General features: G+C 46.2%; 6 protein-coding genes, 1 non-coding gene and 1 pseudogene across 16 annotated transcripts; 3 read left to right on the top strand and 5 right to left on the bottom strand.

The window, feature by feature from the left end:
* The first annotated feature begins 15,784 nt into the window (after positions 1-15,784).
* LOC126541220 (sulfotransferase ssu-1-like) lies at positions 15,785-20,791 on the top strand. Its single transcript, XM_050187901.2, has 3 exons — positions 15,785-15,802; positions 19,361-19,636; positions 20,180-20,791. Exons 1-3 carry the CDS (start codon positions 15,785-15,787, stop codon positions 20,789-20,791), a joined length of 906 nt encoding a protein of 301 aa, XP_050043858.1.
* Positions 20,792-52,093: 31,302 nt separating this feature from the next.
* On the bottom strand, positions 52,094-76,931 carry LOC126541256 (actin-binding Rho-activating protein-like). 3 transcript variants are annotated; one of them, XM_055076587.2, is made up of 4 exons: positions 76,574-76,931; positions 58,644-58,876; positions 56,654-56,813; positions 52,094-52,525 (listed from the first exon to the last, which is right to left on the bottom strand). In XM_055076587.2, exons 2-4 carry the CDS (start codon positions 58,835-58,837, stop codon positions 52,301-52,303), a joined length of 579 nt encoding a protein of 192 aa, XP_054932562.1. In that variant the 5' UTR covers positions 58,838-58,876; positions 76,574-76,931; the 3' UTR covers positions 52,094-52,300. The 3 variants fall into 3 exon arrangements, with proteins under 3 accessions (XP_054932562.1, XP_054932563.1, XP_050043914.1); XM_055076588.2 differs by lacking the exon at positions 76,574-76,931 and adding an exon at positions 68,519-68,588; XM_050187957.3 differs by lacking the exon at positions 76,574-76,931 and adding an exon at positions 66,489-66,715.
* Positions 76,932-78,442: 1,511 nt separating this feature from the next.
* Positions 78,443-147,724, bottom strand: Prp40 (pre-mRNA processing factor 40). Of its 7 annotated transcripts, none has more exons than XM_072286499.1 (24): positions 147,625-147,724; positions 147,150-147,221; positions 144,401-144,569; positions 136,525-136,673; positions 130,390-130,503; positions 128,598-128,718; positions 126,926-126,956; positions 123,728-123,958; positions 117,339-117,432; positions 114,871-115,008; positions 105,918-106,118; positions 104,283-104,433; positions 99,919-100,052; positions 98,607-98,721; positions 97,905-98,113; positions 95,399-95,455; positions 95,228-95,308; positions 86,483-86,582; positions 85,908-85,987; positions 85,129-85,219; positions 84,494-84,546; positions 81,096-81,272; positions 80,565-80,597; positions 78,443-78,617 (listed from the first exon to the last, which is right to left on the bottom strand). In XM_072286499.1, the coding sequence occupies exons 1-23, from the start codon at positions 147,625-147,627 to the stop codon at positions 80,583-80,585; spliced, it is 2,586 nt and encodes an 861-aa protein (XP_072142600.1). In that variant the 5' UTR covers positions 147,628-147,724; the 3' UTR covers positions 78,443-78,617; positions 80,565-80,582. The 7 variants fall into 7 exon arrangements, with proteins under 7 accessions (XP_072142600.1, XP_072142599.1, XP_050043879.1 ...); XM_072286498.1 differs by having other exon boundaries at positions 78,443-78,614; XM_050187922.2 differs by lacking the exon at positions 80,565-80,597.
* Positions 147,725-157,714: 9,990 nt separating this feature from the next.
* LOC126541414 (U5 spliceosomal RNA) lies at positions 157,715-157,838 on the top strand. Its single transcript, XR_007601651.1, has one exon. It is a non-coding gene; the product is annotated as a U5 spliceosomal RNA (small nuclear RNA).
* A 3,384-nt stretch (positions 157,839-161,222) lies between these two features.
* Positions 161,223-178,856, bottom strand: LOC126541238 (uncharacterized). Its single transcript, XM_050187931.3, has 9 exons — positions 178,180-178,856; positions 177,853-178,111; positions 175,541-175,761; positions 173,776-173,904; positions 170,185-170,295; positions 168,551-168,730; positions 167,065-167,358; positions 165,616-165,725; positions 161,223-161,377 (listed from the first exon to the last, which is right to left on the bottom strand). Exons 1-9 carry the CDS (start codon positions 178,357-178,359, stop codon positions 161,362-161,364), a joined length of 1,500 nt encoding a protein of 499 aa, XP_050043888.1. The 5' UTR covers positions 178,360-178,856; the 3' UTR covers positions 161,223-161,361.
* Positions 178,857-179,224: 368 nt separating this feature from the next.
* On the top strand, positions 179,225-195,503 carry dock (SH2/SH3 adaptor protein dock). Of its 2 annotated transcripts, XM_055076595.2 has the most exons (5): positions 179,226-179,554; positions 179,642-180,114; positions 181,893-182,117; positions 183,219-183,416; positions 190,650-195,503. In XM_055076595.2, exons 1-5 carry the CDS (start codon positions 179,536-179,538, stop codon positions 190,848-190,850), a joined length of 1,116 nt encoding a protein of 371 aa, XP_054932570.1. In that variant the 5' UTR covers positions 179,226-179,535; the 3' UTR covers positions 190,851-195,503. The 2 variants fall into 2 exon arrangements, with proteins under 2 accessions (XP_054932569.1, XP_054932570.1); XM_055076594.2 differs by having other exon boundaries at positions 179,225-180,114.
* A 6,349-nt stretch (positions 195,504-201,852) lies between these two features.
* LOC140215836 (uncharacterized) lies at positions 201,853-205,689 on the bottom strand (annotated as a pseudogene).
* Positions 205,690-208,512: 2,823 nt separating this feature from the next.
* LOC126541263 (tetraspanin-6-like) lies at positions 208,513-228,384 on the bottom strand. The gene is made up of 7 exons (XM_050187968.3): positions 228,080-228,384; positions 226,079-226,267; positions 223,444-223,617; positions 221,519-221,653; positions 218,227-218,310; positions 214,726-214,806; positions 208,513-212,219 (listed from the first exon to the last, which is right to left on the bottom strand). The coding sequence occupies exons 1-6, from the start codon at positions 228,155-228,157 to the stop codon at positions 214,738-214,740; spliced, it is 729 nt and encodes a 242-aa protein (XP_050043925.1). The 5' UTR covers positions 228,158-228,384; the 3' UTR covers positions 208,513-212,219; positions 214,726-214,737.
* Between the last annotated feature and the right edge of the window lie 1,270 nt (positions 228,385-229,654).

Genomic DNA, 229,654 nt, shown 5'->3' with positions numbered 1-229,654 from the left:
CTTGTGTTAATGCTGAGTGTGTTGACGTCATACCACGCTACATTAATGAAGGTACTGTACAACGATATGTATACGACATGCCTACGTTATGTAGATGACGGTGTGATGTGATGCGTGTTCGAGCGTAATATACCCGGGACCGGCTTCCAGCGCACACACTTAAACCGAAACGTTCTTGGTCACGCGGTGCAGGTAAAACTGCAAGCAAGGGTGCATGCACTGGGAAGTACAAAACCTAACGCTTCACGTCTAAGGCGTCTTCATCGCCTGCAAAATCATGATCAGTTGCACCCCTCAGTCGAGACGTTGGTATGTGTCCTTTGCTGTGTGAGACGCACCCCGCTATACTTCTACTTGGTGAGACACCGCGACGCCAAGCCGGGATAAAGCGGCAAGGAAGCTAGATCCTACCTACAGATTCCAGAGCAATCGCTGGTGCTGACCCGCCTCGATTTGTCAGTGGCTTCGGCACTGCGCCGCTAAGCACGAGGACGCGGGATCGAATCCCGGCCGCGACGGCCGCTTTTCGATGGGGGCGAAATGCAGAAAGGCCCGTGTACCTTGCATTCGGTACCCAGGTGGTCGAAGTTAATTCGGAATCCCCCTGCTACGGCGTGTCTCATAATCAGATCGTGGATTTAGGTATAGTAAAACCGTAGAATTTGATTTAGCCATCGCTGGTGATCGCGTGTAGCTTCGAGAATGCGCCACTCTCCTTGCGTCGCGTGCGCGAGAATCGGTGACAGGAGGAGGAAGAGGAGGAGGAGGAGCAATAAAATTCATTTGTAAAAATGAGCCGGCAGTGGAAATACTCCGACCTGGGCGGCGTCCTTAGTCCAGGATGCCATGGGCCTGAGCCGATAGCTTGGCCCTGCTCACCAGACGATGCTGGTCTTCAGGACTCGGGCTTGATCAGCCGGGCAGCATTTAAGGAATTTTGAACACTGTAGACGCTTCTCTCGCCGAGCGACACCCGCAGATAACAATAGTAGTTAGGCAACGTAAAGAAACAGTAAGGTGGTGGTTGTGACGATCTCTTCCCACACAGCCTAGCGTAACCAATGTTCACGATCTCATCTTGCAGCGGCGTATAGAGTGGCACCCCCAGCATGCTGCACCACCGAATAATCGAGGGAGGAGGAAGGTGCTCTTGCTTTCGCATCGTGCAATAACGGCCCGAATGAAGCACCACGGGCGCGAACCACACTTGGCGACGGGGTAAACAGTCTTAATTTGGGGCACGCGCCGAAAACACGAAGTTGGGCGTGGTCAGGAAGAGGCAGTGTATAGGAGCTCGTATGATAGGAGTCGGAGCCCTGCCGTGCAATCAACGGTGGATCTTGGAGCAGCGTCTGTGTTGGGCGTTTCTCTGTGTGCGTGCTCCCGCGCTGCTTTTCTGTTCTGTTACGCGTGTCCAACGTGGCGCAACAGCAGTTTTAATGCATGCATCGCATAGCGCGTCGCTCGATGCAGGTATTTACATTCAGACGTGCGTTCCTCGACGACGCGAGTGGCCCCCTTTGAAATTCACGCTGAGCCAGCTTCCCGCACGTCACGTGTCGTCTTCTTCCTAATGAAGATTCATTGCGCGAACCAAACAACAAAACAGTAATAATAAAACTAAGCGTACGCAGCGTACGCAGGCGGGTTGGGATTTTAATATCCGCGCCCGCCTTGATGCACTTGCGAGCGTCGGTCCCAACTGGGATGGCCATTAAAAGAAAATAAGCAGTCCGTAACGGCCGTTAGGCGGTAATCACGGCTATTTCTGCCTGTCCGGCTCGAAAGCCCGCGAGCGGCCGAAGACGCAAGCAAAAAAAAAAGAAAAGAAAAAGGAGTGGGGGGGGGGGGGGTGAAAAACGAGCACTTAATTTTGCTGGTCCTCCTGCTCGGGCTCGGCACGAGTGAGAGCTCTCGCACAACCTGCTCCACTCGAAAATGGTAGAGATGATTTTCTTATCCCGTCGCTGGTTTCTTTTCGATTTCTCTTTTCTTTAAGGGTATATAGGGGGCGTAGACAACTGTGTCTGTTCTATTCCTTTTTCTTTTCTTCTTTTCTTTTTTTTTTTGCGTGATGCAAAGTTGTGCGTGGCAAGAGCAACATAGAAGGTTTCGACGTCGTCCGCGAAGCTTCGTCCTCCCCTCTCAGAGTTCCAACTTTTCCAGACCCGTGGCCAGACTACCAACACCCTGGACCGCTCGTGCCTTCTCTCGTTTACAGCATTCTCGTCAAAAGCGCACGCCTACAAAATTCTCTTGCATTTCTTTTCTCCTTCGTGTTACAAAATGCAAGTCAGGTCACCCTGATGAAGGCTGAGAAGTTTGCGCATCTGAGTCTGGCACGACTCGAGACTCTTTTCTGTGGACGAGGAAAGGAGTGAGTGAGTGAGTGAGTGAGTGAGTGAGTGAGTGAGTGAGTGAGTGAGTGAGTGAGTGAGTGAGTGAGTGAGTGAGTGAGTGAGTGAGTGAGTGAGTGAGTGAGTGAGTGAGTGAGTGAGTGAGTGAGTGAGTGAGTGAGTGAGTGAGTGAGTGAGTGAGTGAGTGAGTGAGTGAGTGAGTGAGTGAGTGAGTGAGTGAGTGAGTGAGTGAGTGAGTGAGTTGGCAGGCTAGAGGTGCCTTATCACGTGATGACGGCCTGGTTCTTCCCACAAGCCTCAAGTGATGAGCATGTTGTTAGGTCATAAACGCAATTGATAAGAGAACGCCACAACGGTAACACTAAAGTGTGCGCCGTCGAGTAAATTTAGGGGGAAACGCGACGCTTCAGTTCTCGTAATCTCTGATCCGAAAGAAAAAAAAAAGAACACCTTCGATACTGTCGTACCGGATCCCTCGCTTTCGCGTGTCGCTCTGAAGGGCATCCTATTCCGGTGCATAGTTATAGAGCACGTCGACAGCAGGTGTCCAACATGTCCGCTTGTAGAATTTAGTATTGGAACTAAGAAGACGATTGGTGGCATGCCTTGTACAATCGAATAGAATCAAGTGAACACCGAGTTCGCACAACGCATATAAAAAAATTTAGCTCTACCAGCCCGCAGTTCTTCTCGTATACGCAGCGTGTGAAATATGACGCAAGTGCGGTAAGCCTTCACTGCCTTCTTGTTCGGCCAATGTTTGACCAACAAGGTTGATGCGAGAGCGTAATACATCAAACGGTGAGCCGTCTAAACCTCCATCGATGCCCACGTGCGAGAGAATCCTTCTAGATGGCGCGGTATACAGTTCTGCACAAATTTTTCTGGATATATTTAACAAGTGCGAAGGGGCTTGACAAAACTGATCGTGTTTCGATGTTCGTTGCAGCTGTAGCAAAATTTCATTGCAGTAGATAACGAACACTACCTTGCTGTTCTTCAATACATTGATCTTTGTAAAAGCAGCCCGTGTTGCTGCGGACTCGGTCACCGCGCTTGAAATATTCCTATTCAAATGGACCACCCTAATAAAATCATGGAATGGAATGAATTACGAATCCTGAAAATCGCAAGGTGCGAATTCCACGTGGCAGATGCGCAATTTAACTTTTTTAAAAGGCGCGCCATCGAATTAGCAACCACGTGCTTAGCAGTGCAACGTCACCACGGTGGGTCGGTCAGGTTTAAGTGTGGATCTGAATAAAACGACATAAAATCCTAACACGGGGTTTAATGTCCCGGAGCTGCATGGAGTGGGATGCGATCAATCGAGGAACGCCGTAATGAAGCGTAGAGCGCTGATGCACTTTTTGAACAGAAATGAGCTCTTCGACACACACTGATTGTGCAGTGAAGGCTATTATACGTATGCGCCCTAGCGCATCCCTTGTTCTAAATTTCCATTCTCTCTTTCCTCTTTCTTTTTCTTCCCGCTTCCCCATCCCCCCGTGTAGGGTGTGCTACCTGGTTGACCACTCTGCTTTTAATTTTCTCTCTCTTTCTCTCTCCACCGAAATTTTGGCCACCTGGAGTACTTTCACGATCCACCACCTAATTTTTAGGAACACGAGCGTTCTTATCATTTTCTTTTTTTCTCTTTCCAAGTGAAAGGCAGTCGCAGAAGCTGAGACTCGAGCTCGCGTGATCGAGCACGCGTGATCTTTGGCACAGGAGCACGCACGATGCCATAGCTATTGATCCACCGCGGTGTGGCGATAAAACGACAAACGACCGCAGCACGGAAAGCGGCCGATTGTCCAGTTTTTGGAGAGCGTTGGCAAGTTCTTGTCTTTCCGGGCATATCGGGGACAGTGGCACCACAGGTGGTCGATATTGTGAGTAAATGAGTGTGTGACCTCTACTCAATACCCCTGTTCTCCACCCGTTTCCTCATCCCACCTCAGAAGAAACATTGAATAACAATTGCTAATGTCGCCGCCCCCATCTCCGCGGCGGTGACCCACTGTAAGATGGCGCGATGGCGCGTCATCGGAGCTCCGGCTCGATAGCGGTGGGTCGCGGTGTGTGCTGCCCAATCCGAAACGCAGGACCGCCTCTGTTGGGCACTGTATATTATGTGTGCGGTTGCCTGTTGTGGAGATAAGGCAGCTGCTGCGCTCAAAGATCGCATTACCAAGAAGCGTAATCGTCGACCAATTTTTGTACACTCGTTTTTGAAAAAGTTGTAAAAAAAATTTTTTTTTACAACCAGGCACACCTGTTGTTACTGATTCCACGTGTGACAAGGGTAGTTCAAGGGCGCGTTACAGGTCCCCGACCCCATAGAGGTATGTACCGTTGTGCTTGGACCCTTTCTGCACTATCACCAGGATCGGCCCACATGATGATTTTTTTCTTGTCAACTGTCTCGGACACACATTTTTCCAGATCCTAGCCATAGACTGCTTCACTGCAAAAATCATTTAAAATTTATCCGGTGCTTGGGCAGTATCGAACGCGTTTCATATATATTTAGATAAACTTGCTTGAATGTTCTTTCCCACAAGCGCCACGCGCGCACTTCGCTGCGGTGCCGCTACATGACGCAGCGTGTTCGATGGGAAGCGCGAGTATACATGTGGCGTTATACACAATGCGTTCCTGCGACGGCAATACGATGCTTGGCTACGTTGCTTCAAGGCCAATTGCATTAACGTCGACATTCGTCGTGAGATGCGTTCTGCCGGAATTTTTTTTTTTTTCGACCATGTCGCTGAACTTGGACAAGGAAGTCGCCGCGCAGTACAAGACACAGCAGCTGATCCACCGCTCCTAGAGTTACAATGCAAGATCATAGCTCCGTAGAGTTGTGGGTTGAACGAGCACCGGCAGCCTGCATGTGCATGCTTGTACGTATGTACAACGTATACGTACGCATGTGCGTATAGAATGGCCGCTACTCCGCGGCGAGTATAGACAGTCGTCGCAGAGCAACGCTGCTCTGTCCGTCACAGACTTCGGTGTGCAAGCATTCGATCTCGTAGACAAGCCGGTCATTGGCGCGTGGTGGTTTCAGGGATAACAGGGTAGCACGCGCGTCTGTAAAGACGACCCAGCAGCTCACTGGCTGCTCTAAGACGCAAGTGAATGCTTCGCGCACTGCAGCCAGCTCCGCGGCGGTGGAAGAGGTCCTGTGACTGTGCACCGCAGAAATAGCGCGATACCTGTTAGTGGAATCCGCGCAGTTATGGCGGATGAATCAGTCATCACAGAACCGTTGGTGTAGAGGTGACGATGTTGTTTGTATCAGCATGAGATGTGTTGTAGTGTAAAATACTTCAGTACTGGAACGGGGGCTTTCTTGTTTGAATTTTATTATTGATACGGTTGTAGTGGTAAACCAGGCAGATAACTTCCAAGGAGGAAGTGAAGGCGGAAAAGGACTCTGGTAGTAAGGTGTTACAAGGTCGGCGACTTCACAAATACACGTCCTAGCAAGAAAGTGTTCAGCGACTCTGGCAACATATCGAATGTTAGCGCGATTTAACTACTCCGTTTTGTAAAATTGGTAGCGAAGGGCATCTGCTTTCCGTTAGCCTGTCTCTTGTTGATGGGTACCTCGGGAGACTGAGACATATCCTTAATCTTCTCGCCTGCACTCCTTCCAGGATCCTTATGTTTATTCGGGAGGTGCCGTGCCGGGCGGGAAGGTTATATCGAAGGAGCCCTTCGCAAACGGATGCATGAGATATAAGGTGGGCCTCACCAGAGAGCTGTCAGCATTGCTGGAAAGCGTGCCTGAGGCCAAAAGGTGCGCCATTGTCCTTTACCTGTCGGCAGTCGCCAGCACAAGAAGCAGAGAACGTTGAAAGGCACTGGAGTGCAACATAAGAAAGGAGGACACACTACGGAGACGGGACCGGCAAAGTGTTGACTTTCAACCGTTAATTTATTAGAGCCACCCTCCCGATTCGTTCAGTTCGACGTTTGCACCGTCCACTCGCGAGCGCATTATGCGTTCGAGCAGGACGTTATAAAAGACACTTATTTGTTTTGCCTTTCACCTTTCGTGTGCCTTGTTCATTGGCATTTTGTATGCGCACCGCATGGCCCGCATCTCAGGGTTTTCAAGTTTTTGGCCACTTCTTTCTTTTTCTTTTCTCTAATAACTTCAAGTTTCCCCTGTTCTTGTCAACGAAAGTACGTGTATACTTTACCATGGAAGTTCGTATATGGTCGCCGACACCGTCATGGTAATCTAGGGAACTTTTTCTCTTTTCTTTTTGTAACAGAAAGTTAGTTTTTTGCATTGATAAACCAAGCGCCTGCAGTATACCCTGGTGACGCCATGGCATAGAAGTTTTCTCTATTAGAACAGTAACGAGAAAAGAAAACTGCGTTCTCGTTCTCTTTCTTTCTGCAGCTTTAAATGGGTTTCGCCTTCGCGGTGCAAACTAAGGCTTCGCGCGACTTAGCGAGTGTCGCAGAATAAAAATAAATAAATAACTAAATGAAGAAAACTAGGGAGGACGCTGTCAGCCAGCCTCGAGTTCCTCGTATGGTCGTTTCTCGCATACATAACCAGTCTCCCGGGAATTAGCCCGCTTATCGCAAGCACTGAGGGGGGCGCTTGTTCGCTCCAATGGACAAGCCTTGTTCCCTTGTCGGCGCGAGGTCCCCCCCCCCCCCCTTTACCTCCTCCCCCTCCCCTTTCGCTCTTACTACCTCACTCGTTCGCATTCCGCCTTTCCTTGAATCCAGAATTCATCGGCTTGCTTCTCGGCGGTTTCTGCTGTTTTCGCTCCGACTTCTGTCTTTGCTTCGCTCGGCTGCTGTTGCGCGAAGCGCTCCACTCGAACGCGGCTGTTGATCATCGGCGCAGCAGCGTCGCTAGCACGCGGGCTGTTTGCTCCCAAAAGTTAAACACGCGGCGCCGGAATTTTGCCCGCGACCCCCCCTTCGGTCCACGTCCCTCGCTGCCGAGGCAACTGGCACGTTTCGAGCAAACACCGACCACGCCGATCTTAACTCTCTCTCTCTCTCTCTCTTTCTCTCTCTTATATTTCACTTTGTCGTTTCTCCGCCTCTTCTTCTTTTAAGTCTTGCAGAACGCTTCCGGTACGACGTCGAGAGGAAAAAAAGGAGCCCGAACCCTATTCGCACGAAAACGTCACGCCGTTCACTGCGGCGCCCGCCGATGCGCAAGCGATGACGAACCGTAGGTCCACGGTCCCGATGCGACGGTTCCAGGAAACCAGGATTGCGGAGCAATCACTCCCGTGAAGTTGGGGCTGCTCCAGCTTCGAAACGGGCACTGCGCACTTTTACGGCCGAAGTACATAGCTGTGCATCGGTATCATGGCTCATTACGCACACGATGTGCGTCGGCGTTCTCGATCGTTTGTGACCGTGTCGGTGTGAACCCTTACGTCGAAGACTTAAGGATCGGTCCGTTGCGTTGCTTGCGGAAGTGGCCCTTCTACGGATGCTATGCTTTGTTGAATATCTGGGGCCTGCGCGGACTGCAGGCGTTGGCTTACTTTTTGGCCAAACTTGGTAATCGATCACTGACCCGAGAGGTCCTACTGGGACCTCATCCAGGCTCTAAATCCAGTCGCACTCAGATTTTAGTCCGGGAGTTATAAAGAAAAAGAAAGAAAAAGTAACATCAGAATAATTCCATTAATTGCGTTCCTGCAAGCGCAACGCGCATATCCACGTGTTTTGGAAACTGCTCCTGCGGCCATCCGTCGAACTTCATCGCAATGCACAAACGTAACTCAATGAGCGGCATTTCAAAAATAAAAAAAAAAAAAAAATCAGGAGTCCGTTAGAGTTTCAGCAAATTTCAGTTAGCAACATCTAGAGGGTGCGCAATAACATGCGCATTTACAGCACTTATTCGAAACGTTCCTGCTGCATTACAGCAGTGTCTCATTTCTGACCAAGCATCGGCTAATTTGGGCGCTGCCTTTACGGCTATTTGTCGAACTTCACTGTAGTACACCACCGTAAGTCAACAGGCATTAACTTAATATATATATATATATATAAGTCAACGGGCATTAATTTAATATATATATATATATATATATATATATATATATATATATATATATATATATATATCGAAGGGTCACGAAGGGTCACAACATCGAAGGGTCACGAGTTCAAATCGCCTGTTATGTTCCTTTTTTTTTTTCGCCCCTTTTTCTTTCTTTCTTTTTTTTTCTTTCTTTTAATGTCTTTTCCTTTATTTTATCACTGTACGGGAACCCTCCTAAAATATAAAAAAATATATATATATATATCTTCATATATGTATGGCCTCACATGTGCAGGTCATAAATACCAGGTTCTCTAGCCGAGTGCCATCCGTGCGGTATATCCGAGCTCAGATTGGTACACCTTGACTGATCCAATAGGGCACCACTGTATATTAAATGAGGCGTACAACTCCTGCGGGACCCGCCGTGGTTGCTCAGTGGCTATGGTGTTAGACTGCTGAGCACGAGGTCGCGGGATCGGATCCCGGCCACGGCGGCCGCATTTCGATGGGGGCGAAATGCGAAAACACCCGTGTACTTAGATTTAGGTGCACGTTAAAGAACCCCAGGTGGACGAAATTTCCGGAGTCCTCCACTACGGCGTGCCTCATAATCAGAAAGTGGTTTTGTCACGTAAAAGCCCACAATTTATTTTAAATTTAACTCCTGCGCGGACGGTACAGTATCCGCCTCCCGTGCAAGAGGACCGTGATTCAAATCCCGGACCGCAGAATTCTCCACCGGAAAATACCAGAAAAAAAAAAAAAAAACGTGTGTTGAGAAAATTGCACAAACAGGCCTGGAGTGCGGCCTGATCCCGGGGACCAGAACCGGTAACGCACTCTCTCACCAGAGCAGGATTGGCCACCCTGGTGCAGTACTTGGCCACAACCTCCTATATGAACACAACAATCAAACCCCGGCCCTCAGTCCCCAGCAGCTGCGAAGCAACTGACCACGGCGGCGGTCAGACCTGCGACGCTGCAGAGGGTGCTAAGAATCCCTGGCTCCGGACAGGCCGCCATTGGAATATGAACCTGGCAACGTTTAACGCTAGAACGTTATCTAGTGAGGCGAGTCTAGCAGTGCTATTGGAGGAATTAGAGGGCAGTAAATGGGATATAATAGGGCTCAGTGAAGTTAGGAGGCCAAAAGAAGCATATACAGTGCTAAAAAGCGGGCACCTCCTGTGCTACCGGGGCTTAGCAGAGAGACGAGAACTAGGAGTCGGATTCCTGATTAATAAGAACATAGCTGGTAACATACAGGAATTCTATAGCATTAACGAGAGGTTGGCATGTCTTGTTGTGAAACTTAATAAGAGGTACAAAATGAAGGTTGTACAGGTCTAGGCCCCTACATCTAGCCATGATGACCAGGAAGTCGAAAGCTTCTATGAAGACGTGGAATCGGCGATGGTATATAAAGTCAAAACAAAATACAGTATACTGATGGGCGATTTCAATGCCAGGGTAGGCAAGAAGCAGGCCGGAGACAAGTCAGTGGGGGAATATGGCATAGACTCTAGGAATAGCAGAGGAGAGTTATTAGTAGAGTTTGCAGAACAGAATAATATGCGGATAATGAATACCTTTTTCCGCAAGCGGGTTAGCCGAAAGTGGACGTGGAGGAGCCCGAATGGTGAGACTAGAAATGAAATCGACTTCATACTCTGCGCGAACCCTGGCATCATACAAGATGTAGACGTGCTCGGCAAGGTGCGCTGCAGTGACCATAGGATGGTAAGAACTCGAATTAGCCTTGACTTGAGGAGGGAACGGAAGAAACTGGTACATAAGAAACCAATCAATGAGTTAGCGGTAAGAGGGAAACTAGAGGAATTCCGGATCAAGCTACAGAACAGGTATTCGGCTTTAACCCAGCAAGAGGACCATAGTGTTGAAGCAATGAACGACAATCTTATGGGCATCATTAAGGAGTGCGCAATAGAAGTCGGTGGTAACGCCGTTAAACAGGAAACCAGTAAGCTATCGCAGGAGACGAAAGATCTGATCAAGAAACGCCAATGTATGAAAGCCTCTAACCCTACAGCTAGAATAGAACTGGCAGAACTTTCTAAGTTAATCAACAAGCGTAAGACAGCGGACATAAGGAACTATAAAATGGATAGAATTGAACAGGCTCTCAGGAACGGAGGAAGCCTAAAAGCAGTACAGAAGAAACTAGGAATAGGCAAGAATCAGATGTGTGCGTTAAGAGACAAAGCCGGCAATATCGTTACTAATATGGATGAGATAGTTCAAGTGGCTGAAGAGTTTTATAGAGATTTATACAGTACCAGTAACACCCACGACGATAAGGTGAGAGAGAATAGTCTAGAGGAACTTGAAATCCCACAAGTAACACCGGAAGAGGTAAAGAACGCCTTGGGAGCTATGCAAAGGGGGAAGACAGCTGGGGAGGATCAGGTAACAGCAGATTTGTTGAAGGATGGTGGGAACACTGTCCTAGAAAGGTTGGCCGCCCTATATACACAATGCCTCATGACCTCGAACGTACCGGAATCTTGGAAGAACGCTAACATAATCCTAATCCATAAGAAAGGGGACGCCAAAGACTTGAAAAATTATAGACCGATCAGCGTACTGTCCGTTGCCTACAAAGTATTTACTAAGGTAATCGCAAATAGAATCAGGAATACCTTAGACTTCTGTCAACCAAAGGACCAGGCAGGATTCCGTAAAGGATACTCAACAATAGACCATATTCACACTATCAATCAGGTGATAGAGAATTGTGCGGAATATAACCAACCCTTATATATAGCCTTCATTGATTACGAAAAAGCATTTGATTCAGTCGAAACCTCAGCAGCCATGGAGGCACTACGGAATCAGGGTGTAGATGAGCCATATGTAAAGATACTGGAAGCTATCTATAGCGGTTCCACAGCCACCGTAATCCTCCACAAAGAAAGTAACAAAATACCAATAAAGAAAGGCGTCAGAAAGGGAGATGCGATATCTCCAATGCTATCCACAGCGTGTTTACAGGAGGTATTCAGAGACCTGGAGTGGGAAGAATTGGGGATAAAAGTTGATGGAGAATACCATAGCAACTTGCGATTCGCTGATGATATTGCCTTGCTTAGTAACTCAGGAGACCAATTGCAATGCATGCTCACTGACCTGGAGAGGCAAAGCAGAAGGGTGGGTGTGAAAATTAATCTACAGAAAACTAAAGTAATGTTTAACAGTCTCGGAAGAGAACCGCAGTTTACGATAGGTAGCGAGGCACTGGAAGTGGTAAGGGAATACATCTACTTAGGGCAGGTAGTGACCTCGGATCCGGATCATGAGACTGAAATAACCAGAAGAATAAGAATGGGCTGGGGGGCGTTTGGCAGGCATTCTCAAGTCATGAACAGCAGGTTGCCACTATCCCTCAAGAGGAAAGTGTATAACAGCTGTGTCTTACCAGTACTCACCTACGGGGCAGAAACCTGGAGGCTCACGAAAAGGGTTCTGCTGAAATTGAGGACGACGCAACGAGCCATGGAAAGAAGAATGATAGGTGTAACTTTAAGGGACAAGAAAAGAGCAGATTGGGTGAGGGAACAAACGCGGGTAAATGACATCTTAGTTGAAATCAAGAAAAAGAAATGGGCATGGGCCGGACATGTAATGAGGAGGGAAGATAACCGATGGTCATTAAGGGTTACGGACTGGATTCCAAGGGAAGGAAAGCGTAGTAGGGGGCGGCAGAAAGTTAGGTGGGCGGATGACATTAAGACGTTTGCAGGGACAACATGGCCACAATTAGTACATGACCGGGGTAGTTGGAGAAGTATGGGAGAGGCCTTTGCCCTGCAGTGGGCGTAACTAGGCTGATGATAATGATGATATTCCAAGCTCATGTCTGAGCTTGGAATTTCAAGTAATCGTCATCGACACAATTCTTCTTCTACTTCCTTTTATTATTACTAGAAAAGGCGTAAAAAGTGTAAGCCAAAGAACTTAGAATCGCCTTGCCTCTGTAAATTGAACAGCACTCGCCTGTCTGAAAATCGGAGGACTGGAAGGGTGAAAGGAAGAGAGCAACTGCAGAGAAGGTAAAAAGAAAAGACAGAAGGAAAGAAAAAGAACCTCCCAGTGAATCTATGCTGCTAAAAGTAATTGAATCGCCATCTTCAAGGCGTTCCCAAGAAAGACACGCCGCAAGACGGCACAGATTAACTGAAATGTATGCTATGAAAGTCCGAAAGACTACAAAAAGGTGCTGAAGCATGCGCGGTGCTACGAACATTACAAGCTCCAGAACGCCAGTACAACAGCTACTCATATGCTTTAAAGCATGAAATTCGGCCTTAAGCGTTGCAAAAAAGGAGCCTAAAAATTTTTTGCAGAACCTGTCTCACGATGACTGTCGACAGTAGTGCGTTAGCGTCGGACCAATATAGCGACACAGTGCATTGCCATCGTCGAAATGAGTTGCGTATAAAGCGTGTGCTACAGCGGGACTCTTTCGCGCTTCCCTAAGAACACTCGGCGCCATCTAGCGCCGCCGCCGCGAAGCCTGTGCGTGGCCTCCGAAATGCGTGGCGCACTGGAGTGCGCGAACGCTGAGAAACACGTCATGCGGCAACCGGGCTCCTCTCTCGCGCTTCTTTATGGACACGCTTCGCCATCTAGTGGCACTGCCGCGAAGTTCGCGCGTGGCCACCGAGACAAGAAGTGTGGCGCGCCGGTGCCTGTGAACGCTGAGAATTGTTCCCTCGCTTGCCGCACATACAGTGGCACATGCTCAGAGACCCAAGTTGGCGAGAGGTTCATTGAGTAGCGGCCTATACTTAGTGCATTCATGGCGCCGCTCGCTAAACCGTTGGAGTGAGACTTCTTTTGAAAAGCGACACATACCCAGTGCATTTGCATCGCAGCCTGCTGAAGCGTCGGGTTGCTGTCCTTGAGGAACACGTGAGACATGGACCAGTGGGTGACCCAGTAGGTGGCTTCAATGAACGTCAAATACGTTCTTTGGAGACGCCTACTGGCACACACTCAGTGACCCAAGCTGGTATCAAAGAGGTTGACTGAAGACCAGCACAGACCGTATGGCACGTTCCCAGTGCTCCAAGTCGGCATGAAAGAGGTTCGATGAAGAGCGGTACGTACCCAGTCCCGCATCTACAGTGACCCATGTCGGCGTGAAACGGGTTCGTTGAATACCGACACACAGCGCTTCCGGCCGGCCTGTCTGCTTTTCTAAAAAAAAATTATCCCTCCTTCAGTTTCCAAGAACGCAGAGGTACCTCGAGAAGCCACTATCCAGGATGAAAATGAAGAGCTAATGGCTTATGCAGGCTTCAAGGCACGTCGTTCAGAAATGCGAGCTACCGCTTCCAGTTATTTGTTCAAGCTGCGTGGTGTCAAATAACGGCGGGTGGTATCCCGCTTTTCGTTGAGCCTCTTTCGTTGTTCTTTGACTTGCACCTTTTCCTTTTCACCTTTCCGCTTATTGTATCGCGAATTTAATGTAGCAATACTTACCTGATGTCTCCTTCTTCTCCTATTCAAGGACATCCGCCTTGGCTAGCTTTTATCTCTGCCTGAGATTGGCCCACTGACTCGTTTTTACGCAGTGGCATCAATACAGTCCCTGTGGCTGTCGTGCCTACCAATGGGAAATCAATACAGATATACAACTCGAAACCGATTCATGTGGAGCTTCGAAAGGCTACTTTCCAGTTCTAGAAGACCACCGATATCCGCCACTTTGGTCGTGCTGGTGTTCTTTGCTGTTCATCTGTCCAGAAGTGCGCTTGAGACCTCCTCAAGTGTCCTGAGTTTGCGTCAAATGTAGTGAGGCTGATTATTCCAGCACACCTTGCTTAATCGAAAGGCTTATTCCGCGTGGTGGACTAAGCCTGAACCCTTCAGAAGTGCTAGACTTGTACTTGTAATCCTTGTACTTGTAGTTGTGATACCTTGTAATCAGCTTTGAAGTGGAACGTTAATTGGTTAAACCACATTGAACAAATGGCACTAAGGCAACACGTGTCGTGGTATGGTTACATAATACCAGTAACCGACACTAGGGGCTGCGAGGACACACGTTAATGATGACATATAAAATGTGTGCGCATCCCCTGACAATATTTTCTCCCCAAATTCTAAATAACGTTATTTCATTATTTAAATAACCAATTACAAGATTACCTTTCTTACCTGGAGACGAGCGGGGTAAAAGCCACTGATGCTTCACTGTCTGAATAGAAGGCTGGAGCAGGCATTTTCTCTCATTCTCTTAGATGGCCATTTCCTATTAGCGTTCCGGATTACACGCCTATTTTCATAGCAGAGCTCTTCATGACTGTTCTAGCACTACGCAAACTTCCCACGAACGAATCGCCAGCTGTCGCAGTTACAAAATCTCTGTCCTTATGTTCTTCGCTTTCCACAGCAACAAATACAACACTCTTAAATCTGTTCCGAAATATAGTCCCTATACAGTTACGAAAAAGATTATTTTCCTATGGGTAACAGGTCACCGCGGTTAACACTTAAACAACATGGCAGATTTATTAGCCAGTATGTCTCTAAGTGGACCTGTTATTCCTATTTTACCTGATAGTGCTCGCGTCGCTGCATCGAGATACAGAAAATATTGTTGTAGAAAATGATTTAAGCAAATTATCGCTGGTAACATCGCCAGACTTTCAACACATCCTTTTTTGCTCCAATAAACAGTGGTGCCCTCCTCATCAATTAGCAGTTACATACACCAGATTACGCTGTCGTATGCAACAATTGAATTTTTAATTTATGCAGAGCTGATCTGGTGATGTCTCCTCTATGGTCACAACTATAATAAAATTGAATCAATAGACCACCTACATTTACCCTGCCGACAATACTCCAACCACAGAAACAGATTACTCGAAGCTCAAATCTGCAAGATTTGGTTAGGATTAAGTATTCTGGTATCATTATATTTTGGGACCTCGGCACTATATGTTGTAGTCATGTAGATATTTGTTGCGCAGTGTTTGATATTTTTACTAAAACAAAGCGATTACTTTTCATTTCTGTGGCTTTATTCTGCTATCTGATCACTATTAACTTCACTGAAATTATTTCTCCTAATCTTTTTAATTAATGGCGTCTTTATTCTCTCCGTGATTATTACCTCTTTCGTAAGTTTACTTCAGTTAGTCTGACTGCTCAATCGCGTACGTTTCTAGTTTCTTTTTTCTGTATTTCCATTTGGTTTTCCTTTTCATTTGCGTTTCTCCTCTTCAAGTATCGTCATCATCAGCCTGCCTTCCGCTCGAGGGGAGAAGAAGTTTGAGACCTCTTGAAACGCGAGCTACCGCTTCCAGCGATCTTGTTCGAAAGGCTGAGCGCAGCTGAGAGAAACACGATGGGTTGCTTGCCAATGGTGAGTCGATGGACTGTTCAGGTGCGCAGTCATTCCCCTGAGTGGTTTTGCGAGTGAGTGAGCGATTCAATGGTCGGCTGCCCACGAATTTCTTCAGTGCGTATATGTTAATGCTGCTCTTTCGGGTGACTCCTGGCATAGCCGTTTCTCTAATTGATAATCTTGCATGAGTTCACTTTTCATATTTTTATTGCGATAGCAATTATGTGGACACTCCAGGCGCATTTCTGCCGTCGCCGTGAGGTTCCGTATGAGTGAAAGTGTGATGGTGAGCCGGCGAACGCGGTTCGATCTCGCGTGTGCGAGCGAGGGAAGCGGCCCGGATTGCGTGCCCTCTCCTGCCGCGCGCGAGGCAGGCGGGGTAAGGCGAGGAATAAGGTGCGTTCTTCTCCTGCGGCTGCTAATGGGGTGCCTCGATGTCGTCCTCGCCCGCCGCTCCGTACAGAGTGGAGACAACCACGGCGTCTGATACGGCCTTGGCCATGCGAATCGTGGACGCTGTAGTAGGCGCCTTTGGCGGACGCCGTAGGGACGCGTTTCCGCCGCTCGTGTGTTTTGAAAGCGATATGCAACGTGTCCAAAGTACGCGCCCGCGCGGGCCTCACGCTCAAAGCGATCTGCGATGTTTGCATAGTGCGCGTAGTACTGGTAGCTTCGTATGCGCTGTGCTTTCGACTTTTCGTTTGCGTTGAAGCGAGATATGCATGAAGGCCAATTCGCTTGCTTCTGCCACGATTCCTCACTCCAGACTTTTCACAGTCAGTTTCCGCGCTCATCGAGCGAGATGTGTTCATGTTTACCTGTGTGCGCGTGACACCGTGCTGGTTAATTTAGTTGAAACACGTTGGCGGGCTAGTTAATTTGAATCCACGATAGAATGTGTAAGCGCGACTGAACAAGGACGTATAAAGAAGCAGATAACAAAGCGCTGTCTCTGTGCGTCTGTTTCTTTCTACGTCCTCGTTGAGTCACGCCTAAACATTCTAGAATTGTTAATTTAATTAGTAAGCGAATGTTTGCAAGCTTATACGGCCGATAAAACTATTATCCTTACTTAGTACAGCTATCTTCTTATTTGCTATCGCAATTGGTGCTTCGCCTTTGGGGCGGAACTACGATTTCTTTATTTATGACGAGCCAGGTAAGCCAGGAGAGCTTCCGGATATTTAGGCAAGACGTGTAATACACTGTTTTTCTGTGGCTTTCATGGCTTCTCTAGTGTGCATGTGTGTGCATGCGTGCGTGTGTGTGCGTGCGCGTGTGTGTGTGCATGTGTGTATGTATGTGTGTGCATGCGTGCGTGCGTGCGTGTGTGTGTGCGTGTGTGCGTGCGTGTGTGCGTGCGTGCGTGTGTGAATGCGTTCCCTGTCTCGACGGTAACGCCAGTGGTGGAAACCCTGGCCTCCTGCAGAAGTTAAAATGATCGAGAAGCAAAGCAAGGGTGAGGAAGGCTACTATGGTCATAAGACCTGAAGTGGTACTGTATGTTCACAGGGTCACTCACAACCTAAGGAAGGTGACAGACTGGTTTGGAGTACCTTTTGTCTTTTCAGCCTAAGCTCACGCGCTTCTGCCCTCGGACCTCCGGTTATCCTAAAAGAATGCAAGGCTGTGGCAAGAAGTATGCCAAGCTGTATGCCAAATGTAATGTAGGAGTTGTGTATGAAATCCCCCTGGCGCGTGGCAAGTCTTACATAGGGTGGACATAGGGTGGCTGAATGATCGAGCCAGAGAACATGAACAAAAGTTAACTCAAGACTCATTGGTGCACTTGCCTGCGCACTGCAATGCCTGCCCTGTAAACAACGTTTCAAGGAGACAAATATTCTGGGGAGAAGCCAAGACCAGGCTGCGCACGAACTTATGGAGACATATCATATAAGAAAGACCAAGATTGTGTTAGTGATAGTTCCATTAGGCTGTTTTAATCGGAGATAAACTTCTTTTTATAAGTGGTTGCCCCACTTGACTGATTAGTGGTATTGTTGCTGCGTTCTGCGTGTGTTATATTTGTGTATATAGTGCCACGAGTTGCCGTGAATAAATCAGTTAAAAGTTACCGCCCGTGTCGTCGTTCTGTGTTCTCTTCCCCTGTCCTCGTCTTTATTAGCGGTCAATACGATATGCAGTAAACACCAACTAGGCCAAGCCGAATTTTTTTTGAAGCTGCGAGCCGGTTGCGCTGATCACTGAGCCAATGAGAAATTAGCACACCTGACAAATATAGCAAGGTTTGTGGCATAATTAAGGCAAACGTCGAGAGTGGTGACGCCCGCAGAGGCATTTCGTATATATATATATATATATATATATATATATATATATATATTTTTTTTTTTTCTTTTATTGGGTTTTACGTGCCAAAACCACTTTCTGATTATGAGGCACGCCGTAGTGGAGGACTCCGGAAATTTCGACCACCTGGGGTTCTTTAACGTGCACCTAAATCTAAGTACGCGGGTGTTTTCGCATTTCGCCCCCATCGAAATGCGGCCGCCGTGGCCGGGATGTGTGTATATATATATATATATATATATATATATATATATATATATATATATATATATATATATATATATATATATATATATATATATATATATATATATATATATATATATATATATATATATATATATGCACAAGACTTTTTTGCGATCATTGCAAATTTAAGTGGCGCACGTATACATTATATGCTCATCAGCAGCTGTTTCTCGTCTTCTGCCATTCGGACGTTGAGCGGAGAAAATCCTGCGTGCGTTTTGCGAGGCAAGACTGCACGCAGATTAATCTTCGCTTCGCACAAGTAACGTTCCGAAGAGACGCTGCCCTTTCCTAGACGCGTGTCTTCAGCGCGCTATGGATTATTTGCAGGCTGCGGATGGCGAACACCGACTGCATATTGCCATACGGTTTTAAGTAAGACTCTGCGGGTTCAAGTGCTAATGCGCGCGTTGTATACGCTGCGGATGTTTGTGAAATGCTACAGATTAAGAACACTGCTCACAATTGTAAATAAAGGGACGTTTTGGGTGGCTATAGAAAGGAACAAAAATAAAGATAAACTAATGAATGCACTGTTGCGCCAAAAAAGGAAAATAAAGACTTGGGAGGGAGAGTACGGAACGACAGATTGAGCGCTGGATCAGCGCTCAATCTGTCGTTTTGTACTCTCCCTCCTAAGTCATTATTTTCCTTTTTTGGCGCAACAGTGTATTCATTAGATCCCAACCAGCTCGCCCAGCAACGTGTTCTACTCAGCCTAATTATAAACTGTCGACGTCTCTTTAATTCTACGGGGATAGTTAGGCGGAATCGGGAAATGCACTTAGATACTCTGTCCGCGGAAGAAGCATGAATATGGAAACGAAGATCGCAACCTCATGACATGATTCTTGGCTATGCGAGTCACGTTCAGACGAAAGTCGAACTATTGTGCCATGTTATCACGTTGTTATCGGCACAATCGCAGACTATCACCTGAAACTTCATCGCCGAAAGTCGGCAATGTTCTTTTTTTTTTGTGCGTGCTTCCAAATGCTCCGTTTCGTGTCGCAGTCCGGCAACCGACTGGGCTTCTCGCAAGTGACCAAGAAGCCCAAGTTCGTGTACGTGGAGGGCATCCGGCTGTCGCCAGCACTGACGCAGGACAGCATCGTCTTCTCGCTCAACTTCGACCCGCTGGCCACGGACATCGTGATCGACTCGTATCCCGGCTGCGGCAGCTCCTGGGTTGTGCAGATCGTCCACCTGCTGCTCAACAACGGCCACCTCGGAAAGATCGCCGAGTCGCTCACCAGGGAGGTCTGCTACCTCGAGGCGGAAGGAAACCAGGTGCGTGTGTGTGTATGTCTGCGCGGACGCTGCATGTCGTATGCTCAGTTCCAATGACCGGTTACCGGTCATCGGAACGTTACCGCCACATCAAAAGAATAGTGAATGACATTATTATTATTTTTTAGTATGATGAAAATAGTCATGTTAAAACCATTGCGAACGATATTAACATGCTGACCGACGAGTTGGCAAGGACCGATAAAGCAACAATTCTAAACATAAGACACACTTATGTATAGTTGATATAGCAATTATGTAAATGTCGTTTGGCACCGTTCTTTAACTGCAGGAAACAACGTTTGCGCATTCTCGAAGCTAAAAAATGTCTGCAAGGCGCATAGGTGGGACGCCTAAGTTATATACTACGCGAAGAGATGCAGGAGAATAAGAAACGAAGAGCAGCTGTTCAGTACTGCCCTAGTTTTTCGGTGTTTCTTTTCAGTCTGTTGGAATTGACCAGTGGAAGTACAGTATGGAAAATACATTGATTGAATTGGGTGTACCACACAGCCTGTCATTAGGTCCTGCTTGATCCTGCAGGTCGACTCGTACCGGGCTCCACGGATCATCAAGACACACCTACCGTTCAATGGCATCGCCTACAACCCTGCAGCCAAGTACATCTACATCGCCCGGAACGTCAAGGACTGTTGCGTGTCCATCTACCACATCATGAAGGCGTATCCAGAGGACTATCAGTTCCAGAACGGGACATTCGAGGACGTCTTCGAGTGCTTCATCCGCGGCGAGATGGAGTACAACGACTACTTCGATCACCTGCTGCCCTGGTGGAGCTACAAGAACGAGCCCAACATACTGTTCCTCGTCTTCGAGACCATGAAGAAGGAGCCCAAGGAGCACGTGCAGATAATCGCCCAGTTCCTGGGCGGCGTCGCCAACGACTTCATCCAGGATCAGAACAAGCTGCAGTCCTTGCTGCGCTTGACCAATATCCTCTTTATGAAGCTCAAGGCACGCGAATACGCCTCCGTCATGCCCAAGAGGAAGTTCTTCGTCCGGGAGGGCGTGATAGGTCAGTGGAAGAACTTCTTCACGGGTGAGCAGTCGCGCCGCATGAACAACAGGTTCTTCCAGAGGACTGTCGACACGCCCATGAACCTTCTCTGGAAAGGGATGGGCGTCTTCGACTGATTGCTTTCATGTGTGCCTTTGCGACATCTGTGCATTCGTAGTTATCTTTCTTCCTCTCTCTCTTCTTTTTGTGTGTTTGGAGGGGCTGCGGATGCTTAACTTGCCTTGGACAGGCGATTTGTAGTTTAGATAGGTGTTTCATGAGCTAGTGTTTCAATAAATTGTTCCCGATTATATTGCAGTGAACGATGCGAAGCTTGTGGAGACCACATATGTTTTCGCGTGCCACCATGTCCAGGCAACGTGAAGGCTGCTACAGCTGTTTACCATGTTTATAAAATAGAGAAACAGAAAATATAACTCGGTATTGCTGCGTAACCTACTTCATTCTCATACGCTGGAAGAGGTTATCCAGAAAAGCCACTGTACAAGTTATCAGCGCTCCGTGCAATACCACTGACCCTTGGCTGCGATTCTAATGCTTACTGGTCGCATAGCTATAGGACGAACTTTACTATAAATCATTACAATTATTTTGAATTACCCTATCTACTTGTAAAAGGCATCTGCGCTACGTTGAAATATTAGCACCGGTAATAGGAGAGGCTTTCCAAATGCTTTAATTTTAGGGACAGTTCTATGCCTTCCGCCGCGGCGCTGTTTTTAAAAGGCTATTCAATGAATGGAAATGCGTTACCACTACTGTGTGACAATATTCATTTCCATTGCAAAGTTAGCCTAAATTCTGAACGCTGCGCGCCTCGAGTATGTCATCACAAGCAAACTGCATTGGCAATGCTGGGCGTCGCGGCGTTTCAACGCTTTGAGCCTTCAAGCTTACGTGGCTTACACAACCAAGCTTCACCGACCGCTTTCATTTTCACATGACCAACAGTTGTTTCTAACACTATTCCATAGTATAGACACAGCTGGCGGCACACACAAAACACGTAACGGGACGAGACAAATGGACTCGACACCACGACCGAGGTCCCGCCTACACTCGGACAGCGACAACTCTCTCTTGTCCCCGAAGTGATTGCCACGTCTTTGTCATGTCTGTGAGAACCTGACTCGCTATATATTATCGGTTAAACGGGAACAATGAACGATAGCAGGAGTGCTTCACGCGCAATCAATTAAGTCATTAATAACATGGTCACAACGATAAAATATGCTAACCTGAGGGCACTCGTTTACACATTCAATCACATATTCAAAACTAAAGCTCAGAAGAAGCTTTGACAACGCTGAGCCTTTTCCTCCGCAGCGCCGTGGATAACCTAATGGGGGAAAAGCGTTGTATTCGCTTGACAGACGGGCAAATGGGGTGCCCGCTCCTAGAAGACGAGCTAGATTCAAGGGCGCTTCTACTGGCCGCATGTTAAGTAGGTTCTCCCAGTAGCCAGATATCGTGTCAACGCCCGGCCGGGTGAAGCAGAGGACAACCCGGGAGCCAGTGCTATTCGGACTTGCGATTATACGGCGAAGCGCTCGCTTGCGTTCGTTTCTGCATGTTGCGTTGTTCGTTCAACGAAACTTTCGGTTGCCTACCCCGCAGCAAATTGATAAGGCACTGGAGTGTGGAGCTACGAGGACGGTTATGGCGGTGGACACACAACGCTGGAGACATATGCTCGAGATTGGGAACACGACGCTTTGATGCAAATCAACGTGCTACGCCGGAAAGCGGGGCTTGAGATGACTGGGCTCTTGAGTGCCTGACGATGCAGCTACGGCTTCAGCTCTAATGTCATGATTTTCGTGAAGTAATTCCTGGAACGGTGAGCGAATGAGAGTGTTACTTACTCCTGCAGGAAGCGGCCCTGCTCGAGGATTTGATTAAGACAGTGTGGACCAGTATAGACTATGTCAAGTCTCCATCTCGCTGACATTGCACGATTCCATCGCTCCTTACTACTTGGATCAACCTTTCTACCATCAGTACTTCCAAAGGACATCCACGCTGAAGGCCTTACTTGCGTTGTTAAGGTTCCTGCGGAATACGGCGCTAAACGATAGACTTTGAGAACGCCAACCCCTACCTCTCTGTAGTGTACGCGGTTTGTTCGTGCTCGTCTCTCTTTCTCTCTATCTCCCCCTTCTACTCTCTTTCTCTTTTTATCCGCCCTTAACCCTTCCCTCCGTGCAGGGTAGCCAACCGGAACTACCTCTGGGTAACCTCCCTGCCTTTCTATGATCTCTCTCTCTCTCTCTCTCTCTCTCTCTCTCTCTCTCTCATTTTAATTTCCAATGTCAGTTTGCTCGTAATATATCGGCATTTCTGCCGATTCGACCGGTTCTATAGAGCTTTAGAAACTCGCGGCCTGTTGCTTGTTTATTAGGTCATTGGTTGCTTAGGAGAGCTAAGGGGCGGCGGCCATATAGCAAACACTCCCAATTAAGTCATAGACGGTAGCTTGCCGATGTGCTTTAGAAGAAAAGTACGGGCACATGTTGCCGGTAGTAACCTACAGGGATGCAACGCGGAGACAATGAAGGCCTGTGAAAAGGCTATGGATCGCGTAATGAACGTTGCAACTGAGAATGATAGAGGTAGAGCATCAAGGGACTGAGGAAGCCCATGGTAAGGATTACAGAGAAAAGGCAGGTGGTTGATATTCTAGTTATTATCATGAGACAGAAATGGAGAAATAATAAGCAATGGTACAGTCATTTACAAGAATACTATATGACTTTCTGTACTTGCTGCTGTTATTGTTGTTGTTGTTTCTGTTTCTAGCTGCAATTTGCTTCTTGTTTCTGAAGTTTTTTTTGTGATTTTGGCGACATCCTCCTCAGATATTGTTGCACGTGAGATTAAATTTTAGTACAAAGTGAGCGTCTTGTCCTGTCCTTTTCTTTTTCCGTGTAGTGTTCCTATGCAGTTTGATGGAGATTTAGAAATTAGCAGGCATGTAGATGGAATCGGCTAGCGCAAGACGGGGGTAACTGTAGACCGTCTGGAAAGGCATTCGTCCTGCTGTGGATCCAACATTGTCTTATATATGATGATCAGGATGACAGACCCATGGATATGTATGCCCTTGACGGTAATGACGGGCATCTGCCGGATGAAGGTATATTCCATAGATTTAGCGTATATAGACAGAATTTTCCTTTTTTTACACCGTAGTTCAACATCAAATTATATCGGAGCCTATCCTTCTACGAACGCTTTTAAGGCTTGTTGACTAGGCCTATCGTTTAAAATTAGCGGGGCAGACAATCACGTTACATGACTGATCAGCAATCATCACGTCGACTACGGGAGTATGACCGCAAAGCGTAAGCAGTTGGGCGTTCCTGGTGAGCCAGGAACCGCCAACTGCGTAATCCTTTAATGTCGAAGCTTGCGCACATCAGCGATGGTGACGCGCAGGTGGGTTAATTGTATGTCTTAATGACCCCGGTCGTCTGAGTATAGTCACTCCGGTTTATGTGACGCTTTTTTTCTGTAAAAACCTCATGTAGCCCCCCATCCGTATACAGTTCACAAACCTACTTGATGTACGTGGTCGCATCATTACTCTGGCACGCTCACCCAGCACCAAATATAGTCTATAGCTGGTGTTGACCAAGGCTATGCGGTATCGAAGTACATGTATGTATCTTAGATATATATATTAAAATACTGTTCAGGTATCTTGCATCTGTGTAAGCAGGTGCTACGCAAGCAAAGGCCAGCATGCACTAAACACGCGCAGTGTCTTGTTGAACTTACTCTGCTTGCTTCACTTACTCCATTGCCGCTGTGCATATCTCCCATTTCCCATAGACTATTTCAAGTCACTTGACCTCCTCCCCCCCGCCCCCTAAAAAGCACTTCTTGTCATATTTTGTCACGGGCGCTGCAACTAAATTTACCAGCAGTTCGCCATCAGCAATCATGTGTATATTACGAGGCAGAATAACATGGCTGCCGTAAAAAATGAGGAAGCAGCGTGATGCGTCAGCATGCTTACACTTAACTGTAGCGTTCGACGTAATAGTTGTGCGAAAACTCGCATGGTGGAGAGAAGTAATTAATAAGGGGAAATTGTAAATGATAAACATTCGTCCCGGACCATACTGCACCCTTTCCGCGCTCTATGTTTCGAAACTGTAATGCAGTGCCAACTAGCCTACTTCTCCATCCTGTTTAAATGTCATAACCAACCGTCGAACACGAACATGGGACATGGGGCTAACGACTGTACTCGATTTTCGCATTTTCGCGTGGTCACTGGCAGGACGACTGAACCATCCGCAATGCCGCAGCAGCGTTATAATACTACACAATAATGGAATCATTATTGAGAGAAGTCATCGCGAGCCGCCCAATCCAGTTTCAGAGCGCAGGGCCTCATGAAATAAGTGGACACAGCACTGATCATCTAAAATGTCTGGGTAAAAAAAAAAATACCAGTCAGAATCTCCTCTGGCAGTTGTCTAAGTATGCGTAAGCATCGTGCCACTTGCTCATATCTATGCCGCCCAGTGTCATTATCAATCTTATGAAACTTGCTCCGACCAGTATAAAGCTTATTGACCCTTAGCAGTCGTTATAAACCTTATCGGACTAGATCCTATCCTTACCAACCCTTATCTGTCCTTGTCAAACTTATCGAACTCCATCCGATCCTTATCAACCATTACCTGTCCTTATCAACCTTAACGGACATGGTTTGATCTTTACCAACACTTAGAGGTCCTTATCAACCTTATTGGACTTGATACGACCCTTATCAACCGTTATCAGTGCTTATTAACATTATCAGAATTGATCCAACCATTTAATCCCTTATCGCTTTTTAGCACCTTATCCATCCGCGTTGAATCATTATCAACCGTAGTGAGATCCATATAACCCCTCATCACTCCTTATCATCCATATGAGGTGATTGACTGCTCATCTGTCTGTGATGCGCGACATGAAACGCATGAGCCCTCAGTGGTCGGTGACATTTCGGTCGGTGAAAGAACTCCCCAACGGAAGGCGCATCCCGCGACCACGGAAACACAACGGTCATGTGACGTGTTTGGAAATAAATTTCCGCAAAATCAGAATTTTCCTGGTGTCTAAAATGCACCAAATCAGCTCTGCATGTGGTTCTCGAGATGGTTTTCATTGCACCATCACGAAATCTTTCAACAAAGCCTTCATAGAAAAGTTTGTTTTATACAATTTTAATAGCGATTCGTCTTGCATGACAGACAGCTTTCCTCGTTAGATAGGCATAGAAATGCTCGCGCAATTAAAAAAACTCACAGGGTGGTTACGAGTGTGTAACGCGAATGTTTGAGCCTTAGGCTGCGGTGCAGGCTAAGCGTTTTCGCTCCCGATCTCGCCGAATCGCTGGGAGGGTCTGAATTTGCTGCTTCCTCCATGACATATCTATGTAGAGGATCTTTTACACAGTTCTGCTTTAAACTAATACGCTCCTCTCCTATGCTTGAGTTATAAGCATACACTGGTACACACCATGATGTTCAGCACCATTTGGTTAACGCGACGCGACGGCAAACGCCCGCGCCGACACTGACTCACGAAGGGGAAGGTGATGCCTGACAGCGCCGCCGCATAAGTTGTGCGATACTGCGAGCGCAATCGGTGGGTTCCGCAGCCCGTGATGTGTAGGGTGCCTCAATGCGCACCTCAGCACCCGCTGGGCGGCGGGTGAGGATGTCATCGAGGCACTTTAGTGATGTGTAAGATCCCTATACATAAAGGCTTGTTTTATCTAGGGACCTTATAGTGATGTTCGGAGGGCAACGCCATCTAGTGGTGCTGCAGGGTGCTGAGTTTTGCGTGACGTGACCAAACTCTCCTCTCTCATTGGCGGAGGTGCACGCGCCACCATGTGTGCTTCTACCAATGAGAGAGACGATAGCAAAAATTCGTGGCTCTGCTATCGCAAACACTTTCATGATTTAGAGTTTTGATACTGTGTTATTCACCATCACTACAACGTGACATCCACATCTTATATGCTTCATATCGGATTATTCGATACGGGAGTTTCGTGCTATATGCATTTTTTTTCCAATAGGGTTGTTTGTTTCCTTAAACAATTTTATTTACTTTTATTTATTCATTTAGTCTGATTTCATTTTAAATGTACCGCTAGACTCTTGGCCAATCCCCCGTTGTGGGTATGTACCATAGCACAAAAATCATCACCTTCACTAGACCACGTGCCTATCACTATACCCGACCATTGCGCCATCAAGGCCAGCGGCGCCCCAGTGCCTAGTCAGAAGCTGCGCTGTCCTCTGTCGACCTGGCGGGTCCCTTCCGAACCATCTCCCGCACTCGTGCGATTCTTCCCTGCACCCGCGAGCGCCAGTGAGACGGCTGTAAGAGCATGCCAGCCGACTAAGAACCTTCGGCGACCGACAACGAACCCATGCCGCGGTCAGACAGCGTGCCACGGGTTTTGCACGGAGACGCGCGGACGTACCAAATGCAGCCGGCGAAAATCGTTCGAGCGAGAAAGGAAGATTGCGGGATTCCAAAGCCGCCTGCATATCCGTGGGGACGGAGTGAGCGGTATTACGAATCCCTTCTGGGCGACGGATCATTGACTAGCAACAGCTCAACACATTCTGACAGCCACTGCTACCGCGAAGACCAACGTCGCGCGATCGGTACAGCTGAAGAGACCGCGCGTTCGAGGACAACCAGGTCTGCAGGCCTAGATGAGAGGGCAGAGTCAGCGACGCGATCCAATCCACCCATCGAAAAAACCACGCGAACTGCTCTGCTGTCCAGCAATGCGCCAGAGGGCAGAGACAATCTGAATCCGAGCGCCGCGGAACCGACTTCGTCCGCGAGGTCAGAGCCAAAGCATCCCGCTAAGCCGCAAGGCCTCGACGTGTGCAGTCGAGTTTGTCGGGCACGAAGCGTGTCCTCGCGACACCGCAGCGCCGCGTTTTGCAGCACCAGTTCCTGCTACAGACACCAAAACGAAGGTTCTTGTAGCACGGCGAGCTGTTTTGGCCGAGTTCCAACCAAACTCTCTTCTTCCGAGAAACAATTGGAAACCATCGAAATGGGAAACGCAACGTGGGGCGTATTTCAGCAATCGCACGGAGCGTTGTCGACGCCTCCAGAGTCATCGCCGGGTAGGGGAGAGAATATCGAGTCCTCGAGCAGAGATTTTTGCCAAGGAAGCAACAGTTCGGTGCAAACCCCACCGAGGGCGTCAGATGTCTCCGGCGTCAAACATCCCTGGAGTCCGTATGATGCTGCCTCGCTTGCCGCCAGTTTCATGGACGAGCTCTCTGCGCAACTGATCGACACCGGTGATCTGTTGGAACGTACAATCAGCACGCGTGAGCGGAACTTTGGAGGCACAGGTGAACACTGGCCGGCACTGGAAATGGGAGGGAAGGAGCAGCCAAGGACAGACTCCCAACAGGAGTCTGATCTCGCAGAAAGACTGGCTGCGTGGGATCCTTCCCGAGAGGACAGCTACGATCTGTCCGTGCCCGGAGAGTTAGAGTTGCTCGAGCAGGAGCTGTTCGACCCACGGCGCCCAAGGACACCCGTGGTGACACGTGACAGCACCTCAAGGCCTTTGACCCGCACGCCAACTGGCATTGGAAAATTGTCCACTGCCCTGCAGCGGCGCAGGAGCGCCATAATCGAGGAAGCCAGTCCAGACGTCAGCATATACGATGACCTGGAGTGGATAACCGAAGAGTCCGGGAAACCGCCGTCTGGGCGGACTACGTCCGTGATTGACGCCGCAGCACGCAAGCCTTTCACGGGTCCGATGCCTACCGCAGCGACGCAGGCTGACCGAACCCCGGCGTACTGTTCCAACGGAGCACCAGCGGTTGCCCGAACAAGCGCTAGGACACTAGCTGACGATGACGCCGACAGATCGTCAGTCACTTCCTTCACATCCATGGACTGCTTTTCGGGGTGCGAGGATGCGTTCGTCAAGCCCTGTACGTGCAGCACGTCGGTCGACGCGGAGCATGTGTGGAAGTCGTCAGAGCTACGGTGCGAAGCCGCCTCCAGCCATGAAGAGGAGGACGCCGCACCGCGCGACAATGCTGGGTCAGAGGAGTCGGGCAACGACGATGGCTTCGACCGCGGCTGCGACACAGTCTTTTCGCTCGCTTTTCCGCGCACAGTGTGCGGCCGGTCGCCAGTGGGCGCCACCGCTGAGAAAGAAGCGGCGCAAGGCACTTGCACAGTGTGCCGTGATCGAGGCAAGGCTGCACTGCGGAGCGTACGGCGCGTCGAGGCGCCTCCCGAAAGCGATTGCCGACCCGAAGAACGAACAGCAGTCCAAAGGCGAGGAGACCAAGTGCTGAGAGTGGTCAACGTTTCTGATCGTCCCAGTGACGCGGATGTGTTCGAGGCGCCCTAAAATGGTGCGTCAGCAGTTTCAGCGTCTCGGCGATGTCGTGCGGTGCCTCCACAAGCGCCATGCGACCACAGCGCCTGCATCACAACCACGCAGGACAGCGGTGTCGTCGTTTGATTACTACGCGCACTATTCAAAGAATGAACAAGCGAAGACGTCTTCCTAAGGTGTCCTTGTGGCGCAAGGAGCCGCGCTCCCGTGTACACCATATGAAATCTAGTAATCTGTAGTTTATAAACGATATACTGTCACCTCGCCTTTGTCATTTTTGACAGAACACGCTGCAAGACGCTTCACCTACGCGTATGGTGACCGCATGTTTAGCCCAAGTTTGTGACGTACGAAATATTACGGTGCCTTAAGCATATGAGCGAAAGCATCTTTGCCCACTTCTAAAAATTTGTTCCTGGTATTTACGCCCAAGATATTCTTGCATTTATCAAGACTTCGTGATTTATAATCTGTGCGGGACAGCGATGCCGTAAACTGGCAGTTAGTGTCACGTTGAGGCCGCAGTTAGCTGTTACAAGGGATGGCATCTGTATTGTCATTGATTATTTGAGTGTGTGGTCGGACTGGTTCCTCTGTCACAATCCGCCCCCCCCCCCCCCCCCTTTGCGAGCGCACAAGTGAAATAATGTACTAGTCCTGCATGAAACTTTCAGTGTGTTAAATTAATACCAACATCCAAATGCCTGTTGAAACGTATAGCCAATTACCGCAGCTCCTGAACTAGTCCATTAAGTTAAGCGAATCAAGGGTACCTAAAGTTGACACGCCGGACAGTATCTTTCGGTACTAATGCTCGAGCTGGTGTCAATGTAAATCTGTGACCGTATAAAACCGGCAGTTGGGGATCAGGAGCTACCAAAGTGATGCGTACATTTGTTGTCTTAACGCATCACTATACATCGTATCCCTTAAACAACGGTGAGCAGTTATTATAATACTGTCCTCGAATGCGGGAGTCCAGGGGCCCTATAACGTAAAATTATTCCAATGTTTTTATTCCAATCTCCTGACGTTACGTAACAGCCGACGCAAGCATCGTGCGGTGACCCGCAGTGTTGTCTGATTAACCCAAACTCTCTCCTGAACATGAATACCCAAGAAAGCGGACGGGGAAACGGCACCGTGGTAGCTCAATTAGTAGAGCATCGCACGTGAAATGCGAAGGTTGTGGGATCGTTCCCCCCCTACGGCAATTTGTTTTCTCATCCACTTTCATTTCCATTAATTTATCATTTCTTTATTTTTATTTATTAAGCACAAGTAATTTCCCTTATGTTGTCCTTGGTGTCAGTGTTCTTTGGCTTCTTATGATATGACTAATAAAAATCGGGCCTTGAGTTAACCCCCTTTCTTCACGTTTATTACATAACGAGGGTCTGGAATCCGGCAACATTGATGCCTTCAAGTAGCATGTGTGGGCTTATTGACCGGTTACTTTCACCCAAAAAGATCCCGTTCTCGTGGCGCCTGCGGCAGAAAGGATGTTCCACGTCCGCCGCCAAGGTCTGTGAGTGGTGGCGCTGGCTAGCGCTCCCAGGGTTCTACAAGGAACCATGAATACCCAAGAAAGTGGACGGGGAAACGGCGCCGTGGTAGATCAATTGGTAGAGCATCGCACAGCGAAATGCGAAGGTTGTGGGATCGTTCCCCACCTGCGGCAAGTTGTTTTTTCATCCACTTTAATTTCCATTAGTTTATCGTTTATCTCGGCTCACCCTTATGCATTTGCACCTTCCTCAGACTACCTCCAATAAATGGCGCGCGGGCCGCCTCTGCGGTCTATGCACTGAGGCACGTGAACAGCCATGTGCAGCCACGGCCGGGCTAGAGACGGAGACGCACCCTCTTCTCCCATAGCATGCTCCTTATCACGTGACCTCCCACACTGGGCACGCGGGAAGACGGCACGCATCAAGCCTGCCAGACTCACCCTCTCACGCTTTCCCTCGCACCCACAGAAAACGGCGCTCGGGGAGCTGTCTTTTTGTTATTAAAAGTCAGCAGTCGAGATAAGCAAATAACGTTTAGAGTAGGGAAGAAAAAAAGTAGGGAAGATATTTGTTAGGATCCGATCCGTTACAGGCGTAGGCAACGGTACAATGTTTACATTAAAGTTTTAAGGAAGAGAAAAAAGATTAAGAAGATCTGGCCAAAATGCTATACTGAAAAGCACGTATATGCACACCTGAATAATTCGAGCAAGCTAGGTGAACATTTACCACCGCCCCGTTTCAAAGTGGATGTCAAAAATCATCATGATCATATCACACTTGCATTTTATACGAAACACCACGGTGAAGGTGACAGCGACGGGGATGACGACAGTGATAACGGGCCTGGAGTGTCCTATAGTTGATATCGCAATAAAATTATAAGGCGAAACTCGCATCAGCCGTCGTCAGAGCGCTAGCTGTCGTCACCGGCTGCACATAACTGCGAGGATCTACTTCCGGTTGTTCTCCATCCTTGGAAACGCCGAAACCGAACACTTCCGACCTCACGTCCGCCGACGTACGTGGCACGTTCCCACTCTTCAAACACGCTAGTATCGGGTGGCCTTCTATAAGGAAGTGGACGCCGATCGCATGACCGACCAGCAGAGGGAACGTACCGCGATTCTTTAATTCTCGAGAAGTGCTTCCAGGCTTCGCCACCGTCTGTGTGTAGCTTCGACTGCGTTATAATCTCACAGTGCTGCGAGAAGCGTGGGAGAAGAGGCGCTTGTATATATCGTTTGTTTGACAAAGTTTCGCGAGTACGACGCCGCCATCTTCGCGTGAAGAAAGCGTTCCCCCGACTACGACGGAGGCGGGTGCTTTGTTTATCGTCAATCCTCCGAGGCATTCGGCAGCGTCGGGGCGTCGGCAAACAGCCACGACGACGTCGATGACTTGTGTTTCGAACGCGCAAACAGCCAGGCGCCCGAGAGCGCGCGCTCTCTCTCTTTTTGAGCGCACCCCGTGATTGGATTACCACTCGCGCGCATCTCCCGCTGCTATCATCGAGCGCCCTCTTAACTCGCGTCCAAACAAATGCGCGCACTCCGTGCCGCGACCGTACACCGTCCATCTGCCATCGCCACGCACGATCGTTCTTCCTTGGTTCTCCGATTCGCGAGCCTCGTATAGAAGCTGCGCGCGTGCGGGACACTGATTTTGCTGGACGCATGGCGTGCAGTGAGGAGGACAGTCCATCTGGATCGCCGGCGACTCTAGACGCTATACACGAATGCGCGCGGGGAATGGCGTGTAATGTCGAGTATACCGCAGCAGGGCGTTACGCTTGTCTTTAGGGCAGGTTTTATTGCGTAAATGTGTAGTGTTCGGCTGGTCATTTGCGCCTATCGAATGCCGATCCTCACAAAAGAAGAGCGGTGCGGAAGAGTGAGGAAGAGCCGCCTGGGAAAATAGAAGTAGATGCGAGGGATAATTCACTATTACGATTGTGCCGAGGAAAGAGCAGAGTGCACCGCCTCAAGGGAGAAGAATACGAGTTAGTTGACGCCTTCTGTTTGCATCGCCTGTGCTTACTGACCATTGGTTTCCTGGCTAAACTATTAAATATTTCTCTCATTTTATTTTCCGCTTGAACTATTCAAAATTTCCCATCTGTGCTTCCTTTTTTTTTAGATTTGACAAATTATTTTGCTAACTCATCCGATTCTTGGACATTCCCCCGTAGTGGCTATGAGCCATTCATTAAGGAAAATCAACCAGCCAACCAACCGACCTCCCGCAGCGGTGCTCTCCGCCGAGGACTACGCTTAGCCACATCCCGCCACAAGCCACATAGAGCAACGTGTGTTCGATGTCTTCCCAGGAACACGCTTTACAATTGCTCCGAATCTAGACGCCCGCGGGCAAAGCACAGGACGGCCGTCTCCAGTGTGCAACGCGCGTTCCCTGGTCTAATTGAGTTACACTTGTATGCAATGAAGTGGACCATGGTCGATGGGCATCGTCGAGTCACGCAGGCTTCGAGCTCTTCCGGACCGCGCAGCGAGTCTTCATTCCGTAGATTGACTCGCACCGTCGCGATGCTGCGAGCACGTTCTATTTGCGTATGCATACATGGCCCGTTGCGCGATAATCGCTTCACCAACTACAGCCACTTGTCCACGCACGCGCGGCGCGCGCTGGGCGCACGATCGACAATTTTCCGATTGTCCCGTGACTGCAGGCCGCTGCAGTTTTAACGAGCACCGCCTCGGGGCGAGACAAACTCATCAAAGGGGCCTCACCGCTACAACGCGACTCTCGTCAGCGGAGTTCGCGAGCAGAACAAAGAAAGCGCTGTACACGTTAGGCCTCGTCGCGAATGCCGCGTTGTGATCCAACTGAAGAGGCCTGCTCTTTCCATTCCATGGTTTCACATCTTCCTCTCTTGTTTTAACCGAACCAGACCTGTGGATGGCGACATCCATTTCGTTAGAATCGAGAGAAGGGGGAGTGGGATGCTCAAGAGCTCGTAGAGGAAGCTTGTTACTCAGAAACTAAGCACCTAGCGGCGGGCCGTATAAGGCATCGTCCGCATTGCGCGCTCGGTTGCTAGGAGTACACTGACGTCGAGCCGAAGTTGAAGCTTCAGTTTAAGTTTTGCACTGTAACCAAGAATATCTTGGTCTATACCTTGTAGATGGTGTGTGTGTGTGTGTGTGTGTGTGCGTGCGCGCGTGCGTGCGTGTGTGCGTGCGTGCGTGCGTGCGTGCGCGCGCGCGCGCGCGCGTGTGTGTGTGTGTGTGTGTGTGTGTGTGTGTGTGTGTGTGTGTGTGTGTGTGTGTGTGTGTGTGTGTGTGTGTGTGTGTGTGTGTGTGTGTGTGTGTGTGTGTGTGTGTGTGTGTGTGTGTGTGTGTGTTTGCGCGCGCGCGTTAGTTACACGTATACTTCCACTTCATTACCACTTACCACATCCTACTGCGAGTCATCGGTGTGCATTCTGCGTAATGCAAACTGTGCAATGCTATCTGCACAATGTATTATCTATACGTCCTTCAAGGACGTATCAAACACCTTGCGCTGTCCGTTCGCCCTGCGTAGCCCCGCCCTTTCTCCGTTTTCCTTCTTCCTTTTCCCTTCGCAGTCCGTTTCTTTTTTCTTTCTGCCGACTCCGCATAACAGAACGCGAAGTTTGCAGCCAGTGTTTAATATTGCTCCCTTTTTACGCTCGATCTCGGCGCGATATATACTCTTCTTCGTTCGTCTTGACTTTTCTCTTCGCGACCGCGCCTCGCCTCACGCCTGCTCTACCGCGCGAGTGCGAGCATCATCGGCTGGCCGATTCCTTATGCAAGAAGCGCCTGGCGCGTGTCTGACATTTCATTCCGTCCAGCACGGTCCGGGCCCGCAGTCGGCTGGACGGACGTGCTACAATCAGCATGAATGCGAGATGCGCCCGCGCGTGCTCTCGTCGGTGGTCGCTCGAAGCGCGTCTGAGTGTAGAGTAGGTGACGTATACAGTATACGCCGTTGCACCATGCGCTGCTATAGGCGTGAAATTCGGTGCCAGTATAGCGGCCTTGGTGCCGAGAAGGTCGTATCGCGCATAGGACAGCCAACATCGTTGCCTGTACCGTCCACTCCGGGATCAATGCACGCGTTCGCGACGCCCGCTTTGGCATATATATATATACCGCACTTCTCGAAGCATGTTCGCGGACAGATGCACGACAGCCGGATCGCGCACGATCGTGCCATCGTCGCCGACAAATCGCGTCAGTGAGGCGCAAGGTGGATGTGAGGCCCGTGGACGTCGTTATTGCATACACGATGGAATAACTTATTCACCGTTTCTGACGAGTCGCGGCCAGTTTCCCGTCCCCGTGTCGGTCTCTATACGCCGTCTGTTAAGTATGCAGCGCTGCCGCGTGTGTTGAAATAGAGAAACGCGGCTGTCAGAACGCCCAACGGCACGTTGTATACAGTCGTAGCTGAACAAAAGGCAGAAGTGGGCGGAAGAGCAAGAACGCAAAAGTGTGCTTGGCTGTGTGTGGCAAGGACATTATTTTACGCAGCACTCTGCTCTCGAGTGAGCGGCATCATTCGCGGCGTCTGATGCGGTGGAACAGGCCCGAGGATCATTCTTGAAAAAGAGATTAGGTGAGGCCTCCGTCGGACTCTTCGATGTGAGTGCCATCCGAGACGGCGATGAGCCGCCGTCGTCGTGGTGGATTGCTGCTGCTGCTGATGACGATGCCGCGGCTGACGATCCTATGAAATCGTGTTGCTCACAATAACTATGATGTATGAAGTTGCCCAAATGTATGCCCGCATGTTAACGATGATTTATTTTTTTTTAGTTGTCCCTATACAATAGGTAAAGGCAGCGACAACGATGACATTGACGACGGCACTTCGTCGAAAGACATCTCGGACAGCGATGAGCTGTCTTTTCGAGACGGTCGCTTGAGACTGAGCGCTGCTTTGCGCATCAGCAACTCTGTTTTACGAATATTGTAAAAGTGTGTAATGTTGGAAGAAGAAGACCTGAATTCTGGTCTGAAAGACAACAAGGAAGATTTGGAAACTATCCTACTCAATTTCGGTGGATACCTTCCAGCTGGAAACTCGCTGAAATTATTCTGGTTCTTATAAATGATGGTGACATATTCACACTTGACAATCTCCAACTAATCGCTATAACTTCTAATTTGGTTACAATGATAGAAAGGATCGTGAATGTCCGTCTTATGAAATTAGTAGAGGTCAAAGGTACACTCAGCCCTTGCCAGATTGGATTTAGATCTAACTGTTCCCATAGAGTTTCATACAACTTTAACTACGGGCTGCTCCATTTGGTTCGCTCATGTATAGTTAGAAAGCCGGATAAAACTAGCACGATGCCAGAGACGAATTGTAGCTCTAGTAACTTTAGGCATATCGAAAGCTTATCACAGTGTATCACGAAGTTTTATTAAGTTGATTAACAAACCCTCATTTCCCAAAATATCTAATAAAGTGGTTTAGAAAGTTACTAACTGATAAATAATTTTGTTGTTCCCTGAAAGTATCTTTCTTCGAATAGACATCAACAGCCGCGTGGGGTTCCACAAGGAGCTGCCACTTCACCGTTATTGTTTAATATATTACTATATGTTTATTATATACACACAATTCTTTTCAATTGGATATATCTTGCAGTTTCACCAGCTAGAATCTGTAAATTGGAATATGTGCATAATGTAATTAGTTAAAAACTTAATTGATGAATTTTTGTTAATTGTTGATTATGCAACTCAATTTTTAGTGCAGATACCGTCTGCATCTTCGAGTCGACCAGCTCACGGACTTGAATTGTGATATCTGCCACCGGCATTTCTTTTTATTTGAAAGTGTTCGTTGAAACACCCTGTATAGTCGCTTGCAAATATACCTGTGCGCCATAGAAAACTGGTCACCCAACATTCGTCTCTCCCTTAACGTCAGAGAATAGTCAATTTTATGTTTTCCTTTAATGAATCAATTTCATCATAACCTTACCTACGCCTGCAGAATATACCTCAGCTGGACTCGCAAAATATCTGGGCATAATATATGATAACAAGCTTAGTTCGCGCACGCACATTGAATATATGCGTAAAAGAGGAGTGCGCGCTGTTGGAATGCTAAGGAGGCTTTTCAATCAACCGTCGATCAGGGATGCGGAGAGTCCCTCTTGTGGAGATTTATAAAATGCACGTGCGGCAAATTTTGGAATTTGGATGTGCTCTATATTAAGGTGCGCCGGCATATAAATTACATCCCCTTATTCTTCTGGAAGGGGAAGCTTTGCGCCTGTAGCTTTGGTCTACGAAAGTTCGTTGCCAACAATGTATTATAACTAGAAGCACGTTTACCGTCTCTCTTTTGTGTAGATTTCGGTTGTTAACGGTGCGAACATTTTTGCAAAGATGCATGATTCAACTATAAAATTACAAATCGTTTTTATTTCTCACCCTGTAACATCTTTTCAATCTTCCTGGCCTCGGTTCCAAACTCCTCAGGTCGTCTTCGTATATGTGCACTTGTTGGTCCCTTACACGTACGATCATGTGAGATTGCTCCTGTTGGCAAGGATCTCCAGATTATGTTTGACGATATATATCCAAACCAACGCGAAATACCTTTCTTAGAATATATTAAATGGGCTATTAAAAAATTACTTATTGGAGCTAAAAATAAACGCCATCATAGCGAGAGACGCATCAAAAACAGAAGAAAAATCGGAAATTGAAATTTTCGCTTCCGCTTTTGACTGGTGTTGTCTTTAAGACTTCTTGACTGCATACCAGTATTTTTAGCTCAGCTTCTGGTGGTTACGTTGGCTCTACGAAAAGTGAACTCATCAATCTCGGAAGTTGTAATAGTAGCGTATTCTTTATCTTTATGTTCAGCTCTTACTGCAAATATTGGCTCATATATTTCACGTGCATTTCATTGTCTAGTACCCTCTCACTGAACAATAATTATATTGGTATGGGTGCCTGGTCACAAAATTAGTTGTGAATGAATTAGAAGACTGCTTGGCGAGACAGGCCTCTATATATAGTGGTCCGATTCTCCCGATACTTCCTGCATCAGCTTTCGTAACTGCTGCTAGGTTCAGGAGACGGGCAGTCATGCAAGACTCGTGAAACTTATCATTAATAAATTTAGCTGATTACCGACACCTCCTATTTTCTTGGAGCAGGAACTTATGACCTAGTAGAAAAGTTGTGTTTCTGTTTTGTCTGGCGCCCAGCCAGACCAAACACCAGCTCATACTGCGTTCTACCAGCTCATACTGTGGTGAGGGCGAAACAATGCAACACTCCTTCCTGCCATGTCGCCGTTTTTCATCATTAAGAAAGCATACCATAGAAGGAAAATTTCATGGTGCTGGATTGAATATAACGATTCTCGATATATCTTTGGGAGCCGCTTCTCTGGGGACATCATCATGGGGATGTTGGTGCAGCTGTTGTGAGGCATATTACTGAATCGGTACTATTTCCTTGCTAAATTATCAAATTTTGTCTGACTTCATTCTTTTAGCTATTCCAAATTTTTCAATAGTACTTCATTTTACATTCGTATAATCTTTTTTATTAAATAACTCGATTCTTGGTCAATTCCTCATTGTGGGTATGAGCCACTCTCAGAAGCAAACAAACAAACTAAATAAATAAATAAATAAATAAATAAATAAATAAATAAATAAAACTCTTCTATGCGCCATCATAAAAGGAAAAGCAAACCAAATTAAACACTCTTCGGCGCGCGTTAGCTCAGCCCCTTAAAATCTATTTAAATATGCCTGCACTTTTTCCCGTAACATCTTTGCTGGAAGTGTGGGTAGTCACATGCGCAACACGGAGCTCCACAGCGGACTTGACCTGGCCGCCATGTCATCCGAAGGAGAGCCATCAACCACGGCTTCGTCGATGCCGCCGACGGTCATCCCGTCCAAGTCTGGCGAACATGGGATGTTTCCTGGGATCGACAACCTTGGCGTCGAAGGGTGGTTGCTGGATTACGAACGGGTCAGCGCACACAACAGGTGAGATAACACGCTTATGCTGGCGATCATCATATTCTATCTAAAGAAAACTGCACGGGTCTGACTCGAGACTCACGAAGAAAAGATAACGAGTTGGGATCGGCGCAAGCAGAAGCTTCGAAATTTGTTCGGCAAGCCCGTCGGCCGCCAGAGCACTGCTAAGAAAGGCCTTTCGTTGACCCTCCTGTTCAAGCCCCAACTCAGCTTTGCTCTGCGGATTTTATTCGTCTCCCACCTCGAGCAGCAACCTGCATCACAGTTCTAGCCTGTCCACCTGTACATGACGGAGACTATTTGCTTACGCCCCCAACTCCAGTCCTGATTTTCCACAATGTCTCCTTTCCACGCACCGTCGTTTCTGTAGCGGCCAATCAGACATGTCTTCCCGTCAACAATTTTGGACTGTGCCGTCAAGCACTTCCTCGGGGCATGTCTCTTGCCACGTTGTCACCGTCCCGCGACTGCCATATTTCTGCTCTAATTGTTGCACCATCTTCGACCAGTGCTCGTTCTGCGCCTTCAGCATCTGCTTCGCCCCACCACTTTGCGATGGTGATTGCGCCGGACCTCCCACCTCAACAAGCCGCAGAGCTCCGTGACCTCCTCGATTCCCACTCAGACATGTTCTATCAGAACGATCGCCTTTTGGGTCAAACTACGGTTGTGAAGCATCGTATAAATACCGGCGATGCAACTCCTGTTCGTCTACGCCCACACCGAGTGTCGCCCTCCTCTGAGCGACTGGTTGTCCAAACAGAAGTTGACAAAATGCTTGCCAGGGGAATTATTGAGCCCTCTTCCAGCGAGTGGGCTTCCCACGTTGCTATCGTCAAAAAGAATAACAGCTGGCGATTATGCCTGGACTGTCGTCATTTAAACAAGATCACCAAGAAAGATGTCGATCAACTTCACGGTGCGACTTATCTTTCATCAATAGATCTTCGCTCCGGAAATTGGCAAATTGCCGTTGATGAGCTGCACCGTGAGAAGAACGCATTGGTCACACTAGACAACCTATATGAGGGTAATGCCCTTTGGCTTGTGCAATGCTCCGGCGAACGTAGAACGAATGATTGAACATGCTTGTGCGTCACTTTAAATGGTCCATTAGTTTGTGCTATATACATGCACGACGGCATAGTATTATCTCCAACTTTTGCAACCCACCTTGAACGACATTTATCTATTCTTTCTGTTTTCCGCACCGCTCGCCTGCTGATCAATCCGTCCAAATGCCACTTCAGTCGCCGTCAAACGACCATGCTCGGACATACCGTCGATTTGTCAGGAATTCGCCCCAACTCCGCTGTAGTTCAGAGTAAAATTTCCCCGTGCCGACCTGTTCCAAAGATATTTGAAGATTTACTAGCCTATGCTCTTACTTCCACCGGTTTGTGAGAAATTTTGCGCATATTGCTCGTCCTCCGACTGTCCTACTGAAGAAAATCGTTGCATTCTGCTAGGGCATTGAACAAGCTACTCCTTTCTCGGAACTCAACCCGGCCAAGCAACTCGATAAAACGCAAGCGGTCGCGTTTAGGCGACTCCAGACAAACACATACCCACATCCAAAGCACATTAACAAGATCACAGGGGGCAAGGAAAGCGACCAATGTAGGCTCTGTTCACAAATAGGAACATTCACACACATAATGTTGGAATGCACCTCGCTCCCGTTTTCTCATCCCCCCGTCAGAAGCGAGACTGACTGGACAGCCTGGCTCAGTTGCGGGGACGTCGACCGACAGCTTGAACTGGCGGACTGGGCGAAGGCCAAGCAGGCCAAAGGCCTTACTTGAGCCCGATACCTCAGCCACGTCCTCCTTTACCCTTCCCCCTTTCAATAAAGTTTACTACCACCACCACCACCACCACAGCGCCTTCATTTCTCGCACATTTGGACACATCGGTTCCCACAAAAATTCGCACTGACGCCAGTAGTTACGGAATCGGCGCAACTTGAGCCCAACGCCGACGTGGGCACGATCGCGTTGCCGCCTACCCCAGCCGCCTCCTCTCCACGCCCGAGTGCAATTGCTCGCTTACTGAGCGCGACTGTCTCGCGCTCGTTTGGGTGGTGGGCAAGTTCCGACCCTACTTATATGCTCGACCTGTTACAGTAACCACCGATCACCACGCCCTTCGTTGGCTTTCTTCACTCAAGGATCTCACCGATCGTCTCGGTCACTGGACCCTACGCTTCCAGGAATACACATACACTGGGGTACACAAGTCGGGTCACTTACATCAGGACGCCGCCTGCCTGTCTCGTTATCCCGCCGATGCACCGGATGCTCTAGTGGATGCCGCACCAATCGGCGTTATCTCGCTCTCTGCCTTGAAAGACATTGACGCTGAACAACGGCATGATGAATTGTTACGGCAGCTAACCCAACGCGTGCTTTCTCATCCGTCCGACCCATCCCTTCGTATGTTTGTGAAACGTGCACCCCTATGGGCCCGAGGTGCTAACGATCATTCCGTCTCATCTTCGACAGACTGTACTCCAGTGACTGCACGACGTTCCCACCGGCGGGCACCTTGGCGTCTCTCGGACGTAAGGCGGCAATCGGCGACGTTTTTTCTGGCCCCGTCTCAACCGCTTTGTCCGCCTCTATGTCCGCCGCCTGTGAGTCGTGTCAACGCCGTAAAAGAACAGCTATGTCTCCAGCTGATCTGCTGCAGCCTCTGGACATACCGACCGATCCTTTTTTTCGCGTTGGTGTTGATCTTCTCGGGCCATTTCCTACATGGAATGCCGGAAATAAGTGTATTGCCGTCGGTACGGACTGTATAACCCGCTATGCCATTACAAGAGCCCAACCCACCAGCTGCACTACAGACGTCGCAAACTTCTTGCTTCACGACGTTACCTTACACCACGGCGCACCTCGTCCACTACTCACCGATCGTGGACGAGACTTCCTAGCCAAATTCATCGACGACTTACTTCGATCATGTGCAACTAAACACCAGCTTGCTACAGCCTATTACCCTCAAACTAGCGGTCTTGTCGAACGCCTCAACCGGACAGAAGCTGGCATGCTGGCCATGTATGTTTCCTCCGATCATTGCGACTGGGACACTGCTCTACCGTTGGTCACGTTTGCCCATAATTCCTCGCGCAACGGCACAGCTGGCTACTCGCCTTTCTGCCTTCTATTCGGCCTTGAGCCGACCTTACCTTTGGAGACTTTGCTTTCCACCACACTCGACTCGCCGGTAGAGTACGCTAGTGACGCCGTAGCCACAGCGGCCCAAGCAAGCCATATTGCCCGCCTTCGTCTCTCCGCTTCACTGACACGCCAGTAGTTCCGTTACGACCAACACCATTACGATGTGGACTACGAACCAGGCGCCATTGTTCTAGTTTGAGCTCCATCTCGGCCTCTTGGTCTTCTGGAAAAGCTCCTCTCGCGATACTCCGGCCCTTACCGCATCCTCCGCCAGGTGCCCCCTGTCACGTATGAAGCGTCTCCACTCGACACAGCCGCGCCTTCACCTTTCTCTGACATCTCCCACGTCATCCGCCTCAAACCATACCTTTCTGGAACAAGTGAGTCGCGTGAATAAGGCGCTTCTTCCGTCGAGAGTAATATAACAGTGTGTAACGTTAGAAGAAGATGACTTGGATTGGGGCCTGAAAGACGACAACGAAGATTTGGAACTAACGCTCTTCGGCGCTCACACAAAAGCGATTTAAATATATCTACGCCCCTTCCCGTAGCAATATTATACATCTCCAGCGATGCCGAGTGAGCGTATAATGCCTGCTTGCTGCCTCCAAAATGCATGCGCAGCTCACGCCTCCACTCTCCGATTATGCGTCACGCATGCTATACGTGCAAACATCGAACATACTGCGAAAAGTAAATAGATGGAACACGGCCTTTTATCACGAGAATGGCTCAGTGAGCCAAGCAGGCTAGGAGATTAGTGTTGTGAGTCATAAAACAGAACCTAGCAATTATAAGCACACTGAGAGCCTAGCGGTCAAGCCGGCCTTGCACGCGAATTCCCACAGAGAAGGCATAGTTCACAGAACATTGACGTGACGAAGTGGCATAGCACGTGCCTCCCGACAGTTATTTACACCTAAACCTTCCGGGGACACATGTTCAATTCCGATTTTGAGGCTTAGGACAACAACGTTACGTTGATGGAGAAGCTATCAGGTGTATTTCTGTAAGCAACGAGAGAGCTCGGTGTGGGCGAGCACCTTCCGACGCCTGACGAACATAAATCTCCTCAATCTGTGGGACACACATGTGCCCTATTACATAGGGTACACGTAGAGAACGAGACCCAACACGTTGACTTGCTCAAGGTTCGAAGACTATACACCGCGCAGGCGCATCCGCTATAGTTCAGTATAAATAAATCCAGAGAGAAGAAGAGACATTGGAGGGGTTAGCACGTCGGGCTCCCGGCGAATATTGCCGCAGTGGCATGAGTTCTATTTCCAGTGGCAACTGCGGATAAATTTTTGTTTTACTAGCGATTTATTGTTCTATAGGCACGGCGCTCTTGGAACTGCCCGCTGGAACCGCCCGCCGAATCGCAACTGCTGTGGTCTGAGACTCCTACCGATCAAAAGCGATGTCACATTCACGTCAGCGAGGTGCCTAACCAGCCCGGAGGCGACTACGCGGTTCACTTACACGTCGGTTCACCCGACCATAGAAAAAGTGCCCCTGGGATACTCTACAAATGCAGCCTGCGACTTGACAGCCTTCCTTCGAGAGGTGCAAGGTTGGTCGCGCCCTTTCTACCAACCTTTGGGAAAGTATAATGCCCCAACAATAACTAAACTTCCGTAATCCGTTGAGTGTAAATGGAAAAAGAACAAATAGCAAGTTGGCTAAAGCTCCGGCATAGCGAATACGACTGAGATATATGCGATTGAGAGAATGAGAGAGAGAGATATTAGGTGCGAAAGGTGGAGAGGTTAACCAGAAAAGAAACATCCGGTCTGCTACACATACTCTGGGAGAATGGGAGAAAGGTGAGAAGAGATAGACGGAAAGAAAGGTGGAGAAGGGAAGCAAATGCACCAAGAGAGAGAGATAGAAACGCGAACAAATACTTGTATGAATACAAAGCAAGGTTGTCGTCACGCGTCGTTATTTTACTTTTTATCGCTATTCGTTTCCATTACACGCATCATCAGTATTATCAAGTCGTCACTCGGCGCAAGACGCGCCTACAGTATTCGAAATTTCTTGAACGTTGTCGTCAATCCTATAGCGTATCTGATCAGATTGCGCGGGCGTCGCGAATAATGGCGTATAAGTTCTACAATGCACGCGAGCACCAACGAGTAACCTGAATGTCCGGCGAGACATGTATAAATGGTGGATGAACTCGACCCGGGAGATTGAATCCGACGACCGACGACTGTGCTCGCCGCTATCGCCGTGATCTTTTCTCTTTCTGGGTGCACAAGTTTGTCCCATAAAGAGTTACGGCTCGTGTACACAAAAGAGATTCATACGCTAGAATTGCTTGTAAGCGCGAATTTTAGCCCATTCTAATGCTGCATATATTATTAGCGAATATTCCCGGCCAATAGCAATTATCGCTTACGAACGCAAAGTTTCGTGAATTCGGTTCCACATTCTTGACGCATGCCTTGCGGCACTGTTTCCTTTTCGCCTTCACTATACAACGCCACAACGGGTGAAACTCGCAGAAACAAAATAATCACCGCTTGTTCTTTCACTGGAATATTATATACCCCTGCTGTAGCGAGGCATGTCGGGTTCAAGCGGTACAGACACACCGTTGAGCACTCACGCCGCATATTCATTTCTGTATGATTCATAACGGTGTCGATTCCCGAGAAGGTCGTCGCCTTCAGCGTTGCATTTCGTAAGTCCTCCTTATTTTTCTGCTGCACTTCCTTTTTATCTTGTCCTTCTTCTTCCTCGTTGCGCGGATTCCTTTCTTCGTTGATCCCGTAACGGCACATGCACGCCGCGACAGCGTGACACATGAAGAACAGCGGACGAAGTGAATGGACTCTTGTCAGCGCGCACTTGCCGTCAAGCAAAACACCCGCGAAGCACTTATACGTAGACTCAAGTGCCACGACGCGCACACTGCATCGACCGCTACACGACCGCCTCGCAATGCTTCTTGTCTCCACGAGACGAAGTACGGACGTTGGCACGGGCGGTGCTCTGCGCGTGACGCAGCTTTCGACCCGCCACCTCTCGAGAGGATCGCTGCGCCTGTGCTACCGCCGTGCACCGCTGAAGTGTCGTTCCCGTATCGGCTCGTTAACGGCAGAAGCCGACTCTCGCACGGCATAACTTTCATCTTTTCTCCCATCGTGCAATACATGTAAATTTACTTTCTTTTTTGCATTAGTTTGCCCAACAGCACTGACGAAAAAAAGAACGATGTACGCGCGATCACGAATTCCCGTCTCCCGTACGAACTCCACTCGAGATGTTGAGGCAGAGGAACACACCTGCGGACTGAAGGTGTGAACCAGAGTGAAGTGACCCTTACTGAGTGGTTGATGTTTTGATCCATTTATCTATCGTAACCGCCAAAGAAAAGACGGATTCAGCATACTTCGGCAATTCCTCAGGCCATTAATTCATTTGCCGACATCTTCTCAAGAACGACGTCTTCTTTGAGACGCGCGCAACTCCACTTTCGTCGGCTGCAGTATATGTACTGCGTGCCGTGGACACCGTAATATATCACGCACGTGCGCCACCGTTCGCACGGTCTTCGTGGCGCACGAAACTCCGCACAAGTTAGTAAACCTATACGACACGCCGTAGCTCAGTAGTAAGTGCCTGGGGATCTCAACTACATCTTGGCTTGTGGGTAGAAATTCCGCACCCAGTGGCGATGTTGTTGGGCAAAGTTTTCTCCTGTCTTTATTTTTATTATTGACATTTTTTTACTGCGAGATCAGTTAAGCGCACGAAACCGTGTTCGTCTTTTGCGTCCATCCGTCCGTCCATTTCGATACGACGACGACGACCGTTGTCGTCATCGATGCGTTTTTGACGTCTTCAGGTCGTCTCGTCATCTACGGCTTCACCATCACCATATGGAGAAGAAGAAAAAAATGACACCCCTGACGCGCAAACAGTGACGCGATACAAGGCTAAATGTAAAGCTTAGTAATCCTAAGACTGTTTCGTGAGATGTTTGTTGGAGTGAATGTTCGAAGGGCGCGAGCGAGCCATCTTCTTTCGAGAAGTAAATGAAGCACGAGTCCTATTCGTTCGTGCAATTTGCGCCTTCCGGAGCTGAAGTGAAATGCGGCTCTTTACTTTTTTTTTTTTTTTTTTGGCCTCCTGACCAAAGGACAACTCGCTCCCGATTGGAGCTTGATTTACATCTGCACGATGCCTATCGGGACTTAGCCACTAAACTCTACTGAAACAACCTTTCAGCTCCTTTTACTGTAGCATTAGTCGGGCTTTTTCTCAAATTTATATCTGGACCACCGCGCTAATACCTCTCAAGCTATCCTTGAAATAAACCAAGACGACGCCGGCACCATTCAGTGAATACGAGAAGAAATCTCTACTTTGGGATTCAGCCACAGAAACGTCTGCTCCGCTCTCCAAAAATTTCTTATGGAGTCCAACCAAATGCCCTGCTAAATTTAATCTTTTCTTCTTGTGTTCAACCAAATTCATTAATATTCATTCGATCTGACTTTACTGATTTTATTTTAACACAGAATTTCACGTTCTACGGCGCCAAGTCCATACATAGTCGGAAATTTATTCTTCATTATATATTGATATAATCCATCCATTTCCTCGCCAAAATCCCTTAGGTTGTAGGAGCCACATACGTGATACGAAACAACAAGCACACGTGTTCGATCGTTTTCAGTACCTCTAGAAGGTTCTGTGGCAAGCTAGAGACAATAAATCATTTCTTTCTGCCCTGTAGATGTTTCGCTGTACTAAGAGACATATTATTACAAACTCCGCTATAGTGGAGTTTGTCGCCGGGGAATCTTCTGGATACGCAATGCTGCTATAAACTTGTCCATACCTAATATCCTGTCTTTTTAGAGACCCTATTCTTGGTTTCCGCGACAGAAACATTTGCTTAGCAAATCAAATCTCTTTTTTTTTTAATTAAGCGTTTGCTATTGCTTCATTTACTTCCTCCTCAACACTACACCCTTTATATATAATTTATATTTTTTGTATGTTGTGTGGTTCCCCCTCTCTCTTCGCGTTCGTTTCTCTTAACCACCTTGTTCCTGGCCAATCTCCCACTGTGGGTATGCGCCAGAATTGTTCAGGACAACGACAACAACAACAACAACAACGACGGCGACGACGACAACAACCGCCTCCCAACTGGGAAGGCGACTTGCTAGAACAATACGAAGGCGCGGACGTCAGCTCTATCCAGAACGCAGACGTTGAGCAGGTGTCAGACAATTACGACAGCTAGATGTTGGTGCGATCACACTCTCGCGGATCAGTATTCTCTCCGTCGCTGTAGCATCAGGCACAATATTGGCAACCTGGATTATAAAATATTTGCGAAGATATTAGTTAATCGCCTTCGTAATTCGATCAGTGATGGGTGCAGTAGCCTGTCTGTATGTACAACAAAGTTTAATCATTTGTGTTAGTTATACCATGTCACGATTTACAACTAGAAGGATGCGGTAGCTGCTTGGTAACACGGCTACCAATAAGCCTACAGATATAAATACTGCGACTGGTTAGAAACTACAACAGAAGAAAAAGAACAGGACAAAAACGAAACCGTCTTTATGTTAATATAACAGTGCAACAGAAGACAAAAGAGAAGAATGTGCAACAGCCATTGTCATGTGTTACAGAAACGAAATCTGGTTTTTGTATTGTTGTTCAGAAGAAAAAAGGCGGTAAATGTCGGGACATTTGGCCGTACCGACTTGGTCAACTCGGGACTCGGGACCTCTACTTAGAAGCCCAGACTGACCTTCTTAATTCGGGACTGGCCTTCTTAATTCGGGACGGTTTGGGAAGCCTATGTCGTAGTAAAGATAGTAACGGTAAAGAGGTGACAAATTACCCTGCGAGTTCATCGGAGGCGGCGTTGCGTCGGTATTCAAAAGCAATGCAGATTATTTTTTTCGATAACCGAAATAACGGATTTTACTTTGTCTGATGCAGCAATAGAATTAAACCATCCGCAGCGATAAAATCTGTGAAAGTGGTCGTTTGCTGTGCTCTGAGAACCGTTCCCTCTTTTTTAAACTGTAACGGGGTCATCTGCAGTTTGTGCAAAGCGAACGCTAAGCAATGTAAGGCTGCCGAGCGGCAGTTTTTAATGATTACATCATCCCTAATTCTCTCTCTCTTTCTTTTTTAAAGGCGGAGCACACAGAGCCATCCAACACAGAGCCTGCGGCAACTAGTTATCTTTCCTTCATGGCAAGGGTTTGTATGGGAGTCCGTGGGGGAAAGGCAAGGGGGAGGTGCTATATCGTCTTTCTCTTGCCCTTGCCTATAGCTCCGTCACATCCGTGCAAACAATGCAGAAGCGCGTTTCAAGACATTCGCTGGCTCTCTTTCACTCTCGCAGTCCGTCACACACCAGCGTACCCCTTCTTTCTCGTCTAACAACCCCTTCCCCAAACCCTCCTTTCAGTGCGCACTCCTGTCCCGCGCCCCACATATTTGCATCTTTTTTCTCGCTTCTGACTCAGCCGAGCTTCGTTCGGCCGCAGAGACGCGCAGCGGCCCAGCGAGGACCTACCCGGGTCGTACGTCGGGCCGCGACCGAACAACTTGGCTCTCGGTTCTTGGCCGCAAATGGTTTCCTAGCTCTCGGCGGTTGCACGCTTTTCTCTGTTGTCGCAATAACACGCCCTTCGTTCGCTCTGTCGTGTGACTCCAGCAACTATGAGCGCAGAAAAATAAATTCTCTCTTTTTTTTTCTTTCTGGTCGTCTGTAGAGAATGAATGCATCTCATCGCGGAGCCTGTGCATAAAAGAGTCGCGGCGAACCATTTTGACACTGATGCCCACCACGAGACGAGAAAGTCTTTTGCAACTCCCCCGCTCCCCGGCCCCGCCTTGCAATGCCCTACATCGTGTAGAATGTAGCAGCGATTCGTGCTAGAGGTTGTCTGATGTCACGGCGTTGGAGAGCATACGGAGAGCCGTACAGTCTTACGCCGCGTGTATCTGTGAATAGGGCAGTATGCCTGTTGTTGCCTGGGAATCGGTGGCCGTTTTCAAGTGTCACTGCCTACGGATGCTGTATGAACGGAAAGTATGGCTCTTTCAACTGTCGAACTTTTATATATATATATATATATATATATATATATATATATATATATTCACCTGGGAGGCCATAGAGCAACGGTATCTTAGAGTGGCGAATATAGGTAGGACAAACGTGGTTGTTTTCATCATCCACACTATAGGAACTATTCGAAGCATTTGACCAAAACCACGGACTCCGAAAATGCATAGCAACAGTGCTCTTTTCGAACACTGCACAAATTTGTCACACTTACAGAACTATATTGCCGCGCTTGTAATACAAGCTTTACAGAGCATTCGATAAAGGCGAAATGTTTATGTTGTCGCTCTGCTTTAATTCCATGAGCACGCCACGCTGTAACACGGGCCCATGCCTACACTCTATTTCACCTCCTTTAGATGCTACGCACAGTGAGTTTCGCGTTACTCCGAATGAAAAGAGGCGGTTATGTCCACACAGAACGCGACGAACTCGCTGCTTCACTTCCTAAAGTGCACGCGTCATCTGCATGATAGACTTTGTCAGTGCGACGCTCAACTTGTTCGCGCACGTGGCCGGTCCCCTACACGATGCCGCCTCCTCTTCTTTTTTTTTTCTTTTTCTCCACTTGCTTCAGCTCTGGTTACGTTTAATTATCCACCTTGCCTTTCTCATCTTGCTTCTCTCGTTCTCTCCCGTCCTGTTTGTCTCCTTCCGTCTGTCTGTCTGTGAAAGTGCCGGAAGCTCCATGGCGAACTTTGAACGTCATTTGTGGCGAGTCTTCGAGTCCCCCTGGGATCGCGATAAGGCTATAAAGAGAACCTCGAGGTTATTTAGAGCAGCTGGCTTGTGCGTATGGTCCCGAATGATGTGGCGCTTGACAGCCTTCAAACGAGCAGCATGCGTGACAGTGTGTGACACTGCCTGTCTGGCTGAATACTACTCGAAACGGTCGCAGACGGCCACCGTATAGAACATTCCGACAAAGAGCTAGAATGCCACGGTGAAACCTTTCACTAACTGCTACGCGGCAGACCTGCATGCGCTTCACCATATTTTTCTGTCCCAACGAATTTACATCGCATTTACAGCTGCTCAGCACTTATGGTAACGTTTCTCTTACTGGTGCAAAACAATGAACTCGTCAAAATAGCAGACAGCTTCAGTAAAGCGCAATACAAGAAATGGTACTGCCACGCGCACAAGGTGGTGCTACGTGCGCATGCGCCAGGGTTGTCGTGTCTGCATAGATGCCACATCGTGGGTGCCTACTGCACCATGCTATTTATTGACTCTTTTCTCAGCACTGTAACAGCAGTGTGTTTGTAACCCCAGAAAACTTCCGATCGCACGTTTTCGGCACCCATGTTTGCCAAGAAAACCCAATAATTTTGTTCCGTAGCCGAGCAAATGTACATGCTAAATGATAAAAAACGCGCCTTCTGCGTCGAACTCATGTATCATGTACATTTATGTTGAACTTCGGAGTAAGCCTCATTCATTAAACAACGTTTTAACTGCGAAGCTGGTGCCAGCTAGAGAGCCCCGCACATCTGCAGGCTACATCACCTTGCTATTCTCTTTGTCACCCGCTAAATTTAGCGGTCTGTTCCGGGGAGCGAAACCGGGAGTATTTTGGGTCCTCTGTGAGCAAACAAGCAGTCTCTTCTCGCTTTCCCTTTCTTGTCAAGTGTATATATGTTTTCGAATCAAATAATAATTTCATGCTCGCCATGCCTTGTAAAGCGTGCACCACTGCATTTACACTTACGTTGTGGCAAAGCCAACAAACGCGTAAGAAAAGGAGATGATATCAACGGGACGTCTGAATACGATCAAATAATGCCATTCAAAATGCACGAAGTTTTGTCTCGAAATGTAGCACCGGAGCCTCTACCTAAGACCACCAAAAAAGCGCCCGAGTTTTATCTCTACCTACGTGATTCGTTGGAATGCGAACGAGACCATAACAGTAAAACTCTTGCATGACCCAAAAGACACTGCACTCAGAACATTCAAAAACACTTTAGCCTGACCTTAATCCTCGTACGAGTCGCCACAATCTTGGTCCAAGTCTACGTGGTGGTAATATGTAGGCTAGAAGCAGTTATAAACAGACCCAGCTTCGTGCTCGGGTATGAGCAAGCATTCGTTGGAGTGAACCCGATGTTGTCCCCACAGCAGAACCAGGCCAACAGTTGTGATACAAGAAAAAAAAGTGTGGTATATGCGATTCAGAGGAACAGATGTATTCTTTAGGAAACAGCGTATAAGAAAATAAGCAGAAAAACACACACGCGCCGCTTTTATTTTTCGTTTCGAAAGTGGCAACTGAATTTATAATGGGCGTTAAACATTTCGGATTTGATCAGCGGCACAGAAAAAGAAGAAGAACGAAAAAAAGACAGGAAAAAGACAGCGAAAATACAGTTTCACTGCGCTGTTTCCGCAAGCGCTCGCCTATACTAAGTGACCCAAATGTGAGCTTCCATCAAGGAAATGTACGGCGCGCCAGCGAAGGCGCAATGAAAATAAGGAGACAGATCATGTTGCAACGTCGTCCGGCTCGGGCTGTAAGGGCAGTCAGACTTGCTGACCACCGCAAATGGCAAGCAGAAGGTCCGCCTTCGCTTGCTCACTATCAAATAAGTCCAGCAGAATAAAATGAGCTTGCGAGTGAAAACAAAAGTTCGAAATCTGAAATCGATTTTTTACGTCTTCTTGTTTCTGCCTTTTATTATATCGAGTACACCTTCGTGAGGCTGACAATCTTCACCCATGTTTACTTTTTTTTTAGCTGTTTTCTCCTACCAGAGTCTGACAAGAACCGTCGTAGCAACCCTTGCTTATTTTCGGTCGTGAAACCAGAGCTGTACCGCTATGTCAGGCTCAAGATCTGAAACGGGAAACACCGCGTTGTAAATTTCGTTGTTTTCTTCTCGGCCACTGAGAAACCACTGAAAAAAAAAATCTCGGCCTCTGTCCTTGCCGTTGTTACGGTGGTTGTTTCGACTACTTTCGCGCACCTACCAAATGACCTGCGCGACATTTCACCGGTGGAAGCTTTAAAAGCGCGCCTTTAATGCTGAAACATCGTTCCAGCGCACTATTGAACACGGACGAGAAGGGGAGGACAACACAAACACCGGCGTTTGTGTGGTCCATCTCTTGTCATCCGTGTTCAATTGCGCGCTGGAACGATGTTTCATAATGCCAATCACAACCAACTAGCCCAGCTGTTCATACTTAGCCTTTAATGCTTTCCACGTAGAAAAGAAAAATCATCGTTACAGCTTTAGTGTATTTTTTTTTTTGCATTTCCGAACGAAAGGTGTACACACAGAGCATTGACAGCTGAGCTCGCTGGTCAATTATCTCCGTCGTTTGCAGGGTCCGAACGACCGCTACCGGCAGTGGCCGCACAACAGCGCTTTTCGGGCTACGAGGTCTTGGCTCCCAGCAGCACGGGCGCGGTCTTGGGCAGCTGCGCCAGCGCCGGGTTGTGGCCCATCTCGCGGTGTATGTCGGCGATGGGGCGCAGCAGCCGGATGACGACGCCGTCGTCGCGCTTCTGGTACAGCATCTCGCCCTCGAAGTCGACGAGGCCGTGCTTCCGCGCGCGCAGCAGGATGCCCACCAGCTTGTTCGAGATGCTCGTGTACAGCTGCGGTGCGAAAGAAACGTCGAGATGGGTCACACCGAGATAAGCGTTTACATGTAGCGTGAATTGTGAGGCGCACTTCCAGCAAACGACCCGTATTTACTAGCATGAATGAACCTACCTTTATTTTATTTTTCCTTCTTTAATGCGTGAGCATTAGGAGTGTCAAAGCAGGAAAGAGTGTTTGTATCTATATACGGGGTGTTTCAGCGAACACTTAAAGAAACTTTAAAGGTTGCCTATGGCAGAGGTTGCCTTGAACAGGCGGACATTACTCGCAAAAGAAAATTGAAATGCATAATCGACTAATTAACAAAAATCGCTAGGTAAGTTTTTAGCTTAACTTATCAACTACCCGCACTAATAAAGCATGTGAATTCACAAATAAATGTCAGCATGCAACTACATAAATATAAGTCGCAATTAAGAGTTCTTGTTGAATGAGTGAAGAACCCTTTCACACAAGTGCATATTTATTTTTTCACGTTTCTGTGTTTTCATTGTATGTTCGTAGTTGCCATATCTGTATTTATCTTGCATTTTATATTATTTTCACTATTTCAAAATACCCTGTGATGTAAAGTTTGTCACATTGTTCTTTTGTGAATGTATCACTTTGCCTGTTGTCGGTATGGTCCCCAGGTCCCCTGAAGTTGTCTATGACAACTTTTTTGCCTGGAGGACCCCCAACATTGTGTTGGAAATAAACTGAACTGAACTAATTACTTTATGGTCCATATTGCAATATATAAATTCTAGCCGTGGAGTTCGCAAGGCGTTATCCACTTGGAACGAATTCTCAGGATGGCACCAGCTTCAACTTTTTAGTTCCTGAACTTTGTGGTGAAACGCATTGCAACATCACCGTGCGAGGCTATAAACGTTGGCTGAACTTTGCGTCTCAAGCTGATACTGCTGCCACTAACCCACCTGAATAAAACTAAAGGCAGCGACGTTCTTTTATCTTTCCGCCGCAGCCCTCCAGAGAGGGCAGGCGATGAGGTCCGCGCGTCGCTATTGGTGGAGCTGAGTCACGTGGTCGCGCTCGAGCCGTCTCTCCAAAAACGAGCACGAACGTCTGCGCGCAGCCGACCCTCTATTTTCTTGATTTTCTTGCTTTTAGTTGCGTTGATGCCATGATACTTGCTCGTATAGCCGTACTGTACATCCGTACCGCACTGTAAATCCCACCGTACTGTGCCGCGTGCGACAATGCGTGCGGTGTCAATATGCCGCTAACGAACTCTTTGGGACCAGCAGATAAGTAGAATGTGAAATGTCGTTGCATCTTTATGTGCTCTCTGTATACGCGATGCCTAGCAAAAAAAAAAAAAAAAAATAATCGCTACCAGCGTTGTTGCTGCTGTATACCTTTCCAGCGATCCGGCATTGCGTAAACGGCAATACGTTTACAGACAAGGGAATACGCCGCAGCGGTATTTGCGCCGTCGCGCTGTGGCTTCTCACTGACATTATTGTAATTAGATGGCGATCCGCTCGCTGGTCGGCAAGCAGAGCAGCGATTCCCATCAAATACAAAAGCGACGAGCAGGAACCTCTGACAAAGCAGCGTTCCATGGCAAACAGCTAAACCAACCCCAGTAATTTGTTTCAGAATGGAAACATTATACGTTGAGCAAAAAAGACAAAAGACTAACAGACATCTCATTCAAACGAAACCGGGGCTGGACAAAGAAACTTTGCAATTGTATCACTATACGATGCAGGATAGTCCGGCAACATGTATTTGAGATACAGATACAAGATACTGCCGCAATTATTGTATCCGATACGATACTTTCCATTTGTATTTTAAGATACCTCGATACATTCGCAATATTCTTATTATAGATATATGCAGGGTAGCAGCAAACGCGTATGCACAAGAATGTTTGCTTGGAAATTTCTTAACCCCGACCAACCTTGCTTTATTTGAATGAAATGTCTGTTATTATCCCAAAAAGTTTGAGGCGATAGCGTTAAGGGCCCCGTGTGGCAGGAAAGCCGGTCTCGATGTCGGCGGAGTTGTCCGTGACCGAACATTTCCGTATATATTTAGGTATGTGTATATGCCACGCCTTGCTATACGATATGCGATATATATTGCGACACCGTTTATTCACTAAAGTTCTTCATACCTTGCCTTACATTTTTGACAAAGTTATTCCTCTGAATTTTGAGAATTACAGCCCACAAACGTCATGAAACAAAACACAGACAGCGCATGCCGTTTATCTTAAATCTTCTCACTCTTAAATAATAAAAGCGCCAAACAATAACAAAAACGTGAAAATGATGCAATTTTTTTGTCGCGGCTGTGCACTACCTCCGGGATCGGCCCATGCAGGAGGCCGCGTTTCTACCCGAAAGCTCGCCTTCGTGCAAAGCGTTCGCCGAAGCATTTCTCGGTGAACATCAGGGTTAGATAAGCTGCAGTTGCCGGAAAGCGCGAGAAGCAGTCAGTGATGTTTGAATGCTATCGCGTCCCACTCTTAAAGGCGAAGCTTAAGCGTACTCCATATTTTCCTTACTTGCTCAAAGTATAATATTTTCGTTTTGAAACAATTTATTGGGGTTGCTTTAGCTGCTTCAAACGGAAGCTCTTTATACGCTGCGCTGTCAGCGATGTTTGCTTGTCGCTTTTGTAATTGATGGAACTCGCTGCTCTGCTTGCCGACCAGCTAGCGTGTCGCCATCTAACTACAAGCACGTTAATAAGAAGCCTCTGATCGATAGCACAAATACTGCTGTGGACTTTTACCTTGTCCGTAACCGGATCACCGGATAAGTGTATAGGAACAACAACGCTGGTATACCGGTAGTGAAATTTTTTGTGATGCATCGTTTATACAGAGAGCATAAAAAGCTGCATCCTGACCTCATCGGTTGCCCTCACTGAAGGGCTCTGGCGGAGAGATGCAAGAATGTCGCTGCATTTAGTTTTATTCAGGCGGCTGGTAGGATTGGGGGCTCAATCCCACCGTTCGTAACCAGTTGTCAAGATTGGAGTCGGGCATGAATTAGATGGTAGCTGGCCCATGCCGTCGTCCAACTTATCCACGCTGAGGACGTTGATGAAGGGAAGGACTGCTTCTCATCGAGAACGAGGAATATGGGTTTATTTACAGTATCCACATAAGGACGTTGCAGTTCATCAGTCTAGCATGACTGCGAAAGAAAGTACCTTGAGCAGCCGCACAACAGCGGTTTATAAACACTCGGTCCTCCCTCGATCCCAAGATGAGGGAAACGTCCGACAAGTCATCGGAAACGAGTCGCCTCTCTGCACGAGGGATTACACACACAGACTTCCGCACAGGTTCACGGTGCTCAACCGAGGTCAGGCGGTCTTCGCCGAACTCGGGGCTTACGTCAGGAAAGGTGCCTTTTATTCCCTGAACTGACGCCCGCAGCGCGGCCGGTTGCCCAATGTCTTGCGTCTCGAACGGCGCGAGGGAAGAGGCCTCGAACTACGTTCCTCGGGAACTCTCCCGCTCGCGGCACACCGGGTAGGCGGTGTCGTGTTCCGTCACAAAGCCTGCTTCGTCGAACTCATCTCGGCTCCTTCGACGGAGAGTCGAGGACGCGCGTGTTGGCCTCCGGAAACAGTCGAGTTAGTGACGCCGTGGCTAGAGGGTTGCGGCGGCCTTCCAGGAAAAGTTTGACGCCGCTGTCGCAACTGGCTGGCAAAACTTGCACCTCAGCAGGCCATTCTTAACACGGCTTAGTCGCAACAGTATCAGCTTGAGAAGCGGCGTTCAGCTGACGTTGTAGTTTCGCACGGTGATGTTGCTATAGCCCCCGCCCCCCCCAGTATTTTGTACCTTAAGATACACGATACATTCTTTCACGTATTGGAAAAACAGATACTGATACACGTCTTGCCAGAGGTATCATGATACAGATACAAGATGCTTAAAGAGTATCTAAAATAGTACCTAAGATAATGTATCTCCGATACTGCCCAGCACTGTACACACCGAAATATATACGGTACTTTTCGCTCCCAGACAACTCCGCCGACACCGAAAACAGATTTTCTGCGACACGGGGGCTTAACGCAATCCCGTTAAAAACAAAAGTGCGTAAAACGAAGAACCGCTCGACACTGCCGCTCGCGAGAAGACCTACCTGGAAGAGCTCGCCAAACGTGATAGCCCGCGTTCCGTCTGGCTGCTCGGTACCGAACTCGTGCAGGTTCTCGCACAGTATGCGGACCTCGCTGCTAATGAGCTGACCGGCCTGCTGGCCGCGTTTGTCGCTCTTCGAGCCTTCCTCGGGGTGGCCGTACCTGCAAGCAGACGCACACGAGAGCGAGACAGCGAACTTCATCGCAGAGGATGACCCAGTGGAGGAGCGAGTACGGATGCAGGACGAAACCGACATCATAGACAACTGGGGAACAAGGCAAGTTAAGCGTCGTTAGCCTCTACATGGGTAACTAGCGCAGAAACATCGCGTGCCAACGTAACACGCAACCTACAGCGGGCGGAGGAAACAATTTTTCAGTAACACGAGCGCCAACATTGCTTCAGCGAATTCACCGCTCATATTGAGGCACGTGTGTCCAGCTTTCGAGCTGACGACACATGCGGCGTGCTATGCGCGCTGCTCAGAACGAGTATGACCACGGGCAGAGCTGGGCTAGATGTGTCGCGCTTTAGCAAGCGTTGATATAAGAGTTACAAGTCTGTTATTCAATATGTCCATTCACTTCCGTGGCCTTCCTATACCGGACCCGTTAGCATATTATAGCGACAGCAATTATATGGACACTCCAGGCGCACTTCTGCCGTCGCCGTGATGATCCGTATAAAGTCCAAGGGCGATAACATCGTCGCCGCGTGCCGTCTGCTGTATGTGCGAGTGAATGCGCGCGAGGGTGAGCCGACGGTGGCGGCTCAATCTCGCGCACGCAAGGGAGAAAAGTGGGGAGGAAGCGCGCCGTGTTCCGTTGCGCATAGGGCACCGGGGAGAGGGGAGCGAGGGGGAGGGGGCGCAACAGTTTGGCGGCTGCTCCGTCTGGCGCCGCCGCCAGAGTTTGCCATCGACGTCACCCTGTATGCAGTGCTGGCGCCAGCCTGAGCTAGCGCCAGCAAATTTAATGTCACGCAATTGTCGGCAGCACAATGCCAACCAATGTTTCCCGACACATCGTCGCGTTCTCAAATGCGGCGCCCATAAATGGAGATCCACGCAAGCCTAAGTAGCCAACATTTATGAGCCTATGTCGAAATCACTTGGCTTCAGACGGCGACGGCACGATATGGGGTAACCAATACAAGTTTCATAGCTTCTGCTTTCTACTAAATATATATATTTTTTTCACGCTGCTATTTCGGTGTCGACACACACACAAGAGCTTTTTCACGGAAAGCAAGGTCAATAGGGGTTCGAAATTTTCAAAACTTAAAATTAAATTATGGGGTTATACGTGCGAAAACTACTTTCTGATTATGAGGCATGCCGCAGTGGGGGACTCCGGAAATTTGGTCTGCCTGGAGTTCTTTAACGTGCACGTAAATCTAAGTACACGGGTGTTTTCGCCCCCATCGAGATGCGGCTGCCGTGGCCGGGATTCGATCACGCGACCTCGTGCTTAGCAGCCCAACACCATAGTCACTAAGCAACCACGGCGGGTTTTCAAAACTTGCCTGGAAGAGAATATTATTCAAAGCGGCGAACAGCGACGAACAAAAGAAGTTTTAAAAGCCAACTGCAACAAAATTTTCGACCGCATAAAAACCTAACTTTAGATAACGTAGATATATATAGCAGCATCCATGCACAATTTTACGTTTGAAATACGACTAGATGCGTCACGATATACTCGCAGAAGAGAGACATTTTTGATATCGAAACTGGAATGAACACCACCATTACCAGTCGCCGGAAATGATGCAGGACTAAGAACGTTGAGAATCAGCGCGGTCCCTCTGTATGGCCTCAGATATTCAACGGCTCCTGCGGCACGTGTGAAAAATATCTCAGGCGAAGTGTTGTGCGCCACGCCAGGTATGACCGCCAGGTACGAACGTCGTCTGCTAAGGTGCTACGTAAAGGCTCGTTTTCGTCACGTGTGGGTGAATGAACTGGTTCCGAACTGAAAGACGGCACTCACCGGGGGTCGTCTTTGGACAGGGCGCTGGAGGTGGATCCATCCCAGCGTTCCGAGAAAGGATTGTCCTTCTGCCGGCGATCGTGGTCGTCGGCCTTCTGCTGGAACATGGCTACCTTGGACGCCAGCTCGGGTCGACCGAACACGCGGACCTCCTTTTTGGCATTCCCTTTGCCTTCATCTTCCTGGTCAGCCATGGCCGCGCCTCTACTGTCTGGCTCTTCTCACGTGACGCTCTGCGATAAACCAGAAACGAGGAGATCTCAGAATGCACCGCGTATTCCTTTGTTCGTGGTACAGAGAGACGCGAAAGATGAAAATGAGAACGGGCGGGAGTGGCATTGTCGACAGTGTCAAACGCCGCCATCTTCGCGTTTCGAGCCAACCAGAGATGCAGCAATCACCCTGTCAGGCAATAAGAGCTGACAAGAGGCGAATTTGAATATGTGGCCTAACTTGACAGCATCACGAACACCATTCCTGGTCACCCAAAAATTATGCTCATCGGCTACCCTTGCACGGCAATGTAATGAAGAAAGACGGACACATAACCAGGAATAGCAAACTGTAACCGTTCGACTTAGATATCGGCAAGGCAGTTGTCGCTTCTAAAGCAAGGTTTGGGTACGGGCTAGTTGGTATTCCATGCTATCAATCGTCACTTACAGCGCATACATAGACGAAGGACAAAAAGGACGACGAAGACAAGCGCTGACTTCCAACTGTTTTTTATGTTGAAAAACAAGCATATATATGCTGAGACACGAAGACAAAAGCGCCCCCTACAGAGCATCAACCCGACATGAGTATGCATTCAAAATTCATGACCTAAGATGAACTAGAACGCATATGCTACCTCAGAAAAACCCAGTTCTTTGTCTGTTAATACAATTGATGGCTTACTAACTGAGTCACCATCGGCAATCGCTGCTGCTTCAATTATAAGTCTGGTGCATTAATTAGAATGCCTAGCTAAGATCGTTGTTTCTTCAAAAAGCGGGATACAGCCGCATTGTGCGCAATGAACACCTAGAAACCTTTCCCGCCCTTTGCGCACTTTATTGCTGTGTTCTTGTCACCTAACGTTAAGACATCTACCTGTCTGCCCTATATAAGACCGACCGCATTTCAGAGGTATCTTATACACAACACCTTTCGAACGAACTGTATACTTTTTCCTATGATTAATACTGCAAATCCTACAGGTAGATGTCTTAACGTTAGGTTACAAGAACACAGCAATAAAGTGCGCAAAGGGCGGGAAGGGTTTCTAGGTGTTCATTGCGCACAATGCGGCTGTATCCCGCTTTTTGAAGAAACCACTATCTTAGCTAGGCATTCTAATGAATGCACCAGACTTATCATTGAAGCAGCAGCGATTGCCGATGGTGACTCAGTTAGTAAGCCATAAATTGCATTAACAGACAAAGAACTGGTTTTTCTGAGGTCGCACATGCGCTCTCGTTCATCTTAGGTCATGAATTTTGATTGCATACTCCTGTCGGTTTGATGCTATTTAGGGGGCGCTTTTGTCTTGGTGTCTCAGTATATATATGCTTGTTTCTCAAAATAAAAATCAGCTGAAAGTCAGCGCTTGTCTTCGTCGTTCTTTTTGTCTCTCGTCTCTGTATGCGCTGTAAGTGACGATTGATCCCTTCTAAGCCTTGCTCCTAGACCCTCTGCCCGTATCCATAAAGTTTCTTTTTCGCAAGTGACGTCCGCAATGGTTTATCGGCGCGGTGGTCGACTAGTTTACACGCCGATTGCTATTATGGCCGGCAGAAGCCTGAACATATAGACGAGGAGAAAACGCTCTCTTATACGTAAGACTAGTTTCGTGAATTACGGGCCCAGATTTGTCTATGCTGAAATGTTCACCTGTTCTGCCCAACTATAAAAAGAGTCTTCGGTACCCGCCGTGGTTGCTTAGTGGCGATGGTGTTGGGCTGCTAAGCACGAGGTCGCGGGATCGAATCCCGGCCACGGCGGCCGCATTTTGATGGGGGCGAAATGCGAAAGCACCCGTGTACTTAGATCTAGGTGCACGTTAAAAAAAACCAGGTCGTCCAAATTATTCCGTAGTCCCTCACTACGGCGTGCCTCATAATCAGATCGTGGTTTTGGCACGTACAACCCCATAATTCAATTTGAGAAGAATCTTTGGTGACGACGACGAGTGAATGACACAGGCAGGCGAAAGCAGGGCCGGCACCTAATCCTCCGGACTGGGCACGTAATGTAATGCTTCCTTTCGTTTGATTTTATTCCATTCCTGTCGCCCAACCGTTCACGGCCGGCAGATCGTGGTGATGACGTAAGTGGAGTGCCACTGGGACCACTGACGAAGCGCGAAAAGAAGTTGCATTGTATTGGCATCGTTACATTATCACAGCCCTGCATTCTATTACTTGAAGGACGACGTCGAATGGCGTTATTGACTGCAGAAACAGATATACCTAACTACATGTGAAATTGGTAAGACACTCAGTCAGTCATTAAATCAATCAATTGCAACAGTCATTTATACATCGCCCGTATACATGCATCCGCCTATTATCCTAACAGTAAAAAAAGAAATGCCCGCCTTAACAGCCAATGGTAGCCACACTCTAACTCTTCCTGCATTGCGTGCATAACTTCAGACGACTCGTTAAGCAAGGAATTCCGCCTGTGCCACAACATCCAACCTCCCCTCACTCATACATCCATCCATCTGGTCGTCTATGTGTACACTTGCAGCAGCTAGTTTTGCCCTCCGCAAGCGCAACGACCACGTGGGGGGTGCAGGCTCTCCGCGAGCTCCTGGCAACCGCGTCATAAGCTTGGCGCGTCTTGCAGACCCTTCTCCCGTGTCAATCCTGACGCTCGCATCGGCAGTAGCTGTATAGAGGTGGTGCAAAAGGGGGAAGGGTGGTGTCCTACTTTGCCTCAGGAAAAACTGTCCTTCGGCGCTTATTTTTAGAGTGCCATTCGAAAGAGAGAATTTTGGGACAAAAAAAAGAAGAAAGAAAAGGAAATGGGAAAGAGCAGGAATACGTAGTTATCGTTTTCGTGTGCTGCATTTCCACACCTTCAAGCGTATCGTGTGGCCACCCAGACGCGTTCTTTCCTTCGTGCTGACGTACGCGCGCTTCGACAGCAGAGACAAATACATGAAAGGAGGTAGACTTACTGCGTTCAATCTCTCTCTCTCTCTCTCTCGTGTGACTCCCGTTTCCTAAAGCGCCCGATATTCAGCAGTGGTTCGCGATGTTCTCACCAGCGGGGCAGTGCGAGACAAGTGCCAACCAAAACGTAAATTCGGATAGAAAACATCACGTGTAGGGTAGCACACAGTTGACGCACTGTCTGGATGGTGGGGTGGGAAACCTTGCGGGCCTCACGGCCTTAACTGCACTCAGACACCCTGTACGTCGCGCATGGTTTTTGAAAATCCAGTATTGAGACAAGCTTACGCATCGACACGCTTTGCCGAGACAGGTGTCAACATTATTTTACAAACGCTTGTTTTTCAGAGCAGTCATCGCCGGCAGCACGTTGTCGCGTGGTGCTTCGAAGTTGAGAAAGTTCCCTGAATGTGCTTCCTCAGAAATTGTGAGAAAAGAGGCAGAGAGTGGTTGCAAGTACGCATACTGCGTTATGTTTTCGAGTCTCGTGGTGCACCACTGCAATTCCTGCTATCTCGTAAAGGCCCGAAAAAAAAAGAAAAAGACACTGGCAAAGAGTTGGTAGAACAGAAAATGTTACGAAGATTTAAGCGTTAGTAAGGCTGTAGTTTGATAGTATATTCCACTTACGCTGGTCGTCAATATTATTTAAAGTAGTGACAGGATCCGGGACGCCGGGAAAGAACATATCAACGCATAACGCAATCACGCTAACGCCTTACAATTGTTTATGTGTTACACAAAGCTAGAGAAACGGGTTAAATTAGCAATTCTCCCATTCTACCGGTCTTCGTACGAGTGACAGTGCTGAGCCGACTGGTTTTCTCGTCTTGAAATTGAGAACGCCCTTTCACAAACATCTTGCTTCGGAGGCACATGAAACGAATAGGTGAATAGAATAGTGAATGAAAAGAATAGGTGAATGAAATGCTAAATGAAAAAGGTGTGACGGAAGCTCAGGTGGGGCCACCAGTGAAGGGTCGCGTCAGTGCAGAGAAAAAGCCTCAATGAAGTTCCGGCACTTGCATGCCTATCTGAATGACTGCATCTTGCCTTGAATGCGCGGGCTAGCCGCCCCAGTCGCTTTATTGGCTGCGACACTGCGTGGTCGAGCACGAAATTACAGGATTCGTTCCCAGCTGCCACAGCAGCCTTGACGATGCCATGGCGGAATGCGAATAGGCCAGCGAACACGAATTTCGAAGCATACTAAAATGAACAATGCAACTCAACATCAATGCGTAACAACCATGCCATACGCGGGATCCTATTCTATTGGTTACGGTATACAATAACTAGTGATGTCATACAACACCAAAGAACTAAAGGACACGTTTACCGCTAGAAACACACGTAAGACAGGTATATATATATATATATATATATATATATATATATATATATATATATATATATATATATATATATATATATATATATATATATATATATACCAAATTACATGTTTGCCGCTAAAAATACGAAACAAAAACGACCCGTGCATTCCACCCGAATTGTCAGAAACTTTATTTGACAGGAAGAGACATTAAGAAAGGTTGGTCGGAGCCCCCCAGTCCAGGGCCCCACAGGTCTCTGCCGCCTGCCTGACCTGGCTAATTCAGGACTTTTGTCCTTGCAAGTCGGAACGGGCGAGCTGTGCCTCCCACTGCTCCATTGTGTCATTGCGATTTGGCTCATGAGGGCGCTTAGTGCCCTCTCAGGCTACATGTATTAGGGTAGGCATGCCGCCGCACCAAGGGCAGTTGGCCCTATAACTATCGCGTTTAGCAATTTTAGATGAGGGAATACCCCGGCCTGTATTTTGCGCCAATCGGCGTCCTCTTCCCCTCTAAGTTGCGGGTGAGGCGGCGGGTATTTTCTGCGGTCTCCGCGCTGATGAGCAAGGATGTCTCTGGCATTTAAATTGATGGGATGTTGAGAGGGATAGTGCGAGGGGTTAGGGTTAGAAGAGGACGCCGTCGCTCGGTTGGTACACCCTCGAGCTAACGCGTTAGCCTGTTCGTTCCCTTGTACCCCCGTGTGTCCCGAGCAGCAGAGTTGGTGATGACGGTGGTTGAAAGGTTTGATAGCGAAGCGTCAACTTGAAGTGCCGCCGAAGTAATCTGCTCGTTAATTTTGCACAATAAGCGCGCACGAAGTCCGCGAAGAGCACCCAAATGGTGGGTCTCCAGTTCGCAATAGCAACTTTCAGTAAGACAGCCTAAATAGCAGTTTTAAAAGACTGTTTGACGTAATTCGCAAAGTGGTTGCCAGATTCTTTAAGCAGTGAAGGGGCACGATTATATTGACAAGTAGTTGTGAGGTACACACATCACGAGAAGTAAATATGTGATATATATATATAAAAAAATCATCGAATACGATAATCCCTAATACGATATTTGAGCGCAGTTCTATACGTTATTTTACTTCGCGTGTCAGTATTTTGTATTGTTATTATATACAGGAACTATTACAGGTTTATGTTAGGAAGAGAACGCTGTGAGTTGCGTAGCTGGCACGGGCAATCTGTCTCGTGCGGCGCATTGCAAACGGAGCCAAGTGTGGCGCGACTGCCTCGCTAATCGGGAGATAGCGAGAGGCAGCGCGTGGGTGACGCGTGCGCGCTATTCACAGCAGCCGCCGCCGACAGACTTCCAGGAAGACGGGGTTGAGGAGGTAAATAATTGGCTGTGCGCTCTTACGTTATGGACATCACTCAGCATGTGTTTCCTATGCGACATTATACTTTTCAACGATATATAGCGAGCATGCTTGGGCTCGTTGTCCATTTTTCGTTCAGGCTTGAGCTATTTCCCTAATAGATAACTCGAAAATGTTGGTTAGCCGCCATATTTGAGCGAAATGGCTGTTCCCTGGAATCTGTTTCTATAACGTGTAGAAAGCGGGGTAACAAGGTGAGTGCAGCGCAAGCTTACCTGTAACTGCAGCAGTCTGCATCCGAGCGTTACGTAAAACAGGCACACATAAACACATAAGAGAATGCGCGCATACACAAAAGCATTTGTTTCACTAGGTGTCGCGACGTAAATGAAGCATTTATCTATATCAGTGAGTCATAGAAGCAATGCCTACTGCATGACAATGAGCAATTTAATTATTTTCTGAATCAACGAAAAAAACCGATGTTCATGCGTCTCAAATTCATTCGTTCCGTCCGAAAGTGAGGCGTGCTAACAACGCTGTTGTCTTGTTAAACTCAAGTTGTTGGTGTCTTGTTTGACAATGTTTGTAATTTAGACGTTGGTAATGACGTTGGTGTTTTATTTAACGTCTAAAACCCTATTTGCCTATATTTTGCCTCTAACAGAAATGTAGTTTGAACACCAGCTCGACACAGCGCATCAACCGTCTTTTGCTGGCCGCACAACTCTACCCGGTTTTTTCCTTGCATCACGTTACTCCAGGGCCCGTATTCACAAATACCTCTACCGCTAGAATTTTTCGTAAACGAAAATTTCCCCCAATCCTGATGATGGACATATCATTAGCACATCCGGCTAGCCAGTGGCAAATAACAGTTACGAACGAGAAGTTTTGTGCATTCTGCCCCAGAATTTTACCGATGTCAGTGCAACGCTATTCTGCTGTGCTTATACGTGTCATAACTAGGTAACGCCGACTGTACGACATACATAAGCGGGCAGCGCGTCTTCTTACGAGATGGCAGAGCTGGCATGTCGACAGTGACACCCCTGAAACGGAACAGGAATGCCCAGTTCGTGTTGGTTTAATAGCTGCTCAATTACTTCCCCGCTGCGCACAACTGAGTATGGAGAAGCCATCTCTTAAAAAGTTCGTCTAGAAAACTGTTACACCACAACGAATGATCAATAAATACATAAACGTGAGCCCGGGGAAAATTCCAGCAAATTTCAGCAAGGCCTATAGAGTAAGCTGCACCTCTGACACCAAGAAAAAGAATCGGTGACTGTTATTGTTCAGCTGCCAGCAGCGGTGTCCCTTGTGACACTACGTCACTGTTGTGACACTACGTCACTGCTTTTATTCCACGAGGCTCTATTATTTGCCCGGTCCTACCTCATATTATCGGTTACATAGACGACATTCCAGAACAAGACGATCGGAAGTACGCACTGCAGCATGTGCTTTTCTTGAGTGCCGAACGGAAAGCGGACATCGAAAGCGGCCAACGAAAGCGGACGTCAGCGGAACCAACCATGCCAGCGCGGGCCGATTCGATTTATGCGGACGTCATTGTGCGATGAGCATTGCTGAACGCGAACTGCCCCCACAGATCTCGTAAAGAACTCCGCATAGAATCGAAGGGACACGATCGCTGACGTGGCAGTGACTGGCAGTCGCTGCCGCAAACATACAAACACGTAGTGCGGAAACCGTACATCGTCTGCAAGGTTTCGTCTGCGGCATCGCGTTTGTTGCTCAAGCAGCGGCGCAACTGCCGGCCACTGCACGTCAGACAGCGTCTGGAGCGGTTCCTATTTTGGTTCCCGCCGCAGAGACGGCGTCTCCGCCGAAGCGTTGCCGCTGGTTATTTTTGAAGCGCACACGCACACACGCACGCACATACGTCAATGGGCAAAAGCGTTTATTGCACACGGTTAGGAAGGGAGTGGAGGCACCGCAAACGCTGCCTCCACCGCTGGCGATCGAGCAAAAGCAACTCGGGCGTCCTTACGTTGTCGAGGGCTCTCTCTCTTGCAGCCAAGGCGCGAGACGCGCAGCCTGCTTCTCGTCTGTTCTCGGCGCTCGGCGGACGTCGCAGTGCCTGTCGGTGTCCTCGCGGCTCACTGCAGGGCAACAACTTTGCCACAAATGCGGCACGGGACTCCGAAGCCCGATCCCCCGCCGTCCTCCTCTCTCACGGGCTGAACCTTCCGCTAGTTGGCGCTATAGCTCCTTCTGCCCTGTGAGCTGCCATATGTGCCGGTTAAGCGTTGTCTGTACCCTCTCTCTCACGCATCTTCCCCCCTTCTTTATTCAGTGACGTCATTAGAAGGGAGCGAAGAAAATAGGAGCGGGGTTGGAGACCTGCCGAAGGATACCGCGCTTCGGCGGTGCTGACGTCCGCTGTGGTGTACGTGCAAGTGACTTGCATAAAGCGTTATGGTTTTACCAGGAGCGAGAGGACGCCACCATGCTGTCAACACATAGGTAATTGTGACTGCGATTGCAAGACTAAGCGTAGAGGGCAACCTTGCAATGAGCGAAGTAATAGTTCTGATGCGCCAGTGCCAAATTAACGAAGGCGCTAACTTGGGCGCTCAACGCAGGGCGTATGCTCTGTTGTCCAATGTTCTTCAGCCAAAACTAAAATACGGTAGAAGGGCGCCTTGCCTTCCTTCCACGTTTTGCCTTCCTGCCGGGCGGGCAAGACGTAGCGTTCGCTAAGTTGCAAAACGCGGTGCATTATGCCGTGTGGCAAACCGTGCCGTCAAGAGAGAGAGAGAGAATCAGAACAGTTACATGCACGTTGCCGCTAAACCAAATGACTCAAAACTTCTGCAATGGGGGAAGAACGTGAGCAGTTTCTTGTGCGCGTATACTTGAAAATAAAAATTTGCAGAACGCTTAAGCTTCGCTTTTAAGAGTGGAACGCGATAGCATTCAAAGATCCCCGACTGCTTCTCACGCTTTCCGGCAACTGCAGTTTATGTAACTGTAATGTTTACCGAAAAACGCTGGCGGCGAACGCTATACGCGAAGGCGAGCGGGCGAGCTTTCTGGTAGAAACGCGGCCTCTTGCATGAGCCGCGCATGCGCGGAGGCGAGCGCCATCTGTGTGGTGTTGTTGCAAGGAACCGAGCGCAGCGCGCCGCTCTATGAATGATAGAAACTCTGGAAAAAGGGTTTATGTTTGAGTTCACGCGTAACAGAATTATGTTTTCTGGTATATTCAAATTACAATCCGACGCTATCATGTCTGTAGGTTGTGCTTAGGTTGTACTTTACGATTTTTCGGACGCATCTTTGAGAAATTCAATTAGTTCAGTAACGCCTCTGCGCCACGCGGAGGGCCTGCGTGGTTGTGGTTCGGAATGGCGCCCACACCGGATTTTATGCGACGCGGGGCCCCGAACGCTATCGCGTTAAAATTGCGTGCATCATGTGTGCTATAGTGTTTTAGCAGAGAATATTTATTTCAAACGTTCCAATTAAAATTTTAAGATTTACTTCACGTTGCTTCAGGCATTTGCGTTGGATCTGCCATATTTCTTTTTCTTTTGCCCCGAGATATTCGCAGCAACGAATGGATGAGCTAACGCGAACGGACAACAGCGGCGAAATGTAAAGCATATAGTCAGCACGTGTGCACCGCGTGACGCCCGTTACACCGACCGCAAAGTCACACTCGACTCATAGGCGATCAAACTATTAGCCTTTACTCGTGCATCACATCACGCAGCGGAGTCACCACTAAACAAGAATGGGAACGTGGAGAGGTACACTGAGATGCTAAGGAACTGGAACCAGTGCCGGCCACGCGATCGACATATCCACCATCATCAATATGTGCCAATTAAACGATATATGTTCGGGAAACGTATTTGCGGAATTTCCCATAGGAGAGCATATAGGTTAACCTCCATGCCCGGATAGGCAAGATTAAACGGATATAGTGCTGTAGAGTCGGCTCCAGCCGCACTCCGCGCCTTGACTGAGAATACCACTAGTGAAAGCTACATACGGCGACATTAAGTAGCTTACCGCTTGCGATTTCAACCCCTGCACCGAGTGGTGGAACCATCCTTACTGCTGTTACCAGTAGGCAACAGCGCCAGTGGGTATCATTCACGCGTAATGCAAGCGTACAACTGTCATCCAGATGTCGTTCAAAGCGCCTGGAGACGCGGTTGCGCACGGAACATGGGAAATGTGGGCGCAAGGCTCGCGATCCTATGAAATGTAATGCGCGGCGCGTCGATAAGCGAACACGACCGATCGCTCGAGTGGCGCCGGGTTCGAGAATCGACGATACCGGCACGTGCCCTATTCACGCATCAACGACTCACGCCAGTGCATTATTCAATGCGGCCACCCGTAACGCGCACGCTGCCCACTCGCACCACTTTCCCTCTCGCCTCCTCCTCGAGCTGCATACTACATACGCTTCTTCCGCGTCTGTCTGGCAGGGCGACAGAAATTCCTTAGAGGAAGGCAGGACGAATCGCAACGAGGCCGCGACGAATCGCTCGACGTGGGGTAGAAATAACTTACTCGTATTTCACTAAACGTATTTCGTGAATAAATGTGTACCGCCCTACAGGATACTTGCAGCAACGAACGTTCAGCCTCTCACGGGTTAATTAAAGAGTCCGATGGTGTTAGTTTCTTTTCAGGTCATGCCTAGCGGCAGATCTTCCGGATTAAGACAAAAATTCAATGGCGATTTCGCGGTAAACGAGAGAGAAGTGCCGTTAGGCGCGCCTCTTTCAAGTCGCGGATCCATGATTCAAACCGCGTTCACCACATTGCAAAATGTTGTTCAGGAACTCGACACACGTCCAGCCTTTACGACGAGCGAAGTGCAACTGACGGTGGTGCAAATCGCTGTCAGCTGTGATATATATATATATATATATATATATATATATATATATATATATAATTGCTTTTTATCGCTTTGGACACTTCTAATGCAAACGCATTAAATAGCCGAAGCTTCGATTGCGATAGCAAATTATAGACACCTATCGAAGTAAGGATCGTCGTTTTATTGGCTGTCTAATGTTGTAAACATTCGTCCACTAAGTTAATTAACAAGCATGGTTTCACGCGCTCACAAGAAAACAGTAACACATATCACTCAATGATCGCGGAAACTCGCTGTCAAAACGCTGCAGTGACGAAGAGCGGCAGCTGCAGCGAGCGAATTCACCTCCGCGCTGCCTCTCACTTCAATCGGCGAGGAGGAACGCAGGCTCGAACCAGTGCGCTGCGCCGCTTTCCTCCTCGCACTGGTATGTCCGGATTCCGTTTTCTCCCAGCGGCAGCTCGCAAAGGTAGCGGTTTAATTGCGAATTAGTGCGATTCTAACGTGTTCTGTGTGGGGTTTCTGCGATGTCAGATGACTCGAGGTCAACGGGCTACCGCTCTGTTGTATTCAGTTGCAAAAATAACTTTGGGAAGCAAGGGTGAAGTGCATCTTCAGCCGCAGCGACTTCGTGGACATCGCCGCTGCGATAGCAGATAAGCGTCCGCTGTGTTTTGCCAGCATAAAGAGAAAGGACTTGATGCCATATGCATGTTCGGAAGGTGTTGTTCCCAGGGAGCGCTTCGCGAACAACTCGGAATTCGGCACCCATGATCAAACTGCGATATGAAAGATAGGTGCGTATTCCAGTCGGTTAACTATTGAGAAGGGATAAAGTTAACTATTTCTTCGTGCACGCAAATTAAACTTATTCTGTTCAAGCGTGTTCTAAGATTATCATGCCTGGCAACCAACTTTCTGGTGGAAGTTGGCCGAGGACACATTATGAAAACAGTACGTGCCTACTAAGAAATGGTGCGTTCTTTTCCGTTCTGTAACCAAAGCTATGCCTACCGTGTGCCGGCCGGCCCTATAGTTCACATGGGCTCTCCCGTGCTTCTGAATCTCGCCGGGAAGCTGTTGACGCCGCTCATCGCGCGCTGTATTAATGCAGAAAATAAAGTTGCTGTTGCAAAAAGTAGTTCATTTTTCAGCTCTCTCGAGTAGGCGAGGTGCCCTTGCACGCAGGCGCACTATTCGAGACCTAAGAGTGTGCATAATCTTTCAACGTGTCGCGTGCGTCTGGTTGATCGTGGCATATTTGCGGCCACTATCATAAGCTCATTTTATTCATGTAAACAAACCTTTCGATCGAGTTATTTTACAGTTTTTATGTTGTAAAGCTTGATGCCTGGGTGCCAGACAAACGATCCTCAGAAAATCGTACCGTAAGAATCTTAGGAGCACGAAAGCTAGCAAAATGTGTTTCCTCGGAGCTTCACAGTTACCTGAATTAGGATGTACGCTTGTGCGGCACACCGCATGACACATAGAGACACCTCTGATTGTTGTCGCTTGATCGAGTGATACCACAATAAAGTTCAAGGCTAGACGTACAATAAAAACACGTTACATGTATACGTTACGTATCGACAATGTTCAGACTTGACTCGCCTCCTATTCTTATCGTGGGCAGAGCTGCGGGAGCACCTCTAGGCCCGTCGCCGTTCAATATTGCGGCTATATCGAAGGTAAAAGCTTAGTGACGACACGCTAAGCTTCCCAATCAAAACAGCTTCTTTACACCTCTCGGGAAAGCGCGAAAACTTGCCACTTGTCAACAGCACGTTCGCTGTGGACCCTCCAACGCGATCCCACATACCAGCATGATGCCGGACGATAGACGGCGCTGTGATCGCAAAACGGAGGCGCCCTCGGCGAAAACACATTTCACACTAAGCCGTCAGCACTCGGCACACTGCGTCCCCATCGCAGATCGCTTTCAAGATGGGGTCCGCGCGGCCGCCCCACACGCAGCTGCCGCCGGAGAAGAACGCCCCCCTCCCCCCTCCCTAACCTCGTTGTCTTGCGCGCTACGGAAGACGGCGCGCTTCCTCCCCTCTTTCTTCCCTCGCGCGGGCGAAATTGAGCCGACGATTCGCACGCTTTCACTGGCACAAACAGCACGCGGCGACGATGTTATCGCCCTTAGACTTTATACACGACACCACGGTGACGGCAGAAATGCGTCTCACTCTAAAAAAAAAAGTTGACGGCACGCTTCCTCCCCTCTTTCTTCCCTCGCGCGCGCGAAATTGAGCCGCCATCGTCGGCTCACCCTCGCACGCTTTCACTGGCACAAACAGCGCGCGGCGACGATGTTATCGCCCTTAGACTTTATAAACGACATCACGGTGACGGCAGAAATGCGCCTCACTCTAAAAAAAAAAAAGTTTACACCCTTTGAGTTGTATTTTGTCCACAAACGATAATCGTCATCTCTCTTGTTCTCATTTCCTTTCTTTAACGCTGCAAGCCCGGTACTTCCTATATCACGAACGGCTTGCGCGTTATCAGCTTGACACAGCATTCTGACAGGAAAGTAGCGAGCGTCGAGTTTTCAAGAGAGCAAACGCAAGCAAGGCAGATGACGATTTTTTTTTCGTAAATATTTTCGGTGGTACTTGCCTTTATTAAACTACAGTACTCGCTTGTAGTGGATCTGGCTATTCTTGGCTATTAATGTCCCTCTTTGGTGGATGGATGGATGGATGGATGTTATGAGCGTCCCCTTTGGAACGGGGCAGTGGGTTGCGCCACCAAGCTCTTTGACTATTCCCCTATCGCGTCACCTGCCGGCTGGAATGAATGGTGATGTCCCATAGACCAGCGACGGCAGCGTCTCGGAGGCAGCCGCTAAATCTCGGAGGCTGTGCTTCTGCTACCTGGGGGCGCCGAAAACTGGACACGGCTAGAGTTACTGTATATGCTACCACAGGTAGCTACCTGTGGTAGCATATACAGTAACTCTAGACACGGCTGCCTTGTTTTGGCACCGATAACAACAACAAAAAAAAAAAGCTTCGGAATTCTCGCACCATACAACGGATAACACTGCCGACCTCCTCAACAATCAAGGGTGCGGCTTGTACACGGATAATTTTTAAATATATATTGGGGGATATTTTTTGCACGGTTCTGGGTGCGGCTTTTGCAAGGGTGCGGTCATTACACGAGTAGATATGGTAATTGCTACCGCAATAAAAAAAAGAAAGGCTACAGCCGTACCTTCGTCTTTCTCTAAAAAATATACGGCAGAAACCACCTCACGATGACGGGCGACTGTAATGCGCGTATTTAACATTGAAACAAAACAGCGACACAACCTATTGCCATCATCGAAACGCCTTACGTATGAGGCGTGTACTGCAGCGGAACTCCTCTTCCGCGATTTCCTAAGAACATTCGGCGACATCTAGCGGCACCGGCGCGAGTTGCGTGCGAACGCCGAGAAACGCGTCAGGCGGCAACCGGGATCCTCTCTCGTGCTGCTTTCTGGACACGCTGGGCCATCTAGTAGCGCTGCCAAGAAATCCGCGCGTGGACTCCGAGACGAGAAGCGTGGCGCACCGGTGCGTGCGAACGCTAATTGTTCCCTCGCTTGCCGCACACCTGCAGCGGTGTATGTCCAGTGCATTCATGGCACAGCTCACTAAAGCGTTGGCGTGAAAGATTTCTTCAAAAAGTAGCGACACATACACACGTACCTGCTAAAAAGTGCCGAGAACAATCCCTTTATTTGTCAGGATTCACAGCGAGTTGATCTGCGCCAGTGGATACGGCAGATCCATCGCGTCGTCGCTGTTCGGAAAGTTCCCTGGTTTTACCGCACACGCGTGTGCACATCTTAGAAAATGCTAAAATTTTATGCAGATCTCACGCACTGTGGGAATCGATGTAAGCGGAGCCTTCTGTGCTGGTTGCTATGAGTGACGATAATTAGCGGTGATGTTGACGGCGAATGCTTCATTTCTTCAACGTTTCGTCTAACACGAGACTGACGAGTTGATGTTAAGCGTTACCTTGCGGGCACCACTGCTGTTTGTTTGCATAGTACGCAAAGCACACAGGGAGAGGTGCTTACTTGAGGCGTTGTTGTGCGCCATATTTCATAACCTCTTAGACGGTTGAGCATTGTCATTGCCTCACATAGCACATCGCATCATGTCATAAGCATTAATCTTGAATTGGTTTATGGAGCTGTACGTGCCAAAACCACAATCGGATTATGAGGCACGCCGCAGTGGTGGACTCCCGATTAATTTTGACACCAATTTTGACACCGCGCTTCGGAGTGCACGAACATGGCGCGCAGCCCGGTCGCCGCTGTTCGGGCACACACCTTATAAGCTGGTGCGTAAAATAGGGTGAAGGAATTCGAGGTGGAGAAATTCACCGAAGATTACGATGCAAAATTTAAGCGCAGCTGTTTTCATTTCGCGACATATTGGCCGGCGCGCACAATGTTTCGTGCGGCACGTTGGAAGCGGAGCGATATGTGGCGCGACTGCTTATTAAAGCTGTCCAATGGCAGGATTCGAGCTAATCGGGAGATCGCGAGGCCGCGCGTGGGTGACGCGTGTACACGATTCATAGCAGCCGCCGCAGACAGACCTCCGCTCATGCAGTGCTTCGTTTCCATACAGCAGGCGCGCGCTACTATGGCACCATCGCGTAGTCATCGTCACCGCAAAGCTCGTCTTGCGCGACAGTACGTTTTTCTTCTCACGCACATAGCGTTTCATACAATAATTACTAGCGGGAACTCTGGCTCGCGGCTCGCTTCCCCCTCGCCATCTCCGTCACTCGCTTCGACGTGGCCAAGACGGCCATACTGCGCACCCTCCGCGCGCATCATCCTGACTCACGTGTTGCTGTGGGGACGCCCCCTCGCCTCCTCCCCCGCGCCGGCCTCTCCCGCTGGGATCGCTCCTTTCTTCTGCGGCTGCGCGTCGGCTGCTACAGCACGGCCGCCCGATTGCACAGACTGCACGGAACAGGCAGCCCCGCGTGTGCGGAATGCGGCGAGGATGAGACACTGGAACACCTTCTCCTGCGTTGCCCATCGACGTTGAGCGCACCGCGCTCTGTGCTTCATATCGCCGAGTCGGACTACCGTGCAGCACGGAGGGTGATCTCCTATTTCCCGCAGCCCCCGCCTCCGTCGCCAAGAGAGCGCTTGCTGCCCTCCTTGGCTTTTGTGATGAGACTCAGCTGAGAGCGCGGCTGTAAGCCCCGCTTTGCTTCTTCTTTAACCTTCTTGTTTTTTTTTCCGCTCTCTTTTATGCTCTCTCTAATCTTTTTCTCCCCACTCCCCTTACCCCGTGCAGTGCTGTTGAGGTGCCCTCCCTTGAGAGACAGTTACGGCACTGCACTTTTCTCTTCCTTTCATCTTAAAATCTACTTTCATCTACTACTACTACTAACTCTGGCGCTAGTGTCTAAGGGAGCTCAAATCGGGGCCGTTCAGCCAGCGATGCGTCTTTTTATTTTAACGCGACAGCGTTAAGGAGCTCGTGTCGCAGAAAAGCCGGTGTCGTCGGCGTCGTTGGCCGTGAGCGATAAATCCCAACAGGCACTTCATGAATAAAAAACAACGTGCAAGATCGGCTGGGTGGGAATCGAACCAGGGTCTTCGGAGTGTGAGACGGAGACGTTACCACTGAGCCACGAGTTCCATGCTTCAAAGCGGTACAAAAGCGCCTCTAGTGAACGCGGTGTTGCCTTAGAAACGAGCTGTTTCTAAGGCTCAGGCGTGCGTCGCTTGCTCAGGCGCACATTTCGTTGTTGCGCCGAACGCTGCGTTGCTCGACGCTCACCACGTCCGATGCGGGGCGCGTAGTCGCTGCGCCGTAGCGCGTCTTACACCCCTTGGCGGGTCGACGGGAACGCTATCGCGTTCCACTCTTGAAGGCGAAGCTTAAGCGTCCTCCAATTTTTTTGGTCCCTGTCGAAACGCGCTGCTCCGTGTCTATTAAGAATTATGGGGAGTACATGGATTTGCCTAAACAGGCTTAAAGCGGCTCCGCGACTTTGTAAATTGGCCTTTTTGAACAAATTACTGTGTATTCAATAAATATTATTAAAGCTGTCCAATGGCAGGATTCGAGCACAGGACCTCTTGTACAGAGGCCCGATATTGAGACAATTATGCTCGATTCCTGCGTGCGCGGAAGAGCGAGTGAGTCGTGACCGGCCGTGTCACACCATACCCTCACCCTCCGCTTTCCTCCTCTAACTCTTCGCTATCGCAGCCTTTCAACTCCCACTGCGCTCCTCGTTCACTTTCATCCTTCGCTGTGTTCGTTCGCTCGATTACGAGGAACAACGCTGACGCTCGCCGCAGGAACGGGCGCCTAGTTGCACTAGGCACGCCGCAGGAACGGGCGCCTAGTTGCACTAGGCACAGGTTCGAGTTGCGATATATAGGGAAACCGGCAGCGCGTGGCGTGGTGCCGTCGGAGACGTTCTGTACGTCTGCAACCTTTAATAGACGTTTCCCTCGGGGGGATCGGGAACCTCCTTTCTGAACTGTGGCACGGGTGTACGCTGACACACACGGCAGCTTCTACAATGCTTTTGCGCAGGGGTTAACACGCAATTACCATAGCCCAGATGGCAGTATGGCGACGCCCAGAGCGTTCAAGTCGTCAAACACGCCGCCGTTCCCTACTACAGGCGGCGCGAAGGGAGAGTCGTGTTTCGCTCTGGTGGCATCGTTATCTGGCGCCGCCCACCAGCTCGATTTCGTTTCGGCTTCCCGTCGCCGTCTTATAATACCCCTGTCACACTGGGAGTTTTAATGTCATTCGAACCGAATGGCATTAGCATCGAATGACATTATTTGGTTGCTACACAGCAATATTTAATGCCATTAGCACCGAATGACTTTTGCAATCGAATGAGTTCGAGAAACTCATTCGGCTTCACACTCGGAGCGAATGTGTACTCTCAACCCCAGAAACAAAGCAAAACAGGACAGAGCGTTTGCAAATTGAAAGCCGTACTCGTAAAGAAATAATAACTTTTTGCAAGTTTTAATTGACTTATTTTAAAGAGACAAAATGTGTGCGGCAGGTTGTCGAAAAATGTTACTCTCCAGCTCAGCAGCGTCTGGTCGCCGCCCATGCCGCCGCCACTCTGCTCGTCGGCCATAGAACGTCTAATCATTTCCTCTGATTATTACGCCTTGCTCGTAATGCAAAGTACGCAGCAACAAATCACTTCACCTGCTGCAACTTAGCGTCGTCGTCCAGCGTCGCCATGTCAGCCATTTTGTTTGTTTTCAATTTATCGGCGACTCATGTGGCTAAGCCTTGTTTTGGCTTATAGTGGCCACATAGTCTGAAATTGAACTTTTTTTTTTTATACGCATTACTAAAATAATTTTTTTTTCAGTGAAGCGACGTCCCAAAACTATTTTTAAATATATGGATTGCTTATGCAAGCACTTGATACCTATCTTGTTCCATTTTAGTCGCCACGTTTTTTTAGGGATGATCGCCATTGATATCGCCACCAAATGACATTAATTTTTCTAGTGTAGCACCTCCGCGGGCGAATGACATTCGTTGCACCGAATGCCATTCGATTCGAATGACATTAAAACAACAAAGTGCAGTCTCGGGACGTGCAGGGCCCGCCAGCTCGGCACGCGTCGGAGTCTCGTGCCGCAACGATTCTAGCCCAGTGGACAATTCACACATTCCTGCCCCGCCAGTAGAAACTGCTGACACAGTCCGAATTCTAGGAGCACAAACGTAAGCTTGCCAAAGCCGCAAGAACTCGCGTCTCGGCCACTCGGATCATCGGTACTGTAAAAAAGGCATATCTGCCTGTTCTATTGACGTGAAGGACTCATATTACTCTATGCCCCAAAGCCCCCTTTTGACAAGTGTTGAAGAATGAATTGATCAGTTTGGAGTAATTGGGTTTCAAACTAAGACACGCATTTCAGTGAGTGAGTTCTTAGAACTCCTTACGTTTTATTTGAATTCAACCTATGTGGAATGCGATGGGCACATCTTCAAGAGAGGGGGGGGGGGGGGTGCATTGGGTCGTGCCTGGCACCCATACTTAGTGATATTATCTTGGCCCATTATGACAAGGTCATAGAAACCTGTATCTCTGAAGTAAGGATCATCAAAATCTTTAGATGTGTTGATTACCTAGTCCTGTTTGATTACACTCATTCTGCAAATGATGTTAACATTTTTTCTCGATGTCTTGACAGTGTGGTGATAACACATGAAATACTAGTCAATAATTCCATCCAGTTTTTAAGCTTCAGAATTTTTTTGTTCGAGGATCATATTTGTTGGGAATATCACCCTCGTAACAATAAGATGCTGCTTCCACATCATTCATCTCATTCTAAGCTAGTGAAAAGAGCAACCACTAACCTGTTTTGACAATGCGCTCTGGAAATCATGCCCCCATAAAATGTCTAGAAGCCCTGACTTACAAAAAAGCATCTATCAGAGGCAGGTTACCCTGACAATGTACTTGTTTCAGTAGCAGAAAGTGCATTGAAGAAGTTAAACAGAATGGTGTCTTCCAGTGAGCACTATGACCCCCATTGCTGTATCTAACCAACTAGCCCAAACAACCATACTTCTAAACTTCAATAAAATCACTGACAATTACTGCTACATCATAGTAATACATATACACAAAATAATAATACAGCTGAACCTCAACATGCTGAACACAAGTGCAACAAATTATCAGATATAATGAATCCAGGGAAAACACCGGGAAGGCGGGAGATGGAAATTCAAGACGATGAGCAAAACGAGAACAAGGCGAAAGCAGGAGCCAACACTTCAACAAGTGTACTTGTATTTCTACCAGTGGACTTGTCTTCTTCAAGGCAACAAAAGACGACAAGTACAGTTGTCGAAACGTTGGCGCCTGCTTTCACCTTGTTCTTGTTTTGCTCAGATATAATGAAGTAATATAAAATGGTTCTCATTAACATCAGCATGCAGCGAAAGTATTTTTGTGTCAGATGCAACTTTCTTACAACAAGGTTCAACAAGCACAACTCTTATGATGTGCAGAAAGCACTGCAAGACTTCAATGACAGACACAAAAAGTGTAGGAAAAACAGCCATGGTCCTCACAGAAGCCAGGTGCCTGCTGGCTGCTGTGGCACCAAGGATGCCTTTATTTTGTGATAGATGGTCAATTATGCTGTGCCAGCTGCTTGAGTAACTGTCTTCGTCGCTTTTCCAGTTCCTCTTCACTGACATCACTGTCTGAAGTCCACTGCTGTGCAAAAACGGTTCAGTCTGAGTACAAATTCACAAGGTACAGCTGCCCGTGACACAATAGACACAATATGTGAGAAAAACAGCAGCATTCAACAAATATTCTTTGCATGAAGCAAGAAGGATGTGCCCTCTGCAATAGGTTTCCTCATCCCTATCTTAAGCCACATTAACTCTATGATGCAAATCATGTGCTTCTCCCAACATATTCCACTAATCTGCGCTCCACACCAACAATGCCCACCATATATACCTATGAATTTCAGCAGTTATCACTCAACCAGATTCTCCGCCACCTCCAGCAGTGTTTTCCACTGATACCCGTCTTGCTGGTCTATTTACAGTGAACAGCAGTTATCTTACACATGCACGCTAGATGGCCTGCTCACATATTTGTTTCAATTTCAGCTAAACTGGCAAATCAAATTTGTTTTTCAATCTATGGTGCTATTTATCCTTCAACATTACAAATATCGTCATTTTCGCAATTCACTGCAATGGCTTCCATCGAGAATAGCATAGGGCATTACGACAAAATGCTGGAACATATCCAGTAGAAGTGAGAACTGGGCAAGTTGGCATATAAGACACTTGTTAAAAAAAACAGCAAGAAAAGAAACAGACCGGACAGTACTCATCTTGTCTGTTCATATTCTTTCATTTTCTGTTCTCACTTTTTTTTTTTTTCTAACATGAAAAGTATCCCACAGGTGTATTTACTCCTAAGCCAATGAAGACATCTTGGCTGCTGTGCATTTAACAATAGTATCAGTTTGGCAGTACAGCAAGTTGGGCAGATTGTTTTCCATTCATGATGAACGTTGTGGGGATGCGCGACTCTCGCGCGTCCCCTGATGTTTTTCCCGCATAGCGCATCCCCTGATATGCTGTTTTCCCGCACGGCTCGCGTGGCCTGGCGCCCGCGGCGTGGTACAAGCGCGGTGCGAGAGATGGCGCGACTGTCGCGGCGGGGTTACTCGGGCGCCGAAAGGGAAGGCGCTTGGCCTCTTGGGTTCGAGACAGCAGGCCGCACGGACCTGCCGCGCGTGCAGCGCCGGTCTTTCCCGGCGGGTCGGCGCGCGGCGGAGGACGTCTCCCGCGAGCGCGCGGCGACCGATGCATCTGCGAGACCGCCTCGCGTGGCCGCCTTGGAACGCGCCACGATTCGCGTGACTATACACGCGAACGACCAGGCGTTGGGATCCAGCATGGAGCGAACATATTCGCTCGCGAGGACGCGGTGAGTCGGACTTCTAGATTTGTCGCGCGCCTATCGGCATGTTTTGGGGATATGAACTCGGCTAGCAGGCATTGATCCATGAAAGGTGCAATAAATGCCCTTGTGACTGTTTGCACTACTGTGTGTTGTCGTTCCTTTGTCCCAAGAGTACGGAGGAGAACTACCCATATCTCCCACAACGTACAGGGCCAGATAAAGGATGAGGAAAAGACGAGTGCTTGGAACACTTGTCCCGTCGTCAATTTTATCCCAATTAGGAAGTTGTTTCCTGCTCAGTGCACATCATTAGCAAAGCACAAAGAATTTATGAAAAACTCCCTTTCAAGTAGGCCTATCAATGCACAAGTCAGATGTATCACATCGTTTCTCGGATTACATATAATATACTCATGTGTGTGTGCCCTGGTAATAAACCTTACAGCTGCAAGTGCCCTGTCATCCATCTTTCCTACATCTCATCCACATCTTTCGGCACGTCAGTATTAATCATGTGCGTCTGTCAAGTTTGAGATGTTATGAACATGTAATGTATTCAAAGACTGAAATGCGCACAGCAGAGTATGTGGTTTCTGCAAAGCTTATTGAAAAGCAAAGGGCACAAGGATGTATGACCAACTCTGACGTGTCACGAACGCCGCTTGTGATGCATCACGGTTAGTTGTACATCTTTGTGCAAACTACAGAACGCTTAACTGATAGAAGACACACCTGTCTATGCTTGCTTGTTCAAGTGTATTTGATCTGCAAGTAATTCCATGCATTGTAAGAAGCGCCGTGAGAAGAGGAAAACATACAAATCACCACAGCTGCCATCACCATCGACGGCTTCAGCTCGGCCTACGGCGCCAGCCGCAGCAACAGTGGGTGACTGCAATTGGCACGGCAGTAGTGCATATGCTGTGCAAACTAGTTTTTGCTGCCAAAACACCTGTTGGCACAATTGGCTTTTGTTGGTAAAGCTTGATCCTTGTTACCAGCACCTTGTCAATTCTACGCCACCAGCACTAGCAGAGAGAAGCTTTTTTGCCAGCCAGTGAACATTCATGTAAGAGCTCCCTCTCACAGTATGCAGTTAGAAGGCGCCACTTTAGACTGTTAGGTTAGGTTCGTCAATTAGGTGAACCAGTCAAAGAGCAAGAATTGAAGGCAAGATCAAATGCTTACCGTTAGCTACCCTTGAAGCAAAAGAGAGTCAAGGTTAAAGAGAGGATCACCCAATCACCTGACCTGCTCACTCACTTTTTGGTCCAACTCGCCTTCCTCACGTGCACTCCCGCTGCGCCGATTGCGGCCACCCGCTGTCGCTGCGGCTGGTGCAGGTGCTGTAGGCTGAGCTGGGGCTGCAGGTGGTGGTGGCTGTGGTGATCTGCGCGTTTTCTTTTTTTCGCGACGCTCAGATTCTGAATCGGATGAGGCCTGCACATGCATAACATGTTGAGGGTACAGCGCCATGCCGTGATGACACCAGGCAAGTGGAGGAGGCACACCAAACTGCTGTTGAGTGACCTTTTTATGCCAACAGAATTACCAAACAATATGGCGACGATAATGACTAGCATGATTCGCAACTGTCAAATATAATTCCATCGTTTATGTGCACTTGCTATTTAAAGACGTCATTGTACAATTTGGTTTATTTGACAGCCATCAGCATAGTTTCAGACAAACCTACAAGCATCCCAACAAATTCACAATCACAGAGCACTCTGATGTTGCTTGTCTGTCTTGTGCCAGTATCTGATGGCATCCATGTCACTGCTGGTGTACACAGAAACAATCCTATTATAGTAGATTGCAATAAGTGGAAAAGGAAATAGATGCAGAACGAATATAAGACACAGCATAGCACAGCAGTGGCCTAGTGGTTGACCATCTGCCTCATATGCTTAGGTACTGGGTTTAAATACCAGCACCGCTGGAAAACTCATCGGTTTTTCTAATGGGGAGAGATGTCCCCCGGCTTGATGGCCAGCTGCTTGTGGGGGTTCTCATATCAAAAGGGGCCCCTATAGAAATTTCTAGGCATGGTCTCTGAGCACCCCTCGTCACAGACAGCCCATTTGTAGAGCATCCACTGCGGCTGTGGAAGGCACACTTGAACTGCTGCCGGCTACCTACCGGTAAAATAGGTACAAGTGCTCTACCAGCCAGGTGCTTGGCAATGACAAGACCACAACACCTGGAAATTGGTGTATGTCCTCAAACCTGGGGCATCCCTACCCATCCCTACCCATTAGGTGTTTTGGAATTTTGCATGGGAAATTGCCACCACAGCAGCACCCCAGGCCCCACTTTTACAGGGCTGTGTTATGCATGCAGGGTTAAATGCAATTTGCATTGCAGGTAGCTTCCTGCTTAGAACAGTTCACCCCTAAAGAAAGCCGAGCGTGAGCTGGGGACGCATGTGCCCATTTGGGCAACCTGTGGCAGCATGGTCTCGAACCTACACCCTTCCACAACCGAGGTGCACACTCAACCATGAGGTTACGGTTGCATGTGTGTCACCAGCGTGCATGTTCCAGACTTACTTAGCGCAGTTCACCAACATAAGATTAATAACAACCAGCCCTTTTCATTACTTTTCATCATAAGTTTCATCAATCAACCCATGTAATATGTACAAACAGAAAAAAAGAAGCTTAAGTAAGCACCGACATATTTGCTACTGGAGAGAAATACCATATTTACCTACTCGATTCTAACGCGCCCTCGATTGTAACGCACACCCATTTTCTGTGACCAAAAAAAGAAGAGTACAATACCGCGCAACACTTGCTTTCATATAGAAATACTATTTTCTCTCATTCGGAAAAAACAGATTTCCTCCCAATACACCAAAGTTGTGATGAATAAAAACACAAATGGAAGCGGCATACCTTGCTGCCAAGAAAGCTTTTCCCTGTGCCGGTACGAGTCACGTGGGGCAATAGATATCACTCGTCGTCACTATCAGATGACTCCTTATCGCTATCAACAGACCAAAGCATTTCATCCTCTGTGCCATCCATGGCATTCGAAATCCTGTTATATTTAAAGGCCTTGTTGACCATGGCAGACGGGATCGTGCACCACGCATCTTTCACTCATCCAGCAAAGTCCTGCAGTGAGGCACGCTTCCCACGCAGACCCAAACTGCTGCCGGGTCTCTTTCGCCAAACGTTATCAATCCAGTCATCAACCAAGTCCGTGGTCATCCCTTTTTCATTTGCGCGCACAATCACACCACTCGGAAACACAATTCCTTTCGGGAGCGTTTTCTGTCTGAAGACACGGGGGCAGCTTGCACCCATCCGCAGTGCAACAAAGCATTGCGGTGACTCTAGTTTATTGTGGCCGGAAAACAAACGTGCACTTGCTTTGCCCCCTTCTTTTCAACGATCGGCATTTCCAATTTGTCCGAAGTAGTAGCCGTTTCTATGGGGCAACTTCAAAACATACCGCTGAAAAGTGTGCAATTTCTCCTCATATTCTTTGGGCTATTTTTGGCATATCCCTGTCCGCCTTCGAAGAGAAAAGCTTTTTATTTTCATAACATTTGATAGCCGGCACCTACTCGCTTTGAAGTTACTCCGCATTAGCCCTTTCTGTAGGGCTAACTGAATCACCGTACTTTGAGCAGATCGGTCGTCACAGGCCGCTGTGCCGCTTGCTGCTCTTGCACGTATTCCGCCAGCAGCTCTTCTATTTCGGTGAAGCGGCCCTGCTTCGGTCCACTGAAACCCTTCCTTGTTGCTTTGTTGGCAAAAATATTCTCCTTCTGTTTGCACTAGTCCCGCACGCAAGTTTCGGGAACTCCGAACGCCCGTGATGCGGCCCAATTTCCATCCGTCTCCGCAAACATGATAACTTTCCTTTTAAATGCGACATCATGATGGACTCTGTGTGTCTTCACAGTCGACACTTCCATGCTGATTGAACAAACGCAGAAAACGGGAAGACAGGCGATAGATTAGGTTACACCAGCGCCTGGTTATACGTACAGCATAGAGGTATGCACATGGAGGAAGCTACGGAAGCTAGGCTAGAAGCGCATATGAGGCAGCCATTTTTCTAATGCCAATGGCAATAAGGTAATGTGGATTTAGGGTCATACTAGATTCTAACGCGCATGCAAATTTTCGACCCATTTTATTGGGAAAAAGGTGCGCGTTAGATTAGAGTAAATACGGTAAATTACCACACAAGGGCCAGGTCTTATGTATGTGGTAAGCATAAAACCAAATACTGGTGTATTTAAAGTGCTTCCCCGATGAAAAGATATGGAGCATGTAAGAAAATGTATAATAATGGTATACTCCCAGAGTACTGCTAAATATTTCCTTTGCTATACAGAGGACATATTCAGGCATTGCCTTTGCCTTACTAAATTGCAGAGGATAGAAGCATAAAACGCATCTAATGACAGAAGAACTTGAGGTAATTACTGCTTTTGAATCTTCGTTTTTAATAGAGCAACTGACAAGACAGGAGAAGAGCTCAAGATGGAACCTGCGTACTGAAGTGCCATGTATAAGATGAGGAGCAAGGACTGCGTATCATTTATGGTCCATTCATTTTGATCACCTTGTCACACAACTGAAGCTCTGAGGACAACCTCGTAAAAATGTCAAGAGTTTAAATAAGCAGACCACACTTACGCTGCTTCGCCTCTTCTTCTTCCGATCCCGCTTTCTACGTTTTGCTGAATAGTCTGCAAAAAGCAAGAGATCAGTCCCATCTGCACAACCAACGCACATTCGTGCAGAGCATGTAGGTGTGGCACTGCCTGAAGTGGAAGAACTTGCATCAGCAGTCAATGGAGAGCTCACATTTATCTGTGAAACTACACAGACTACAATGCAATTATTTGTCCGAGCAACGCCTCAAACCAGAACTGTTGGTCTAATTGAGAAGGTGAACACAGACTGAAGAACAAAGTCTCACTCTTCATTGTGGTACTTATTAATTATGACTTTTGATACAAATAAAACATGTAAACTGTACATAACTATAATAGAGGGACACCTTCTATCATACTAATGTCTCATCACATTAAAGCCACTGTACCAATTTCAATGAAGAGTTAAGAATAAAACACAGGCATTCAAGTACAGGTATCGTCATGTCGAACAATAAAATCTAGGGAAAAAAATGGTTGCAGCAAGGCGGCCAAGGATAACATGCTAAACATAATAAATTTTTCTAAGACAAAGCTTCTTGCTAGAATCTTGCTTCATGAACAGTTAAGCCTAGAGAAGGGGTAAAGAAACTGCAGAAAAATGCAGGCCCTTACCACTGTCCGAGTCGGATTCATCGGACTCGCTGCGAGACCGTTTCTTTTTTCGACTGCTTCTGTGCCTGGAAGAGCTGTCTGAATCACTTTCCTGAAGTGAAAAAGAAGTGTGTTAGAACTATGTCACTGCCATGCAATGACACTAACATTCTTTTTTTTACTTTAGAATAACCCCACTCCTCACTTAATGCACAGGATAGTCATCTCTTACAATAAAAACTTATTCAGTATTTATATAAGAGAAAAAAGGCCGAGTGCAAGGAAATATCACTTTATTTAAATGGTTTATAAGTGAGCAGTACACTCATATCAAAGTATGTAACCGTGACAAAGTCGTAGCTCCATTAATTGCCTAACTTTTTAAATATGACCCTCTAAATATAGCAACACAGCGGATGATACAGACACCTGGTGGTAAGCAGATACAACACAGATCCTGCAACTGTACATCTGTCCCGATCTTGCTGTCACAAAGGGATGCCTGTGGGCCCAGGCAGTGCCTGCTCTGAACTTCCTGGGTATTCTGTCATTTCTGGGGAGTCATTATAATGGCAGTGTTTCTTGTGAGTATCCATATAAAAAATGTAGATATTGGCTAGCTTTCTGTGATGCATCTGGTTGTAATTAATACATGAAATTTTGCAATATGGCTGCTTTTATCTACACCGTGAAGACCGAGGCATGTTAAGCAGTCCGAAATTTCATTGCTGTTGGCCTTTAGTGAAAGGTACTCTGTCACACAAAAGTTAAAGTACCACTGTCTTAAAAAAAGCGCATACCGAACGGGACCTTGAACGCTTCTTGTTCTTTTTTGCCTTCTTGCTGTGCTTTTTCGACCGACTATGGTGGTGGCTGCATGCTTCCTGAAAAACAGTGATGTCTGGAATGACTCTATGCACTCAACATTAACATGTCACACGAGTTGCCAATTCAAGCTTGGATGCATAATACAGCATACAGGACGAATCCAGATGGGACTCCGCAAGCCCCTTTCCTTGTCACGCCAGGAATAATGCGTCACACGGAAGACAACAAAAGCATACTTGACTTCTATTCCAATAATTATGAAGCTTTATATTGATTGCTTTTCTGTGGCCTCAATTATCTGCAACTCAAGAACACAAAAAATGGAGTAACAGTAAAAAACAACAGAAAGTAAGAAATTAACTGCTGATATTTCAATAATAAAAGCTGCTCACAATGAATCGGTCATGAAAAAAATTCAGAAAATTTTGGTGGCGCTCTGGAAAAAGAGGTTGGCACAGGAAGGATTAACACCACAACGTAAAAATTCCACTTCATTTAGGCACAATGATCCTGTAATTAATTGAATGCATGTACAGCTCTGCGACACTTGCCTCCAGTGTGAGCTGGTACTCCTTGAAGATCCGCATCCGCTCCGACTCTAAGCTCAGATTGATAAAGGCTGGCTCCTTCTCAAACTGTTTCCGCACCTGAGGGACATGCAACATGCCATATTGTAAAGCGAGGACAGTAACAAACAATCCTGCACCTACATCGACAACCCCACAATGGACACACCTGCTCCATAAATATATCTTGTAGGAAAACCAAGTAAACTCTAATACAAAAGTACTGACCAGCCATGTACAGTCGCAAGCAATAAAGGAGCAATTGTTGGTTTTAAGCAACCATTGCTCATGATGTGTAGATTCAAAGCTAACATGTTAATATGTAACAAGTAGCTTGAATAACTCATTGTATAATTAGCCACATTAAATATTTTTGTGCACGATGTGTGTTCAACCACTACGGCCTCTTGAAAGCAACTTGGGTTTTCCCTTTTATATTGCTCAAAGGGGTACATGCACAAGGTAGGAGAAATGCATAGTTTCTATTTAAGCACTTATAGCAGGTTAAATTTGCTATGAACGTCTGCAGAACAATAGTGCATCAATATCTCATTAAACATATCATCCATTTTTTTTTTTTGGGAAACAGGAAATATATTAAATTATACTACAACAGGGGTATTTCTTTTAGGTATTAACAACCATGTGCAATACAATGAATGCTTTCCATAGCACAGATCCGTCTTATTTACGACAGTGAGAAGTGAGTACTATTACCAACACAGCCAGTAGTGGGCCCCATTTACCATGAGGCAAAACTACACCCCATGGGGAACGAGTAACCAAACACACCAGCTATACTGCATCAAAAAATTTTGTTTCTGCATCAACAGGCAAGAAGTGCTGCACTTTGAAACATTTGCCATGTCAGCTTTCAGTTTAAAAAGAATTAATTAAATTATGGGGTTTTACGTGCCAAAACCACTTTCTGATTATGAGGCATGCCATGGTGGAGGACTCCGGAAATTTCGACCACCTGGGGTTCTTTAATGTGCACCTAAATCTAAGTACATGGGTGTTTTCACATTTCGCCCCCATCAAAATGTGGCCGCCGTGGCCGGGATTCGATCCCGCGACCTCGTGCTCAACAGCCCAACACCCTAGCCACTGAGCAACCACGGCGGGTGAGCTTTCAGTTGGACTTTGTTGGCCACGATAATAGTAGCAAATAAAAAACTGTTGAATATACCAAAAAATATTTACACTCCTTTTTCGCACATAAGGAGCTGCTGCACTTAGTACCATGTGCATTGAGTAAGACCCAATGAGCAGCGTCACAAAACGAGTGCATTAGGCATTGAGCAGTGAAGTAACAGCCAGTCCCTGTAGGAATGCTATTGGTAGTACTAACAGTGAGTTTCTTAATAAATGCTGTATACACATGTTCTCTCACTGCAAGTCAAGCGCTAAATGCAAGAAAAAAAATAATAATAATAAAAATGGAACAACAGAGTGTTGCAAAGACAGAAAATTTAACAGAACATTAAAAAATTTTGAAGATGAAGGAAACACAGTAAGACATTCCAGCATAAATCAGTGCCGCTGGGACATGTGAAGTCCATTCACCCATTGATATTCAACGTTTGCTCTCCCAGTGTAGACCTTACCCTAACCCCAGGTATACAACCTTTGTCTGTAAAGTTCCGAGACTGAGTCCATTAAAAAAACGTGTTTAACATTGAAATCATTTGTGCAGCACCCCTTCGAAATAGTCTCCCTTGCAGTCTATACACAGCTTCCAACGCTTCTTGAGGTCTTGGAAACAGTTGGAAAACGCTTCTTTTGCCAGGGCTGTCAGCTCCTTTATCGTGGCATCTTGAATGGCCTCCATGCTCCCCATCCAGCGATCTTTTAGGGCTCTCTTCACACGAGGAAACAAGAAAAAATCACATGGGGAGAGGTCAGGCGAGTATGGCAGATGGGGAAGTACAGTAATGCTGCGCTTGGCAAGAAGTTTTGTCATGCTGAGAGCAGTGTGCGGCCTTGCATTATCGTGGAGAAGGTTCCATTGTCCAGACGCCCATAAGTCAAGGCGACAGCGTCGCAGTGCATCACACATGTGTTGGAGCAAGCAGATATAAAACTCCCGATTCACCGTCTGCCCTTGTGGGACGAGCGCGTGGTGTATGACACCTCTGGCATCGAAAAAAACTATCAGCATTGTCTTTGTTTTGGTCTTCTGTCGCCGCACCTTTCTTGACACCGGAGAGCTTGTAGACCGCCATTCGGCCCTCTGCCTCTTTGGTTGAGGATCGTATTGAAAACACCATGTTTCGTCTTCAGCAATGATGTTGTCGATGAATGCAGCATCCTTCTGTGCCTCGGAAGGCAAATCAGCGCTCACTGATGCCCGCGTGTCCTTCTGGCCCTGTGTGAGGGAGTGCGGCACAAGTCTGGCATTCAGCTTTCGTTTCCCCAAGTTCTCACGCAAAATTTGGTGGCATGTTGTCGTACTAATGTCGAGAGCTTCCGATAGCATGAGGACTGTAATGGTGCGGTCTTGCTGTACGATCTCCCTGATCCGAGCCACATTGTTTTCTTTCCGTGAGGCTGCAGGGTGCCCCAGCCTTTTGTCGTCTTCCACACACATTCTCCCCGAAACGAACCTCTTGTGCCACTTGAAAATTCGCGTCTGCGATAATGTCTCGTTGCCGTAAGTGTCACGAAGGAGCTCATACGTCTGTGTGGCTGTCTGCCAAGCTTCACACATGTTTACATGCTGTTCGAGGTGGACGTCCATCTCTCCACATTCTCTCACAGTAGAATGCGCAGCCGACTAGTGACAACATATTTTTCTACATGTAGTGCCATCTAGTGGCTGCCACAGCAATTAACATAAATAGCTCAGGTTAGCCCGAAAAAGTGGCGCTACACATACGCACCAACATTTGTTTTGGGGAATCATTTCTAGAGAAGAAAATAAATCAGACTCGAAACTTTACGGACGAAGGTTGTATTTCCACAAAGGCTGAAAGTTCCAAGAGTCACACTATTACACAAGGGCAATGGTACATCATAACTTACCTAATTAATTATGGACATGTGTTGGCAGATCCAAATTACAACTTCTGAAGGCATTACTTATGCTAAATTCCTGCTTTCTATATTTTCTAACAATGTAGCTAAGTGGAAGGTGAGCATGAGTTTCAAAAGGTACTAAAAAGTTGAAGGGTGTCTAACAAGAGTAATATACGTGTACTCATCAAAAACAAAGAATACAACTTATGTACCTTTTTTGGACACACAAAATACCTATAACTACATACATTGGAAACTAGATTATCAACATGCACAACATGCAGAATACCTTGATTAGGCGACAGCTTTAAAGTAATTCTCATAAGTTACTCGTCAGTTCTCTTGTTTTATGCCTACTATGGCCATGTGGATAAAATTTATCATACTTTCGCTCTAATTTTATGCATGACTGAACACAGTTGACGACACTGAAATATTCAAAAGCTATACAAAAATTATATGTATTTTCATATTTGTATTTACAAATAAATAGTTGACAGTTGCACTGTGTGTCCTGTCTTCACCTATCGTCCACGTCTTTTAAGCACTTTTACATCATCGTCATGCTAAACTTTTCAAATAAACAAGTTGAAAGTTGCGCTTTGTGTGTCTCATCTTCACTTATCGTCTATGTCTTCTAAGCGCAATTACATCATTGCATTTTGAAATTTTTTCTAAAAAGATTCGATTTAAAGACTGAATTTAATAAGACAATATTTGAATGATTGTCTGAACGTTTTAAATAACTTGCGCACCTCTATGTACCTTCTTTCGTCTGTTCTGTGCCAAAACTAAGCTACATGTGCATTAAAATATCCTGTTATTGTCTTTAATATTCTATTCCTTTTTTCATTTCTTTTCTTTTTATCAGGATAATATAAAGTTGCTGATTGCAAATCTGTAACCCTGATTTCTCAAATCAGTTGCAGACAACAAAGGATGCTGTTTTGGCTATTGCATCAGCAGTTGAAGAAGCAATGATTCCTATATGTATGATCCTTCACAAGGGCTTTAAAACAACAGCACGCAAACTGCAATAGCGTTGCAGTTTGGCAGTTAATGGCAGAGTTTGGCAGAGTAATGGCAGTTTCCTATTCCACATAAGTAGACTGCAAAGGAATATATGTAAATTTTTTTTAAGCATCTAGCCATCCAGTGAGCTGAGGAAGCCACCAAGGGCCAAAGACCCATGGCCGAAACCTAGGCGGGGTCTAGGCACACCCCACCAAATCTCAGGGCACTTAATAAAGTCATTTGAATGAATGAATTTAGTACGTTATGAAAGGTACTAACAACAGGTGGTTTAAACTTGTGGTGTGACATTATACAGACATTATGGGGATGCTCAGCATGTGCATCAATCATGCAAAAGATTTTATGTAAGTTATGTCTTCACGGAAGTGATCTCTTTTGTCTTGCGATGCATAAGTAGGAAATACATAATGCCAGACTAGCAATCATTTTAGTGGAACAGTAGCATAGCCAGAACTTTGTTCTGCGGGGAGCTTTCAGCCTAATTGCACTACTTTTTGATGGAGACGTTGCCAGACAGCTTGTAAACCACTTCTCATAGTTAGGGTGGGGGGTGCTTCTCATAGGAGTTATTATTAGTTAGAGGGTGTAATAGCAACAAACACTATGGCACTGATTGTACCAGGGAGTTGGGAGTCCACAATCTCGCAAAAAACATTGCTCACTCTCTCCAGTGACTTTTGGCGCTCCTTCTGCTATGTCCTGCCTATGAAGTTATAGACCCGTGCCACAGCCCACAGAAGCTAGCTACTGTGCAAAATTCTTCCTGACCTTGAGTCACTCCGCAGTGAAAGCTCGCACATGCATGCACATGCTTCCAATCTTCAAGCAAAAAGGGAAGCAGCAGTTGTCAACATCTACCACTATGGTTGCCAACTTTCGAGTGAAAAAAGTAGGGATGGTATGGAGACGACTGACCTTTTTCAGTGCCAAAAACTGACATGTGCCAAAGCTGACATGCAACAAAACGTGCAACAAAGTTCAACCTAGTGTGTCCCAATTTAAAATAATAAATGCACAGCATATTTGCCTGACTAGCATGTTTACCTATATGGATCTAGATCACATGCCTTGAGGTGCACTTGTAGGCAAAGTTTGAGCATGAGTGCACATCTCATTGTTGTGATGTCGCACCATGATTCACAGCAAAGGCCTCCAAGAGAGCTAGAACGACGACAAAATACCATAGCTCCTTTATTTTTATGACAACAGAAGACAAAAAAGAGAGGAGCATGCAAACAAGCTATCAGACATTATAAAAAGGAAATCTGGTCTATTTATTGTTATCCAGTACAAAGAGAAAGTCAGGACATCTGGCGGTCTTGACTGGGTCAAGTTGGGATGCAGGACATTTGCACAAAAGTTGAGCCCATCCCAAAAACTTTGGGAAGGTTGGCAACCCTACACACCGCTCATCTTATTATTGCTCTTTTGTCACTTTCCAGCCCGTTTGTAAGACACCTTGTGCCATAGGTTGTGGGTATTCAGGTGTGCCCCAGCACCTTTGTGTGGGCATTCCCCTCTTCTGCCATCCCTATGCGTCTCTCTTTCCACTTATGATGGCTTCACAGGGTTACATTAACCGCGTGAAGGGCAACCTACCCTCGGTGTATGTCCATGGCCTTGGTGACACGACGAAAAGAAGAAAAGGACGCCCAGCCAGGTAGACTCCCGCTCGGTTCACCAACACAAAAACGTCAGCGCGGCCCTGTAACCTCCCCCACCCCTCGCCTCCCATCAGCGGCACTTTCGCGGGCCAAGCTTCCCCAGCACCGGTCATCCCAGCCCCCCCGCGCCACGGCAGCCATCACCCCCCCCCCCCCTTTTTGTTTCTCCCCACCTTCTCGTCTGTGAAGTCTCTCCCCACCTCCCGTGCTCCCCCTTCCTTTCTTTACAAAAGACCCTTTAAAAGCTGCACACTGCCACCCCCCGAAGAACAACCCCCTCAAGAAGGAGCCGAATGGGCTCCGAAACTTCGGGCTAATAAAATTCAGTTATTTGGTTGGAGTCAGTCTGAAAGTCCTTTTTTCCTTTTCAGCATATCTATGCATGAGAAAAAGTACTACGCATTTGCCAAGCATACTTAGCAAAGGACTAAATACTAGTATATGTCTTGTGTATTGTAACGATAAAAAGTTTGTGTGAGTAACAATAAGATTGGGCTTCTTTCTGTGAACTGTGTGACTATGAGAAAGAAAACGGTCTAGGGCTTATGAAATTACAAGGACAATAAAGCATCCGTTTTTCATTCTCCTTTGTGGAGTGCTTATTTCTTTCTTTATAAGAACACATCAGGAAAGCACAAACTTGCTTACACCACATAGAATGTTCTCATCCTATAAAGTTAAATAAGAAATAGCACCTCAGCGTACTTTCTTTTTACCTCCCCTCCCCCAGAATTCATACCTAAATTTCTTAGCATTCTTAGCAAGAATTCAACACTTTTCTTTTTATCTAACTCAGCAGATGATCACCATTATGTCCTACTCCTAGCATCCAATCAAATTTAAGGCATATTAAAACAACAAAAGTGCTTATCAGTTATGTGTTTATCTGCTTTGGGTTTATTTCGGCCAGACATGTTTTCTTTTTTTTTTTCTTTTTTTAATGACAACATAAACAGCACGAATGAGAGTGCTGGCATGCCATCATGTGGTAATAAGCTAGATATGCCAAATACACACAGACAGTTAAATTAATTCACTATAAAACAGTGTATGAACTTGCAAGGTGCAATTACTGATTTATGACAAGACATATGTAATGTTATTTTCAGCGGTGGGTAAACGTAATTTTTTTTTAATATTAATAGAATACAAATAGTCAAATGAAGACGCATATATTTACAGAAAGAATGCGTATTTTGGTATAATTAGATATGATGCTTGTACAGACTAGTGAAAAAAAAAAAAAAGAGACAGCCAACTACCATGAACAATTAGGATCAGTTAAAACACGAGATCATTAATTGTCATTAAAAATACCTGCACGAATGGCCTCTTAACATTTTTAGAGCCTGGTTGCAAACAGAATTTCCAAGAATTATGTTACAATTATTTTAAATGCTAAATATGTGGTTGTTTAAAGAAAGATGTGAAGTTGTGAAAAATGAAAAGGAGCAGCTCCTGAAGGATTTGTGTGCTGTAGATACATATAAAAGGGCCCTTTACAAGGATAGCATCCCTGTTTGTGGCATCAAAAATAATACTGCTACATGACTAGACCACAAGAAACACTAAATTACAAACTAGCACAAGCAAAAATCACAGGATGCCTGGTAGGCTTCCGCCAGAAAAAAAAAAAAAAGAACTTTTGTTTCTGCATTGCTTCGAAAACGTTTCTCGTTGTTTCACTTCTGCTAATTTGCGATACTTCTTTTTGCAGACGGAAAACAGTAACTCGGTTTGAACAGTCAGTTAGTGCAAAATATTTTATTGCTTTTGATACTATAAAACGGTGAATAGTCATTTTTCTAGCATAATTAAACCTCGATATAGCGAACTTCAATATAATACTATTCTCAATTTAACGAAGTATGTATAGAACTTTTCATAACTTCTTCTCCACAGAACACAACGTATTCTGAACCTGTACCTATTGCAAAAAAGATCGAATTTCGGCATTTCAATAATTTCGATATAACGGAACAAATTGCCGATTCTACCAGCTTCGTTATATTGAGCTTAAACTGTAAGAATACAAATAGTTAGTGTGTGATATCAAATTCATATTCAAAACTTCGCATATTCACCCACCTTTAGTTATTATGGTTTCTCGACTTCATTCAACAGCACATTGTAATTTAGTGCAATGTCTGAAGGTGCCCAATGTCTGAAGGTGCAAAATCATTCAATAGACATGGAACATGGCAATTTACATGCAGTGCTCCAGAAAGCTGTAGGAAATAGCATATTTTTGCAGATGTAACCCAGCACTGCACATAATGTGCACCTTAATTCAACCATGGAAAAGGGGGGGGGGGGGGGGCAGAAAATCCAGAAAAATAAGTAAGCCATGCAATAACCACACACCAACAACAGCCAAAGCCTCGTAAAATCAACCCTGAGCAATCTGCAAGTCTAATTTTTTTTTGCATGTTCAGTCATCGCCGTCTTCGTTGCTTCACATTGAAGCATGGTGCAACATCACAACAATGAGATGTGCATTCATGCTCAAACTTTCTACAAGTGCGACCTCAAGGCAACATGAGCAGCAGCGCTGAAGCTACTCCGTAAGGCAAAATTTGCATGTGATCTAGATCCCCACTACGTACTTCCATTTCTTGAATTTTCAGAATGGGTTACCGGCTCGAAGATACGCTATGTAGGGTCACCTCATTTGTTTTGAAACTGCGTGACTGACCAGCCCTCACTTTCCCATATACATGTATTACTTGGCCATTGTAATGTCACCGAGGCACCTGACTTGAAGGAACCAGGGAAGAACTACTCTGCTAGAAAAGGCTTGAACATGAGAAGACTGCGGTGCTTTGAATAATTCTACATGCTGGCCAATTGTCAACACTTTTGTTGAGCATGTACAGACCCTTTTTTTTCTGTCTTTCGCGGACAAAGCACAACAGAGAATGCAGACAATTCCAGCCTGGGCCAAGCCTGGCATGACGGAGTGAAGCTCCTGAGAAAGCACTCAAGGCCGAGTTCTGGTAGGCAACTGACCTGATCCCAGGTGGATCCACTGTCAATTGATGGCATGGCACCCTTCAGCATGGCCCGGAAGGCATTCTCAAGCTTGCGTTGCTGTGGAAATCAGAAGCAAAGCACTCGTTGTGAAAAAGCCAAAACAAAGGCAACCTACAAAAAAAAAAGAAATTCTGAAATAAATCTGACCTTGCGAGCCTCCTCTTTAAGCCGCTCTTTCTCCCTCGCTGCTGCCTTCTCCAAAAGCTGAAAATACACAAGCACAAGATGTCGAGAAATTAGCAGCATCACCACTGTATAGACTGCTCATGACAGCACCCTTAGAGGGGCCCGGCAAACATTTTATACCTGCCAAGCTCTGAATCACAACATGCTCCTTCTGTTATATCGAAACTAATGCTAAAGGAATTATGAAAATTGAAGTGGCCAAACAAAGGTTATTCAACTAATCAATTCAAAATTAAATCAGACAGAAAAAGGCCTAACATTTCACATTTCGCTCACCCAGAAGGAACTTTTGCTGCTTCCCATGAAAACGCAACTCACATCTTTTGGTACCAGAAGTTTTCCAACCATTGTGGCCCCCCCTTCATAATCTCGCTTGATATGGTGACGCCATCTAGTTAAGATGCATGCAAATGCACCTTCTCATGCACAGTAAATTTTATAAATAGCCACTAGATGTTTTTCAAAAATATACAGAATGAACTTTAATGACTGCTTATATATACATGTATACTTACTTATACGCTTACTTTTGCATTATATTTCGAATGTGGAACCTTGGACAGCACACCTAGTGTCAGTTGCAAACAAAATTAATTTGTATTGCAGAAATGTGCATCCTCTTCATGGCATTAAAAAGCATAAAACAAGTGTTTATTTTTAAAATTGTCATTGTATGCGCAATAGAACCTCATTGGTACGATCCCATCTCAAATGATTTTCCGGCACCAACATTTGTGATCGATAACAAGAAAAAAAAAATGGCCTAATACAGTTACGCTTCTTTTCCGCCAGTTAATACCCCCATTCCCGGAAACCAATCTTTCGGCAACAACGTTCAGCACATCGCCAAACTGCGATCGTAGAATATGTTTTCCGGCTGCTAGATCTCATGTGAACAAGAAAAGGCACGAGGCGCACACGAAGAACAACCGCTCACCGCAGCAGCTCCCCTGCAGTATGTGCCCGTGCATCACATGAAAACGGTGGCGCACACCAGCAAATCTCCTTGCGGGTCATTGCACAACTCCTTCACAGTTATTGCTGCCAACCCTATCGCAATAAGCATCTCCATCTGTTTGACAGTACGTGCCGTGTTTGCCACTGGAAGCATACTGCACGCTTTTAGTAGATGATAACCCAAATGCGCCACCATTCCTTGCTGCAGGCGGCACAAAGTGAGCGTCAGGCTTCGCTCTGGTGGCATCGTATTCCTTGGTCGCCCACCAACTCGACTTCGTTTTGGTTTCCTTTTGCTGTCATAAAACACTACGCAATAGAAAAACAACAAAGTGTGCCCTGCCGCGCAAGTCAGAACCTGCCCAACGTGCGTAGGCGTCTCGTGCCATGATTTTCGCCGAGTGGGCACGTCAAAACTTCCCACCGAAATGCCCCGCCACTCGAAAAAGCTGCTGACCCAGGCCAAACTTAAGGAGCGCAAAAGCAAGCTTGTCACACCCACAAAAATGACAACTTGAATCTCGGGCCACTCGAGCCCCACCAACTCAGCAAGCATTGGTGACTCGTGCTGCAACAATTTGCGCAACGCTTCACATTACGTAAATGTTAACTACAACTGAGTCTGCCAAATTATTTTTTTACTTCAAATCGTACACTTTCCCAGTTAGTACGTATTTTCTCACATATTTTTCCAAAACATATGAACAAGGTTCTACTGTATAGCATAAATGCGCGCAATATATTCTTCATGTCCAACCAATTAAACGAACAGCATAAGTCACATGCCTTTTCATCACATCCGCTGCTGAAAATTGTTGGTTTTTGATGCTGCAGTCAGCGCGGAAACAGATTTCAGAAGCAAATTAAAACATCAAATGCGCTGATTTCGGAACTTTCACTCGCACTGGAGGCGTCGCCAAGTTCTATACTACGCAAACGTAGAATAAGAAGAATTGTGTAATTTGGGATGCTGGGCCCCTTTAACTAATGCATGACATACTCTGGTAAAGTCTCACATAAAGACCCTGTAGCACTTCTCAAGCATCAACATTAAAAAGACATCTCTCTTTGGCTGTCGTCTGTCCTTCATTTTTAGCACCACACGTAGTCGCATATCTATAACAATAACATTAAGTGAAGAAGATGAATTCTTCCAATATGTGAAAGCTTCAACTTTACTCTTTGCAAATTAAAGATTAGCCAGAACTGCATGCATGTATCTATATGCTGCTGTGTTCAAATGAGAAAAGGGTGCTATGTCTTTCACTCATGGCTGCTTTGTCATTTGCTAAACCTTTTGTCATTGGTAAGAGCGTTATACCTGTCACTCCATTGAGGAAATTATTAAGTGGACTGACGTTATTATGCACACATGTGAAAGCCACAAGCTTATGCAGTTCATTCAGTGCTACTACGAAGAAGCGACCCCGTAATTTGAAAATGTGTGGTTTTGCAAAGCAGTTCTCTGCCAGAAAAATAAACAGCAGGAACTTAAAGTGGCAGGCCTTACGCTGTTATATGTGAGCTTTACGTTGCCGGCATCCAAGGTGGCTGATCGTTTATCCTCACTGATCACTGTGACAAAGTCATCGTACACCGTGTTCACTTCCACCACAAAGTTCTTCTCTCGCAGAATCTCCTTGATTATTTTCTTTTCACCATGGAACCTGTCCTTGAGGTCCTCCACAAAGAACTTAAACAGATCCAATGGAGTTGAACCTGCAAAAGCATATCAATTGTAATGTAAAACATGCCTCAGAATTTAACATTTTGCTATTTGAAATAAGAATAAATAGTTATTTCATGCGGGAACAATCAAGGGTATTGCATTTTGCATTTTTTTTTTAATTGGGGTGTGCATTACGTCAAAGGCACTACATTTTCCATTCCTGGCCATGAAAAATCAGTTGTGCATTACAATCAAAGACACATTAGGAACAAGTAAATACAGCATTATCATTTCATTTCTGATGTCGACATGTGCAAGCAGTTGCCAGATCAGCGTTGCATCTGCAATTTGACAGCATTAAATAAAACTTTCACAGCAGATTTCTAACAACATAATACAATCAATGCAGCTACATGACAATAAGATTCCTGCCAGTTTATTGCATTCTTTGACAAACCTCCTAGTAAACTAGCTCTACTTCAGAAATGAACTGTAATGCAAAAAGTTCATCAAACAAACATGAGGTTGAAGGCTCGCACTTACCCGGCTGGCCGAGCATATTGGTGAATCGAACGTCAGCGCGGATGGCTGGGTAGAGCTCTACCCATAAAGACATGGACGTCAACTTTCCCTTCTCGTGCAGCTCATTCAGTAGCGTCTGGCAGAAACAGGGAGGAAAAGTGTGACACATCAGATTAAAGACAGGCTCAGTGTAGGGCTTGACTACTGATGCAGTCAAACCTTGATGTAATTAACAAGGCTATAACGAATTATCGAATATGACAAAGTAAACCTCAAATATTTTTCAGTGATATCGGCATGTAAGAAATACAGTCGACTTCCATTAATTCAACCCTGATAGGACTGACAAACTCTATCGAATCATACTGTGGATCGAATTAAACAGGATGCAAAAAAGAATGAACACCAAAGCACACCACTGATTAATTTGGCAGTATTTGCTCTATTCTAACATGCCCCGGAATCAAGCATGCGCCCGCTTTCTATGTGTTCAAAGTAGAAAGCTAACATATAAATGAGACTAAACTCCTAAGCAAAGTAGAAATCTAATACACACCTGATGTTTTTTAGCAAGAAAAACAGGCAAAAGCCCAATATGTGTTGCACAATGACAGCTGGTTTTTAAAGTCAGCTTGGCAGCAATACATCTGTGTTATGAGGTAAAGCATACAAATGATGGGAAGGCCATTTTGGTTTTGTGTCCAAGTGCATCACACATGGCTATTTTCGGCCCAATTTTCTTGAAACAACAAAAAAGAAAAGCATGCATCAGAATTCGGTAAATACCATAATCAGACATTGCTTCCCCATATAGTGGCCAATTACCTAAGGGCACATTCATACCAGTGACTGACAGAGGTTGTGTGACCAACTGCGACTGGCGACCAAGGAATGATTCAAGGTGACAGAGGTTGACACAGATAAGTGCCACCAGCCCGTTGCCATGCCAAAATGTCTCGAGGTTGGTGTCGTTCACATCAGCTCGCACCGCCAATGTCCTGTAAAATAAGCAAATGTCCTTCTCCTGCGCCGCTGATGGATAAGCAGCTTTGCAACTGCAGTTGCACAACTGAAAAATCAAGCAGGAAGCGACTTGCTCAAAACAGTCACTTTTCTATCAAAGTGACCATTTGCAACCAACTTGGTCGCGCGACCTCTGTAAATCGTCAGTGTGAATTAGCCCAAAGTTCTGAGAGGCCATCAGCAAACTTTCTGATCAGCTGGTTTTTTTAGAATGTGCAGGCTACGGCAGCACCCACAGCCAGACCTTGTTTCAGGTGCAAGAACCTGCATCTAAATACTGATAGGAGGTTGTACCGATGTTAGTGCCTACCAAGAAGGCCTCACGGTTTTTGCGTTGCTGACGCTTCAGCCGTCTTCTCGCACGCTCCTTCTCCTCTTCCTCTTCCTGCTCCAGCTGTCGGATGTGGTCCTCAAAGATGATCAGTGCATCCTCCTTGTCCATGTCTGTGGACACAAAAGCCACATAATGTACTGTCACAGTGTGGCAAGACATTGTTTAAAAGCAGCTACAAAGTAGGGATATCACAGTAGTAAGGTAGTTCAATCATGGTGGCTGCATGTGCAGGTCATTCCACAGTCACTGCCAGAGGATTTTAACACGCAGATAATGAGCAGCTTAAACAGCACTGCTTTTATGGGTCTCTCAATGCCAAGTTCACTGAAACTACACTATTTCTTCCATCTGTAGCAGGAAAGGAACAACCATGAGAATGGAGAATGCATTAACTTTCAGTGCAGTTCCTAAAGCATCATGCCATATATTGTGTTTGCACAGCTGACTAACGGCTTAAGCAGTAGACTACCTTTTCTTTCATCACACAGATTTACGTGGATTGCTATTACACAACAGCAGTTCCATCTAACACAACTACCGTGTTTCTACATATAAATAAAAAGAAAACTAGCACCAGTGCATTCTTTAGCTATTGGACTCAATATGCCTGAATGATGAAGTCCTGACAAGCTGTAGAAAAATTACAACTCTAGCTATGCATGTCAGACTCATTGGTCCAATGCAACTAAGCCCTCCATCACAAACATTTCTAAAGTATGCTAATGCCCTGACTAGTGAAATTTGAAATGTACATAGAAAAAGTCAAACACAGTGCCCCTCCAAGGAGTTCTAGTGACTAAAAATACCGTAAAAACTCACATATAGTCTGAGGTATCTTTCCAGATTTTACCTTGTGTAATTTCCACCCTGTACTTTAAGCGGATCCCAACAATTTCCAGCCCAAATCTGCAGTTACAGTTTCAGTATTGCACAGTGCTATGATCATCAGGTTCTATGACATCGTAACCACCCTGAAATCGCGACAGCCACGCCTTAAGGAACAGCACAATCGAAGCGTAAATTGTATCTCGCACAATGTCTGGACTGCAAAATCACTATTCGGTTGCTTTTAAAGGGGTTCTGAACCACCCCTCGAACTTGGTGAGAACACGCAGTCCTTGGATAGCATCCATTGCCGTGAACATCTCAGCCAAATTTTGGAGTCATGCACAGCATGTGGAGCTCGCAAGCGGAGTGCAAAGTCACATTTTTCTCAGGCACTTTCTATTTAACAAAAGCCTGCTCATCACTCTTTTCTGGACACTTTATTTCCTGACATAGCACATTCCCCTATGCTGCTGCTAATGGCCAATAGCTGACATCAATCAAGAAGGGTGTTTGGAACAGTGCGCTTCTTCTACTGTTACTGTGTACATTTATTGAAGCAGTTTAATAAACAGGTGAAGTAAGCAAAAATCTGCTTTCAGATTTCAATAATTACGTACTTCTGGAAGAAGTACACCATCGTCTGCTCACGCTCGGCCGTGGCCACTTGCGTAGGAATTAAACTTTGGCTACCCTGCTTATTGATGTCATAGCTGTTGGGTCTCGCTAATATCAAATAGTTTTGAACACTCAAATAGCCTCGAACCACGCGGAAGTTAAGGTCAGACCAAACACATGCTTTCCAGCACGCACTCACTCCTGACTACTCCTGGTTAGACACCTTGGCAGACTTCATTTCATATTGAGCTAATGATAGTGCTTCAAAATGCGCAAGTTGGATGTGGCTACTATCCGTCGGTCAAGCTGATGCAAGACAAGGTCTGGCCATGCACATGAGTGTGAGTGCACACTCAAGCCCTGTCGTGCACAAAGCAAACGCTGCGCATACGCACTACGGGTGCATATAGCTGTGGTCTGTTACGTAGCGTAGATACTGTGGCCGCCACAGGGTGCCGCGACGTGTCCGCTGACTGAGCACACTGCGGCTTGCTGAGGACAACCACGTTTGGTACGTCGTAGGCGCCAAAACTGTAAGTAGTGGCATCTATAATCAGATTTGAAGTGCGCACCATGGTAACGTTCAGTAGGCAGAGCATTGTTGGCGTGCTCTGCTTCGCTGTAGCCTTCACAGTGCAAGTCATTGAACAAGGAGCGGAAGCACCCTTTAGGGGATGTTTGATTGCTAATACAAACTCGGCTACTACTGAATGCATTGAAGTACTTTTTGTAGCAAAGTGTTTCTGAAATAGTTTATTTTAACTTCAAATGCATGTCCCAGCTTCGATAATAGGTGGTTCAGTCGTTTAAAATAAAAGTGATCATAGCTGCCGAAACCATCGGCAACTGCGCCACAGTGTGGCAGTTCAGTGTGAACGAGAGTAGCATTCACGGTTGGAGGAAGCAAAAAGAAGCCCACTAAAATGGCTAGTTGAACAAGTTGGTATGTGCTCATACTGTATACTGAGGGAGGTAGAGCACAAAGACTAAACACAAAGAAGTAGGAGACAGCACAATGCTGCACTCGCAACTAGTATCCATTTTGTAAAACGTCGTCTTAAGCGGAGATGCGGCTTTCACATCACGAAAAAGGGCAAAAGAATGATATCTTGAATATCACATTTTCAGTTTCTATAACCCTTTTCTATCTGATCCTGAAATATCATACTGAAAACCATGCAGAAGCAGATTACCTAGTTACCTGCACTCTAAGCAATTTGTTGTATAAGCCAAGATGGGTGAAAATTTTTGTGGAAACCACGAAAAATCAGCGTTTTCCCCCAGAACGACGCAACTGAGCACCACCATCTTGGCCATTCTCCATCTTGGCATTTTTCCATCTTCAAGTTCGCCACTTCAGCTATCTCCTCCACACAGAAACAAGTGCACAAAATGCAAATGATTGAAGGTTGTTCCGGAGTCTCCGAGTGGCCGCACCTGCCATGCGACCTCAGTGCAGTGCACCATTGGTCTGGCACTCCCTCTGTAGGGGCGCTGTCTGCTCTTTGCACCTAGCAAGCTCTTGACCTCTCAACCACTATGATCTCTCGAAATAGGTGCGGCGCGGACATCGAAGAAGCACAGCGAACCCCTCCATTACTAGACATATCAGGCCCACAACTAAGCATCCTGAGCATCGTTGATGCGGACTTGCAACCAAGCACTTCGTGCGTGGAATCCTTGGACATGCAAATAAGCCTTTCGAGCACCCGTGCTTCAGACTTCACTTCCAAGCAGATCGCACAAGAAATTCTCGGACCTGCAGCTAAGCCTTTAGAGCATCGGTGCTTTGGACACAGCGACCAAACACATTGCACAGGCAATCCTCACGACCTGTGACCATGCCCATCGCACGCATACTCTTTGGACCCGCGACTGGGCATTTCGCCCATCGGCGCATGGGACTCAGCTACCAAGAACACAGCATACGGACTCCTTGTATGCACAGCTAGGCATTTTGCACATTGGCTGCTAGGATTTAGCGATTGAGCACATTGCGCACGAACTTCTCAAACCCATGGCTAAGCATTTCGCACATCAGCACCTCAGACTCTGCAACCAAGCACATGGCACATCCAAGTCAAGTTTCTTGTTTTTTTTTTCCTGGTCACAGTTTCTTGAGCTACAGTGCAGGTCGGGCCCTCCTTCCTTTTTTGGCTTAATTATTTTAATTCGGTCACATCCAAAGTGAAGCCTGATGTGAAGGTGCCTAGACAGATGAAAAGTGTAAAGGACGGAGGGGAGGGGTTGTGTTTATATACGTATAGGTAAACCAGCACACAGCCATGCATAAAAAAGAAGCCCTTTTTGTATGCACCGACCTCAGAAGTTACCAGGAACCAAAGAATGGAGTGTTTCCTGAAAATGAACAGGACCTGACACACTTCTTTCAAGAGCAACAAGCTGCACATGTTGCTGTCAACATCAAGCTGCTGCAAGCAAAGGCAAGGCTAGAAAGGCATTCTGCAGATGGACTCCAAGGCAAGTAAGCACTGGTTATCTCGTTCTATGCGCTGCGCTAGATTTTCTATACATCGGCACATGTCAGCATCACAGAAGCTGCCAGAAAGATGCAAAGACCTGCTTGCGCCCTTTTCAGCGGCCCATGACTTCACTGCACAAGTCAGTGAACTCGCAGCTGGGCTAGATCGGCAATGCTGATCAGACACCAGTATATCTTTACATGCCCTTGGAACTAATGGTGATTGACGATGTAAGAGAAAGGCTTTAAGCAAGTTCCCATGAGGTCAAGTGGAAGTGAGAAGATGATGGTCATCGTAGCGTGAAGTGCAATTTTCCATTTTTGCTGTCCCCAAATTACACCTTAAACTATATACAAGTCTGTACTATACGTGGGTTGTTACGGTATCTCAGTCCAGATGGCAGGCACCACTCACTGAGCAGCTCGGCGTCTTCGGCAAAGGTAGGGTTGTCAAGCAGCAGGTGTTGCGCCTCCTGCCATGTGGTGCTGTGCATGATGCTCGTCATAGAGTCAAGGATGTCGCTCAACACCTGCATGTTGCGCTTGCGCAGTATCTTGGACTCTTCCTGCATCACAGCAACACAGCTCACTCAGTGTGATTTCAAGGCAAAACGATGCTAGTAAACACTGTTGTTTAATACCAAGCTTCCCTGTAGGTCACAGCATGCTGCAGGTTCCTCGTTGATGCTGTTGTTGCCACGCACAAATGACACTCACCTAAATGTAGTACATGTACAGTAGTTAAGGTTTACCAAGAAACCACGAAAAGAGCCCTGTTCACAAAGACTATCTTGCTAGTCTGTTAATACTGCCACCACAAACTATTCCTTATGTGCAGCCATGAAGTGGATGTATTATTGAGCCTTTGTCATTTTTCCCAATAAAATCTTTTAGTTTTAACCCTTTGTAGCCATGTCTCGTGCCCCTCCTGACATGCAAAATTATCTGTCGCATTCAGATGTCAGAAAGCATCCAACGCACACATGCACTTGCTTGCACCGATTTCTTTGTATTCATTACGGAACCTTTGGGGAACTATTTAAACTGTTACTGCACTTTGTAGTGTCTGCAACTGAGGCCAGCACTTTCTTGTGGCGCACTTGAAGGAATTGATACACACTTTTGCGGCGCGAGCACTGAGGGTGGTGACATTTTCTCTGCATTCGCTTTAAAGGGACACTAAAGTGAAAAATGATTTCTTCTGCATCAGTAAATTACCGTTCTACAACACCAAAAACACCACTCTTACAACGATACGACGATTGGCAAACCAGAAAAAGCGCAAGAACGAAATACGGGTAGCGACACCTACTTAAGTTCCCGCACCTGGGGGCTGTGACGTCTTGGATTTTGATGGCATCTCCTAGGGCCTACTAATTATATATAGCGGTACAGATTGCCTACATTGTGTTCTAAAGGAACCAAATATTAAACAAGGCAAGTTTCGGGAACATTTATTGTGCCAACGCGCCCCAAATGCAAAAACATACTTTGGAATCCCAGACGTCACGCTGACATACCGGCGCTGGGGTTTCAGCGCGAAATTCAAATACTGATACTTGGACCTTCATTTTCTCATCTAATAATCAAACCATCTTTTTGAAATGACTGCCTGCAGGGTTCTCAAACAATGCTTCATTAGTCTAAACTGATTTATTGTTTCGCTTTAGTGTCCCTTTAAGAAAAGAACTCGCAGTAGTTCAGTGAAACTGATGATTTCAGTACTGAGCAGAAATATATCCTGCCAATATACGACAAGCAAATGTCTTTAAGTAAGAGTCCTGAAGAAGAAAGTGACAATGAGGACCCCAGAAAAAACAATTCCAGTGATTATCACCCACAACCTGATGCTGGCTGGAGGCTGTGAACAGTACAAGAGCCTCAGGGAAAACAGAAAACTTGCTAAAATAAATCACTAACCAAGCATTTGTTCGCACGAGTGCTCTTTCTAAGGCGTTCAAAACACTCAACGTGGTTCCTGACCTTGGAATGACTGTGCAAGGCGTAAACACTCAAGACGGCAAAGGGATGTCAAGGGTACTGTTCTTACCTTTTCCTTTTTGGCAAGAAAGAAGAGGACATCGTCAAAGAGCTCCTTGCGCTCTCGCTCAGGCACAGCCTTCCACACATCCAGGCCACTAAACATCTGGTCCGCTTTCCGGTATCGCGTGTTCGAGCTCATCTTGTCATTACTCTGCAGGAACTGTTCCAGGTCTTCCTTGGCCTGTTTGGCACGCAACCGTTGCTCCTCCTGCAGTTGTGCAAGCACCTAAGAATGACTGAACGACAAACACTGTTCGCCAAATTAAGTCACAAGCGATCAACCAATGATTACGTCATTATAGCAATAGATTGCAAGCAATCAACCAATGATTACATCATTAACTAGCAACAAATTTGGAAAACTTTGGTGATACCTGTATCACCTCATTGATGACAAGATCCTTTCAGCTGAAGAAATAAATAATGAGACACATTCTTAACTCTTTCGTCACTGCTAAAAATGTGCTCATCTGCAGTGCTCTTATGTTTTAACATTTTATTTCAAGACGAAGTAGCCGCAATGTATACTGTGATATGTAAAATTATACACTGATAACAGGTGTTTTGAAAGGCAGTATATCAATAATGATAGGTCGGATAATTTTTGAGAACACTATGCAAAATTTCAAAGAAGCACCTCAAAAAACACGAACGAAAGTAATAATTTGCTATTTTTAGTATAAGCACTGAGAGTAAGAAAATCTGAAATATACAAAATAAGCACCTAGTTTTTAGTTCCAAACTTTTGCAAGTCGAATTACTACCGTATTTGCTCGATTGTAACAAGAGTTTTTTTTCATGATTTTCGGTGCTTGAACTCAACCCTCGCGTTACATTCTAATAGCGGCAAAATTGACCATTATAAAACAAATATCCTAAATCTTACGGTTTTTAACATTATGTTCGCAACCCGTAGGTCTCGATCTAATTTATAAACAAATTGTTCAAAGTGACACCTTGGTTTTCGTTCGATTCGACACCATTTTCGCTGTGCTTGTCACTGGTGTCACAGTTATGGTGCTGCAGTACACTGTGGCCTTTCGCGCTTCGACTCCGTTTATTCGTGACATTATAGCAACGAAGTGCATTCAGTATGATGCCCACTTCAAGAGACGAGCAATTTTGATGGCCGGATAGGAACATCCATCATGGCTCAACGGCTCGATGCCAATGAGTCCACGATTCGCGGATGGCAAGACCTACGAGAGGCCCTCCTTAAATCCAAGGTCAGTCAGAAGGGCTTTGTAAACCTTGTGGTAGCCTAGTAGCATCCCCAAATGAAATGGTTTTGCGGCCTCTTAAGATGGACTTAATCACCAACAAGCTCGAAATTGACGTGATTCTCGGGCAATCACTTCCGGAGATAGTCTAACTTTTGCGAGGCTTGGCTCGTTCTGGCACCAAACCCCTCGAAGTATACGGCTGACAGTGCTCTTGGCACTGATAGCGAGCTTGGCACAGTGCTAAAAACACTTGTCATGGGCACTTTCAGTGCCGAGTCACGCAAAATTTTGTGAAAGTGAAAATTTCTCTGAAAGGGATCACTCAAGGAAAGCTGTCTCCACCTCAGATGTGAACAGAACTTGTTTCCGAATTGTGATTCTTTGAATAAAGGTACCATTCTTTTTCTTCCTTGCATTTCGTGTTGCATTCGCAGTTTTATTTAACATTATTATTTTTTATCTTGTTTGGCTGGAAAGCCGACCGTCGCGTTACAATCGTGGTCACATTAAATTCGAGTAAATACACTATGAATAAATTATTATGAAGATTTGTTGAAGAATTATGAAGATTAGGCAAAAATATGATTAACATTTGTTGGCATCAATACCAGCCATAGTGATGCCCATGCCATGCGGAAGAGCAGTAGCTTTGCAAATATGAAAATGGGTAAGTTCCTAATCTACAGGGAGCATTTGTTTCTACTCATTACAGCAGGTATCTGGCTTGTTTGTTATTGCATTCTTCGCATCGTGAAACAATGGTTGCCAGGTCAGGGAAGCATGGAGAAACCTCTTCATACTTGATTATTGCGTTCAATCAGATTTTCTGTGCAAGCGAGGTGGTCTAATGTGCGTTCAACTAGCACTGGAGCCTCCACGTGCATTGTTCAGTTCCTGTAAAGTGCTATACAGTAATGTGGAGTGTTGCACAATATTGTACAGTAATGAATAATGGTACTTGAAGAGGCGGTGTTCTAAATGTGAGAGATTATACAGCTAGTCAAGCTTCTGTCGAAGGTCAGTCTCAAACCGGCTGCATGCTTTTGTGTAAGTGAAAACTCCACTTGACGGGAAGGATTGCTCGTAATAATCTGTACATATGCTGTCGAAGCACTGATGAATAAAAGCAACCCGAGGTGAGGAAAATAAAGTTCAACTCAATATTATTCGAATACATTTATCAAAATAACATTCACAAGCAATTGCAACCGTTTGAGGTACCATAAGAAAAGTTTAGACGTTGAATCGAAAAGTTATACTACCCGAGAAGAGCTTCTGTGTCTTCATTGCTGCTGTCATATAAAAATTATGTTGATAAGTCAGTCAAAGCACTTATCTTACAAATAGTTGTTGAAGAAGTAGCAGCACAGGAGGCTAGTTTTGATGATACCTCCAGTAAATGTTCTATATTTTTGGACTCTCCAATCTACCAAAAATCATCACATCTGACAAATAGTCGTCATTTCAGACAGTCCATGACGTTGCTAGTAGAAGACTTCCAACGGAATTGTTTAACAACGCATAGAAAAACTGTCAATCAAATTAATTGATTTCTATAAGCACAATAATGAAAGAGTTAAACTTCCTCAACAAAGCTTGTAGACCAGATAAAGATTTCTCACCACTGACACTGTCAGCAAATAACATACAACTGATGCCTGTAAAATATTCATTAAGGAGTCCTGAACCACCCTTCAGGCTTTGTGAAAAAACAGAGTCCACGGAGAGCACACGCTGCTGCGAACATCTCAGCCAAATTTTGCAGTCGTGTGCAACGTGTGGAGCTCACAAGTGGAGCGCAGAGTCACCTTTTTCTCAAACAGAAGCCTGCTCCTCACTCTTTTCTGGTGCTTTATTACGTAATATAGCAGATTCCCATATGTGGCTGCTATTGGCCAATAGCTGGCATCAATCAAGAAGGGTGTTTGGATCAATGGGCTTCTTCGTACTATTACTGTGTATATTTATTGACGCAGTTTAATAACAAGGCTGAAGTAAGCGAAAATCTGCTTTCAAATTTCTGTAATAATTATCTACTTCTGGGAGAAGCCAGCTACTGTCTGGCGACGCTAGTCACCAAGTAAAAATTAAACTCTGGCCACCCTGCTTATCAGTATCGCAACCATCGGACCTCACTAATGTCGACTAGTTTTGAGCACTGAACTAGCCTCGAATCACGCAAAACTTGAGGTCAGACCACATGCATGCTAGCCAGCGCGCACCCACTCCTGGCCACTCCTAGTTAGATGCCTTGGCGGACTTCACTTTGTACTGAGCTAGTGATAGCGCTTCAAAATACACAAATTGGATGTGGCTACTACCTGTCGGCAAAGCTGGCGCAGGGACAAAGCCAGTTCGCACCACGTAGCATGGCCTGACTCGAGCACATGAGCTCAAGCCCTGTCGTGTACAAAGCAAACGCTGCGCACAGGCACTACAGTTGCACGTAGCTGTGGTCTGCTATGTGGCGTAGATACCGCAGCTGCTGTGACAAGTCCGCTGGCTGAGCGTGCTGCGGCTCACTGAGGACAACCACATTTGGCGGCACGTCACAGGTGCCAAGCTCAGAAGTAGTGGCGTCTACGTGAACATCCAAAATCAAATCTGAACTGCGCACCATGGTGACGTTCAGTAGGCAAGGAATTGTGGGCATGCCCCGCTCTGCCGTAGCCTTCGAAGTGCAAGGCGTTGAAGAAGGAGCGGAAGCACCGCGAAAGGGATGTTTGATTGCCAATAATTCTTCTTCTGTTCAACAGACTGAAGTACTTTTTGCAGCAAAATATTTCTGGTATAGTCTTATCAAATTCAAATGCATTTATAAACTTCAATAAAAAGTGGTTCAGGGTCCCTTTAAGAGTTAGTAACAAGAAGGTGCATATTTCGACCAAGAAAAAATTACCGTATTTATTCGAATCGAGGTCAATAGTTTTTTTCAAATATTATCATATACCAAACTCTAGGGTCGGCGTAGATTCGAGGATTTTAGAAAAGCGCCAGTTTGTAATTGAAAATGATAAATATGGTGCATAGCTAGCGTCATCTAGAAAAGTCAGTATCGCAGCCGCTAATAGCCACACCTTTAGCCAACCAAAGTACAAGAGCAACGTCGCCATTTTGACCTGTGTCATATTGGTATCATGGCTTAAACGGCGTTAGGCATGGCATTATCGTAATGGCACCAAACAGGCGATGCCACAAACAAAAAGTTGTGCTAGCCACACAGGCATCGTCAAACGTTCAAGCCGGGCGTGACTTCAGCATCGATGAGAAAAACGTCCGTTGTTGGAGGGGGCAGCGGGAGACGCCTTTTGTGTGTGCAGCAAAGAGGAGATGATAGCAATAAGGAAGATAAGCACGCAATAACAGAGAGGAGCTGTCCACCGAGATTGCACAGCATTTCGACGCGTACAAGCCGTGCCGCACTGTCTGCGCATGTGTGGGCATGTGGATGCGAGTTTGAGCGCTTCCGCAAGCGTGCGAGGCTAGCAGCGATGATGACGTAGAGCGAGTTCGGCATGTGCATATTAAATAAATACCGTTTTCATTTTGTGAATGCTGCCCTCACTTTTTTGTTTGACTTACATTCAAGGTAAGTCTTTTTATTTTTTCAGACTTCGGACATTCGAGGGTCGGCTTAGAATCGGGGTCGGTCTAGATTCGAGTAGATATGGTGCATTGAACAGTGTAACAGTGGGTTCCTAACTGCAAAATGGTTACATTAAAATTTGATGCTGTAATTGCTTATGGCAGTGTAAGTATGGAAAGAAAATTTGCTCTCTCAGAACTGCCACACTGATCAAGAATCAGTCAGCCTCTGCACAGATTTTGATAAGCATGATTGTGTCCAAGCAGGCTTGCTGCTTATGACCACATTAGTGCATAGGTGGGACACAGGAGAAGAGGGGAGGGCACAGGAAAAAAAGTAATGGTATCTCTGTCATCTTGAGAGTGCTATTGCTCACCATATCTTTTCTGTTATTTTTTTGTTGTTGTTTTTTTCCCCCCTTTTTTATTTTAGAGCGAAGCCCTCAGGTGCCCGTTCCTGTGGCGAGCGATGGCATCGGCAGCATAACCGAGCGAACGAGCACAGCCATAGTGAAAGAGCTAATACGGAGCGGGATATGAAAGACGCAATCTGTGAATGGCAAAGACCAATAAGAGAGGCCCCTTCAATGGCGTGCATGCAGGAAACTGGTATCATGCGGACCCACCCAACCACTCAATGAGTGCTTGTAATTGGTCTAAGCCGGACACCTCGTTTTGTACTGTCTGCTCGTGTCAGCTCTCGTTCACGTTTGTTTGGTTTGCTTGGTTTGGTCCTCATCGTGCTTGTTTCAATTGTCATGGTTTGCAATTGTTTTGTTATCTGATTGCATGCGCGACGCGAATTGTGCAGTGCTTTCTGGAAGCCATGCGGCACCAGCGATTACACTGGAACCTTTGACAAGTCATGTATAAAAGCCGACACACTTGGCCAGCAGATTTGATCGTTGACGATTGCCGACTCTGCTACATGTCTCTGTCAAATTCTTTGCCTCAGTACATCGCAAAATGAAAGCACGTATAAAGATGCGCTCGAATTTCGCATTAGGGAGTATCGTAATCGTCGGTGAATTTTTTCTAGTCGCATGACCACCTTTGCTGTGTAGGCGGTAGACAAACAATTACCCAGCAGCTGTGAGTCAGTACTTAGCATGTGCCTGCATGCTTGTTCCTTACTTCTTTGAGAAACGTTTTACACATGTAACATGACACACAACTTCAAATTGTGGGATGTTCTTGGACAGTAGCAATGTCTCAAATCTCAATTGCACCCCACTAAAGTGCTTATGGAATTCCTGCAAGATAAAGACCTCAGCGAGATCTTTATCCTAGCACAAAAAGTTCAAGGGGCACTTAGTTATCCATACGTGGATGAATTCGAAAGTATTGCGGCCACGTCAGCAGAAGCGCAGTGACATCTAATGGTGCTACTTGCAGAGTCACACGACTCGAGCAACCATGTCAGCAGAAACACTGAAACGTCACGTGATCAACGGTGTTCGTCACAAGGTGTGCACAATGCAAGGTCGTAGGTTTGACTCTCACCAAAGGTCAAGGGTTTGACTGCCACCAAAGGAAGTGGGTTCGAATGCCTTATTTAACGGTATACTAATTAGCAGTGCCTTAATTAACTTTGCCCTAATTAAGGGACATTAAAGGCAAATGCTAAGTCGACGTAGACTGTTTAAATACCCTTCCAGAAACCTCGCAACGCTTGCTTCGTGCCAGGAAAAGACTTAGTTTACGAGAAAATTGTATCTGAAGGGTCCGAATACCTTTTTCGATATTCAGACCTCCTGCCACCCAACCAGAGGAGTGGTGACGTTGCATACGCCATCACCACCCTTTGCTGCCGTCGGTGAGTAAAACGGCGCTTGACAGACAGCGGTACCGAGCCAAGACAGAGCAGTGGATTCGCCGCTGCAGCTTCTTTTAGCTCAAGTAACGTAGACCCTTCGGGCATCCCACGACACCACATAGAAGTTGAATCCTCTGCTACTTGCAGTTTGTGCGTGTTTCGCAAGCCAGCAAAACCAGCATAGCACTACACAACAACGAAACTACTGAAAGCCAAAAGCGTAGGCAGCGCGGAGTCGAGCGAAAACGAAACCTTTCAACCGCACACGTCGTCAAGGGTAATTTCAATTAGTTCTTTTTTTTTTTAAGTGAAATATAACTGGACAAGTAGCATTTTATTTCGTCTCATAATACAAGGATGCTTTTTGCAACGAGTGGTAGAGTACTAGTGACAGAATTTAACTGAGGAGTGCTTTCATCATCCAGCAAGTACTTGAATGTCCCGGAAGAGTCTCTAATCATGTCCTGCATTTACCTCAATTTCTCGATTATTAACCCTTTCGCTGTCGGACCTTTCTGGCCGTGACGCACCCCCAGTGTCGGCTTGGTTTCAGGGAACGAGCATAACAGGGAATGAACACAGCAATTTATTTTTGATTATGATTGGTATACAAATAACATAGTCAATGCAATATGCACATTTCAATCTTCTGCAGCTGTTATTAGTAAACATCATCATCATCATCAGCCTGACTATACATCTGTTCAACATCCGAATCTGACGATGTGGAACTCATCTCTCCGCGTTAGACGCTGTCCGAGTCCAAATCCGAGCTCGGCTCGTATTCTGAATCGTAAGAGCCACCGCTCCAATGAACAGACGAAGGTCTCGCGCCGCTCAGCTATCCGAAAGTAACCGCATGCAGGGAGGATGCGCTTTCAGTCGCCCGCGCAACGGAGATAAATGGGACGTTGTGTGATCAAGAAGAGAGAGATGGAAAAAGGCTAAAACAAAGTTCGAAGGGCTTTACGTTTACTGCTGCAAGTCGGAAGCGAGGGTGCGGCGAGAGAGCGAAAGCAGCAATCGAGTCACTCTTTTCGGAGAGGCAACGGCGACGCGTGCGCCTGAACTTGACGCGCCGTAGAAGACGCAACAACAGAAGAAAAATAAAAACCTTCAAACCGGCGGAGATGGCAGAAGAACCCTTGAACCCATAACCACACGGGCGCGACGCATGATCCAGCGAATGCGGAGCCACCGCGCCACTCAGCAAAAAGAGAGGCGGGCGTGGCAGTCGCACCGTACTCTTCAATACATGTATTAACACAGGTCAGGGTGAAAATACGAACTTGTAGGAAGAGTCAACAGATGTCGTGGCCAAGTCCGGGAGCGCCAGCTTTGCGCCCAGGCGCGAAATTTTGAACGCGCGATAGAGAACGTACCGGTATGTCAGTGACACTGTGGGGGGGAAGCGCGATGACGTACCGGTACGTACGTGACAGCGAAAGGGTTAAGGCTCTACTCGCGATAATAGTCAGGCCTTAGAGATTCTCAAGCACTAATCTATCACTTTAGCTTGACTTAATATTTGCCCCTAGTGTCCCTTTAACACCAAACGTCGTGGATTTGAGTTTCTTAACTATATCTTAATTAATTGTGCCTAAACTTAGCCTTAATTAACACCAAAGGTCATGGATTCGACTCTCACGAAAGGTCGAGGGTTTGTAGCCTTTTTGTACCATCGTGTGATCACGCTGCCAACGCCAGATTTTCCACCTCATGAACCATTTAAAGCTCTCACATTAACTTTTGTGCTATTGCATTTGTGTTCGTGGATGTGTATGTAGTGTGTGTATGCTTCGTTTTTGTTTTTATCTCACTACCTTTCTTTCACCCTTCACCATCTCACCTGGAGTATCATGTCAGGCCTGTCGCTAGGCTAACCTCTCCAGATATCAAACTTTCTTTCTCTCTCCATAGTTCTGGGTTATTTGTGCTGTTTTGACTCTGCAAAGAAATAGCTTCTCGTATATTTATAACACCCACCATGTCATGCCTAAGTGCATGAGGGCTAACGGTCAACTGAAACAGCATCGCCTTGCCAGGCGATTTATACCTGTCATTGTTAACAGTATCAATAACAGTAACAGTATTCATAGTGCTATGCTCCCGCCCTCCATTTCAGCATGCCACTCCAGAAGCAGCAGGAATGACAAACATTGAAAGAAGGTTGCCACGATCCTAAATGCACCCCATGAACAGCGACCAACATCTGGTAAAAGTGGCATTGAGTCACCTCCCCCTCCTGCTTTTAATGCATTGAGGCAGGCATAGTAAGCACACAGGAGGCTAGCCCAAAGACACAGAATCCAAGCAAGACCAGAAACAGGCCCCACCTTTTCTTCTTTGCCTCTCTGCACCTTGTACGAGTTGAAGGCCTGCTTCTTCTCATTGAGTTTGCGCAGCGTCCCGTAGCGGGGGTCATTGGCAATGAGCTTAAGTGCTTGTTCCCAGCTGCAATTGCTGGGCACCTCCTGCGTAAAGCATGGGCATGGTATGATGAACCACTTCATTCACGCAAGGCCACATCAGTGCAACAGGGATGCTGCCGATTCAAATTCCACATCCACGGTCTTCTTGTGTTATCTAGTGGCCCTTTGAACAGCTCCAGGGTCATTTAAGAGCAATAAACAACCTCCATACTACTACTATATCTATATATTATATATATATATATATATATTACTATGTATATTTTTATAGACAATTAGCCTCTACAGCCCAGAATAGCCAACAAATATCAAGAAAGTGGTTAGGTTTGGCGTTAGTATAGTAATGGTTAAGCAGAAATTTTTATTCTAGCTGTTACTGTTGCAAAAAACATAATAAGGTGCAAACTTGAAGTGATTCCTAGTGCTCTACCTTATGCAATATTTCCCTCATTAAAGGAGTAGTGACATGACATTTCTGTTAAACGAAGGGCCCCCCCCAAACCATCTAAACCAGATAAAAAATAGTGGTAGGCATCAAGAGTGCTCTAAATAATTTACTATAATACTTGTTGCTCCAAACCAGTTTTGGTGCCCAGGCAGAAGACATGTCATGGTGTCATGAAACAGCTTGCTCTCTCAGTTCTTGCAATCACTGCAGCTACCATTTCAAGCTCAGTGAGACGGAACTCATGCAGCACTTTTGTTTATTTTTTATGAGCAACACCGTCATAGCTAGCTTTATTGCTACACAATGTAAAAATTTTGCTCCATGTCATGAAGTCACGATAATGTCAATACCACCAAATCAGGCATTTCGAGACCAACTTTAGCATCAAATTAAGATATCTTAGTAATTTTACCAACCTTACTCGCTAAGTGTCATCCTTTCACATGCAAGAAGAGTGCGCTATAGTATCTAACACATCCAAAATTGTGTGCCAGTACTCCTATAAGTTGTTGAAGATTGTAACAGACCACCAAGTACTAAGCATTTAGAAACACCATTTATATTTGCTGCAACACCAGGAAGTATTATCACAATCACACGTCTTGTGCCAAGGTACTGGATGCCCTTAAAGGGTCCCTCACCAGGACTGGCCATTATGAGCTGACAAGCGCAGAGCATACAATGCCCGCCAACGATCATGTTTGCAAAGAATTACATTGCTACATGTCGCGGAAAGGTCTGACATTTCAATACGAATGCAGTTTTCCCATCTCCTCGCGGCCGCTGCGCTCCTAGTCGGACGGTGACGTACTCGCGTCCCTGCGCCTATGTACTCGGGTCTGCAGTGTGACATTGCTCATGGTGACATGTGACTTCAAGAATTATTCAAGGCACCATCTGTTATTTGTGTGATCTGTTGCTTGAATTAACGAATTAAAGTTTAGAGAAATAATAAAACACACAAACGGAATGTGTGCGTGTTTTTTGTTTTACTTCACACCGAAGCAAGAGAGATGTACGTCCGCTTCGTCAGCTTGTACACATGGTCATGCCGTCATGTTCGCAGGCACCAAAACTGTCATTTTCTATTGTGTTCCAGCGCATGATCATGCTCTGCGATCTGCTTGTTCTGCCTCAGTATTCGTGTAGCACTGAATTATACCGCTAATCATGTGTCCTTGTGCACAACGCGCAAAATTGTGCACTGCGCGAGGTCCTCGAGGTCCGGTATAGGAGAATGCAGGGAAAGAACTTCGCTTGCGGAGGCTAGATAGGGCGACTGGAGAGAGTGTCCCGCTATGCAGTAGAGCTCGCCTCCTGAAATCATGGGTTTTTGGCACTGAAATATTTTTATCTCGGCTATTAATGAGCCGATGTGAAAGATTTTTGCGGCTCCCTAGAGGACATGTAACAACTTTAAGCGTATAACCAAAATTTCCTATGGCGCCTCGTGAGGGGCCCTTTAAAAGCAACCGTTTTCAAATGGGGAAAAGTTTACTTTCACAACACACTGTCTTTGTGATCACAGTTTTCATCAGTTCCATCTCCTAGGCTCATGAGCTCCTTCAACTTCCAGCAAACAAGCTGCCTAATTCAAGCACGAGAAACAAAATATGCTAAGAAATTGAAGATAAAGAGGAGAATTGTAAGACAACTAGGCGAGAAACTTGAGGGGGAGGAAACAAACAACATATAAAGAAATGCTCGAAATCTTCCAACGACTTTGAAAACGCCCTTCACAACATCCGATGCAATTCCTTTGCCATGCCCGACCCTTTAAATTGTTTCACTATATTCGAAGCTTTGTACAGAGACCTGAATTTTTCCTTTAATATTTGAAAAAAATGCGTTCAAATGCAAAGGAGAAGTGAGCACACAGAGCACTAGTGATAACAAGGCTTTCCTGAAGTGAGCTTGCACCTACCTTCTCCCTGAGCAGCTCCTTGAAGGCCTCAATGGCCTCTTTCTTGTCCTTAAACTCGATGGGCCTGTCCTTCGTCTCCTCCTCGTCACTCGACCTGCAGTTGTTAACAGTACTACATCTCAGTTTCCTGGCGCACTACTACAAAAGTTATGTTCAGTTTCTCTTCCTCAGCTTTCAGTGATGTATCTGTGTTGAGCCAGCATGTGCCTACAGTCAACAACCGATAATACGGACTCCAAGGCGGACATAAATAAGTCCAAACTATCGTATGTCCGAAAAAACTAATGTATCTAAAAAAGATTATTTTATTTATGTTTTAAGGCCCCTGTGCAAAGAAGAAGTGGTCCATGCATTGCTGCACGTAATTCCGCTTATGTGCAACGAAATCCACCAGTATTTCTGTCAGTTCTGTGTTGTGTCTGTATGCCGAAGCAAGGACTGCAAATGCTCCTATCAGACAAGCATGGCACATCATTATCATCCGTGTTAAAGTCGCAGCTTGACGGTGGGAGAATTTGCTCAATTGTTTCATCATCGTTCAGTTCGGCACACGATGACACTGCGCTGTCGTCTGCAAAGTCTTCAAATGTAACGGTGGCAGGAATCAGTACACCGCAGCCTAGCAGGTCATCAGTGATGTCCGCATTTGAGCTCATCGTGGTAGGCGGCAGTTCAGGCTCTTCAGTTGCGGAGCCGGGCTCATTCGGACTGTGAGGGGTACCGTTGGTGCCATTTGGTGCAGTCTGTTGATCACTTCACAAGAAAGACTTCTTAGAGCCAACAGGCCGCTGTCTGGAATGCATACTAAACAAACAAACAAGTGCAGAATGTGGAATACTGTCCGGAAGGCAAATTCAGCAAACAAGAGCGGACCATGTGCAGTGGTGACAGAATGCGTAATGTGATGAACACGATTTTGATGTGACCTCACAATTTGGGCAAATCTAAAACGTGGGCACATGCAGTTAAATCTCTGAGGCGCAGTGCTGCGACCAGGGCATGGCATCAGGGATTACCATTTAGCGTGTAATCTCTAAGGCCGTACTTGATGTCTCGTATCTTTGAGGCCATACTTGATGGCTCTTCAAGATTGCCAAAGGAGATAATGGCAGGAGAGTCGCCATACGCTACAGCCACGGACGGAGCGCAGATAATCAAGTGTAGAGTTGGCAGCTGTCCGAAATATCGGTCATCTTTACATATTCCAGCATCGGTACAGCGACTAGCTCTGGCTGAGGTCGTCTGGGAAGAAATCAGGCAGGCAGTACAAATCCCGGAACGCAGCGAGAAACCAGACTACGAGGTACAGCAGCCACAGCCTCGTATGTCGTATGCGGAAGCTGCGCGAAGTTCGTTGTCTCCGACTTTTCACGATACGCGCGATGTCCCGGACTATCATGGTGTGTGCGCCGTTGAACAAGCAACTGGCAACTTCAGGCCCCGACGCACGCCATTCATTGCCGAAAGACGACCACCCCGCAAGAGCGACGTATGGTGCACTGCAGACCGAAGGCCCTTGTGTTTTCATTGCGGTGAAGCCAATCACCTCTACAGGGCGTTGTTAGATACGGGACCGTTTCCTGAGCCTACTTCGAGATCCCCAGACCACATCGAATCGCACCACAGCTAATTAAGGAGCGCAGAAACACGGATACCACATTCCTGAGGCACGGCACGTGCAAACAAGTTGGCGGACCCCACTTCGTGTGCAGCCGGAGGAGCTATTCAATGCTTGACTCTTCCCGAAAGTGAAGCGAGAGCCTGGCACTGTGGCAGGTAAAGTGGGTCCCAAAGCAACACGGCTGTAATGCGCCGTGAAAACCGGGCGGCGTCGCTCCCCCATCCGCATATTGTGACGGTGCCTTGCAAGTCAGCAAGGCAAGACCGCAGGGAGAAGAAAGCCCTCGGACAAACACACGAGCAGCGACTCTCGTTGCCGGGTGTGACTCCATTGCACGGGCGCCTACCATTGGCCGAAAATGACGACACCCGAGCGGGCTTGCCGATTGGCCGAAAATGGCGTCACCTGAGCGGGCTCTCCCATTGGCCGAACATGACGTGTCTTCGAGACACCGAAGGGCTTAAAAGACGCAGACCGGGAGCAGCAGGAGAGATTCCTAGAGCATTCCTAGAGCATTCCCTGATTCATCTCTTTCGAGCTTCTTGCCACGGGCCGCAGCGTCCGAGTTGCTGCCGGCCCGTAATGACTCTACGAATGTTAATTGACTCTCACTGTAAATAATGTAAATAAACCTCCCAAGTTTTCATCCCGAGATCCTCCTCAACTCCTACAACTGGTTGCTAGCAGTGGGATCGCCTCCAAATGCAACAGCGTGTCCTTACCGCCGAGCTGGGCTTCGTGAATTCTCACTGAATGCACCGTGCCCGCGCAATGGTGAACGCCCCCTGGAGATTGAAGCATACCTCGCGGACGCCAGGACCTCATTTGCCCCACGATTCCGTGAGCCCCGGTCCCCGTCACCTGCCCGAAACAGGTCTTCCAGCCCCCTCTTCACGTCGAGAGCAACGAGGCGTCGCTCACCCAGCCCTGCGTCCCGGGAAAACTGAATCCAGTGACCTGCAGAGGTGAGGTCGCTGACGTTGCGAACGCTGAAGATCCTCCACTACGACAACCATGATATGACGTAATTGAGACGCAGAGAAAGCAGTGTAATTCCGTGTCAGTATCCTGCGACGTACCAGTTACCATAGATGACCACGAAGTCACGGCGTTAATCGACACGGGTGCGGAGACGTCTGTTATAAGCCAGAATCTCACGCGTATACTGAATAAAGTTTCAACGCAATGGACCGGAACTCAGATTCGTACCGCAGGAGGGCATCTCATAACTCCAATGGGCCGGTGCACGGCGCGAGTCAACATTCGGGGCTTCACGTACATCGGCAAGTTCGTCATTCTTCTTGAATGTTCAAAGGACCTTATACTCGGCATGGATTTCCTTCAGGCGAACGGTGCCATCATCGGCCTGCAAGAGTCTAGAGTGAGCTTCGCTACTACGCAAGATATAGCGAACAGTAATGACAACGACCATGACGTCGGGCTTCGCGTAGCTGACGATCACGTCACGTTGCCACCCAAGAGCAGCGTGTTTACCCTTGTCCGATGCGACATGGAGGACGACGCCGAAGGAATTGCTGAGGCGAATATGCCTCTGCTTCTTGAGCGCCACATTTGTATAGCCAGAGAGCTCCTTCAGGTGCGAAACAAATGTTCAGTCGTTTTGCTAACGAACTTTAATAACGAATATCGGCATGTACCGCGAGGAACGACAATCGCATTCCTTCGCAAAATCACTTATGTAACTGACATTGCTACATCTGAAACCGCATCGTGTCAGCATATTGGCTTACCCAGCACCTCCACCAGTAGAATGTAACATAGGTTGGAGACGGAGTGTCACAAAAGAGACGTTTCTCTTTAATGGCGGGCCAGAAGAAGAGCGTGCAGCTTACGCACTTCATTGTCTTTCATGGCGCCGACCTTTGCGCGCGCCGTTCTGCGGTGCGAGAGCCCCACATCTTTGTGTCAATATAAAGTCTATGGGGCCATTGGCAGTGCTGCAAAGCTGTCCGAATTACTGAGCATGTCGGGATTATCGGTGTCCAATTTATCGGTCGGCGACTGTATTTTGTTGTGTGTTTTCCCACTCCTTATATCTTTCTTTGTACAGTGCAGTCCACTTATAACGATACCACATATAACAATATATCGGTTATAACGATGGGTCGACGTGAGAGTGTCATTTTATGCATTAGGTCTATGGGGGAAAAAACCATTTATAACGATAGGTTATTCACCGCATATCGGATATAACGATCAAAATTTTGCCGTCTGGACGGCGTTTTCCATGCCAAATAATCGTAACATTTGCGCTGCTTAGTTCCCTGAAACGAACGATGTCGAGACAAGGCGATGTTTACCTCCGTAAGTTCGTATCTGCCGCCATTACTGCACAGCGCGTCCCGCCCCGCCCGCGCACCGGAGAATAGCTGAGTAGGCGCAGCACGCCACAAGATGGTGCTAGCTGCTTCATGCGCATCGGCCACAGTCGCTCCGAAAGAGAGAGAAAAAAAACAAAAGGGACAAGCAAAGCGGCGTGGTGGTGCCTGTCCCGTGCTCTCTGCTGACGCCACCGAAGCAATGTGCAACCAACGGTTCAACCCAGTTCGAAGATGGCGCCGACAAAGCGCAAAGCTTTGTCGCTTGACACGAAGATGCATATTTTGCAGGACTCTCGATGCGGCTTCAAGGTGAGCGCCCTTGTGAAGAAGTGTGAGCTTGCCCAGTTAACGATATCAAAACCATCTTGAAAACCGGGAGCACCGCAATTGTGAAGGCAGGAGCTATCAGCGGAAAAGGGTTAGAGACCCTTTGTACGCCGATGTTGAAGAGGCGCTTTACCAGTGGTTCATCACCAATTGCTTCAAGAAGGCGGGTTTTGTGCGTAAGGACGAACTTCCCCAACCCGCTGAGACCGACCCGGTGGAAGTCGCTGACATAACTGAGCTCTGGGAGCTCGTTTCTACTGGTGACACAGGTGGTGTGTCGAAGGAGGAGTTTTTTACTACAGACAGTGCTGCCTCGTTCTGCGATGAGGTCACCGACGAGGTGATCGCCGAAGATGTGCTGTCACGACAGACGGCAAAGTTGTGCGACGGTGGCGACGGCATCAGCGACAGTGACAACGAGATCGACCGTGGCTCCTTGACCCCGACCACGATGTCCACGCAAAGTGAACTGTCGTCGATCGACTCCTTAATTGATTTTATGCATGCTAAGGATTGCCGCCAGTGTTCGCGCAGCAGCTGGAATCCATGCACACCGCGGTTGTGAAGCTGAAGCTGCCGCAAAAGCAAGTGCAGATTTCGGACTATTTCGGCGCGCCTAACCCTTGACACGGTCATTGGCGCTAGAAATAAAGTTTGTTTTTCACGGCCTACTGTCTACATCATCTATTCTTTAGAGCAAGTAGCGAATTCGAGTTCGGAGCTGCAAAGGTATGTTTCGCCTTTCTAAAAATGTTTTTTTTTTTGGTAACTGCAGTCCAGATATAGCGATCATCGGTTATAACGATCATATTTTTCGTCTTTCTCGATATCGTTATAAGTGGACTGCACTGTAGTTGCTATCGCAATAAAAGTTGGGAGAGTTGGCACGTATGCTTACAGATTTCTGCTTTTTGTTGTGCTCTAATCTATTTGAAGCGACACATATTGGGGAACAGCCCAGCCCAACATTTGTCGGCAAAGTGGGCACTGCGGAAATGGGCTCTGTTTCAACAGATGTCAGCCTAGAATGGGCATTCGAGGCACACTCGCTGATGAGTCACTTGTACAAATACGAGTGGCAAGCCTCCTGTGATGTCTAGCCGCCAACTATCACACCGGCCAGGGGCAATTTTAAAGCAAATTGCTTTCTTTGGCTTTCAACTTTTTTCGTGGTCGGTGGTTGGCGGACTTGCACAACCGACTTTCAGGATGCGTTCGTCACCAAACGCCAAATATTGTTACAGCTCTTTGAGATGCACATGCTATCGTGAATGCTTTCGGGTGTCTGAAGGTCTGCAGGTTGCCTTCCACACCAGAGTTCATGCCACTGGAGACAACACACACAAAATGAATCAGCTTACACGTAAAGTCACCTGATACTCCTGCTACAAATGTCCTGGTTAATGGCCCTGTTCTTTATGGAATTACGCAATGAAACAACAAACGCTACCTAAGTATCCTCGCAGCGACAAATATGAGCCTTGAAGTGCATCATTCTTTAAAAAGCGAATAGCTTTCTAGAAGCATTCGGCTAGTTGCTTACACTGACAATCATTGTCAATGATTTTTGCGTAATTTTTTGTCTCATCCACACTGCTTAAGCTGTTACAGCTAACTATCACCGCTTGGTTAGATGTCGGCCAGAAAAGTTATGGCTTAGTGCCAAGCTGACAATAATCAATTTACAGTGGCCGAATAGCACTCAGAAAGCTGAGAATCTGCCTTGCCAATGAAGCTAGTAGTACACAGAGGCAACCTGAATGGCAATAACTGCTCCCAGCCGCTATTTTTTTAAACATCATACATTTGGATCATGCACAAAAAAAATTTAGTGAGGCACTGCAACATGCCTGAAATTTTGGTCCCTGTTATACGTTGGTTCTACGGAGAAGTGGATGGTGTGCCATAGGAATCTATAACTTAGCAAACATTTAAAGAAATCTGCCGACAGATAAATTAGTTGGCAATCAGCACTTATGCTTACTTCTGCCTCCTTTTGTGTTTATCATTTCGCACTGCATCCCACCCATTGTTTTTGTTACAGCATTGCAGCCAGCACCAAGAGCGCCATGACGTTTGGGTACAGTGGCTGCACTTACTTGTCTTCTTCTTCACCTCCCTGCTGCTGCTGTTGCTGCTGTTGCGGTTGCTGCGGCTGCTGTTGCGGTTGCTGCGGCTGCTGTGGCAGCTGCTGTGGCTGTTGGGGTTGCTGCGGTGGCTGTACCTGCGGCGGTGCCTGCTGAGGTTGCTGTGGCTGCACAGCCACACTGCCCGCAGGGTCTGCTGGTGCACTGCTTGGCAGCTGAATGTTGGCCACATTGTCTTCCTCCCTGTAACAACGCACGGTTGACCTGCCTTGCCGCAGAAACTGTTCAGCATGCCCCTGACATCGCTTATCCTGAACAAGCATACTGGGTGAGGAATGTTATGAAAAATGCGAGCACATGTTTCATGCATCATGCCACACCAACCAAGGACATCAATAAAAATAAGGTAAATACAAAGGCACCATTTTGAGCACACTGTCATCTACAGATGCTAGGTGCTTCTTATGTACAACTGCAAAGAAAAATTCACTAGCTGACCTAAACACGACCGGATGCAATCATCTGCAGCTGATCATTGCAAACCTTGTAAACTACCCCAGAGAGTTTGCGGAGACAGCCAGGTCAGATGGATTGCCTCCGTTTATTTGAGGTTTCCATGGCTGTGCATGGGCTCCGAAAAGATGGAGACTACAGTGCTAGGGTCGCAGTCACATTTGTCGAGGCCTGGTTCACCAAATGAAGCTTGCATTCTCTCTGAATCTGATGGCAAATAGGGCTGCCAGAAGTTCTCAATGAATGTGATCAGCTCAGCCAAACAATGTTGTTAGGAGCGCATGGACAACTCACTTTGCAGCAAGCTAGACAGTATGTGGCTGTACAGCGTGAGGCATCACCAATCACACTTTTCACATCTGTTTCATATTGCTACAGGCCAGTAGTTACAATGAAGGAGAGGCCAGTGGTGTAAAGACGATGACGACGATTAGAGGCTAGTGCGGGTTGTTGACTTTTGGCCAAGTGTAGCATATTCGCTAGTAAATATACATGTCGAGTCGACTCTCGTTACAACGGGCCCTGATAATCCGACAAAAAACGACCGTTTTGTCTGAAGTCTATAATATCTCAAACGCCTCACTTCCAAAACTTTCGTTGCAATGTCTAACAACTTTATTGCAAAGAGTGAGTGGCGAACGTCCAAAGCAAACAACAAACAAGAAGGTTGCAGTTTCGCCCGAAAGGCGAAGCATCGATTGCGATAGAAAATTAAGCAAGTGCGGGAGCAGCAGAGAGCGAATTGACCTTCATGCTGTCTGTCGCTTCACCGCGAACTACACATCGAAAGTACAGTGGGTACGAAGCAACCGGCACTGGGCGCACTTTGGCCACATCGCAGATCGCTTTCAATATACAGCACTCATGCGGGCGAGCACTTGGTCCAAATCGCAGGTCGCCCTCAAGATGCGGTGGCCGCGCGGTAAGCAGCAGCTGCCGGAGTACAGACCTCCTCTTTCCAATTTTGAAGAAAATTGCTGCTAATTTAGTCTGTTGTAGCTAATAGTCCGTTGTAGCACAGCCCGTTAAAAGCAAGCTTCGTTGCATTAATAAAATAGTTAGAGCAAACTAAGGCTGAAATATGGTCCGTTATATCTAAAAGTCTGATGTATGCAGGTCTGTTGTAACGAGCATAGACTGTACATAGCTTTTTGTCTGCATCTTCCCACATAACATATTTGGTGGAGGTGCTAGTTTCCTGTCCTCATCGCAGAGCTTCACAGTGCACGGTACATTGAGCCTTCCATCATGGCTCCCAGAGACGAAAATTCGACTCAACCTGACACCTGCTACCGCTCCAACTACCTACATTGCACTCTCCACTCCACATGATCCTGGCATATTCTTGGGGAAACATGAGGAAGACTTCAAGGCCTGGATCTGCCTGTACGGACGCCTCAGTACCAATAACCAGTGGAATCCTACTGTCATGCTCACCAATGCAGTATTTTACCTCGGTGGCACACCTCAAGTATAGTTTAGGACAAATGAAGATGGGCTTACCAGTTAGGATGTGCTTAAACAAAAGCTGCAAGACTTGTTCGGCAACCCTTGAAGTCACTAACTTGCCATGAATAAGGCGTTATCCAGCCAAGTGCAGATGTCAGCAAAGCCTTACATCAGGTCAGCAAAGCCTTACACATACGACTGAGCAAAACAAGGTTTCCGACATTCTCAAACATATCATCAATGACGCCTTGCACTTGCTCACCTTCAACAACATGACGACGGTGGACACAGTTATCAAAGAGTGCTGCTACCTGGAACTTGCAAAAAGCTAACGAATCGACAAACAGTTTGCCCACCTACCAAACGCGGTGACATCTTCCTATGCTGACGCTCCCCGTCCTAACAACAGTGGAGATGCTATCAGGATCGGCCGGTGAGAGGTTGAGGCTGCCTATCTAGCTGCCTTCGAATCCAGCTTCTCGAACATTATGCAAAATGGTAAGGCGTGCAGACAGGACACAAGAGAAGAGAAGTGGACAACACGAACGCCGCATGTCCACTTCTCTTCTCTTGTGTCCTGTCTGCACGCCTTACCATTCTGCATAATGAATCCTTACCAACTAGCTCAGCTTTCTGTTATTCTAATCCTCGAACACACCTGCAGTCACACTTTCCCTAATTCAGGAAGTTGTCTGCCAAGAGTTCGCCAACATGGGTCTTCATTCCGTCTGCTCGGTCCATTGCCCTGATGCCACCCACCCGGATTCTTCCCGCTGTCTTGCATCTTATTATTCAGCATGTTTCCGTAACCTGTCTGAATGGTGCACTGCTGATGACAAGGCCATTTGTATCCACTGCCATCGCATCTGGCACATTCCTCGCCACTGTCTAAGTCACTGCAGTTCCCCAGCCCAGACCACCTACGCTGGCTACTCTCGCCCAAGCGGCCCTTCTCGTCCCTATGTTGCACAGTCCAATAATGCCGCCACCGAATCTCCTGCACCAAACCGCCCCTATTCACAGTCCCCTTCACCCCAATGCTGACAATCTCGCTCACCCCAGCCCCATCACAACATGGTACACCGCTCGTACAGCAGTGCAGTGTGAGACGAAATTTTATTATAAGTTATTTTGCTATTATGAGAAAAAAAAGCTGCATAATCAACGAATGACATGGTTAAAAAAGAAGCAGTTTACAACCTCCTACAGAAAAAATGCAAGAGCTACAAAGCAAATAACCAAACTTACTTGCTGGATTCTCCTTGGGCAGCAATTGTGGCTGCAGAAAAGAAAAACAGATGAAGGCTTCAGAGATCTTTGAGGCCACATAAAAGACTTACTAAGCCCTGCTACTTAACCACAACAAAACAATGCAATAGAGAAGTATTGCAATACGCAGTAAAATATCAACTTATAAGAAATGGTGTCCATTTACAATAAAAGCTCATTAATTCGAATTCTGCGGGGATGCTACGAAAATTTTAATTATACAAAATTCGCTCTAATGAAAGTCTTCTAATGAAAGTTCATCTTAACCAAAGTGCGATAACTCTTCCAGATACTAAACAAATGTGCCAGAACTCTTTACCTTATCAAACAACTGAGCTTACAGGGACACTAAAGGCAAATACCTAGTCGACGTGGACTGTTTAAGTACTTATTCCAGAAACCTTGCAACGCTTGTCTCGTCCCAAAGAAGGACTTAGTTTACGAAAAAATTGCATCTGAGGGTCCGAATACCTTTTTTGAAATTCAAATCTCCCGCCACCTAACTGGGGGAGTGGTGATGTTGCATACGCCATCACCACCCTTTGCTGCTGTCAGTGAGTAAAACTATAGTAAAACGGCGCCCAACAGGCAGCGGCACTGAGCCAAGACAAAGTGTTGGATTTGCCGCTGCAGCTGCTTTTTGGTCACGCGGCATAGACCATTCAGGCATCCCGCAACATAACATGGAAGTTAAATTCTGTGCTACTTGCAGTTAGTGCGCGGTTTGCGAGCCAGCAAAATGAGCGCAGCACTTCGCAATAACAAAACTGCTGAAACACGAAAGCATGGGCGGCACAGAGTGCAGCGAAAATGAAGCCTTTCGACCACCTGCATCGATGTGAAGGGTAATTTCAATTAGTTCCTATTTCTGAAAATGAAATAGAACTGTAGAAGTAGGGCTTTATTTCGTCTTATAATACAATACAATGATGTTTTTGCAACGAATCGTTGAGTACTAGCGACAGATTTTAACTGAGGAGTGCTGCATTTACCTCAGTTTCTCGGTTATTAAGGCTCTGTTCGCGATAATATCTACGCCTCAGAAGTTCTCAAGAACTAATCTATCACTTTAGCTTGACTTAATATTAAACTTTAGTGTCCCTTTAAGAGTTCCTCTTAAATGGAGTCCACCATACAAGATATGCAACTGTGCGGGCACAGTTTGATAACTCAACCCTTATGGGAGCTCTATTTAATGGACCTAATACTTATGCACTATTGCTAGCCCTTGGGCCATAAGCCTCAAGCACACTTTGACCCACCAGATGGCTATGTACAGCCAACCAGAAAAGTTTGCGGAGCACTGAAGCAGTGAAAAACTCAAATTTTGTTTCAACTTCACCACTCAGCTTAGAATTTTGGCAAGCTGTGTAGGGGTTTTATAAGAAGCCATCTACTACGCCTTTCTATTCAGAGGTGGCTTCATTGGCTGCAGTGCAGTTTAGTTTCTTTCTCAGATCACATGCTCCGAAAACATATGCAGTGGGAATACATCAACATCTTTCATATCCCGCGGTAAGATATTTAATTCATGAAACAGTTCATGCTACCAGGAGGAATGGCCACTTTGCCAAGCCGGGGTGGGAGAAGTGCTTTGAAAGTAGGTCTTCACATTGTGACACAGGCAAGTGGGTAAACCCCACTCAGTTACCTTTAAGCTCTTCAAGCTCCTTAGGAATGGTCCAGCGAGACTCCTTTGTAAGGACGTTGTGGAAGTATGTTCGGCCCGTGTCTGACTTGTACTCCTTCCAGGGGCACTGAGACAGCAGCAACTGAGCCATAAAAACATACATGTAAGCTTACAGATGGTCATGTCTACACACCCCACCGCTCCATTGCAGAAGTGCTACCATTTCCTTCCCCCAATACAACTAACGGGATACAACAGACAACAACAAAGACATTTATATTGCTGTTCCAGTGCACGTTACTGTTTTGTACAAGATGGCAAGAGATGTAGTTGGAAGTCTGCAGTGCCATCTTGAATGTGAGGACCATGCAGAATTATTGAGTATTTTTTCACGCATGAACACAATTTTGTAAAAAAGAAGGTACAGTAAAACCTCATTAAACCGTACCCGCTTAAACAGTAGTGTCGTTTTAAAAGTAGTAAAGTCAAATCCCCAACTCAGCGGCTATTGAACATAATCTGTTTTGTACCCGCATAAACCGTACCAGCTTATTGCGTACGTATCAGTTAACATGTACTGTTTCCACTTTTCGTCGGGCAAACACGGCGGTGCGTCGTCTCCATCGGGCGGCCCGGCAGAACAACAAGCCTCAGAGATCGGAACAACGGCCTCCAAGCGCCCTGTGCGTTTGCACGTGAGCCACATCAACATCAACATCATTTCGGCGCCGTGCCAGAGAGCGTTGTGGCGTCGTGCAAGCGAGGACTTGCGTCATGCCAAAGCTCGGATAAAAAAGACGCCGGGTGCTCAGCATAGAAGAAAAATTAGACATCGCCCGTGCTATCGAACGTGACACGAAGAAGTCGGCGCTGGCACGTGACAGGGATCTGCTGTTGACTACGGTGTGTGGCATTTGGAATGCGAAGTTGCTCGGCGCTGCTGCGACTGCGAAGAGATGTCAGCTACAAGGTTCGACTTTTCATCATTGTTGCCGAAGTGTCGACTAGCGACAGTGATGAGGTCGACATGGAAAACGACAGCACGGGCGATTCAGGCCCAACAGTGGCAGAAGCTGTGCATTACGTCAGCTTCATGAATGCAACCGTCGTGGCGAGAACAGCACCTGGGAATGAAAAAGGCGCCCCGAGACTTCTGCAGCACTACCGCGAACGTGCACGGAGAATACGTAATGCCAACAAGGAATATGCCGTGCGAGTGTTTGTCGAGAAGAGAGGGATGGCTGAAAAGCTGGCCCGCAGCTTCAATAAGTTTGAGGTCGCTGTCATCGTGCTCGGCCGCTGTGGCATCAGACGAAAATAACACTTTTGTCGCGGGAAGTGAATAAATACTGCATGTTTTTTTCCCCTTTCATCACACTCTCTCCGAGTTCTGTGTTTCCGTTTTCGACAGGTAAGTGGGCGAACTCATGCTCTTTCAGTTAAACAGTACTACCGTTTAGTACATACTTTTTTCAGAGCTCCGGCCAACTACGGTTTAACAAGGTTTCACTGTATAATATTAGAAGCCGAGTGCAAGTGAAGTCCTATTTTTTTTTTTTTTTCAGCACAGTAATATTACAACACTCGGATGCTTTTCAACCAGAACGATTCTTGGTGATTCTTGTGCCCTTCACTTAAATGAAGCTTCTAATAAATGGAACACATTTTTATGGCCTTTCAAGTTCTGTTTAAGTAGAGTCAACTAAACATTGATTTATACATCACTGCACAAACCATGTTATAGCATAGACAATGTACTACATACATGTATTTGAAAACAAGATTGCTGATTGCAAGGAGCAGGAATGCTCACCTCAGTGTGTGTCTTCAGTTCATCGGGTTTCTCCCAACTGGACTGCTTGGTGGTGTGGTTGTAGAAATAAGTACGGCCATCAGGAGCCTTGTGCTCTGTCCAACTGCTGCTCTTCTGCATGTGCGACCAATAAAATTAGTAAGAGGAAGATTTAGCTTGGGCAAAACTCTGATGCCGCCTATTCAAATATATGTAAAGTGCAGAAACACTTTTCTAAGATAATCACTGGGCCAATTTCAATGACATTTTTTGCATTTGAGAGATTAAGTCAAATTATAGTTACTGTTAGTAGCAATATTTTAGTTTATGGTCTGAATTTTTTTAAAGGAATTTTCAAGTATAGGTAAGTTTGAAAAAGAACATGTAAACACGAAGTTTGCAAGTTCGTAGCTCTGCACCAAGAACAGATAATGAAGTTCTGTAAACTGTACACAGGACCCAAAGTGGACAAATTTGATATATCAATTTATATCTCATACGAATTTGTTATATTGTTTACAAGGGTTCTGCAGAAGTCCTACTAACATAGTATAGTGGTGAATTGGACAGCCATTTCTAATACATCAATTTTGTCCACTTTAATATAATCACCTGCTTATATGCCTCTCTGATCACTGTGTTAATTTTCTTGAATTACGAAGCATTGAGTAACGTGTATGGAATGGCATAAGTTATTCGATACATAACAAAGGCTTGGACAAGTTGAAGCATGTCCACTTCCCCCATGCCTCTTGTCTTGGTTGTTATTCGCTGGATCATGTGCGTAACTTGGGCTGTTGTATTCTTAAGCTTGTTGATTAGTATTATATTGGTGCGATCCAACTGGAAAACCATTCTCAGTATCTTTACGCTCTGAGGTGGAACGATGGTGTGTCCCTACAGTTGTATGGTGATAGTGGGCGAGTCGGATGCATGCTTCTTTCGCAATGAGACCAGGAGTAGCTCAGACTTTGGGGGGGCACTGCTGAGGCCGCATGACTTTGCATAGTTGCTCACCACGTCTGCCACTTCTTGCAAGCGGCTCTCCATTGCCCCGAATAACCCTGTGGACGACCAGATGGTAACGTTATCAGGACATAGGCGCCATGCCGGATTCCCGGGATGTTATCGAAGAGCGGTGGAAGGCATATTAGGGTGATAGGAAGGGATAACACTATGCCCTGTGGTGTGCCACACCCACCCAGTAGCAAGGGGGTTTGTGGCTTGGTCCCCAACCTTTAGGATAGCTTTTCTATCTGAGAAAAAATCTCTGACAAATTAATACGTCCTGGCCCCACAGCCCAGCATGTTTAGGCTCTATAAGACTGTTGTATGCTTGACGTTATCGAACCCCTCTGATCTAAGGCTAGAATACCAGTGGGGGAGTTGCATGTCAGTGGTATAATCACCTCCTCTTTCAGATGAAGTAGGATGTCTTGTATCGAGAAGTGTGGACAAAATCCTATCATCATTGCTGAAAGTTTCCCCGAGTCCTTTAGGAATCATTGTAGCCGGTTGAGAACTTCATGCTCTAGGAGCTTACCTATGCAAGAAATGAGGGAGATCAGTCATAGGTTCTCAATGGCTGGTGGCTTGCCTGCCTTCAGTATGAGACAAACCTCCACTATTTTCCAGTTTTCAGGGAGACTTCCATCCCTCCATACTTTGTCCAGATGAGCAGTAAGCTCTAGTAGCGAGAGGTTGTCAAGATTGTCAAGAGCCTCATTGGTGATTTGGTCCATTCTTGGCGCTGTGCGACATCACAAGCCAATTATTGCCGCCGTTACTTCATGCAGATGAATGTCGTCATCTAGGTGCTCATTTGGGCTGCCGGTGTAGGGTGCCAGAGGCTCCGATGGCTGTGTGTGGAAGTATGTACCAGGCTTTGAAAGTCAAAAGGAGGACTGCCTCGTTTCCTGGAAATTGGTGGACTACTCGGGCCATGTTGTGGTGGGTTTTCATTTTGCTGCTAGCCAGGTTGATCAGGTACCTCAATAACTTTCACGTCTTGGAGGTACTCAGCCTTCCTCTCGAGCTGTTGCAGAGGGATAGTCAATTTTCTTGGCATAGTGTGGTGGCGTATTCTGCAGCCTCTTGTGTGAGTAGGGCGATTCACCTCTTGAGCTCGCGATTTACCCTTTGCTTTTTCCAATGTTTCAGCAAGCTACGCAAGGCTTCCCACATGTGGAGCAAGCGAGCATCGATGCACAGAGTGGTGGTGGATGAATCAAGAATTTGGTGTACGCCTTCACATTCTGGTGAAGCTGAGTGATCCAGTCCTTAGCTGATGCTGCTAGCTCTGTTCATTTGTAGCTGTTTGCGCTCTTATCTCCCGCAGCTTGGCCCAATCTGTGAGACAAGCAGCATCTTTCCTGGTTTTGTATTCAAGCCCATGGAGAGTCATGCCTAGTAGCGCGTGGTCGCTGCCTAGGCACTCCTCCAGATTGGTCCAGCAAGCTTGGAAAATGTTTCTATTGAGGGTTAGGTCAGGGTTCGTGTCTCTTGTAGCACTTGTGCCGAGCCTCATGCTATTCCTTGGATTGATGACGAGTCTGACGTCCATGTCCTCAATAACTTTGTGAAACAAGTTTCCCCTGGGGTTGGCGTACGTATAATTCCAGAGGGAGTGAGCTGCATATTGAAGTCACCCACTATTAGAAGCGGATGGTTACGTGCTGCATGCATGGCTTCCTACAAAACCTGTTAGAGGACCATTTGCGGGCTTTTCAGTCGGCAGTAGATGTTTAGAAAGAACATGGGACCCTTCTTCTTCGTTGCCTGCAGGACAATTGCAAGCAGAACGGCAAGTGGTTCGGATTGATGGAGATAGTGTTGAACAGCCACTAGGTTCTTACTGACTAGGGTGTGAAGGCTGTCACCCGTGTCGGTGCCATACGTGACGTATCCGGGTAGGTGGACTTGAGTGTTTGTCGCTGGCAGTGGAATAATTTCAGGTGGTCATGTAATGTATCAGCGATCCGAATTTGTTCTTGTAGCCCCAGCAATTCCATTGCTACAACAAAGTTTCGCCTATGGAACCCCCGCGCTTACTACATGTATGTTGAGAAGGAGCCATCTTGGTTGTTAAGGGGAGTGATGCATGCACCAGGTGGATTTCTGGTGAGTCTAGAAAGTCTGGCAAACCTGGTAGATTCTGGTGAATTGTTTTCTTGGTGTGCCAGCTTTTTCCAAGCTTCCAGTGCTAGTATGGGTTCCCCTAGTCTCGTGATGCATTCCTCCATCTGAATGTTAAAGTGTCGTTGTTGAGTTGCAAATTGTTGTCGTGCCGCTGACTGTTGTATAGCTTTGAGTTGGTGTTGCACAGTAGCTTGTAGGGATGCCTAAAGGCTCTGAAAGGCCTTTGTTACTCTACCTTCTGGCCTCTACCTTCAGGGAAGTGGCATATTGGACAGGTATGACTTCCTGCGGTGTAGTGGGCTGCGTAGTTGCTCGTTGCAGTGTCGGATTTGAAGTGGCTGCATGCGTTGACTGCTCTTCCCGTTTCCACTTCCCCAGGGGTGGGGTTGAAGTGTTTAGTATACACGTAGCGCTATGTTTTTCTAGCAATTCATCATCAAGTGCTACGAACCCTGCATGTACATGAGTGATTTCTACCTTGAGTGTTGCATTCTCTTCAGTGAGACGCTTGACTCTTTCGTTACCGTGAGAAAATGGTCATTTTTTTAAATGTCTCAGAAAAAGATTATTTACCACTACAAATAATATTCCAACACACATTGCAGCATAGCATATTGTGCATAATGAAATGCTCTTTCCAAAAACATACTTTGCCAAACAAAAAAAATTATTAGGTAGAACGTAAAAATTTTAGAAAGCGCCATTTTTGCTGCCAGTTGATAAAAACAACAATAAAAAAGACATATCTACAAAAACATTATTTCAAAGGAAATTCAGAATATACATTTCAAAGATAAATAACCCAAGAATAGTGTCTAAAAAAATAAATGCTCAATACACCCATTCTTCGGATACAAAAAAAAGAAACTAAGACCAGTTCATCGCTCATGCCATGCAGTGAAGCAGTTCCTGGATTTTGGGAAGCATAGGTGCACTCTGCACTTTTCCCACAAAATGTCTGGCTTTTGTTCAACTTTGCGGTCCTCATAACACATTTTGCAGTTCCGCCTTTTCAGCATCTTCTGAGGATCGTCTGATGAGAAGTCCAAGGAGCGTACTTCACCAGTTCGTCTAGAATCATGCACCTATTCCAGGACCGATCGCTCTCAGCATAGCTGGGCAACAAGATTATGCATTCAAGCATATCTGTTTGCATTTTTGCAGATTGTCTTTACCACCTCTGCAAAGAAGAGTAGAAAAAAAATCCCACATCGTTGTAAACTGTCTTGCGCCGATCCATAGTGTTGGGCCGCGATGTGCTACGGGTGGCCTTCTTGGCGTTAACGGAAGTTTCTTTGGTTTCGATGGCAGCACATCATAACTAAGCGAAATATGCACCCTGAAGATAATCAATAGACTTCTCAGGTCATGCAGAATGATCGGCAGATAAGCATGCACAAGGAAGGAGTCCACTCAAGGCCATAAAGGAAACTCGCCGGTGAACAGTGGCGGATGTTTAATGCTGACTCAAAACATCATCACCGTCAGAGCTTGAATCTGCTTTGCTGTCATCTTCAGAAAATTACTTGAGTCCTCATCACTAAATTGAAGTGCTGGTGCAGCATAGTTTCGAGCACGATGCTTTTCTCGCAATGCAGTCGTACGGGATGCCGCCATGGAAGAGACTTTCGATAACTGCGCAGTGACACCGGCAGCGCCCCTCAGTATTGTAAGCTCTTGAAAACTGGTAGAAAATGCCAGGTCTACATGTTGGACATGCAGCGGACCTTCAAAAATACACTTTGGCGGAATAAAACGACACGGACTCCAAACCAAAGCTTACAAGTCAACAGCTGGCATCATTTTCAATTAATCATCACCGCTCAACACTGTCGGACAGCAAAACCAGCAATAGTATAATTTAATTCTTGACTTGCTGGGAGTCATTTGATTACACAATTTTGATGATAGTGCAGCATAATCGTGAGCGGCATGCTTTTCTGTCGAGCGCGGCCGCAGGTGATAGCCACGCCTCTTTGCACTACAACATACACACATTAGTTCGCAATAAAGTGCGTCAAAAATCACAACATCGCAAGAGCGCAAAAATGTGAACTGATTCTGAAAGTGCACTGCTTTTACTTACTGGATGGCCCTAAGTGGACAAGAAATGGCTCCAACATGTTGAAATCGGCTATCTAATGCATCGATCGCCGAGGCGCAGTAATGAAAAAGTTAATGTGTGCAGGGCTTGTGCAAGCTCTGTGTCAACAGGGCCACCGCAACGAGATACTTAAGGCTTTCGCCTTAAAGAAAGGCATAGGGTAAATACCTCATTCAAACATTGTGAGCTATGTTTATTGCTTGAGGATCTTCCTAGGGTTGGCCAAATATAGGCGTTTTCAATGGGAGATGACGTGTGCAACCACTGCCCCTAAGCTTCGCCGAGACAGACGCTGCCACTATAGGAGTTGCTACTGGGGTCACCATAGGAGCCAGGTGCGTGCGTGCTGACTGGTCAAGCTTGAATTATTTGACGATGACAATTTTAGGATTGAAATTAACAAAAGTTAGGGCCCATAGGTATGCATGGGCACAAGCCGGGAGCTTACCTTCAAGTAGGGATCGAATTGGCCAACAAATCAAATTAACTGGAGTTGAATTAATGGAAGTATTTGCACTTGCATCTATGTTAGCAGAATTTTAAGCCAAATATTTTTGTAAAATCTAGAATGCATAACCTAAATTACCTGCTGCTAAATTAGCTCTCAGATCACATACATACATAATTCATAATTATGAAAGTTGCTCCAAATGGTTTATGTAGTACAAACAACAGAATGCATTAATTTAACAGCTCTAACTTATCAACAATTACTTTCTAACGGTTTCCACTGTGAAATTCCCTCCAGACATATGAAATGTCCCCTTTGCCTCCAAAATCAAGACAAGCAAAGTAAGCATGGGAAACGAGAAATTGGGATACAAATTTGTTTTCACTGTCGCATCCTTCACATGAACATAAACATGGAAGAACATAAATGACTGAATGAATGGACATGGTTCAGCTATACTCACTGATGCTTGTGGGGCAGCAGGCGTTGGTGCAGCATTTTCAGAAGACGTGGCTGGTGTAGCTGGCGGTGTAGAAGCTGCAGGTACATCAGGCTTTGGAGAAGAGGTTGCCTGAGATGGTGATGATGGAGCAGGCAGGGTTGCTGGTGGGACTGTGGAAGAAAGCAGACAGATGACATGGCAGAGCTGGCAACACAGCAGTACACAGATTTACACTACGAGATGCTTCGCACAATTAGATTGGAGAGGTGGCCTGTCTAAGGTCTCCACTGTGTTTACATACTGACATGTAACACCACGTGTGTGAGTGGCATGACAGTTAAAAACAACTACAGCACAAAAACAAAACAAGAATGAGAGACAGACACAAGGCTGCATTTGTAATGTGTTTCATTTGTCTCTCTTTCTTGTCCCGCTTTCGCACTCTTCTTGTTCTTGACGTCATGTACCAACTAGCCCAGCAGCTGAGGCATGACAGTGATAGAGATACAGTTGTCAAACATAAAGGGGTGCACGAGAAACAGGGCAGCTGTTGGCAATTAAACGCAGTTCTCAGCTACTTGTAAATAAACATTTTAATTTTTTTTTTTTCAGAACTGAAGTTGTCCCATTGTTGTCAAAGTGTTTCTGACAGCAGGCACAGAAGCTCCAAACAAAATCAGTGGTGGTCCAGTCAGTTTAGGATTTGGAGCAATTTTTGGAACAGGAAAAATGTCATTATGGAGCAGTTTAGGAGCTGTTACACCAGAATTTCGGAGCTGTTTTGGAGCAGAAAAAATGTATTAATTAAAATTAAATTATGGGGTTTAACGTGCCAAAACCACTTTCTGATTATGAGGCACGCCGTAGTGGAGGACTCCGGAAATTTCGACCACCTGGGGTTCTTTAACGTGCACCTAAATCTAAGTACACGGGTGTTTTCGCATTTCGCCCCCACCGAAATGCGGCCGCCGTGGCCGGGATTCGATCCCGCAACCTCGTGCTCAGCAGCTTAACACCATAGCTGCTGAGCAACCACGGCGGGTGCAGCAAAAAAAAAAAAAAAAATTGTGTCTTTTTGGAACATTTGTAGTAGTACAGCAGTAGCCTGCAGCCATTTGGTGAAGCTTGTTATTACTGTGCAATCAGTAAGTGCTGCTCAAGAGTGAAGCAAGGCACAAAAGCCAACAGCAACCAATTAAGATTGCCTTCCCACAGATCGTATACAATGCACGGTATGTTGCAAACATCTTTATTTGGGTAGGCAAGGAACTTAATTTTGTAAACAATTAAATAAAATTTTGGGGCCTAATGAGAACAAAGAACCTGGGTGCCAGACAGACATAAAATTACAAATGAGCGAGGATAATTTGCATCATCAGGCACAAGAGAAAAAGTGATGGCAAATGTTTTATGTGCATTCCAAATGACAACGTAGTGGCCGCGTCGCGGTAAAAGCTTGTCCTCCCTGCGTGGAGGGAGCCTAACCGACTCTGCAGGCATTTTCACTAAAGTTGTTCTCTCTCTCTCTCTCTTCCAAATGACAAATGTGCTTTGATATGCTTTACTGCACAAGACAAAACATGTCTTTCGTGCAATCCAAATGCTAGAAGCTTGACAACAGACTGTGTCTATGAATGGCACCAAGTTGGGAAGCCTCCATACAGTGTGTTGCAAAAATGGTGATGGCAGTCGAGAACCACGTTTGAACCATCCTGTACACTTGCTTTCATTGCGAGGCAGTTTGTTGGCTTCCCATGTGTCATGTGGCCTCTGCGAATAGATACGAGTCGATTCCGTGTAAAACCGTAACTTTTGTCACTGATACCCGACTGACCTTCTTTCGAAGCACTACCTTTTACTGCCCCCAAAGGATCAAGTTGCCAAAGGCACGTCCAAAAGAGCTCTGAAGGCCTGCCAGTCCAATCATTAGGCGTATTGGTACTTGTACTCTGACAGGAGATGGCGGGTGCACACGTGTATAATTAAAGAATACAGACTGTGTCCTGTGACAATCGCCTCCTACCACTCTTGGTGTGCTGCTTCACTGCATAACACTGCTATATTGAGGTGAAGCTGACTCTCTTGACCCAGCATTATGCAACGCGTCTTGCTTTCCGAGCTTCAAAGCCGTTGGCGAGTATTACAAAGGCAAAGTCGGCGCCATTGCTAACAGCAGCGAATTGTTTTAATAAAAAACATGGCACCAATCAGCAAGAACCTTGGTAGCGAATATCGACGCAGCTAGGCCTAACGTTGCTACGGTAGTAGCTACGGCAGCCAGTGGATCTGCGTGCGAGCGCGCCTGTTCGAGGCGGCGAGATAATCAAAATGGCGGCGATGCTGTATTTGCTCAATGTCATTATTATTATTATTATTATTATTATTATTATTATTATTATTATTATTATTATGTTATGGAAACATACAAGGCCACAAAGGAAGCAGGGAGGGGGCAAGCTGACAACTGCCACCGGAGGGGCACAACGCCTGCCTACTTTTTTGGGAGGAGGGAATCAAAAGAGAAGAGGAGAAGATAGGAAAGAAACAAATAGGAAAGAAAATGCCACTTCGGACGGCGAATGGTTTTTGCGTCTGAAATTTCAGACGTTGCCGTGGGTACCGTGGCAGTACCGTGAAGGCATCTGAATCATCGGGCATGTCCGAAAAACCAGGCGTCCGTAAAATCAGTCGTTGACTACTGAAAACATCATATTGCCATGAAAACGTGAAAATACCGCACATATGCGCAGTTGACGCAAATGGCACTTGAGTGCGCGCAGCCAGGAGCAGGCAAGTCGAATTGTAGCAAAATGGCACAGTTGGACCATCACTGCCAAAATTTGGAGGACGCTTAAGCTTCGCCTTTAAAAGTGGAACGCAATAACATTCAAAGATCCCTCACTGCTTCTCACGCTTCCCGGCAACTGAACGTATGTAACCGTAATGTTGACTAGGAAACGCTGGCCACGAACGCTATGCATGGAGGCGGGCTTTCTGGTAGAAACACAACCTCTTGCATGGGCCGCGATGCAGCAGAGGTGAGCGCCATCTGGAGATATTGCAAGGAACAAGGCGCGCCACTCTGTGGCCGCCAAGATACTCACGCGCCGGCGCAAGCAAATGGCGGACGCCGTAGCCGGTCTATGGATGGTAGAAACGCTGGAAAAGAGTTTTCTTTTGAGTTTTCGCGTAAGAGAATTATGTTTTCTCATATAGTCAAATTACAATCCGACGCTATCATGCCTGTAGGTTGTATGTAAGTCGTACTTTATGATTTTTCTACGTATTTTAGCTTGAAAAATTCAATTCAGTAACTTCTTTGCGCCACATGGAGGGCCCTGGGTATGGGAGGTGCGAAAATCTTTTTGCCAGAACGGCGTCCAACACTGCCCGCCAAACACCGACGTGGGACACCAACGCCGAAAGTTGCACAAGGATAATGGAGGACTCGGAATTCCCGACCTGGGCATCGTGGCTACTGCACTACACGTCGTGTAAACCCAGGCCGCTTTTAATTCGGATATGCTCCTGACTCGAAGCTTTACTTGCTTTTTACCTAGCACCCGACTCCACTTGTTTTCGCAGAACACATTTTCCCACTGTATGCCTCGCTCAAGTTCCCCGTCCACCATTTATGCGGTGGTTGCCAATTCTCTAGTAAGCATCCGCAAGGTTCACCCCGGCATCGACGTAGTTTCAACTCCAATCCAAGAACTAGTCTATATCCTCACCCCAGGTCTCCCCCCGCATTGCCAAAGGTACGATCTGTCCATCCACAGGCCAAGCTGGAAGCTCATTACGGCCAGTTTCCTCGAGGCTAGGCACGCTACGTTCGTGTACCGCCTGGTGCGAGGGTGCCTGCCATTGAGTTACAGGCCCTTCACAGCCGTCCCGGCTCATGGAGTGTGCCCTTTTTGTAGAGGTCGTGAGGATTCGGTTCATATCTTTACGCAGTGTTTGCTTCCTGCAGCTCTTCTCCAAAAGATTAGTAGTCTCTTTAGGCTCCCAGGTGTTCCATATCAGACTGTTCGATTTTTGCACCCTTTGCCGAAACAAGAGATCAACCAGTTCGTGCTTCTTGTCGAGTGCTCATACCAAGTTTGGTTGGCACGCTATGAGGCAGTTTTTGGGGGACGGGCACCAGGCCTTCACGAAGTGCTTGCGAAAGCACGGAAGGAGGTCTGGTTCCATCTCACACGAGAGCGGCATCACTTGGGCAACGAGAAGTTTCTCAAAGTATGGGCTCGTCCTGCCATAATTTTTTATCACTTAGGTGGAAAGCTCTCCATTAAGTTATGATGCATGCTCCTAAGGTTGCTTGACTCAGCCGTGTGTGCCAGTCGATCCACAGGGTTTTGTTTGGCTCAGCGGAACCCAGAGCTGGAACCGGTCGTGGCATACACTCGTGTGGTCGCGCTGCTCCGCGGATGGCTTTGGTGGTCTCCATGGTTGTATGCCCTCACCTCTTTTGTGTCAAGGCAGTCTAAGGGTCAGTCAGGCTTGTGTCCTGTAAGAACGAAATGGGTGTTTGTGTGTTGAGTGCAGTAACTCAATTGTGCTGCACGGCAGCAGCCTCCTTGTCCGGGAAGGACCGTTGGCCCGAACCAAAGCCCTCCGCCCAGTCAGCCCAGGTAGAGGGAGAGCACGGAGGTCAAGGTACCGAATGATGCTGGGTTGATGAGTACATGAAAGCTCTGGAACGCAGCACCTACAGGTGCCAAGTCCTCTTCCCATTTGACAATGGCGCCGACGCTGAATTTTCTATGACACGAGGCCCTTAAGGGGACAAACAACTGCTCAGAACATGAATCGAGATAACCCCACTAATGGAATGATACCCTATCATAGTAGCTAAAACGAGTCATGTTTTTCCCATTAAACATCGATTTATATTTTTTAATTCATCACTAAAATTTGCGAAAAATGGCCTTTGGTGCCCCATGCGGCAAAAATATGAAGCTGCATAAGAGGCCCACCACGTGACCTTTGACTAGTGTACGCAGCTACTGGTCTTTTTATTAGTATTTAACTGCAGTATACATTTTATTATTACAAGTTTTTCCTGACTTATAATGTGCAGATAAGCCTTCATTTGTAGTGAGCAGAAAAGTGGCACTGCCTTCGCCTTCATTTTTGATGAGTTGGCTTGGCTCGTCAATTGACAGAACGACGATGATGGGGGCCAGCCAGCCATGATGTAGGCGTGCACTTGGGGAAAAACGTGGTACAAATACAAGAAATGTCTGTACAACAGCGGGAACTTATTGCACCAGCTTTTTCTTTTCAAAAGTGCTCGAAAAGGTCAAAATGTAGATCGTTAATCGCAGTTACACTCACTCCTGTGAAAGTAGAATGATGATGATGAGTAGAATGATGGCTTGGGTGGAAAGGGCCAGTGGGGAGGGGGGGTTGTCATATACGACTGAAGACACCCGGGCATTGTCGATATCCTCGCCTTCCTCGACTACACCCGGGGGGGGGGGGGGGGGGGGGGGGGTGACAGAAGACTTATGGGGCCCAGATTCCAGACGACCTAGCTACGCCACTGATCCCGCACCACAGCCTCGTTTCTACACTCCTGGCCCCCAACTTTCCCTGTAACCCTCATCTAGACCCTGCATACACAGGCCTCTCGGGTAACAAGGGGGTTTACTCCCTCACCCAAAGTGTTACTTTCTGGGCCGGAGTCCTCCCTCCACCAGCCCAGGAGTGTCTGCTTACCTTCAGAGACATCCTTACCCACTACCGATATACCCGACGTGTTTATGCACTGCCAGCTCCCTCCCTAACCTAACCCAAGCTTCCCACTTGCGCTGGCTCCAGACACTACTCCCTACCCTATTCTCCTTCATGCCCGATATCACAATCAGTTCCCGTCCTCCTGTAAGCTCTGCGGCAAACGGGGGACTTTCTTCACCCCCTCCTCACAAGCCCTATTTTCACACGCCTACCATCCCCAACCACGGCAGAGTCATACTGGAAGACTCTCCTGGTCAGCTCCACGGCTATAGACAAGTGCCGGACAATTGCCAACACCTGAAGTGGATAGTCCTCCAAGGACTCTCCTTTGCTCTATAAGGGCGGCCCCCTAAGGGCTGCCTCATTCCATGTAAGGGGAATTTTGCCCCCATCTGCATTTATTTAGCAATAAATGTTTTCACCACCACCCCCACCAGAAGATAATGACTACAGAATGTCAACACAAGCCTGACAACACAAGATGTTAAACCCATTTTGTAGGGCTATATGAATATTCAAAAACTTCAAATAGCAAATTCAATGATCTTCCATTCAATGCGCTATTCTGAACCAAATAACTACAGTTAAACCTCGATATATTGAAGTAGGTAAAATCGGCAACTTGCTTTGTTATAGCGAAATATTTTTGTACTGAAATTCGACCTTTTATGCAAATAAGTACAGTCGCCTGCCGATTTTTCTTAGATGGAAAGGGGCCACAGAATTTTCCGAATTATCGGGCAATCGAAGAAAGCAAATTTGAAGGAGCAAACAAATGATGAATTTGAGAGTTGGAGAAAAATTATACGGTTTCATGCTGCGTTGACATAGGTGGTACGAATTAAGCGAAGCCAGCCTACTTTCGCTTGCACTCCGCCCCCGCGGTTGATAGCGACGTTGGCACTGGGACAACGCTATAATGAAAAGCGCCGGCAGCGGGGAGCGAATTTTTCGTCTGCCTCTCGTTTCAACGAGTCACCAAAACTCGAGATTACACAACCTCCAATATTAACACACGGGAAGATAGTTTACATGATGCCACGCCATCTCAGCACGCCCGCTCTTTGCACAAGCGGCAGTTGCCTGTAAAGCAGAGTACGCAGCTGCGTATGCACTCAGCCGCACTTACAGCCATGCACAGCCATGGCCGAGCCACGCGAGCCAACTTACCTCCCCCCAACTACGGCCCTTGCATGCGCTTGATCGCGTTACCACGAGCTTGTTCCCCTCCCCTCTTTCCTTTGCTAGCACGGGAAGGCGTCACTCGTGAAGCCACCTTCTTTCTAGTCTCTCCCTCACACACTTTCACTCGCGCCTAAAGTACGAAGTGCGCGGTGCACAATAGCATCTTATCACACTTGGACTTTATATGGAACATGATGCGGCTCCTCGGCTGTCGCTCTTGTCGCACTGCGCGCGATCTGAGGTGCTTTTGCAAGCAGACGCTTATAATTCAATCATTTGACCATCTGCATTCGCTGAAGTTTCCATTTATTGTCTCAGCATTCCTTCCCGGTAGAAATGAAATTTAGTTATATTGAAATCGCATACAAACGCACTTCATTATATTGAAATTCTAAATGCATGGTGTTCTATGGACAAGAGGTTATGAAAAGTTAAACACTTCATTATATTAAGACTTTCATTTATTGAAGTTCATTATATAGAGCTTTAACTGTATTAGCAAAGAGTTTGATAATCTTTCGGTAGCTTTTGTGCATAATTTGCATTGATATACACGAATTAACAAGTGAATTTGAAGCATAGAAGCATAATTTCCCTGTCATATTGCAAACTGGTAGACTGGAAGCACAAACTGAGCCACCATAATCATGAAACCTTCCAATATGTTTACATCTTAGGTTTATGTGGCAACTATATTGCCTATCTATTCTTTAAGATAGGATATTTTCTATCTGGAAGCTATTCAACTTAGCGTGATAACTATTTAGTCAGTGTTTGATTCAGTATTGTCATTGTTCAATTTGGTGCCGTTACCAGAGTGCTTCAAAAATAATTTTTCACACTCCCCTACCATTCTATAGCTGTCGCCCCCTATATGTGCACCTCTCGTGTTCCCTCACCCCTGCAAAGTTTTCATAAGTAAAAAGCTATCTGGCTAGAATTATAGATCCTTCTCATGAAGACGAAAACGCACCTGCGGCAGCTGTTGGTGGAGGGGGCACCTGAGGTGGCATTGCCGGGTAGAGTGGGTAGCCCGGTGGGTAGTGCGGTGGCATGGGCATGCCTGGAGGTAGCAGCATGGGCCCTCCGCCATCCATTGGTGGTCGGGGCATGAAACCTGGTGGCATCGGTGGTGGCTGAAGCTGCAAGAACAATATAATGCACACATTGTGGTCCTCAGAGAATTTAAACGAGGAAGATGCCCCACTTCACAAACACTTCTTTCGAACCTTCTCAGTAATGATCTGTCAGCATGAACACTTTCGCAAGCAGAAGTAATTAATGTAGAACTAACAATATCTCACCCAGTCATTCATACCACAAACAATAACACTATAGACTAACCTACCATCAAACATAGCTCACTGTTGTGGATCCTAATGAACTTTAAAAGCTTGTGCATAGTTGCACTGTTTTTGTGTTGTGTTTTGTCTGTGTTGCATAGATTTCATTCTCTATGTTTTATTTGTAAGTCAGATTATATTCATGCTTGTGATTCTCTTTTCTTTCTTTAGTTAGCCAATGTCAACTGTTTTTGTTTTGCTTGGATTGTTCTTTTATCCATACCTGTAACTAGCTTTTCTTGTCTGTATTTGATAGTTCTGTGTTGTCCTATTTAATTTTTTGGCAACCTACATAGTGCAACCTAGGTGTGACTCCTTCATAGACTTGCACATTACATATCACATGTATTCGAAGAGACTCCAGTCTCAACACTAACAAAGTCAGTGCGTTCACGATTTTGCACTAACTTTCTTCTCTAAGTAAACAGATCTGGGGCCATGTTTTTTTACAATGCATTTTTAATTTCTCATCATAAATCAATTTGCGTGGCCAATCCGAGCAATAACAGCGGTATGCCAATGACAAATGCCAAAAAGAATAGAAAATTAAATGCAGTGTTACAAAATATGGCTCTAACTCTCATTTTTATTGCCAAGAGGAAGGAATATACCAATATACGAAAGCCTAGGACTAGCTAGAGTGCTGGCATTAAAGTTACAGCTGCCTGAGAATATATTGCACAGAGCAATATAAATGCCATCATTAGTCCCAAACAAAATACAGAGCATTTTCTGAATAAATAACAAATTGTTCACAAGCTTTTTGTTCTTTGTCTCGGTCTCTCATGTTTTTGTTTTTCTGAGCAACAAAGGTTTTTATTGCTTGAGGTCAGACAATAGGTCAGGCACTCAACATGATGTCATAGTAGGTCAAACGGTACAAATGTGAAAGGTGGTGAAAGCTTTCCATTTATTTTGTTGGCTCAGAAAATACAGGCACATCACTACAAATTAGCCTCAGCTTCACAAGCTACAATGCAGCCATTCCTTCCCATTTGGAATCTTTATATCAGCATGATAACATTTGTGGAGCCAGTCTGCTCATACACTGCAGCCAACTGCGACAAGTTTACAGCTTGAGAAGCCAAGCTACAGAGCAGGAAAACAATGATGTCAAACTATTTTCGATACTTCCTATGGCAGGTCCTCCATTTTGATTCATTGTCAATGATTTCATGCTTGTCATTCCCAGGAACAAGTAGCAGTCAATACAATAATTTGCTTATTGCAACAGTTAAGTGCTGCACATGCAAAAAATAAATCCAAGAGTAGGCCTTTTCAAATACTTTTGAATTCAACCTATTTAATTTAAAATGCAAATGACATTTGCTGCAGAAATGTTTTTTATACATTTCCGCATTTCAAGGCGTCCACAACAGATGTGAGATCTCCATTTTAATGTAATTCATGCAGCTGTTCATATTGGATAAAAAGAGCAACGCTTGCAGCTGTTGTCGTCAATACAAGCGCAAACCTCTGAAACTTAATAGCCAACACGGCACAACCATTAATGAGGATATATCTAATATTCCACGCAGAGATCGCTCCTCGCTGAATTTCTTTTTCACCGGTTGACTTTTGCGAAAACATTTACATGGTTCCAACTTACCTAGCCATAAAGCTTGCTCTGCAGATGAGTGGCTAAAAGTGCGCTTCACAAAGCTACGTCGTGCTCCCCACGAAACAAACACCGACGGGACGCTGCGCTTAGACCCATGTTGTCATACAAAAAACGAGAACTCGATAATTACTTAACAGTCGGCAGGGGAACAGTGCAAAAATGCTACCGACAAGAGGGAGTACACACACCAGCGCTGACTGACGATTGAATTCTTTATCATGAAGGGAACACACATACCTACCTAAAGAAACAAGTACACCGCTGAGCATGACCAAACAAGAATGAGACACCGATTAGATTTCCCCAGAATTATTGCGGTCGTTAAGATTATGTTAGTTCTGCCTCAGTAAGACCAGCCACACCATTCGCTGCGATAGCAACAGCCTCAAAGATTTCGCGTGCACAAGAGTCACTGTAGCGTTTGCGGATCGCGCACCATGAAAAATCAAGGTGCGCGATCTTGTTTGGTCATGCGTAGTGATGTACCTTTGTTTTCGTTAGGTATATATGTGTGCGTTCCTTTCTTAATAACGAGTTCAGTCGTCAGTCAGCGCTGGTGCATAAGGCTTGTGTGTGTACCCCTTCTTGTCTTTCGTCTGTTTGCGCTGTTTCCCTGTCGAGTATGTACCGACTAGGCCAAGCCGCCACGGTGTTGCAGTTTGTCTGACAGTGTTCTCCGAAGTCAACGGTGCTGAAACGTTGGCCAATTTCGGCCCCAGAAAAAAATATAGCGTCGGGTAACAGGAGGGGTGACTTACCCCGAACGGAGGTGCTGGCGGCATCATCAACGGCGGCATCGGAGGCATACTGTTCACGTTTGGGCTACCATCCTGTGAACAAAAAATGAGACATGTGAGAGATCAGGCGCGCGCGGAGCACATTGCCGGTGTAGTCGATGCAGTGCGCGCGCGTCGTTCAGATGACTATCAAGCGTGCTTGAAAGTTGTCGGCAATGGGTGAAGTGTCAAAACAAACAGCCGCGCACGCAGCTCGACAGCGGTGCAGTCGGCTCGTCAAGAACTGAAGCGCAGATCATCGAAATTCTGCCCCTGTAGTCAAAGTAGCATGCATCGTTCATATGTGCATCGTTCTTATGAGCACCACATATACTTTTCAATTTAAATCAGCGTTAGGCGACAGAGACACTGCAAAGTGTGTCCTTGTGCGCGGCTTAAAGTCAACGAGTAAAGGAAATCGAAATAAAACAGTCATAATGAGTAATAACACACGTACCATGATTGCTTTCGGTGTTTGTACCACCTGTGTTGACCATTCAGTGAAGTTTGCATAGTTCGCAGCAGCCGCACGAAAGCCGGGCACTGGATACGCACAAGACAAACGTAGCCAACGCCGTTCCAAGTTCTCTAGTACTGTTGCATAATGATGATACTGCAACAAAGTTCGAAACTCGAATAACTCGGGAAAAAATTCTGTTTTGCAACGAAGTGCTACACTCTAAGAACAGTTTACACCCTTTGGCGTGCCCCTTCTGCCACACAACGATAATCGTCATCTGCCTTGATGCGTTTCCTTTCTTTAACGCTGCGAGCCCGGTACTTTCCAGTAACGAACGGCATGCGCGTTATCAGCATGACAAGTATTTGACAGGAAAGTAGCGGGTGCGGCGTTTTCAAGAAAGGAAACGCACAACCATAAACGTCATTTGTCTTATCCGCATTTCCTTTCTTTAACGCTGCGAGCCCGGTACTTCCCAGTAACGAACGCCATGCGCGTTATCATCATCGCCGACAGGAAAGTAGCGTTCGCGGCATTTTCAAGAAAGGAAACGCAAGCTAGGCTGCGATTATTCACTGTTAAGCAAAATTACACCCTTTTGCCACAAAACGATAATCGTCATCTGTGTTGTCCGTATTTCCTTTCTTTAACGCGGCGAGCCCGGTACTTCCCAATAACGAACGGCATGCGCGTTATCAGCATAACATACAGCATTCCCTACAAGAAAGTAGCGGACGCACCTTGATTTCTCAAGAAAGGAAACGCAAGCAAGGCAGATGATGATTATCGTTGTGTTGCAGAGATACGTCCCAAAGGATGTACTTCTTGCTTACGCTCTTAAAACGGTTGCACCATTTGGGGTGTAAATTTGGCCCCCACAATAATCATCTGCCTTGCTTGCGTTACCTTTCTTGAAAACTCGGCGCTCCCTACTTTCCTGTCGAAAGTGCTGCGTCACACTGATTACGCGCATGCCGTTCGTGACTGGGAAGTACCGGGCTAGCAGCGTTAAAGAAAGGAAATGCGGTCACGACAAAGGGCGATTATCGTTGTGCACTCTTAGGCAAAGTTAACCCTTTGGCTTGCCCCTTCTGCCATACAACAGTAATCGTTATCTGCCTTGATGCGTTTCCTTTCTTTAACGCTGCGAGCCCGGAACCTTCCAGTAACGAACGGCACGCGCGTTATCAGAAGGGGCACTCCAAAGGGTGTAAACTGTTCTGTGCTGATAACGCGCGTGCCGTTCGTTACTGAAGGTACCGGGCTCGCAGCGTTAAAGAAAGGAAACGCATCAAGGCAGATAACGATTATTGTTGTGTGGCAGAAGGGGCAAGTCAAAGGGTGTAACTTTGCCTACACACTCTTAAAACGGTTGCACCCTTTGGGGTGTATATTTGTCCCACAACAATAATCGCCATCTGCTTTGCTTGCGTTTCCTTTCTTGAAACTCGGCGCTCGCTACTTTCCTGTCGAGAATGCTGCGTCACACTGATAACGCGCATGCCGTTCGTGACTGGGAAGTACCGGGCTCGCAGCGTTAAAGAAAGGAAACGCGGGCAAGACAGATGACGGTTATTGTTGTGGGACAAGATACGCCCCAAAGGGTGTAAATTTTTCTAAGAGTGCACTCTTAAAACGGTTGCACCCTTTGGGGTGTATATCTGTCCCGCAACAATAATCGTCATCTGCCCTTGCGTTTCCTTTCTTGAAACTAGGCGCTCGCTACTTTCCTGTCGAGAATGCTGCGTCACACTGATAACGCGCATGCCGTTCGTGACTGGGAAGTACCGGGCTCGCAGCGTTAAAGAAAGGAAACGCGGGCAAGACAGATGACGATTATTGTTGTGGGACAAGATACGCCCCAAAGGGTGTAAATTTTTCTAAGAGTGTAAGAGTGCGGCACAAGATACGCCCCAAGGGGTGTAAGTATTTCTAAGAGTGTACGCACTCTAAAAAGTTTACACCCTTTGGTGTGTATACTTGCCACACAACGATAATCGTCATCTGCCTTGTTTGCGTTTCCTTGCTTGAAGACGCCGCGCCCGCTACTTTCCTGTCGGCGATGCTATGTCATGCTGATAGCGCGCGTGCCGTTCGTTACTGGGAAGTACCGAGCTCGCAGCGTTAAAGAAAGGAAATGGGGATAAGACAGATGACGTTTATCGTTGTGTGGCAAGATACGGCTCAAAGGGTGTAAATTTTTCTTACACTCTTAGAAAATTTTACACCCTTAGGGGCTTATCTTGTCCCACAACGATAATCGTCATCTGTCTTGCCCGCGTTTCCTTTCTTTAACGCTGCGAGCCCGGTACTTCCCAGTCACGAACGGCATGCGCGTTATCAGTGTGACGCAGCATTCTCGACAGGAAAGTAGCGAGCGCCGAGTTTTCAAGAAAGGAAACGCAAGCTAGGCAGATGACGATTATTGTTGTGGGACAAATATACACCCCAAAAGGTGCAACCGTTTTAAGAGTGTAGAGTGCACTCTTAAAAAGGTTGCACCCTTTGGGGTGTATATTTGTCCCACAACGATAATCGTCATCTGCCTAGCTTGCGTTTCCTTTCTTGAAAACTCGGCGCTCGCTACTTTCCTGTCGAGAATTCTGCGTCACACTGATAACGCACATGCCGTTCGTGGCTGGGAAGTACCGGGCTCGCAGCGTTAAAGAAAGGAAACGCAGGCAAGACAGATGACGATTATTGTTGTGGGACAAGATACGCCCCAAAGGGTGTAAATTTTTCTAAGAGTGTATAGAGTGTAAGAGTGCAGTTCGACGGATTCAACCACAGACACTCCAAGCAAAAAGAAAACTGACAAGCTGTGCAAACAAATAAGTTCTATTTAATATGTATTGTTACAAATAAATATAGCATTTGTGTTTACAGGTAAATTTCTTTGAATTTACTAATACGCCTCAAAAAGTTGTGCAATTTTTTTACTACTGAAAGCTTGCGCCATCTCTTGCCGTACAATGTATGTCAAAATGGCTCAGCATTCGCATCCGCGCATGCATCCACGGCACTGTGGTCCACGGTTTCGGGTCTTGTAAAGTTCTTACTACATAATTGGTACCATAAAATCAAAGTTTTGCACGTTCACATGCTCCAAATCTAATTTCAAATTAAAAGAAATTGTCTAGAAATATTTTCACTAGAGAAAAAATTAAAGCTGTAACCTTAAATTATATATCAGCTAAGGTATATTGGATGAAATGGTGCAACATACCAGCATTTTAGGCACGGTCTTCATATATCTGGTTTGTAGGCGTGCGATTATGGTGCGGTCTTTATTCTATGGTGTGGTCACAGAACACTGTGAACACTCTGTGTGGCTCTCAATTCTTGAAGACGTAAGGCTAAATATTCAAGATGTTCAAGAGTATGATTTACCCCTATTAGAAAAAAGGTACTTAGCACAGTCTGAATTTTGCGGCCAAGTGTGGTGCATTTGTCACGTTGTATAGCCACCATTACGAGTTACTAGGTCTCTGCAATCCCTTCTTGGTTCCTTCTTCTGGTCAGGAAGTACAGAACTGGTCTGTCACGTGGCGCTTGGGCAACCACGCATTCGCGGTGGGTTCCCGTTCCCATCCATGTCTGTCCGCTGCTTGCTCTTAGATTTCTGTTCTGTCTGTTACAGTGTGATCCGTGTCCTGCGAATGAACTCGCCTGCTATTTCCTTGGCACAAAAATTTGTTACGTGTTACCGGGTGTGCACTTAAATCGCGGACCACAAGTATTAAACGCACCTGTATTTTACTCTACGGCCGTGGAATTTTATCGCCATATACAACAGGTATGTCCTGATGTAGATGGTTTTGAAAACCGTGTTATAGATATTACGTCAGCCTTACTGCTTCCTCTAGTTCCCCCTGCACGCCACGCAAATTCCAATAATGTGTCGTGGGATGCAATAACGGCGTCATTTCTGCCAGGCCACCTACGTGACTTCATGTGGCATCTAGGGTGGCAAATGCTTCCTATTCGTGACAGGTTAGAGCAGAGGGGCGTAGTCCCATCTTTGCTGCGTCCAAATTGCCCCCTTCAGGAATCCAATAAACATGTGCTGCTGCAATGCGTCATTGCCAGGGCAGTTTGGAGGGCCGTGCATACTGGTTTCCGTGGCCTTGGAGTTAACCGCTTTATTACATCTGGTTGCTGCTCCCGTGGCCGCTTTGCACGACTTTTAATTGCTGCGGGGGCCTTTTGTCTATGGCGTAACTGGTGCGAAGCAGTTGCTGCGGGATATCGTCGCTGCGCTGTTTCCCCTTCTGGGGAAGCTCCACTTTGAGCTACTGCCGTTTCTGTCAGAGGAGTTGTTCTTCCTTGGGGAAGAAGAGTTCCTTCGACAGTGGTCATGCCGTTTCCTGTAGGTGTCTGATAGACGCGTACGGCTTAATTTTCGACCAGCCTGGTTCTTGTAGTCAGGCCATCAGAGGTGTTCACTGAACATGCATGGAATGTAGGTGCCTGTGACTTCTGTGTGTGCATGATCTCGTATACCTGATCATTTCTGTATATACCCATCTCAATGCAACACTTCAAAATTCTGCAAAATGTCTCTGTCGCATTATCATTGTACATAACCATTTTGTACACTGTATATATCAACATCATTTTATATGACGTGACAATTAATTTCTGTGTAACTGTGTGTTGCGTGGGTCTATGTGGTTATGTGTTTGTGAGTGAGCACTCAGACACTTCTTTGAAAACGTGCTGTGTATACAGTGCTTCGTGCTTTGTATATGTGATCGTCCTGGTGGAATTGTGCCGTGATTGTGACTCAGAGTTCGTATCGTCTCTTGTTGAATAAACTTTTTCTAAACACACACATCCTGCATGTGTGTGAGAGGGCTGCCAAGTCCTTTTCCTATTGACTGACGTGTCGGTTAGTCTTGCAGCATGGTAGCGGGTGCTAAGAATGTCTGGCCCCAGAGTAGTCGTCACTGGAAACCAAACCTGGCAATGTGCAACCCACGAGCTCACTTGGGGATCACGGCTCCTGGATAAGAATAAAAAAAAGGTAAAGCCAGTTCTATGTAGTGAAAACGGTCAAAAAAGTGAAGCTGGTTGTCGTTTTCTCAAGTTCGAACTCGTGTTTGGCTTGATTTTAATGAAAATCTTTTAACTCGCTGTCGTTTTGCTAGATTCAAGCTTCCGTTCCGGATTGCACACAGTCTTCAGTTGTGCGAGGTTGTGATGAAACCACAGTCTATCACACGCCATGCACCTGTGGCCACACTCACAATCGAGGAATTCTCTCTTGAACCGCCCATCGGCACCCTCTGTGGGAGGTATCTCTCTGCATCGACGTCTCAGCTTGGCCTCCTACTCTCGAAGTTGGGGGTTAGCTTGCCTCTGCTGGCACTTGGCTTGGGTTGCCTTCTCTTTAAAGTGGGTGTTGGCTTGTCTCCACTGGTGCTTGGCTTGCACTTCCCGTTCTCGATCCTCGGCGGTAGCGGCTTCCCTCTGCTTGCGCTTCTCACTCTCAAAGCTCGGGATTTGCACGACGTCAGCGCTGCTGCTCTCGTGCAAGCTCCCGCTGCCGCTCGCCCCGAACGGAATCCACGGGGTGAAAGGGTGTGCGCCGGCGAAACACCTGCCCCTGTACCCCTCCTATGGCCTATCCCCTATAGTGAGTTTGTGCCATTAACTTACCCCCTGCGTGACACTGGGTGCCGGACGGCGAATGATCGACGTAGCATGTACAGCTCCTCTGTTAAAGAAAAGGTGTGGCCTGCTGCGTGCATCAAAAATGCTGTCATCCACCGCAGTGCCATCACTCGGACACTGTTGTCTGGGATCGGCATAGAAAATGAGTGAGGAACGCACTTCGAATGCCATCGCCCGTGGAAACCGACACATGCCGCCTCCGACAGCTAACACCGTTCAGCCCAGTGAAGCGGCCGAGAATGCAACTACAGCTGAGACATTCGCTCCCATTGCAGCCCGCTTGACGTGGCAGGCCGCACTTTTTTTTTATCCAGTGGCTGTGCTTGGGTGAAGCTTATGGGATATTACTGGCCTTAGTGAGGTTAGAACTGGGAAAGCTTATACAGTGCTCACTAACGGCCACGTCCACTGCTGCAGAGTACTTCCAGATAAGAGACAATACAGGGTAGGACTCCTTATCCATAATGACATAGCGGGCAACATTGACGAATTCTACAGCAATAATGAGAGCATGATGGAATGTGTAAGCGCGACTAAATGAGGACGTGGAAAGAAACAGATACACAGAGACAGCACTGTATGTTTCTTTCTACATCCTCGTTCAGTGGTGCTAACACATTCTATAATGGATTCAAACCGACTAGCCCACCAGCGTGTGCTAACCATTCATGAGAGGGTAGCAGTAGTCGTAATAAAGCTGAATAGGAGGTATAGAATAAAGGTAGTACACACCTACGTATGCTCCAACCTCTAATCGTGATGATGAAGAAATGAAAGAGTTTTGTGAAGATGTTGAATTAGCAATAAGAAATGTTCACTCAGAATACTGTAGTCATCGGTGACTTCAATGCAAAAGTGGGGAAAAAGCAGGCTGGTGAACAAGCAATTGGCAACTACGGCATCGATTCTAGGAAGTCAAAAGGAGAGATGTTGGTAGAATTCGCGGAAGGAAATAAGCTATGAATAATAAATACCTTCTTCAGGAAGCGTAGCAACAGGAAGTGGACCTGGAAAAGCCCTAATGGGGAAACAAGAAATGAAATTGATTTCATACTTTCTGCCGATCCAAGCATAGTGCAGGAAGTAAAAGTGTTAGGTGGGGTAAAGTGCAGTGATCATAGGTTAGTGAAGCCTAGGATTCACCTCAATTTGAAGAGAGGAAAAGTGAAACTTGTCAAGAGCATACCAACCTAGATTCAGTAAGGGTAACAGCAGACCAATTCAGGATGCTACTTGCACACAAATGTTCAGCCTTAGAACATAGAGATCAAGCTGATATAGAGGTAATGAATGAAACCAGGTGAAGTGGCAGGTAAGGCACCAAGGCAAACAGTAGGTAAGCTCTCCCAAGTAACAAAGGACCTAATAAAACGACAGAAAATGAAAGTGTCCAACTCAAGAGATGAGACTGAATTCACGGAACTGTCAAAACTGATCAACAAGGAGAGGATATAGGATATTTGAAATTATAATGTGAGGAAGGCTGAGGAAGCAGTAAAAAGAAGGTCGCAGCGTGAAGCCAGTGAGAAGGAAACTTGGCACAGGACAAGCCAAGATGTATGCACTGACAAATAAGCTGGGTAATATCATCAGCTAAAGGCTACTAAACAATAGACCATATTCACATGATCAATCAGGTGATAGAGAAATGTGCGGAATATAACCAACCCTTATATATAGCTTTCATTGACTACGAGAAAGCGTTTGGTTCAGTCGAAACCTCAGCAGTCATGGAGGCATTACGGAATCAGGGTGTATATGAGCCGTATGTAAAAATACTGAAAGATATCTATAGCGGCTCCACAGCCACCGTAGTCCGCCATAAAGAAAGCAACAAAATCCCAATAAAGAAAGGCATCAGGCAGGGAGATACGATCTCTCCAATGCTATTCACAGCGTGTTTACAGTAGGTATTCAGAGACCTGGACTGGGAAGCATTGGGGATAAGAGTTAATGGAGAATACCTCAGTAACTTGCGATTCGCTGATGATATTGCCTTGCATAGTAACTCAGGGGACCAATTGTTATGCATGCTCACTGACTTGGAGAGGCAAAGCAGAAGAGTGGGTCTAAAAATTAATCTGCAGAAAACTAAAGTAATGTTTAACAGTCTCAAAAGAGAACAACAGTTTACGATAGGTAATGAGGCACTGAAAGTGGTAAGGGAATACATCTACTTAGGGCAGGTAGTGACCACGAATCCGGATCATGAGACTGAAATAGTCAGAAGAATAAGAATGGGTTGGGGTGCGTTTGGCAGGCATTCTCATATAATGAACAGCAGGTTGCCATTATCCCTCAAGAGAAAAGTGTATAACAGCTGTGTCTTACCAGTACTCACGTACGGGGCAGAAACCTGAAGGCTTACGAAAAGGGTTCTACTTAAGTTGAGGACGACGCAACGAGCTATGGAAAGAAGAATGATAGGTGTAACGTTAAGGGATAAGAAAAGAGCAGATTGGGTGAGGGAACAGACTCGAGTTAATGACATCTTAGTTGAAATCAAGAAAAAGAAATGGGCATGGGCAGGACATGTAATGAGGAGGGAAGATAACCGATGGTCATTAAGGGTTACCGTACGGACTGGATTCCAAGGGACGGGAAGCGTAGCAGGGAGCGGCAGAAGGTTAGGTGGGCGGATGAGATTACGAAGTTTGCAGGGACGGCATAGCCACAATTAGTACATGACCGGGGTAGTTGGAGATGTATGAGAGAGGCCTTTGCCCTGCAATGGGCGTAGCCAGGCTGATGATGATGATGATGATGATGATGAATATCATCAGCAATTCAGAAGATGTAGTAGAAGCAGCGGAAGAGTTCTGTACCGATCTCTACAGTACCCAGAGCAGCCACACTACATTCATTCAAAGTAGTAATGCACAAGATACAGAGACTCCTCCTATAGCTAACAATGAAGTTAGAAGGGCCTTGCAAGACATGATCTGGGGAAAAGCGGCAGGAGAAGATGGAATAATAGTCAATTTAATCAAAGATTGAGGAGACATCATGCTTGAGAAGCTGGCGTCCCTATATATGAAATGTCTCGTGACGTCAAGGAACCCGGAGAACTGGAAGAATGCCAACATTATACTAATCCACAAAAAGGAAGACATTATAGATTGAAAAATTCTAGGCTCATTAGCTTACTTTCAGTATGGTATAAAATATTCACAAAGATAACTTGCAATAGATTAAGGGCAACACTTGACTTCAGTCAAACAAGAGAACAGGCTGGCTTCAGGAAGGGATATTCTACAATGGATTACATCTATGCCACCAGTCAGGTAATCAAGAAATCTGTAGAGTACAATCAACCTCTCTATATGGCTTTCATAGATTATGAAAAGGCATTTGATTCAGTCGAGATACCAGCAGTCATAGAGGCATTACATAATCAAGGAGCATAGGAGGCATACGTGAAGGAGCATAGGAGGCATAGAAGGCATATCTTGGCAAATATCTACATAGATTCCACAGCTACTCTGGTTCTCCACAAGAAAAGTAGAAAGATACCTATAAATAAGTGGGTCAGGCAAGGAGACACAATCTTTCCAGTGCTTGAGAGGAGTATTCAAGCTACTAAAAGGGGAAGGCTTAGGAGTGAGGATCAACGGCAAATATCTCTGCAGCCTTCAGTTTGTAAATGACATTGTCCTGTTCAACAACACTGGGAACGAGTGATAACAAATGATTGAGCACCTTAACAGAGAGAGTATGAGTGGGGTTGAAGATTGATATGCAGAAGACAAAGATAATGATGAACAGCCGGACAAGGGAACAAGAGTTCAGGATCACCAGTCAGCCTCTAGACTTTGTGAAGGAGTACGTTTACCTAGGTAAATGACTCACAACGGACCTTGATCATGAAAAGAAAATTTACAACAGAATAAAAAGGGGTTGGAGTGCATACAGCAGGCATTGCCAGATCCTTACTGGGAGCTTAGCACTATCGTTGAAAAGAAAGGTGTACAATCACTGCATTCTACTGGTGCTGACATATACGGCAGAAACTAGGAGGTTGACAAAGAAGCTCAAGAACAAGTTAAGCACTGAGCAAAGAGCGATGGAACAAAAAATGTTAGGTGTAACGTTAAGAGACAGGAAGAAAACAAACGGGGATAGCCGATATTCTAATTGACATTAGGAGAAACAAATGGAGCTGGGCAGGCCATGCATTGTGCAGGATTGATAGCTGGTGGACCATTAGAGCTACAGAACGGGTGCCAAGACAAGGAAAGCGCAGTCAAGGACGGCTGAAAACTAGGTGGGGTAATGAAATTAGGAAATTCGCAAGCGCAACTTAGAATCAGTTGGCGCAGGACAAGGGTAATTGGAGATCACCTTCAATTACCTTATTACAGGGAGAGGCGTTCGTTCTGGCAGTGGACATAAAAATAGGCTGACAGTGATCATGCTCATGCCTCTCCTTATTAGTTCGCACTAATCTTTCGCCTTTTACTAAAGATTGCCATGGGGAGGGGTATTTCAATGAGCCTATAGAAAAATTTTTGAAAGGCTCTTCCAATTATGAAACTGAAAATCAGAGCAATTGTACGCTGTGCCTTTAGGTGCAGTGCATGTCATTAAGTACCCAGTGAGTTTGATCAGATGCATAACATACGCAATCAAGCTTGTTGATCACATGCACGCAAGCAAACATGAAGACAGCTCGCTCGATGACCGCAGACACACAATGGCGTGAAGAGCGGCAAGCAAATTCCCCTTTGAGCTGCCTCTCGTTCCAACGCGAACTAGACGTGCACGACATCACAGTGCACATGAAGCCATACCTCAGGTCTGCTAGCCTTTGAACCCACCGCGAATTTCCTCCAATATAGGACAGGCGTGGCCACACTCAGCTCGGCCACCACAGCTAGAGTAGAAGAGAAGATGCACACTAACCTGCCCCTTTTCCCACTCCTCCCTCCTAGCGCGCGTGAGAAGTCGGTGCGCACCCTCCCTGCCTTCCTCTACGAGCATGAGAAAACACCACTGCATCAAGCCACCATCCTTCTTGGCTCACCCTTGCAAGTTTTCACTCACACCTACAGCATACGGTGCAAGGCTGCAATCTTATCGCATTTGGGCTCTATGTGCAACATCATGGCAACGACAACCATGGGAATTCACCTCGAGTGTCCATATATGTAGTTGCTATCGCAATAAAAGGGAAGGGCCGACGAACATGGTAGTTTCAAATGATTCAGAGATTAAATGTTGATTATATCTCTTCTCCGTCTGTTTCAGGCACTTTTTCGTGTTCATTATTTACTCATTTCATATCTTATCTGCATAGCATTTCGTGCACAATTAGATCCATCTTGTCTTGATAAGTGCTAACAATTTTCTTACCTTTTCTTCTTTTTTAGCGTGATGCTCTGGAATGCGCCCCTAGCCTAGGTTTTCTTGTTGCTCTTTAATGCTACCGTGAGGCATAGAGCTTATTAGCATCAAGCGTTTACAGCTTTTTCAAAACATGTGCCCAAGGCTCAGGCGATGCACTCTCGCAGCCAGCCACTGTCTGCTCTCCCTGCTTACCTGACCCATCTCTCTTCCGTCCCGATGATGATAATTAGTTGACATCTCCTTCGGAACAGGGCAGTGACAAAGTCACCTAGTCTGCTTGAGCTAGTCTAAATATATTTATCGATCTAGCATTTTGTCTTCGTCTCCTTAACCTTTTCTCTCTTCCTCAAAACCTCTACATCTACCTTGTATAGTAATCTATGCCTACAACGGAGCCAGTCCTATCAATTTCGTACCACCTTTTTTTACACCAATACTCTAAAATCTCAATTTCTGACCAGTTAATGCTTCCATATCTGCTTTAGTTGCCAGCACTTCTGGAAGGTGGACGTTTCCCAAGTGCTTCTGTACATGAATACCCTCACATACCATTAGTATATGGCGAGTTGCCTCCAGTTTTTGGTGCAGCACGCACATGCCTGATCCTGTTGCGAATATTTGCTCTAGTATGTTTTTGTGGCCTTAACCAGCTTAGGCCTCACACACATCTCTGTCATTTATCTCTGGCCTTTGTGTTATCATACAGATTTTCCTTTCTAATTTCTTCCTTGCCATACTTGCAAACCTCCACAGCCTTCTATGTTCCCATCCTTTGCATACCGATTTAGTGTCCCTGTTTCTCTCACTTTCTATCTATGGCCCCTGGTTGTCTACTTACACTTTCACTTGCCCCGTACCTCATCGCTAACTTTCTTGACCTCTTCCTCCATTTTGTGTCCACGCTCTTGAGGTTCAGGTGTTTGTGCACTTTGGCCATCCATTTATTTTCACCCATGAGCCCGAGTCCTTCTTCAAAATGAATTTCGCTCTGCGCTTCTCCGACTTCAAAGCAGGCCTAAACCAAAAGGAACACTGTATCATTTTATATTGAAGCAGTGCAGGGAGACATGGGCACTTATCATTGGCAGTTAAGTGGCAGTGGCATGGCAGTTAAGTTAGATGGCACTTGGCGGCAGCACAGCAGAGGATTACCGCGACGCAGGTTCTCGCATCCCACCTCATTTACAGTTAATTATACTCCTTTTTGATTATATCCTTTGTTCCTGACTACTGGTACATGTTCTTGGCATGGAGAAGAATCATTTGATAGCTCTTTTATGTTCATACAGCTTCTACAAATCACCTAAACAGACCTTTTTTCTGGAAGTGGTTACAAGACACCCAGATACGCCATATCCATGTGAAGTCAGCTAAGAAGACCTTCTCTGCAAGAGTTGCACAGAAAAATGCAAGTACACAAAAACGCTTAGTTTATAAAACCACCTATTAAAATATGCCTGCAGACTTGTGCGACATTGGAGAACCATAGCCCCATTTCCAGTGAAACTGTTTCTTTTTGGATGTTGCAATAATAACATCAGTTGCCTGTAATTAATTAAATCACATACCTAAATTTGTCACCAGTTACGACTGTTCCGTTTGAAACCTCATGAGGATGCTCGACTCCCATACATCCCCCAATGTTGTTTTAAGCAATATTCAATGACGAATAAGTGTTCATTAAGTCTTACTTGATGTGTATTAAACAACGATTATAGTTGCAACACGTGGACTCGTATATTAAGCGTGAATATACCAAGTAGTACCTCACTTCTCTGGTAAAGTTTTGTATCGTGGAAGAATTTTACATTTGGTGTAACTGTTGAGCTACTGTGGTCTCTAGAAAAAATTTGGGCACACTGCATGCATAGTCATTGTATCTGTTAGCTATTGTAGCAGAATAAGGCACAGTTTACCAATCCTCTTAACCTTTAGGGACACTTCTGCAACTTATTGAACCACTTATGAAGGTTTAGCAAGTGAAACAAAAACAATGTGCATTAACTGTGCAAACGGAACAAAATTTCTGGTAAAAATGTTGAACTGATCTACCTTGCTCCTTGTCTAATTCCAGCAATTAGAAACCATGCAACCAGCAGTTAACATATAAATTGGGAGATAATCCTGTTCAACTGTTCTTATTTTCAGCTTGCATGTAGATGGATATGCATATTCATGTGGATTTGACAACAAACACAGCAATGCAGCTGAATCACTTGGCTTCATGCTCATGACTGTCACCCAAGAGAAAATGAATCAGCAGTAAACCATACACTGAAAACCATAACACTAATGCATAGTTGTAGTAGTAATTTATTAGTGTTGTATTAGATAAACAGCTTACTGAAGAGCTACATTCACAATAAATATTTTATCCTTTGAATGTTCCTGTTTGAGCGGTCCAATAATTTCATTTGAACGATTCTCTGCACCTACTTTTATACAAATATGATATGACAACACATGATCTTTTCTGCTAGCACTTTGCTCCAAGCAGACTTGACACACTTGCCTCGCTCATACAGTGACCCATTTCAGACTGAACAGTTAGTACAGCTGCACCACTTTGAATGTATGAAGCAGGAATACATTTTATTTTCCCTTTCCGGGGGAATCAAGCAACAAAATGCAGGAAGGAAGGAGCCCCTCTCCTGCGGAATCTGCTTGCCCTTCCCAGCCAGCCGGACGGAACCCCAGATGGAAGCGGCCGGCTCAGTCGAGCATGTCCCTGGAAACACACACAACTTTGTGAGAACTCTACTCTTGCAACAACGCATTTGATCCCCGCAAGAACAACTCCCATCTGCATCCTGTTTCAAATCTGGCTGGATCTTTTCAATAAACGTGAAACCTATACAAGATGCAACCAAGAGCCATATTTTCAATTGGTCATTTTCATGTTGATCTTCACTTTTGTGGGACATTTTCAGTGCAATACCTCATTTAAAGGGGTCCTGAACCACCCCTCTGGCTTAATGAAAAGACATAGTCCATGGACAGCATACACCGCTGTGAACATCTCAGCCAAGTTTTGCAGTCATGCGTGGCACGTGGGGCTTGCAAGTGGGGTGCAAAGTCACCTATCTTTCAACCGCTCTCTTTTCAACAGAAGCCTGCTCCTCATGCTTTTCTGGACGCTTTATTTCATAATATAGCATATTCCCATATGCGGCTGGTATTGGTGAACAGCTGACGTCAATCAAGAAGAGTCTCTGGATCAGTGCATTGCTTCCTACTATTACTGTGTATATTTATTGACAAAGTTTGATAAACAGGCTTAAGTGAAAATCTGGTTTAGAATTTTGATAATAATTACATAATTCTGGAAGAAGCCGACTATAGACTCCTCACACTTGGCCACCACTGCCCAAGTAGCAAGTAAACTTTGGCCACCTTGCTTATCAGTATCATAGACGTCGGGTCTCGCTAATTTCAACTAGTTTTTAATGCTCAACTAGCCTAGAACCCGGGAAACTTAAGGCGAGACCACGCACACAATTGCCAGCATGCACTCACTCTGGCTGCTCCTGGTAAAACGCCTTGGCAGACTCATTGATAGTGCTTCAAAATGTGCAAGTTGGATGTGGCTACTATCTGTCGGTCAAGCTGGTGAAGGAGAAAGCCAGTCCGCACCACATAGCACGGTCAGACAAGTGCATGAGCGTAAGCACGCCCTGTCGTGCACAAAGCAAATGCCGCGCTTATGCACTACAGTTGCATGTAGCTGCGGTCTGCTACATAGCGTAGCTACAGTAGCTACCGCACGATTTCGCGACAAGTTCACTGGCTAAATGCATTGCGGCTCGCTCAGGACAACCACACTTGGCTTACATTTGTCGTGTCGTAGGTGCCAAAATAGTAAGTAGTGCCGTGTGCCAGGGGCCCTGAACCACCCCTCGGGCTTGGTGAAATCACATAGTTCATGGGTAGCATACGCTGCTGTGAACACCTCAGCCAAGTTTTGCTGTAGTACGCGGTATGTGGAGCTCACAAGCGAAGCACGAAGTCACCTTTCTCTCAAACGCTCTCTTTGCAAACAGAAGCCTGCTCCTCACTCTCTTCTAGATGCTTTATTTTGTAACAAAGCGGATTCCTATACACAGCTGCCATTGGTAGCCGCAGTCGGCTATGCAGCATAGACACTGCAGCCACCGCGGAGTGCTGCCACGAGTCCACAGGCTAAGCGCACTGTGGCTGGCTGAGGACAACTGCGTTTGGCTAACATTTATCGCGTCGTAGCCACCAAAATCACGAGTCGTGGCGTCTACGTTAACATCCAAAATTAAATTTGAACAGCAACAACAGTGACATTTCGAAGGCACAGCGTTGTGGGCATGCCCCACTCCAACACAGCCTTCGCAGTGCCAGGCATTGAAGAAGGAACAGGAGCATAGAGGAGGCCTTGTTAAGACTACCAATAACTCTCATTCTGCCAAACGCATTGGAGCACATTTTGCGGCAAAGTATTTCTTAAATAGCCTATTTTACCTCCAAATGCATTTCTCCAGTTGAATAAAGAGTGGTTCAGGGCCCCTTTAATTAACAGGCATCTTGTCAACCCACTTGAAAACTGCAATATTTCATCGCCTCAGCTACCATTGGCCAAGCCAATCAACAAACAGTGAAAGCAATGCGTTGAAAACATGGTGTTAGGTAGGTAGGTTAGGTATGCCTACTGGCATAGGCCTGCGAAAGCCCAACTATGCCAGTCGGGCTTTCTAGATTCGTGAAGGCCCATCAGCATGCTCTATTGATAGTAATTCAGCTGGCTAGACTGGTGAATATGAGGAGCAATAAATGCCCTTGTAAGTGTTTGCACTTCTGTGTTGTCATTTCTTTGTGCCAAGAGCATGTTTGAGACCCAACAGACCCAACCCAACAATCTGCCATATCTGAGAAAGAAAAGGCACAGATATTTAGTTTAGTTTATCCTACTGACAATACAGAGGCAAAACGGTGTGTAAAATAATTCATACCAGGTACTGTGTCTGTCGGCAAAACTTAGGGCACTGAATTTTGAAGCCAAGCACACAATTTCTTTGCCTCTTGTCAAGCATATTTATAATAGATAGAGGCTAGAATTAGATGATAAAATCAAGTATTTATTTAAATTCTCTTGAACTAAACCTTTCTGCAATATCAAGGGATGGCTGCCACCTAAATTTACAGAAGGCTGGCAGGCAGCCAGGCACTGCCATGAGCGTCTTATTTGTAAGACTGCTTCTGTCTTAAGCCTGTTTCACATGCAAGCAATTTCGGCCCAGAAATGGCACCGTGGCTGTAGCAAGAACCAACCTCTTCACCCAGAACCCGTTTTTTGAGCAGCGCATGCACAAATTGTAATGGTTATGAGATCGTAATGGTTGGAAAAATTCACAAATAGTGACCATGGTGGTGAATGGTGAGTGTCTGCTAACAATCACACGTGGAGCATGTGGCAGGGGCCATGTCGGCACACGAAGGGGCTCATGCGCCTGAGCTAGCGACACTTTTCTAGCAGACGACAACCAGTGAGGAACCAATTGATGGAAACTTCTACTCACACACTAAATGGGCTGTGCATGGTTGTGATTTCCTTATCCTTGCCTTTTTTTTTTTTGTGTGTGTGTGCGCGTGGTGGGACAGTCCAAGTTTTTCATTCATGGCACACGCAGCCATTTTCTTTAGAGCGTGGCTCTTAGATGGCCGTTCCCGCGGCGAGCGTCAGCATCCCTCGTAACCGACCAATGCAGAGCGCAGCAGGGATAAAAGACGGCAATAGTGAAGAGAGCACGAGGAGGAAAGTGGAGGAGGAGGGTGCAGCGGAGCCATGAGACAGAAAGCAGAGGAGGAGGGTATGGTGTAAGCGCAAGAAGAAAAGTGTAGTGACGTGCAAGACGCACTCTGCAGGGACAATGGCTACGAGATTGTGCCAGAGTAGTGCACGTCGTCTGTTCACCAATGATGCCATTGATACCATATATGGAAGCAAAGTGCTGCATGAGCGGAGATCCGTCTACGGTGGCTGCTGTGAATCGCGCCCATGCATCATCGATGTGCTACCTCTTGTGATCTCCCGATTAGTGAGTAAGTTGCGCCACACTTCACTCCGTTTGCAATAGATTGTCCATGCCAGCCAATATATCGTGAAATGAAAACATGTATAGAGCTGCGCAGAAATTTCCTGTTAGAGAGTATTGTAATTATCGTTGAATTTGTATTGTTTTTTTTTCTTCTATATCACTGTATTGCCATGCGTGCTCAAAGTTGGGTTTTGCACTTCTTCAGGTAAAACTTAGCCCAGGTCTGCTAGAACCAAGAGACCGCTGCCCTTCTGTATGGATGCCTTGAGGAGAAAAGGGGACGAGAGTTTGGTAACCGTATGGCAACTGGGATGCCTGGTGGAATTTGAGACTGAGAGCCACTGATGTATCCATTTTGTATTCGTTTCACACCAAATTTTTATATTACCCTCTCCAGCAACTGTTTTAAAGGTCTGTAGTTGGGAGAGGCTTTAGAACAGGAAGTGCCACCGAAGTTAGCATGATTAATAATTAGAGTGTATTTTTACATAAACTAGTGTAGAACTGAGGTTGCTGTTGGAGAACAACTACATCTGCATCTCACATGAGCTAAAACATGGGGCGATATGTGAAGCTCCAGCACCTCTTCTGGGAACCATAGAAACTTACTGCTCACGGGCACTCTCCGCAATCTGCACTCATCGCTAGCGGCGGGCATCGCATGAAGAGGGTGCATGTGAAACGAAGCCACGTCTGCGCGCTGCAGTTCCACTCAGCGGCCACAACCACCATCGCGCAGCCGCTTGCATGTGAAACTTGTCGCTTGCATGGATCATCCATGCAGTCGCTTGCACGTGAGCAGTCATTTGCATGGATCATCCTGCACATGGCACCTTTGCACATACCCATGTGCACAGCTAGGTCTTGGGCAGCACAACAAGAGAAATCAACAAGTAGCACTCACTCATGAGACCGGGACTTCCTCACGAGGCCGGGACCCCAAGAGGGTGGCAGGGAGGGCTGCAAGCGAAGTTGCTCTCGCAACTGAGCAGTGGCCAGGGCGAGACGGCGTGACTGCAGAGACAAATCCCACATGAGATGACCATGCAACATGGCAGGTATTAATTGTGGTGTCTTAGGGCACCATGCGGAACACAAGAGGACTGCAGCTACATTGTGCAACCACAATACGTATATCAAGCAGCCACCATGGGTAAATCTGAATGAGCTAAATTCCCTTCTTTAGCCATACACAGTAGAACCTTGTTGATACGTTCCCGTTACATACGTTTTCCCGGGACCAACATTCGCAATGTGAACAAAAGAATGGCCCAATAAAGTTACACTTATTTTTACTGGTTCATATGTTCCAAGAAAACAAGATTTTTCGGTACCATTCAGTACGTCTTCAAACTGCGATTGTATGATATGTTTTCCGGCTGCTAGATCCCATGTAAACAAGAAAGTGCGCGAGGCACGCGCAGCAGCTTCACTGCAATACTCGCCCGCCAGTTTCACGTGAAAACGCCAGCGTGCTCCCACTTTCTCATTTCGGTACCAGCAAATCTTTTCTGGGATAATCGCACGCTGCATTCACAGCTGTCACTGCCAATCCTATTGCAGTAAGGATCTTTGCCTATCTGTCTCACAGTGCATGGTGCCGTCAGAAGCGCAGCTCCGGCGGCACCACGCACTGTAGTTCCGTCGCAGCTCCGTCGTTCCTTGCTGCAGACTGCGATCGTATACGTTTTTGGGCCGCTAGATCCTATGTGAACAAGGAAAGGCGGGAGGCGCGCGACTGAGAACAGTATATAGCCGCCCGTCTCAAGTGAAAACGATGGCGCACGCAGTTTCTTATTCCGGTACCAGCATATCTCCGCCCCAGTCGTCGTACACCACATTCACAGCTATTGCCGCCAAAGCTATTGCGATAAGCGTCTTCACCTACCTGTTTTATAGCGCGTGGTGCATAATGCCAATGGTAGCGTACTGCATGTTTCTAGTATGTGATAATCCAAACACACCGCCGTTCCCTGCTACAGGCATCACGTTTCGCTTCGGCAGCATCTGGCGTCGTCCACCAGCTCAATTTCATTTCGGTTTCCTGTCGCCCGCTTAAAACACCAGGCAATAAGAAAACAACAAAACACGTCTCAGGCCGCTGGAGCACCACCTGGTCGACGCGTGTCGGCGCTTTGCATTACCTATACGTCAACAATAGTTGAGTCTGTAAAATTTTTTAGTTATTCAGGTCGTACGTTTTCCCGGTTAGCACATTTTTTCTCGTGGCTTTTTCCAAAACATATGAACGAGGTTCTGCTGTATTTGACCTGAATCTTAACAACCATCTGCTGCCCCATAAATTTACTGCTACTAACACCACATTACTATTGGTATTACAAAGAATGCGTACCTGCTCAACGAAAAATTCCTTCTGCTGTGCCAGCTGTCTGGCACGCTCTTCCTTGTCACGTAGCCGAGCTGCTGCTGCCTGCAGCCGCTGCTCACGGTCGGCCTCAACTCGTGCAAGGTTGCGCCGCTGCTCAGCCTCCCGCTCGAGCCGCTGACGCAGCGCCTCACGGCGCCGCTCCTCCAACTGCTGCTGCACTACCTGGCGGGCACGTCCATTGGCGGCTGCCTGGTACTCAGCCACTCGCTCCCGCCACACGTCTAATGCAGCGTCCATTTGGCGCTGCTGCTGAAGCACCTGCATTGCCACCAACACGACTGCGCTGCCACAAGCAGGATGTCTAGCAGACCCAGATGTGCAAACAGTCACAGGCCGAAATAACATGCTCTATGTGTGATTATTAAAATTACTGATGCACGACCATGTATAGTAGCTATGTATGTCACACAGGAAAAGCGAACATAGAAATATGGAGGAGGGCATGTCACCATCAAAGGTCACTTAAAGGGACACTAAAGCGAAACAATAAATCAGTTTAGACTAATGAAGCACTGTTTGACAACCCTGCAGGCAGTCATTTAAAAAAAACATAGTTTGATTATTAGATGAGAAAATGAAGGTCCAAGTATCGGTATTTGAATTTCACGCCGAAACCCCAGCGCCGGTACGTCAGCGTGACGTCAGGGATTCCAAAGTATGTTTTGGCATTTGGGCCGCGTTGGCTGAATAAAGGTTCCCGAAACTTGCATGTTTAATATTTGGTTCCTTTAGAACACAAAGTAGTCAATCTGTACCGCTATATATAATTAGTAGGCCCTAGAAGATGCCATCAAAATCCAAGACGTCACAGCCCCCAGGTGTGGGAACCACCCGTAGGTGTCGCCACCCGTATTTCGTTCTTACGCTTTTTCTGGCTTACCAAACGTCTTATCGTTGTAAGAGTGGTGTTTTTGGTGTTCTAGAACGATAATTTACTGATGCAGAAGAAATCATTTTCCACTTTAGTGTCCCTTTAAGTTTTATTCCAACAGAACAGCACTTAGTTTAGATAGTCTTGCAACATGTATTTAGGTGCTTTAGCATTTCTCTACTACTTCTGAGCACCTTAGCATCGAGCATTTATACAAAAACTGACAGTTCAAGTGAGTACAACTTAATATGTCATTAAGAGGTTTTTGTCTGTGTGCTCATTAATTTAGAAACTTTGTGAGCACAGCTATGGGCTTCCAATGTTCATGTTGTCACGACTCACAGATCTTGAACAACCCCATTTAAAGTTTATTGCACAGCAAGTTTCTAAAACAAGGAATGATGAGAGCAACATTTTGGCTACAAAGGTTACACATGTGTAGCCAATGCTTCGGTCCATGGCCCATCACCTCACCATGGTATGTACATTCTTCATGATGCCTGAGATGCCAGCAGTATAAATGGCATACGCAGATCCTAAGCAGCCAAAGCACAGCAACACCTTCGTTCTCGAGCATACCTGTCCACGTCGTTCTTCAACTTGCTGTGCACTGCGACGGGCCTCATTTTGCCTCTGCGCAGCCGCCTGAGCGACTCGCTGGGCACACTGCTGCTCTTTTTGGCGAAGGCGTTCTTCCAGCTGCCGACGCCGAGTCTCTTCCTCGACCCACACACGGTGTAGCCTCTGTTCGGATGTTGCCTGAAAGCAGAGAGAAAAAAAAAAATCTCTGCTTTAATACTGAATACCACTCCTGGGCTTCTACGTAGCCCAGGAGTGGTTTACTCGAGCAATAATTTTGGGGGGATACTCTCACTTTTGTGATATCTCACGTAACTATCACCGGACAGATCAGAGTCTACAGGCAACTGTGTCCCTGGCACAATGCCAAGTATGCTGTCACCTGTAGACACCAATGCATCCAGCACTAGTCACCCCAAAATCTCAAAAAAGTGATAGTATACCCGGAAATGATTGCACAAGATTAATGCCCCAGGTACACAAAGTCCATATAAAACCTCACTTAACAACAGAGCACTCCACCAAAGAAATGCATTGCCTTAGAAGGAGAGAAAAAAGGTTGAGGTAAACAGTCAGATATGTTTTTAAAGTGACACTAACTATCTTGATTTCAGTGTGAGGTATGTTTGCACAAAGCAAACTTACCTCCATCACTGTTTTGCTGAGAGCAAATAATTCATTGTGTTAGCAGAGGTAATTTTCTGGCAGCGTTCTTTCTTCTTCACCTCAGGGAGTATCAGGGAGTATCACATTATCCGACATATCATGCAGTTGCTGGTTGTCTTCCCATATAGGCTTGTATCCCGTTTCCTTTTCTATGTCCTTGTTCAATTTTGTACTCTAGACATCATGCTCACAAACATGAAGGAAACTTGTCACTATGTGCATCTGGTGGGTTCCTGTCACAACACTGGCCAGTGCTGCCCTTCAGACTGTACAACAGGCTGTACAACCTTGCTGCCTGCGTGCTGTGCCTGCAAGGACTTCCACCAGTCAGTCCACTTTATGTTTGGTTTGAGCCCCATTCTACCATAGAAAAATAAACAAGCCAACGCAAGCTGTGCTGGCCTGATCTGAATGAATGTTTGCATAAATCACTATGAGACAGACACTAAAGCACAGCCAGTGCAACAACTCTACCAACTCACGCACAGATGCAATAGAATCTCACTGACAAAGAGACCACAGAAAAAGTGGACTCAATCACCATATATATTACCAGCATCAATAGTAGCCACCTCAAGTATCTGATAACTACATCGGAGCGATAACAACACAATGAGCCATTACTGCCTTATTAAATAAACAGGTAACAATCAGCAAGCTTTGCTTAGCACATGAACCCCTGACAGTTCATATCTGAAGCTCAAATGCAATGAAGCAGTCACTGCACTGCTGTGGCAGAATCTGCATGAAAGATCTCGCCAATAGCGATGACTGGCATTTGCAATCAACATTCCCAACAGCAATGCCATGTAAAGCGAGACATGACTAAAGAGTGCAATAAAGGCCCTATTTTTCACACCTTACACTACTTTGCTTTGCACTGTAACAACTTGACACCCAACCAGGCAAGGTGCCAAGATGATTCACTGTCAAAGAAAGGTATACAGGCATGCCTGGTCCAAGCTTACGGTTGTTTGCCGAGATGTGCTATTGCGCCGTTCTTCAGCTGCCGAAAGAGCTTCACTGTCCAGGAGTTCGCAGCTGCTGCTGGATGTCAGGGCCTGACGACTTCTCCAACGCTGCAGAGTAAGGCTCCTGATTGTCCACATGCTTCCCATAGCAATGTTCCCGTCACACATAAAACTCAGTCCACAGTGGGGAAAAAAATTTCAAAAGCTGTGAAGGCTGTCCTCAGCTCGTGTTGAGAAAATAATACCAAACTCGTAGGAGGAGAATTAAGTGTAAGCAGACGTGTTGCGCAAGGCAACAAAGCACAAAAAATTTTGAATGCTCATTTTAATGTTGGCCCAAGTTAACATTTTAATCACACTTAGTGGAAACACGAACAGTATGGATTCGGGATTCAAGCACCATGAGCTCAGTCTAATGGCCTGTTGTAGAGGACTGCATCACCGAGTGACAAAATGTAATCATCTATGTGTAAGAAACACAAATCTGTTTAAAAGCAACACAATTTTGCGGACGTAATGGTGTAACAAATATCAATGCTGTGGACTTTACCATGAAATCCAGCAGCAAGTTCACTAATAAGCAGAACTATTCATTGGTCTTTGTTCAGCATCATGTGAATCACCAGCTTACTTCTGGAGTTAATAAGTTCTTTAAAAGGACAATCAGATTACCAAGGTCCTGGTACGTCAACTGCTATTGCCCATGCAAATGCACAATTTTTTTGAAAAATTTTTGTATATTCTTTTATTCCTCTAGCTGAACATTAATGAGGCTAATTTAATATCATGCAGTCTCTCTAGCCATAAAATCACTCAAAACAACTGATCCTTTTGTCTCACAAAAATAAGCATCTTTTATTGTGAAAGAATACATAACACTCAACTGCATACTTAGGGAAGCAGACAAGATGCTGTACTGCATGTCAATGGGACCAGGGTCAGAGAGCTGAATTTCAAAGTTCATTAATGATAATTGCACTGTCGTGGACAAAAACTGAACAAATTCAAACCAGAGCAACACAGTTGCAAAATTGCACTATGAGTTGGGGACATCGATTAGTGTGGCTGATCATTCCAATAAGCAATATATCTTTCTCTGTAGAGGAAAATTAACTGCCTTTATGCACATGCCTTTATGCACAGAGACTTGCGTTTTTCCATTCATATTATAAAAATTTATTTCTGCGCTTACCACTACTCTGTTGCTCAAATTTCACAGCAAGATTGCATTTTTATCACTTGGATTGCTCAATATAACACTTGGCATTGTTATTTGCATAATTTGATTTTTGTTTTTATTTGAATTTGCCTACATCTGTGCTTTCTGCAGTGAGTTATGTCCCAAACATAATGGCTATGGCATCACCTTGTAACTTTTGGCGACTGTAGCACCTTTCAGCACCTGCAGGTCTTCGAAATTAGTTTTCATTATTCCCTTCACTGAAGGTTCAATGCAGAGCTCAGAGAAGAACGGACAAATGCAAATCCCCATTTTTTTCTTGGTCAAGCCAAGCAAGCAACAGTGTGCAGTGTTATATTGAACTATTTGAACCATAAAATGCAATGTTGCTGCAAAATTTAGGCAAGAACAGAGCAGCAGTAAGCGCAAAACTTTTTTTTTAACAGTGTGGCGGGAAAAGCGCGTCTCTGTATAAAATCAATTAACAAAAGTTTTGCATCTCCTAGTGCTCATGTTTGAATTGTCTTGGTTCACATTTTATGTTTCCATGACAGTACACAGTGCTGGCAATGTTCCGTCCTGTTTCTTTCTTTTTTATTTTTTGTATGCCATACTAGATGCACTTTGGACTGTCATTTCCTAGCAGCAACAATGCATGCCAATCCCATGCACAAAGCTTCCCAGTGCCCTCGAGGATCAGCCAGGGTTTAGGACATGACACTACGCCACTAGGCAAAAGAAAAAAAAAAGTAAACAAAAAGGGATACTTGCCGAAAGAAACAAACCAAAACTGACAGGCCCCACGGTTCGCTAACATGGTCTGCACAGAACAAAAGATCAAGCCATGAGCATGCAGCCGAGGTGAAACATGAGAACTAGCCACTCTCTGCAAAGATTCAGGTAACAAAATGCAGATACAGTCACACAAGCACAGCACATCTCACTCACTTGCAACTCTTAAAACAAACAGTCAATTCTTAATTATTGTATTTGCACGAATATTGTGCAAGCAGGGAGGGGGATAGGAGAGAGGGCTCTTTTGGCAAGCTAGAAACTATATACACAACATTTATGCAATCTCAGTATCGCTACCATGCAGTATTAAGAATAAGACTTCAGTGTCTCCACATCTGCCCTAGATTTATTTATTCGTTCTGTATAATTATATTTACATTATGTTCGTTAAATTCTGCACACAGTGTCATATTAATTCAGTTATATTTATTATAACTGCAGTTGGTGGCAAAAGTTCTCGAAATGTGTTGTACAGGAGGACCTCTGAGCAGTCCTTGACCCTTACACTTCTCTCTGTATATATTTTTTACATACCTTATGTCAATCACCGTGGTTGTTTACTGGCTATAGTGTTGGGCTGCTAAGCAAGAAGTCGTGGGATCAAATCCTAGCCACAGCGGCCGCGTTTCGATGCGGGTGAAATGCAAAGGCACCCATGTACTTAGGTTTAGGTGCACGTTAAAGAACCCCAGGTAGCCCAAATCTCCGGAGTCCCTCACTACGGTGTGCCTCATAATCAGAAGGTGGTTTTGGCACGTCAAGCCCCATAATTTGCATTTTTTAAATATATTTTATGTCACCTCGCAAAGCCTCCTTGATTGATAACACAAGTCATAGTCACGGACCTATTGCAGAACGCTTTATCATGGCATGATGCACGATTTCCTTCAACAATGTGCTGTCAGATGAGACCACCAATGCAGGCAACAAGCATCATGGTAATGGATAGCTAACTGCAATGCACTAATATGTTTTGAATAATGTGCTGCACTATCCCTAGAGACCAAATCTGCCTTTAGCAGGTAACATCACACAGGCACACACTGCAGCAGTGAACCACTCTTAAGAGTACACTGCGCCATCACACCCTTTGCACTTTGCTTCATTTTCATATTCTTGCACACATGCGTCGACATGTCTGTATTTGCCAAATTTTTGTGCTCTCCCTACAAGAAAGCACCTTATCAGCATAGCTCAGTTGTCTTGTGGTAGATCTTACAGAGCACAGAATGATGACAGTAGGGGAAAAACATTTTTCTCTTTATGTTCAGAACTCTGTTCCAGACACCATGCAAGGGGTCTTCTCAAATTCATAATTGCACAGAGAGACAGAGAGAGAACTTATGGTGTTATATTCGTGCAAATACAGTATGCTAAATAATGATATGCCAAGCCACAAAGCTAACACTGACATGACAGAGAGTGCAAAAATACTGCATCAAAAACTGCACAACAACAGGGATGACATGCAACTATTAGAACATGCTACTCATGCTAATCATCTGTAGAGAATTCATGATGCCAGAGCACGAAGTGTTCGGTATGGCTTAGCCGAAGCAATCGCCGTCCACTGAAGTGCAGTTGGGGCCCCAGCGTTTCAAAACATGGCCTACCTTGTCGCGAGACTGCAGGGCCCGCTGTTCTTTCTCCTGGTCCCAGGCACGATGCGCCAGCCGGCGCTGTTCAGCTGCCTCTTCGTCACGCTGCCGCCTCTGGAGCATTAGCTGCAGTAGCTTCACATCCTGCAGCACCGCACCCCCTTACATGCTTATCCTTCAATCCCTCTCGTTCATCACCTTTGAATGTCTTTGCTGACTCTAATTGTGCTATGTTGCATTTTACACCTACTATGAACGTTTTTCATAATTGCAAAGCCAACTTGCCTGTGAAGCAGTTTGCCAAACTAATGATGAGATGGTCATTTTTGCAATCGGTAGGTATGAGCACAATTTGCTTGTCTACACTAGGTTCCAAGTATGCCAACACTATAGAGGGCACTGCAAGGTAATCATCTCCCAATTCACTGTTTCATCAATCAGCCAAGTAAATTTTTTGTGCATGTACATTACAACAAATTACTCAGCCTCATGTTGCCAAACAAAACCAACAATGAAACAAGCATGAAAACAAGGCACTTCACTGATTCAGCAAGGCTGATAAGTGGCTGATGCAGGAGTAGCCAAGAAGCAGACAGAGGGTGCTGTTGCTGTACTCTGTCAAGTTTCGCCATATTGTCGGCTCTGGGGCTCAATGATATCAGTGCATGCCACAAGCTGGATGCGGTTTCATGTAGTCACCGACCTTGCCACCAAGGTTATTGTCAAGTGCCCAAAATGAGCTTGAGCCAATAGCATGTTTGCTAGAGTATTCTGGAACAAAAGTATGGAATAGCATAACACATGAAATTAGAAATTTAAAACATTGTTTTGAACGAATGCTTTCCTCTTCCTGAATTGATGGATATCTATATTTATATGTTTTTAATACCTGTGTAACAATTTTTGACCTCGTTGACATGTGATGTGCTTAGTGCCAAGTGTCATATTTTGCTATTAATTATGTCGGTCGATGTGCCTCATTCTGACCTCTGTAATTTGTGTGTGTTTTTAGAGTGTGGTTCTTGGGCGCCATTCCTGCATTGAGCGTCGGCATAAAACGAGCACAGCAAAGGATGAAAGAGCAAACACGGAGCACAGTGGTGGGTGAAAGATGGCAAGAGCAAAAAGAGGGTGAGGAGAAAAGTGGAGGAGAAGGGTGCAGCAGAAGCACGAAGACATTCTTCACAGTGACAACTAGGCATGTGGCGAACATGGCCACCAATACCATATATGGAAACAAACCGCTTGCCTGGGTTTTGGACCCACTGTGTATGTGCTAGATTGCCTGTGCCACCACCGCTAGCGAATGCGATCTGCACAAGCCACGCGTTCCCATGTTCACGCTTTCTTTCTGAACAGTGAGCAACCAAACCGGTGGAAATGCTTTGTGTGCAACTGCTGCTAAGCGAGCTGCCCGAGCAGAGGCTCAGCGCCGCCATCGAGAGGGCCCTGTCGTTCAGAACCAAATTCTTTGCCACAATATATTGCACGAAAACACCTTAACAGTTATGTCCAAAATACGCATTAGGGAGTATCGTAATCATCGGTGGATTTTTTTTTCTCTTTCTTCTTCTTTGCCGATGATACTGTGCGACAAACTTTTGTATCTCCTTACATTTAATTGCAACTTCTGGTTTCTTTGTGCTATTGTATTGACAGTTTTTCAAATGTACTTTTTTGTAAATGGCCACCGAACTAGCCTTTGGCTATGAGACCACATATGTGTGCACCTTGCGAATAAGACTGATGTGCAATAAAGAACTCAGAAGGCAGTGGTCACCTTGGCAGGCAGACTGGGTTTATCAACCCAAGGAAGCAGTGAAGCTGGCACAGGGACCAGTGGTGCTGGGTGCCTGAATGGGGAAGTAGGTGTTGACTTGCTAGCAGGTCTGCCTTCTGTGCTTGATCCAGGTGTGCTGCCTTCATCAGAATCTCCTTTTGCTGATGAACTTGGCTCACGGGTTGTGCTTGTTGAGTCATCCACACTGCCATCATCCTCATCTGCAAGAGACCATGCAAGCTGAACAAGGTGCCACTACAATTTGTGCAGAGTGGCGTGCGAGTTATGCTACACCAATGAAAGGCCTTCTCCTGTGGAAAACCATAATGAGCAAGTCACAATGTTGCACAAAGCACAAGCTAAGTATCTGTACTTGTACTTTATTTTTGTTGTTGTCTGTGGGAGGCAGACACAAGCGTCAAAATAAAATGAGTTCCACACTAATTTTATAATAGGCCACAAAAGCCAAGACACCGATCACACAACCTGAACTGTGTTTACACTTTACACGGACATGCTCGCAACAAGGCTCAGGGACCACATTATAAAAGGAACATGCCCACAAATTCACTAACAGAACAAAACAGAAAACAGGACAGATATATGGTAATGACTAGTGAATAGTGAAATTAATGTTCCAGAAATGTGTATTAGCGAATGCAAGAAAGAGTGGACGTGTAGGTGCAATGAGATATGTTCTTTCCTTGGCTTTTAGTACTATGACATTAAGATACGATTGGTGAGGGGTAAGTCTCGTCATCACAGAGTTTCATACAATAATGACTAGAGGGAACTGTGGAACTATTGTCTACAGGAGCTGCAAGCAGGATGGTTCGGCCAGCATAAGAATAATAGGTAGTACATTGATTAGCCAAAACTACGTCCTTCTGGCATTAAACTGCTTCGTGACTTTGTAAACTCATCGTATTCAACAAAGTACTGCGTAAAAAATAATTAAATAAGCAATAATTAAATTGCCCAAAGGCATGATTCGAACACAGGACCTCTAGCACTGAACCCTGATATTGAAACCATTACGCCACATACTCATGCATTGACAAGCAGCATAGAACACCCTTACGAATTTCTCGCGGGCAAGCCAGTGCATTAATACGCTTGGTGCATTCCAATTTGGCCACCTTGCCAGGCTGAACCACTTCGATTAGTAGCGATTGTTTGTGTTCACAGAGTCTCCTACATTTAGAAAAGTAAAGGTTTCTCTGAAGTTTAGGACAATGAAGGCAGATAAAGTGTAATAAACAAAGTCACAAGAACATTTGAGTCCACAAGCACGAAGATCAGACAAATCCATGTGCTTCCCATCATTCCCTTGGCGGCTGAACGATTGCAGCGCCAGAGTTCCCTCTAGTAATTATTGTAGCAAACTCTATGGTCGTGATAGGCATGTGGCACTACCAACAGAAACTGATATAACATACTAACAGAGGGTGCCACAAGGTTGTTGCATTTGTATGCATATATAGCATATGTTTGGGAATAAAAAAGTGAAAAGGACTTCTTTGCCGGAGGAGTTGAGCATTCAGAACGAATGCTTTTCACCAACTGAAATTCAAACGTTAAACACAGAAATACTAAAATGATCATTTCAAGTACGCTATAGGTCTGAAAGGCTACTCTAATATGGGCTTCACCCGGAGCACTTTCAATCGTGATCGAGTCAGATTGAGATCAAATTTATTGGGCAACTGGCTCCTTTGCACAAGTTGTGGAAGGGAGCCAATCACAGTCAAGAATTTCGATTCGAATCGAGCTTGATCGCAATAGAAAATGGCTGTGTGACACGTAATAATGAAGTCAAGGTAGTGACAAGAGATTCCTATTTCTTTGATAAGAGGTTCCTCACCTTTATCTAATCAGGTCACCAAAAGCAAACACTAAAAGGCAGAGCGGGAGCAGCACAGATGACAAGTGTGAGACTATACAATTTTACCATCAAATGTCTAGATCACCTGTGTGCTTTACACTGATATTCAATCTGATAGTCTCAAACAAAAGAGCTTGCAGGTGGGAGGTTTTTACACCAGCAGAATGCTGCTGCCAGACGTACTTCAGCACTTAAAACCTGTCTCACCAGATTTATGGGCTGCACAGTAGCTGCAGGCTCTTTTCTGAACATTCCTCTGTGACGTGTCTCATCTTCAAAATGAGCATTGTTAGTATGCCTCGCTCTTGCTGCACTTCGCTAATGAAGCGAGGTTCAGCAATGGCTAGGCGCTGCAGAGCTGCCTTTCAGGCGACTTTTGTGATGGCTACAGTAATACTTTAGATTTTTTATGTACGCAGGTACTTACCTGACGACAGGAGCACCCCGAGCGGTCTGGTGCCGCTCCGGCGTTGCACGACACGGCTTCCGGGAGACAGGGACAGTGACCGGCGGCGACGGAGCCGGTCCAAGCGGATGAGGGCCTCTCGTTCGCGCCGGCACCGGGCCAACTTCGCGGTGCGCTCACGCTCAGCCTGCTCGAAGAGCCGCCGAGCCTCGTCCGGTGATACCCCGGGTGCGAGCTCTTCCGCAAACTCCTCGAAGAGCCTCGGCAACAGCTCGACCGGCTGCGCACACATCAATTAAGGTGGACTATGGGATTGCCCGGGAGCATGACCCTGCGTTTGATTCTCACCTTGACGCCTTGGTTGGCACATGCTTCCAGCGACCGCGGGCTGGTCAGCACATATGGGCAGTCGGAGGCATCATTTTGGTCAAAGTTGTACAAGTTGAGGTTCAGGTCGTGCGGACTGAGACAGTCGCTCAACGACTGTGCTAGTAGATCGCAGTTCCATTCGCTCGCTTGCGTCGTCATACCGTCAAGCCGGCGGGACACTGCCTGATCCAGGCGTGCATGGCGCGGTGGTCAGCAAAGCGAACTAGCAACACTATCGTTCGCGGATGCAACGGTCGTACCAGCGCAAGCAGGCATCGTCGGCATCGTCGACCATCGGCCCATAGCCTTCAGCTGGAAAGATACCACACTCTCACCAGGCGCCACGACGCGGCAAGCTCTCTGGGTGCCCCGTTGGCGTATCTGTCGGCGCTCATAATTCCTCCGGTCTATATATTATGTAGCAAAGCAGACAAGTTAATAATAATGTGAGCACACGTCGACTGGGAATGTCGGAAAAGCGCTTCCTTCTTTACCACTTAATCTCTTCTTTGTGTGTGTGTAACGTGTGCGTGTAAAGCGTGCGCAACAGCAAAGCCACGCAGAAAGGTGCAGTAAGGTAGAGAGGGAAAAGCATGGGGAAAATGGGGAAAGCGAAGCTAGAGTGGCGAAGCTGACACACCCCCCTGCCCCCTACTGTCATTTCAGGTGACTTTCATCATTTCTTTCATGCTCAGCACTCCGCGGAAAGGTGATGTGAGACTAGGAAACTTTATCTAGTAGAATAAATTTATTTTTTTAGGATGCCTAGCACTTTACCATAAATATTTGGCACCGAATGTTTGTGCTCTTTTCCAAAAATCAGTTAAAATACTAAATTTACTAAATGCAAAATTGCTAAAATACTAAATTCACAGTAAAAATTGAGGGAGTGAAAGCGCAGCTACAGAGTCGCTTGTGCAAACGTTTATAAATGGCTTGCACAGGGCCAAAACTAACTATGAAGCAATTTCAATTATTGCCTCCGAGACCGTTACTTTCGTTGCTGTCGTGAGGGGCCGTAGCAATCGCGTCTTCTTTGTACCTTTCTCCCATGGTTTCTCCGCACGCTTCCCGCGGTTGGCTTGGCTTACTCGACTTCCATTTCCCGTATTTGTCTAGGAAGCACTGTAGGTCTCGCACGGCTCTCGTGCTCTCCCGCGAATTCCCGTCTGGGCGCCGTCGGAGAGTTGTTGCCTCCTCCGCTTCCCGGAGTGTCATGAATCTCAGTGATGGTTAGGACTAAGATGCGACTAAAATCGGTGCTTTTAGGCTAGTATTTATTACCTTATCAACAATTGCGCCCATTCCCGGCGGGGGCCCGCATCGCGCCCGAAGATGTCGAACTCCAAGTCCGGTGAGCAGTGCATGTGGACCACCACAGGGATGGTGGTGACGGCGGCCGTCATTGATCCCTCCCGCGATGCTGGTGTGGTCGTCCCAGGGAAGGCCGGTAACGAGGAGACGTACGTGGTGGCCAAGTACGACTACGTGGCCCAGGGCAGCCAGGAGCTGAGCCTGCGCAAGCACGAGCGCCTGGTGCTGCTGGACGACAGCAAGCACTGGTGGAAGGTGCAGAACGCGCAGCGCCAGGCCGGCTTCGTGCCGTCCAACTACGTGAAGCGCGAGAAACCGTCGCTCTTCGACAGCATCCGGCGCCGGGTGCGCAAGCGCAGCGAGGCCAAGCTGTCGCCGGCCTCGTCGCCCGTGGCCGCAGACGAGCCGGGCGGCGGCGGCGGGGGCCCGGCCGAGGCCTGCGGCACGGCGCTGGTCCGTTACAACTATGAGGCCAAGCAGGCCGACGAGATCTCGCTCGTTAAAGGCGGTCGCGTGCTCGTCATGGAGAAGTCCAGCGACGGCTGGTGGAAGGGCGAGCACTGCGGCCGCCTAGGATGGTTCCCATCAAACTACGTCCAGGTGCGCTTCCCCAGGCTCCCGAGTAGGGATGTCAGTGGCCTTGTTACGTTTCCTCTTCACTTGTGCACCGTTACGGGACTAGTTTCATCTGGGGTCGCAAAGTGGAACGGACGCCCCAGCTCTCAATCTCGTCTGCATGCCTGCTCGTGTCACCCACATCTAGAGCTTCGCTTGCAAGATGTTAACAAATGCTTGGGTGGTCTCGTTCTCCTGTAGTTCTAGTCGGGCAGTGGAATGCTGTAACACTGTAATTTCGCAAATATGTTTGTGTGATTAGACAAACATGACAGGAATGGTTTGCAACATCATCAGCTGGCACACACTGCCTTCCTTTTCTTGTGGTCAAAGCAAGCTTGGTTTCTATAGTGCAACAACCATTAGAGTGCACTGCAGCCATCCAAGACACCTCTGTATTGTGGGGCAGTATAAGACTTCTTAAAGAAGTCTACTGATGCCTCATGCTTGTGTGTTCCCATTAACAGTAGATTGCGCCGTACCATTGGTCAAGCGTAATGATCCACACCTGTATTTTGTTATATTTTGTTTCATGTTTCACGTATTGTCTGTTGACCACAAGCACGTGCCTACCATACTTCAACTAAATTCTAACTAGATGGCAGGATGAATTAAAATGCACAATGCCATTGCCGTCTACTTAATCCAAAACTCACTTGGTGATCTACTTACTGCTTTGGGTTGATAAGAAAGAGTCTTCGACCCATTTTCTCTCTCTGAACCCATGGGTCTTCGTGCCATTTTTGTATCCATTTGGGCAATGAGGCTAGCCCAGCCAAATTTTGAGTGATGTCTGTGTTGCATAAGTACCCTTGCATGGCATCAGTGCACATGCTTTAAGCAGTGCAAAAAAGCAAATGGGCCACAGTAGGATGCTTTGGTCAAAATACATTTACACATGCAATGGAAGCTGTGAATCATATTGGGCTTGTATGCAACATGCACAAGCTAATGAACTTTCAACATTTTAGTAACTTGCGCATGAATACAGTTAAACCACAGCCCTGTTCTCTGTTTACATGTTGTGCCGCCTTTACAATGACAGTAGGCAGTAGCTATGGCATTGCGCAGCTGAGCTCGAGCTCGTGGGTTCGACTCCGGCCACAGCAGCTGTATTTCAATGGGGGCGGGGCGCATAAATGCCCGTGTACTTATAGTGAATTCTACTATTCATTTTGGAGCCCTCCAGATCGCTCTGGCGGCGTGCGTTACATTTGGCTGGTCAAAATTGAGTGCGCGGTACACATTTGGCTGGTTCTTTCAGTGTGCTCTGAGGTACCTTCGTCCTGGGAGCGCAACCGAGATCTGGCGGAGTTCCGGTCATGTGGCTCCTGCAGCTTTTATCGATAGTGTGGCGTCTGTGATGGCAGCTTGCGCGTCGATGCCAAAGAACATGTGCATATTGTTTGTTTACAACAGAAGCGCTGATGCATTTCCTTTTCCGGCCTATGATTGATCTGGTCAGCGGCTGCATGGTCCGCTTGGCCGCGCTTCTGCTGGCTCTGATCAAGAACGGGCTATGCATAATTGCAGTCGGAGTCAATGCGCGGCAGCGACCGTTCGAATGCACCATGGGAGTTAGGTGCATGTTAAAAGAGTCCGAGGGGGTCAAAATTAATTTGGAGATCCCTGCTACAGGGTGCCTCATTATCATAATGTGGTTTTGGCATGTAAAACCCCAGAATTAAATTTTTTTAGAGAAGGTATTGCAGCAGGCAGTCCTGCCTGGCTTGCAGAGCAGAACAACTGTTGGTGCATTTCAGGAGGAAGCGTCCAGCCCAGATGAGGCAGCCACACCAACTGATGGGCCTGTGGTGCTGGAGACGGTGGTAGCTCTGTACAGCTTTGCCTCACAAAATGAGGAAGAGCTCAGCTTTACCAAGGGCGAGCAGCTCGAGGTGATAGAGAAGCCAGAGAACGACCCTGACTGGTGGAAAGCACGCAACCAGTCAGGTGACACTGGTCTGGTGCCCAAAAACTATGTGCAGGTAGGTGCAATCACGATGCCTTGTGACAATGTCCTCTGCATTCATTCTTATTTGTACATTTGAGTGCCTCTGCCATGGAACTACCTTTCCCTATCTGGGCTTGTCTGTCCCAATTATTTTATGATCTGTAATGTACAGTTATGTGAAGGCACAAAAAAGAAAAGTTATCATTGTGTGTGTGTGTGTGTGTGTGTGTGTGTGTGTGTGTGTGTGTGTGTTTTTAGTGAAGTAGTTTGCACTGATAATCTCATATTTTATAATGAAGGCATAAGGCTGCATCCATCCATTTTCTTTGTCTTCATGCAACACACCACCAACATTATATCTGTAACGGTTGTGCAGGCCAAGCATCACAAGAAATAAATGTTTTCTCTCTCTTTGTTTCAACAAAGCATTCTTTTATGTAAATCTAGCCTGTGACGTGACAAAATATCACTTCCTACTCCAGCCTTGAAGGTTAAAACAGTGAAAATGGAGCCAAACCACCCAATTTTTGCCTCTGGTAGATCCTATGCTTCTGTGGAAGCATAACAGAACTGTTGTTGTGTGCAGTTCTTTGGCACACAACTTGATCTCGGATTCATGTCGCCAAACTACACAGTGGTTCTGCACTCGCTAGACCAGATATGAAGGTTGTTCGAAAAGTTCTTGGACTCAACCAGCTTCAAACAGTAGATCTAAGGGAGCATTTGCTCCATTATCAACCTAGTACTTTCAAATGACCACATAACTTGTGCAGCGTTTCTTCATTTATTTGATCCCCCCCAGTAAGAAACAGTGAAACTGTTGTCATTGGAAAAGTGTGCAACTGAGTTGTCTTTTCATCTTGGGGAAAAAGTTGGTCGTTTCAAGTAGCCTTTTGTGCAATGTGCATGCTGCATCTTCATTAGTGTTCCGTCTTTTGTTTTTCTTTCTTTCTTTTTTTTGTAGCTGATGCTTTGAAGCTGTCTTGTGATCCATACTGATTGTCTTTCATTTGAGCTTTTTATATACTAAAACTCTTCATGGTCGTTAGCTTTTCTTTGGGTATTTATCTCGGATAGTGGAGGAATAATCGCAATGACGTGGTGGGCACTGAACAAGCTATGACATCCTTCCCAGGTGGTGGTGGCGACTCCAGCCTCAGCATCGACCACACCCAAGCCTTCAACACCTGTGCCGCAGCCAGCCATAGCGCCACGGCCTGAGCTGCATGCCAAGGAGTGGTACTTTGGCAGCATCTCTCGCTCCCAGTGTGACCAGGTGCTCAATGACCATGCAGTCGATGGGGACTTCCTCATACGGGACAGCGAGACAAACGTAAGACTTCAGGCTTTGTTGATGAACAGTGTTAACGGTGATAGACAATTAAGGGGAGACGTGCCTCGAAAAAAATTTTCTTTAAATATTTGTACTAGAGATTTGAAAATCCATCCACTTATATGGAATTACAAGCACATTTTGAATATGTCATTAGTCTCTGTGTAGCCGTTATGGTTCTTGAGTTATGTCATACACAGTGGCAAAATAGAATAATTTTGTGGGCACTTTATTGGGTAATAAATTTTTGCAAAAAGCTTTGTGCCGTAGCTTATTTAGTTCATTGTAGAGTGCTAAGTGCCAATATATTCAAACAGCACCTACAATTACTGCAACTATCAAAAAAAAAAAAAATTAGGATACTTCAACTAATTTTTTCCCCAATCACATGAAAATAACCTTGTGCATTTATAATTGTGTTACACTAGCGAAATTTGGCACACATACTCTTGAAGATATGTACAGCCGCTCTGATTTTTAATAATATAGCGCGAGCGTCGACTGAACTGCTGGTGAGCGCCTTATAACGGCGATAAGCGTGCAACAAGGCGAGAGTTCGCGCACGCGCACTCTCGTGCGCGAACTCTCGCCTTGTTGCACGCTTATCGCCGTTATAAGGCGCTCACCAGCAGTTCAGTCGACGCTCGCGCTATATTATTAAAAATCAGGGCGGCTGTACAGTGCTCATACCTACTTGAAATTGCAATATCTCCCTGCAGAAGTTGCAAAAGTACAAGGTTTTTCAGGGAATCGAGAAAAAAAGTTAGTTGAAGTGCTGTAATCTTTTTGTCTAGTTCCATTGCACACGCTGTTTGCTAGACATCGGCACATTGCGATATACAGAGAACTAAACAAGCTACAGCACGATGCTTTTTGTGAAAATTTAGGACATAAAAAAGTGCCCACAAGGATTACTATATTTTGCCATTGTGCATCACGTACCTCAAAGCTATAACAGCAACAGAAAAAAGTAATGACATATTTGAAATCTGCATAGAAAACTCGTATCATTGGTTGAATTTTGAAACCTCTATTAGAAGTAATAATAAAAAAATTGTTTCGAGGAGCGTCTCCCTTTAACAGATTGCCCGTGGGTCCTCAGGCAGTGCGACAGGTTGGCTAGGTTGTCATCACACAAGAAAATCGCTTCATAAATGCCTCTCGTTGAGGACTTATAACAAACTCTTGTACAGTACACGTAACCACCACAGCAAACCCGATCAATAGTAACTGGAAAATATGTGTGGCAGACAGCAAAATTCCCACCTGTTCCGACTACTGCATATGAGTGACTTTATGACGCTAGATATAAGTGGTAGGAGCTCAGTCTATCCAATTTCCAGTTCATTATAAACATGGTTCAGTGTTTGCGTTTTTTTTTTCTTTTCCAAAATTAAGCATACTGCTTGTTTGTTTTTCTCCACAAAAAAAAGAATGTTGTTTGCCTTTTCTACGAACATACTTTTCTAGATGGATTTTTTGCCATATGTTGTGGCGGATGATTTCTAACATCAAGCATGCTTCTTTTTTTTTTTGGCTCTCTTAGTTTGTTGGGGCTGGAACATACCGTATAACTGCTGTGCTGATCCTACTCTTCAACATTGTAGTTGCATCCAGTACACAGAATAACAGCTTTAGAGAAATGTCCTAGCAAGAACACGACACCACACTGCCAGGGCTCTCCCCATCCCAGCTTCTCAAGCAGGTTAGATGCAAATAAGGAAGACTGCTTAGGTGGTGGGCTAACACTTGACCTTGCCAGGTTTCCTGCATTGGAGCGTATGTATGCTTGCTGCTATGCAACAATCACCATCTTAGCAGTCTGGTAAATTTGCTTTTGCTTACTCTTTTCAGCTAAAATTGAATTCCAGTAAAAAAAGAATTCTGCATACCTCTTTTCTTTTTCTTTTTTTTTTGCTTAAACGGACAATGCTAAACTTTCGTTATAAGAAATTTATTTTGCATAAATATTGATATGATCTTGCATGTTCTGTATTTAAGCACGATTCAGTGTAAGTGGGTTTATTACAGTTCAATTTGTCTGCAATAAATTGGTTTGTGTAACGCTTTATAGCTTGCTCTAATGCATTGAAGTACAGCTGCAAAAGTGTAAAGTTAGCTGGCTTAGTTAGTTCTACGTTCCCGTGAGCATCACAGCTCAGTTTTTACATGTGCTGCAGTGCTTTTGGTTCAGAATAAACGAGGGCAGTAGAGTTTTAGGAACAACGTCTGCAAGTTGTGTGATGTCACTTGGTAAGAAGTGTTGCCCTTATTTCTGTGTCCTATATGCAGCAGCAATGTAGCCAGTGCACTGTGGTGAAACACTTCAATACATAATGGAATACTCACAAATGCATGCTTGTTAATTGCCGCTACATGTGTTCATGTATTAGTGTGAAGGATCTCTTCTTCCCCATCGAAGGGAAAAAATTTGTAACATGGTCTCGTGATAAGAGTCATAGAAGATAAAAGAAATCATTGGCCATTATGGCCAATGTCTTTTTCATCTGGCTATCGTGACAATGGCACCTTCAGGTTTTTAAACTATGCGATATTGTCACACCTGTAATCGTCACTGAAAATTGAAACATTTTTTGTACAAAGTGGGCATGGGGACAGGTAATACAAGAATTCTACCTCTAGGTGTGGCTTCATGGCAATCAGAGCACATTGCTATGCAGTACAGTAAAACCTAATTAATTCTGATTCCACAGGACTGAAAAAAATGTCCCAATTAAGTGAATGTCGAATTATCAAGGGCATCAAGAAAATAATGAACAAATGCTTACTACGTTAACATGCTTGTATTTACTGATTAACTTGGCAAATCCTGTTTCTATTTTGCACAAAAGCAATGCAGAATCTGAAATTCTCTTTATCTCGTAATTGATTAGGCTCGCTGTGGCAGAGGCATCGTGACTTCCTTCGCAGCGCGGCAACGGCACACGTCCTCATCCGAGGCATACTTTTCACTACCATCATACATCAACAACGTTTCATGCACATACACATCATGATGCACGATATGCATTACAAACATTCTTTTGCCAGTGAGCTGGTCATTAACATATAGTTCTTGAATTGCAATGTAGACAATGCTCTTCATCCCCGACAACTTCCACTGTGTGACATTGTGTGCACAGCCATAGCCGTTGCAATGAGTCAAAACGAAGCTACTGTTTGCCACAACCACTGTGAACAAATTTGTGGTCGCTATCGATGCGATCATAGATGGCAGCAACAGTCAAAACCCACAATAATGAAATCCCGCGAGAATAAATATTTTCATATCCCCGGTGAATGGCTATAGGATTCAATGCATTTCGTACCTCTCGACAACAAAATGTCGCTATACTACAATCCCACTACAACGAAATTTGCAGGAACATAGCCCCGCATATTACCTACTCGCGCAAGGCTAGCAGGCTCCAAAATGTGCTCAAACGTGATTGCTTTGCGCTAAAATTGCATAATATACCTTGCATGGACGCTGCATGCCCTCCGCCAGAAACACCTGCATCGATGTGGACCACCCCCAGGTCGGCCGCCAGATGTAGAAAGTTGGATCTTGGGGCCCCACCACTGGACATTGCTGGACTTCCTCCGCGAATCCGGAGTGTATCTACATGTTTAAATTTAATTTCTTTATGCCAGAAAGCACGCTATCGCAATTAAAAAAAAAAAGGTAAACCAGGCGCTCTGGCGGACAGCCGATTGTCTGCTTCTCTGATTACAATCTCTTTACTGTTTCCAAGAATATCGTAGAGCTCTTTCTCAGCAAGTGATGTGAAATACTAGCCAACATGCAATGACCAGTATGTCACTTCAAGTTTATTCAATTTACCAGAGGGTACAACACGAATGCCGTTCACAGTACTTTTATGGGTGTTGTTCATGGTGCACTGTAAATATTTCTCTTTAATTGTTCATGAATATCTTTAATTAGCTAAGTTTAAATATTTGATTAACCAATAAGATGTCAATGAAAAGCTGTGGATGACGTTGACAAATAACCAATAACAGCGTTTAAAACAACCTAGGATTCAAAAAGACTAGAAAAGACCTAGGATTCAAAAAGAACAAGAAGGAAAGCCAGCGAAATAAAATTAGAAAAAAATAAAGGGCTGTGACCATGACAATGCTTCTGGGCCCCAAATATTGCACCAATCTTTACGCAAGCGTCATCAATTTGGGACACTGTTAACGAGCTGTTGCACCGTTTTCTTGCCACATCAGCAGTTTTTGGCGCACATCTTCAGTCCTTATTGAACGTGAAGTAGCACAATCGTGTGATGGTTCCCTTTCCGGATCATTACAAGACCATGGTCAAGGTTTCCACATTCGTAATATACACAAGGTACTAGACAACGTTTATGTCTAAGACCAAAGACATTACTGGTGTGGGGACGTGTTGTCACAAGGATTAAAAGAAAAAAAATCCCTGAATGTTTCTTGTTTTCAACATGAAAGTGTTTTATGCTGGGGTCCACGATGAACTTCCTGTAATGGTTGTGAAGTGCGCGGCGAATGCATGAAATATGAATTCTTGACTGGGATGGTGCCGCCATCTAGGACTGGTGAAGCAAAGTATTGCATCATGACACTAACGAGCGCCGACAGAAAGCTCTTTGGCAGTCTCAGTGCAGCGTAGGCTCCGACACGGGATTCTCATGAGGTGATGCAATTTTCGCACGCGGTTTTTCCTTCGCGTCGGATTAGGCTGTGATGCCTCGTCACCTATGGAGTGCGACTTCAACAGGCAGCAGCAGTGCTTGCACGCTGCCTACTGCTTCACTTGCCATGGCACCACCTAAGAAAACAGCTGTGCTAAGCGGCGCAGAAAGTCATCGACGTCAACGGGTGAATCTTGCTTTGCTCCGGCGAAAGACACACTAGTGTGAAGCAGAATGCCTTCGCGCGTTCAGGGTGCACACTGTGAACTCTGCTACTTGCATTCCTGAAGCTGAGCGCGTCGCAACTCAACTGGCTGCCCAAGACACTACAGAGCCGGACTAAACATTCTCGTACCTTCGCCGATGCAACTTGGCAGCAGGACGCCGCTCGCCACCAGGAAGCCGCGCGCCAAGCAATACTGTTGCCAACTTGCAAATGGTGCACCGTTCGCTGCAGCAGGTCATGAGTTCACGAAGCAATTTACTAACAACCAATTTGATTTCACTTGCACGGTATGCAAATACCTGTGGTTTGTGGCGGACTTGCGCAGTGCTCTGGCGCGTGCAATGCAGTGTCTCCAGGGGATGTCTCCCGGTGACGAGTCTTTCGACAACTTTCGCTTGTGTGTCAATTGTCGAGGATCCTTGTGCAGTGGTAGGGTGCCGCCAATGGCTACTTGCAACTTAATTGTTCAAGTACAATGAACATGCAACAGCTTCTGTGAAGGCATGTTTTTACTTTAGTGTTCTACTGATTCCTGTGAAAGAGGGTTCTACCATATTCCTTTTCTCTTTGTAAGAAAAAAAGAACGGCAAAAGACCTAGGTTGCTATATACGCTGTTGTCGGCCATTTGTCGACTTATTTCACAACCTTTGCATTGCCACCTTAGTGAATAAGTAAGGGAATATATGTTAGTTCTTGAAAAATTAAATACGAGTTGCCTGTTCGTAATGAAAAAAAAAAAAGCTCTGCAAACATCAAAACATCAGCACAAGCTTATATAAGTGGGCGCAATTCATGGAAAGCCCTCGCTTATTTTTTTTCTTGACCATATTTAATTTGCGCATCCAGTATATAACTTAATGGTGGTTTCTGAGAAGCCATTATGGGTTTCCTTTGCAGCTTCATGGTACAGTCGTGTGGATGACAATTTTTCCATGTCTTGAATTTTGCTCACCTTGCGGGATTCCACAGAACTGATCTATCGTAACCAAATAGTGTTCTGCAAAGTGAAATAAAGAACACCTTTTCTTCATATGCCTGTATTTCATTCATATTGACTTCTCCAAAACGCATATTTACTGCTCCAAAACAGACAATTCATGCTCCAAAACCTGCTTCAATGTGCCAAATTTGCTGCTGCCAGAGCTGCTCCAAAACTTCCTTGGCCGCTTCCATCCCTGGGCAGCGAACTAAATATTAAGGAAGCGGGCGCTGCAGCAGGTTCAGCGGGCAGGCGTCACTGTCCCCAGGGCCGATATAACTTATAGTAGCTATTCCAATCTGTTTTTATGCCTATATGGGCATGACCTGAGCCATTTTGACTTGGCAGATTTAGAATAAAAAGTCGCAGTTTCGCCCAAAAGGCGAAGCATCGATTGCGATAGCAAGTTAGCAGACAGCTATACAAAGTAAGGAAGGTAGCTTTATCAGCAGTGTAAACTTGTATACATTCGCTTACTGACTCAATTAACAAGCGTGGTGTCGTCAGGCACAAGCAAATATGAACAAATTTCACTCGATGACTGCAGACACTCGCTGTCAAAATGCTGGCCTGCGGAAGCACAGCAGCAGCAGCAGGCAAAGTGACCTTTGTGTTGCCTATCTCTTCAACGCAAACTGAGTGGCAAGAGAGACAAGCACGCAAAGCTATCGGCACTCGCACTTTGTCCCCATCGCAGATCGAATTCAAAATAGGGCCCGTGTGGCTGCACCATATGCAGCAGCTGCCGGAGTACAATGCCACCTCCCCTAGGTGCCTTGCGCACAGCGGAAGATAGCGCGCTTTATGTGCACATTCCTCCCTTGTGCGCATGAGCTTAAGCTGTCATCGACAGCTCACCCTCACATGCTTTCACTTGCACATACAGCATACAGCGACAATGTTATCGCCCCTGGACTTTATACAGAAGAACACGGCGACGCCAACTGCAGAAATGCATTCGGAGTGTCCATATAATTGCTGCCACAATAAAAACAGATTGGAATAGTTTTACCTCATACCAGCCCAAGGTCGATCTGCTCTAAGCTGCCCGAAAATACAATTTTGTCTGCTCCAAACTGCTTAAAAATGACTTTGGGTAGTCCCACCCCTGCACATGGATAAAGAAAAGACTCAGAAATAAATTGCCTACTGCGCACGAAATAGTTGCTCACCAAAATGTCCGCAAAGGGTTAAAGCTGTCATGACTGCAAAGCGTCAAGCTGTCTGATGCTGTATAGGTAGACCTTGCATGGTGTTAACAGAAAATATTGAACACTATGTAGTGCCATGGTTTGCTTTATGTGCCATTCCATCATTAGGCTTTGCTTTAGCTTTGTGACCTCGTTTCTCACAGGTTGGCGATCTCTCTGTGTCCCTCAAGGCACCGCAACGCAACAAGCACTTCCGTGTCCACGTGGAGGATGGTGTGTACTGCATTGGTCAGCGGAGGTTCTCCAATTTGGACGATCTTGTGGAGCACTACAAACGGGCACCTATCTACACCAGCCCCAAGGGGGACAAGATGTATCTGGTGCGGCCCTTTCGCAAACCCTGACCCCGGTGGCTGACGCTGCCAATCTTTTCTACGAGGCCAATCATGGCCCCAGTTTGTACGCGTCTCTCCTACTTACTAGTCAGTGCCGTCGTGCTTGTCCGCCATTGTAAGGTCTCTTAGGCCTGGCCCACTCAGGCTGTGCTGTGCTCAACGTCTTGAGGAGTTGCGCGCTGCTGGTAAGATGAAGAAGCTTGCACCTTTGCTGTTAAGTGCAGGGAGAGGCAGGGGCTAGCCAGGCATCGCTGGCAGATCTAGAACTGCAGAGTAGGTTGCAGAATAGGCAGACCGAAGAATGGGTTGCTGCACTGCTGTGTCCCATGCGCCATAGCAAAGCCTGGACCCACTGCAGGAGCTCCAAGCAGTGTAATGTCATCGCACTGCTCCTGTGTAGTGCTGATACTGCTCCTTAACATGGTATTTCACAGATCTAAGACTGCAGTACAGGTTGTACAAGCAAGATGGGAAGTAGATTTCTGAACTGCTTTAGTTGGTCTCGGGCACTGGTAGAAAAATACTGAGGTCTTGTTATAAGGCGAACTGGTCGGTTTGTAGAAGTCCTTACGTGGTTTCATCCACTACTCTATGCTGAACAGCCTTGGCTGGTCTTGAGCACTGCAAGAAAAAGGACGATCTCTTTCATCTGCTTTGTTGTAGCAGTTATGCAGGTAACGACACATCAGAAGGAGTATGCAGAGAACAAGCACAGCACAGGTACTCCTGAGCATTGCTATGTGGATGTACGTACTTCATTTCCATTGGAGAACGGAGCTGAACAAATTGAGTACTTGAGCATGTGGCTTTTAGATGGTTTTTAAAATGTCTCATAACTCTCATGGTATTGATGCTGGTATCAAGCTTCCAGAAATTAGGTAGCAGCACTATGGTGAATGTAAAGGGCCCCTCACCAGGTTTGGGCATTGCATACAGACACCCGTTGTGTGTAGAGATTGTGTGGAGAAAAAACACAAGTGATGCACCGGCAGTGGCAAAACACAAGACGCAGCTGCCGCATGGCAGCTTTCTCATGCCATGGGAGGGATTGGTCATGGACCAATTGTTTGCAGCTTGCCATGTGCTGCGGACGGAGGAGACCAGTGAGAGCGCCCCCTGTAACAACGCTGCATGGGCTCACAATATCAGTAAATGAAATGAATAATGCTCTGCCTGAATAGAGACACATTTGAGCATAGGCTGCCTAGAAGCGAGGCATGCATTCGTATTGAATGACTGCAAATTACTCAGCAAAGGTAATTTACTTTGTACATTCACTTGGGAACTCTACAGAACAAATGCTGGTCTCCTGCAGAAAAATTATTGCAAGCAGTTACCCTTTGCTTTGTCTCTGTTCCTCGGAAGTCCAAAGCGTTGTTCAGAGTCTTGAATATTCTAACAATACAAATACTGAACAATTTCGAATATTGAATTCTTGAATCTAACAGTCTTGAATATTCTAACAAAAACAAATACTGAACAATTTCGAATAGTGAATTCTTGAATCTAACCAAATAACAAGCACCATTCGAAACGTATCCGAAATTTCGAGTGTTCGCACACCTCATGTCATATAAATCAGCTAATAATGTCTTAAATGTGAATCAACAGGAAACAGGTTTACAATTGAAGGATACCTGTGATATGCAGAACGCACAGATCCACCTCTGAAAATGTACCACGCAGTGAGAAAGAAAAGATATGGGAGATGCCAGGGTGGACAAAAATAGAGCAGGTCAACTCTTGGCCCCGATGCAGGAGAAGGCAGGAGAGGGACATTACTTGCAGGAACTGGTACTCTGGTCGAGGCAACTGCATGCAGTGAGGGTCTCCTGCACCTTACTATATTTCTTTGCTTCTATACCGCCTACTACTGAACCGTGCTATAAAAGGCTCGCCATAAAGCCCTTTATAACTCCTAGTGTATAACCAAAATTTTCGATGCAGCCTGGTGAAGGGTCACTTTAAGGTTACGCGAGTAGTGAAATTAATCAATCTAAAATGTGTCTCAGGGTGTTCATTGCTTTATGAATGGGCTTGTGCTACGGGCAACCTTGCACACTGTCACATAGTGATGTGGCAAATACAGTGCAGCCTTGGTTTGCTTGAGAGAGAACAGCCTCACAACACAACAGCAGAACAAATGTACCGATAAGCACGAATACCTTTGACATTCAGAATGATTTTTTGATTGAGCAGTTTTCTTATCGGAGCCTGCGTGCAGCCAGCTGAAAAACAGAAAAATTGCATTGCATTTCATGGATGCTGAACTAACCTTTATCCCATGTTTGACAGCAGGATGTTTATGTATGCCTTTCCTACCTGATAAATGACATAGGCATTGAGTGTTTCTTGATCCTCCTCCTCATGTCTCCTGACAATCGTGCACTATGAGGGAGAAACTCTGAAATCTGTAAACCTCCCTCAGCACTTTTTTACATATGCAGGCACTTTGTACCATGGCAGGTAGACTTTGTCAAGACCTCATCAAGCGTTTTATACGTATTGCTGCCTCTGGATTTCTGTCAAAGTTCTGTATACCGTAAGCCTGTGCAGTCACCATACTTGCCCAGGTATATATAATACAATCACAAATCAGAAGTGGCATTTGGCATACTGAAATCCCATGCATTAACAAAAGTAAGTTGTTATAATGTAACCTGAGGACCATGCATACAGCAACCTCAGGCACAAGCTTAGAAAAGCTGAAACTGGCCTGCACAGATGCCAGTAGACGGGCACATGTAAGCTGTTCATTGTCTACAGTCTGTCCTTAGCTGCTCCCAACTGCCTGTGAGCAACAAAGCCCAATGTGGGCCCTTGCCCTGCTGCTGCTGTTGCACCACTTTGCACCCCAGTTGAGTTGACAAATCTACTTGAGGTTGTGTGGCGTTGCCTTTTTCCCCCCATACCTTTGATTCCTGGTAGTTGAGCCTGGTGCTTCAAATAAAAACAAATGTCATATTCCTAGCATCATTTCAGGTGTGCCCTGAAAACCACTTTTAAACAGGAAATTATAAGGAAAAAATTGTGTGGTAAAAGAATTTGTGCAAATGCAGTATCTTGCACCTGTTGCTTAGTAATAGACTATTTGCTGTACATTGACGGCAGGCCGTGATATCCTGCTGTTATTCTGTGACAAGGAAATTTCTCATGCCTGCACTTGAAGGCATAAGTCAACTCTGTATCTTGCAATAATATGCCACAGACCAGATTTTTTAAGGTGCTTTCTGCTTGTCAACACTGTTGGCACTGAATTATGGTGTCAGTTTACAGACTAGATTTACAGATCGTCATATTTGAATCTTGCAAATGCAGCACATTTGCAAGTTATAGTCACTGCACTTCGTGTTAACTCACTTTCCGAGTTGCGCTGCTGACACCCTTACAAAGGGGCACCTAACACCATGAAATCATGTTAGGTAGGTATATATGCTCTCAACACTGTGTATTCTTTCTTTATTTCTCATATAAAGGTTGATATTTAATGGAAAAAATCAAGGCCAAGCTTTGCTTTTTGTATTAAGTGCCAAAACCATGGCACCGGTGATGTTACATTGTGGACTTTACCGTGTTTCCTTGTTTGGGTTGCCAAAAGCTGCCAAGTTGCGCCTTTACTTGGTACTTTCAAATGCTGTCCAGATCCATGACATCATGGTAAGCTGGTGCAGAGATCTCAAGGTGGCATCTCTGCCACTCTTCCATTGCTTTCTGCCTTACCGAACCTCTGTTCTTGCAAAGGCTGGCTTACTCAATCTTCCGGAAGTGTAACTCTGGTAGTTAACCAGTCTAGGTTAATTGTTCCAGCATTAGGCCCAAAGTGGTTCTTTCAAGAAGTAATCTTGGTGCATGTATTAGAACAGACCTACTTTATCCTATTTTATCATCTCTATGTTCACGGTGTGTGTCCGTGGATTCTGATGGTGCCATGATGTCAGTAGCCCTTGCTACTGTGCTTGTGTATGAAGCAGCCCTGGGTCAACTGTTGAGGTTAGCCATATTGCAGGTGTCTTCAACATATTTTTCTTGTGTTCTCGGTGCACAATCTTCTACACTTCTGGAAATAATCTTTTTAATACCACAAGAAAAAGTTCAGGAAATAAAAAATTAGATACCAAGTGGCTTGTTCATAGGTGAAGAAAGCACTTGCAACTGTGGTTGCCTCTATTTAGTGCTATAGAAACCTGCCAGGAGCAGTGCAGTAGCGGCAGCATGGTGATGTGTTGGTCTGTTCCCAGTTTCACGCTCAGTGTTGCAGTGGTGGCATTACGCGAGCACAGCCGGAGCAGGCCAGTCGGGGAGATCTGTGTTCCCCTCCCGACTCTTCCCCTCCCCAACCCCCTCTGCTGCGGCAGCCTGAACATTCCACACAAAGGTCCCACAGGCTGCCAGAGGTGCAGTGTGTGCAGCTAGAGGCCTCCCGCTGCCTGCTCGTCTGTACAACACGAGGCAGCGTTCAAGGGTGAGGCAAACACACAAAGCTCTCTTAAAATGCTCTAACTGCATTTACGAGGCTGTCTTAATTTATTTGACGGATTGTATGATGGGGCTGCGTGACATGGTAATGATGAGCAAAGCATGTGAATGAGTAACATTTATTTTGCTCTGTGTGACTTGAAAGGGTTTGATGACTCCGAATAAAAAGTACAAGCCTCTGTGTAATGTGTGTGGTGTGTCCTTTTTCCTTAATTTCGCACCTAAATGCAGGCAACAGCTAGCATCACGTAACTGTTCCCAGTTAGTACACCTGTGGCAAGTGCAGTAGAGTCAAACTGTGCATTTTTAACAGCAGTAGTGAAAACTTTTAGAAGACCACATGTTGAAGCCAGTTTATGGGGCTTACTAGACGCTTTGCCAGTATAAGTGGTGTCCTAATCCACTTCCTGTAGGGTGGCGCCCTCTGAATTTAAAATGCTGATCTTGGAGGCAATGCTTTCGCTAGCTGAATGCCGTGGAAGCAATTTTGGGAGCTGGAAAAGTGCCGTAGGCACCTGGTTTTGGATACCACCTTTTGAAAGTTGAGCAATAACCTGCCTATGTGAGCCTGTAGAACTAATGCTTATTACCTATATACATTGTTTCCTCTTAGCTTCTAAATCTTAGAAATTCCTAGCACGGTTCACTGGTCACGATTCTCCATCTCCAAAGCAGCAGCAAAGTGACATCTGCTGTCTTTGCTAAGCTGTCCAGTCTGTAAAAATTGGACAAGGATATCAATATCATGGCTCTAAGCTTCAATGTCAAATGAATCAAAGAATGGGGAGAGGCTCCTCTCAAAAAGGCATGATGCTATGCTTGCTCTTCACTCTTCGGTTTCTGCTTCATAAAGTAGTGCTGTTACACATGCCACCGGCATGAAGAGTGCCAGTTCATAAGCAACAATGAGCACATCATGGTCATGCACCAAATGCACAGTCAGCCAAATTCACCAAGTACAAGAGAAAGAACGTAGCTCGCAGTACGAACAGGTTGTTTGAAAAGGGGTTAGTAGTTTAATTTGTTTGACAAACATGCTACCTCACCAACACCTCCTCCCCTCAATATGAGCGTTCGCCAACATGGGAAAGGTGCACTACGAATGGCTGAAAGGTTGAATGGATTAACTGCTGAATGATTGGTTGATCTCTACACAGTAGCTGTTGCAACACTTCAACAAAAACCGAGGAGTCCTTGACTCTTGTGTTGTACAAGTCTAATCTTTATACTGTTAGCTGTAATCAATAACCACATTACACGAGCCATCTGCATCTTGTGCCGGCTTGTACACCTTTAATTCCTTGTGTGCCTTGCAAGAGATCTTTACAAACACATAGTCTTGTTCAGTATAATGGTTATCTATAGTAACAAAATTTACAGATGATGTATAGCCTCGGCACAAATTTTCCAAACCACTGCAAGAGTCGCACACTGCTTTCGGGTCCTCTTGCAGAGCCCCCATCCATAGTGTTAATCTGGGTTTCAGTTTCGGAACCGAAACATATTCACCCTCAGGGTGTGCTGTGATAGCGACACTGAGACTATATAAGTGGCAGCGCTCTGAATAAACTCTCAGCCTCGGTCCCTGCCTGCGTCTGTGTCTGTTCAGGTCGCCGGCCCGGCATGCCTGGCGTGGCGATCATGGTGGCCAAGCCGACATCACACGTAGCAGTTTCTGAATTTTGGGAAAATGAAAAATTTTCAACTGAATACCTCAACATTGCAACACTGAAGCTCCACGGTTGCTCAATTACCATGCGGCCTGCAAGCCACTCCACTTGCACACACAGTGAAAAGACTGATAAAATTTTGAGTTGTGATAATTTAGTTCCTAACTGTTGGCAACAAGCTAACCTGCCCTTCGATCAACAAAAACTTCAAATCGTCTTTTTTCTTAGTCTACAGTGTAACTGGGTTCATGTGAGCCATCCATAAGTATACCGAAGTTACATTGCCAAAGAATCACCACCCAAGAACTCCGTACAGATGGTTAACCAGCGAAGCTGAAACGTGTGGCCCTGGTGTTTATCACTGGGTTAATCCCGACGATTCATTAAACGACGGCTTGGTCCAGATCCTTGGTATGCAGTTGCTGCTTGCACTCGGCTGCAGGAGCCTGTTCTTGTGCCCGGGCTGCAGCATCGGCTCGGCGTAGACGGGCTCGTTCCCGTTGCTGCTTGCAGCATTGCTGATTGAAAACTGCCTGCTCCTCAGGAGTGTGACCCATTTCGGAGCCGGAGAGAAACTGCTGCACGCTGTGGGAGATACGGGGTTCTCTCCTCCGTACTCTTGGGACAAAGGAACGACAACACAGTAGTGCAAACAGTCACAAGGGCATTTATTGCACCTTTCATAGATCCATGTCTGCTAGCCGAGTGGCTATCCACAAAACATGCCGATGGGCGCGCGACAAATCTAGAAGTCCGACTCACCACGACCGCAAAGCGAGCGAATATGTTCGCCCCATGCTGGATCCCAACGCCTGGTCGTTCGCGTGTACAGTCACGCCAACGGTGTCCAAGGCGGCCACGCGAGACGGTCTCGCAGAACCATGGATTGGCGCGCGCGCGCGGTACGTCCAGCGCTGTTCGCCGACCCGCCGGGAAAGAGCCCAAGCGCCTGTCCCTCGGCGCCCGAGTAACCCCGCCGCGACGGTGGCGCCATCTCTCACACCGCGCTTGTACCACTCCGAGCGCCGCGGGCGCCAGGCCACGCGAGCCGTGCGGGAAAAACAGCATATCAGGGGATGCGCTATGCGGGAAAACATCAGGGGAGGCGCGAGGGTCGCGCATCCCCACATCCCCCCAACCTTAAATCACTTCTTATTCCGGCGAAACATGTGACACGGTCTAACATCAACACGTGCTTCGCGAACAAGGTGGTACATGCAACAGTGGCCGCGCCGGGGAAATGTCCACACGCTGTCCATAACATGCGAGCCGACTGTCCTTGGGTACACCGCTGGCGTCCGCCGGTCACAGCAGCAGCTTTGCGACTCGACCCCAGGCCAGGACTCCGGAGACGACGACGCAGTAGTCGGTACGAGCAAGCGTCGCTCGCGCCGACGCGCCCTGCTGGCAAGAGCCGCCGTAGCTGTCGGTGACCGCTGGCTCCTTTGTCCGCCGCCGATGGTTGTGAGCTGGATGCAGGAGGCCGCCGAAGTCGCTGCGCCGAACTGGCCACAGCATCTCCATCGCCCGGGGTGACTCGATCGTAGTCCGGGGCAGCAGCGCAGACGATGTGCAGGTGACAGCAAGCCAGGGGCGACTCCAATCACGCTGCGTACACTCAAAACACTCGGCAAACACTAAAGTAGTGCAAGGGAGAGGAATTCTGCATGCGCATCGCCCACGTGGTACGATGTTCAACTCGGCTAGCAAAAGATCGGGCAGCTACTCAGATGCTAAGTTCACGTGAACGAAGCTCGCTTCCTTGAGTCGAACGAGTAATTTCAATTCGTGCGAGGCTATAGAATGAGGGCAGCGAATTGCAACACCTCAATGCCACGGTCCACCAGGTTGTGTCCCTCCACGTGCGACAGGCAGCTTCGTAAAGCCTTAGGCCTAAAGCGTCGCTACTCTGACAACAACCGGCATCCAAAAACAACACCCAAAATGGGCGCAAAACAGGCAGCCGCGAGGAGACGTTAGCTCTGTGAGGTGGTCCTACTCCGCTCGGTGCACACAGCATCCGAGTTGACGGCGCCCACCGTCCCAGACGGTGTCGGAGCGCCCGGTGCCAGGCCGCAATACCAGTCAGCCCGTCGTGGCACCCGTGGCCCGCGGCCACCCGGCTCCCAGAGCCGCGACTTCATCCGAGTCAAAGAGATAGAAGAAGCTATTTACATAAGAAATTCGGACCACCCACGAGGCTTCCGTACTCACTCGCTTCAGGCTTGCCACCGCTCCGCGGGCGCTCAGCCTCGCTCTCCCAGGATGCAGACCACGTGGCTCTCGTACTGACGAATGTCATTAAAAAAAAAAACACTTGCGAAAAGGCTTAGCATGTTGACAAGTCCAAACACACTACAGCCACCGTCGCCTCTCTCAAGAAAGCACGCCGCCGACGCTAGCGATCAAAATCCACGCTAGGCCTACGCTTCGGTTCAAACAAAGCTCTCGAACGAAGCAAAACTGTTTAACTCTATCGTCCGATGCCCCAAGAGGTCCACGTTGGGCAGCCAGATGTGGGAGATACGGGTGGTTCTCCTCCGTACTCTTGGGACAAAGGAACGACAACACACAGTAGTGCAAACAGTCACAAGGGCATTTATTGCACCTTTCATGGATCAATGCCTGCTAGCCGAGTTCATATCCCCAAAACATGCCGATAGGCGCGCGACAAATCTAGAAGTCCGACTCACCGCGTCCTCGCGAGCGAATATGTTCGCTCCATGCTGGATCCCAACGCCTGGTCGTTCGCGTGTATAGTCACGCGAATCGTGGCGCGTTCCAAGGCGGCCACGCGAGGCGGTCTCGCAGATGCATCGGTCGCCGCGCGCTCGCGGGAGACGTCCTCCGCCGCGCGCCGACCCGCCGGGAAAAAAGAGCCCAAGCGCCTGTCCCTCGGCGCCCGAGTAACCCCGCCGCGACGGTGGCGCCATCTCTCACACCGCGCTTGTACCACTCCGAGCGCCGCGGGCGCCAGGCCACGCGAGCCGTGCGGGAAAAACAGCATATCAGGGGATGCGCTATGCGGGAAAACATCAGGGGAGGCGCGAGGGTCGCGCATCCCCACAACGCACGCTCAGCTGTGATGGAGAGCAATGGCGTCACTACTGGCGAAGCCAATCGTGCGCCTTTCTCTTTTTTATTATTATTATTTATTTTAAACGCATGCACATGGGGTTGCGTCGGAGGAGTTTTTGGCGTACAGGCGAAAGACGGACGGATGTATGGACGAATCGGCTAGCCATATACAGCTTCGTTGTATAACTCATTCCATTGTTTAGAATTGCAGAAGTGCACATAAGTAATAGTGCTCACAGCAAGTCTCCGTTGCTGTGCCACAGTGATTTACCTGACAGTGGGAATACATTAAAGCATTATCAAGCAGAGAGTCTTCATGGAAAACCAGCAGCACCTTTACTTTTATTGTCTTAATAGTATCTATTGTTGTAATAATATCATAATTTTGTGACACGGTTTCGATTCAACGAAGTTTTGGCCATTCCAAGCATGTACTTGAAGACTATATGGCTGGTAAATCTAGCACAATACTAAAATGTCAGCCGAGGACAAAGTTATTTGCAAGTGTCCTTCCACATAAAAAGCAGCAATAAAATGCTGTTGAAGTGCATGCACCGGGACTCAGTATGCAGGGAACAGTGCTGCACCACTTGTTGGGTAACAACTTGCACAAGCCACGGATCGTGCGGCAGCTTGGAGAAACACTAGAGCTGACGATTCTTTCAGCACAGAGGGGCAGGGAAGAGGCGAGCACGCGCTAACATGATCAAGCGTACGCCAGCGAGGGGAGGGGGGGCAGGGGACGTGTGTTGGACACGTGCCTATCCGCCCTCTCCCCTTGGCGCACGCTTCTTTCCTCTACCGTTGCTGTACCTGGGCATGGCTATTATTAAAATTGTTCGACGGCAGGATTCAAACGCAAGACCTCTAGCTCAGAAGCCCGATATTCAAACCATTACGCCACAGACTCGCGCAACGACAAGTGACATCAAACACCTTTGTGAATATATTGCGGGCAAGCCAGTGCCTTGAGACGCTTGGTGCATTTCGATTTGGCCACCTCGGCAAGCTGAACCATTGCAATCAGTAGCAATTGTGCGTGTTCGCGGCATCTTCTGCACTTCGAAAAGTATAGATAGCAGCATAGAACACCCTTACGAATTTCTCGCGGGCAAGCCAGTGCATTAATACGCTTGGTGCATTCCAAGTTGGCCACCTTGCCAGGCTGAACCACTTCGATTAGTAGCGATTGTTTGTGTTCACAGAGTCTCCTACATTTAGAAAAGATTTCTCAGAAATTTACGACAACGAAGGCATATAAAGCGTAATAAACAAAGCCACAAGAACGTCTGAATCCACCAGCACAAAGATCAGACAAATCTATATGCTTCGCATCATTCCCATGGTGGCTGAAGAATTGCAGCACCAGAGTTCCCTCTAGTTCATCCATCTATCCACACACGCCACCTGGCCTTGATAGGCAATATATTTTGTACTTAGTGGAAGGTGAAATTTCACTCTTGCCTTGATTTTAGCTACCGATCAGATAATCTCCGTTTGGTTATTTTTAAACCCATTCGTATCCCATTCCTCGATCCCTTAACAGGATAGACCCTGACCACTCACAGTGGTGCCCCAAATGTGGTCATGACTCATGCTCTTTTGTTGCTCAGCCCTTAATGCCTCTTCACCCATCACGAAAGAACAGTGGGAGGAATCCCTCAAGAGCATCAATCTCCACATTCAACTCCAGCTGTCCAAAGGGCCACGACATTGCGGCAGGGCTTCATCTCCCAGTCCCATCGTGGGTGGAGCCACCAAATTGATCTTCGGCTTTGGCTCCTCAAGATCTCAGTCCCTCAGGACTCAAAGTTCTTGTCATGTCATGTCTCGGTTATTTTTACCTGCTTATCGTCTGTTTTGCCTCCACTGTCCCTAATCCTGAATGCTTTGAAAAAATCAGCCCCTTTGCTTTGAAATGTAGGGAATAGCCCTTTACAGAAAAGTGTCAAGCTTTCAGCCATTTCCTCCTCTCCACAAGCACCGCATAACATGTCTATCCCTTGGTACTTGACTCTGTATGTCTTAGATTGCAATACTCCTGTCCTGGCTTCAAACAACAAAGAGCTTCCCTTAGAATAATTGTAGATGTTTTCTTTGCCAATTGCCTGCTTCGATGTTCTGTATGTTCGCAGGGCCAATTTCGTCTGCATCCCTATATTTTAACTGTTTCTTGGTTTGCACCCCCCCCCTGCTGCTGCCCAAATATTTGCTTGACAATTTTCTGGTTCGCTTCCTCCATTTTGTGTCAACATTCCTCATGTACAATTAATTGAAACTTTCCTAGCCCACTGCTTTCCCACCATTTCTCTCATTGCTCCTCGAATTTTAGCTTGCTGGTAGCTTCCCTGCCCTCAAATAATGTCCATCCTATGTCACCCTGTACCCCCTGATTTGGTGTATTTCCATGTGCTCCCAAAGCAAGCCAACCTACCCCACATTACTTAATTTCCAACCTTGCTCGAACCTCTGATCTCATGCACAGGACCGCATTGCCAAAAGTCAGACTAGGAACCATTACCCCTTTCCAAATGCCTCTCACCACTTCGTACCTATTGTAATTCCACATTGCCCTATTTTTCATCACAGCTACATTCCTGCTACCTTTAGTCATTACATATTTTTCATTAGGTACTCAGCCCCATCATTTATCCACATGCCAATATATTTGTACTTATCTACTACCTCCAGCGTAACCTCCTGTATCCTATGCTCGCTGCCCTTGATTATTATTAAAAAATCATGACTGCCGATTTTTCGTTAACTTCAAACCTAATCTATCTCCCTCTTTACCGCAAATGTCCATCAATCCCTGCAAATCTTCCTTGTTGTCAGCCATAAGTACAATGTCATCCGCATACATCAGCCCTGGTAATGACTGTTCAATCCATTTATTTATTTATTTATTTATTTATTTATTTATTTATTTATTTATTTATTCATTTATTTATTTATTTATACAAGTACCTGCAGCACCACAAGGGCATTATTGCAGGGGGAGGACAATTGGAGGAAAATGAACATGTGACAAAAACTTAGAACGGCTAAGCACAGGTGGTAAAAGTAACAAAATACGTAACATCAATTAGTCATCTTGACAGCAGAACGGTCTTCAGTGAACTAGGGTGCAAAATTGCAACACAGAAATGGAAAGGGTACACTATCGCATGAAGTGCAATGCCAGCCAAATTATATAAAGTAAACCGGATGATATTATACTACGGCAGACTACGTGACAATAAAGACAAACTCTAAACACGTTTTACATTCACCAATGCTCTTGGGAAGCCTATTCCAGTGTGCGGAAGCATGCGGAAAAAATGAATTATGGTAGACATCAGTACGACAGCACATTTCAAGAACTTTCAGCTCGTGATCACATCATTTAGAGATGAAGTGGGGAGGGAAAATGTACAAGTTCTTATTTATTCCTGTGAGATCAGAGTAAATTCGGAAAAAAAATTCTAACCTTGCAGTTAATTGACGGTGTGCTAGTGTTTTCCAACCAAGATCCTCTTTAACTAACGTAATACTGCTACGAAAGTTATAATTACCAGAAACAAATCTTGTAGCGCGGTTTTGGACGCATTCAAGCTTTTCTATAAGTTTAGAGCTTTGAGGGTCCCATACCTGGAAAGCGTATTCGAGTGCCAGACGAACATTTGTTATGTAAAGCAGTTTTACTTTCTGGGGGGCTTTATAAAAATTACGTCTAACAAGGTTTAGCATACCAGATGATTTTAAGGTTAGGTATTCAATATGTCTGTTCCATGTTAAATTTTCTGAAAAATAGACCCCGAGGTATTTGTAGTGTTGGCCCTTTTCAAGAAGTAGTCTGTCCAATTTATACACTGATCTCGGAGGAAAGCGTTTACGGGTGAATGACACAAGTTGACATTTAGCACTGTTCAAAGACATTCCCCACTTAATGCACCAAGCATGAATTTTCTTTAGGTCATTCTGTAAACTACCAACATCACAATCATTTTCTACATTCCTGTATATAGAACAATCATCAGCATATAACCTCACTTTGCATTCTAGATTGTGGACAATGTCATCATTCTCCTTGCTTGAAAAAAGAAAAGTTGAAGCCAAGTCTGCTCTTCTCTAATTTGGTCCAATATTTATAGATACAACATGAACAACAAAGGTGACAGAGGGCACCCTTGCCTAAGCCCCCGCTGAATCTCTATAGGCTTGGACACCCTTTTTTCCCATATTATAAGCACGTCGTTGTTTTATAGATATCTTTTAAAGGATTAGTTACTCCATCTTCCACATATAATACGCCCAGTATGTCCCACAAATCCTCTTGGATTACACTGTCATTGGCTCCCTTGTTATCCAGAAATGCCAGCCATAGGGGCCTGTGTTCTCTTTCTGCTATTTCGGTACACTGTGTCAATGAGAAAAGATTGTCCTCTAACCCCCTTTGTAGTTCCCCCAGCCTCTCCTCGCTCTCCACCCATGCCTACAGTCTGTCCTCATAATCTGCATCGCCACCCTGTAAACCACTGACGTCACTGTTATGGGACGGTAGTTATTCATGTTGTTTTTGTCCCCCTTTCCCTTATACATATATCATGCTCATTTTGCTTACTCTCCACCAATCAGGGGCTTTACCATCCGTTATCATTTTGCTCACTATCTCTCTTAATGCTTGCTTAGATTTTTGGCCCAATGTCTTTATTAACATAATTGAGATGCCATCAGGACCTGTTGACTTCCTACTAGGAACCCTCTTCTCTGCCTTTTCCCACTCGTCTGATAGAGTACGTGCAATGTTTCGTTGTTCTTTAAACTTTTCTGTCACCATTGTTCTTATATGCTCCATTGCCTCGTCTCCTTCTAGCCGAACACCTCGAGCTGCAACTATAAACCTCTGCTCTAGGCTAGTATTCTTACCAAAGGAGTTGAGATGTTTCCAAAATTTCTTAGCTGCTTTTCCATCCTTATTGTTTACTTCTGACAACCATTGGGTCCCCTTTTTCTAATTTTCCCATTGATCAAATGGGATGCTTCCCTTCTACAGTCTAAGAAGTTATACGATTTTCTGTCTACGCCAGCTTCTGGGTTACCCCTCTGCTTAGAATATTTGTGTTCCCTGGAGGCTTCCTGGCATTTCTCTATGGCCTTCTTAACTTCATCTCACTAGCTCTTAGGTTTGAATCTTCTTTTCCCTTTGGGCCTGACTTGTACCTTAGCAAGCTCTAGCGCAAACAACCACATTAAATTTGTGTATGTCCATTTTGTTTTAGTATCCTCAGAAATTGCTTCCTCAATTTGTTGGGTTGCTATTTCCAGCTGCTTTTCCGAATAAAAAATCCCATCTACTTGTTCATCTTCACTCCTTCCTACATCCGTTTCTCTTCTAAAAGTCAGCTTTACATGCTTGTGATCACTACCTAGACTTCTAGAGCCATACTGATCTATTTTCATTATCCCTAGCCTATCACATCCTATGTGACATTAATGCACAATCTATTGACGACTGCAGGCTCCCTACTGCCTATGTATCTGCCCTTCACACTTCTCAGTACTGTTACATACAACTAAGCCATGCCTCTCACGTATATCATGCTGCCTGTGCACCCGTCCACATCCTCTATGTGTGCATTCATGTCTCCTAGTATAATTATCTCGCACCCTCCTTCTAGCTCATAAATGTCACTTGCTATGCATTCTATGACCTTGTTTTCCTCTCTGGCATTTGCTCCTGTCCACAGGTATACAAAGCCAACAAGTGTCTGCTCTCCTGCCACTTTCCCTTTTAGCCATAAATGCTCCTTTATTCCTGTTTGACTCTTACCGATCCATACTACCATACAAGTACAATCCATACAAGTACTGTTACGTTTCGCCTACGACACGCGGTATAGCCGGCGCGGATGCAACGGACGCCGGGGCTTCGTTCAAAGCGGCGGACATTTTGGCCCGTTCAGCGCTGCCGCAACACCTCCTGCCATGCGCGTCCAGGCATGTTTCAATGCCACGTGTCTTCATGTGTGTGTGTGTGCATGTTGGTGCCCACGCTTGTCAAAGCGCGGCAGCCGGGGAGAGGAACTCCCCAACTGTGAAGCGAGGAGGTCTGACTGGCGCCAGCCCGGCGGATGCGTCACTTCTAGTCTCAACGTGTCCGTGCGGCGCCGTCATGTGCGCCTAATCGCGAGCCGTTCCTTCTTGCCCTCGACTCCGAGAGTATAAAAGCAGCAGCCCACGGACGCCGAGGGAGGCTCCGATTTCTTCCGTCGAGTAACGTGGTCTCCCGTCTCTCCACTTCGGTCGACCTGACCGGCCGCTCTTTTGCGATGCTATAGTAAACAAGTTGTTCTGTTAGCAGTCGACTCATCCTTTGCCAGGACCTTCGGATGCTTCCAGTTGTGCCCCAGGCCGCCAGGCCAACGCTACCCTTGGGGCTTGCGACCCAGATGCAACAGTACCGATCCATACTTTCATGAATCAATGCCCCAATTCCACCCCACTTTCTGCTGCTGTCTGTTCTTTTGCAATATTCCCATGAATGGTCAGGATTACAGAGTGGTTGCTCCATGTCCCCAAGGTGTGTCTCCACAAACCCATCAGCTCCTCCTGCCTTAGCTGCTTGTTTACTCCCACCAACTTCAGCCTATTCCTGCCACCTTGCAGGAATAGGCTGAAGTGGGAGGAAATAGACGAGCAGCTAAGGCAGGAGGAGCTGATGGTATACGGGTTTGTGGATCTATTTCAATATTCCCACGAATGGTCAGGATTACAGGGTGGTCGCTACATGTCCCTAAGATGCGCCTCCACAAACCCGTACACCATGAGCTCCTCTTGCCTCATCTACTCGTCCATTTCCTCCCATTTAAGCCTATTCCTGCCACCTTGCAGGAATAGTATGAACTTCGAACTTCTTAAAATAGGCAAACTTCTTTTGAGGGCGCCATCTGATGACAGCTGCAGGCACTTAGCGTGGTCAGCCATGGCGCCCTTACATCACCATCTAGGCAGCACGCTCATCTCGGACACCACGAACCGCACCGATGCATTGCTCTCAGCACTGCGTGTGCTGGCGCTCATAACCACACTACTATGGCCCGACCTTCTTGGGATTTGTTTATAATTATAGATATTATCCACCAGGAATGTTCTGGGAACTTGCGAAATTATTTTTGTTGCACACGCGCTGGGAAGCCGCGCTGCTCAGCCCCGCCCTCGAGGATCAACTATGGGCCGTCCAGCGGGCCGAGGATGCCGCCAGGACCCACGAACTCCTGGCCGTCACCTAGGCGGGACCTTTGGCCCTCCCCACCAACTCGCAGGGCACACAATAAAGTTCTTTCCTCCTCCTCCTCCTCAAGCTGTCTGTCGATCCATCTCGGAAGAATTTAAATGAGATGGCTAACGCAACTGCACGAGGACTTACTATCCGTGCACTACACGGCCAGGACCATAACAACATACAGGAGGAGAACAGGGACCAATTATTTGCATACAATGAAATCATGAAGCATTACTACATGAACAGAAGGGAATTCCCAATGGCACATGCTAAGCTCAATAGAGCTCAAGCGGCGACTGAGATTGTTACAGACAATAACTTATCAGAGTCTAAACTTTATTAACAAGCTATATCCAGAAAGAGAGGTACCGATCAATTGTGAGAAGTGTAATGGCATCATTACTCTGGTTTGGCAGTGTCCTGTGTCTTTCACAGACTGTGACAACGAAATAGACTGGTGGTGACGAGTCCTTAACAGTGGAGTTCCTTTAGATCAAGTACAGGCCATCCAGAAGACCCACGATACGGCGGTAAGGTTAAACCTTGCTGTCCCAATGTGGGAGCCACCTGTGTCAACCTAAGGGTTGATCTCCAGGAGCTGAATAAAGTTCATATCATACCATACCATAAGATCTCGAATTAACGAAATTCGCGATTTAACGAAGTTTTGCACTGCAAGTACAACTTTGTTATATAGAAGTTCGACTGTATAGTATCTCAAATTTTTTTCCGAGACAAGTAGTCAACAACATGAACCACGCCGATGCATTGCTCTCGGCACTGCGTGTGCTGGCGCTCGTAACCACACTACTATGGCCCAACGTTCTTGGGATTTGTTTACAATTATACTAGATAATATCCACCACCACCAATAAAAATAATTTCACCAATTTGTAAAATTATTGTTACTGCTCAAGCTTTAAAATCTCGAATTTATGAAATTCGCGATTTAACGAAGTTTTGGGCTGCAAGTACAACTTTGTTATATAGAACTTTGACAGTATAGTATCTCAAATTATTTTTCGGAGACGAGTAATGAAAACACAGTGTTAGATATTTGCCCTAAAGACTGCCACCATGAGAGCAACAATTATAATTTTAGGGCAACAATTACACAAAAGTATACACATGTTCAGCTCATCCTTAGAGAAAGACCGTTATATAAATCAGACAAAGCAGAATGTGCTGTTAAAGCATTTTATTTTAATAGAAGCAAGACATACACAGTTACCAAGCTGAAATCGAAAAAGATTTCCAGAATGCTTACAAACCAATAAACCAGCCACAGATTTTTGTCATTGACCCCAATTCTGTCAAAAAGTAGAAACCTCAGCCATCCATCTTTTCTTTGACCAATTAACAAATGACCAAATACCATAAAAACCCACACATCAAGACAGCTTTCTTTTTACTCTCCTGTAACGTTTACCCTTTGTGCTATATGAGAATAAAGACAATTGTTAACCCTTTTACAATGTTCTAAATAGTAGGAACAAATGATTTGTTTAATTAGAAACAGAGGGCACCAGAAGCTTCATGAAAAAGAACAGAAAGTGTGACACGAACGTTTTCATGATGCAAGCGCTATGTGTATCCCGTGCAGACAAGATTTTTTTTTTCTTCTCTACTACCACTGTACTGTCTCTTGCATTAATGTTCGAGATGTATAATATGCAGGGTTTTATGGTATCTTCACGTAATCGACAGTTGTATCTACAGCACGAGCTGTTTTGCCTTCTTCAGTGAAAACCAACAAGTGCCAAGGGCAGAAGTGCTTAATGCGTACAGAGAAAAACAATACCAAAACAGGCATTGATGCACCAAAAAATAAAAATTAAAAATAAAAGATTCACAATCCAACACTACCAGGCTACAATTAAGACAGACTAAGTATCGAGGCACGAACACCGGGAAATGTAACAAGCACGACTCTTGCGCAACTCCTAGGCACGGTGAGCAGTGCAGGAGACCACTGGGCACGAGATTGAACACTGCGTACCCCGCATTGCACAACATGATGACCAGCTGGAGTGACTTGTGTGCAGCACTCAGTGCGTGCACATATAAATGCAATTGAAGCAGAATGCAGCAAGTTGAGACCAATAAGGTTGCTTAATAACTCCGAGGCAGAAATATTGTGCTGCTAGGACTCCTCGAGATTCCATATTGTATTTGCAGAAGAAAAAAAAATGCAACTCCAACCACCGCGATAAATATACAAGGTAAAAAAAGAGTCACTTTTTGTGGTGTGAAGATTATGTAAGTAAAAACACCACCAATCAAAATTTTAAGATGGTCTGAAAACAGCTGCAAGAAAGCAGAAGATGCCAGTCCCTTTTAACGGTGGCCACAGCCCTGAGTACCATGGTAGGAAATTGTGGAAGAGCCATGAGCTGAGGCTCCTACATTTAGCATCACTTGAGAACAAGCTGTTCACATGCTTATTGAACATGTTGAAATTTGAAATTCACAAGAACTGTTGAACATCTTTGTGGCCTCAGCATGCGGCCAGGAATGTGACCACACATTCTGCACCGATATTTACAAGCAGAACAATGTCCCCCTCAAGCAAAATGAAAGAAAACACCGAAATTGCTTTTCAGCAGCCATGGTGGCTTAAAGGGCCCCTCACCAGGTATGGCCATTTTGAGCTGACAAGCGCAGAGCATACAATGCGCGATAACGATCGTGTCTGCAAAATATTATGTCGCTATGCGCCATGGAAAGCTATGAAATTTGAAACCGAACGCCGTTTTCACTTCTCCTCGTGGCTGCTATGCTCCAAGTCGGAGGATGACGTACACATGCTAGTGCGCCTACGTACACGTGTTTGCGCTGTGACGTCGCTCGTGGTAACACGTGACTTCGAGAATTATTCAAGCCAATATATGTTATTTGTCTAATATGTTGCTAGAATCAACGAGTTAAAGCTTAGAGAAATAATAAAACACAAACTGAATGTCTACATGTTTTTGTTTTACATCGTACTGCAGTAAGAAGGATGTACTTCCGTTTCGTCTGCTTGTTCCCATGTCATGCAGTCGGGTGCACAGACACCGAAACTATGTTATTTTCTACCGTGTTCCAGCGCGGGATCACGCTCTGTGATCCGCTTGTGTCTGCCTCAGTATTCGTGTAACAGAGACTTGTGTCACTAGTGAGGTGTCCTAGGGCACAGCACGCAAGATCGTGTGCTGCACAAAATGAGACAATCACGACAGCTCGCATGTGACGCCGTCAGCGGAAGTGTGTCGCGGCACAAAAAAGTGAAGAGAAAAAAAAATGAAGGCGGGGCTCGTGACGTATCCATCACGCGATCCTCGAGGTCCGGTATGGGAGAACGCAGGGAAGGAATTTTTCCTGTGGAGGTTAGATGGGGCAAGTGGAGAGAGCGTCTATGTTTGCGGTGAAGCTCACCTTCTGAAATCATCGGTTTGCGACACTGAAATATTTCTATCTCGGCTATTAATGAGCTGTGTTGAAAAAATTTTACAGCAGAATGCTCCCTAGAGGACACGCAACAACTTCCAGCATATAACAAATATTTGCTACGAGGCCTGGTGAGGGGCCCTTTAATGCATGAGACGACGTGCCCCTACCTGCACAGAAGCGTTCAATGAAACTTTATGCTCAACAGGAAAGCTTTGCAAACTAAGATTTCATATTTGAATTCATGTCAAACAAGTAATTGTTGTTTAAGAATCACCCTAAGAAAAGTTCGCATCATTTGGGTCTTATCTTGTCCCTAAACAATGATTGTCACCCATCTTGCGTGCCTTTCCTTTCTTTAAAGCTGCAAATCTGGTACTTTCAGGTCAACAACGGTTTGCATGTTATTGCGTGACATGGCATTCTTGAAAGGAAAGTAGCGAGCACAGAGTTTTCAAGGAAACACAAGCAAGACAGATGACGATTAATGTTCGGGGACAAGAAGTACCCAAAAATGTGTCAATTTTTTTTGGGGGGGGGGAAGTTATGAATTCGATGTTCTCTTTCATATAGCTCACAGCTACACGTACCAATACGTGACTCCATGCATGCACCTACACTCCAATTTTCGTTGCACACATGTTTCAAGAGCTTCTGCAAACACTTGCACTATGTTAAGTACGTACAGGGCAGGACGGCAGCACAGCAGCCCTGTCGTGGCCACGGCAGAACTTGCCAGTCCAGAGCCGTGCCTCTCATGCAGTGGGCAGCTTCTCCTTCCATGCAACTGTTTCAAGGCTGCCAAGAGGGGCGCCCAAGTAGTTTCACAAAAAGAAAGTAGGCGGCTTTGAAGTGCTGCAAAAGCAGGCAGGGTCAGGGCTCATTCACACCGGCGACTCGCAGAGGCTGCGTGACCATGTCGGTCGCAAATGGTCGCTTTGGTTAAAAACCAAATGTTTTGGGTCAGTCACTTGCTGCTAGATTTTCAGTTGCGTGACTGCAGTTGGAAACCTACTAAACCAATCAGCGGCACAAAAGCAGGACATTGTTATTTTACATGGTGATAGCGGGTGAGCGACACATATTGAGAAACTTTTGGTGTGGCAACAAGTAGGCTAGGTTTGCCGGTATAAACATCGGTCGCCGTGAGTCGCTCTTTGGTCGCTAATTGAAGTCAGTCACGCGACCTTCCCTCAGTAGCCGGTGTGAATGAGCACTCAGACGTGACCGCGTACAGTGTGACTGAAGAGTGTTGTGCAGTCGTCCACACGCTGGCCGGTGCTCTGTGTGTGCCTGGAAAGCTGCATGGGCCCACCATTCGTCTGGAACAGTTTCAAGATTCTGCGGGGAGATGCGAAGTTGTGCCTAGTGAAACAGTGCTGGCCACGCCGTGCGTGGTGCCAGTGCAAGAAACACTGTGGATCCACTGTTGTGACATTGCACCAGACGGCGTGCCCCTACCTGCGCACATAAGAAACGCAGAGCATCAGGTTAAAGGAAATGTTACAAATAACATGCGCGGAGTGCATCTCTGCTGCAACTAGCATCAAATCCCTGCTTGACGAATACAAATTCAGTCAAATTTCCGGCACAACAACGTTTTTGTTATTTCTCATCTGCATTCATCATTTCAGTTTTCTTTTCTCTTCTATATCTCTGACCATCCTAGTTTCGTGCAGCAAGAAATCAAAACAACATCTGCATGAGAAGTAAGTGAAAAATACCATAAAATCCCATGTATAATACGAACCCACATATACCGTAGTACAAGGTGAAATTTTTGGGACGCGAAATGGAAAAAAAAGTTTTATCCGCGTATAATATGAGTTCGGAAAACTCGAGGAAAACATTTATTTAAATTGCACTTTGCACTTCAATCGCTGTCTTCCTCAGCTGCGCTCTCTTCGGATAGTTCCTTGTCGAACATATCTTCCCAGAGGTACTTATCCTCTGTCCCATCGAGTGCGTTCGAGATGCCACACTTCTTCAATGCGTGACGCACAAGGTACTCTGTTATGCTGGCCCGTGCGTCCACAATCCTCTTGCATAGTGTGGCTGGCAAAGCCCGCTTCAGCCGCCCAGTCGGCATCACTGCAGGCTCACCTGAGCGCATCCAATCTGCGTAACACCGCTTCACTGCGCTCTTGAACGGCTTGTTCATGCAAAAATCTAAAGGCTGCAGCTGAGAAGTCCCACCTGGGATAACGACAAGTTCAGTGCCGGATTCGCGCAACAGCCTCTTTACTGAGTCGGCCAAATGGCAACGAAATGCATCCAGCACGAAGATGGACGGGAACGACAACAGTGCACCGAGCTGCTTACACCAGACGGACTTTATCCAGTCGAGCACAAGATTCTCGTTCATCCAGCCTTTCTCATGGCATCTCACGACCACATTTTTTGGCAGCTCCTCACCTTTAGGCACTGTCTTGCGCTTGCAGATGACATAGGGCGGGAGCTTGCATCCATTTGCCGTGCACAATAACATGACGGTAACTTGCGTTTTCTCATTGCCAGTGGACCGGACATAAACTTGTTTAGAGCCCTTTTCGTGCACGGTGAGGGGATGTCCCGATAATGGCGTGTCCAGATAAACTGTCGTTTAGTCAGCACTGCCGATTTGCACTAGCTGGAAGTTCTTGGACTTGCGCAGCGAGATAACGTGGCGCTGGAAAGCCACAAGCAGCTCTTCGAATGATTCGGGCAGCTTTTGCGAAATCGAAGTTCGGCAGCGTAAGGAAAATCTAGCACGGCACATGTAGCGATAAATCCAGTGTTTGCTCGCCTTGAAGGCGGAGCTCGGTAGCCCTTTTTCTCTTGCAAGCTCCTTAGATTTTGCCTGCATAAGCTCCAAGCTCACAGCTAGATGCGCGGCTCGCTGTTGGCATATGAACTCCGTCAGAGCAAGTTCGATTTCCGGGAATGTCCCACTCTTCAGGCCGCGAAAGCTTCTTCGCATTCCGCTGCACGTGAAAAGGGCTTCCTTCTGTTGACGCACTCCATGAATGCTTGCTTCGTTGATGCCAAACTGCCTCCCGGCTGCACTGTTGCCGATGTCCTGTGCAGCTAAAATAACCTTTCTCTTGAAAGCAGCCGAGTACTGTTTTCATGGTCCGGACATCTTGGTTCTTCAATGCGGAATAAAAAAGATCCACTTCTTGAAGCGTGGTTTGCACGTGTACTGCCAAGGTGCACACTCAACAATAAAGAAACCAAGCCGTAGCCATGCAGCAATAAGGAAGCCCAGCCGTAGCCACGCAGCAATAATGAAGTCAAGCCATAGTCATGCAGCAATAACGAAAACAAAACTTCTAGCCCAAATTTCTGACTGAAATTTTTGTTCGGATACACATATGCTATGAGGTGAAAATTTGGGACGCTAATAATAGGAAAAAAAACTCGTATTATATGCGGGTTTTTATGGTACATCCAAATGAGTCAAGGTTAAGCAAGAAATTGTGGACTCCAGACGAATTTTGCACAAATTTGACTGGCTGTTTCGCACGCCAGCGTGGTCAGTCGCCATCGCCGTGATTTTCAGAACGTAACTTCAGCACTCTTTTCCTGGTAGGAGCATACATCGTTATCATACATGCACAAGAAAAAATGCAATAAAATACTATTTGCCGCACCTTTCGAGAGCTCTCACTAGCTCTTCAAATCATCTGACATAAATTTTGTGATTGTAACATGCACACTAAAGTGAATCATCGAAAAGTAACTTTGTGAATATTTTTAATTCCCTAACTAGACCTTGCGATTTGTTGTGCCACTATTGTTTACCTCCTCAGGTAATCCACCTGAACAGGACATGTTGAACTATATGTTTCTTGCAATTTTAAAGAAATCTCTTTGAACTAGAAAGAAAGACATGTATACTATGAGAGGGTTTTTGCTCGCAAAGGCTGCTCTAGGAGCCACGTGACACATGCAACACATTATAAGTGCCCATCAAAAGGCCTCATACCTGATAAGGCACTTAGACACGCTCGTACTTGGCCTTGTTGATATTTGAGGCCAGACAGAAGGACAACAGCACTCCAACAAGCTGGAAACAGCAAGAAAAAAAATATACGTATTTTCTCACTGTTCAAATTTCGCCACTAATTTTTCTTTACGCTGCAGGTAACCTCAAGGGAAGTGGCAAATTCACAGTTAAGCATCCTAATTTAATCATGATCTTAGCAATGGGACAGCAATCTAAGTGCAAATGCGACGTTTCCACAGCACAATATGCAGCCCACAAAGCTATCGGCAATCAACAGCGCAAAGATCTTAAAGGGCCCCTGAAACACCTTTAAAACGCAGTGAAAAAATGTTGCCGAGCTATCGTACGTGCTGCTGTGAACATGCAAGTGAAATATTACTGCAATGCACACAGGATAGAATTTACTATATACCGTATTTGCATGATTCTACCATGCCACTGATTGTAACACGCAGTTATATTACTGCCCAAATATTAAAAAAGCAATGAACTTGTTGCTGAATCTACTTCAAACATCAAGTAACGAAACACGAGTTGACGCGTACCGTGTTGGAGCGATATTACGGAGAATACAAAGGCACACAGCTGAATCTTAGCGGCTAGTGGCTATCAGAGTCCGACGACACCTCCTTTTCGCTGTCTGCCGAGAAAGTCATTTTCAGTTCCATTTAATGCATTAGCAAGGCCTTACTTGTGGAGACTCTCGCAATGATCATCTGCGGTAGGGCATTCCATGCACAATGTACCCACCTTGCGATGTCTCCGAAAGTCACTTTCTAGCCACACGTTCGATGAAAGTGTGGCTAGCTACCTGGCATTGAGCTTTTTCTTTTTTAGTAAGAATCAGTTTCATTTTTGATCTTGAGTAGAATTGGTTAAGATTGTAATGCGCATGCAAATTTGAATGCACCTTTTATTTTTAAAAAGTGTGCATTAGAATCGTGCAAAAATGGTATATACTGTCAAACACAGTGAAAAATCGGTTGCTCTCGCGCTTCCACAGTGTTGCCATGCAGTGTCATCGAAAGTAGCTGGCCCACCAGCACTATTGGCTGATTTCATGATGATGAGAGCACTCTCAGTAATACGCAATTGTTAATTTTGATTTAAATAAATGAAAAATATATATATCTGCGATCTCAAAAAGACCGGCAAATAATTTCATCCTTGCACTGCATGCACCTGTGTCTGCTCCATGTGGCCAACTCCAGCCAGCTCATTTGGTTCATCTGTCAGCCGCTGGGAGCTCGCAATGGAGGAAGCGTTTGATGGTGCATGGAACTGCAAGGTTGTTGCATGCGCCAAGGAACATGGCAAGCGAGCAGCCAGCCACAACTTTGGCATCGACGACAAGTGCATATGTCAGTGGTTGAAGCAGATAAAGGAGCTCGTCACAATGAACAAATTGAAGACTGCATTCTGTGAGAAAGCGTGCAAGTGCAAGATTTTGTACAAACGTACTGAGTCGTTAAGAGTAGCTCCTTCTGATCATTAATTGATGCATCTAAGTGCTACGTGTAAAGTGTGTAATTTATTATAAGATTTTCAAAATGTACATCGCTGCCAATTGCAGCACACTGCTCAGCGTAATTTTCAGCCGCCTCTACCCATATGACGTAAACCACCCAATTGATGTCAGTAGGGCCACCTATCCGATTGGCTGCCCAGGGCGCGTCATCGATAATTTTTCCACCTTTATGGTGAACAAACGATGTTCGTAATAGTTAGAATGCTAGTTAATTTATTTCTATAAAAAGAAAGTAACAAAAAGAGAATGCACAAGAACAATTTCACACTACACTTAAGCACTTCCGGCACACAGCAAGCGTCGTCTGCTTGTGTTACAACATGCTCCGTCTTGATGAGAGCTCCGCAGTCAGTGTCGGTCTGTCTTTCCGTGAGCACCATGAATCGCCTTTGTTGTGCTGTGGCCTGCAAGCGTAGCGACTGGCAATATGTCAAGCTGCGACATTTTGTCCCTTTGCAAGGCAGCAGACAAGTGGAGTGGTTGCAGCGCATCTGACTGTCACTATCCGATCGGCGCCAGAATTTGTGTGTTTGCAGCTGTCCCTTTAGACCGGAGGATTACTACCACAATAGCGTTTCGCGAGTCTGGTATTCGGGTAAACGCAAACGAGGGGACAAGGCCTGGCCACGTGACCTTGCCGTTTCACGGGATGAGCAGAAGCGCAAACGTGAATGATGTGCACGGTGCAGCCACCTGGTGGCACAGAGCTCAACCAAACACAGTAGCAGTAACGAAGTGTATTCTTCTTTGCTGCTGGTGTAAATTTTTCGCAGGAGCATAATTATTAACATGCTGTTTTTGTAAATGTTTAAAATGTTTTACACTTGGTTAGAGCAATATTAGCTCTTTGTTTGACTGGTTAAGCTCCACGCGAACAGGAGGATGGACCGTGCAGACCGATCAGGCCACTCGTGTACGTCTACGCTAAAGTTGCATTATCAGCTTGAGTTTATGCCTCCACCCATCCGCCGAAAGGCCCAGCCCGCCTGTGGTTACTGGAACACCAGACACATTCGGCACTGCGACAGAATGCGCAAGGCATGCTGCTTCAATAGCTCTCGCGTAGGGTCGACTGCCAAGCAGCTGCCGGAGAGGTTGGAGAGGCTTCGCGCGCGCGCTCCTAGAGAACCGGAAGTAGACGACACGACGTGCCATCGTGACGCAGAGCCAATGAAGGCGGAGCTTAGCACCAATCACTCGGCGAACGAGTTGAGGAGAAAATGCATGGCTATGGAGGAGGGTAACTTGTAATCATCCGTAGCTCTCTTAATATGAGACGCTTCACACAAATTGTGCTGCGAATGATTAACTTTAGCTGTACCCTACGCGTCTGCAAAAATTGTCTTAACCATTTCAGGGGCCCTTTAAACCAAATGGCCCAGTCCCGTGTAAGGACCGTATCTTGTCGAAACTGCAAAAAGAAGTGGAACCCTTACATGAGTCTATATGGTACTTCTTTAAAATGCGGTCAACAACAAGCTAACACGTCTTTGTGATCTGCTAGCCTCCTGGTTAGCTCGGATGGCAAAGCGATCACGCCGGAAATCCCAAGTTCATTCACCGGACCAGGACAAGTTTTTCTTCATCTACCAAGCTCTCTTTCTTTCTTCCTTTGTAGTGTTGTGCTACTGCTGGTGGATGACAATTCTTTCCAGCCATACGCAAACTGGTATGTACTCTGCCAGCCTAAGGCACCACCTCTTTTGTAAGCTGCCTTTATGCTTTTCTATGCCCATACAGCTTAATTTTTATGCACCAAAGAATAGTATGTGTTTGTAGGGAGTATAGACTCCATAGTCAAGCCTTTCTAACGGCTTTACATGTGTGCCTCCAAGCATTTCTGTTATGTGGATAAAGACTCGATATAATTTGATTTCATATTAGTTTTCAAGTGCTGGCAAAATCAAAGAGGACAGAAGATGGTGTTGAAAGCTTTCTATTTGTACCCTCACCTGAAAGAATGCAAAGCCGACAGCACCACCTGCGACGGCACTCAGGTTTGTGTCCAAGAAACGAATAACCTTCACGTAGCAGCCCTGCAGAAACAACACAGTCCACACACAAGTTTCACCTCAATCTGCTCGCCACTGGTGGCACGTCTCCAATAGACACCAATCAATAAGCGAGACACACACACAGTGCATGCAGCTTGCTTTTGCAAGAAAACACAGGCCAAACAAGCTTGAACTGCAAATATGGACCAGCCATATTTTAATACTTGAAATTAATTGGGTTCAGCGCTATACTTTTCCAACTTATTTATAGTTCTTTGTCTACAAAGCCGCAGCTAAACGATTAAAAATGTGCTGCGAAAACCTAAAAAATGTTTAGCTTAATGACAACATGGTGGTGGAACAATTGCTGCATCACATGCGCCACAACAATTGCATATCAGCTGTCTCACTTCTTTCTTTATTCTTTTTTTTTTTGCCAACAACGTTCTGACCAAAGCATATTGAGCTAAAGATGAGATGGTTGGTCACAACAACATTTTACATATACTATGAGCAATGGTGCTGGATTTACAATTACAACTATTACAAAGTGATCTCACTAGCATGAAAAGTGATTTCCACTTGTCTCCAGACAGCAGTGGGAACTAAAACGTAGCATATGAATCTGGTGTGCTAAAGACCCCTGTGTGCAACGGGGCAAGCAGGAAGAGCTTTCAAAACAAGTTGGTGACATCTTACAGCAGAGGGGTTAACATGTGCAAATATACTATAGTATTTCCTCCTAGCATGCTAAATGTGACAACTCGGTGTTCCTGAAGTGGCCCTGCACTTACGTAGAGCAACTGACACAAATCTGGAACCTTTTCAAAAGTCCTACCTGCAGGTGCACATCTCAAGTTCCTGCAACTGACCAATGAATTGTGTGCCACTTTGCTATGGCACCGTGGGAAGTAGCACTTAGGAAGGAAAGTTCTGGCTCCTTAGCCGTTATTACCTATACAAGAGAGACACATGATACAAGTTTTTCTCCACTGCAGTAGGCATGCATCGTTTACTTTCTTATCCATTTTGTCAGTGCCAGAGCACTTTATGTTCACTCACCACAATACAAGTACCGTATGTGCACAACTTGCAGGCTATTATGACTCTTCCCTCCTATTCATAGCATTATCAAGAACAGAGAACTCAGCAAACAAGTGGATTTGTATGTGGCTTGTAAATGAAAGCTGTGTGTAGTACACTACCCCTACTATCCTTCAGGCAAAACTAGTTGCATAGTGCATAGACAGACTTCTATTAATTCGACTCAAATTAATTTGATTTTTTGGTAATTTTGATCCCAACTGAAGGCCCTGGCCGGCGCCAAACTTTTGTTATTTTAATCATTAAATTAGCCTTCACTGGATAATTCCAACTTGGCAGGTCGTCATGCACACACCCGACCCCAATGGTGATTGCAGTCATGACTCCCATAGTGGCAGTGCTTATTAAGGTACAGTAAATGCATCAAGCATACATCTCTCGTTAATAACACCTATTTCTGGTCTGCCTTACAAACATTTTAAAGCAGAAGCAGTTGCTCACGATGAATTATTACAATGCTTACCCAATTTTAAAGCACTCTTTCTTTTTAAACAAAATTAGTCCCAAAATTGCTTGGTCAGAACAAACCGCAGTCCCAGCGTTCAATTGTGAGAGCCAGCTTAGTCAGCATCATCACTATTAACATCACAGGATGGCAACCATGGATGGCGACAGAACAATTTTTCTCGCATAGCATGACGACGACGTGCCGCTTTCAGTCTGGGCCGGTATTTTGTAGCGATGCCTTTTCAGATTCTATGCTTTTTCAGGCTTTTCGCACTTGGCAACTGGTCAGAGCAACTGTCTGCCCACATTATCAACGCAATCAGGCGGCCGTGTGTGGTGGATGATAAGAATAGCATAGAATAAGGCATTGCCACAAAATAGCGGCCCTGGTTACTGAAGCAGATTCAAGCGATAACTTATTTTACATGCTAAACTAGTGGCAACAAGTTGAGTCATATGTTCTTGGCATTCACAAGAATTGTATATATGAATTGCAGAGAATTGTAGGACAAACTAGCGAAGTGGTTAGTCTAGGCATGCATGACAATCCCATTTGCAATTGTTGTGGAGTCGTTTAATAAATACAGACTGTCAAACGCGCTACAGACCATAGGAAGAACAACATGCTGTGGTTATTAGCCCTTTCAGCACAATTGATGTACCAGTACGTTTCCACATTTCGGTCATGCCAAGTTCCTTTTGACCTTCTTTTTGTCAGATAGGAATGTGAGGATCACACCAAGAGAACATTTACCATTAAAAAAAAATTTATTATGGGGTTTTACGTGCCAAAACCACTTTCTGATTATGAGGCACGCCGTAGTGGAGGACTCTGGAAATTTCGACCACCCGGGGTTCTTTAACGTGCACCTAAATCTAAGTACACGGGTGTTTTCACATTTCGCCCCGATTGAAATGCGGCCGCCGTGGCCGGGATTACGGTGGGTAACATTTACCATTATCCTTGTCAGTTCTTATTTTTTTTTTTTTTCATTTCTTCGCAATCAAAAGTACACTGTTGTGTTCGTTTAAAATACCCAAGAAACAAACATAAAACTGAAAGGGTTGATAGACAGTGACACAGTGATACCAGAGAGTGAAGGCAATGAACATTAGGTAAATAAACTTCCCTTCTGTGAGGGTAAAGTTAGCTGATTTCGTCTTTCTCTCATTGCTAGAGTTGGAGGCATGCTATGTTTTTTCTCCTGAAATGTCGGGTGCGTGTTCCAATTTCTACGTTTAGAAGCTCTAATGTCATGTCATGTCTAGGTTAGTCTTATGCTTCAAACCCATAAAAAAGTGGGTGCACATTCGATTTGCAGACATATTAAAATTGGGGCAAATACTGCTAATGAATCAGTAACACATGTGTTCTAGCATTTTTCCTGCCTCTTGTTTACTTTTACCTGCCAGATAATTTAGACCAACTTCGTCAATACCGTCAGGGTCAAAGGAAGTCAACTGTACTCTTAATTTTGGTGGCGAAGCACAAAGTGGGGTTGAAAAGGTGCAGAGGTAAAGAAGCATTGCGATGAAAACAGTACTATGCACTGTGGCTTAGCTGTTCACTATGTACAAACTCAACAACATGGATCACAAGACTGCCACCACCAAGCATCTATCTGTCACATCACAACTATGGTCGAGTCTGTGGCAAAGCTAACTGGGGGGAGCAGATTGCAGGGATGCACATGGCTACCTCTAGATGCAGAGTGGGATCTTCTGCGTTGCAGATGGCACGGCTGGAACAGCAGCTCTTGGGGTAATGGTTGTTTTTCTTGTAGAAATCAGTCTCGGCCCAGTCGTCCGGATTATTCAGGCCACAGCATGTCAGCTGCAAATAGATTTCATGCTTAAAGTATCATGCTCATGCAGGCCCATGGTTAGCAAAAAACCTACACACCACTGAAGATGAGAAAAGCAGCACAAATGAAGTAAGAGAAGGAAGGCAACGCTCATATGCCAGCACGTTTGCTTTGCTGCTGTTGCAATGAAGTACCCCTTTCAACTATCAAGAACCATATTTTCTGGTTTGTAAGTCGCATTTTCTTTATGAATTTTTTGTCTGTGCGTCTTGTAGAACGGTGCGAATTATATACAGTCAAAATCGAATTGAACGATATGGCCACACCCTTTGTATTGAGTGTTCATCAAATGACACTCCACTGCGCATCCCCTTCTGCCATGCACAGCAACTACACTTCATTGCACTTGTTGCCGTTGTTGCTGTGCACTTCGCGTGTGTCATCGCAGTCTTGCTAACCATGGCGCCGCATGCAAAGAAAAGTCGACGAAGTGACGACACGAAGTTCAATCTAAGTGCAGTGCAGTTGAATTTGCAGTGGAGCATGGAAACCTAGCAGCAGGGAGGGAATTAGAAGTTGGCGAGAAAATGACTGACACGAAGCCTCCAGTGTGCTCCAACAGCAAATCGGAAGACGACAGTGATGTGTCAGTGGAACTCCAACCTGAAGTTGCCGCATTGTTTGTAAGCAACTCGGAGGAGGACCACTTCGATGGTTTTGACTAGGTAAACACCGTCACGTAAGCTATCAATAGCACTGTTCATGCTATCGGAGTACAGTGCTTCTTAAAGCTATTGCGTAGACTTTGGAAGGCGCTTTCAAGCTTGTCAGCACTGCCTACCGCGGGATGCATGCAGAGGCAGCAGCCGCTGCAAGCATGTATTTTCGTCACACCTGCTCATGACCTGACCCTCAACGAGTTTTTAAATCTTTTACCGAATGAACAGGTGCGTCTTATACACTGGTGCGACTTACACAAAGCTGCGACTTATCAACCGGAAAATATGGTATATCGAACCTCGATGTGCTCAACACAGATATAATGAATGATTGAATACAATGTAAATGTAGAATGTTTCTCAATGGTGTCAATGTGTAATGAATATATGATTATAACAAGTATCAGGACATAACAAATGCAATTTTCTTATAACAAGGTAACAATATGTCGAGGAAGCCTGTTTGATTTCACGATGTCAAAAGCTATTTCACTTATGACTTGCTTACTGCTGCTGCAAAAAGAGTGGTTGGCCATCAGCACTGTGTTTTCTTTGCTTTGCTTCCACTTCACCTTGAGTGCTACTGTTTTACCCAAGAGTAAGTAGACTACAAACTGGCTCAGTTCAGTATTATATCCACACACTCCACTCATTCTTTTGGCAGTGCTGAAGCTGTTTCTTCTCACTGACAGATATGCAAAGGCGAAGGCCTATCTATTAAAAAAGCAGGCTCTGTTTCGTGGGACGGACAAGGTCTTCAGACAAGAGACACAGCACATCTTCCTGGCGTTAACTTAGAACAAGCAGAAGTTACTTGCTCACCACCAGCAATTGCTCGTCCCATACTTCGTTTTCCTCTTATTCCTAATGAGAAACACTTCCACTCCCGGCCTGAGATGTGCCTTAGGCGCAGTTCTTAAATGTTAGAACTTGCGCAGTTCACGGTTTTGTCAAAGTTGCACTACAATAAATACACATTGTGTGCAACCATAATGTCAACAACAGGTGGCCTATGCGCACATCGCACAATGAACAGCCTGTAGATGGTTAATTTATGAAACATCAATACAAGCTTCTACTCTGACAACACTGGCACTTGCCTTGTCTTGGACAAAGTCCACTGTCTCATCAGCCATGCCACCATTGCCGCTGTAGTGTGCTAGGGAGGAATTCATGCCACGGCCGATGCCCTCGCGCACCTGCCGGATGTACATGTATCCCACTATGCCAGCCGTCAGCTCCGCCACAAAGACCAGCACCAGCAGAGAGCCAAACTGAAACAACCAGAACTCGCTCAGCATCGTTCACCCGTTCCATACTAAACAGTTTTAAATCATAGGCATATGCTAATCACTCCAGAACTACTTAGCATGACTATTATAAAATTTATGGTAAAAGCTTTGTTGCTGTGTTAAAACAAAACAAAAAAAGAGAACAAGATGAGAACAAGAGAGAAATAATTATCTGAAGTGTACAATCCAATGACAGATTTTCAATGTTCATCCTTAATATATATAAACAAGGAAACTGCATGAACACAGACACTACCAACGTAGGTTGTCTCAAACTCACACAGGCAACTGCTAGACAAAGGCCATATTCATAATTGATCACTTTTGTAGATAATTTCACTTTTGCATGACGCCTCACTGCAGTGACAAACATTCTGCCCACTGGCTTACAAAATTATCAATCCAGAATACAGCCCCAATAGCACGCCATAAAAGTTATTCATGTGTCACAAAATCTTTTTACTGAGGTCTTACTTCATGAATGTGAATTATCACCAAAGGTGGCAAATAGCTTAATAAAATGGAATTGTGCAGAAACCATTGACAATGATTGCCAACATAAGCGAATTGCCGAAACGCTTCTAGAGAGCTAATCGTTTTATTAAATGAATGACACACTAGAAGACATATAGTATTTATTGCAGTGAAAATATTTATGCAGTGTTTGTTGTTTCATTGCGTAATTGCTTAAGCAACGCATCTATTAACCAGTTCATCTTTAGTGCAAACGCTGGAGTGTAAGTCGTCCTGCAGCTTCCAGGGGGAAAGGCGCGGTAGGACAAGAGGAGGTATGTCTTTCCCAAGCGCTCTGCCACAGACACCTAAGCCTTCAGATGACACAAAACTCTTGTGCAACTCCATGTACGTCTCTAAGAGTTAATAGGTGGCATTCAGCGATAATGATGCCCCACAACTTGGTTGCATCAGACCACATGCCCTTTGCATCCGTTCCCTCGTACAAGTGGTGAAAGTTCAACCACCACCATATACCAAAGGCTGCAACAACCAAAGAAAGCTATTCACTTTAAAGTATGTAGTTTTAATTCTTGTGCCCGATGAGGCACGCATATGATCAGCAGGGACAGCTGCAGCACCTATAACAAAGAAACTTAATCGACTGAGCAGCAGTGCGGGCAACAAGTGTTTCATTCTTCGATTTTAGTTGTTTCCTGACACATTCTCTTCCAAGTATGGAATAGTCAAAATATTTATAAGCTGAGGCCAGTTCCTAAAATGTTCCATACATGGCTACATAGAAAATATTTCAGTGCGTGCTTTCGCATCAGCTACAACATTATATCAGCCTTGGCTTCTCTTCCAAAGGAACGGACTCCTTTCAAGGTGCTCACACCTGATATTTTGCAACTGTTTCAGCACAACCCCACCAAGTGCCAATACTGTTATGTCACCTGCTCAAAGATTTGCCAACAAAAGTGAGAGGAAGCAGTGCGACTAGAATTAGCCCTTTAAAGTTATGGGGTTTTACATGCGAAAACCACAATCTGATTATGAGGTACACCGTAGTGGGGGACTTCGGATTAATTTTGACCACCTGGGTTTCTTTAAAGTGCACCTAAATCTAAGTACATGGCTGTTCCTGCATTTCGCCCCCATCAATATGCGGCCGCCTTGGTCAGGATTTGATCCCGCGATCTCGTGCTTAGCAGCGCAACTCCAAAGCCACTAAGCAACCATGACGAATCTAGAACGAGTCAAGTGAACCAAGTGGTTACAACCATAGCTGACCATTTATTTCCCAATGAATACAATTATGTAAAGTGCTTACGAAAGCAACAGTGTAATTTCATATTGAAGAATAACACAACTAAGTGACACATAAAGAAGGTAATGCACGTATTCCAAACACCTCTAAACATCCATGTGAAATATATCCTGTTTTGCTGTACGCAGCACCATATAGCAGCAAACCAGCAAAGTCTGCATGATGTCACCCTCCTACAGTGTGGCCTCTGAGATGTGTAGAGTGCCGGTATATGCGAACGCTGAGAATCCCTCACTGCCTGCGGTCATTTGTGGTGCAGCATCAAAGAGTGCAGCTGCTGTGCTTGAGGAACCTGTGTGATGCAGGTTCAGTTCTGCCCAGTACTGAAGAAATGTTAAAGAATTTTTTTTTTTTCACTCAAGAGCGACATAAAGAGGCTAGATAGATAAACCCAAAGTGGCTGAAGTAGGGTAAGAACGCTATTCGCATTAAATAATCAAGCCCTTTGGATTCCTTTATTCTTCTCGCTCAAACCTTTATCCTGTGCCATGGTTGAAGAAAGCATCGCAATATGGCGCTATTAGAACTGCTACTGATGTTGACACCTACAGCATTTAATAAGCTGTACCACATTAACCTACAGACATTCTAGTCACTCTAATGGTCAGTAATGAGAAATCAAAAGACCATTTAATGCCCACCAGTGTTCTGTGCACTCACAATGTACAGGAGAACAGACTGGCCCTTGGCTGTGGCCACACAGGCAAGCACTGCCACCAGGAGCACAAGCAGGCCAGTGGCAATGAAGAGCAATGGCATGTGCCGGTTGTAGTCGGTCGAGAGTTTCAGCACATGGTACAGTGACACGTTCATCCATACACCGAGGATGAGCAGCACCAGGCCCGTCACCTGTCAGTGGAAAACGCAAGCATTGGCTCACACATTCACACAAGGGACTCACAATCTGTACCTGCGCACACTTCATGCGTACCTATGCGCAGTACTGCTGCAGCATCCATGGGAGCTTTCTCTAGTCTCTAGTGAAATTTTAAGGGGGTTTCTCTTCAAGCTAAAAAAGCAAAGCAAACAAAGCGTTCTTTGCAGGAAGAAATGAAGCCGAACACTGGTGAATGTAAAGACCCCCCCCCCCCTTTTCTTTTACTGGAATGTGGGCACTTAAGCGGGTATTTCAAGCAGCATGTTAAGTGACTTTAAACAGTACACTGGACTAAGTGCAATATACACTTGCCACTTTGCAATATGGCTGACAATGACATGCAGCCGGTATTACTTGTTTAAAGAAATTAACATCTCATGCATGCTAGTTGCAGCGGTGTGCTAGGTTGGCAAAAGTACCAAGGCAGATGTAGAGTTATTAATAACCACAGCCAGTGCTCTCCAAAATCACTACAAAAAATAAAATGTAGGTCTGACTTATGTTTCATTCTACAGAGTGTTTCAGCAAACACTTTCAAAAATTTTTAAAAGTTGCCTGTCACAGGTAGCACAATTTTAGTCCATGAGCTTGCCTACTCAAAGAGGTGGATATTACTTGCACAAAGAATTGAAATGCGTAATCGAAACATTAAAAAAAATTCACTGATTCAGTTTTTAACTAGTTACCTTATGGCACACATTCCACTTAACAAATTCTAGCCGGTGAGACTGCAAGGCTATTGAAAAGAACTGTGTGGATGACACCATTTACGAGATATGCGCTGTCAAACTTGCGGTAGAAATGCGCTTTTGTTCCACTTACTTTCTTAACAAAACATAGTTTATGCATAGAGGCACAAAGTTAACTGGAACGCCAATGCATTTCTCCGCAATGTTCAGGAATTAATACCTGAAAACTGTGTCATCCAGAGAAGTTCCAAGTGGATCCGCTTTAGGAGCTCCCTGGCTAGAATTTGTGAATTGCAACATGTGCCATATCTAGTAATTAGTTAACACTTAGTTATTTTTTGTAAATTGGTCGATTATGCATTTCATTTTTTTTTTTTGCAAGTAATGTTCGCCTCTGCGAATAGACCAGCTCACGGACTAGAATTGTGATATCTGCCACAGGCAACTCTGCAGGCAAACTTCCGCAAAGCGCGGACGTTTCAATTCTGTCCTGGTTGCAACGTCTGAGGGCTGCCACACACGGCATATTTAGGTAACCTCGTTGCTGGATTATCTTCACGTTTTATCTTGGTCACGAAAATGAACCGAAGCTTTTGGCACTACGTCTACCAAACGCAATTCCCGAAATACTTTGGTTTGTTTGTTAAATACGAAAGGTTTGTGACCCTTAATAGATCGATGGAGAACGCTCCAATGTTACTTGTATTCCATGATTGAACGGTTTGGTTTCCCCCTCTGGTAGCGCGCGGAAGTGAAACCTGTAGCTGTGCAGACGCGAAATTCTTTTTCCGTCCCGCAATATGGAAGTCTGATATGCGGCACGTCAGAATGAGGCTCCAATGAGACAAATAACATGGTTCGCCATGAGAATGGGAGCACTAGTCCCGAAGACGCCGAAGCCCACTACACTTCGGCATTTCCTGATCGAGCATATGGCGCTGCAAAAGGCGCACCGAAATCCGCTGGGCACCTGGCCCAACGAATAACAGCGCGACAGAGCAGCACAGCAAATCCGCAGTTCCATGCACATAGTTTCTTCAAAGCAAAGAGGTTACAGACAATGATGGTAAACAAAGTGATCCGGGCTTTACTTACGCCAAATATTATATTGAACGTCATGAGCAAAAACTTCATGAGGTTAATACAGCCTGCTGTTTGCATTAGTTTTCCCATCGTGGTGCCTCTCGTCCCACGTCGACGACTCTGTGCTCGTGTCAAGTTCGCTCACAGTCACTCACAAGTGATGCAGCAACCGCAGTGGTATTGACGGTATGACGCACGAGCTCTGCAGGCGCACAACGAATTCAGAAACAAATATAACCCAGCGAGCGCAGCGGCAACAGCAAAAAAAAGAGTCGGTCGAACCACTCCTGAGGCCCTGACGCCTCTTCCCAGCTGATTCAGTAGGGAAGTACAAAGGAGTTTATGAGAGCGAAACTGGCGAAACCATCACGTTCTATGGCGCACCCATCGCATCACTTATTTTATTTCCGCAAAGGCTTTGTTTCGGTTTCGTTTCTTGTGTCTTTTGCGTCACTGCGCTGTTGTATGTGCGGGCGGTGCGGGCCACTGGATAAACATCCTCGTGGTTCGCTGGATGCATAGAGTTTCTCACTATGTGTAGTGAGAAATTCTATGGCTGGATGGATACAACTTTCTTGTACGTCCGGCAAGGTTTAACGCGACCTCTGGGCTCAGGTCTGCTCAGTTTGTATAGGTGTTCTGTGGGGGAACGTCAAGGCCCTGCACTCTTAATTAGGCAAAGTTATACACCCTTTGGCTTGCCCCTTCTGCCACACAACGATAATCGTTATCCGCCTTCATGCGTTTCCTTTCTTTAACGCTGCGAGCCCGGTACTTTCCAGTAACGAACGGCACGCGCGTTATCAGCATAGAACAGTTTACACCCTTTGGAGTACCGCTTCTGATAACGCGCGTGCCGTTCGTTACTGGAAAGTCCCTGGCTCGCAGCGTTAAAGAAAGGAAACGCATCAAGGCAGATAACGATTATCGTTGTGTGGCAGAAGGGGCAAGCCAAAGGGTGTAACTTTGCCTAAGAGTGTGCCTGGCCCTGCCTCAACGCCGCCTCACGGGCTTGCTGGACTGCCCACGTTTGGATTCCGAGGTCTGAGCTGCGTAGGTTGGCTGGATGATGCTGTAATAATTTGGACCGTATTAAGGGAGCTGTGAAGAAGTGCCCATACGACGGAGATGAAGAAATATATACCACTCGTTTCAGCACCTTAATAATAAAGAAATGGAAATGAAAGTGGACGGAAAGATAACGTGTAGCCGCCGGTGACAGCCGAACTCACAACCTCCGCATTACGCCTGCGTTGCGCTATCAATTGTGGACGGAGTACAACACTTAGCAGTTGCACACTTGGGGGTGTATATTTGTCCCACAACGCTAATCGTCATCTACCTTGCTTGCGTTTCCTTTCATGAAAACGCTGCGCTCGCTACTTTCCTCTCGAGAATGTTACGTAATTACGCGCATGTCGTTCGTGACTTGGAGGTACCTAAAGTCCCTTTATGAGCTTTGTCTAGGGACTTTATCTAGGAAATGCGAGCAAGACAGATGTCGATTAAAGTTGCAATGTGGGACAATTAAGATACGGCCCAAAGGGTATATGCAGGCGGGCAGTGAACTTTATTAAGGTCCTGAGG

Source organism: Dermacentor andersoni, chromosome 2, assembly GCF_023375885.2.
Source record: "Dermacentor andersoni chromosome 2, qqDerAnde1_hic_scaffold, whole genome shotgun sequence".
Classification (NCBI taxonomy): Eukaryota; Metazoa; Arthropoda; class Arachnida; order Ixodida; family Ixodidae; genus Dermacentor; species Dermacentor andersoni.
The sequence above is the reverse complement of the archived record's forward strand: the minus strand, read 5'-3'. Positions and strand labels throughout refer to the sequence as shown.

Bases quoted from the DNA above. Each gene is read 5' to 3' on its own strand.
- LOC126541220 (XM_050187901.2), top strand. The intron at 19,637-20,179 runs GTGCGTGTGTGT...TTGATCCTGCAG, and splicing joins TCGAGGCGGAAGGAAACCAG to GTCGACTCGTACCGGGCTCC.
- LOC126541256 (XM_055076587.2), bottom strand. From the start codon at position 58,837: ATGGCTGACCAGGAAGATGAAGGCAAAGGGAATGCCAAAAAGGAGGTC. The intron at 56,814-58,643 runs GTGAGTGCCGTC...GTCTGCTTGCAG, and splicing joins CTGTCCAAAGACGACCCCCG to GTACGGCCACCCCGAGGAAG. The intron at 52,526-56,653 runs GTAGGTCTTCTC...TTCGCACCGCAG, and splicing joins CGTTTGGCGAGCTCTTCCAG to CTGTACACGAGCATCTCGAA.
- Prp40 (XM_050187922.2), bottom strand. The intron at 130,504-136,524 runs GTGAGTATAGCT...TCGCACATGCAG, and splicing joins CTGCTGCCCCACAAGCATCA to AAGAGCAGCAGTTGGACAGA. The intron at 81,273-84,493 runs GTAAGTGTGGTC...ATGCATGTGCAG, and splicing joins AGAAGAAGAGGCGAAGCAGC to GCCTCATCCGATTCAGAATC.
- LOC126541238 (XM_050187931.3), bottom strand. From the start codon at position 178,359: ATGACGACGCAAGCGAGCGAATGGAACTGCGATCTACTAGCACAGTCG. The intron at 168,731-170,184 runs GTAAGCTTGGAC...CTCTGCTTTCAG, and splicing joins GCACATCTCGGCAAACAACC to GCAACATCCGAACAGAGGCT. The intron at 165,726-167,064 runs GTACGCATTCTT...TTGTCTCTGCAG, and splicing joins AGGAATTTTTCGTTGAGCAG to TCACGCCGTCTCGCCCTGGC.
- dock (XM_055076594.2), top strand. From the start codon at position 179,536: ATGTCGAACTCCAAGTCCGGTGAGCAGTGCATGTGGACCACCACAGGG. The intron at 180,115-181,892 runs GTGCGCTTCCCC...GGTGCATTTCAG, and splicing joins TCCCATCAAACTACGTCCAG to GAGGAAGCGTCCAGCCCAGA. The intron at 182,118-183,218 runs GTAGGTGCAATC...CATCCTTCCCAG, and splicing joins TGCCCAAAAACTATGTGCAG to GTGGTGGTGGCGACTCCAGC.
- LOC126541263 (XM_050187968.3), bottom strand. From the start codon at position 228,157: ATGGGAAAACTAATGCAAACAGCAGGCTGTATTAACCTCATGAAGTTT. The intron at 221,654-223,443 runs GCAAGTGCCAGT...ATCTATTTGCAG, and splicing joins TGGACTTTGTCCAAGACAAG to CTGACATGCTGTGGCCTGAA. The intron at 218,311-221,518 runs GTAGCCATGTGC...TTGTTTCTGCAG, and splicing joins ATCCCACTCTGCATCTAGAG to GGCTGCTACGTGAAGGTTAT.